The sequence below is a fragment of the Schistocerca nitens genome, chromosome 3 (genome assembly GCF_023898315.1).
Source record: "Schistocerca nitens isolate TAMUIC-IGC-003100 chromosome 3, iqSchNite1.1, whole genome shotgun sequence".
NCBI lineage: Eukaryota > Metazoa > Arthropoda > Insecta > Orthoptera > Acrididae > Schistocerca > Schistocerca nitens.
In genome coordinates this window covers 149368752-149657109 of record NC_064616.1, presented here as the reverse complement: position 1 = coordinate 149657109, position 288358 = coordinate 149368752, and the positions used below count along the sequence as shown (strand labels likewise).

At 40.4% G+C, this 288358-nt stretch overlaps 1 protein-coding gene across 1 annotated transcript; it reads right to left on the bottom strand.

Annotated features, from left to right (window-relative positions):
• Positions 1-45053: 45053 nt before the first annotated feature.
• LOC126248095 (dnaJ homolog subfamily C member 2) lies at positions 45054-257330 on the bottom strand. Its single transcript, XM_049948761.1, has 11 exons — positions 256825-257330; positions 235453-235649; positions 210685-210760; positions 147826-148034; positions 125168-125346; positions 73643-73856; positions 73102-73340; positions 53584-53823; positions 53234-53448; positions 45839-45981; positions 45054-45329 (listed from the first exon to the last, which is right to left on the bottom strand). Exons 1-11 carry the CDS (start codon positions 256886-256888, stop codon positions 45264-45266), a joined length of 1842 nt encoding a protein of 613 aa, XP_049804718.1. The 5' UTR covers positions 256889-257330; the 3' UTR covers positions 45054-45263.
• Positions 257331-288358: the final 31028 nt, after the last annotated feature.

Below are 288358 nucleotides of genomic sequence, written 5' to 3'. Positions count from 1 at the left end.
TGATATATTGTAAAATTTCACACATTTGCGAGTGCCGCTGTAGACTCATCAATTGTAGGTTTAATCTTATTACTGTTCCTTTAAAATTTTCGAGAACAGTATGCCTGTTTCATGCCAGTTTACTTTTCAGAATTTTCGAACGCTTACAAAACCATAGTTTTGAAAATTTTCTTAATTTTCTTAAGTTAGGAGAATCTGAGTAGCTTGTTTAGTAGCAAATCGGCATATGTGATTCCATGATACTGTCGAAGAATTAGTCATCCAGAATTTCAGTGTACATCAACATAAATAAAGGTACACTTCTGAGAATTTTCGGAAGTTACCATTGTCCTGTGCATAAGCTAATTTGTAGTATTAAATCGGAGTTTGTGATTTAGTTGCTGTAGCGGATATTGTAATTAAAATATTGTGTTACAATTAGTTTTCTCTTTCAAGAGGGGTATAAACAGGGTGTTACAAAAAGGTACGGCCAAACTTTCAGGAAACATTCCTCACACACAAATAAAGAAAAGATGTTATGTGGACATGTGTCCGGAAACGCTTAATTTCCATGTTAGAGCTCATTTTAGTTTCGTCAGTATGTACTGTACTTCCTCGATTCACCGCCATGATTTCATACGGGATACTCTACCTGTGTTGCTAGAACATGTGCCTTTACAAGTACGACACAACATGTGGTTCATGCACGATGGAGCTCCTGCACATTTCAGTCGAAGTGTTCGTACGCTTCTCAACAACAGATTCGGTGACCGATGGATTGGTAGAGGCGGACCAATTCCATGGCCTCCACGCTCTCTTGACCTCAACCCTCTTGACTTTCATTTATGGGGGCATTTGAAAGCTCTTGTCTACGCAACCCCGGTACCAAATGTAGAGACTCTTCGTGCTCGTATTGTGGACGGCTGTGATACAATACGCCATTCTCCAGGGCTGCATCAGCGCATCAGGGATTCCATGCGACGGAGGGTGGATGCATGTATCCTCGCTAACGGAGGACATTTTCAACATTTCCTGTAACAAAGTGTTTGAAGTCACGCTGGTACGTTCTGTTGCATGATGTGATTTGAAGAGAAGTAATAAAATGAGCTCTAACATGGAAAGTAAGCGTTTCCGGACACATGTCCACATAACATATTTTCTTTCTTTATGTGTGAGGAATGTTTCCTGAAAGTTTGGTCGTACCTTTTTGTAACGCCCTGTATTATCTACGTTTATCGTAAATTAAATGTACTGCCGAGATTGCTAACGGCCGGCCGGTGTGGCCGAGCGGTTGTAGGCGCCACAATCTGGAACCGCGCGACCGCTACGGTCGCAGGTTCGAATCCTGCCTCGGGCATGGATGTGTGTGATGTCTTTCGGTTAGTTAGGTTTAAGTAGTTCTAAGTTCTAGGGGACTGATGACCACAGATGTTAAGTCCCATAGTGCTGAGAGCCATTTGAACCATTTTTGAGATTGCTAACGACAATAATTAAGCTCAAAAACTAAACTCTGTTTGGACGGAAGACCCAACAGTACCGAGCACCCGCCGTGTCATCCTCACCCGACAGGCATCACTGGATGCGGATATGGAGCGGTATGTGGTGTGCATAAAACTCTCCCAGCCATTGTCAGTTTTCGTGACTGGAGCCGCTACTTCTCAGTCAAGTAGCTCCTCCACTGGCCTCACGAGGGCTGAGTGCACCCCACTTGCCAACAGCACTTGGCACACACGGACTGTTATCGATCAAAGTGCTGCAGCAAGGGCGTTGGCAATTTGAACATGGGATGAGTTGGTTGACATCTGTAAGCAACTGTAAATCGCCCTGACTACTCTCAAACGACTGGCAGCTGCCATGAATCGATGTGTTGGAAGAGCTCCCAAGAGTCATGTACCTGTGGTACGAAAAGGTACCTCAAGTGCTAGCCTCTCCTATGAATCCTGTCTCCACTTTGAGAAGTACAGGATCTGTCATTCCCCATCCACTTGACTGTAAGTGGCGTGTCAAGCGTAGATCTAGGCGTACAGGGTAGAGGGGAATCAGGAAGACTCAGTGTGTTATACAGATTCCCCTAACCAACAAGTTTGAGATGCTGTTTTTCACTGAAACTGGGGCTGAGCCAGTGGGACTCATTTCACCTATTTTGGGGGAACCTTCTTTGTCCCATGTCCAGGTGAGTGGGGTCTATTAATCGGTAGCACTTTTAAGGTATGGCGAATTGTGGTACACCTTTGGGGAATGGCGGTACGGGACAGGATGGAACACCAGGCTCACTCAGTGCGTAAGCCTGGGGGCCTCATTCAGCATATACAAGAGGCTATTTCAATAGTTGTTCAGGGAAAAGGGTGCAACCAACTGGAGATTGTGGTGCACATTGGAACAAACGATGCCCGTTGTCTGGGCTCCAAGGTCATCCTTGTAACGTTCCAGCAACTGGCAGAGAAGTTGGGGGAGACCAGCCTTGTGCACAGAGCTCACAATTTGCAGCATTGTCCCCATAACTGATCATAGTCCCCTGATTCTGACTTCGAGATTTCGGTCACAAGCTAGGCTGCGACTTCCTAGACTTGCGCCATAGGGGTCTAGGATCTCTCAAAATGGGTCAGGCGTGCCCTAAACATCAGAGGTTTCTACCCAGGTAGCTCACTCTGTGTGGGGTACACACAAGGATTGTTTAGATTAGTCGACTCTCCATCGAGTCCAGATAACGACAGCTGTAGAAGACTCAGACGTACAAGGTCAGGTCCAAAATAATGCACCTGCAGGTGATGGCATTAAAATTCTAGTAGTTAACTGCAAAAGCATTCTCAACAAGCCACAGTTAGAAGCTCTCCTGAAAATTAGTGGAGCTCACATAATACTAGGTACAGAAAGCTGGTCGAAAGCTGAAATTGACAGCAGTGAGATTTTTGGGGAAAATTTAAGTATTTATTTGAAGAATGTTGTAATGGGAAATGAAGGTGGTGTACAGACAAGAAACTCTAGTCCACCAAGATAGAAATTGAATCTGCGTGCAAGATTGTTTGGACAAGGTTCAGTATCAGGAATGGGCATGCAATGGGAATTGAATCCTTCTATTGCCCACCACGCTGACCTCCTGCAGTAACTGAAAACCTTAGAGAAAACCTCTGTTCGCTTGTATGTATCTTCCCCACTCATACTGCAATCATCAAGCGAGGCTTTAGTCATCAAACCATCAATTGGGAAAATTAAACTTTTGTTAGTGGAGGGTGTGACAAGACATCCTGTGAAACATTATTAACTGCCTTCCCTGAAAAAAATGGAATGAAGTGATCGTGTGGCCTTGTTGACCGGGAGGCCCCATCTGGGGAAATTCGGCCCCCAAGAGCAAGTCTTATTTCAGTCGGCGCCCCATTGGGAGACTTGCATGTGAGTGATGAGGATGAAATGATGATGAGGACAACACAACACCAAGTCCACGAGCATACAAAATCTCCAACCCGGCTGGGAGCCGAACCCAGGACCGTGGAATGGTGGGCAAACACTGTACCACTCAGCTAAGCTGGTAGACGTCTTCTCTTGAAACCACCTAGAACAGGTAGTTCGGAACACCACTCGTGATGGAAATATATTAGATCTAATGGTAACGAATAGACCTGTCCTCTTTGAGGATTCCACATCGAAACTGGTATCAGTGACCATGACATGGCTATAGCACCAATGATTACCAAAGTACAAAGGACAATTAAAACAAGTAGAAAGATACATATGTTCAGAATAGTTGACCATGCACTGGATTGCCATGAACGCGGTAGATAAGTTCATAATGGAAGGTACCCTCCCTTGTATATAGTCACTGTAAAAAAAAATTCTAAAGTAAGGAGTAATAAGTGTAAAACAAAGCATTGGGTTACAGATAGAGAGATGCTGAATGAAATGTATTTGGCTGTCAAGAGAGCAAAGCGTGAAGCCTTCACTAACCTCCATAGCATAATACTGTCAAATGATCTTACGCAAAACCCAAAAAAATTCTGGTCGTATGTAAAGGCTTTTAGGAGCACCAAACTTAGCATCGAGTCACAGCAAATAAGACAGGAACTGAAACTGAGGGTAGCAAACCAAAAGCTGAAATGCTTAACTCCGTTTCCAAAAGTTCTCTTACAAAGGAAAACCTGGGAGGAATGCCCCAATTTAATCCTCCTACCACTGAAAAGATTAATGAATTAAAATGTTAGTGTCAGTAGTGTTGGGAAACAGGTGAAATTGTTAAAATTGAACAAAGTCCCAGGACCTGATGGAATACCTATCAGATTCAAATGGTTCAAATGGATCTGAGTACTATGGAACTTAACATCTGAGGTCATCAGTCCCCTAGACTTAGAACTACTTAAACCTAACTAACCTAAGGACAACACACACATCCATGCCCGAGGCAGGATTCGAACCTGCGACCGTAGCCGTCGCGGAGCTCCAGACTGAAGCGCCTAGAACCGCTCGGCCACAAAGGCCGACCTATCAGATTCTATATTGAATTTGGGGAAGAGTTAGCTCATCTTCTAAATATAATCTGTTGTATAACCGGAAGCAAAAAACCATGCTCAGTAGTTCGAAGAAAGCGCAGATTACATCTGTTTACAAGAAAGTTAGTAAAAGTGATTACAAAACTTCCGTCCAATGTCCTTGACATCGATTTGTTGTAGAATCATAGAAGATGTTCTTAGCTCAAACATAACTGCCACTTTTTTCACATGACATGCTGAAAGTTTTGGACCAAGGCAGTCAGATAGATGCAGTATTTCTTGATTTTCGAGAAACGTTTGACTCTGTACTACTTCTACGCTTATTATCAAAACTACGATTATATGGGGTATCAAGCGAAATTCGTGACTGGACGGAGGATTTTTTGGTAGGAAGGACGCAATATGTTATCGTAGATGGAGACTCATCGTCAGAGGTAGAAGTAATTTTGCGTGTGCCCCAAGGAAGTGTGGTGGGACCCTTGATGCTCATGTTGTATATCGATGACGCTGCGGAACCTGAAGCTTTTTGCAGATGACGCAGTTATCTATAGTGAAGTACTGTCTGAAAGAGGCTGCATAAATATTCATCCAGATCTTGATAATACTTCAAAGTGGTGCAAAGATTGGCAACTAGCTTTAAATGTTTAGAAATGTAAAGCTGTGCACTTCACAAAACGAAAAAACGTAGTATCCTATGACTATAAAATCGATGAGTCATAGTTGGGATCGGCCAACTCGTACAATTTGCCTGGGTGTAACGCTTTGTAGGGATATGGAATCAAATGATAGCGTAGGCTCAGTTGTGGGGGTAAAGCAGGTGAACTGCGGTTTAATCGTAGAATACAGGGGAAATGCTATCAGTCTACAAAGAAGATTGCTTACAGATCGCTCATGCCACCCATTCAGGAATACTGCGCAAGAGTGCGGGACCCCTACCAAATACGACTAACAGAGGATATTGGACGTTTACAAAGAAGAGCAGCACAAATGGCCACAGGTTTGTCTGACCATGGGAGAATGTCACAGAGATACTATAGAAACTGAACTGGCAGATTCTTGAAGATAGCCATAAACTATCTCAAGCAAGCCTACTTACAAAGTTTCAAGGACCAGCTTTAAATGATGGCTATAGGAATATATTACAAACACCTACTTATCGCTCACATAGGGATAATGAGGAAATGATTAGGTTGATAACAGCACACACAAAGCCATTTAAACAATCATTATTCCCACGCTGCATACCGGTACGTGAAGCCCCAATAACTGGTACAGTGGGAGGTCTCCCATGCCATGCACTCACGGTGATTTGCAGAGTACAGATGTAGAAGTGCGATTGTCTATTCAAGCAACCCACTGTTGTCCCACTGCAATTTGTTATTGCGTCAGATGTCACACAGTAGTCAATAATAATCAAAATACTGATTGTTAAACAATGTATTAAGCTGGAATGAGATTTTCACTCTGCAGCGGAGTGTGCGCTGATATGAAACTTCCTGGCAGATTAAAACTGTGTGCCCGACCGAGACTCGACAAAGGTCCCGAGTTCGAGTCTCGGTCGGGCACACAGTTTTAATCTGCCAGGAAGTTTCATATCAGCGCACACTCCGCTGCAGAGTGAAAATCTCATTCTGGAAACATCCCCCAGGCTGTGGCTAAGCCATGTCTCCGCAATATCCTTTCTTTCAGGAGTGCTAGTTCTGCAAGGTTCGCAGGAGAGCTTCTGTAAAGTTTGGAAGGTAGGAGACGAGATACTGGCAGAAGTAAAGCTGTGAGGACCGGGCGTGAGTCGTGCTTCGGTAGCTCAGATGGTAGAGCACTTGCCCGCGAAAGGCAAAGGTCCCGAGTTCGAGTCTCGGTCGGGCACACAGTTTTAATCTGCCAGGAAGTTTCATATCAGCGCACACTCCGCTGCAGAGTGAAAATCTCATTCTGGAAACATCCCCCAGGCTGTGGCTAAGCCATGTCTCCGCAATATCCTTTCTTTCAGGAGTGCTAGTTCTGCAAGGTTCGCAGGAGAGCTTCTGTAAAGTTTGGAAGGTAGGAGACGAGATACTGGCAGAAGTAAAGCTGTGAGGACCGGGCGTGAGTCGTGCTTCGGTAGCTCAGATGGTAGAGCACTTGCCCGCGAAAGGCAAAGGTCCCGAGTTCGAGTCTCGGTCGGGCACACAGTTTTAATCTGCCAGGAAGTTTCATATCAGCGCACACTCCGCTGCAGAGTGAAAATCTCATTCTGGAAACATCCCCCAGGCTGTGGCTAAGCCATGTCTCCGCAATATCCTTTCTTTCAGGAGTGCTAGTTCTGCAAGGTTCGCAGGAGAGCTTCTGTAAAGTTTGGAAGGTAGGAGACGAGATACTGGCAGAAGTAAAGCTGTGAGGACCGGGCGTGAGTCGTGCTTCGGTAGCTCAGATGGTAGAGCACTTGCCCGCGAAAGGCAAAGGTCCCGAGTTCGAGTCTCGGTCGGGCACACAGTTTTAATCTGCCAGGAAGTTTCATATCAGCGCACACTCCGCTGCAGAGTGAAAATCTCATTCTGGAAACATCCCCCAGGCTGTGGCTAAGCCATGTCTCCGCAATATCCTTTCTTTCAGGAGTGCTAGTTCTGCAAGGTTCGCAGGAGAGCTTCTGTAAAGTTTGGAAGGTAGGAGACGAGATACTGGCAGAAGTAAAGCTGTGAGGACCGGGCGTGAGTCGTGCTTCGGTAGCTCAGATGGTAGAGCACTTGCCCGCGAAAGGCAAAGGTCCCGAGTTCGAGTCTCGGTCGGGCACACAGTTTTAATCTGCCAGGAAGTTTCATATCAGCGCACACTCCGCTGCAGAGTGAAAATCTCATTCTGGAAACATCCCCCAGGCTGTGGCTAAGCCATGTCTCCGCAATATCCTTTCTTTCAGGAGTGCTAGTTCTGCAAGGTTCGCAGGAGAGCTTCTGTAAAGTTTGGAAGGTAGGAGACGAGATACTGGCAGAAGTAAAGCTGTGAGGACCGGGCGTGAGTCGTGCTTCGGTAGCTCAGATGGTAGAGCACTTGCCCGCGAAAGGCAAAGGTCCCGAGTTCGAGTCTCGGTCGGGCACACAGTTTTAATCTGCCAGGAAGTTTCATAATGTATTAAGCTGTTTATTCTAACAGACCATTCAAGATGTTAATTCCATTAGTAAATCAATAGGATTTCTTATTTAACGTTAATATTTCAATAACAATGTGAATTAAGTTAATTAGATTAAATTAATGAAATTATGTAATCGTGTTTCATTTATTAAAATACAGCAGTACGAGAAATCTGCCAGATTTTCGGCTGCCAGTTGAGAATATTTTTCGGCTGAGTTGGCAACACTGCACCCAAGGAATGCCACGATAACATTCCACAGACCATAAAGCTCCCTGGGGCCTGGATTGTTAGAGGGTGTTTGTTTTTAGACGCTTGACGCTATACATGCCAACAATCGTCTGTCTCATGGAGCATAAAACATGATTCATCTGAGAAGGCTACCTGTCGCCACTCAGTGGTATAGATCCTGGTGTGTTTATAACAAAAGCATTTTACACCATCGACGAGAGCAGGGTCAAAATAGCTAGCAGGGCTTTCACTGGGCAAGCGACATGAGGAATTGCCCCATCTTGCATCGAAACAGTAGTTTCCACACAGTTGCTCTCTTCCAAAGCAGCAAAAATGGCTCTGAGCACTATGGGACTCAACATCTGTGGTCATAAGTCCCCTAGAACTTAGAACTACTTAAACCTAACTAACCTAAGGACAGCAGACACATCCATGCCCGAGGCAGGATTCGAACCTGCGACCGTAGCGGTCACGCGGTTCCAGACTGAAGCGCCTTTAACCGCACGGCCACACCGGCCAGCTTCCAAAGCAGCAATCACAGGCTATACAAGGTTCTTGACAATGTGCAGACAGCTGAAAAGCGCTCAGGTTTTCTCTCTTCACACAGTCACACAAGGTGAGCGCAATGGCTCTTCATGCACAACACATGGTTTAACATTTCCCCAAATTCGGCGGTTCTGTGTATTCATTGCACCCACTCCACATAATATTGACCAGCCACATGTCATCAACTTTGATCCATGGTAGAAACTAAGAGAGAATTGAGAACACTGCTACAGATCATAAGGGTTCAGTTGCTGCAGCATCTGGATCATGCGTAGGTATCAGTGTAAAATAGATTGCAAAACTTTACATACTGTTGACCATGGGATGGACAGTTCTCATGACGCTGAAAGAGCACTAACACTATCTGGGTTGGTGGGGGTGGGGGCATATGTTGCATGGTCAGTTGCAGCAGTAGCAACCTTGTAAATAACTTCCACCAGGATAGGACGCTTTCCTCTTCCAACTGTCACACCAGACTCACCCGTGTTTTCAAATTTCATTATCATCTTCTTTCAAAAATTTAATGACATCAGGCCTCTCCTCAGACCTTTCAGTTGGTTATACCCTCTAAATGCAGTACTATAATTGCTGCTGTTCACATAAAACAGTTTTGCTGACAGCTTATTGTTCCTCATCTCAATAACCACACAGTTCACCCATGTTATAGGTTGTCAAATGACAGCACAGATGTCCGCATTAACCCAATAGCATATCTACCAAGTTTCGCTGCCATATGATACCTACAGCTCGCACTGGACATCTGTAAGTAGCTGCACTTTGAATGTAACCACCTGGTACCAATGTGGTCTTTCCACAGTAAACAGTTATCTATGGTGACATAATTGAATGTGTATATATTTCAGTTAATAATGAGTTAAGTTGTAACAGTCATGTGGTACAGAAAATGTTGTAGGAAAGGTTAAAAAAAGACTTCATTTTATTTTCATAATTCATAGCAGTTGCAACAAATCCAGTAAATCATGTGCTTACTCAAGGGCTATCCATTCTCTGCTGGAGTACTGCTGAATGATGTGGGATCCCTATCAGATAGTATTGACAGAAGACAAAAAAAGTTGAAAGGTGGCTCACTTTATGTAGTCACAAAACAGAAGTCAGTGGGTAAGAGAGAGAGAGAGAGAGAGAGAGAGAGAGAGAGAGAGAGAGAGAGAGAGAGATAGAGTGTGTGTGTGTGTGTGGGTGTGTGTGTGTGGGTGTGTGGGTGAGAGAGAGAGAGAGAGAGAGAGAGAGAGAGAGAGAGAGAAATGATAAGTAAGTTGGAATGGCATTCATTAAAACCAATGTTTTCATTTCAATAAAATCTTTTCATGAAATTTCATGTAACAACCTTCATCTCTGAATGAAAATAATATCTTGTAGCATCTCACTTATATGGAGAGGAAAGAACATCCCAATAAAATAAGAGAAATCAAAGCTACCATAGAAAAACTTAGACCACAGGTTGATGTAAACACAAGATAAGCCATTGCAAATGTCAAATGCTGGTGTATTAATAACCAGTGTAACCACCAGAATGTTGAATGAAAGCATGCAAACATGCATGCATTGTGTTGTACAGATCCAGATGTCAGCTCGTGGAATGGAGTTCCACGTCTGTTGCACTTGGTTGGTCAGTACAAGGATGGTTAATGCTGTTTGTGGATGATGCTGGAGCTTTTGCTATGGCAAGAACAAACGTGATTTAGGGACTGTAGTACTTTATAGAGAAATATGTAACATAGAATGAAGTACAAGTTGTGTGTAGCACTGAACACACTCACTGGACAATAGTAATACAATTACAGAATAGGCTGAGCACTTGTCTGTGATCACTTAAATAATATTGTTTCTCTGGCGGCTCACCATAGTGCTGATCCAGGTGGCCTCTATAAGCAGACCTGTGAACTGTTTGGATGCGCGATTTCAGAAATCGCGCATATCATGAATGAAGGTACATCACTCCTCCCTTTCCGGGGTGGGAAAACCACATACATACATAAAAACTCTAGGCACAGAAAAATACATGGTACAGAAGAAAAGCACTGGTACAGAAAAAAATCATTGTACAGAAAAAAAGCACTGGTACAGAAAAAAAGCAGTGGTAACATGAAAAAAGAGGCACTGAGAATATGAGTCACAGAAAACACTAATAACAGCACTGATGTCCATTTCATTGCCTGACGACAGCAGCTGCTGCAGCAATGTGGTAGGCAGGCACCAGCGAGTAGGGGCAGAAGTGATGAGGGGGCAGTTAGGACATGCTGTCGCCCCTCCCACGAGAGGCCATAGGGCATGATTGGGGACAGCACCTCCATAGCAATGTCACTGTCGAGGTCAGCAGTCAGTGCTAGAGATATAAGTGGGGGCATCAGAGACCCCACTGTGGTATGAACTGGACCGTCAGCAACACAGGAACAGGCATCGGCAGCAGCGGGAGCAGGGGAGGCAGTGAGCCCTCCAGAACAGACCCCACCAGGCACAGCCACAGCTGGTCAAAGTGACGGGATGTCCACCTGTCAGGAGTGTGGACAATGCACAGGTGCTGGCCCCTGACACTCGATGACAGCCAAAACCACAAGCCCTGACAGGCGCACCTGGCCAGAAATGAGCCGGCAATGCTACCACACACGGCATCAGATGCAGCAGGTGAAGGAGGGTCTGTGGTTGGTGTCCATGAAGCAACTCTGCCAGGATCTTGTCCCCCACTTGAGTGTAACAGTACAAACTCAAAAAATGGTCTAAAGCAGCTTCAGGGTACCTGCCAGATATGTACTTCCGCATCTGAGTTTTAAACATCTGAACCATGTGTTTGGCCTCACCATTAGACTGAGGATGAAATGGGGGGAGCTGTGAGATGGTGAACACCGCTAGCCTGACAAAAAGATGCAAATTCTGGAGAAACAAACTGGGTGCCATTATCAGTAACCACAGTAAATGGGAGTCCTTCAACTGCAAAAATCTTAGACAGGGCCAAAAATAGTGACCATCGTGGATATGGATGGACAATGCACCACATAGGGAAACTTGGAATAGGCGTCCACTACAATGCGCGAATACTGATTTAGGAAGGACCCAGCAAAATTGACATGTAGACAACTCCATGTGTGCTGTGGCATCAGCCGGGGATAAAGATGCCTGCAGGGCCACCTGTTGCTTAACACTCTGAGTTCAAGCTGCAATAAGCCACATAATGTCACCACCTATGCTCTGCCAGTACTTGCTGGCAGGCCAAAGCTTTGGTGCAAGAGGTTCCCCAAATTACTGACATGTAGAAGCTGCAGTAAATCATGGTGTAAGGAAGGGGGAATCACAATCCAGGGAGCAGCGCCATCTATAGATAACAAAAGAACCCCCGTCAAACACAGAAGGGTGGTGCAGGAGTGAGAAGTAATTACACGAGAGATCAAAGGCACATCTTGGGGCTTTTCCTGGCCAACTCTGCTGCACAAAAGAGAGGACCTGACTAAGTACAGGATCCTCAGCGATGGCCTATGCTATCATGACACTAGTGATGGGAAAACCATGGACCGTGTTCTGGTTCTCAATATCTAAATACAAACAAAGCAACTCATCTCATTCAAATGCCGGTTATGGCTCGATTGGAAGGAGAGGAAAAGAGTCCAAAAGAGTAACCAATGGATAATGAGCCGTGATTAAATGGAACTTAGAACCATTCAAGAAGATGTGAAATTTCTTGAGAGCTAACACAATTGCTAAAGCCTCCTTTTCAATCTGAGAATACTGCTAATTAGTGGGAGTTAAAGTCTTAGAAGTGTAAGCAGTGGGTTATTCAGATCCATCTGCATATTTGTGCGCCAACACCACGCTGAGACCTTGCTAAGAGGCAGCTGTAGCCAACACGAGATGTTGACCAGCCTGAAAAGTGGCCAGACATGGGGCAGACTGAAGCTTACATTTAAGCAAAGTGAACACCTGGTCATAACCTGGGGACTAGAAAAAGGGCACATTTTTATGAAAAGCATATGCAATGGCTGAGCAACAGTGGATGCGTCCAATAAAAACTTACGGTTGTGCACAACTTTATCTAGGCACGCCTGCAGTTCCTTAATGTAGGCTAGACACGCCAAAGCCGCAATTTCATCAACATGGTGATGCAATGACTTTACCCCTGTGTGAGAAACCTCAAAACCTAGCCACTCAATTGATTGGTAAGATTGCACGTGAGACCCGCAGACAGCAAAGCAGAAAACAACGATTGGCGATTGCTAAGGTGATCTTTAGTGGAAGAACCTGAAACAATGATACCATCAAGTTAATTGATGCACCTGGGTACAGATGCTGACAGCTGTTCTAAAAATTGCACATTAGTGATGCTAAAAGGCAAGTGCTGATCATGGTATAGACTGAAAGGTGTATTGACATTGAGAAGGTGCCTAGTGGCCTTATCCAAGGGGTGTTGGAGGTATGTTTCTGACAAATCAGTCTTGGAAAAGTAGTGGCTGCCTTACAGTTTGGTGTGCAACTCGTCACAGTGGGGCAAAGGGTATGTATCTATCATGGACTGTGCATTAATTGTGACACTGAAGTCACCGCATAAGTGAAGCTTACCCGACAGCCTCTTAATGATGACCAGTGGTGTAGCCCATTCACTAGAAGAAATAGGCCGAATGACATTGAGCGACTTCAAATTGTCTAATTTGGCCTTGACAGAGTTGCGCGACATGACAGGCACCTGTCACGCCCATAGAAAAAACGAGGGTGGGAAGGCTCTTTCATGGTAATGTTGGCCTGAAAACTGTTAGCACAGCTGAGCCCAAGGGAAAACTGAGATGAAAGCTCACAGCAGAGGGACACAAGCTGTTGATATGGAACTCGATCTGACACTAAATTTACCTCATCGGCAATGGAGAAACCTAAAGTGTTAAACTCATCTAACCCGAACAGGTCTGCAGTATGGGAATGATCTCCATCAAGGAAGGTGAGAGGGCAAACAACAGATTTGTAAGAGACAGTAGCAGAGAACTGACCTAGGATGAGAATCTGCTGTTTATTGTAGCTAACCAACATCCACGGAACCTGTGTGAGAGGAGGAGATCCCAAATACAAATACGTTTGTGCATTTGATAAAGTCACTGCAGCTCCTGTCGACCCCCAGTAGCTGAATGGTTAGTCAATCCTCTGGGCCTGGGTTCAATTCCTGGCTGGGTTGGGGAATTTTCCCCGCCCAGGGACTGGGTGTTGTGCTGTCCTCATCATCATCCTCATCGACTGCAGGTTGCCGAAGTGGCATCAAATTGAATGACCGGCACCTGGCGAATGGTCTGCCCGATGGGGGGCCCTAGCCATATGATTAAATAAAAAACTGCAGCTCCTGTGTCCACTTGCATTTTAGCAGTTTATTAAACATGCATTTTTAGCAGTTTATTAAACATGCACAAGTCAATAAACAATTTGTTCGGGGAAAGAGTCATTGTAGAGAGATAGTTAATGTCCATCGGTACTACTGTGTCCGCCATGTTTGAAGAAGAGTTGCACACCGATGCAATGTGGATTTTCTTTCAACATTTGTTGCAAACCATCCAACGCTTAGGACATGCAGCACGAACCATCCGCTGCTTAGGACATGCAGCACGATTGTGTTGGATGAAGTGGTGTGGACAAGACAGAATGGGGGCACATGGCCACTGCTGCAACATGGCCTGTTGCTGCTGTGTCTGAAACCGATGCTGCCCCATGCGACACTGAGTTGAAGGTTGTACTGCTGCAACACCTTCCCCATCATCTTGAACACTTGCAGCGTGCCTAACAGGATTTGACCGAGCAACTTCTGATGCCTCCACCCCCGCAGAAATCTCACTGCCTGCGGCCCATGACACTTCAAAGAACTGTGCTATATTGAGGACATCCGTAAGCGCCTGATTCTCACACTGAAATGCTTTCTCGCGGACTTCCCTATCCAGGGCCAGATGAATAACATCATGCACCATGTGATCAGTGTAGGATTCATGATGGCCACTAATGATAAATTTACAATGGTGGCTCAACCCGTGTAATTCTCCAGCCCAGGCTTTGTAATATTGGTTTGGGCGTTTCTGACAATGGTAAAATTCCACATGTCACAATGACATGCATTCTGACACAGTAATAGGTTGATAGAAGCTTGCACATTTCATCAAATGGTGACCTGTCCAGTTCTTGCAAAGGTGCAAGATGGTGCAACAACTGATAAATGCGTGACAAAAGGCAGGAAAGAAAGAAATCCATACACAAGTTTGCATTGTTTATGTGAAAAACCTGGAAATGTTGGCATGATAGTGTCTTCTGGTACTCCCAATCTTCAGCCAATTCATCGTATGTCCAAAGGACAATGGATGCACTGATAGGAGAGTAGCCTGCTACAGACACGTAGATTCCACTTGATTTAGAGGGGTGGTGAGAGCCTGCTGTTTTTCGGTACAAGTCTGCTGCTGGGCAATAATATGTTGGAACATTTCTTCCATGGAGACATTTGTCAGGTGACTTAGCACTGACACTAACACGCAGAGAAAACAGAACCCTCACTTGTCGCCAAGTTTGCTATATCAAGACCAAATATGGTATGGAACTCAGTAGTTTATAGAGAAATATGTAAGATACAATGAAGTACAGGTTGTGTGTAGCACTGAACACATTGACTGGACAACAGTAATACAGATTACATAATAGGCGGAGCATTCATTTGCGATCATTTAAATAATACTGTTTCTTTGGCGGCTCACCAGAGTGGACCAGGGGACAACCTAGGTGGCCTCCACAAGAGGGCCTGTATCGCACACATTGTGAGTGATGGTACATCAGTTTTCATGCATATGTGCTCAATTGGAGACAGATCTGGTGATTGAGCAGGCCAAGGCAACATGTCAACAATATGTAGTGTGTAGGTTTACAACAGCAGTATGAGAGCACGCATCATCCTGTTGGAAACCACCGTCTGGTGTGATGTTCATGAATGGTAGAACAACAGGTTGAATCACAAGATTGACATACAGTTTTGCAGTCAGGGAGCATGGGATAACCATGAGAGCACTCCTGCTGTCATACGAAATTTCACCCCAGACCATAACTCTAGATGTATGTCCAGTGTGTATAGCATGCAGACAGGTTGGTTGCAGCCCTCAACTGATCTCCACCTAATAAACACACAGCCATCACTGCCACCAAGCCAGAATGAACTTTCAACAGAAAACAACAGAACTTGATCCTACCCTCCAATGCTTGACACCCCTGAAGTCACAAACAGCGGTGGTTTGCCACCAGTGGAATGAACGCTATAGGGTATCTGTCTTGGAGCTGTCCTCCAAGTAACCAGTTTGTAACAGTTCATTGTGTCACTGTGGTCCCAACTGCTGCTCAAATTGCTGCTGCAGATGCAGTACGATGCACCTGAGCCATATGCCACAATACAATGATCTTCCCTCTCGGTAGTGCCATGTGATGATGCAGAGTCTGGTCTTCTTGCGATCGTACATTCTTGCAACCATCACTACCAGCAATCGTGTACAGTGGCTACATTCCTGCCAAGGATTTTTGCAGTATTGCAGATGGAACATCCAGCTTCTTGTAGCTCTATTATGCAACCTCGTTCAAACTCAGATTATGACACCTTTGTCATCTTAAAGGCATTCAATTCAATTCAATGTTGACTAACTTCAACTCACCATGTCCACTCTAAAAGGTAATTAATGCTCGTGACCATTACAGCATGTATTTAAAGCAAACCTGATATGCATCCTCATACGGACACTACTAGTGCCACTCTTAAGCGACTGGCACATAATTTGAGTAGACATCATCTTTCAGATGTAGAAACATGCTTACAAACTTTCGTTTATGTCACACAACTCATCCTTGGTGTTGTGGTTTTCTTTTTCTGTTGTTGTATTTGAAAGTAGTGTCTTGTACTCTTTGCAGAGTAGTTCAGTGTGAATTGCAGAGTAATCATATAGATGCATTATAACATGGTATTGATACCAACCCTTATGTTGCTGGTTCCTTTATTTTCTTATGAACAACCTTCACTCCATTATATTGTTGAAAAAAAGACAACCTGAGAACAGAAAATGTTCCTATGATACTCATATGTATGATGCACATTTACTAGGATGTAGCATAAGTATGATCACAAATTCATTTGATATTCAACATTATGGTACAAAATTACAATTCATAACAAGGATACTGTGACAAATGGTAGCTCACTTTCTTGTACTGTGATAGGGAGAAAAAAAAAATAAATAAATATATATATATATATATATATATATATATATATATATATATATATATATATATATATATATATATATATATATATATATATATATAATTAAATAAATAAAAAAAACTATCGGCATCTACAGACTCTGAAAAAATGAGCTTCTAATTTCTTACTTCCTGCAACTGGCTTTAAGCTTATGCTGTAAGACTAAAGAATAAAATCAATGCCTTGGGAGGCATCATGGAGTAGAACTAATTCACTATGCATCTAGCAAAATGCTAGCAACTTTACTCAAGTATAACATTTATATGTAAACACAGGAGCTGAATATGAGTGTTATTTCATTCAAAGCTGCCAGCTATGAGTGTGATCTCCCTATTTGTCTCCATATCCATTGCCTGAATTTGCATGGATGATTGTTCTGCCAACACACATGGACTTTGTTCTCTTGTGATTGGTATTCTTGACAATACCTTTGTCTCACAGAGTTCCTCTTTAGATCTCCTTCCTTCAACTCACCAATGCCCATCATTTTGACAATAAATCAACAACTAATTATCTGAGCACCACATTTATCTCAGAATACTTACCATGATATTATTGTAAAAATAGTTGCCATGTTGGAAATGATTACTTTTCTGAGAATTTAAACTAAACATTTTATCTCAAAATCTAAATTCATTTAACAGCAAAGAAAGAAATCAGTCCTGTCATAACAGTTTTGAAATAAGTATTTTGATAGTAGACAATGGAAACTGCGTAACTCCATTTTGTTAAATTTTGTAAGTGAATGGAAAACGGTTTCTTAAGAAATAACATAAAGTGATACAGAAAGTTGCTACAAGTGTAACTGTGTAATACAAGCCTTGTTATTGACAGATTAGGGAAATACATGCACTTTCAAATCTCTCTTTAATTATGGAGTTATTGGTTACTAGAATTACGAGTTTTCACAGACAGATGGAGTTATGAGGTTTTCAATGCCTACCATCGATTTTTAAAGCCTTGCCAATTTTTATCTCAAAAATTGAAAACTTTTGTTATGTTCTCAAATGACTAAGATCTGTTGCCACATTATTTTCTGTTTATATCTTAGAATACCACTGTTGGATTTGTTGCTGCTAAATTCAGTAAAAAAAAAATTGATTTGAAGACACTTACAGTAAAAAAATATTTGATTTTGAAGACATTGTGGATTATATTTTATTTTGAGCATACATTCATTCATATTTGACTTAGTTGTTACATTTAGTCAATATACACTGCAAGTTAATTAAATAAAACCTTTCAGTTTCACTTGATTGCTTGTATTTCAATGTTCATAGCCATCTCAAGCTTTGAGGTTCCGGTTATTACTGGTACAGTCACACACAATTTCTCACTCATCGTTAGTGTTATCTACTTGTGGCCTCTTGCTTAGTTATTTTTAAATAATATTTATTCAGAGTTTCAAGGCAATGTCTATATTCTACTTCCTACAACAATGTTCTGATCAGTGCGAGATAACCCTTTCAGGTTATCCTTAACCCTTGAGCAGTATAAAGTGAGCCAATCACAGATAGCATCATCCTGCACAATTCCATTGTTGCTTTACAATTGCAAGCCCATACCTGTTCCTTCTTTGTTGCTTCATCTAACACAGTGTTCAGTTGGTTGTCATAAGATCAAGTGAGCAGCAGTAATATAAAATAAACTGCTAGCCAGGTGAGAAAAAATTTATGATCCATGCAAGAAAATGGTCCAGATTCAGAGCTAGCAGCACAATCCCACAATAATGCAGTTATCTATGACATAATTAGTAAGCAAATAAGTTGTTGTTATGAATCCGATGCAACTGCACTGTTTAACAATTTGAGTGGGTCATTACTGTGGGGTAACACTTGTACACAGCAACAGTGTGATATAATACGAATTTATTTCATTATTGTGTAATTAAACACTAATTTTGCTCATATAATTACTCTTATTTCATCACTGGTTAATTTCAGTAAGTATAAATTGTGATTTTACTCATTCATTTTTACCCCTTGATAACATAAAGGCAGCTGTTCTATACATGAGTACAATGTATGCTGCACACCCACTCTTGTTATGAAAATGGCACATCTGCTTGAAGGTTAACAAGGTTTATTTAAAGTTTGGAATAAATTAACAGTCTGATACAATTCAGTCTTCTTGTACAGACAGCTCTGGAAATGGATATTGCTGTTATTTCTTGCGTTGCCTCTGGATTTCCACAAGCCAGACAGGATTAAAGAAATTTTTATTTTTATTTCTAGTTAATAATCACGAATAAATATCCACAGATTATTAGTTTTAGTTTTAGTAATGACCATTTTCAGATGTGTTCCATGAAAAAAAATTACAGAAAGTCAGGTCAAACATAACACATGGACATGAGCATACATATTTGAAACAATAGCAGAGGATCACACAGTGGAATAAAGGAAGGAGGCAGCGAGGGTGCACCTCCCCTGACTGGATTGTAGACAGCTTGCAGTCCATCGTATGGGGTTCCTCAGAGAGCAGAGGCTGGCCACACACCTGCTTCTTGCATCGGTGAAGTTTCCAGGCCCAGCAGCTGCTACGCCATGGGTGTGGTGCTCCTCGGATCGGAACTTGACAAGTTGATCTCCGGGCAGGCAGCCAGCAGATCGTCACCTCCAAAATGTTAGTCACAATTTCTCAGAAACTCCACAGATTGTCATTCTCTCTGGTTCAAGATGCAGACAGAATGGCAGCATGATTGAATGCCATGAGCCTTCAGGTTCGATTATTTATTCACTTCTGCTAAGCTTCTGACGTAATCTTACTGGTGGGGATGAGTGGGTTTGTTGCACATTACTCATCCAATCAGCTTTTCTGAGCTCACTCCTGGGCCCGCTCTGAACACAAGTTGCTAGGCATGGTAGTATTTGCAATTAGTATGTTTCTACCAGCACACAAGTGCTCTGAGTTACAAGATGTTACTTCATGGTCACACTGTGTTGCAGCATTAACTGTTTTATGTGCTTCACCCATAGGCGGTGTTGCAAACATGGTAGCCTGGAGTGTTTGATGTAATGTCTGCAGTCTTGCCCACTGGCCTACATGATTAGCACATCAGGCCAAGCTGGCTTCCATTGCCTGACAGTGGCTAAAATAAAACTCTCGAAAAATTTTACAACTTGTGTACCAAACTTTTTCGGGGTGAAGCATTCCTCCCGTCCTACAAAAGAATCATCCCAAGTTTTCTGAGACGATTTGTTTGTTACAATTACTCTTAATTGTAAAACTCTGTACTGTACTGATGGCAATGCTTAGCTTTAACTATGAGCTGCCCCATATGGGTTTCTCCCTTACCTACTATTGACATGATCTTACTCTTTCTGGTGTGGTTTCCAGAACCTTATTACAATTCATCCTTAATCTAATGCTTAAACTATTTAAACACTGTTGTGTCACTTCTGTTAACTGTTACCCCCCCCCCCCCCCCCCCCTTCAGACTCTGCCGGCTTACCACTCAACTGGCAAATGATGCTTCGGTGGATGTGTAGATTGTGCGTGCCAGCATTTATTAGAGAAATAAAATAGGCAAATACTTACTAGAAACATGCTATAACTGATAGCTGAAATGCTTACCTTGTGCTGGCGTTTTTCTTGAAATTTTTGAACATGTTGAATCATTTACTCCACTGAAATTTTCCCCTGCTATCATTTGATAAATTTGTCTAATGAATGCATAAGTTCAGTGTTGATGTTGGCATTAAGATAAGTTAAATTTTGGGTTTATAGTAGCCTCAGTGATCCTTCTGGCTAATACAACTTATTCCATATCAATGTCATGACAGCCTTACCAGTATGCATAGCCGGAAGGAGGAAATCCATCCTGACTATCTCATAAATTGTGCAATTAATGATAAGTCAGATATACGTACGGTATTTAACAATCACATTCTGAGCATTGCTGATGAATTAAATAAAAACTTAGTTTCTACAAGGATCAGTGGACACAAGAGTTTCAGGTAGTGTTCATGCGGTACTTCTAATGAAACAGTTAGCTGTATTTTGGGTCAGATTGCTAATAGACAGGAGCATCCAATGGTGTACATTTTGAGCCAATTTTCATCTAACACGTTGGGCTCTCAAGCTCAGTGAATTTGATTACAAGGTCATTCATAAGCCAGGTAGGAAACACACAGAGACAGACAACGCAAAGCAACCATGTTGAATACACTGGGGAAGTGTGTGTCAGAATGGTAGCAAACAAAGGCAGAAGATAAAGACTATTAGGCTTTTAAGTTACAGCTGCACTTTATTGTGCATGAGGACTTGTGCAGTCACGAGATGCAGAACATGTGTAATCATCCCCTCAGCTTTCCAGAAGGTAGGGTTAAAATAGGCTCATGACCATGTGTTGTCAGTTCATTGTGGACAACAAGCAACAGATAGGTGTATTGCAGAATGATTTAGCTGGAGAAATTTAAAGTGCGAAGTGGAGCAGTATGTCAGGGACTATGTACAGTGTCCACAGAGAGCAGATATTTCACATTAGAACAACCCTTTGCAGAGGTTACCAGAGGCATGAAAGCCATTTCAAATACTTGGGCACCCTAGGACTATTCAACAATACACCTGCGCACAATCATTGAAATTGTTCATGGTTTCTAGTAATTATAGCAATTCCAGACCAACAGGCCAATACTGTAGCACATGGATTAGTTAACAGTTGGATATTGAAGTTTGAAGTACGTAATACCTTAGTCACAGATCACGGTACGAACTTCATTCCAGAACTTATGAAACAGCTATGCCATGTGTTATGCATTCGAAAGTTATGTACAAGTCAACCAATGGTAGAACGGAGAGCGTCCATAAGACAATTTCATAAGTGCTAAGCTTGAACACGACTGCTAGACACGATGATTGGGACATCTATCTTCTGTGTGTGGTTTGCGCTTACAATTCGAAGGCTCATACTGGAACAGGCCTGTCACCATTTGAGGTGATGTGCGGGAGGAAGATGCCGTCCCCCTTTGACCTTTTAAGTTCTACATCAGAACTGGATTGCAAATCAGTAAAGAAGTTTAAGAGAAGAATATGGAGAGTATGGAAAAACATGCAAAAAGTAAACACACAGACTGAAATGCCAGGAACAGCCAAACAGGCACATTGGTAAGCTACCACAGTATCATACAGGGCAGTGGGTATTGGTCACTAATCCCTACACACTGAAGGGAAAGATGAAGTTCTTGACCGAATATCATGGTCCATATCAAGTTGTGGAAACGATTTCATAAGTTAATGTATAAGTACAATTTCCTACTGAAATGTCTATCATTCATATCAGTCAGATATTTAAAGGTATGATGGATGGGGTACCACAATTATCTGTGATCGATACGGTACACAAAGGTGAAGTAGGCAGAAAGAATAGCCTCTAGTGGTTAGACAGTGCAAGGCACATGACATGATTTACGCTGTAACATCACGTAATTAATTATATTGTTAGATTCTTTGCAATGTTTTGTGTGTTGTTAAATTTATTATTGATATCTGTCATCGTGTTCATATGGAATTATTGTTTTTTATATCAATGCCACACATATTTTTCTTTTACTATTGTCAGGTTTTTTGATGTTGTTTCTGTTTTCTACTTGTCGTTAGTTACTAGTTTTGAAAGGAAGGAGGGGTGATGGACAGTTCCTTTCCACAGGTGACAAGGTCATGGGGACATTTCGGGTGAAGGGGATCATCCTGGTTTGGCCACACTTCATCAGGAGTAGAACAGAATGCGTAATTGTTGTTCAGCTGGAGGTGTTGCTTATAGGGCATATGTGGATGTTAAAATCAACAATAGGGATTTGGAAATTAGGAATGAAATTTGGTGATTGGAAGATAATTTTTTAGAATTATACAGAGGTACAGGGAAGTGAAATTTTTCGGTAAGTGCAAGGGGAGTACTGTGAGTTACACTTTAGCTACTGTAAGTTAAGGACACAGTTATCATAAAAATGGTGTTCAGGACAATGGATGAGGAGGATGTTTATAAATTAAATCATATACTTGATTAGGTCTAGCAAATGGCAAGCTCTACTAAAGGTATTGTAAAATGGCAGGCAACATAACTGTCTAAGTTGGAGCAGAAAGTTCTGAACAATACGAAGTTAGTATGGAGTCAGTAGTGGAGTGAACTCAGTATACCAGTGATGCAAAGAAATTGTCCAATAGAGATCTGCAGAAGACACAGAGGCAGTTAAGTTTACTAGATAACAAATTGGCCATTGCAAGATTGCTCCATGTACTGGCATGTCAGTTTGGTGACTAAGGAGTGATGGTACTGCAGGAAACAATGTATCATGTAGTAAATGGAAGGCTCAGTCTGGTGTTCATTCTACCACAGGAGTTTATATTAGAATTATGCCTCATGGAGAAACAGTTCCCAGCAGAATTAAGACATACAGCATAAATAGCAGAAAGTAATTTGGCATTGTATTTCCATATGGATAGGATGAGAGTAAGAAGGGATGGAGCAAGGATGTATATTGCAGTTCACTTGCACCTAGGAGGAGTTAGTGCAAATTTCAGTGCTACACCATTCATCTATAACTGGAGAAATGGGGGCGGGGGGGTTAAGAGGGAAATGGATACATAAAAGGACACAAGACAAGAGGTATTGTTGATTTCAGATAATAAAGTAGCTCATGCAGTTATGTCATTTGCAGATTTGGAGAAATGCACTCAAGGGAGTATTGATGTCTGTCCAGACAGACCGGTACAGACCTATATGCAGATATGTGAGGTGAGTACATTTTTGGAGAAAACAAACGAGACAAATTGCAAAATGGAAATCTTACTCACATGGTCTTACTTCCAAAAGGTAGGGATGCACTGGCTGTACTCAGTCTTCTCACTGGAAATGGTGTTGACAAATTGAAATGTAAAAGTAAAACCTGAGGTGTTGAGAGAAAATTAGAGTTGCAGGGGAGCAGTCTTTTTAGGACCAAATTGAAGAGCAAATCTCCAAGGTCATGGAATGTGTCAGTACATGAAATTACAACATAAAAATAATAACAGATAAAATGAAATGTTTATGAACCCAAAAAAAGACAAGCCATATGTTTATCTAATTGCAATCAACAATATACCAAAGGAATCAGCTTAATTTTTCAAGGAACGGCTTGAAAGAATAAGAGTGACCCATCAGTTTGGAAGCGCATGGATTACTGTTAAGATTTTTTAACTCTTGTGGTAGCTTATTGTAAATGGTTGCAGCAGTATTGTACTGTATTGTATGGAACTGGGGACCTAGAAACAATGGAGAGGCTTCGTCCTCACTGTAGCCCTCAGTGGTTCACAACAGGCTACAGCAGTCCACTCACCCCACCGCCGCCCCACACCGAACCGAGGGTTATTGTGCAGTTCAGCCCCCAGTGGACTGCTCTGGGAACATCTCACACCAGACAAGTGTAACCCCAATGTTTACATGGTAGAGTAATTATTGTGTACGCGTATGTGGAGGAAGTGTTTGTGCAGCTATTGCCGACATAGCACGACTGTGGTGGAATAAGGGGAACCAGCTCGCATTCGCTGAGGCAGATGGAAAACTGCGTTAAAAACCATCCACAGACTTGCCAGCACACTGGACCTCGACACTAATTCGCCGGGCGGATTCATGCCAGGGACCGGCATGCCTTCTTGCCCTTTCTGCACAAGTCAAGGAAGTGCGATCCAAATGCAGATTTGATTTGGGTTTTGCTTGATTGCTGAATTTCCCAAGAAAACCTTGCAATATCAACATCTGCCATTGAACTTTATAGTCATATGTAATAATGATGTGCAACTAACAGAAACGGTGACAGGTTACACATTGTATGCTACACAGTATTGAGTTGCTGTCTACCATAGAGCTGAAACTAAGGCATCTATCTCTGGCAAATTTTTATGATTTCAACGTGGGTGTAAGTGTGAATCAGTACCTTGAAATTAGCATTTGACACCCAACTATTCTTCTTTTTTCAAGGTCTTGATTTTATTTTTGTTCAAATAATTCAAACACAAAACAAACACTCGTAAAGATTAAATTCAGCTTGGCTGTCTCTGCCAAAGAACACACATTTTGTGTTGCGGGAATAATTGAAGAGGCTGCCCAGTATTCCTCCTAGCACATTTATTGTGCTCACATGCTCAAGTGAGCAGCTGTGTATTGTAAGTATTCATGTTGGAGGGTTTTGCAGTCAGTGGATGTCTTATCATCTAATCCAGAAACAGAAAGCTCATTATTTGGGATTCTCACACTATGAGTTAATGTTTGCTTCCTCTGTAGCCTTTGATAAGCTAAACTTGTCTCCTGTGTCATACAAAACGCAAAGACCCTTGAGTTGTTTGGTCAGCCATGGCTCAGATCATGGTTGATGCACGTGAGTACGGGAAATTAGCTGAGAGCTGCTCAACACTGTTGGTCCTCTTATTAATATAACTACATGCATGTTTCAGCAAGTGCCATTCAGTGGAGCAGTGGTAAAGGTTTCAAAAGGAATGAGGATCTTGACCTAACCACTCAAACCACAATATTGATACAAACCTCTATTTAAAAGAAATTCAACCTCAAGTTCTGCTGACTCCCAAGGAAATGTATAGCTTGTAGTGGACTGACAAGGCAGCCAGTCCACAGAGACGGGTAGCCGAAAGGCCACACGTACACACACGCCGACTGGCGCGAAGTCTGGAACAGGATACGTGATGAATGTGATAAAGAAAAGAACGTAGCTACTAGAACACTTAACTTTTATATCGTCCTTTGGTATACAGCATTCTTGATGATACAAGTGAGACTATCTTGAGATACATGCAATGGTACAAATGGCGCCTTGCTAGGTCGTAGCCATTAACTTAGCTGAAGGCTATTCTAACTGTCTCTCGGCAAATGAGAGAAAGGCTTCGTCAGTGTAGTCGCTAGCAACGTCGTCGTACAACTGGGCGAGTGCTAGTACGTCTCTCGAGACCTGCCTTGTGGTGGCGCTCGGTCTGCGATCCTGACAGTGGCGACACGCTGGTCCGACATGTACTAATGGAGCGCGGCCGATTTAAGCTACCACCTAGCAAGTGTGGTGTCTGGCGGTGACACCACATAGCTGTTGAAATGAAACAGTCATTAGGAGAGAGCAGACAGCCTCAGGTGCAGGAGGGGGGGATGGGGGGGGGGGAGCACACATATGGCAATTGTATCATGAAGAAGGTTGAAAGATGGGACACATCTATAGAAACTACTACTTCCTGTTAAGGTCACAGTGTTCCTATATGGCAAATGCCTTGTGGTGAGTTCAGTTATGACAGAACCACCAACATGTTGACATTAAAATATAAATGGTATCTTAAAACAATAGCGAGACGTGTAGTAACTGAATAGGCTGCTCATGAAACAGGAACGTCTTGTTCATTTCCTGAAGTCTGTGTGCACGACTTTGGTAGACACCTTTCTTGTTGATTAGAGAATATTCTGTCAATGTGCCAGAGATAAAAATCCAAGAAAATGTTTGTCAACCACTATTCCTTGTGACTCCTTTCTCTTTGACATTCAGGAAGTTTATCCAAAATGCTAGTGTCACAACACAAACATAGGTACCAACACGTGCAAAGGTGTCACTGCAAAGGCACATTCTGGAAATCTTTGACCTCATCTGACATTGGCAATAGAAAGGACAGTTGTACAAGTAGGTGCCTGATAGCTATCAGACAAAGTAAAACCAAACAGTGTGCCAAAAACCAATATTAATCAGTCACTCCCGAATACAGTCAAGCATATAGTGAAAAACTACAGGCAAGAAATGGAGACCAGGCCACATTCCTTCCATCTGATGGATCAGATAATGATCTTCTACACAATTTAAATAGGAACTGAAAATCCTGACAGAGAGAATCCTGTTGCAGAAAACACACTTTAACATTTTAAAAATACTTTTGTCACTGTGCTAAAGGATTATACTCTCCACCATAAGGATGATCTTGCTGGAGACAGGAAAAGTTGGAGTGACTGTCTGTCCCTAAGGGCCTAGTTGTCAACGAAACACCTAGAACTTAATGTTGTTCTGTTCTTCCTCTACATCTTCTGACATACAACCTTTGTAAACGCTGCTCTGTGGGAAATTACTGATGACCTTTACTCTCCATAACCATCACTGAACAAGAAGCAGATATCTGTGACCTTCGGGCATAGATTAAGGCCACCAACATGGAATTGGACATGGGAGGAATGTGGATGTAAGCCAACAGTTGTAGGAAAAACTGTGATCATTGCAACAGGTTAGAAGTACTGTAAAAATTTGTGCTAGCCTTTGTCTGGGAATAGAGGACATGGAGACAGTGGCTAGGAATTTGAGTAAAGAGGACCAGGTATTCAGAGTTTGGGGAACAGACAACATCAAGAGAGACTTGGATAAGATAGGTGCAGCAAACTCCATACAAATGTGAGCTTTGCTAAGGTTCTGCAGTGGTAGAGTCAAGAATGACAATCAGGAACAGCCTGGGTATCTGCTGTCTTCAGATGGGGCCCACTTACGGAGGTAATGATACACAAAATATAGTCAAAGACATTAACAATACCGAGACATATAGATTAGCTGAACTGATGGCTGAAAAATATAAGAGGGGCATTGTCCCCAGTGGTTGAACTCCTGTGTTATATGTGCGGGAGGTAAACCCTTTTAGACTAAATGTCTTACTTACACTGCTGTAGGAGAAGTCCAGATAAATGAAATGTCACAGGGAAAAGAAACTTGTTTGAATAAACTTACCATAGTGAAAGAGAGTCTTAGAGGACAAAAAAAGTTAGTGAGCTCGTTGATGTATGTGTATGCGCCATATACATACAAGTATATTATAAGGGGCAGTAAAATGAAAATGAGAGAGGTGGAAAACAAAGTATGTGAAATGTTTCTTATTTCAGCATACAACAGAATTGCACTGTCGCTTAACATTCCTTGATATCTGGACTTGGTACGCTTCAGTTTTTTTTACAAAGTGTTTATGTACCATTGTGCGTTCCTTGTGGCACCGTGTTCTAGAAAGTCAATGAGCAGTGGGTCCTTGCATTCAAAGAAAAAGGTTGTAAAGGCTTTCCTCGAGGTGATGTACATGACCTGGGAGTTTTTGTGATAGGGTTGATCTTGTGCTTCCATTGATGGCTGTGACACATGCTCTCTGGCTCAAAATGATGACACTGTGTTTGATCTCCCATGACAGTACAGGGCAGGAAATGATATTCTTCATTGTGACACCATTCTAGGTGCTGCAGTGATGTCGATATTCTCTTCAACTTCTGCTCCTCCATCAGGCTGTGGGGATCTTGAGATGCTCAGTCATTATGGCATGAGCAGTACCATAACTGATGCCCAACACGAACAGAATGTCTTCCATCAGTCATTTCTAATGTCAGCATCCACCGCAGCAGTGACAGAAGGGGGTAGTGACACAACGAGCCTGTCCTGGCTGACTGGTGTCTTTCAAATCATTTATTCTAGGCAAATACACGTGCATGTGACACACTGTGTTCGCCATACACAGCACACATTTTGGCATGAATTTCACTTCCTGACACTCCTTCTACAATCAAAAATTGAACTGCACCACACTGTTGCACACTTTGCTGGCCTCCAAAGTGATGTTGGATGCACTGGCTGTACATACGAGTCACTGACCATTGTCTAAAGACAAATGACACAATGGTGAATGTTTGCACTGCTCCTGGGGCAAAATATATACATATATATAATTCAAAAGTACAGGCGTCCAATTGTTGATCCAAACAAAAACTACTGGTTTCAATAGGTATGAACTTTGTCTTAATTGCAACATACATGTGAGCTACTCCTTTATCCATATTTTCTCCACAGAAATATAGTTTTGTATGTTTAATATATAAGCGGTGTTGTTGTTGTGGTCTTCAGTACTGAGACTGGTTTGATGCAGCTCTCCATGCTACTCTATCCTGTGCAAGCTTCTTCATCTCCCAGTACCTACTGCAACCTACATTCTTCTGAATCTGCTTAGTGTATTGACCTCTTGGTCTCCCTCTACGATTTTTACCCTCCACGCTACCCTCCAATGCTAAATTTGTGATCCCTTGATGCCTTAAAACATGTCCTACCAACCGATCCCTTCTTCTAGTCAAGTTGTGCCACAAACTTCTCTTCTCCCCAATCCTATTCAATACCTCCTCATTAGTTACGTGATCTACCCACCTTATCTTCAGCATTCTTCTGTAGCACCACATTTCGAAAGCTTCTATTCTCTTCTTGTCCAAACTATTTATCGTCCATGTTTCACTTCCATACATGGCTACACTCCATACAAATACTTTCAGAAATGACTTCCTGACACTTAAAATCTATACTCGATGTTAACAAATTTCTCTTCTTCAGAAACGATTTCCTTGCCATTGCCAGTCTACATTTTATATCCTCTCTACTTCGACCATCATCAGTTATTTTACTCCCTAAATAGCAAAACTCCTTTACTACTTTAAGTGTCTCATTTCCTAATCTAATCCCCTCAGCATCACCCGATTCAATTTGACTACATTCCATTATCCTCGTTTTGCTTTTGTTGATGTTCATCTTATATCCTCCTTTCAAGACACTGTCCATTCCGTTCAACTGCTCTTCCAAGTCCTTTGCTGTCTCTGACAGAATTACAATGTCATCGGCGAACCTCAAAGTTTTTACTTCTTCTCCATGAATTTTAATACCTACTCAGAATTTTTCTTTTGTTTCCTTTACTGCTTGCTCAATATACAGATTGAATAACATCGGGGAGAGGCTACAACCCTGTCTCACTCCCTTCCCAACCACTGCTTCCCTTTCATGTCCCTCAACTCTTATAACTGCCATCTGGTTTCTGTACAAATTGTAAATAGCCTTTCGCTCCCTGTATTTAACCCCTGCCACCTTCAGAATTTGAAAGAGAGTATTCCAGTTAACATTGTCAAAAGCTTTCTCTAAGTCTACAAATGCTAGAAATGTAGGTTTGCCTTTTCTTAATCTTTCTTCTAAGATAAGTCTTAAGGTTAGTATTGCCTCACGTGTTCCAACATTTCTACGGAATCCAAACTGATCTTCCCCGAGGTCCGCTTCTACCAGTTTTTCCATTCGTCTGTAAATAATTTGCGTTAGTATTTTGCAGCTATGACTTATTAAACTGATAGTTCGGTAATTTTCACATCTGTCAACACCTGCTTTCTTTGGGATTGGAATTATTATATTCTTCTTGAAGTTTGTGGGTATTTCGCCTGTCTCATACATCTTGCTCACCAGATGGTAGAGTTTTGTCATGACTGGCTCTCCCAAGGCCATCAGTAGTTCTAATGGAATGTTGTCTACTCCCGGGGCCTTGTTTCGACTCAGGTCTTCCAGTGCTCTGTCAAACTCTTCACGCAGTATCTTATCTCCCATTTCATCTTCATCTACATCCTCTTCCATTTCCATAATATTGTCCTCAAGTACATCGCCCTTGTATAAACCCTCTATATACTCCTTCCACCTTTCTGCCTTCCCTTCTTTGCTTAGAACTGGGTTGCCATCTGAGCTCTTGATATTCATACAAGTGGTTCTCTTCTCTCCAAAGGTCTCTTTAATTTTCCTGTAGGCAGTATCTATCTTACCCCTAGTGAGACAAGCCTCTACATCCTTACATTTGTCCTCTACCCATCCCTGCTTAGCCATTTTGCACTTCCTGTCAATATCATTTTTGAGACGTTTGTATTCCTTTTTGCCTGCTTCATTTACTGCATTTTTATATTTTCTCCTTTCATCAATTAAATTCAATATTTCTTCTGTTACCCAAGGATTTCTATTAGCCTCGTCTTTTTACCTACTTGATCCTCTGCTGCCTTCACTACTTCACCCCTCAGAGCTACCCATTCTTCTTCTACTGTATTTCTTTCCCCCATTCCTGTCAATTGTTCCCTTATGCTCTCCCTGAAACTCTCTACAACCTCTGGTTCTTTCAGTTTATCCAGGTCCCATCTTCTTAAATTCCCACCTTTTTGCAGTTTCTTCAGTTTCAATCTGCAGTTCATAACCAATAGATTGTGGTCAGAATCCACATCTGCCCCTGGCAATGTCTTACAATTTAAAACCTGGTTCCTAAATCTCTGTCTTACCATTATATAATCTTTCTAATACCTTTTAGTATCTCCAGGATTCTTCCAGGTATACAATCTTCTTTTATGATTCTTGAACCAAGTGTTAGCTATGATTAAGTTAGCGGTAATGAAATGAAAATGAGACAGATTGTATATGAGCGTGGCACAGATATGGGTGCATGTGTGTGTGTTTTTTGTGTCTCCGTTTCATTTGACTGCATGTTATATGTTATACAGCATTATATTTCTGTGGGAGAAAGGTGTAGTTCACATGTATGTTACAGTCAAAATAAAGTTCACATCTATCGAAACCAGTAGTTTTTGCTCAGACCAAAAATTGGAAGCCTGTACTTCTGAATTGCTGCTACTGAAAAAGCCATTTATAATTAGTACAGTATGTAGTTGTGTGATGGGATATTTCCATATATTCTTAGAAAAATTTGAGTCATTAGTATACCATCTAGCAGACAAAAAAAGGCAATGATAGTCTGTTGAAATTTCAATGTTAATTTTCTGAAAGAATCAGATAAGAGAAAATGATTTGGAAATATTGCTTAACTCTTATAATTTGAGATCTGTTGTTAATTTTCTCATCAAAAATGCTAGTGAAAGCATCGTATTTGTAGTTCGACACTTAGTCACCGTCATATAAATGTTTATCCAGTAGTGAATTGCTTCTCTGACCATAATGCACAACTAGACATTTTAAATAGTTTATGTGATTACAATGAAGTAGTGTCATGGAATATAGTTAGAGTAATTAACAGATGACAGAAAGTTTCAAGGCAACCCTACAGGAAGTGGACTGGAAAGATATGTATATGTGATAGTTGTCAATCCAAATGAAATGTAGTTATAGATGTGCTTCTATCAATCTTTCAACAGTTGCTTTTCCAAGAAAACACTGAAGTATAGCACTAATAAGACATCAAACATATCAGTGAAAGGAAAAGGCAATTATCTGAATGGTTTAAGAAAACAGAAAAATAGGATTGATTTAATATTAACAGAAATACTGTGTTGTTGTATGAAACACAATTTAAAAATCAAAAGAAACTTTCTATAATAATATCTGCAATTAATAATTCAGACAATTTAAATATAAATGGGCAGTAGTTAAAAGAGAAACTGAAGTCAGTTAAGGAATTTGAAAACTTTGTTATCAAAGAAAATAGATAAATAATAAATGATAGCAGTCAGGTAGCCAACAAATTCAATAATCACTTCCCAGAAGCATCTCAAAGGACTGGCATGGACAATTCAAGAGATAAAGCAATAGAACACATGTCAAAAACAATGCAAGTACCACACACATACACCCATATCATAAGTACTCCTTTCCTATCAAAGAAATTAAGAATTTAATTAAATCACTCAAAAGCATAAACTCTCACAGAGTTGATAATATGTCTAACATATTGTTCTGCACAAATACACAATGTACTCTGTCACATATGCAGTCCTTCATTATAACAGGCTGTATTCCCAGATTTAAATGTGCTATTCTGAGCTCCCTTAACAAGAAAGGTGGTAATTATTGACAGGTATCACTCCTTACCACCTGCTCTAAGTTACTAGAAAAGATCATATATGTCAGAACATGCCATTTTTCAATTCACAAATGAGATAATACAAAATTTAAATGACAAAATACTGTCCACTGGTATTTCATGTGACTTTTAAAACACATTTGATTGTTCAGTTCACAGTATTCTAGAGTAACTCAAGTATTACGGTACTGAAAATCTTGCTGGTAACCAATTTTCTAACTATTTAACTAAAAGGATGTAGAGAGTCACATTAAGCAACAGCCTCTTCAAAATGGGTAATAATCTCTATAGATATACCACAAGACTGATATTGGGTCCATTCTTATTCATATTATATATAAATTATCTGTCCACACAGAAGGGTTAATCAGATAAAAATGAGACTGATGGAAAAAAGTAAGTAAACTTTTATTATTTCAAAACTAATCGCCATAACTATTAATAGATTAATTCAACTGTGAGACAAGATGGTCAGTGCCTTCATGGAAGAATGTTTGCCATTGCCTACAGAACCACAATTTTACCTAGGCATGCAACTCTTTGTCTGAAGCAAATCAGCGGCCATGCATGTCTTTCTGCAGGGTTCCAAAAATACAGAAATTATGTTGGGAGAGATGAAGACTACAAGGAAGCTGTGGGGAATCAACTTTGCACAGATTTTCTGGAACTTCCCATATTCTGCCACAGTGTTGTGAGTTGTACCGTGACTGATGCCCAACAAGAGCTGAATGTTTTGCACTGTCCACTGTCAGTCATTTCTGATGGCGGCATCCATTGCAGCAATGACAGAAATGGTAATTACATGATGAGGATAAATAAATGAATGAAGCAGAATAGTCCAAATTCTTAGATGTTTATATTGATAAGAACCAGAACTGCAAGTCACATCTTACAAAATTGTCCACTGTCTAAGCATGTAAAGACAATTAGATTTTGGAGATGAAAATGTCAAAAAGTTGACTTTCCCTATTTTCACTCACTAATGTCTTGTGGCATCATATTCTGGTGTTACTTGTCATTACGGAAGGAGGTGTCTGTTGCACTGAGGTGCGAAATAAGGATAATATGTAGTTTCCATTCTAGAAACTCTTGGAGACAGTTGTTTCATAAGCAGTTGGGCATACTGGCAACATCCTCACAATACATTTACTCTGTTATGAGGTTTTCTGTCAACAATCAATCAAAATTCAAAAACAACAGTAACATTAATGAATATAATACTGGAAGGAGAAATGACTCCCTCTGTCCTTCACTTAGCTTAGTGTGCCACAAAAAGGAGCAAGATATTGAGCCATAAAAATCTTTGACCACTTCCCATAAATGTAAGGAATGTAATATATAATAAATTTAAGTTCAACACAAACTGAAATAGTATCTTCTCAGCTACTACTCCTAGCCCATTGAATAATTTTGGAATATGTAGTAATGTGGATAAATTGAAATACAGATTGCTGTGTAAAAAATAATAAAAATAAAAAGGCTTAATACAATTGTGTTAATAGTTAATACAATTGCGTTAATAGTCAACATGTTGCCATACTTTTCGTTTAGGAAGTGTATTATAATTGTAAAACTGACTCATTCCACATCACAGCAAGAGATAACAGTGATGATCTGCAGAACATGCATGTAACTAAACTAAGGTGAGCAACACCTGCACCTGGAGATAAGTTAAACATGGTGGGAAGCTTTTTGAGTTCCCACACATTGGGTGTGATATAAAACTGTGTATGTGTAGGGAAGGAAGTTCAGGCACAGTCTACCAACATTATGTACATGTTTACAATGCAACAACTCTTGGCACTCTGTCAGAGATTTTACAGCAGTTCAGGGTGAAGTGAAAATCTCAGGGAAGTACTGAACAAAACACTGTTGTGCTAAGCCTACATAATCAACTGTATGAACTATTAGTCTAACATTCTTATCCAATGAAGATGTGACCACCTGCCAAACACCAAAATAACCATCTTTAGCAGCACAGACATACTTTTGTTGATATATTGCACCTCCCAGAATGACGGTACCACCTAGGGAATGTCACAAAAACATTCCCCAGACCATAATGTTCCAATGATTACTGCAGGATGTTTGCTTTCAGATTTTTCACACAATAACGCCAATGACCATCTGTCTGATGGAGCAGAAAATGTGATTCATCTGAAAAGACCACTTGTTGCCACACATCACACATCCAGCTGCAGTACTGGCATGCAAATTCCAGCCTTCATTGCTGATGAACAGCAGTCATCAGGGGTGCATGAACCAAGAACCTTCCCATATACAGCAACATTCGTTGAACTGTCATTGAGGACATACGGTTGGTAGCTCCTAGGTTCATCTGGGTGGTCAGTTGCTCAACAGTTGCACATCTGGTCACCTGTACACATTTCTGCAGCTGTCATTCACTCCTGTCATCTATGGCCCATGATGCACCCCAGTTGCTTTGCTGCGGTTTTGGATAGTGCGATTTTGCCATGTATGGTATACTTTAACCACGGTGGCATGTGAAGAGTTGAAAAACTTTGCCATTTTGGAAATGCTTCCACCCTTGGCCTGAAAGCCGACGATCATGCTCTTTCGGACCTCAGATAAACTGCCCCATTTTCGCGTTACGACAGTGACTGTATTGTTTCCCATGAGCCCCGACAAACTTTATATACCCTCCACTGCTAGTGCTGCCACTTGCCATCTGTGACTGATAATTGCACATTGATGTCAAACATTGGCAGTGGTCACATTATTGTGACTGAACCGTTTATCTTAGATCCTGAGGTCAGTGATAGAATAGTTCATCACAGACATGATACGATTCAGTTTTCATAACTGAGGTCTTGCCTAAGAGTTACTGTTTTCATAACAAATGTGTACTATGTGTCTAAAGATGAATCTTCATCTATAGTATAACATTTGTATAGGAATATGTGGATCTGACACATACTAGGTAAGTTATATTTATTCAATGTACCGTATTTACTCGAATCTAAGCCGCACCTGAAAAATGACTCGAAATCAAGGAAAAAAAAATTCCCGAATCTAAGCCGCACCTGAAATTTGAGACTCAAAATTCAAGGAGAGAGAAAAGTTTTAGGCCGCACCTCCAAATCGAAATAATGTTGGTCCATTGTAATATGAGACACAATTTAGGTCGAATGAATGACGATACAGCTACAGTAGTTTGGTTCCAGTCGTAAGCTTAGCAGTTAAGCTTTACCAGGTAGCCATTGCTATGCGTCAGGCGGTCCGTCCGTATTTATATGGGTACCCTTACTTTTTCACGTGCTTTGTCTGGTTTGAATTGATTGCTTATTTTTCTTTGATCTGATAAGCGCCGTTTTCTTTGTTATAGGTGTTTACGTCACTCTAAGCTGAAGATGCATTACTGTACTGTGTCATGCATTGTTTCTCGCATTCTGATGAGTGTTTACGGCCTGTCGCCGCTCGCGGCATGGCTTGATTTTCTGCGTGCTACTGCCACTTACAATTAAAAAAAGAGAGAGAGAGAGAGAGAGAGAGAGAGAGAGAGAGAGGAATCGTCTCATTAGCGAAATAATGGCGAGAGACCGCTATTTGTTGTTTGTTACAGTGCTTCTTTTCTGTGATAATGATCAACAAGAACCAAATAATAGACTGCGTATGATTGAAGATGTTCTGAACGAGAGTTAAGCGAAAAATTTTCTCAGTTTGAAAATATTTGCAGACGACACTTTAGTACATTACATTCTGCACAGAAATTAGTCATCTTAGATTTAATAATCTAGTCACTTGCTGTGCTTCATTTCTGACTGTATCACTATTACGCATAAGAATAATACGAATATAAACATGACGTGATATGTATGTTCTTCCGCGTTTGCTGTTGTCTCACTCTAGTTTCGTAGTTTATTAGGCAGACAGGATTGAAATGAGATAGCAGCAAACATGAAAGAATACATAGCAAAATGTTTATATTCGTATTATTCTTATGGTGAAGAGAATATTGCATGTGATTCACAATTCATGAAAGTTCCTATTAGCAACCATCTCTTCTCACAGGTAGGAAAAAATTCAGAATGTAGAGTTGGCCATCCCAAACAGTTTTCCCAGTCGGATTTTCGTAGTACATTGAAACGCTACAACATTTGAAGATGAACAATACGGAATTTGTATTTACTTCGAGGGATAATGTATGAAAATGCAGTGGTCGAAACTCGGGGCGGAGGAAAAAGCTCGTCTTCCACCTTTTTTTAAAAAAAAATTATTTACTGACGCAGAGGTTTTGGCGCCACTATTTATCTTTGTGGCTGCAAAGCATGCCTGTATAGCGCTACATGTATTCGACGGCAGAAGTTAGTTGTGGCTGCACCTACCAACATTTTTCAGAACTTCCACTTACTTTGCACTCGATTCTAAGCCGCAGGCGGTTTTTTGGATTACAAAAACCGGAAAAAAAGTGCGGCTTAGATTCGAGTAAATACGGTATAGTGACAAAAGTGAAATTTTATGTACTGTGAGTTCTGCAGATCTTCTCCCACATTTGTATTCAGATAACTGGTTATGGTTAATGGCAAAATAAACACAGACATGTGTAGAAACATTTTAGACAGTAGCTTCCTTCCCAGGCAGTGGAAGTGAAACTTCTCTGTATCAGAGTGATGATTTTCCTGTCCACAAACTAAGGATAATTGTAACATGGTTCAAAGAAAGTCAGACTGATTTGGTGGACTGACATGCTGGAAACTCTGACTGAAACATTTCAGTAAATATCTGTGGCATGAACAACATCATTGCTTACATGCTAAATCAGCTTGCCCAAAAACTCTGCAACTACTGTTTGTCATGCTTAAGAAAGAATAGAAAAAAAATTGTTCTTGCAATGAATTACTCTATGTATCCAGAGGATTTTAGCCCAGAGAGAGTAAGGTTCAAGCAGCCCAGTTGACTGGAACATGTAAATTAGGACCTGGACAATGAGTAACTTTAGATAGAATTCATACCAGCTAATGAATGATGGTGTATGTATAAAGTCCATCTAGAGTATTCAGGCAGAATTTAATAAGCTTATGGCCAAGTGCAGCTTCTAAAGCAAAATGGCATTCAATGAAAATAATATGGTCTTTGATGTGAAAAAAAATTGTGGTCTAATTCAGTAAATCTTTTTGTTTGGATATAAGCACCTTGTTGCAGGCTGTGACATTGTTGTGAAGAAACTAGTGGCAGCATTCCCTGGTATGAAAACCATGAGCCACACTTGGTTCAGAGCGATTCAAGGCTGAACATCTGCACTGACAGACCTATGAAGACAGTAAATACTAAACTGAGCTTTATCAGGAGAATGCTACAGAAGTGTAATTTATTCCTCATAAAATCCTTATTAACCACCTCTTGAGGTTTGATCATGTTAGGGACCCTTGCCAGTTTAGAATAAAGGCAGAGAGAGAGAACATTAAAAATAGCTACATGTTTCATCATGGATTCTTCATTTAGTCAGAGTATGTCACAGAAATGCCCAACGAATTCCAATGAGAAACACAAGAATGAAGGGGAGCATCACAAAGTGTCTCCACTCAAAATTCGGTGCTAACTTTCCAATAAAAGTCAAGAAACACAATACTTCCTCAAAATGACATCTTGTGGAACAATCACAAGGACAGTAACTTTTCATACACAGATGTGAATGCAGTTTTGGAATTTTCAGCTACAATAACCCAATAAAAAAGCACATGCATTAATAGTCTGTTGACATGAAACTAGTTTGCACTACTTGTTAGACACAATTTATAAAGTACCTCACCTATTATCCATGCACTTTTTCTTGCTCCCTCACCTCCTTAACAATGAAATAACAATAATTGGAATCCTTCGAGCAAATGACACACATGCAACTGCTTCTATTGACCTTAGAAACTAAATGATATGGCACTAGGCATGCGTTATTTGGCAACAATTCATGTTTATTATTTAGTGTTTAGATTATTTTGTGTGTGAAGGGAAAGAGGTGCGAGAGGAAGTGGATAGTAAGAGGAAGGATTGGAAAACGTTGGCAGATGGCTGAGAGGGGCAGCAGGCGCACTGGATAGAAATGTGGCACTGGTGAGCTTGATCTGGTTACAGGTGATGGGAGTTGTGTTCAGCACACAGTGATGAGGAGGGATTGATTGGAAGTAGGGATAGAACAGAGGGAAAAGGGCTACTGACGAAAATATGGTGTGGGTGCAGGATGAGTGAGGCCATAGGGTGGAGGTTAGTGAAAATTGAGTTAAGTAAGATTATGGAATCCAGCATTCTCATTTACAAATCCCTCAATCTGTTATCCAAACATGCTTTTTACAGCCATCTAATATTAACCAATAGTGTTTACCATACTTATCATTCCCTGATGTCACTGACATTCTTCTTCTTCTGCTACAGTGTCACCCCATCCCAAATGGATCTCTGCTTCTTTCATCAATGATGGTTCTGAAAAGTATCCCTTTTTCTCACTAAAACTCATACCCACCCAATGGCTCTAACATAAAAATTCCCCTCTCTGCATGTCACCCTTCCTTTCACAATGACTTACAAATCTTCAGACTCCATCAATCCTTATCCCTCACTAGCCTGATACTTAGGAAACTAATCTCCTTATCTCCTTGGCACAGGCATCCCTGAACCATCTGTACCCCCCCCCCCCACCCCCCCTGCAAGATACTACTATGGTGTAGCACCAACTACCTACACTCTATTTCCCAAATTGAAAGCCTTACCCTTCATCATATAGAAAAACATTCCAGCCACCATCACCACACTGTTTCACATTACTGACATCCTCCTCCCACTTTTGAGCACCACTGCCCACCAATGACTATCCTGCCCCTATGGAGTTACCTGAAATCTACTCCTGACAGGGTGAGTGCACCATCAAGTAGTACCTCTACCCACCTGACAGAGCGCTCAGTCCGCCTGAGATTAAGTCTCAGAATTATAGTAACAGGACCCTAGTCTGCCATAACATTTTCATCATAATCGAGCCCCATGGGAACTTTTGAGAAGATCTCCCTTTTTATATTTACAAAGGGTTGAAGGGTATTGTGTTAAATGACTTCATATTGACACACTTCCATTTGAAACTACCACATCACATTAAGTACCTGAATGGACATCACCTCAAAAATGAAAAACATGCAGAAGGTGATATAATCCATAGCCTTGGAATTTTGCATACTATCCCCAAAGGGTTACTGTTGAACACATTGGGTTGAACACATTGGAAGAGCTGACTTTCCAAATTAACAAGCACTTTCATATTTTTACAGTGCCCATAATCTAAAGACAGCCATTTAAACATGGCAAAACTGGTCATTTTAATAAATGAGATATTCTGCAATCTTGACTATTTTTTCTAATTGGTTAAAAGGGATGAGATAGTATAAGATGGTGAAGAGAGAAAGGAAGCTGTTCTTGAATTTTATAAGAACAAGTATTTAGCACCAAAGAAATTTTTTTCTGTTAACTGTGAGGATCTCGAAAGTCAAATTGAATGAACTAAAACAGGTTTGGGTGGCAACAATACAATGAAAAGGACAGTTGAGACTCATCATACAGCAGAGATACTGAGTCGCAGAAAGCCACAACAAAAAGACTGTCAGAAGGTTAGCTTTCGGCCACACCGCACAGCAATACTGCAGAAGAGGGCAGACAAGCATAGTGTACATAGACTCTTTAGTAGACCTGTCACATTTTCGAAGTGTTCTGGCAATAAATCAGCCTTTGGTTTGTGTTCCCCACAACATTATCTATGAGATTGTTCCAATTTAAGTTATTTGTAATTAGAATCCCTAATTATTTAGTTTAGTATACAGCCTTTAGTTTTGTGTGGTTTATTGTGTAACTGAAATTTAGTGGACCTTTTATGAGTGTTTGTGTGGATGAGTTCATGCTTTTCATTACTTAGAATCAATTGCCATTTCTTGCACCATACAGATATCTTGTCTAAATCATTTTGCAGTTTGTTTTAATCATTTGATGACTTTACATGATAGTAAATGACAGTACATCTGCAAAAAATCTAATTAGACTGCTCAGATTGTCTCCTAAATCATTTATGTAGATCAGGAACAACAGAGGGCCTGTAACATTTCCTTGGGGAATGCAAATACTACTGTTGTTTAACTCGATGACCTTCCATCAGTTATTACGAACTGATACCTTTCTGACAGGAAATGGTGAATCCAATCACACAACTGCGATGATATTCCATAGGCACGCAATTTAATTAGAAGTCGCTTGTGAGGAACAGTGACAAAAGACTTCTGAAAGTCTAAAAAGTATGGAGCCAATCTGTCATCCCCTATCGATAGCACTTATTAGTTTGTGAAAATAAAGAGTGAGTTGTGTTACACAAGAATGATATTTTCTGCATCCATGTTGACTGTTTGTCAATAAATCTTTTGTTCAAGGTGACAATGTTCATGCATTGTACATATTCCAAAACCCAACTACAAATCTATGTGATATGCGTCTGTAATGCAGTGGATTACTCCTATTTCCTTTCCTGAGTATTTGTGTGACTTGTGAGCTTTCTGGTCTTTGGGTAAAGATCTTTCTACCAGTGAGTGGTTGTATATGACTGCTAAGTATGGGGCTGTTGCATCAGCATACTCTGGAAGGAACCTGATTGGTACACAATCTGCAACAGAAGCTTTGCCTTTCGTAAGTGTTTTAAGCTGCTTCACTACACCACAGATCTCTACATCTAAGTAACTCATGTTGGCATGAGTAAAGACTATGGATCCAATATGGTAAACTGAGATTTGCTCCGACTGGGGCTCACAGTTGGTCAAGAAGTAACAAAGAGCAACTCGTACGCAAAATGTATTTCAGTTTCAGATAATAGAAGTAGGAAGGTAAGTGGAGAACCAAAATCATGCCATACACTAAGTAAAGCTGTTCCCAGTGGACAAAACGCTACAATACTAAAAGAAGTAGGTCCAGTGAGAGAATGAAGTGATGATGTAGAAAACGTTTAAACATTTCAGTGTAAAGAATGTTATCAAATGGGGTACCAGGATGCAATGAAAAATATGAATAACTGTGTAAAGCAAAGCAATGCAAGTGTCTTGCTTTATTGTCAAATAGTGAAAAAGAGAAAAAAGCTGATTAACCAAGCTTCTGAAGGTAGTGACAGTAGTGGTTCAAGTAACAATCCAAGTAGTGAGGAAAGTACTGATGAATCTAGTAGTAATGACGATGAGGAGAGAGAAGAATATTTGAATTTGTCTGTGACAGTGAGGGTAATAAGTAACAAGAAAATAAATCTTGTGAGTGAGCAGAGTACTGATGAGGAAGGGTTAGGCACTAATGAAGATACTATTTGTCACTTAACTACCAGCAAACAGATTTGGTGGACAGGATGATAGCTTTTCTAAGGAAAAGATTAACAAAGATTTCTTACATGAAGAAGACATTATGGTATGTAGTAACGAGGGATGGCATCCTGTAATTATGACTAATATCTAATGAGTGCCTGTTAAGTGTTTACTGGATAGTAGCTGTGAATTAAGTAACATTTCCCAGTTATTTTTGAGTCAATTAAAAATAGAGTAATAGTAGTAATGATGTATGTTTCAGAAATCAGAGTTTTAGGTGTAACTGGAAAAAATGTCAGAAAGTATTAAGCTGGAAGTGGTACTACTGTATTTACCCAAGTATAAGATGACCCTGAATATAAAACGACCCCCTTTTTTTTCTATGAGGCTTCTTGAGAAAAATTTATTTTTAACTTATTCCGAATAATCAAAATTACAAAATTTTTATTCATGTACGGGATCTGTCTTAAAAGATGACATTACACCTACTCTAAATTTATGTCATTTATTGATTTCTAAATTTTGATAACACAAGGAGAAATAAAATAAACAAAAAGACATGTTTCATCATCGTCATAACAGGACAGCTGTGAAACATATATTTCTGTTGTCACAAATATTTGGCTTTTTATTTTGAATATGTTGTGATTTCTGAGGTTGTGGTTAGTGTGGAACACGAGAACACAACTTTTTTCTCTTGTCAGGTTTCACTGACTCAAAAATTATCTAACCATTATAGTTGGTGTTGTCATAAATTAGGAAGACACCTTCATTTATTCTAGAGATTCTGGAGACACACAGAGACAAAATTTCTATCAGTTTTTCAGTTAGTACAAACTGGAAGAAAAACAACATAGGACTCTTGTGTTCACATGCAGAACTTTGCATACGCACGAAAGGAATTATTACATTTCAGTATTAGAGGCTTTAGCATTAATTTCTGGGTTTCAAAAATTTGAATTTTATTAACTGAGCAACAAGCAATATTTTACACTGACGATAAAGCTTTAAGCTTTTTACAGCAGTGCAAGCTGAAACATCCTAGGCTGACCAGATGGGCTTTGTATTTCCAACAGTTCGTTACATTAGGGGGAAAGATAATATTGAAGCAGATATTGTTTATGTTTTTTCCCAGGATGTCAGCTGGAAAAGAGCATGATAACAGCAATGAGGACAAAAGAGGTCAGATAAAAGATGAGAAATTAATTAGGTGGATTTGTACACAGACAGAAGAGAACAAAATAAAGACCCAAATTTAAGGCTAGTTCAGAAATACAACTCAAAAAAGGAACCAAAAGTGAGGCTGTAGTGCACAGTACATAAAGGATTACTTTTCAAAAGAAAAACTTGACAAACAGGAGTGGAAACTGGCTTCCAGAACAAAATGTTGACAAGTGGACTACCTTCATGAAAAAATTTGGAAATTTGTGGTAAATTCCTATGGGACCAAACCGCTGAGGTCATCAATCTCTAGGCTTACACACTACTTAAGTCAAGATTCAGGAAATCATTGCGTTTAACAATTGAGGTGAAGAGCTGAACCAAGGTTGGATGGATGTGATAAGAGTCAAAGGGTGAAAACCACCATGGCACCTAATGCGATCAGTTCTTCCTTATGAGCCAAGAGAGTTAATTGCCATGGATTTACTAAGCCCTCTTCCAGCATGTGTAGGAGGTTGTAGACCTTTTCTTCTTTTAAGGACATATTTTCCAAACATGTCAAACTTTATCCTATTAAGAGAGCCAATACTAAACTCATAGATGAAAAATTAGAAACTCATTATTTTTACAATCTGAGGATACCAAAATCACTCTTGTCAGACAATGGGCCACGGTTTATTTCAGAAGGATTTCTGGACTTGATGGGGATGCAAAAAATTAATCACATAAAAATTGCTACTTATTTTTCTCCAGGGAACATGAGTCAATGAGTTGTGAAGGAGTTCCATAGATTTTGTAGAACATATTGTATAGAAGCAATCTGCATGAGCCAGCCATATAGGGCAGTTTGAAAACATTATTAATAATTTATGTAATGAATCCACAGGATTTGCACCTTATGAATTAATATTTGGAGAGACACCCACTATCATCATTGGGAAGAAATTAAATTTCCAACTGTAAATGAAATAGCTCAGGGCAAGAAAATTATGCTAGCAAAAGAAATGAAGGAGGAGGATTCGGAAGAAAGAATAGACATGATCAAAATGTACAATCCAGCAGTTTTAAGATTAGAGATTTAGTCTCAGTAGAAACAAAAGAGAAATTCAGTATGGAAAATGATGAAATACAGAAATTTTTATGTGCAGCATGGCCTGTTTAAAATCATTAGAGTTGTACATGATAATGTTTATGAGTCAGCTTACACCAAGTATTTGGTTTAAGAAATAAGATTGATTTTAAGCCTTATGTACATTCTGCAAGGTGCATAAACAGTAATCCACATCATACGGATTTATTTCTGAAATTGGAAAATACAAATTTCGCTGAGAGAATGAAAAACATTTTTGGTAGGCACATCATGTGGTGAATTTGCCTTACCCTAGCTGGGTGTTTGCATTTTTCTTTTCTGGTAACACAAGAGGATGGAAGCCCATAACATATATAAATTTTTCTAAACTGTGTGATGTGTTGTTTTGTTTTTGAATACAATGATGTTGAGAACTGTGTGTGTCCATAACACTAATGTCTTTGAGCCAAAAGATAATTTAAAAAGTATGTCACAATATAAGAGAATGTTGAAATATATGGAGATAATACTGAAAATCTAAAGTAGCCAGCAAATATGTAAGCTAACAAACGTTTTTGCTCTCGCAATGGCTAAATATACCAGTCACGAATCTTGCCGCTCTTCTTTGGACCTTATCAACCTCTTGAATCAGACCCAACTGGTAAGGGTCCCATACAGACGAACAGTACTCTAAGACTGGATGAACTAATATATTGTAAGCTATTTCCTTTGCTGAAGGACTGCATTGCTTCAGGCTTCTACCAATTCATGCTGAATTCATATCTTCACTGTCCTCTCCCCTTCACAACTATCATCGTGCTCCTTGCATACAGCCTGGGCATTGGAGTTGCCTTCTTTATTTTGTTAGAGTTTAATGACTTTCCAACACCAAAGTACTATCCAGAAAGCTACCAATTTTGAATTTTGGCAAGGGGGGAGAGAAAAAAAAAAAAGAACCACACCCACTAGTTTCCTGCCCCCTCCCCCCCAGAACATGACTTCACAGCTTTAAAATAGCAATACGACTGATTGAGAATTTACTCTTTCAATGAAAAATGTATTACAATATTAACATAAATTATTCTTACAAAATGGTGCAAAAACTCACCAGAGGGAAGACAAAACTAAACCAAGTTTCTCAAAGAAAACAGGATGTGCACTCTCTCTTTCTAAACAGTAAGTCTGTTAACTACTTAAGTTTTTGGTTTTTAAAACTGGAAATATTTTGTAAAAGGCTGGGACAGAGGTACAGGTGTCAAATTGTAAACCAAAGGCAATCAACGAACACAACATTCTTCAATATAAAATACAGTAGCAATCAGTTGTACAAAAGGTACAGAATTTGCAAGATATGTTGCACAATGCTATGTACAAGTATCCAAAAATTTTTCAATAATTTAAGGAATTTCAATTCGTTGGGAATTAGTGGGTAAAAATTAGCTGGATATCAAAACAAAATATTGAGCTCCCTAAATGACACTAGGGGTTATTTTTTCTTTTGTTCAGCAGCAGCTTGAGCTGCCTTTTTGGCTTTAACCATTTCAGCAATTTCCTGTAAAGAGAAGAAAAAAATTAGGAATGTGGCACACACAAGGCTTGCAATAATAATAATAATAATAATAATAATAATAATAAACTTTTACATAGTATTTCTGACATCTAGTTGAATGTGTTAGTATTCAAGAGTGAAAATGATATGATACAGTAAGTTAAAAATTAAGTGTGTGTGTGTGTGTGTGTGTGTGTGTGTGTGTGTGAGAGAGAGAGAGAGAGAGAGAGAGAGAGAGAGATATTACAGAACTTGCCCACTGACTACAGATATTATGTCTGTGTAGCTCACATTAGACTGTGAATGCAGAAGTAAGCTGCATGATGCCCACCTTACTGCCAACTACCGGCTTTTTATACTAACATTTTATTTCACACAGAGTTTTCCATTAACATAACCATTTGAACAGATTAACTCTGCCAACTATTATTCCTTCACAGCAATAACAATTAACAGTTGTACTACACCAATGATCAATATTAACATGTCGGTGAATACACAGAAAACATTACCTTGTATCTAGAAATACATTGTTTCTTTGTTCTTGTTGGTATGCACTCTGCAATTCTCTCCCATCTGTTTGGTGTTGAATTAGGGTAAGTCTTCAGTGCTTGTTCTAGAAGTTTCTGTTCAGCCCCTGTCCATGGAGTCTCTTCTGTTGATGTTGAAGCCATAAAGAAAAGAGAGGTTATATTCAGAACTTTCAGAACTAGAATTACACGAAGACAGAAAAAACACAAAGGGAGTGTGTAAAGTTACATATGTAAATGACTCCTATTATGTTGTTGTTGTCACATTTTGTACTGACAGAATAGATATTACTATAATGAGTTACATACAATATAGTACATTTTTGTAAAATACTAAAGTATTTAATATTATGCTATGAGATTGCACAGGGCTTAAAGAGTTCACTTCTGCTATACATCAACACAATTAATGTGTTTTTACAGCACTATATCAAGCTGTTTAACTATGTACTCAGACTGGTTTAAACTTTTAGTTTGGATGACTTACAACACCTTGAGAATCAAGTCAGAAATACAATAATTAAGAAGTTTCTACACTGTGTAAAAAAAAGGGTCAATATTATTTTACATGCCTGTGTGTGAAAGTTGAAGAGACAGTGTTTACACCATGCTTAAGTTAACACAAATGCAATCTGAAGACAGAACAGTAGTTGGTAATTAGATGAAGTCAACAATCTGCTTCACTAAAAGGGTGTTCAACAGTGTACATACAAGATCAAACAGTAAGTGGTTCTAATGGTTCAAATGGCTTTGAGCACTATGGGGCTTAACGTCTGAGGTAACCAGTCCCCTAGAACTTAGAACTACTTAAACCTAACCAACCTAAGGACATCATACACATCAATGCCCGAGGCAGGATTGATTCGAACCTGTGACTGTAGTGGTCGCAGTAAGGGGTAGTGTAATGTATCAACATAATTAACAACATTCCATTATTGCTTCTGTCAGCACAATTCATAAACAGAATAAATTGTTGTTGGATACAGATAGTATAGAGTTGGTGTTTGCCAGTTTTTACTAGCTATATGTACCAAATCTCCATTTCAGTCCAATACATAGTCAATTTCCCCAAGGTTTTTTCTAAGTATTGCTACAGTAATTAAAAAACCAAAGGTGTTAATTTACTAACTGCTGCGTGGATATTATAAACGTTTGCTATATTTTATTTCTTTCCCTTTTTGTCAGCATTTGTCCTTAATGCCAATACAAAGTGATTCTGGACAAAAATTTGTCATTACTGATCAATCTGTCATCAGTTTACTGCAACTAACTTCTTTCTTTACAAGACTTCTTCCAGCACTTACAGCAGCATTTAAATTCAGAACACATATGTCTCTCTTTTATACAGTGCTTTCATGAAACATTCAGAAACTGAAATGACATCATTGTGCCCACACTACCTGGAGGTCCTATCAACTTGCTGTTCTATCACCCCAAAACTATTTTCAAAGATCGTTCTAGTGGAGGCATATTTTCTGTTGCCTCTTGACACCATCTGACTTCTGGAGATCACTAGAACTTGTACGTTTGTAGTAATAGCACTCAAGGTGCTTTGCCTACTTAATGCTAGTTTGTTCGTTAGTTTATTTGTCTGCTCGGTTTTTTTGTTTGTCAAGTGTAACTGTCATCCTTTTTTTTATTTACATTTACTATGTGCTTTTACACATGCAGTAGGTCTGGCCAATGAGTGGTCCGACACCAAGCTTCTTGCTGCTGATGTCTCATTATGTGTGCACTTAAGCTGTGCACAAAGAGCGCAGTGTTGTCTGCGTAAAGTGCTAGCTCCACCCTTGGGGGTTTTGGTATGTTTGGTGTGTATAATGTGTACAGCAGGGAACTGAATATGTACTCCTGGGCACACCGGCCCTGACTTGCCTTACTGTGGACTTTGTCTGTTTGGACATGAAACTTATGGTCCCTTAAGTAGGATAGAAGCAGGCTGACGTGTGACACGGGTACTCCCAGTACAAGTAGCTTGTCTAGGAGCCCGTCGTGCCACACACACACACACACACACACACACACACACACACACAACAGTGTGAATATGTGTTCCCTTCAAGGCACTTTTCACTCTTAGGAACAGTCAAAAGTCACAAGGAGCCAAATTTGGTGAATACGCAGGATGTTCAAGGATTGGAATGTGCTTGTCCACTGAAAAGTGTTTCACAGGTATGGTTTTGTGGACTGGTGCATTGTCCTGATGCAGAATCCATGTGTTGTCATTCCAAAAATTTGGTCATTTCTTCCTTAATCTTTCCCTCAGCTTCATTTGGATTTGTTTGCAGTGCTACTGATTATTCATTTGGCCATAGGGCACCCATTCAGTCATTAAAACCCTCCTGATAAAAAAAATCATCATCATTGCTTGGTCATGTGGGAGTATTTCAGTGCATCGACTGACCCTTTGTTTCTGGTTCATACTGGAAGAGCCTTGTTTCATCACTTGTCGGCAGGGCGGGTTCTTCGCTGAATCTTCCCATGACATCAGAGCAGATGTTCTTCCAATGGTCTTTTTGTTCCTGAGAGAAGCTTTTTGGAACCAGTTTCGCATAAGTTTTTCCCATCTTTAATTCACAATGCAAAATCTGTCTTTTTTCATTAATTTTTTATATGTCTGTGTAGCTCTGCTACCATGTTAAGAGTAAAATTTATGAGAAGGTGTGGCGGAACACTGCATGAGCCACTGCTGACCGGTGAGTGTGGCATGTCGACATTTGGGTTAAGACAACAAGCATGTGAATTTATTGTGAGATGAGCTAGCCTCACTCAGTGTAGCTTGCCAGCGGAGTGGTAAGACACAGCACAGGCAAGTTAATGCCCTCATCATCAGGGTTTCGGTGGTGTTGCTCAGTATGTGACAAGCAGTGGTACACTGACACAACAAGCGCACTGCTATCTCGTATAAACAAACATAGATTTGGTATCAGAGTCATTTGCAGTCCAGCAGTACCACCAAGATGCAGGGGCTACACCAGACAAGAAAATGACATGGAGCCACCAGCCCAAGCAGCGGATTTGAGTCCCTGCCAGGGTACTTGCTTCCTGCACATGTCTACTCCCTGGATTTGGTGCCACAGTGCAGCAGGCCTGCCAGTCCATTCCCACAGCAGTTACACTCCTGATAGGAGGCAGCAGTTGCACCCGGGCACAGCAGATGCTTCACAACAATGTGGTGGGTGCAAGGTGTAAATGTTCTAGTTTTCACCTGGTTGATATGGGCAATATGGGTGTATTTGTCTAGTAGTATATCAGCTGTTAACCGTGAGTAATGATTTGGCCGGTACAGCGAAGTTATGCTACCACCCAAGTTAAATCATTTTTTAGATGTGTAGTAGTAGTAGTAGTAGTAGTAGTAGTTGCAGCAGCAGCAGCAGTAGCAATGGTGATGAGCAGCTGCTCAGACGAGAGTAGTGAAGTTATAATAAGAAGAAATATGAGAGTGGTATGGTTAAGTGTTCCCATAATTTGATTTTGTTTTACGCAGACCAGTGAATACTGATAGGTATTTATGCATGTAAGTTAGTGAGAAGTGTTGGGATAGTAATATGTTTAATTTTTTTAAAGTTATGTTTGTATAACTGGTAAGAGGTAGTAACACCATGGTCAGTACCACTGGGAGCAGCATTTGCGATACTGCAGGGGCTACCATAGAGGAGGTATTGATAATTGTAAGAGACGAAGGAAATAAGATGTGAGTGGAGAATGTGGAGTTGTCTAACAAATGGGAAGCAATTCAGGCTGAGGGGAAGGAAAGAGCTTATTGCAAAACTCTGGAATACAGAGAGAAGTTGTGGAGAGTGATTGATAGAAAATGGTCCTTGGGAGATGAGGAATATGTTGATGATGGAGAAGATGGATAGGACAAAAAGAGTGGGAGCAGAGAGGAGAAAGGAGGAGGAAGCTGAAAGGGATAGGAGCAGGTTTGTGGATAGTCTGTCTGTTCTTGCAGGACAACTGGGTACTATTAATGTAGTTAAACCTGTTAGTCCTGTGAAGGGTATAGAAGAACATCATGAATGGGTGGGTGATCTTTTGAATGGGAAGATTAAGATAATTGTATATGGTATGTAAAGCAAGTTCCTGAGAATCCATGCAAGGTGCAGAATAATGCTGTTGCTGAAGTTAAGGAGAGTAATCTCTGATATCAAGTCAAATTGTGGAGTCTGAGGTGGCAGAAATGAGTTTGGGCTGCACCGAAGTGATTTAAGTGTAGGGATAGCAACATGAATGATTTAAGTGTCTGCCTTACTAGGTGATAATGGGTGTTGTGTTGAGGCTGATGAGCCAAGAGGAGATGCACAGGGAAGTGCTTGCGCCAGTGACTTCTGCATCACGCAGAGCAGAACTGCAGACAATGTTGTTGTTTTATATACTACAGGTAATGCACAAGCAGAATGTGGGTCCAGCACAAGTACTAGGTCATATATAATCTTGCAGGCCAAGCAGCTGATGTGTGCAGCAAGCTATTTACTACATAGCCACAGTATTATATGCCTGATGAGTGTAAAGTAGGTAAAGAGTACAATGCAAGTCTGAATTCTGACTGAACATCATGCCACAGTAAACCCTCGGTGACATAAAGCTGTTGCCAGTGTAGAGCTATCACAAGGTGGATCTAACGTATGGGACAAAGCAGTTAAACTGTGTACAACTACAGTAAAGTGCTATTTGCTTGGTATAGTACCACCAGGAAGTTGGTTTTTGGGAGCAGGAGCACCAGAAAACCAATCATTTCAAGGGGAATTCAGTATGTAATGAGCACTACAATGGGATGAATAAGTAAGACTATGTGTCGGAGTGTTGTGAAGGGTAGTGCTGTATGTGGTTTTCTTGAGAGGTTAGTTTTGGGAATACATTTGCTGGGAAAGCATAAAGGGAACTGTTGTCACATGGACAAATTTCTGAAAGTTGTTCCAAACAAAAGTTTAAACAACCACCTCTTTTGACAAATGGGGTGCTGAGCATAAGAGTACAATGTAGCCAGACCATGTGTTGTTAAAAGTCATATGTTAAGAACAAATTATTAAGAAAGAAAGAGTGTCATTTTTTGTTTCTAAGCATGAAATGGAGAGTTAGAAGCTGTGTGCATAAGCATGGTAAGAGACGTAGCAGTGAAATACATTTTGCAACATTTAAGATAATAAGCAGGGTAAGGGACCCTTGAGAGATATTGTGAAATTAAGCAATGCGAGTAAAGATTCCAAAAGTGAAGACAGCCATAGTAGGTGTACAAGGAACACTATAGTATAAATGTCAGAGAGAAATGTATTATTTAGAGTTTAAGAAAATACAAGGCCATGGAATGATCGATGAATGTTCTCAAATTGGTAAGGACATATGTTTTTACAGAATGGAAGTAGTGTAGAAGCACAAAGTGATGAAAGTTCTAGAGGAAATAATGGAATGTTAAAATGGGATAGATGCAAACAACAGAATAGCAGAGGAGGCATTTAGCAAGTAAGGATTGAAGTCAAATGTAGACTCTGAACTTTGAAAACTGTACTGCCAGATGTTTTGTAGGGATAACTTGGGTTTTATAAGTGATACCCTGTGGGAAACTGCTCCTAAGGAAGATTTGAGGGGCTGGGTGTTCTCCATGGAGGGGGATAATGTAGCACAACTACCACCTTAAGAGCAAAATTTGTGAGGTGAGGTGGAACACTGCATTACCCGCCAGTGACTGGTGAGCTTAATGTGTCAACATTTGGGGTAAGACAGCGAGTGTGACAAATTAGTGAGATGGGCCAGTCTCACTTGGCATAACTTGTCAGCACAGCAGTAATACAAGGCACAGGCAAGGCGATGCCTCCACAATCAGAGTTTCGGTGGTGTTGCTGAGTTCTTGACCAGGAGAGGTGCATTGATGCAAGAAGTGCACAGCTATCTAGTATAAATAATAACTCATTCTGTATCCCAGTCATTCACAGTCAAGCAGTACTACCAAAATGCAGAAGTTGCTCCAGGTGAGGAGATGACACACAGCCACCAGACGCAGCCCCAGGTTCTAGTCCCTGCTGGAGTGCCTGCTTTCTACACTACGTTTGCCTCTCTGGACTTGGTAACACAGTGCAGTGGGTCTGCCAGTCCAATCCAGTAGCAGCTGGACTCCTGTCAGGAATCAATGTGTTGCACCCTGGGCACAGTAGCCACCTACCGACAATGTGGCAGGTGTGTCTCTTGCCAATTGCCTTGGCCCCCAGGGTGTAGACATTCACTGAAGGGGGCTACCTCTGCAAGATTCCAGTACGTGTCACTGACGTCAGTGCTGTGGCTCATGCAACGTAACCATGGGCCCGATGCTGAGTGCAGATGTCAGCAAAGAAGCCAGCTAGATGGATGCTGGGCACTGACTGACTGACTGACTGACTGACTGACTACTGGTCCACTCCTGTGGGGCAGGGGCACGATCGCCTCCTCACTGCACTGTAGAATCAATGTATTGGTGAGAAATGTTTCTCCTTGGGTGTCATTGACTTGTAATCCAGTATCACCCCACAGCCACTCAGCCTCCTGCAAATGTATACCAATGAAGTGGTTTTGTTAGTCATGGGAGATTTCGGTAAAGTCAATTCAGGCTGAACAGATGTTAAGTGTTGCAGAAGAGGTGTTGGAACCAATGGGAACTCGATTTTTATCGAGCAGGTAATGGTGGCCCTTCTGCTTCTATGCATAATTGTGGTATGGGGTTTGTCCAGTCAGCCCCTGTGGACAATCTGATGCCCTTGTGGAGCACTGAGTCCAGCTTTTTAATTATGTTAATCATACTGATGTACAGTACATGCGATTTAGATGAGGGCCCATTAAACTTCTACAAAATTTCAGCAATCAGGATTTTTCTAACAGAGGCTCAATGAAAACCAATGCTAGCATCCTTTTTCATTGTGTCCCTCTGTAATTCAACACCTCCTCTATATGGTGAGCAGCAATTTATCCTTTCCTTATGATTGTTGTTCCATCCTGGGCGTTCCATTGTTCTTACAGTAGTGTCATACGGCTTCTTCATCTGCCAGCTGTTACTAGCACATTCACCACAGTCACTAAAGGTGTTATCAGAGATGGGCCAATATGTATGCAGAAGGTTGCAGATAATAATAAGTAGCCAACTGCAGACAAAAGGAGTGCAGTTCAGGTATGACAGATCTGCATGACTCATCAAACTACCAATACAATGCCACCTAATTAAGACATACACACAAATTTGTTGTACAAAGAAACCACACAAATGAAGAGCACAAAAATTAGAAATCTTTCAACACACTTCAAAAAGTGTTCTATTCCATTTCAAACATTACTCACATATGTATAGTTAATCACCTAGTGCAAAACACTCAAATCAGTGATAAGTAAATTATTATTTAAAGCTTTGTCACTCACCTTCAAGTCTCTCTGTCATAGAACCACTTGTATCACCAGCGGAATGCTCCTTCTCAAATATGTTGTATGCTTGTTTGTTCACAGTTTCTTTTAAAACATTTCTGCTGAAATCTGAACTCTGGAGGGATTTGGCTTTTGCAAGAACATCCTTTGCAGTTTTCTTAGTAGAAGAGGCTACATCATGTTGGTTAATGAAGTTTGCGATAACTTCCCACCTGAGAAAATTTACCATGATCAGACTCGGCGATGAATGAAACAAATGCATTAAAACTTTTAATTTTCAAACAACAGAATGATGAACATATTTCACAACACAAGTAATGAGCTGAAATGTTTAATTATTATTTTACCTCTGATTTGTTCCAGCTGGAAATAAATTAACAGCTTTAATAAGGACATGTATTTCTTCAGTTGACCAGTTGACTTGACCTCCCTTCCTTGATCCATGTGCACCTGATGCACCACTATTACGTTGGGATGCAGCCAAAAGGGCTTGCCGCTCTTCTTCAATTTGCTTCTCAGTATCTTCGATAGCACCGATATATACACTTCGACCACCTAGTATCATTTTCTCTAAGAGCTCATCAATTCTATAAAAGAGAAAAGACACATCAGATATGATGTAAACACAATTAATCAAATAGGGTCTATCAACTGCTTGTAAACTACTAATACGTAACTGATGGCATCCATTTTTGCACAGGTTGTATGATTTAAATACAGTGGAATCTCATCAGTACGTCCCAATTACCGCCTTTTTCTACGCAGTACATTGCAGTCCCAATTGTGTTAAACACATATTAAACAGACTCATTTGTGCATTCTCCCTCCCCACTTCGCACATTCAGATTTGGTAGTATCAGTACTGTTTGGCTGCTGCAACTTTTGCCATCGAGAGTTGTAAGAGACTGACGTTCATGGAAACACAGTGCACAAATGTACAGGGAGATAGTGCCTTCCAGTGCCAACAACGTTGCAAGACATACAGATAATTTGCTATGGTAGAAAGGACTTGCCAAAGTAGTCTGTATAGGTTGATACCAGCTCTGATGAATTCTGACTTCTGTAGAGCACAAACAACCTTAATAGCGTGTAAGGAAAAGGTAGAACACTACTCAACATAAAATTGACATGTTGAGCTGCAGACAAGCACAACAAAATAACTGTTCTACATTTAGCCTTCGGCCAACGCCTTCTTCAGAAAAAGAGCCAAACACACATTCAGTCATTCATACAAGCATACACGATTGCCATTGGTGGTAGCTCGGACCAGAATGGAACTGTCATATTGAACAGATGTAGCAATCTAGAGGGAAAGGGGAAGGGATATGAGTGTACAGGTGGGGGGGGGGGGGGGGAGGAGCACTGCATGACAAGACAGCCACAAGGCACAGCGTCAGGAGGTTGTGGGGCAAGGAGGTGGGGAGTGTAAAAGGAGAGAGAGGCAGAGAAGGGGTAAGACATTGGCAGGGGGCAGCACACACAGATGGTGAGGGGATATGAACAGGGAGGAGGCAATAGGAAACTGTTGTATGGAGGGTGTGGGGATAGTAGGTTACCTTTGGTTACAGACAGGATAATTTTGGAAGCAGAAAACTTGTTTTAAGGATAACTCACTTCAGTGTAGTTCAGAAAATCTGGTCGTAGAGGGGAGGATACAGATAGCCCGGGTTGTGAAGCAGCCATTGAAATCAAGCATGTTATGTTCACCTGCATGTTGTGTCAAAAGGTGGTCTACTTTGCTCTTGACCACAGTTTGGCAGAAGCCATTCATCCTGGTGGACAGCTGATTGGTAATACAAAAAGCTGTGCAATAATTGCAGCAGACCTGGGATATGATGGCGGTTTCATAAGTGGACCAGCCTCTGATGGGGTAGAATAAGCCTACAGCAGGACAGGAATAGGAAGTGTGGGGAGGGTGGATTGGGCAGATCTTGCACCTGGGTCTTTCACAAGGATATGATCACTGTAGCAAGGGGTTGGGATTGCAAGTGGCACAGGGATGGACTATGATGTTGGATTGATTATGGAACATGACTTTAGGAGGGGTGGGAAGGATCTCTCTTAGTTTAGGGCAAGATGATAGGTAATCAAAGCCTCAATGAAGGATGTGGTCCAGTTGTTCCAGTCCACAGTGGTACTGGGTGACAAAGCGGGCACTCCTCTATAGATAGTTCTTGGGGGTGGTGGAAAGATTGAGGATGTGTGGAGAAATGGCACAAGAGATCTGTTAGCAGACCAGGTCCTGGGGGTAGTGCCTGTCTGTGAAGGACTTTGTGAGAACCTCAGCATACTGGGCAACAGAGTTCTTATCACTGCAGATACACTGCCCCCAGGACGCCAGACTGTATATGGGAGGGATTTTTTGGTGTGGAAAGGATGAAAGGTGTCAAAATGCAGGTGTGGTTGGCGGGTTTAATGAGGGCAGAAGTGTGGATAGAGCCATCAGAGAGGACGTGGCCAACATCCTGGAAGGTAGCACACTGGGTTGAGGAGGACCAGGTGAAGTGGAAAGGAGAGAAGGTGTTGTGGTTGTGAACGAATGAGCATAGGATATCTTGACCGTGAATCCCTATCATAAAGATATCATCAATGAACCTGAATCAAACCAGAGGTTTGACATACTTGGAGGCCAGGGGTGTCTCCTCTAGATGCCCACAAACAGGTTGGCATAGTGGGTTGCCATGTGGGTGACCATGAATGCTGCAGATTTGTTTGTATACCTTCCCTTTGGAGGAGAAGTAGCTGTGAGTTAGGATAAAGTTAGTAAGGTGTATGAGAAATGAGGTAATAGGTTTGGAATCTGAAGGATGTTGGGAAAGGCAATGTTCAATAGCAACAAGACCATGAGCACGAGGGATGTTGGTGTATAAGGAAGTGATGAGTAAAGATCTGGGTGGTAAAGGGGTGGGGATGGCGGGAATCGGTGAAAGGAGTGGTTGGTATCTTTCACGTGGGATGCTAGATTACAGTCAGATGGTTGGAGGTGTCCGTCAGTGAGGGCTAAAGTTCTTTCAGTGGGGGGACAATAACCAGCTACAATGGGGTGTCCATGATAGTTGGATTTGTGGATTTTAGCGAGCATGTAGAAGATGGGTGTCTGGCATGTTCTGTAATGGGATCAATCTGGCAGCACTTATAGGTGTGGTAGTCAGATAATTGGCTGATGCTTTCTGTTAAGTAGTCACTGTAATTCATAATGACAGTGTTGGGACCTTTGTCTGCAATTAGGATGATTAGGTCATTATTTGTTTTAAGGTTGTGTAAGGCTGTCCTTTCTTCTGCTGAAAGGTTGGTGTTCTTAGGAAGGGCCTGAGGAAGGATGGTAAAGTCAAGTTGGAGGTAAGCAATTGCTGGAACCACCTTTGCTCCCATTGCGAGATACTGCGACTGTGCAATCCCTGCTACATAAATCACATTTCTAAAATTGAACCCCTTACTCTCCAGATGTGCAGGTGCATTCCAGACATCACTCAACGTTTCATCTTTACAGTGAGTAACAATCTTTTTTCTTGTACTGATGATATTCCAACCTGGAGTTTCCATTGTTTGATTTTAACTAGCAGCTTTTCTTGCATCCTACATCCCTCTGATATTTTCCTTTACTACTACTATTACTCCTCTCTAAAGTATTACTTTCTCAGTGTCAATTCTTTCTCTTCTTTTCTGTGTTTACTCATTGCCTCATATCACACATGCTCTGACTTCTGAACCACACTGTATCAATGACCATGTCTGCATATAATACACAGCTACATGAATGCGCAAGATTATTGTTGCACTATCTAATGCCCCAAAATTCTTCCCTCCAGTAACTATATTTAATCCTATTGATCCCATTTCCTCCCTCATCCTCCATAGTTTTGTGTTTTATTTACCACACCACCCATTCCACATGAACTGTGATCCTCCTTCCCCTTCTCTTCCTTTATCCAAACACACGCATGCTCTCATACCTCACCCATTCCTTTTCTTTCAGTTTTTGTATGTTTTTAACGAATTTGTGCATATTTTCATGTGGTTTCAAGCATTTGCGCAAATTTTTATGTACATGTGCATATTGCTATGTGTTTTTACTTATCTGTGTGTGTTTTTTTGTGTAGCTTTACACATTTTTGTGTGTCTTTTCTGTTATCCAATTCCCCTAACAGTCATCCAACACCTTGATTTGCCCACTTTCACATCATTAACCCAGTCCCACATCCTGTTTCTTAAATGTCACCTAAACCATGAGATCCACCCCCCACCCCTTCCCCACAATGGATTAAGCATTATGATTCCTTTCTCTCGATCCTATCTCTGCTTCACAATAACCTTCACCTTTTCAGTCTGCCAGTCCTTGGCCCTTTACCTGGTACTGCAAAAACATATGTCCATGGCACAGCCATCCCAAAACAACCTCCACTCCCTCTGCAGATACTGCTCCTGTGCAATCCTTGCTGCATATATGTAATGTATGCATCTCTAAAATTCAATCACTTGCTCTCTAGCACCTACTGAAATCCTCCTGCTGCCTCGGGGCACCACTATTCAACCCCTAGCATACCCACAGCGTTCCTCCTCATGAACTCCATATAGTACTCAGATCCTGTCTAGCTGACCTTTACAACTTGCCACATTCCCCAAAACTCCCTATCAACATTCCACCAAATCCAGGACACAAATATTCGCGGAACACAGTTCTTAAACTTTCCCTCAAACCCTCAGCCCCACAGAACATTCAGTCCTATCTACAAGACTCACCTGTAGCCCTACACCCAAATTTAACCATGCTGGACATGCCAAAGGTCTACTCTCCTTCTCTTCATCCCTGCAGTGGGTACACTTCTTTGCCACCAATCCCTCCAACCAAAGCCAACCTGATGCCAAAATTTACGGCTGTCTTTCCCAGTTTATATGACCATCCAACTGTGATACCCTCCCCAGTCACCATCCAGGTTTTCCTTACTTCCAACTTGTATCACCAACCTACCAGAGTTCCCTTCCTAACACCACCAACCTTTCAGCAGAACAAAGGACAGCCTTATACAACCTAAAAACAAATAATGTCCTAATCATCCTAACTGCCAACACTGTCATTATGAATTGGCGGAAAGCGTCAGCCAATGATCTGACTACCCCACCTATAAACTCTGCCAGAGTGATACCATCACTGAAGTCCAACATAATGTTCAATGCCTGATTAGTGCCTTAGGAACTTTCCAGAACCTCTCCCCTGAATCCATTTCCCTCCTCACCCCCATAACATCCCACACATCCACCTTCTATGTGCTGCCTAAAATCCACAAATCCAACTATCATGGACACACCAATGTAGCTGGTTATTGTGCCCCCACTGAAAGAACCTCAGCCCCAACTGACCAATACCTCCAACCATCCTTTCCTCCTAGATCCTTACTCGTCACTGCTGATACCACTTTGTTATACACCAACATTCCTAATGATCACAGTCTTGCTGCTAATGAACACTACGTTTCCCAATGTCCTTCAGATTCTAAACCTATTACCTCAAATCTCATACACCTTAATAACTTTATTCTAACACACAACTACTTCTCCTTTGAAGGGAACGTACACAAACAAATCTGCGGCACATTTACAGGCACCAATATGGCACAGGCACCAATATGGCATCCTCCTATGCCAACCTGTTTGTGGACAACTAGAGGAGACACTCCTAGCCTCCCAGTATGCCAAACCTCTGGTCTGATTCAGGTTCGCTGATGATATCTTCATGACAGCAACTCATAGTCAAGATATCCTATGCTCATTCCTTCACAACCTCCACACTTTCTCTCCTATCCACTTCACTCGGTCCTCCTCAACCCAGCATGCTACCCTTCCTGTATGTTGACCACCACCTCTCTGATGGCTCCATCCACACCTCTGTCCAAACTAAATCCACCACCCACACCTGCATTTTGACACCTGTCATCCCTTCCACACCAAAAAATGCCTCCCATATACAGCCTGGCCACCTGTGGACAGTGTATCTGCAGTGATAATAACTCTGTTGCCCAGTACCTGTCATACCTTCGGTATCAAAAAATCTCTAGTGACAAGAACTCCATTCCCAGTATGCTGAGGTTCTCACAAGATCCTTCATGGACAGGCACTACCCCCAGACCTGGTCTGCTAACAGGTCTCTTGTGCCATTTCCCTACACACCCTCAATCTTCCCACCATCCCCAAGAACCAGCTACAGAGGAGTGCCCCTTTTGTCATCCAATACCAAACTAGACGCAAACGACTGAACCACATTCTTCGTCAAGGCGTTGATTACCTATAATCATGTCCTGAACTAAGAGAGATCCTACCCTGGATCCTTCCCACCCCTCCTGAAGTCGTGTTCCATAATCCACCCAACCTCCACAACATCCTAGTCCATCCCTGTGCCACTGGCAGTGCCAACCCCTAGCCACAGCGATCATATCCCTGTGAAAGACCCATGTGCAAGATCTGCCCAGTCCACCCACCCCACACTTGCTATTCCAGTCGTGCTGTAGGCTTATTCTACCCCATCAGAGGCTGGTCCACTTATAAAACCAGCCATTCTATCCCAGGTCTACTGCAATCACCACACAGCTTTTATGTTGGTATGATTACCAATCAGCTGTCCACTGGGATAAATGGCCACTGCCAAACTGTGGCCAAGAGCAAAGTAGACCACCTTTCGGCACAACATGCAGCTGAACATAACATGCTTGATTTCAATGGCTACTTCACAACCTGGTCCATCTGTATCCTCCCCTCCACAACCAGATTTTCTGAACTACACTGAAGTGAGTTGTCCTTAAAACACATTTTCTGCTCCCATAAGAATCCCGTCTGTAACCGATGGAAACCCACTGTCCCCACACACTCTGTATCCAATCACCTCCTCCCTGTTCATGTCCCTTCACCATCTTTGTATGCTGTTCTCTGCCACCTCGACCACCTGTCTTTCCCCTTATCTGCCCCTCTCCTTTTACACTCCCCCCTCAAGCCTCCTGATGCTGTCCCTTGTGGTGGTCTTGTTGGCATGCAGTGCTCTCCTTTCCCCCCACCTGTACCCTGATGTCCCTTCCTCTTCCCCACCCCCCTCCAAATTGCTGCTTCCATTCAATATGACAGTCGCATTCTGTTCCACTGCCAGTGTTGGCAGTCATATGTGTGTGAGGTGTGCTTGCTTGTGTGAATGGTGTGTTGGTTTCCTTTTCTGAAGAAGGCTTTGGCCGAACGTGTAAGAATCTTTTCATTATGCCTATCTGCAACTCAACGCATCATCTTGATGGTGAGTATGAATCTATTTTTTTCCTTAAATTGTTGATATTCTTATCTGAAGTTTCCATTGTTTGAATAGTGTGCAATTCAGACAGGAACGCTACCTATGGATTATGGCTCGGAGGAACACTGACAGCAACGCCACCATGTTGAATAATTATTTTCGTGCAGCCACAAGACATTGTGTTACTAGTCAAACTGTGCACATAATAGGCTGCATGATGCACAACTTCACTACCAACGTCCATGGCGAGGTCCTTCTTTGCAACCAAGACACCATGCAGTGCAGTATAGATGGACCCAACAACATGCCGAATGGACTACTCAGGATAGGCATCACGTTCTCTTCACCAATGAGTGTCACATATGCCTTCAACCAGACAATCATTGGAGACATGTTTGGAGGCAACCCGGTCAGGATAAATGCCTTAGACACACTGTCTAGCGAGTGCAGCAATGTGGAGGTTCCCTCTTGTTTTGGGATGGCATTATGTGGGGCCAGCGTACGCCACTGATGGTCATGGAAGGCGCTGTAATGGCTGTATGATATGTGATGCCATCCTCCAAACGATAGAGCAACCATATCAGCAGCATATTGGCAAAGCATTCGTCTAAGAGATGAACCCTATTGAACATGCCTGGGATAGATAGAAAAGGGCTGTTTATGGATGATGTGACCCACCAACCACTCAGAGATCTACGCTGAATCGCCGTTGGGGAGTGGGACAATCTGGACCACCAGTCCCTTGATGAACTTGTGGATAGTATGCCACGATGAATACAGGCATACATCAATGCAAGACGACATGCTACTGGGTATTAGAGGTACCAGTGTATACAGCAATCTGAACCACCACCTCTGAAGGTCTCTCTGTGTGGTGGTACAATATGAAATGTGTGGTTTTCATGAACAATAAAAAGGGCGGAAATGATGTTTATGTTGATCGCTATTCCAATTTTCTGTACAGGTTCCGGAACTCTTGGAACCGAGGCGATGAAAATATATATATATTTGAATATGTGTACATGGAAACTGAATATACCTTAATCAACTTTAAACACAATAGTGAGCAAACAAAAAACAATTGAAGCAGAATGTTTGGAAGAGGAAATGGCTAACAAAACTGAATGTGTGTTGGTCAGTTTCCAGAACTGGAAAATGTGCTACTAAAGTGGATAAAACGAGCTTGTGCTCTGAACGTACCAGTTAACAGTACAGTGGTTCATGCTAAGGCAACATATTTGGCCTCGCAGATTTTAAGGCAGCAAATGGTTGGATCGAAAATTTCAAAAACAGGCATAATTTAGTGCACAAATGTGTTCGAAGTGAGGTTGGAAGCAAAGTTAAGTCATGGAGAAATACACTTCCATCAGTCATAAAAAAATACTGTATCAAAAGATGTTTTTAATGCAGATGAAAAGGGCTTATTTTTTACCATCTGCCTTTCAAGACTCTGGAGCTCACAGGAGAGAAATGACACAGTGGAAAACCTAATAGCGAGACGCTAAGTGTTTTATTTTGTTGTAACAAAAGTGGAATAGAAAAGTTGATGCCACTAATAACTGAAAGGTGAAGAGTCCACAACGCTTCAAAAATGAATGGATATTTCCAGGTCAACGTACAGCTAATGCAAGTGCATGAGTAGCAACAACTATTTTCGAACAATTCTTCTGTGACTGGGATGCAAGATTGGGTGTTACCAATAGAAAAAGCATCTTGTCTATTGACCAGTGTACAGAGCATCCGCAAGATACATCGTATCTACATAATATAAATGTAGTGTTTTTTCTCCCAATTGTACAAGCCACTTTCAGCCACTGGACCAAGGAATTATAAAATGCCTGGAACAATAATATAAGAAGATTCTTGTACAGGGAGAGGCTGGCTTTCTCTTGTTCTCCCCCCCCCCCTCCCGCCCCCTCTACAATGAGCAAAGCCACAATCTTCGACACTAAGCACCTTGTAAGAAGTGCCTGGGATTCCGTGCAAGAAAGCACAACTACAAACTGCTTCAAGAAGGCTGGCTTTCATCAGACACCAGTGCTTACAGAAGACATCATGCCAGAAAATAATGGGGCAAAATAAAAACTGTCTTACCTTCGATGAATATGTTGATTATGATAAAGGTGTTGCTATCTGTCAGTCCATGAAAACTGATGAAATGTTCAAGGAACTTGTGGCAGAGAAACAAGAGGAAAGTGAAGATGAGGATGAACCAGGACATTTACTGTTTCCTTCAATGTCAAAAGCTACTAAAGTAATGGACACACCTAAGCATTATGTTTTGAGGTTTTGAGTCGATGGAGAAGTGATGAACATGTTAACCAAGACGGAAAATACAATATTAAAATTAGGACAAAAGAAACAGTCAACTATTGACATGCTTTTCCAACCTTTGTGAAGACAGGACTGTGCAATGTATGTTACCATGCTATAGTGTAGTTAGGTTCACAAGATGTGCAATATACTGATAGTTCCCAGAATGTGTGCGCTGATATGAAACTTCCTGGCAGATTAAAACTGTGTGCCAGACCGAGACTCGAACTCAGGACATTTGCCTTTTGTGGGCAAATGCTGTACCGCCTGAGCCACCCAAGCATGACTCACGCCCCTTCCTCACAGTTTTACTTCTGCCAGTACCTCGGCATTCCAAACTTCACAGAAGCTCTCCTGCAGGAAGCCAGGAGACGAGGTACTGGGGGAAGTAAAGCTGTGAGGATGGGGCGTGAGTCATGTTTGGGTAGCTCAGACGGTAGAGCACTTGTCCGCAAAGGTCCCGAGTTCGAGTCTCAATCCGGCACACAGTTTCAATCTGGCAGGAAGTTTCATAAAGATAGTTTGTTGAAATGACAACACCTACTCAGTTACCAGTAGTGATCCACTAATGATGAGATGCTAAATGAACAATGTTCATTTGTTTTGAGAAGTGTAATAAAAATTGTAATTTTAGTATATTTTTAATTTTTCTTCATGCTAGAGGATGAGCTCTGACTTCACGTAACTTTGCTGTATTCCAGTTAGCTGATGGCGCAAGTGTACACATCCAAAATTTTGGATTTACCCAATGTTGCTGTATTTAACACATTTTTGCTTCTTGTAAACTAAAACGTAATTCTGAGAGTTTCTGGATTTAATATTCTGAACACAATCTCGAAAAAGCTTATTTTGAATTATAATTTATTGCTATAGCATGTCAGGAAATGTGGCATTATGAGATTACACATTACCCCATGTATGGTACATAGAATTCCGCATTTTTCACTCACAAAAAAAATCGAATCATTACCAAATAAGACATTTAAACTGTATGTGGACACATCCATTTACAATGCAGTTCTCTCCTGGAGTTATTATTTACAGCATGCTTTGAAGCTATTTCCTGAAATAATTAATAGCTATCATGTTAAATTTCACTGAATGTACTCAGTATCAGGAAAGTTGTTACCAAGTCATTTCCAACTTTCAGTCACAGGAGAAAACAAGCAAGACCTGTAAAACTGGGACTGAGTCAGTCCTGTAAAATGAGGAATCTATTGATAAATCACAACTGTTGTCGTGCATAAGCAACACTACTTAAAATTCTAGCGACAAAACCTATCAGTAACTTATTATAACAACATAAACACAAAGTAGCATGTCAGTCTTTGGTCAGCTTTCAGTCAATTGTATGTTGTACCCTAGCTCATGACTGTGCTCAGCTATGTCTGTGAGAGGGAAACAGCTGCCATGGCCAGTTAGGTGTTCAAGTGTCAGCATCACTAGTCCGGGTGAAATTTCAAACCTCTCCACAGTAATTCTAGGAGAGGGAGCATGTGACTCTGTCTATTAGATATGGATGAGAAAATTGGTGGCTCTTTTGATTCTATTGAAGAGCAGACTATATTCTCGTATTGTGTTACAGCTGGCACCCATCCCCGTTTCTAACACACAGCACAAACACAACATTACAATACACTGCACAAACACTCATCACAGTCATCCCAAGATCACAATACAGATAAATTACTCAATACTACTTAAAAGTCCAGAGGAAGGTAATGGCAAACCAATTCTACTGGAATCTTGCTCAGGTCAGCAATGTGAAATCCCACACTGTGCCAAATGTTCAACAGACAGAGCATGGGACTAACTGACTTTTGAAATGACAGTAGCAATAACAGGGACAAGAATGGCAACACTATTGCAAATCTTTGTTCAGCACAGCTTCTGCCCTGTTCACAGTATATTCTGCTAATAAGATAGGGTTTGCTGTTTTTGTATGTGCCTAAACAGTCAAACCTACCTTGGATATAACTTCACTTGTTATTTATGCCTAAAAAAGTATGGGTTATTGTGACCCTTACTACTGAAGAACTGACATGTGACCCTTACTCACTATCAAATGAGTAAAAGAATATGACTAGATAGTACTGTCAAGCACATAGTCCATGAAAAACTAATTTTCTAAGATACTATATGTTGATCTCATGGTATTATGTTTGTCTTTGTATTATGTTTGTCTTTAAATATGTCTGCTTGTGTCTGTATATGTGTGTGTGTGTGTGTGTGTGTGTGTGTGTGTGTGTGTGTGTGTGTGTGTGCGAGTGTATACCTGTCCTTTTTTCCCCCTACGGTAAGTCTTTCCGCTCCCGGGATTGGAATGACTCCTTACCCTCTCCCTTAAAACCCACATCCTTTCGTCTTTCCCTCTCCTTCCCCTCTTTCCTGATGAGGCAACAGTTTGTTGTGAAAGCTTGAATTTTGTGTGTGTGTTTGTGTGTCTATCGACCTGCCAGCGCTTTCTTTCGGTAAGTCACATCATCTTTGTTTTTAGATATATTTTTCCCTCATGGTATTATGAATTATTTAAAATTCTGAAGCCAGTAATATTTGTGAAGCTGCGGAATCAATGGCATCTTTATTGACCGCACCTGGTGTGCCACTCACAGTTACACAGGAGATGGCACATTTACATTTCTCGCTAGTGCATCACTGTGCAAGTTCGTTCTTTTCTCGGTTGCTGCCTCCAATTGGAGACATCATGCACACATGCCACCACAGGACGCCAAAATCACATGACCTCGCTGCCTGTGACTCTGAGTGGCTGGCCCATTTTTTTTTAAGCAGCTGCACTCAGAGCTTTGTCCAGACTCAGTTAATCTTCATACTCACATCAACCCTAGTACACAAGACTGAAGTGAGAAAATTATATCAATATAGCACGACTCTACTAAACATTACTAGGTGTCAGTGACATATCAGATTGTATCAGTATTCAAGGCCATTTGTTTCCATCAAGAACATAAGAACGTTACTCCCAACATATGTAATTCAGAAAAACAGAAGGACCTTAGAGTACTTTAAAGTTTTGAAAATCTCAGTTGCTAACTGAACATATTCTAAATGAACTTATTAATGCATTACCTTTTTGTGGATGTCTGATTGTCATTACTGGTCACTTCAACTACTGACACATCAAGAATCTAAATGACAGCCACTAAAATTCTCACTTTCTATGCATAAACTAAAAGAATGTAAGCAGAAGTAACAAACACAGCACAGTTCCACTAACAAAAAGGACAACATTATGCAATGATTGAGCTACCATTAACGCAAGAATAATAGCAAAGATATAAAATTTGTTCAAGTGGAATCTTCAACATAAGCAAGATATGTAAGATTAGATAACACACCCAACAGAATATATATTACATTACCACTGACTTAGTTAAAAGGACATTGCTACATTGGTACAGGTGTGGTGAAATTCTTCAAAGAATATTATGACAGAGATTTACAAACAGATCATAATGGGATACTGTAATTGCTACAGAATCAGCATGGAGCTATATGTTCCTGCTGGGTATTTTCTAAAATTTGACGCAAATATTTCAGTATGGAGTTATGTGTTCTTGATGAAAAAGGCAATTACCTGACAATGTCGATCTTAAACTAACATAATCTGTAAGACGGACAGTAACTACTGAAGTTGTACTGAATGTCCTATTTATGAAGTTAACATTCATCTGCAGAATATTAAAGTATTATGATGAGCAGAAAATGAATGAACTGATGCTGGAATATTCCGAGTGTAGTCTAACTACAACACACAGCATTCCAATACCCAACAGGAAATATCTTTCTGTATCTCAAGCAAAAATGATTAAATGAAGTGGGCGTCTGGTGTACCCTGGCGTAAATATAATAGAAGTAATAGATTTAAGTTTTTTACATATTCTAAGTCTCAGCAAAGTGCTGATATAACGAAAGTAAAGTCATGTACAGATTTAGAAAAGGAATGTAAAGTAAAGAATCGCTTGTTTCAAGGTACTAATCCATTCTATATTGGACTGCAAATTTCTGGTGATGAACCTGAGAAAAATGATAATGTTCAAAGTGAAGTTAAATATGTCACATTTATTTTAAGAAATAGAATTTATATGACATTTTGTAAAAGGAAAGGGAATGTAACGTTCTGAATGAAAGTATTTGTTTACAGCTAATGTCTGCGTTGGAGTTTTTTTATGCCAACTGGGACCATATCAGAAATTACCCGGACGATCTACGCCTCACCTTCCTTGTTCCTAATAATCAACAGAGGATTGATGAGCTTGCTATTACATTTTACAGCAACAGGATTAATTATTCAGCAGCTGTTATTCTTTTGGAAAACTGTGGTATTATAAGCCTAATTTGGATGATTTAATTCGTCAATTTAGGGACGCTTATAGAGAATATGTATTTATGCCAAACGGTATACGGTGTGCAAACAGGTACTTTGATTTTAGGCAAGGTCGTTATAGGCAAGGTCGTTATAGGCCACTGTGGTACAACTATTAGAACCTCAATAGAATAACCTCAAAAGTCATACCTCAGACGCACAGCCGAAGGCCATCCTAGAAAATGGCCTCACGGGTATACGGTGTGCAAACAGGTACTTTGATTTTAGGCAAGGTCGTTATAGGCCACTGTGGTACAACTATTAGAACCTCAATAGAATAACCTCGAAAGTCATACCTCAGACGCACAGCCGAAGGCCATCCTAGAAAATGGTCTCTCACGGGTAGTGAGGTCTCCTGATCAGGGTAGAAACAAGTATAGGCTTGTACACAAGTTATCTGATGACAAAGCACAGTGGCATGCCAGCGAGCTGAAGGGGCACCCGCTTCGAGTGAAAACCCTGTGGGAGCCTCATTAGAAAGTGAATCGCCGCCACCTAGTATTACTAGTGGTGCGATTCCGCGATTTAGGTCTTGCGCAACTCCAAGGTCGCCGGCAGGCCATGACGTGCCTGACTGGCTTGGACATGTTCTACACGGTGACGCAACTGCTATGCGCCGCCGTGGGTATAAAAAGAGTAGCGATTCATTTCTTATTACAGTCGATGCTTCTTCTGTTGGTGGCAAACAACAATTTGTTGACACTATTCTTTCTGTTTAGTCTATTTTGGAGTATTGTGTATCTGAGGAACCTTTTGCGCAAGGTAATTTGACGCATTTGCATTGTTATGTTAAGGTCAAAGTTAAGATGTTTTTACAAGACGTTTGATCGGGCCTCGAATTTATGTTTGGTAGGGCAGCCATTTTACCATACTCGAACCGTACACCATCTGTTTGTGTAAATTCAGTGCGCCACCTACACATGCGACCATATATAGTCCTAGTTAGATTCGTCCGTCGGCATATCCAACGCCGACGGCGTGCAGCACGAAATTTCCGGAACATCCTCATCTGACGATATACAGACAACCTCCTCCGCGGCTTCCACATCTGAAGCGTCCGACACATCCACCTCATCCTTAAACGAACGACAATGGACAATATGACAATCTGCGTGTACAACTTCAAGTCTTGAAATTAAAGCTTCGTCTCCAATACTGAACTCGTTCGATACAAATATAACCAAGCCACGATGAGTAATAACCATTCCAGGTTTATTCTTTACATTGACAGTTACTGGTCGACCTTCGACAATACGCTTCAATACAGATGCATATTGACGCCATCTAGACCACTCGAATTCTTCGAAAACAATTACTTTATGAACACGACTATCATAGCCACCAAATCCGAATTCGAAACAAAATGGCAAATATACGTGCTGCTTTTTTGACAAAACCTTCTCCACTAAACTTGACTTGGCAATATTTGTATCGCCAAATAAATATAATTGCTTCTTACGAACCTCCGTGGTGGACCGAAAGGTCTTGTTATACCAGCGCACTACATGGCCCTCCCAGCCATTATAATTCAAGTGACACTCCGTCAAACAATGGACTACAACACGATTAGCCTGAAACGAATCAAAATACTTATCAATAAAATGAATACGACTCCAGTTATTAACTAAAAACGGATCAGTGTAATCAAATCTAGTCGTTTTGATGTTCAAAATTGTACAACTGGGACCATATCCGAAATTACCCGGACGATCTACGCCTCACATTCCTTGTTCCCAATAATCAGCAGAGGATTGGCGAACTTGCTATTACCTTTTATGGCAACAGGATTAATTATTCTGCAGCTGTTACTGTGTTGGAAGAACTGTGGTACTATAAACCTAATTTGCATGATTTAGTGCGTCAGTTTAGGGACGCTTATAGAGAATATGTATTTATGCCAAATGGTATAAGGTGTGCAAACAGGTACTTTGATTTTAGGCAAGGTCGTTATAGGCCACTGTGGTACAATTGTTAGAACCTCAATAAAATAACCTCAAAAGTCATACCTCAGATGCACAGCCGAAGAAAATGGCCTCACGGGTAGTGAGGTCTCCTGATCAGGGTAGAAACAAATATAGGCTTGTACACAAGTTATCCAAAGAGAAAGTGCACTGGCAATGTAAATGTTCTAATGAATTCTGTTTGTATTTGAGGTGGTTACTGCTACCACGTCTGTATTATTTGTTGGACATTTCAGGATGGCGTACAATCTCCGTTCCGCTGTGGGTTTCAGAAGAGCAGACTATGAAAGCTTTACCAATAATTGTCAACAATCCCAAGGTCATGAACATAACACAATTAATACTTCATCGGAGTACCGGACAAGTGAAGACTCTTCACAAGCTCAGTTTGACGATGGATGGGTCTCTTCCCAATAGAATACGTGTCAAAATATGCTCGAGGAGCTGTTTAGGAACTCATTCTCTTCACGTGACTGCAATCACTTCAGCTCACTGGCCTACAACATGCTCCAGTCCAATCCCAGTTGTTATTTCTTTCCATATGCACTGTTTAACTTATCAGTATCAGGAATATTTTTATATAACTCACTCAGCACAACAAAGAAAAAACTTATGCACCAAAAATCTTAGATAACTTTCATGTTTCTATTCAATGATACCAATTTTGTTCCATCTCTTTTATTTTACATTCTGAATTCCACCAATTTCCTCATTTGCAAGAAATGTAAAGTTTTCCATTCAGTTTGTCTAAATGTATCTCATCAGACTGAGCTTGAAGTCACAGTTTATGATAGAAGCAGCTGATAAAAGACATCCCTTATAATTGCTCTGTTCCTCTACACCCACACACCCTAGGTATTACTTTAAAACCAAAATGGCACTAGGCCTATAATAATTTACACTGGAGAATTTCTTTTTGCAGAACAACATATTTCTATAACAATTAAGGTAAACATGTAAGAACTAAACATTAACCAGCAGAAATATTCTGTGCATCAATGGACTGGAAATGTTTATGGACAGAAGTACTCCCAAAAATAATGCTAACTTAAGTGTTCAAACTGAAATACTTGAACAAGTAAATGAATTTAAGTACATGAGAATATTTTTAAATAAAGCAAATAACATAAAGGATGAAATCAAAGTCACAATTGAAAAGCCAAATAAAATGCATTATGCCATGTCAAATGTCTAAAACAGCAGAAATATACTGATGAGCCGAAACATTACAAACACTGCGAGATTGGGTGCCACCTGGTTGCACTGTGGGTATGTCGTGTTAAGAGAAGTATGTACACAGGAATCACTCTAGAGATAATATGGGCTGCAAATAGAGAAATTCACTGACATAAGCAACTCTGACAAATGTCAGATTGTTATAGTCCAGTGCCTGGGAACAAGCATCTCAGAAACGACAAAGCTGATTGGCTGTTCACATGCTGCTGTTGTGAGCATCTATGGAAAATGGTAGAAGGATGGTAAACCACAAGTAGGCGAAAATGTGTTGGATGTCCAGACATCATCACAGAACATGGAGGTTGGAGACCAGCCCACTCTGTAAAGCAAGATGGACAGCGATCTGTGGCAGATCTCATGGCAGAGTACAATGCTGGCACATGCACAAGTGCTTCGGAGCACACTGTTCAGAACATACTGTTGAATGTGCGGCTCTACAGCAGATAACCCATAAATTCTTGGTTTAACCCAACAACATTGTCAATTGCAATTGCAGCGAGCTCAGGATAATCAAGAGTACACCACAAACAATGGAAACATGTCACCCGGTTGGATGAATCATGTATCTTGTTACACTAAGTTGATAGTCACATCCAGGTATGCTGCCATCCAAGCAAATGGTTGTTTGCAATACACACTGTGTCACTGGCTATGATAGTAATCGAAGGCACACTGATAGCTGTGCACTACTTGACCATTATTACAGACCACCTGCATCCCTTCATCCAAGATATTTTCCCCAATGGTAATGGCATCTTTCAGCAGCATAACTGTCTGTGTCATAAGACCAGACTGTGCAACACTGGCTTGAGCAGCACGACAGTGAATTCTCACTGATATCTCGCCCACTACATTTGCCTGATCGTAACCCAATGGAACATGTGTGGGACTCTACTATGTGTCACCTCTGCACCGACATGCCAACGGCTTGTAATTTATGGGAATTGACAACCTGTGTTCAGGCATCAGGTAGTACATACACCTGGAAATCAACCAAGGACTTGTCGAATCTGTGCCATGCAGAATTGCTGCTGTACTGCATTCCAAAGGTAGACCAACATGCTATTATGCAGATGGTCACAATATTTTGGCTCATCAACATGCTATTATGCTGGTGGTCACAATGTTTTGGCTTATCATTGTATCTCTAACAAAATCAAAATACATGTCTGTCACTTACATAAGCTGTACTAACATATGCATGTGGAACCTGGACCTGACAAAAAATAAAATAAATAAATGACCAAAGATGAGGAAGCCTTCAAAATATTAGCAACGTACAATTTTTGGAGCAGTGAAGGACATTGTCACGCAGAATGGCAAATAAAAAGCAAAACAACATAAAATTATTTGACCTAGTTAAAGGACCCAACATTGCAGCAAAATAAAAGCTAAAATAATGAAGTGGGTCATTTAACCCCTCCGCTGCTATAGATGTGTTCTGTGGTGAGCGCGACTTTCTCATGACTGTACTGCTCACCAAATGCTGCTTAATGTGCTGAGTGATGGCATTCTGGTTGCAATGAAATAATTATTATCCAATTATAAGAAAACCATTAGTTGAAAAAATTTACTTTTGTACATCTTACAGTCTGGTATCTTTGCTCAATAAAGGACTGAAATTCTTTTCATTATTCAGCACAGGTACTGCACTGCATAAAATTAACTAAAACATCGCAAGAAATTTTAAAGAGTTTGCAGAGGGAAAAATGCACTGCGTTAATTTCACGTACGGTTAATTTTAGCTCATACATTACAGTATATGAAATGTAGGTACGATACCGAAATCTTATTTAAAACTGAGTGCAGTACAATATTTCATTTCGTTCTCGAGTTATCAATTTTTACATATGACGGATGGTCATGCACAATGTGCCCGTTCCCATCTCTGCATATGGAATTATGTGGTCACAACAATCATCATATTTCTTAAACAGTTAAAGATATAAAAACAAGGCCTTTTTTGTCAATAATGGCACACAAAGAGCACATATGTTGCACGATAAATACTTGAAACTTTTTTTTATATTCACCAGATATGCAGTGAGGAGTTGGCAGTTTGGGATACATACAGACTATAAGAAAATCTGAACAATGTGCGTATACACATCCACAGCACCTGGTGAACGGCGGAGCAAGACGTGAATACATGTCCACAGCAGCGAAAGCGTTAATGATGCCACAAAAAGACTCAAGAGTGTGGTAGAAGATTCTCCAGAACAATCAAAGAACTGGATTTTTATATAATGTGGAAAAGGACTTAATATTTTTGCAAAAATTTTGTTGCCAGAAGCCAAAATCTAAGTAGCTTGTAATTGCTTTGTAATAAAAATCTTTCTTTTCCTTAGCATTCTGCTCAGTCTAGTACAGAGACAACTTTTTCAGAATTGGTAAATGTTATTTGATATTGAACTTCCCGATGACACAGTCATCAAAGTAACCTAAGGGAGGCAAGTTGTGTGCACCATCTGTTTGTGAATCATGTCAAATTTGTTTTGTGTGTGTATCATATTTTAACTGTTTGTGTATCATATTCTGTAAAGCAGAATTTGGGGACCAGTCCAGCATTTACCACAACAAACGTGGGAAATCACTTAAAAACCACACTCAGGCTGGCCCATGTGCCCACACTGATTAATCTACCACACTGATTTAATCCAGGTCTGTCTCACTTTCCTATATATTATACAAAAAATATGACACTTACTGTTCAGGTTTAAGAACCTCACATAGTTTTTCCAAGCTTGCCATGTGTCGAACACGTTCTTCTTCATTTTCAATATAATAATTATTAGATTTCACAAGTTTTCGTAATGTTGCACGCTTAACTTTCAGAGTCTTCTTTTGCGCTTCTCTCTCTGCTTTAAGAGCACTTAATCTAGCCTTTTCAACCGCCTCTATCTCAGCCTTTTTTTTCAGCTCTATTTCTTGAGCTTCCTGAAGTTTCTGCAAGACACACAAAAATTCATACATATATTACCAAGAATGGAGAGAAAACTTTTATAACTGTTCAAAAACTCCTGCTATAGTGAGACAGAGAGGAGACTAGATGGAGGTATAAATGACAGACTACAAAGGAAAACTAACAGCAACTAAATACATTGAAAACTAAATAAATCATGAAAACTACATAAGTCATGAAAACAGTTATGCATTTTGTCACTGGAGATATAAAACTTCACAAAAAATAAATCAGAAAATACAAGTTGCAGAATTACGCATAGAGAAGATACATATATTTTTCTTACTCTTTCCTCCTCCGCTTGTCGGGCTCTAGCAGCTTCTCGTTTTGCCTGTTTTGCCGCTTCTTTTCGATCTTTATCTTCTTGTTTAAATTTTGCTATTCGAGGGTCTAAGGCATATGCACTATCTACAAGATTTCGAATCCGTGTCATATCTTCCTTCTTCCTCTTTGCACGATAAAATTTATTTTGTTTCTCTATCCATTTCCTTTCTTCACGTCTGGAACAGAAGTTCAAGAGCACTTAAAATTATGCTTCTAAGCAAAGTCACACATCCTAACAACGACACTAACTGCATTATTACAGAAAAGCATGACTTCTAATGTTCAAATAACTTACGGGAATGCAGCTGGGTGATGACATTGACAATGGCAGATATTTTGACTGGAGCATACCCTGCCATTTTCAAGGCAAAAGTAAGTGCGGTGCAAGGGAATTTAAAACCTTGGTTTGCAGACAGATGTAGGTCATTTTTGGTTTGTGATGGCACTAGTGTTTACTCTGTGTGTGTGTGTGTGTGTGTGTGTGTGTGTGTTTAATCTTGCCAGAGTTTCTCTGCAAACTGAAGTTTTAAATTCCCTTGCACAGCGTTTACTTGCTGGAATTTTGCCTTGAAAATGGCAGGGTGTACTCCTGTCTAAATACTGGCAGCTGTCGACATCAACATCTGGCTGCATTCCCTAATTTATCTGAACACTGGATACACCAAGAGAAACTCTGGTCTCACGTGATTACTAACATTTTCTTGCAAGTTAAATCATTAGTTCAGGGAACTGAAATTTTCAGTTTTCTGAAGAAATAAAAACAGTACAATTTTGATGGGTTTGAATTATTTCATTTGAAAAGAGAAATTTTTGTTATTAAAGTATACACAAAAGGTGGATGAAAAAATGTTGTTCTCTGAGTTATATTACAGCAGAAAAATAGAACATAGCAGATCAAATAATTCTCTGTAAAACATTAAATAATAAGAAATACAAGACAGAAAGACCCCCTCCAACACGCACGCACGCACGCACGCACACACACACACACACACACACACACACACACACAGAGAGAGAGAGAGAGAGAGAGAGAGAGAGAGAGAGAGAGAGAGAGAGAGAGTGTTCAGATTTTTTTAAGGGAAAGAGCCAGCCATTCTTAAGCACGTTGAAATCTACGCCTCGACACCTTATGAAACTGTCCTAACTAATGTGTGCTCAAGGATAGAAGGATATAAAGTGTCACAGAAGAAGGAAACAGTTCAATACAGAGATAAAAATAAATCAAGTGAAGGAAAATAGGTCCACTGAATTCTCAGCTTTTATCTGGATCCAACACTACGTTGTCTTCCAATCTGCCAAACCGAAATTAGTTTCAAAAGGAGACTGGATCTCCAATACTAGTGGAACAGGAAATACTCTAGTACAATGTTGATTTGCTTTTGGTTCCTGAAGCTAGTGTGGAAAGGATAGGAGATGTAGCGTTCAATAGCCATTGGGATTACTTAGAAACTTTTATAGTAACTGTCTGCACCTACACTTATTTTAGTTATAGCAACAAATCTCTCCCTTATTTTTAATTGTATTTTTATTTTTTACCTTGTTTTGTTTTCTATTAATTCTCTCTCAATAACAACAACTATAAGAAACCTTCTTAAGAATAAAATACTAAAGTCCAAAGGTTCTCAAGGCAGAAGAAATAACAAATTGGGAACAACATGGACAAAAGAAAGAAAAAGGCATCATGGGGAGAAGATGAAGGAGTACTGGCAGAATAAGCAACAACAAAGACAGTAGAGGAACTGAAGTTGTTATGTGATCTACATCCACATACATACTCTGCAAACCACCATATGATGCAGAGCGTGGAGTACCCTGTACCACTACTAGTCATTTCATTTCCTTTTCCAGTCGCAAATAGGGCAAGGGAATACTACCATCTATATGTCTCCATAAGAGCCCTTACTTCATGTATCTTATCTTCGTGGTCCTTTCACAAAATGTATGTTGGCGGTAGTAGAATCGCTCTGCAGCCAACTTCAAATGTTGGTTCTCTAAATTTTCTCAATAGTGTTCCTCAAAAAGGACACTGTCTTCCCTCCAGGGATTATCACTTGAGTTCCTGAAGCACATCTATAATACTTGTATGTTGCCTGAACCTACCAGTAACAAATCTAGCAGCCCACCACTGAACTGCTTTCATGTCTTCATTTAATCCAACCTAGTGCGGATCCCAAACACTGAAGCAATACTCAAAGAACAGGTTGCAATGGTGTCCTATACGCAGTCTCCTTTACAGATGTACCATACTTTCCTATTTGGTCAATATGAAGCTATAATAATAATAATAATAATAATAATAATAATAATAATAATACAAGGGTCATTCACTAATTAAAGAGACATATTGATCTGGAGAAAAAAGCATTTATTTTACAAAACATTACTTTTTCTAGTTTTCAACATTTATGCACTTGTTCCAATGGGCTACAAGCTTTTTTATTCTGGCTGCAATGAACTCTTTATCTTGATGTTTGAAACAATTTCCCACAAACTTTTTCACGTCCTTGTTGTCCTGGAACCTCTTCCCATGTAATGCCTCCTTCAGAGCACCAAACAAATGGAAATCACTAGTTGCTAAGTCAGGACTGTAAGGGGGATGAGGCAATACTTCCCAGCCCTTTTTGTCGATGGTTTCACAGGTTAGTTGTACATTATGAGGACGTGTGTTGTCTTGCTGGAGAACCACGTCATCTCTCTCTCTCTCTCTCTCATAACTGGCTTCACCTTGTTTAAAAGCAAATCTGAGTAGTATTGGCTGTTCATTATACACTGCTCTTCGAGATAACAACAAAAAACTGGACCTTCAGCACCCCAAAACACCATCAACATGACTTTTCCTGCTGATGCTTGGGTTTTGAATTTTTTCTTGACAGGTGAGTTGATGTGCTACCACTCCATTCTTTGTCTTTTTGATTCTGGCTCGTAATTGTGAACCCAAGTTTCATCACAAGTTAAAATTTTGCTGAGGAAGTGCTCACCATCTCTTTCATAATGTTCCTTTAGATCTGTGCACACACTGAACCTTGTTTCCTTGTGTAGCTGTGTCAACTCCTTTGGGACCCATCTTGCGCATGTTTTGCGGTACTTCAGCTTGTTACAGATAATGTTATGAACTGTACCAGTACTAACTTGTACCTTATCAACTATCATTTGCACAGCCACACGCTGGTCAGAACGAATAATGTCATAAATTCGACTTTGAAGTGAGGGAGTTGAAACAGCAACTGGTCGGCCAGAACGGTGTTTGTCAGTCACAACCATTTTTGAACTGCTCTACCCACTCGTAAAAATTTGTATAATTCATACAACCTTCACCATAAACTTTAGACATTCTACAGCATATATTCACTGGTTTCTCGCCTTCAGCAAGTAAAAAACGAATAACAGAATGTTGTTCAACTAATGTGGACATATCAAGTGGACTCGCCATCTTGAAATGTATTTTTGAGGTCATAAACAAAACAATGTTGATACATCAACCCAGTAATTCCAACTTAAAGCCATAACAGCACCAAACTTGGCCTACTACCAGTTTTTCCCCAGACCAATTATTGAATGACCCTCATAGTAATAAAGTAGAACTTTGCTATCTGTCCCCTACAGAACTGGGAGCATGGTCAGAAGCCAGAAATGTTCAGATTATCAGAGGAACACTTTTATTGACCCATAACATCACACAACAGTACAGTAAACTTTAATTTCAAACTGGAAATACTGTCTGAAATATTGTTACATTTAAAACAGTAACAGAATGAAAAGAAACCGTTGACACACTGAAAAATTTTCCACGAAAGTGTAATGTACAGTTGTGCCAATACTCTAAATTACATCTGTATTGTATGGTAAGGTACTGTTACTGTGAGTGAAAGTTTTACATCCATACCTACCTAACTACAGTGCTGCACTGGCAAACAACTGATTTGCACTGAACTGTTTAAAACATTATAAAGCACACAGCAAAAAATGTTCCTTTCTTAAGCAGCAGGAAAAAAAGTCTGTAATGTTCTTTTGCTTAGTGGACAACCATCTTGATTTTTATGCGTTGTTCCAACATTTCCCAATCCACAAAATGTGTATTGGGATAGACATAGAGCTCTGTTCAATGTACTGAAGAGCTATATCAAATGCATTTTTAGCATCTGTACACAATACTTAAGCCGTAGATTCATTGTCTTTGTTCTCACTGTCATCTTTCTCATGTTTACTGGATGTTCAAGTTACGGACAATGATTTGGTCATTAGTTAATTCTACTTCCATGGTGCAGTCAATGTCAGCTGTTCCGATCCACTCAATCACTGTGCTCAATATTTGGTTGTAGTTTCACACACTTTAATGTATAAGAAGAACACTGTTGCAAATTTATAAACAAATGGGTGCACAATGACACTTTTTGATTGAGTTAGAAACAAGTTATTTCACACTAAAACTGACTTAACTATCGCACCTAGCAACAGTCAACTGCCTACAAATAGATATTGCACACAGTGAGTCATCAACAAGGCCAGACCTGAATGTAGCAGCCTGTGAACGTAAACAAACACTGGAAATGGGATGGTCAGACTACGAGGGAAGTCAGACCATTTGAGATCGGACTAGCAAGATTAAATCATCATTAGCATATTTCTTTTGTAATATTAGAAGGGAGGTAGTTTTATGGTGTAAATCAGTAATTAATTAAAATGCCATAGATTTGTTATAACAAACATGTCCATATCAACACAACTTGCCAAAACAATCATTCACAGGCAGGGAATGAGATCACAACAATACAATGCTTCCTCGGCCAGTGTCAATTTGAATAAAATCATTTTGGGTATTAGGCCACGTTATTAGACAGTATATAGGGGAAGATCAACATCGGCAGCCTGCAGTAAATCAGGCTAAAGGGGACTGCTGCAAAGTATGTCGAAATTTTGACATTTTAGCTGTTTTTAGTGTTTCATAATGATGAGGCCTTATATCCAAAATGATTTTATTCAAAATACAGTGGGTACTTTAAGAAATTAAAAAAAAGAAAGACATGAATTCTGCACAAGTTGCTTCATAAGATTCTATGTACAATGGTCCATGTTAATTATCAAGATGATCGACCACTAATAAAGATGAACAAATGCATGAAATAAACACCTGATACAAAACAGAATTTAAAAATTTACACTGAATTCATGTAATGATTAACTAAAATAGAGGGTGAAGTCCGTATGTAATTGTAGGAATGCTCTTTTGTCAGCAAATAAAACACAATCAACTAAAAAGTCGAGTGATACATCATATGCAATGAACAGTTGTGGGTTGCTTTGTTGGAGGATGATTCCATAAATAAGGGGACTGTGTCCTACATAAAGGCATGTAAACAGAACTCCATTCTGCCTCACTGACTGAAAGGAGTTTCACCACAGATAACCTGTTGGTCACTTCCAACTCTCCCTTCCAAAGATGTACGGTTCTTCGCCTTCACAGCAAAATCGCTCCATGTGGGAGGGGGACTATGTTGTGCCGGAGTATCTATTGTGCAACCTTCTTTGGCTGCTCAATCTGCCAGTGCATTACCTCAAATTCTCACATGCTCTGGCATCCAGTGGAATGTCACTATATCTACTGGACGTTGTCAGCGGAGAAGGTAGTCAAGCCCAAATACTTCTACATCTCTCCAGTGTTCTCACAACTGCACAAACTTTGCGATCACAAACCATCCAATGTAGAAAATCAAGGCAAACCCCATATTAGTCAAGGTTATTATCCTGTTTCGATCAACCAGTGTAGAAAACATATAATTACAGAGCTGGTATAAGCAGGGTCATCTAGTGAACTCTCTCTTATATATTTCACGAGATCAAACACACCTCTGTACTCCTAAGAATCCAATGTGGATGTTGGCCTCATCCATTACCAATAAATATTGGAATTTGTGAACCAGCCAAATTTGTGTCACACACATCCCGAATGATGCTATGGTACATGCCTGATTTACAAATGCTGATTTCACTGTGACTTGAGCACTGGATGAGCAGTGTTAGCACAAAGTTGGGCCATTTGACTGGTTTTGTCGGAGCCAGCTGGCAGTCAAAATTACTTATAGTGGATAATTTTGATTTAATTTTAAAAAATCCATTAAATCTGGCAATCATAATCCATGCAGGAATGCACAAATGTCTTATGAAACTGGAATCACAAAGACTTATTCATGCTCTAAACAGTTTCCCATTGGCAATTCAGGAGGACTGTGTAAGCTTTATGAAAGGTGGAAATCCACACACAGATTTCCCTGCTGAGAACTTGAAACCAATATGTTGCACCCACTTCTTCAAACACTTGTATATTGTCAGTGGTTGGAGGAGAAATAAAACAAAGAAAAATCATCCATGAGATATTGCTTCTTTGTAGTACACTTCTCTTGCTCACACTGGTCTGTTAACACGTCCCCCATTAGGTGATGACATGCCCCCTAGCAGTATCTTAGGCCTTTTCACAGTGGAAAAATGGGCCTACAAGGTGTAGCTTGCACAGGGAAGCCTGTTGGCACTGGGAGTAGAAGTAGCGGCAGTATCAAAGCTGTTCACAGCAACAGCTGCGCCAGCTTAAGAGTTGAGGCGTGCCGCTCCGCGCAGTTTGAAGGATTGCGGGTCCCCAAGAAGAGCTTCTCACGGTGCAAACAGTCACCTTCTGTTCTCTGTTACGACTACTTGTGTGCTGCTGCGTCAAGAAGTGAACTTTACGATACAAAATGCTTAAACGTAAATGTGTTGTCCTTTCTATGAGGGACAAGTACGAGATTATTAAAAGGTTAGAAGAAGGTGAATCTGCAACCACTTTATCCAATGAGTACAAGGTGGGGAAGTCGACAATTACGGATATAAAGAAACAAAAGACGAGCATAGCAAATTTTATAGCTATGCTTGATTCTACTGATGGATCAACAAGCCGTAAAACTATGAAGCTCGCCACTAACACAGATCTAGATGATGCTGTTTACATGTGGTTTACACAAAAGAGATCGGAAGGAGAACCTATCTCAGGTCCCATTCTGCTCATGCAAAATGCGTATCTAATATGTATATATTTTTGTTTAATAAACGGTGCCACATACTATATATTCCTACTGAAGATGCCTTTGTATGTTACTTTGTAATACTAAAAGAGATGCCTGTTTTTATGAATAAATTTACTGTACAGTACTTCTTTTTGGCAAATAAACATGTACAGTTCGATTATCCAAACAAACCAATTTTCCGAACACCCATGTCCCCCAATTACTTTGGATAATCGATGCTCTACTGTACCTCCAATACTTCCCCAAGTCTCCTGTCTCCCGCACACAATATGATGAAGTGTGATTTCTTCACCCATCCCCTTGAGGTGCTCAGGCTTAAAGAAGAGGAAACTTCATAGTTAATTCTCGTTTGAGGGAATGTCCAAACTGCTTTCCTTGGTGGTAGATTTGTGTGACAGAAGTCTGTATTCTGATCAGTGATGAGGATTACTTCAGCAAAATTTTCTGCCACTGTCTGGGTTATGTCGCAGAAGTTATCTAGAGGCAGCAAATCTTCAATATGCCATTAACTGAGCACTCCCCATCTCTCACAGAAATTCTCCTGAAGACCATACCAGTGAGGACTTGTGAAACTGCTGATAGTGTTCAGATATTTTCATCACAGTCTCTTCTTGATCTACGATGCCTGTCTAAAAAGTATCTGACTGTTGACCAGAAAAAATATTTCGAATACCTAACAGGGTTGGAACCCAAATCCCCTTTAAAGTAGGTCCCTTGTGCTTGCACACTTTTAGCCCACTGATCCCTCCACTGCTGGAAACACCTCTGGATGTCTCCTTTTGGAATGGTGTTCAGTTCCGTCATTGTGTTCCGCATTCTGTCTTCTCTACTCTCAAAATGGAATCCTTTCAGTGACGTCTTCAATTTTGGAAACAACCAGAAGTTGTAAGAAGCCATGTCTGGAGAGTAAGGAGGTTGGTGAATGGCTGCTATTTCATGTTTGGCCAAGAAATTTTGGATTAAGTGTGATGAATGTGCGGGGGCGTTGTCGTGATGCAGTTGCCAGTTTTTCGCCGTCCACGTCTGGTCTTTTGCACCGAACTGTATCAAGTAGTCGCCGGAGAACATCTTGATAGTATTCCTTTGTCACTGCTTGTCCTGGTGAGTATTCATGATGCACAATTCCACAGACATCAAAGAAGACAGTCAGCATCATCTTGATTTTGCTTCGCACATGCTGCACTTTCTTCAGCTTTGGAGACTTGGGATGCTTCCATTGCGACAACTGTCTTTTTGTTTCTCAGTCGTACCCGTACACCCATGACTCATCTCCAGTATCACGGTGTTCAGAAACCCAGAATCAGACTTGGTAGTGTCCAGACGTTCCTGTGCAACATCAAAATGGAGGTCTTTTTGTTCCGGCAACAACCACTTGAGCACGAATTTCGCAGCCACTCTGTGCACGTTCAAATCATCACTCAAAATTGCATGTGCAGAACCTTTACTCACTCCAACCTCTTGGGCAATCTCCCACATAGTCAAACGAGATCTGCAATCATCAAATTTTGCACACTCTCAACAACAGCTGCACTCCGAGCAGTTTGGGGCCTGCCAGAACATTGGTCACTCTCCACTGATGCGCGGCCATTTTTGAATTGGTTGATCCACTCCTTAATTTGTGTTACACCCATCGCATCTTCTCCAAACACCTGCTGAATCTTATGAGTTGTTTCGCTTTGAGAATCACCAAGCTTTTGCCAAAATTTGATGCAGTATCTTTGCTCAACACATAGTCATCTTGAGAGAATCAGTAATCCAATGAACATGTTGTGTAGCACCTCACTCAGCTACTGACAGGCAGCAACTGACGCACTGGAAGGCGGGGACAAAATTCACGCATGCGCATAAAGGTCTCTTCCTTTACTGTGTACAGTGGCGCCGCACTATCGTCTCTACTTTGTGCGAGGAAATCAAAGGTCAGATACTTTTTGGACAGACCTCATATTTTTACTGTCACCAAAAATGATAACTGCAATATTCTCTACAGTTGATTTGAATTTGAATCTTTGCAAAGCTGCATGCTTACTCTAATTCTCTAGTTGCACTTCTCAATTGTACAGGCAACGTCATTCTTTATAGGTGGCATTAAGAATGAGGAATGGACTCGTCGGTAGCATGTAAGATCATTCCTGGGTACTTACAAAATGTTCAGATACAGCCAGTTGGTTGCACAGAATCCAGTTAGTTCCACTAAACACATACTTAAACAGCTTCCCTTCAAACACTGCACAATCTTCAAGGTGTATCCGGATCGCAAAGTTGTCACTGAGTGCACGTTGTAAAATGCCTCATTGTGAGCTGTTTCAGCAAGAGTAGGAGTACATATTGAGAGATTAATTAGAGAAAATAATCCTGTAGCAGTACTGAAGCATGAGCTCTGCCCCACATTTAGAAGGCAGAATTCTGCATGTAAGAGGTTTTCAACAGCTCAATTCCAGTGAAACATTGACAGAGTCTCATAATGTGTTGTAGTATGGACACACCTCCCTTTTCTCTCTCCCTCTACTGAGGCTAGTCCTTTCTGTGGAAGACACAGCCCCTTAGCATAGAAACACAGAAGCATTAGCGACTCTCCGAAATGTGACAAAATGGAATAACACCGTTTCTAATACAAATACAATTTTTTCTGTTCTGTCTACTATGTATTTGATACATGTATATGCCACATAAACACGAAATATCCTAATTCTGTACCAAGCTGTCTTTTTACATAGTTTAATATTCAGAGTACACTTTCCATGATAACAACAATATAAATAATTTTTGAAGATACATTTTCTTTGCAGAAATAACCAAAATTAATGACTCATGAAAACCACATGTACTTGAAAATTTGACTCTGCTAATAATTGTTTGTTTTAAAATTTAACATTCCTCGTTTGAAAGTCCTCGTTCTGTATAAGAACATCTTAATTTTTCTTGAAACTTACGTAGTTACAGAAATAGCCTCATTCAAAACTACTGTCATATTAACTCCAGAATATTCCAATTTTAAAATGTAATCTTTTAAAATTTTCAATGCTACTGCCCAGTAGTCATGTCTTTTATTTTACTTCTACTAGAATAACATGTTACTTAAGAAATATTTCAAATGTAAAACTTGGAGTTTCTACAAATTTCTTCATAGGCTTTGATAAAACCTATGAAATACATGGGTATTCTAAATAGAAATGGCACAAGAAACATTCAGTTTCGGTGAGTCTCTTTATGTTCGACAAAGGCATCAGGATTTTGTGACCTCCAAATTCTCATATTATGGTGGTTTACTTTTCCTGATAGATGAAACATCAATTCACCTGGAAAGGTGAATCATTTAGAAAAAGTATCCTTTGCCATATCTTCGAGAATTTAAATGCAAAATTTGTACCTTCTGTTATGGTCACTGGGATGCAACTGCTACAATAACTGCAACTTGTAAGGCTTCATACGCAGGCGTTGTTTCAGAACAAGCCACACCATTTGTTTAAGGAAGTTGAAGTTCCTGGCCTACCTATCTTGTGGACTTCTGAGGGCTCCATATGAATGCACCTGGGATACACCTGACATATTCATCAGACACACGAGGTTGACCAGTGCTCTCTTCATTGCATATACATCCAATTTCCAAGAATTTTGCATTCCAGTCATATGCCTGTGCAGAGATGGCTTCTCGCTGAATTAACGGCAGAATGCAGATTGCACTTGAACAATGGATTAACTTAGTGTAAATTCCAACACACAAAATGATTTCTCTTGTGGTGTAGTCACCACGTTGTTACAAACAGCAGCACAGCTTTATTGAAACTCTGAACCTTCCTCAATTCAATGATGTGGGAAATATGTTTCTATCTTTTACCATTTGTCTGTAATAAACATTTAATAAATCTTTTCTCTCTCTTTACGTTACCTGGCAATAGTGTGAACGAGTATGAAGTAGTTGAATAGATCAATGCTGGCTTCCATAATATTTGTATTGAATATTTTTCAATGCTGTTTTATTGTTACATGTCTTGCTGCTTTTGATCTATTGTGACTGATATGTGCACTCTTCCAACAATATGAACCTACAATGATAAGCCTTCACTTAGCAGTGTATGACATTACACCCCATCTAATAATGTCTTTCAATGACTGTCATGTCCATTTTCACAATTAACTCTTTCCTCACACCGTTTGTGTCAAGAAATCAATAGTACTATTTGCGGCATTCTGAGAAATAAAAGAGCATCACAAAACCACCAAAAGCTGCTATAATCTTTATTTATTTACTGACAATAAGTTCTGAGCAAGCAGTCAACTTCAAGTCTTGGGTATCATTATGTAATTGTATCCATGACTTGGGGAGTGCCACCTGACCGCAACTGTTAATCAATAAATAAATACACATTACAGCAGCATTTGTTGTACTGTGGTGCCATTCTTTAAATACTTCTGGAGCACGTTATGCTGCCTCTTTATTTTCTTTTTTTTATGGTGGTCTCCAATTTGAAGACCAGTTTGACATAGCTCTCCATGCTACTCTATTCCATGCAGACCTCTTCATCTCAAAAAAACCACTGCAACCTACATCCTTCTGAATTTTCTTAGTGTAATCATTGTATTCATCTCTTGGTCTCCCTCTATGATTTTTGCCCTCCAATACTAAATTGGTGATCACTTGATGCCTCAGAATGTGTCCTATCAACTGATCCCTTCTTTTAGTCAAGCTGTGACACAAACTTCTTTTCTTTCCAATTATATTCAATACCTCATTAGTTACATGAGCTACCCATCTAATTTTCAGCATTCTACCGTGGCTTTTATTCTTTACTTGTCTAAAAAGATTATCATCCATGTTTCACTTCTGTACATGACTACAATCCAGAAAAATACCTTCAGAAAAGACTTCCTAACACTTAAATCTACATTCGACATTAACAAATTTCTCTTCTTCAGAAACACTTTCCTTGCCATTGCCGTTCAACATTTTACATCCTCTCTACTCCGGTCATCATCAATTATTTTACTGCACAAATATCAAAACTCATCTGTTACTTTAAGTGCCCCATTTCCTAATTTGTTGATGTTCATCTGATATCCTCCTTTCCACATACTATCCATTCCACATTGAACCTGCTCTTCTAATTACTTTGCTATCTCTGACAGAATTAAAATGTCATCGGCAAACCTCAAAGTTTTTAGTTCTTCTCCCTGAACTTTATCCCTTCCCAATTTTTTTTATTTGTTTCCTTTACTGCTTCCTCAATGTACAGACTGAATAACATCAGGGATCGGCTAAAACTCTGTCCCACTCCCTTCTCAACCACTGTTTCCCTTCCATGCTAGTCGACCGATCTAACTGCCACCTGGTTTCTGTAAAAGTTGTAAACAGCCTCTCACGCCCTGTGTTTTACCTCTGCTACCTTCAAAATTTCAAAGAGAGTATTCCAGACACCATTGTTAAAAGGTTTCTTGAAGTCTACCAATGCTATCCATGTAGAATTGCCTTTCCTTAACCTATCTTCTAAGGTAAGTCATAGGGCCAGAATTGACTCATATGTTCCTACATTTCTCCAGCATCCAAACATATCTTTGCTGAAATCAGTTTCTACCAGTTTTTCCATTCTTCAATAAATAATTCGTATTAGTATTCTGGAACCATGACTTATTAAACTGATAGTTAAGTAATAATCACACCAGTCAGTACTTGCTTTCTTTGAGATTGGTATTATTACAGTCTTCTTGAAGTATAAAGGTATTTCACCTGTCTCATACATGCTGCATGCCAGATGGGATAGTTTTGTCATGGTTGGCTATCCTAAGGATATCACAGTTCTAATGGACTGTTGTCCACTCTGGAGGCCTTGTTTCTGTTTAGATCTGTCAGTGCTCTGTCAAATCCTTCTTCCAATGTCATATCCAGCATCTCATCTTCATGTACTTCCTCCTTCATTTTGATAATACTGCCATCAAGTTCATCTCCTTTGTATAGACCCTCTATATACTCCTTCCATGCTTTGGTTTTCCCTGCTTTTTGCTTCATTTTGGTTTTCCATCTGAGCTCTTGATATTCATACAGCTGCTTCTCTTTTCTCCAAAGGCCTCTTTAATTTTCCTGTAGGATGTAACTATCTTTCCCCTGTTTGTGTGTGTTTCCTATATTCTTACAGTTGTTCCCTAACTACTCCTGCTTAACCATTTTCACTTCCTGTAAATCTTATTTCTTAGATGTTTGCAGTCTCTTTTTCTGCTACATTTGTTGCATTTTTATATATTCCCCTTTCATCCATGAAATTCGATATTTCCTTTGCTATTCAAGGACTTCTACTAGGCCTTGTCTTTTTTCCCCTATTTGATCCTCTGCTGCCTTCACTATTTCACTATTCAAACCTACCTATTTGTCGTCTTTTGATCTTCTTCACAATTTCAGTCAATTGTTGCCTTATGCTCCCTCTGAAACACTCAACAACATCTGGTTCTTTCAACTTATCTAGGTCACATTTTCTTAATTTACTACCGTTTTGCAATTTTTCAGTTTTAATCCACAGTTCATTACCAATAAATTGTGGTCAGTGTCCACATCTGCCCCTGGAGAAGTTCTACAATTATAATTCGTACCTGACATCTCTGTCTTACCATTATATAATAATCTGAAAGCATCTGGTGTCTCCAGTCTTTTCACATATACAACCTTCTTTCATGATTCTTAAACCATGTTAGCAATGATTAAATTATTCTCCGTGCAAAATTCTACCAGGTATCTTTCAGACGTGAAAACTGAAATATTGGCTCCATCTGCTGCCTATGGTATGAACTACCTTCCTACCTAGTTGGTTAGCTCAATTCATAATATGTATATTGTTATGAAGCATTTAATGTTTCTCCTAAAAAAATATTTCATTCCTCTTTGGGCACAACACTGGTTCAACATCACACAGCCAATGAAAAGTGAGAACCAAAAGTCATGTGTAAAAAACAACAACCAAGATGGCTGACGTTCGCAGTAATTGTGATTCTTCCCGCGTTGAAAAAGTACGAAAATTACAGTAAATTGTGCAAGAAAAAGAATAAGGAATGTAAATTCAGGGGCAAGAAGCATTAAAAAGAAGAAAAGGTACGCAGGAGTGGAGTATGTACGTAGAACTGGCAAGAAAGTCAACGACCGTATACACGGTCTGCCACGTGGTTGTGAACATAAGTGATATGAATGTTTTAGTGAAGAAGAACATCAAGCAGCGCTCAAGCAGTTCTGTAATATTGTTGATTTTAGCATCCAAAATGCATTTCTTAGTGGGCGTGTCAAAGTAAATGGTGTTAAGAAATGGTATGATGCTAACAGAAATGCAAGCAGGAGACAGAACAGACGCGAGTACATTTCAGTTCAGGGCTATGACAAAAGAATTTGTAAAAAAGCATTCATATCCTTGCTTAGGATTAATAATGAGAGAGTTTCTAGGGCAGTAGAAAAGAAGCAGAGTGAAGGAACACCAAAATTTGATGAGCAGGGACATCATGCAAACTGACCCAACAAAACTAGTGACATGGCCATTCATGCGGACAGATAGCTTGTTGGTTGTCATGCCCACGTAGAATGCAGCATACTGGTTGCAGCTTAGCTTGTAGATCAGGTGGCTGGTTTCACAAGTAGACCTGCCATTGATTGAATAGGTGATGCTTGTGACCGACTGGCATAGGTGGTGGTGGTGGGAGGATGTATGGGACAGATTTTGCAACTAGGTCTTTCAAGGAGTAGCAATAAAGAAACTGGACTCATGCTCCAACTCTTCATTGAAGAAACCTACAAAACTGAAATGCTGCCCCCTTCATGAAGTCCCCTCCCCTATCCCTGCACCACCCCATGTGAATCTTCCACACTTGGAAGCAATGCTGCAAGTCTTTTTCTGTTATGCTGTCAAGGAGGCTCATTGTGTTTTCCTTCACTGCATTCACGGACTCGAACCTGGTTCCTTTGAGTGCCAACTTCAGATTTGGGAAGAGAAAGAAGTCGCATGGTGCTAGGTCAGTTGAATAAGGTGGATGTTCCATTACTGGAATGTTGTTTTTAGTCAAAAAAGTCTTCACAGACATTGCATTATGGGCTGGCACATTGTCCTGATGGAGTATCCATGAGTGATTCTCCTACAGATATGGTCTCCATCATCACACATGTTCACGGATGGTCTTCAGAACAGCTACATAATAAGCTTGACTGACATTCTGACCTTCAGGCACCCAATCAATATAGATAGCCCCAAGGATATCGAAGAAAACAATCATTACTGCTTTGAATTTTGATTTGCACATATGCAATTTCTCCTTCCTAGGAGATTGAGTGCTCTTCCAATGCATGGGTTGTCGCTTAGTCTCTGGATTGTATTGGAATATCCATGTTTCATCACACATCAATACCTTGACGAGGTAATCAGAGTCATTTTCAATGTTTCTGAGTGTGTCAGCATAGTAGCCCACTCAATGTTGCTTTTGCTCGTTTGTCAGGATTCTCTGCATCACTTTAGCACAAACTTTTGTCATGCCCAGATCACTGTGAAAACTCTGCCTAATGGTTTCCTTATTGATGCAGGCAAGTTCTGAAATTGCTCAAATGATCAGATAGTGGTCTTCTCGAACAATTGTACTGTCCTTCTCCATATTCGCTTTAGTTTTTGAAGAGAAAGGACGGCTCAATTTTGGATCATCTTTGACATTTTCCCTACCATTCTTGAACCTCTTAACCCACGCAAAAACTTAAGTTATGAGACAGACACTGATCACCGTAAACGTGTTTCAACAAAGTTTTTGTGGCGGCTTTTCCAAATTTTGTGAGGAATCTGATGTTAACATGTTGTTCCACTTTAGAGTGTAGCATAATTTCAGTGGAGCTCAGACACATGACCTGTTCCTAATAAGGTTCACAGCCAGACTAACCACCACAGTACCATGAAATTCGGTACGTGTCAGGGAGAGTCCTAAGGTTATTCCCCCACTCTTCTCTTTGTCATCGAGAAAGCCAGAAAAATGTACAACAACCAGTCCGGTTTCTTTATTGTCACACCTTGTGTTACAGGGATGTGAGACATGATGCAAGGGGTTGTCTAGGGATAGACAAGTATATTGTGGAGGTTCAGTGAGCAGCAGAATATCACTGTGGTCGTGTGTGTGTGTGTGTGTGTGTGTGTGTGTGTGTGTGTGTGTGTGTGTGTGTGTGGTCTAATTCCGATGAAGGCTGCTTTGGCCAAAAGCTTTGTTTCGAGTCTTCTTGTTGTGCGTATCTGTGACGTGGCATCTCCACTATATGGTAAGTAGCAACTATACTTTCCATAATATTATCATTATTCCATCCTGGCTTTTCCACTGTTTGGGTACATTTACAGGGAGATTTTTGAAACAAAATTCAATCTCTCCTTTTCCACCCCATGTACAAACACTTGCAAGGTTTGTGATTCTCTGCATATAGAAGTTTCAGCTGCAGAGAATGACGCTAACAAAGGAAAATTTTAACAAGAGTTAAACTTGGACCAGTTAAAGGCACAGGCAGCACATAACATTCTAAGAGCTGATATAACTTATTCCAAAGAACATAGTTCTGGAAAATTTATAACATTTGACATGCAGCAAGTTCTGCTAACGCCACAAATACAGACTAGTGAGGTTTTCTACAAAAAGACAGCTGTGGCTTGTAATATTTGTGTTTGCGATTGTACTACAGATGATATAAATATGTTTGTATGGCCAGACTATATTCCCGGGCAGATACTGATAAAATAATATCACATTTAGTTAAATATTTCTCTGAATGTCTGCAAGATATTGATAAATTAATTCTGTATTGACTGCACAAAACAAAAGTATGTCTCTGTGTGCTTCTGGTTGCAAATTACTTACAAAAAAAAATTGACCTCTTGAAACACATACCTTCTGTTTCTCATCCATTTTATAACAGTGTCATTTCTCAAAACAGGGATAAAGAAGTCCAGACAGAAAATATGGATCACAAAGATGTTCATTCTGATCTACCTGATTGTATGTTGGCTGATAAACAGAGTAATAACAACGAAGGATCTCAATGGATCTGTTACCAAAGGTAACTATCCCACAAATGGCAAAACCAGACAAATATGAGTCTGTGTACATTATTCTGGATATATGAAACAGATTGTATATCCCTTTTTATCAGAAGTTTTTTAATTAGGCAAAGAACAAGACACAAGTTTTTTATGTATAAAAAAATACCACTTTCACAATGTTTGGGATAACACCCTCTGTCCCTGGAATTTTCTTTGTGAAAATCTCTTTCTGAAACTTATATAAAAATGTTAGGGTTAAATAGCGTTTCATTTCATGTAAAAAGCCCAACTTTCATTTAAAGAAATTTCTTGTACTCTCCTACATATAAAGAAACTTCAGTGTAACAGTGGTCCAAACAACAAAGAGTGCTGTAGCATAATCACTTAACTGCAATGTACCTAAAACCATTCCATGAAAATTTATGTACCATTGCAGTTAAACTGACTAAATATCATATAACATGCTACAACCAACAGAAGTGGACTTTTCAAATTCTAAGAAAAACCACAATCATGTAACTTTAACTCGATTTTTCTACAGTCTTTAAAAAAAGTGGGTTAGACCACAGTTGCACTGACCCCTTTATATTCTCCTACTGTTTTTCCTTCTCCTCTTTCCTGCTACTGAATTGCAGTTCACTATAACAATTAAATTTTCATCTCCTTTAACTATCTGAGTGATTTCTTTTATCTCATCATACATGTCTTCAACCTCTTCATTGTCTAGTACACTATTTAGCATATGAACTTTTACTACTGTGGTGAGTGGTGGCTTCATGTCTATCTTGCCTGCTATTAAAATGTATTCACTATGCTGTTAGTAGCACCTTACCCACATTCCTACTTTACTAGTCATCATTAGACCTACTCCTGTATTACCCCCATTTATCAGATTCTGTATTGGAAATCATGTACTGACCTGAACAGAAGTCCTGTTCTTCCTGCCAGTGCACTTCAGTATATCTAACTCAGCCAGTCTGTTTCCCTTTTTAAATTCCCTGACCTACCTACTGATAAAGTGATCTAACATTCCACACACTAACCAATAAAATGTCAGTTTTGTTTTTCTTAATGACAGCATTGTCCTGAGCAGTCCTCGCCCGCTGACCTAAATGGGGGACTGTTATTCCTCCGGAGTATTTTAGCAAGAGGATGCCATCATCATCTAACCATACAATAGAGCTGCATTCCCTCATAAAAATAACGGCTGTAGTTTCCCCTTGCTTTGAAGCATTCACAGTAACAGCACAGCATGGCCACGTTGGCTGATGTTACAAAGCTAGATCAATTAATTGGCTGGACTGTTGCCTCTGCAACCACCGAAAAGGCTACTGCTCTGCCCCTCTTCAGGAACCACATGTTTGACTGGCTTCTCAACATATACCCCCCAAATGTGGCTGCACTTATTGTATAGCAATCTTTATCACCAAAGCATGCAAGCCCACCCCAAAATGACAGGGTCCACCGTTCATGGGAAGGGGAGGGGAGGGGAGGGGAGAAAATGACGACAACACGTTATAGCCCTATTAATATTGTATAAAGGGATTAACATATTGATGGCAGGGTTCTCTTTTGGGAGGGGCAGTGGGGAGCCAATCAGGCTAGAAGCCCACACACCACTACAGATGTTTCATAGTGATACAACGAGTGTGCACTGAAGGGTGATTCCATGGCAACTCATCAAGGCCTCCCTGCTCGACCGTCATGGTTTCGTTGAAATTTTATGTGAACATTCATACATGTCCCCGATGAACATGGGTAAAGCTGAACATTCATCGAAGAACTACTGATCAGGATATAGTCACGTGTTTGACTCCACGTGTGACTTTGCACAGAGTGAGTGTGAATTTCTGGCAATGCTGAGCTGTTATACCTTGTTGAAGAAAATGAAATTTGGCCATCTTGTACAATTTTATGCATTCTCTTACAAGTAATTATGAAAAGAATTTTAAGAGCCACAGTCAGCCAGAAAATTACAGTCAAACTGCCTGCAAAAAATCTCAAAATTTGGCTTATTATATCTCTTGGAAGAAAGGTATGATGTATGTGAAACTTGACATGTAATAACCTAACAACACAAGGTTTGCAAATATAAAGTATCATTTACATACCATTTTCCTCTACTGAATAAACTAAGTGTGAAGTTCAAGATTTTTTTTTTTTTTGGGGGGGGGGGGGAGATGGTTGTACATTTGCCCTGGTTTTGCAAAAAGTATGTTCTATGAACATTTCCAAACTGGGTTAATTAACAAGGGCATGATTTTAACAGTAAAAAACCGTGTATTTTATTATCCAATGGCTAACAATGTTAGACAATTTGAATGAAAGTTGGGCGCGAAAATCATGGCACAAAATAAATAAATAAATAAATAAATAAAAAATTAGCACAAGGATGTGGAATACAATATTTCATTTATCTATTATTTTCCAATAGTCTACAATTTTGTCGATAAAATGACAATCTTTGTGAAAAGATAAAATAGGGTATATTTGACACATCTTTTACATATAACATTTTCTATTAAACCTTCAACATCAGTCTCATACGAAACAACATGTTTTAAGCCCTCCCAGAAAAATAGGTTTAGCTTTCAACATAACAATGCTAAATAAATTGAGGTAAAGTAGCTGGAAAAATTACACTGCTATTAAAGTTTCAATTTTAGCTTCTTGTATCTCATTGATTAAAGGCATGATAAATATGGAACTTTGGATGACTACGATGACCATGAAGACAACAACAACAACAACAACAACAACAACAACTTAGCAACTTAAGGTTTCTCAATATCAAACCAAAACTGGCATTCTATGGGTTTGAGTGTACAATTTTAGATCCATTAACTGGGTAGGTAGATTAGTAGACTTAAAAAGGAAAACACATTGGCTGAAGTTAGATATAGTGGGAATTAGTGAAGTGCACTGCCAGGGAGAACAGGACTTCTAGTCAGGTCAGTATGTGTTTCTCAATACAAAATCAAGTAGGGGTAGTGGGTTAGGTACTATGAACAGCACAGTGAATGCATTTTAGTAGTAGGCAAGATAGACACAAAACCAACATCCATCAAAATTGTACAAGTTTATACGCCAACTAGTTTAACAGACAATGAAGAGATTGATGAAATGTACGATGAGATAAAGAAAATCATTCAGATAGTTAAGCGACCCAAAAATTTAATTGTTATTGGTGACTGGAATTTGGTAGTAGGAAAGACGAGAAGGAAAAATAATAGGAGAATATAGACTGCGGGAAAGAAATGAAAGAGGAAGCTGCCTGGTAGAATTTTGCATGGCACACAATTTAAACATTTCTAACATTTGGTTTAAGAATCACAAAAGAAGGTTGTATAGATGGAAGAGACCCAGAAACATCAGATGGTTTCAGATTGATTATATAATTGTAAGGCAGAACTTTCAGAAAGAGGTTTTAAACTGCAGGACATCTCCAGGGGCACATGTGGACTCTGGCCACAATTTATTGATTATGAACTGTACATTAAAACTGAAGAAATTGCAAAAAGGTAGCAAATTTCGGAGATGGGACCTGGATAAGTTCAAGAACCAGAAGCTGTTGCAAGTTTCTGAGGGAGCAGTGGGCAATGACTCACTAGACCAGGTTAAAGGAATACAGTAGAAAACAAATGGGTAGCTTGAAGATATGAAATAGTAAAGGTAGTAAAGGATCAAATAGGTCAAAAAAGACTAAGCCTAATATAAATCTTTAGATAACAGTAGATATTGAATTTAACCGATGAAAGGAGAAAATATAAAAATGCAACAAATGAAGAAGGCCAAAGGAAATACAAATGTCTAAAAATGAGAGTGACAGGAAGTATAAAACAGCTAAGCAGGAATGGCGAGAGGACAAATGTAATCATATAAAAATATGTATCACTAGAGGAAAGATAGATAGTTTCTATCGGAAAATTAAAGAGGCCTTTGCAGAAAAGAGAAGCAGCAGTACGGATATCAAGAGCACAGAAGGGAAAACTGGAGGGTGCAGGAAGTATATAGAGGGTCTATACAAGGGAGATGAACTTGAAGGTAATGTTATAGAAAGGAAAGAGGAAGTACATGAAGATAAGATGGGGGATATGATACTACAAGAAGGATTTGACACAGCACTGATGGCTTTAAACAGAAACAAGGCCTCAGAGTGGGCAACATTCCATCACAACTGCTGGTATCCTTAGGATAGCCAGCCATTACAAAACTATCCTACCTACTGCGCAGCATATATGGGACAGGCGAAACACTTTCATATGTCAAGAAGACTGTAACAATACCAATTCCGAAGAGAGCATGTACTGACAGGTGTGACTATTACTGGACTATCAGTTTAATAAGTCATGGTTGTGGAATACTAATTTGGATTATTTACAGAAGAATGTAAGAACTGGGAGAAGCCAACCTCAGCAAAGATCAGTTTGGATTCTGGAGAAATGTAAGAACATGCAAGACAATACTTACCCTATGACTTCTCTTAGAAAATAGGTTAAGCAAAGGAAAAGCTACGTTTAGAACATTTATGCAAGGGCATGGTGAAAAGTTATGCCTCTAATCTTTTTGTGAAAATTCTTAAAGCTTTTTAATAAAACAAATGTTATTAACATTCTACATCTTTATTCTTCATAGCCCTCTGCTGCAAGAGGGTTTCTAAGTGTAGCATGTTTGTCCACACATGGAGCACCCTCTCCTTCAGCATGACAATGCTGGACCACGCACGAGTGCTGCAACATCTGCAACAATCTGATGACTTGGATTCACTGTCATCAATCATCCTACATACAGCCCCAATTTGGCCCCATCCGATTCTCATATGTTTCCAAAACCTGAACACATTCGAGGACTTCACTTTGATAGGGACGAAGTGGTGCAAGCAGAACTGAGGTTGTGGTTCTGTCAACATCGACAAACACTCTACAATGATGGTATCAACAAACTGGTCTCTCGTCGTGATAAATGTGTTCTTCACCAGGATAACTGTTGAGAAATGAATATGCAGACATGAAGAATAAAGATGTAGAAGGTTAACCTTTATCATATTTAAAACTCTTTGAGAATTTTTACATAAAAAATTCAGAGGAATTACTTGTCAGCATGCCCTTGTTTTGATAGCGGTGACTGGATTATACTCTTTTAAATTTCTGAATGTAAGGGGCTAAAATACAGGGAGCAAAAGGTTCTTTAGAACTTGTACAGAAACCAGATGGCAGTTTTAAAGAGTCGAAGGGCACGAAACGGAAGCAGTGGCTGAGGAGGGAGTGAGACTGGGTCATAACTTGTCCCCTATGTTCTTCAGTCTGAACACTGGGCAAATTGTGAAGGAAAGCAAGAAGAAATTTGGAAAGGGAGTAAAAATCAGGGACAGGAAATAAATACTTTTGAGGTTTGATTATGACATTGCAATTCTACGAGACAGCAAGGAACTTCCATGTGCAGTTGAGCAGAATGGATAGTGACTTCAAAGGAGAATATAATATGAACAATAACAAAATGAAAACAACGGTAATGAAATGTAACTGAATTAATTCAGGTGATACTGATGGAATTATATTAGGAAATGGGGCACTTGAAGTAGCAGATGAGTTTTGCTGTATGGACAGTAAAATAACTGGTGATGACTGAAGTACAGAGGATATAAAATATAGAATTAAAATGGAAAGTAAAATGTTTCTGAGAAAAGAAATTTGTTAACATTGAATACAGAGTTAAGTCTTATGAAGTCTTTTCCAAAGGTATTTGTTTGGAGTGTAGCAGTGTATGGAAGTGAAACGTGGACAATGATCTCTTTAGATAATAAGAGAATAGAAGCTTTTGAAATATGGTGCTACAGAAGAAGAATGCTGAAAATTTGATGGATAGGTCATGTAACTAATGAAAAGTTATTGAACAGAACTGAGGGAGAAAAAAAGAAGTCATGGAGTAACTTGACTGAACAAAGGGTTTGCGTGATATGACACATTCTGTGACATCAAAGAATCATCAATTTTGTACTAGAGGAAAGCGATGGGGTAAAAATTGCAGGAGACCATGAGACGAGAGCAGTAAGCAGGTTCAAATGGATATGGGGTGCAGTAGTTATTCAGAGATGAAGAGGCCTGCACAGCCTAGAGTACTGTGGTGAACTGCATAAAATCATTTTTTGGGCTGACAACAACAACAACAACAACAACCACAACAATACTAGTACTAGTGCTGCTGCTCCTATACTGTCGTCTGAAGGAAGGTAAATTCTATAATCCTGCCCATAACCATCGTGTGTCATTAGTGCATTTTGGAACCTGAAACATGGCAACACAGTTACTACCTTTCTGAATCCTTTGTATGTATAACAGTAGTCAAGGATTTTTCTTCTCTTTAAAAAGCTCCAGAAATGAACACAGTCTCTCAACTGGAAGTAAATGAACAGTTATGAACAGCTTTGAAGTAGTAGCATTTTGATGTCCGTTTGCTGCAAACAAGCAGATGATGACTACTTAAGCTACCCTCCAGCAAGCTACTTCTCTAAGATATGATTAAATCCGTGAATTTGTTCAGATATGTTCAGCTTTTGGAGTATATGATTTACATCTGAGAAAATTCACAGACTTGACAGCCCAGTGCACAAGGTCGATGGAGTAGGTTAGGCTTATGTTACAGCAAAGAACAATGTCACATCAGTGATATACTGCAGCATTTAATGATAAACTAATTTGATTTCAGTGTGTAATAAGGCCAAGAAAACAACATTACTTTTTGCTATGCTGCATGGGTAATGCTGATCATATAGTCATTGAGAAACTGTTTGCAGGACTCATCAGTATATGCAGAGAAAATGAGTGGATAGTAATGATGTAATGCTAGACTGATTGAAAGCTGTTTGGAATAAAGGACTGGGTTATTTGCTTAACACTTTGACTGCTCTAGGCACGTTAACGTACACCATCGCTACTGTCCATTATTCCTTCTAGAAGGACCTATATACATGTTTATGCGTGCAACCTTACCGCCGTCTTTGTGCTCTGAATGGATTAAAATGTCCTCCTTCTCGAGTGCCTGTGTGCTCTGTACGCATTAATCTGCAGGCCACTTTGTGGCCATGTAGCCCTATTTCTGACCACCTACTTAGTAGTTTTCCAATGTTCGGCCTCTGTGTGTGTGTGTGTGTGTGTGTGTGTGTGTGTGTGTGTGTGTGTGTGTGTGTGTTGCTGTGATCTTATTTGTGTCACTGTTTTCACCTCCATTTATGACTGATAAAATGGCATACTGTCATTGTATAGATGAAAAAATCATAGAACTTCTAAATACAAGCGAAAGTGAGAATGAAATCTTTCACGGTTGGAAAGTTCATCTAGAATGTACGTACTTTACGGTTAAATAAGCATTGGATTGTGGCAGTTGAGCTAGTTGTGATGGTGGTAGTGTTAGGTGGGGTGGTAGAAAGGGAGGCTGGGGGCAGGGAGAGGGACCGGGGTTGGGTGGCTAGCAGCTTGGAATGCGGGATGGATGGATGGATGGCAGGCGAAATGGGGATGTGAATTGGTAGGGGAAGACAGGACGGAAGAAGAGGAAACTGTTGGATGGAGGGTGTGGGGCGAGTGGGTTGCATGAGGTTGAGGCCAGGACGTTTACAGGAGTGAAGGATTTACTGTAAGGATAACTACCATCTGAACAGTTCAGAGAAGTTGGTGGTGAAGGGAAGGATCCAGCTGGCTCGGGTTGTGAAGCAGCCATTAAAATTAAGCATGTGGTGCTCAGCTGCATGTTGTGCCACCAGGTGGTCAACTTTGTTCCTGACAACAGTTTGGTGGTGGCCATTTATCCTGGTGGATAGCTGTTTGGTAGTCATACCAACATAAAAAGCTGTGCAGTGTTTGCAGCAGAGTTGGTATATGACATCCCAATCCCTATTCTGGTTCACATTCATTGATGATACCTTCATGATATGGACTCAGGGCCAAGATACTTTAACCACATTCCTTCACAGCCTCAAAACCTTTTCCCCCACCTGCTTCACCTGGTCCTCCTCTACCTAACACGCCACGTTTTTGGGTGTTGACCTCCATCTCACTGATGGCTTCATCCACACCTCTGTCCTCTTTAAACCCTATGACCAGCAAAAATACCTATATTTCAACAGCAGCCATCCCTTCCACACCAAAAAATTCCTCTCATCTAGCCTAGCCACCCATGGACGACATATCTGCAGTGGTGAGAACTCCCTTGCCCAGTATGCCGAAAGCCTCACAAAGGCCTTCACAGTCTATCAATACCCCCCAAACCCAGTCCACAAAAAGACTTCCTATGCCGTATCCTCACACACCCCAAATCCCCTCCCCCCTTCCCACTACCATCCCCAACAGTCAGCTACAAAGGAGTGCTCCCACCCCCTTGTCACCCAATATCATCTTGGACTGGAACAACTGAACCATATACTTCACCAGGGCTTTGATCGCCTCTCATCCTACCCAAGATCCTTTCCACCCTTCCAAAAGTGGTGTTCTGTTGCCGACCCAACCTACACAACATCCTTGTGCATTCCTATGCCACTCCCTCTCCCAAACCGTTGCCACAGAGACTAAGGTTCGAGACCTGCCCAATCCACCCACCCAGCATCTCCTCCTCCAGTCCTGTCACAGGCTTATCCCATCACATCAGTGGTTGGGCCAGCTGTGAAAGTAGCCATGTCATATACCAGCTCTGCTGCAAACACTGCACAGGCTTTTATGTTTGTATATCTACCAACTACCTGTCCACTAGGATGAATGGCCACACCAAACTGCTGACAAGAACGAAGATGACCGGCTACTGGCATAACACACAGCTGAACACAATGTGCTCAATTTCAATGGGTGCTTCACAACTTGAGCCATCTGGGTTCTTACCTCTACCACCAGCTTCTGAACAATGCAGATGGGAGTTATCCTTACAACATATCCTCCACCCCCATAATCGTCTTGGCCTCAAACTCAAGTTGCCCACTGTCCACACACCCTCCATTCAGCAGTATCTCCTTCCTCCATCCGCTAACCCCCTACCAATTCACGTCCCCACATCATGTTCAGCATTTGCTACTTCCCAGTGGCTGCTACAACTACACCCGCCAATCCTCCCTCCTGCATTCCTAACCAGCAAACCGGTCTCGTTCCAAGCTGCTAGCCACCCATCTCCATTCCCTCTCCCTACCCCACTCGCATAACTAGCCGATCTGCCAGAAAATAGTATTGGCAGAGTCAGTATTGCTGGACCCATGTAGGGGCATAGTGTGTGTGTGTGTGTGTGTGTGTGTGTGTGTGTGTGTGTGTGTGTGTGTGTGTGTGCACGCGCGCGCGCCTTTTGACAACGCAATGCCGGCCGCGGTGGTCTCGCGGTTCTGGCGCTGCAGTCCGGAACCGCGGGACTGCTACGGTCGCAGGTTCAAATCCTGCCTCGGGCATGGGTGTGTGTGATGTCCTTAGGTTAGTTAGGTTTAAGTAGTTCTAAGTTCTAGGGGACTTATGACCTAAGATGTTGAGTCCCATAGTGCTCAGAGCCATTTGCACCATTTTTTAACAACGCAATGCTTCCGCTTTTTGGTGACTGGTGTTCTTTAATCCTAAAATCTTTGATAGGGATGACAGTGATGACTCATTGACTGAATCTCGAAGTAACAGTCCTGAGCAGTGTACATCAACTGGTGCAACACATCTGTCTCTACAAGAGAGAAACATTCTTCAGAATCTGAAATTTCTGATAGGGAGGGCACAATTTTTGGAAGAAGAGCCCACTCTGGAGGCATGTTTTACTGAAAGAGAACTGATTTTCATCCATTTGTGCATGCATCTGATGATTCAGCTTCAGGACACAAGTGTGGATTAGAGTAAAATTTTAGCATTCTGTCATTGTTCCTGATATCTCTAACTGAAGATATAATGAAATATATTGCAGATGAAACAAACAGATTTTATTTATACACCAAGGCAAATATGCCAGAAAAAGTGCATTCCCAATTTTCAACGTGGAAAGAAACAAGATTTGAGGAACTCTATTCCTTCATTGCTATTTGTCTGCTTATGGCTCATGTGAAAATGCTGAAAATGAGTCACTACTGGTGCAAGGAAATACTCTACAATACAGCAGTTTCCGGTGAAATTATGCTCACAGACCATTCACCTTAAACTTTGAGAATGCTTCACTTTAGTGACAACTCTGCCAGTAATGAAGGAGAAGGGATATTCAAAGTTAGAAACATTGTGGATAAAGTTTGCACAACATTCTAGAGTACATCTCATCCATATCAAACGCTCTGCACTGATTAAGGCATACTGTTGTTTAAAGGGCAATTATCTTTCAAACTGTATATCCCAGCCAAAAGAAGTAGGTATGGAATAAGAACATTTGTGCTGCGCAATTATTGGACTGTAAGTCCTGAATTTTATTGTGTATATAGGTGTAACTATAGAAATTGGCTTCCACAATTTGAGGAAAAGTGGTGACAGTGGCAACGCCCATAAAGTTGTATTTGAAATGGGGGAAAACTCTTTATACCAAAAACTGCTATTCAATCCCATAAATGTTCCTCTGGCTTCGTAACCAAGTAATGGCTGCATGTGGTACTGTTCACAGTAACAGGTGCAACACACTAAAACTACAAGACAAACTGAAATGATGAGGAACTGTGAGAGTCCATTGATACAATACAATGTTTGCACTGAAGTGGTGCAACAAAAGAGTAGTGTGGATGTTGAGCACAAAGATTTCAGACAGAAGAGACGGACAGAAATAGCAGTGAAATAATCAAGAAACCTCATTGTGTTACAGATCATAACATGAGCATGGAGACAGCTGACCATACTGACATATGCTGTTGAGTTCAGTCAAGTTAGTGTGGAATACTGTCCCCCCCCCTTCTCTAGCCAAATGGTCAGCCAGTTTATACCCTGGGATGCCCACATGACTTAGGATCCAGAGAAAAACAACTCAACAAGCAGCACGACCAAGGGCAGAGAGAAGGTCATTGACAGCAGAGGCCAAAAGGTGACGAGAGTAGCATCGGTTGATAGCCTGAAGGCTACTTATCGAGTCGGTCCATATTAAAACACTGTGGATGGAGGCCTAAGTAATAAAAAGTAGTGCACTGTGAATAGCTCTAGAAGCTCTGCTGTGAACGCACTACATGATCCCAGCAATAAACGGTGTTTTAAGCCAGCAGGAGATGTGAAAGCATATCCCGCCTTATTTATTGTCTTAGAACTATCAGTGTAGAAGTGGTGGCACCCTGGAACTCTGCAAGGATGGAATGTACAAGATGCAGGAAGACCATAGGGACGACAGAGACCTTAGGACCCTGGAATAGGTCTGTCCTAATCCATGGTCGAGGCACCGTCCACAGGGAGAGGGGTGTGGAAGGAAATACATGGGGCGCATTCCAGTAAGTGGGGCTGGAGATCCCGACAGAGGGAAGTGAGATGCATTCCAACCAACAATTCCACCCGTGGGCTGTTATCAGGAAAGAGACTTCCCTTGCTTACAATGAGGACAGGGTACATGGGGTGGTCACAGAATTGGCGAATGGTGATTGCGTAAGAAATTAGGAGCTGGTTCCGTCACATTTGTACAGGGTGAATCCTCGCTTCTGCGAGGGGACTGTCAATGGGATTACTGCGAAAGGCGCCAGTAGCCAGATGCACCCTACAATGGTGAACAGGGTCAAGTATTTTCAGAGTGGAAGGAGCCACTGAGCCATAAACCTGACTACTATAATCTAGTCTTGACAAGACCAGAGTATAATGAAGATGGAGAAGAGCAGCTTGGTCTGCACCCAAAGATGTGTGGGCTAGGAGGTGGAGAGCAAGAAGCTTCCACATGCCTGTAGTCTTCAGGTGGCGAATATGGGCCAGCCCTGTCAGCCTTACATCAAAAGTAAGGCCCAAGAAACGGGACTGTGCTACAACATCTAGGAGCTGGTCGCCTAAATAAAGTTCTGGTTCGAAGTGTACTGTGGGTCGACTACAAAAATGCATAATCCACATTTTGGAGCGAAAAAACTGAAAGGCATGGGAGAAGGCCCTTAGAGAGGCTTGTCAGATGGTGCCTTAGAGCCGGCACTCAGCAGATGCTATCGAGTAAGAGTGCACCAGATGCAAAAATCATCTACATACAACGCCAGGGTAGCCAGAAGCCCAACATAGGTTACAAGCCCATTGATGGCCAAGAGGAAGAGTGTGACACTCAACACAAACCCTGTAAGATACCATTCTCCTGAATCCAAAGGGTGCTAAGTGAAATGCCAACTCGAACCCGGAAGAGCTGGTGCAGATAAAATCAGAAGAGGGCCACGAAAGCTCTAGTCATGGAGGGTAAATAAACTGTGATGGTGTCAAGCCATGTCGTATGCCTTATGTAGGTCAAAGAAGACCACGACAAGGTGCTGTCAGTTAGTAATAGCCTGTCGGATTGCTGTTTCCAGTCTGAGTAAATGATCAGTTGACGACCATTGCTCTGGAAACCATAGTGATATGGGGACAAAAGGTCACAAGATTCGAATATCCAACATAATTGGAAGTTAACCATCCTCTCAAGCATTTTACAAAGTACGTTTGACAGGCTAATCAGGTGGTAGCTGCTGAGAGATGCTGGGTTCTTCCCGGGCTTAAGGACAGGGATAACTACACTGTCGACACTGCGATGGAAAAGCATCCATGAGCCAATTGCGGTTGAAAACCCTGAGTAGATGTTGCCTCTGGGTAACATCCAAGTGTTGGATCATGTGGTTGTGGATGGAATCTGGGCCTGGGGCCGTGCCATGTGAAGAGGTAAGAGCCCGCAGAAATTTCCCTTCAGTGAAGGGTTCATTATAGGGTTCACCTTGGTGGGGGGTTGAAACAGACGGAGTCTGTTCAATTTGGCATTTCTGCTGGAGAAAGGTAGTAAGATAGGAAGACGACACTGGTGTCGTTGCAAAGTGTGTCACGAGGTGTTCTGCAAGGACCAATGGATCAGTACACAGAGTACCTTTGAGAATAAGACCCTGGATAGTTGACTGTCACTGGCAGCCCAGAAGATTATGGAGCTTCGACCAAACCTGCGATGAATAGGCATATGCCCGCAGGGACGAAACATTGGTCTGTGAAGGGTGTCATTTTAATTCTACATCTACATTTATACTCCGCAAGCCACCCAACGGTGTTGCAGCACCCATCAGCAGTCCTGGACAGCAATTGCTACGTCCTTGGTCTACCATGGTACCAGTCGGCGTAAATGCGGACCTGTGGATAGGGGGACAGCATAGCCAGTAGCATGAAGAATAATGGCAGAGAGACTGTGCACGATTGCATCAATGAATTTGACAGAGAGGTATCGAAGTGCACAGCAGATATATATATCACTCCTGGAAATTGAAATAAGAACACCGTGAATTCATTGTCCCAGGAAGGGGAAACTTTATTGACACATTCCTGGGGTCAGATACATCACATGATCACACTGACAGAACCACAGGCACATAGACACAGGCAACAGAGCATGCACAATGTCGGCACTAGTACAGTGTATATCCACCTTTCGCAGCAATGCAGGCTGCTATTCTCCCATGGAGACGATCGTAGAGATGCTGGATGTAGTCCTGTGGAACGGCTTGCCATGCCATTTCCACCTGGTGCCTCAGTTGGACCAGCGTTCGTGCTGGACGTGCAGACCGCGTGAGACGACGCTTCATCCAATCCCAAACATGCTCAATGGGGGACAGATCCGGAGATTTTGCTGGCCAGGGTAGTTGACTTACACCTTCTAGAGCACATTGGGTGGCACGGGATACATGTGGACGTGCATTGTCCTGTTGGAACAGCAAGTTCCCTTGCCGGTCTAGGAATGGTAGAACGATGGGTTCGATGACGGTTTGGATGTACCGTGCACTATTCAGTGTCCCCTCGACGATCACCAGTGGTGTACGGCCAGTGTAGGAGATCGCTCCCCACACCATGATGCCGGGTATTGGCCCTGTGTGCCTCGGTCGTATGCAGTCCTAATTGTGGCGCTCACCTGCACGGCGCCAAACACGCATACGACCATCATTGGCACCAAGGCAGAAGCGACTCTCATCGCTGAAGACGACACGTCTCCATTCGTCCCTCCATTCACGCCTGTCGCGACACCACTGGAGGCGGGCTGCACGATGTTGGGGCGTGAGCGGAAGACGGCCTAACGGTGTGCGGGACCGTAGCCCAGCTTCATGGAGACGGTTGCGAATGGTCCTCGCCGATACCCCAGGAGCAACAGTGTCCCTAATTTGCTGGGAAGTGGCGGTGCGGTCCCCTACGGCACTGCGTAGGATCCTACGGTCTTGGCGTGCATCGCTGCGGTTCGGTCCCAGGTCGACGGGCACGTGCACCTTCCGCCGACCACTGGCGACAACATCAATGTACTGTGGAGACCTCACGCCCCACGTGTTGAGCAATTCGGCGGTACGTCCACCCGGCCTCCCGCATGCCCACTATACGCCCTCGCTCAAAGTCCGTCAACTGCACATACGGTTCACGTCCACGCTGTCGCGGCATGCTACCAGTGTTAAAGACTGCGATGGAGCTCCGTATGCCACGGCAAACTGGCTGACACTGACGGCGGCGGTGCACAAATGCTGCGCAGCTAGCGCCATTCGACGGCCAACACCGCGGTTCCTGGTGTGTCCGCTGTGCCGTGCGTGTGATCATTGCTTGTACAGCCCTCTCGCAGTGTCCGGAGCAAGTATGGTGGGTCTGACACACCAGTGTCAATGTGTTCTTTTTTCCATTTCCAGGAGTGTATATATATATATGGTTACCGCCACACAGATCATCATGAGGTGAGCAATGGAGGGAAGCCACGAGAGCAGGGGAGGAGACTGTACGATTGACAGCAATAAAGGTGCCATGAGCGGCACTGAAGTGGGTAGGGGAACCGTCATTGAGGGGAGACAAATTAAATTCTGTAATAAGTTGGCCAATTATGAGACCCCTACCCATTGAAGTGGCACTCCCCCACAGTGGGTGGTGTGCACTGAAGTCCCCAAGGAGGAGAAATGGGGGTGGCAGTTGCTGTATTAAGGTAGACAGTTCAACATAAGGAAGTGGCCTACCTGGAGGGAGGTATGACATTGCAAACAGTGATAGCCAAGTTGTTTGCACTCTAACCACTATTGCTTGCACTCTAACTACTATTGCTTCCAGGTTGGTGTGAAGGGGTATATAGTCACTAATGACACTGGAGCAAACCAAAGTGCAGACCCCTCCAGATGCTATTCCGGGCCCAGCATGGTTCTGACAGAACGACCGATAACCACGAAACATTCAAGAGTGGTCATCATGTAAGCGCATTTTTTGAAGAGCAAGACAGAATGCGGAATATGAGGAAAGAAGACATTGTATTTCAGGTAGGTGACAATAGTATCCATTGCAATTCCACCAGATTATCGTCTGGCGAGAGTCCAGGTTAGACATAAATAAGCCGAAGGGAGGTCATGTAACTTAGTCAGTGGTCATCACCGACAAAAATGGTGTGACATCCATAAATAAGATGGCAGACTCATGTTGTGAGGGGGGAGATGGCACCTCCGGGGGCACTGGTGGGGGTGGGGGTGGGGGGCAGGAGCTTATCCCGGGACTTACATTCCTCCTCCTACTCCTCCTCCTCTTTTGGAGATGGAGGAGGGCAGGGCACAGATGGAGTACAGGCTTCTGCAAGATCTGGAACCGAAAGAGAGTGAGTGACCTTGAGGCACATAGATGGTACGTTCTCATGGTTGAGTTGTGGTAGTAGGCTTCCAGCCTGAGACACACTGGGGAAAGGGGTCCTGGAGGGAGCCCCATCACTGGCAGGGGCCGAAGAAGGGGGGCACTTCTTCAGCTAGGGAGAGTGAGCGGCTCCAGGAGGGGAAGGCGTGGGAACTGCAGGGGATGGGGAGGGGAGAGGGGGATGGGGCTGTGTCTGGGGTAAGGAAGAGGTTAGAGGAAGGAAAGGATGTAACCGAGGCAAAAGCTCAAGAAAGTGACACTGGATGGAGTCTCATATTTTTGTCGAGCCTCAGAATAAGACACGCGATCCAGGGACTTGTACTCTTGGCTCTTCTTTTCTCTCTTGTAAGCTGGGCAAGCTCTCACTAAGATGCAGTCGTGCTCCCTGTTGATCAAAGCTGCTTCTGCCACCCAATCTGCAGCTCAGTGTGCTTGTGATCGTCTTGGCAGTGGAGAGCGAGGAGAGTGATGGTCATGACAGTTGACACACAGAGAAGCTGGAACACAGGAGTGGGTGTCCACAGTCCACATACAGGGTCTGCCGCACAGTGGGAAGACATATGCCCAAAACACAAGCACCGAAAGCACCTCATGATGGCATGTACGGCTTCACATCACATTTACAGCACATAACCTTGACCTTCTCTAGGAGGGTACCCCCTCGAAAGCCAGAATGAAGGCTCTGGTATTGATGCAGTTGTTTTTACAACCCTTCTGCACACATCAAACAAAATGAATGCTTTGTCACTCCAAATTAGCCCGGAGTTCGTAAACAGTTTCCAGGATAAAGTCCCTATGAAAAATCACTCCCTGGACCATATTCAAAGATTGATGAGGGGTGATAAGACACCAAGACACTGCCAAGATGACCACAAGTGCAAAGAGCTGCAGATTGGGCAGCAGAAGAAGCTTTGATCAGCAGGGAGCCCGACAAAATCTTAGTGACTCCACTTCACCATACTTTTCCTCGATATTTTCTACAAAATACAACGGCTTTGCAGTAGTGAATGTGTCCCCATCCTTTTTAGTACAGATGAGGTAGAAGGGAAAGTGTTTCATCCCAAGATGGCGAGCCTGGCCGTCCTCCCATTGTCTAGCCAGTGAAGGGAAGGTCATACAAAGCAGCATTCAATGATCCTTCACCATCTGAAGAGATGGCAATTTGAGAACAGCCAAGGGAAGGCTTCCAGGTCATATGAAGCAGCATTCAATGATCATTCACCATTTGAAGAGACAGCTGTTTGAGAACAGCCAGATTTTTGCAGCTTGATACGCTTCATGTGCCAAGCATCCACCCTGATACCACCTACTCTGATCAAGGCTCTCCCCATGGGTGACAGCCAGCCACAGCAAGAGCCGCTTGGCACAGCAGCCACTGCTGGGAGTTCCGATGCTCTAGGAAGACAAGCAACCATTCCTTGGCATATATGGGGTGGGAACAACTCAGGTACCAGTAGTGTGATATCTTGGGGGGCTCAGCCAGATAGGTACATAACAGCCCCACCGCACAGACTGGCTACATGTGCTGGTGACCCAGCAGGGTGGAGGGGGGACTATGGTGGGGGAAGGAAGGGAGTACAGGATTCCACGATGCTAATAGATGCTAGGGAGGGAGTTGTTCTCCAAATGGTTAACACTAAACCACCGAGAGAAGGGAAGGAGGGGGCACTGGAACAGGACCGAGGATGTGGAGGGAGGAGCAGGATGAAGGAAATGCAGCCAGGGAAGGAAGAATGGACTGCAATAGCTCAGGGGGGCAGGGATTGGGGGGACCCCTAACAGCCCACATGTCATTCGCTGAAATGGCTGATAACTCAGATGGCAAACCTACATTAGAATGCACGTGGTTAAAAAAAAAGGGGGCATCCAGTGAGGAAATGGCGAACCGCCAAAGGTTGACAACAATGAGCACAAGCAGTGGGGGGATCACCACCCAACAAATGGTGATGGCTAAAACGACAGTGTCCAATATACAACGTAGCTAAACTGATCTCACAGCGAGAGGGCCAAGAGGAGGTCAGCCAAGCCGATGGGAGAGGTTTAATTCTGCAGAGCTTGTTCCCATGAAGGGAAGGCCAGTGGTGATGCCAAAGTGATACCACTTGCTGACAGACGGCAACATGGAGATCACTGGAAGGAATAGAACAAATGGGCCAAGGTAGGACATTTGCAGCCTTCGCAGTAGTGTCAGCAGCCTCGTTTCTCATCAGAGCGATGAGACCAGGGACCGACATAAACATCACCGTGCTCCCTCAAGAGTGAGCACTTGGAAGCTTTCTTGGACCCTTTGCATTCGTGGGTGGACTGTGTACAGCACACATACGCTCTGAAGGGCAGTGAGACAATCAGAGCAGATGACACAATTGAAAAGCCTGAGTTGCTAGATGTACTGCACGCCCTGAAACAGGGCGATGAGCTCTGCTATAAATAATGAGCAATGTTCCGGAAGCCAATACCAAAAATCATTGGTGTCAATGATGAAGGCACACCTGACACCACAGTCAGTCTGAGAGCCATCAATCTAAACAAAGGTGCTATTGCTATGTTCCGTGAGAAGGTTGAGAAATTTACAGTGATACATCAAATCTGAATTAGCTTCCTTGGGAAGCCAAGGTGGTGAAGGGTTCACACCCATCAGGAAAGTGGCAGGTAACATGAAGTTAAGCTGCCAGAGTAGTAGCCAAAAGCGAACCCCGACATAACAGAGGACAGGGAAATGCCCCATACTGGTGGCCAAAGGAGTCATTGAAGTAGGAGGCATAGGATGGGTGGCCAGGCAAGGCAGGCAAACAGCATGTGTATCCACAGAGGAGAACATCATATCAGTATGACTGTAGTAGTTTGAAAGCCTCTGCAAAGAGACACTAAACCAGGCTAGTGTAAAAGGCACCAGGGCCAAATGGATTCCACAATGGTGGAGTGTATTTAGACAGCTTAAGATGGATGGACCAATGTGCAGATGGGTCGACGAAACACCCATAGTATAATTTTGAATGGACAAGGAATCGGTACAAACTGAGGAGGTTGGTCCGATCTGCTCCCCAGGAAGTACCGCTTAGTACACGTAGGACACTGAGGGACTGGGTACAGTGGGCGGCCAGGTAAGGCACGCAGGACGACCAAGGAAGCATGAGCCCCAGAAATTATGCAGCTTCAGCAAATGGAAGAGTGACAGGCCCAAGATGTAAAACCGGTGGAAGAAACCCATTGCACCATCAGAAATTCATAGAAATGATTTCGCCAGTGGAAAAGCGAAAGCCATTGTCAATGCTCCACGAGTAAAGACAATCAAGAAATCGTTCAAGACACCACTCAAGAAGACAAGTCCATGGAGAACTGCAACAGATCGCAAAATTGTTAATGAAAAGGGAGCAAATGGTGCTCGGTGAGGGATGGAGCCCTGACGCACACAGTTGTTTGACAAGACAGAACCCACACATACCCTGGAAACTCTGTCATAAAAATTCCTGAAGGAAACAGGGCAGGTGGCCTCGGATGCCCCATGTGTGAGAGTACAGAGGATACCAGTCCCCCAGCAGGTGTCATACGCTTTCTCCAAATCAAAAATCATGGCCGCAGTCTGGTATTTCCACAGAAAACCATTTATGACATGGGTTGAACAAGTGATGAGATGGTCAACTGCAGAATGGCGTGCTCGAAAGCTACACTGTGCACTTGTTAGTTAATAGTGAAGCTCGAGCCACCATACCAGTCGGGCATGAATCACATATTCCATCACCTTGCAAACACAGCCGGTGAGAGAAATAGGGCAGTAGCTTGAAGGAAGGTGTTTGTCCTTCCAAGCTTAGGTATGGGTATGGCAGAGGATTCATGCTAGCATCTGGGAAACATGCCATCTGCCCAAATGTGATTGTACATATGAAGGAGAAATTGCTTGCCTGCAAGAGAAAGGAGATGTAACCTCTAAATGTTAACATTGTCCAGCTGTGGGGTGGAAGATTGGGGCGAAGTGAGAGCATGATCTAGCTCCCTCATAGTACAGGCGGCATTGTAGCATTCACGATTCTGAGAGGAGAAGGGTTTCACCCGAGCCTCCTCCACTCATTTCCGATGGAGGAAGGCAGGGTGATTGCGAGTGGAGCTCAAAATCTCTGCAAATTAGTGGCCTAAGGTGTTGGATATAACAACGGGGTCCATAATGACACGGCCTGCTACTGTTGGGTTGGAATCTGGGTGATGGACCTTGGTTCCAGGGAGCCGGCGGAGGTTGGCCCACATAACAGAAGAGGGAGTGGAACTGTTAAATGAACTAGTAAATGAAAGCCAGCTGACTTTTTTGCTCAGTGTAAAGACACTTCAGCTATCAAGATATTAGCAGTAAATTTTCAGTGTTCGGAATAAAGTTCCTGAATTTACTACCCTCCAGGAAGCAGGTGGCGTGCAAATTATTCTCAGGACTGAGACCTGGCTGAACCCTGAGATAGGAAGTTATGAAATATTTAGTGAGGATTGGAACGTGTATCGGAAAAACAGATTAGACACCGTAGGTGGTGGTGTATTCATTGCAGTTGACAAATATATTGTGTCTACTGAGGTCGAAGTAGAGTGTGATTGTGAAGTTATCTGGACACGTTTAACAGGGCTAGGGGAAATAAAGTTAATTGTGGGGTGTTATTACCAGCCACCAGGTTCCACCGTGACAGTTTTAGAATCATTCAAAGGGAGTCTACATTCTGTATCGCAGAAGTACCGGGATCATGCTATATTAGTCGGAGGCGACTTCAACCTACCTAGTATAGACTGGGATGTCTATGGATTCATTGCAAGTGGTACAGACAAACCGTCGTGTGAATTACTTTTGAACACATTATCCAAAAACTGTCTTGAGCACCTAAATTGACAGCCAACGCGTAATGGAAATATTTTAGATCTGGTAGCCACGAACAGACCAGACCTCATCAACGGTGTCAGTGTTGAGAGAGTATTCTTACTAGAAAGAGCAGATAAGCAGTTGTTAGCATCCCACTTGGTAAATGAATCAACTTCATTTACTTCCGGTACAATGGACGTGGAAGAATTATGGGCAAATTTTAAACACATTGTAAATCACACATTGGACAAATATGTGGTGAAAAAGTGGGTTACGGACAGAAAAGACCCACCGTGGTTTAACAGCGCAATTCGGAGAATGCTCAGGAAGCGAAGGCAGTTGCACTCATGGTACAAGAAAGATCGCGAGAATGAGGCCAGGCAAAAGTTAGTAGAGATCCGTGCTGCTATAAAAAGAGCGAAGCGTGAAGCTTTCAACCACTACCACCGTCATACCTTAGCAAAAGATCTTGCTGAAAACCCAAGGAAATTCTGGTCTTACGTAAAATCGGAAGACAGCAAAATGAAAGCTGAAATTTTAAATTTAGCATTTGAGAAATCTTTCACACAGGAGGATCGTACAAACATACCGCCGTTTGAGTCTCGTACAGATTCTTGTATGGAGGACATAGTGATAGACATCCCTGGGGTTGTGAAGCAGCTGAATGGGTTGAAAATAAATAAATCGCCAGGTCCTGATGGGATTCCAATTCGGTTTTACAGAGAGTACTTTACTGCATTGGCTCCTTACTTAGCTTGCATTTATCGCGAATCTCTTGCCCAACGTAAAGTCCCCAGTGACTGGAAAAAAGCGCAGGTGATGCCTGTATATAAGAAGGGTAAAAGGATGGATCCTCAAAATTACAGACCAATATCCTTAACATCGGTTTGTTGCAGGATTCTCGAACATATTCTCAGTTCGAATATAATGAATTTCCTTGAGACAGAGAAGTTGCTGTCCATGCATCAGCACGGCTTTAGAAAGCATCGCTCCTGCGAAACGCACCTAGCCCTTTTTTCACATGATATCTTGCGAACCATGGATGAAGGGTATCAGATGGATGCCATATTCCTTGACTTCCGGAAAGCATTTGACTCGGTGCCCCACTGCAGACTCCTAACTAAGGTACGAGCATATGGGTTTGGTTCCCAAATATGTGAGTGGCTCGAAGACTTCTTAAGTAATGGAACCCAGTACGTTGTCCTCGATGATGAGTGTTTATCGGAGGTGAGGGTATCATCTGGAGTGCCTCAGGGAACTGTGGTAGGTCCGCTGATGTTTTCTATCTACATAAATGATCTTTTGGACAGGGTGGATAGCAATGTGCAGCTTTTGCTGATGATGCTGTGGTGTACGGGAAGGTGTCGTCGTTGAGTGACTGTAGGAGGATACAAGATGACTTGGACAGGATTTGTGATTGATGTAAAGAATGGCAGCTAACTGTAAATATAGATAAATGTAAATTAATGCAGATGAATAGGAAAAAGAATCCGGTAATGTTTGAATACTTCATTAGTAGTGTAGTGCTTGACAGAGTCATGTCGATTAAATATTTGGGCGTAACATCGCAGAGCGATATGAAGTGGGACAAGCATGTAATGGTGGTTGTGGGGAAGGCAGATAGTCATCTTTGGTTCATTGGTAGAATTTTGGGAAGATGTGGTTCATCTGTAAAGTAGACCGCTTATGAAACACTTATACGACCTATTCTTGAGTACTGCTCGAGCGTTTGGGATCCCTATCAGGTCGGGTTGAGGGAGGACATAGAAGCAATTCAGAGGCGGGCTGCTAGATTTGTTACTGGTAGGTTTGATCATCACACGAGTGTTACGGAAATGCTTCAGGAACTCGGGTGGGAGTCTGGAGTCTCTAGAGAAAAGGAGGCGTTCTTTTCGTGAATAGCTACTGAGGAAATTTAGAGAACCAGCATTTGAGGCTGACTGCACTACAATTTTACTGCCGCCAACTTACATTTCACGGAAAGACCACAAAGATAAGATAAGAGAGATTAGGACTCGTACAGAGGTAAATAGGCAGTCATTTTTTCCTCGTTCTGTTTGGGAGTAGAACAGGGAGAGAAGATGCTAGTTGTGGTACGAGGTACCCTCCGCCATGCAGCGTATGGTGGATTGCGGAGTATGTATGTAGATGTAGATGTACTGCAAAGAATGCAGCAACACTACGCACACAACTGTTTATAACTAAGGCAGTTCACCATCGTAGGATGTTAAAAACATGTAGAGCACGTCTCCGCACACGAGTTGCATGGCAGCATGCTTCAGTCCACCAAGAGCCAGGACACAGCATGGTAAAGGTGAAGTGCGAGAAATGGAACATTCTGTGGCAGTAAGGATAACATCTGTAAGGTATTCTATCTGGTCATCACAACTGGGGAAGTGTTGTTCATTGACGGTCGCCAGAGAGGAATAAAGCTTCCAGTCGGCCTTAGAAAGCTGCCAGTTGCGTTTGAATGTAGGTGGGGTAGGAGTGAGCAAACAGCTAGAACAGTAAATAGTCACTCGAGGACTTGTCAGAGAGAGCGGACCACCCGAGATGATGGGCAAGCTGCGCAATGCAGAACAAGAGGTCCAAATGGGAATAGGTGTGCATGGAATCTGAAAGGAATGTGGATCCTTCAGTGTTTGGGTTGAGGAAGGTGGCCAGTAAGCCGGAGGAAGTCTGCACTGGTGACACCGATTGACAGAGCGATGTAGATGGTACAAAGAGAAAAGGTAAAGCAAGGAAAGAAAATGCGGACTGCAACAGCTTGCTATCAGGTTGTTGAATGAGATGGTTTGACTATGAACATCATTCTAGATGAGCTGCACGACTCCCCCATGAGATGGAGTGCCTTCGTCAGTGGGAAGTTCAATATGGACAGGAAACAGGTCAAAGCAGTCGTGAGGGTGGGATTTTGTTTTCTGGAGGCAGAAAAGGAGTGGACACAGCAATTCCATGAGCAGCCATTTCCTCCTTGTTGGATCTAATGCCGAGAACGTTCCACTGGAGGAAAGTCGTGACGGGGAAAAGGGAGGAAGGAAAAAATGAAGGGTTGTCATCTTGGTGGCTGCTGAGTACCAGCCTTCGAAGAATCGCTGCTACAGGGCACAGATGCTGGAGGATCCTGTCCCATGAGATCTCAGAGATGTCGACATTCTCACTGTGTCAGTCTGCATATTCTAGGGCAGAAAAACGGTTGTCAGTGCACGCCGGTGAAACAGAGGTTAGCCAGGTGAGAGTGTCACATGGGACACCATTGTAGAAGATCTCCCAGTCGGCGGAGGAGAAAACTGTTTGTCTGTGATTTCTTAGTCTTTGCGAATGGCAGATGATGACTCAGATGTTTGTTGGCTGGAGGGACATAAAAAGTCTTTACGTGACTATTCCATCTGTCCTTTCCGGCCTGTTGGTTGCGTATCAGGTGATTTTGCTGCCGGAGGCAAAGGTTTGGTGGTCTGTTGCACAGCTGGAGGAGAAGGAGACAGGGATGTTACCATGACACTGGGCAATTTTACAACTACAGTGCTGAATTTGAGGTCACAAATCTGCATGTCAGTATCCTTTGTGGAGCAAGGCTTAGCAAGAATAGTACTGTAAATGCCAGATGGTAAAACATGGCTTCCGACTAGCCAACAACTTGCAAGTGATAGGGTAAGGCACTTTTTCCTTCACCCAGATCTCCTGGACAGCCCGCTCATCTCGATACACAGGACATTATCGGGATGAGGCTGCACGGTCACCATTGCAACTGATACAGTGGGAAGGAGGAGGCGTGCAATCACCCTCATGAGCATCCCTACCACAAATAACACATTTGGCCATGTTCCGAGAGGACATTCAACTGTGATCGTAACACTGACACTGGTAGCAAAACATTGAGTTTGGAATGTACAGTTGGACCATGATGACTTCACAGCCAGCTTTGATCTTTGATGGAAGCACTACTCCTTCAAGCACGAGAAAAAGAGTGCACATAGGCACTAAGGGTGTATCAACCTTTTTCATTACCCGATGGACTACAGTGATGCCCTGATCAGAAAGTTAAATTTGGATTTCTCCCTCGGTCAGACCATTGAGCAGCCAAGTGTAAGTAATGCCACGTGAGTAATACAGCATTTGATGTGCCTTGACATGAACAACATAGCTGTGGAGGAGCGAAGCTTCAAGCAGTTGTTGGGCTTCAGAATTACAATCGGTCTTCAAAAGCAAAGTGTAATTACATAAACGAGAGCAGGATTTCATAGGGTAGGCAACTGCATCAACACCTTTCTGAATAATAAACAGATTAACCGTAGCAAAGGACTGACTTCCTTCAGTACATTATACCATGAGGAACCGAGGAGCAGCTGGGAGAGTCTTGGAATCTTTAGCCTCCTTCTGTTTACATTTAGTAGACATAGACTGAGATGGTGATTGGCTCATTGAGAAAAAAATCACCCACGATTGCCAGCATCTCCGATGGCATGCTACTTCCAACTGACTGTCCTCTCAGAGGGGGGCTTACCCACCTTAGGTGATTGTTCATACCCCCATTTTCCTGACAGAGGGACCAATTGGCAGTTTGGGTGGGAAGATAACAGTTGAGGGAATCACCCCGCCTATGGGTTTGGCCTGTACCAGAGAGTATGTGCATACCCTACCTGTCGATCTGGGGCTGGGAATTACACATTACCCAGTCACCTGTTACATGTCAGACATGGGGGGGGGGGGGGGGGGGGCGGGCGGGGTGGCCTTTGTGAGAGCACAGGGAGGAAGAAGTAACAAAGAGGAACCTCAAATGCCAAAGCTGAGGAAGGGCAGGAGATGGAAAACAAAGAAAGAAAGAAAAAACAGAGGTAGGACTGTTCTGATGTCAGGCTACAAAAACTTCATAACACATTCCCAAAAATATTAGACACATGTTCCCCAAGGGAGGAGAAAAAGAATAACAGGAGGACAGACACACAGCATGGAAGGGAAAAGGTGCTCCAAAGGCTGTGGCCCCATGATAGCCAAACACAAGCTCACCAAAGAGTGGTGAGCCCCGGGAGAGGGGAGAAAAGGTCTGTGTGTGTGTGTGTGTGGGGGGGGGATATTGTGAAGTGGTATAGAAAGTTCTTTTTCCAAGTACTCGACCTGTTCATTTTAAATGCTCATGTTCAATTCTCAAGTAGTAACAGGGTAAAAAATGCCAACTGAAGAGTTACATCTCTCTCAGATAATAGAAACAGCTGAAGTTTATGCTACAAAAGGCAGCAAAGCAGGCAGAGGAAGAGTGCTTTTATGGGGACAGCCCTCTACAATTTACTGTGAGGCACTTTAAGAATGTTACTGAGAGTGAACACTCCAAGTATGTCAATGTGTGCCAAGAAACTAGGTATGAATGCCCACAACGCAATGTACCACTGTGTGTTCTGCCATGTTTCAAGGCTTATGCAAAAAATAAAAGGATGGAAAAAATCTCACAGCTTTCAGACCTGTAACATCTATTTAATACATGCAGTACAAGAATTAAAAGCACAGCCTTCACTGCATAAATGCAACAACACTGTATGTAAATGCCTATTCCCAATATGCAACTAGTATTTGAACACCAACGAAAAGAATTCAGAAATGTTTATTATCTGGTTTTGGAAGTTGCCTAGAGAAATTTTATTGGCTTTGTTGTTGTTGTTGTTGTTGTTGTTGTGGTCTTCAGTCCTGAGACTGGTTTGATGCAGCTCTCCATGCTACTCTATCCTGTGCAAGCTTCTTCATCTCCCAGTACTTACTGCAACCTACATCCTTCTGAATTTGCTTAGTGTATTCATCTCTTGGTCTCCCTCTACGATTTTTACCCTCCACGCTGCCCTCCAATGCTAAATTTGTGATCCCTTGATGCCTCAAAACATGTCCTACCAACCGGTCCCTTCTTTTTGTCAAGTTGTGCCACAAACTCCTCTTCTCCCCAATTCTATTCAATACCTCCTCGTTAGTTATGTGATCTACCCATCTAATCTTCAGCATTCTTCTTATTTGCTTTATGTTATTGAAATACAATCATTATCAGCAGTATTCTGCCAAAAGGCAGGTTTTCACATGGTAGTTCTCCAGGCTGTCCGGTCTTCTGCCATCCTCTTCAAGTCTGCATAATTTCCTCTTCCCTTTATGTTGTCTATCATCTTGAATCTCCTTCTTCCTCTCAGTCTTCTCCCACAAGTCAATTTTTTCAAAGCATCTGCTAGCAAGCACTCCCTTCTCAATGAATGTCCCAACCAGTTCTTTTTCCTCTCTCTTACAACCTTCAGCACACACCTTCTTCTACCAACCCTTTTCAATACTCTTTCATTGATCACTCTTTCCATCCAGCTTATTCTCTCCATTCTCCTCCACACCCACATCTCAAATGCTTCCAAACTTTTTTCATCCTCTCGTCTCAGCGTCCATGTTTCTGCCCCATATAGTGCCACACTCCAAACATAACATTTGCCAAGCCTTTTCCTTAGACCATTATCTAATTTGCCACGTAAAGAGTCTCCTCTTTCTGTTGAATACCTCCTTTGCTATGGCAATTCGAGTTTTCACCTCCTGGTGACATCTCAAGTCTTCAGTTATTGTGCTTCCAAGATATTTAAATGCACTTACTTGACTAATGGTAGATTGTGATATCTTAATATTCGACAGTCTGCGTCTTGTACTGATGACCATACTCTTTGTTTTTGCTGTGTTTATTTGCATCCCATATTCCACACAAGCTTCATTCCAATCTTTCAGCATGTTATTCACTGTCCGCTCATTTTCTGCCACTAATACCATGTCATCAGCAAATCTTACACATTCTAAACCGTATTTACTCGAATCTAAGCCGCACTATTTTCCGGTTTTTGTAATCCAAAAAACCGCCTGCGGCTTAGAATCGAATGGAAAGTAAGCAGAAGTTCTGAGAAATGTTGGTAGATGCCGCCACAACTAACTTCTGCCGTCGAATATATGTAGCACTACAAAGGCATGTTTTGCAGGCACAATGATAAATACTGGCGCCAAAACCTCTGTGTCAGTAAATAAATTTAAAAAAAGGTGGAAGACGAGCTTTTTTTCTCCACCCCGAGTTTCGACCACTGCATTTTCATACATTATCCAACGAAGTAAATACAAATTCCGTATTGTTCATCTTCGAATGTAGCAGCATTTCAATGTACTACGAAAATCCAAATGGCAAGACTGTTTGGGATGTTTGTCAATATGACCAACTCAAAGTTCTGAAATTTTTCTACCTGTAAGAAGAGATGGTTGCTAATAGGAACTTTTTGAATTGTGAATCACATGCAGTATTCTCTTCACCATAAGAATAATACAAATATAAAGATTTTGCCAAGTATTCTTTCAGGTTTGCTGCTATCTCATTTAAATCCTGTCTAATAAACTACGAAACTAGAGTGAGACAACAGCAAACGCGGAAGAATATACATATCATGTCATGTTTATATCTGTATTATTCTTATGCCTAATAGTGATACAGTCAGAAATGAAGCATGGCAATTGACTAGATTTTTATATCTAAGATGACCCTAATTTCTGTGCAGAATGTAATGTACTAAAGAGGCGTCTGCAAAGATTTTCAAACGGAGAAAAATTTTCACTAAACTCTCGTTCAGAACATCTTCTATCATACGCAGTCGATTATTTAGTTCTTGTTGATCATTATCAAAGAAAGCAGCAGTGTAAGTAACAACAAATAGCTGTCTCTTTCCATTGTTTCGCTAATGAGACGATTTCTCTCTCTCTCTCTCGCCTTCCTTTTTTTTAAATTGTAAGCGGCGGTAGCGCGCACAAAAGCAAGCCATGCTGCGAGTGGCAACAGGCCGTAAACACTCATTATCAGAATGTGACAAACAATGCATGACACAATACAATCATGCATTTTCAGCTTAAAGTGATGTAAACACCTATAATGGCACTTATCAGATCAAAGAAAAATAAGCAATCAATTCAAACCAGACGAAGCACGTGAAAAAGGAAGGGTACCCGTATAAATATGGATGGAGCCCCTGATGCATAGCAATGGCTACCTGGTAAAGCTTAACTGCTAAGCTTACGACTCTAACCAAACTACTGTAGCTGTATCGCCATTCATTCAACCTAAATTGTGTCTCATATTACAATAGACCAACTTTGTTTTGATTTGGAGATGCGGCCTAAAACTTTTCTCTCTCCTTGAATTTCGAGTCTCAAATTTCAGGTGCGGCTTAGATTCAGGAAATTTTTTTTCCCTTGATTTCGAGTCTCATTTTTGATGTGCGGCTTAGATTCGAGCGCAGCTTAGATTCGAGTAAATACGGTACTCTTTCCACCCATACATATTCCTCTTTTCCCATCTAAGCCTTTCGCAATAATCTCTTCAAGGTATGCGTCAAACAACGGTGGGGAAAGGTAACAACCCTGTCTAACACCTCGTCCAATGCTGCTTCCTTCTGACATTTCATTTCCAAACCTTATCCTTACTTTCTAGTGTAAATATAGATTCCGTATCAGTCATCTCTCTTTCCAATCTACTCCTTTCCTCTTCAAAATATCCATCAGCTTGTTCCACCAAACTCTTTCAAAAGCCTTTTCTAAATCTATAAAAACAGCAAAGATTTCTCTACCTTTTTTCCTATATCTTTCCCCTAACGTCCTTAACAGGTCATTAGTATATCTTGTTCCTTTTCCTCTTCTAAATCCGAACTGCTCCACTCTCAGCAAGACTTTAGCTGCATGAGAAATTAGACTGATGGTCCTATGCTCTTCACATTTTTCAGTGTTTCTCTTTTTCTCTATTGGTATCATAACTGTAGCAAGGAAGTCGTCAGACCATTCCCCTTTGTCATATATCTCATTACAGAGGTAGACTATTTCTTTTCTTGCCTTGTTTCCCTGATTCTTCATCAGTTCTGCTGGCAAATTATCAATTCCACATGCCTTCCTATTCTTCATCTCCTTCAGCACCTTTTCTACTTCTGCTTCCAAAGTGGTGAATCCCTTTCCATCTTATGGCTCATATTGCTCCTCTTCAGCCTTAATTTCGCTTTGTATTTCATCCCCCTTATACAGACATTCAATATATTCTTGCCATCTGTTCAAAACCTCCTGTGGTTCTTGTGTTAGAGTACCATCTGCTCTTTTTCTTTCCATGTTATTCCTCTTTCTTTTACACTAAAAAACTATCTCACTAGCCAGTCCATACATCATTTCATACGTTCCCTCTTTCTCTATTTTGTCGCATTTCTGTTTCTTCTATTTTTCCCTTTCTTCTTCAGTTTCTCTTCTTAATTCATTATTCAGTTTCCTGTACCTCTTTTTGCCTTACTCAGTTTCTACATTTTTCCACTTTCTCCGCTCTTCCATCTTTTTCAACATGTTTTCTGTTAACCATTCTTTCTTGGTACTTTGGGATACTCTAATTCCTAGTACTTCTTTGGCAGAGTCCATGAGTCATTCCCTCATTTTTATCCATTTGTCATTAACACTTTCATCAACAGTACCTCTTTTCCATTTTTCCATAAATCTGTTCACCAAATCTGATGCCTTTCCTACCTCTTTGGGTCTTTCTGTGTTAAGTCTTTCCGTTGCTTTACCTCACTAGACTTTTTTCCAACCTCACTTGTATTTCTCCCACTACTAGGTTGTGGTCTGAATTTATATCCACTCCTGGGTAAGCTTTGGCATTCTTCAAACAGTTCCTAAACCTTTTTTGTATCAGTATGTAGTCCAACTGATACCGTTCCCTATTCAAATTTGATATCCATGTGAAACATCTCCTTTTGTGGTGTTGCAAATAATGTGTTACCCACTACTAATGAATTTTCTTTACAGAAACTAATTAGTCATTCATCTCTCTCATTTCTTATCTCTAATCCAAATTTTCCAACTGTATCTTCATCTCTTTCTTCACCCAAGACTGCATTCCAGTCCCACATGATGATAACGCAGGCATTTCTATTTTCTTTCTCGAAGAGTTCCTGTATTTTCTCATAATATTATTCCACTTCCTCATCTCTATGCTGGCTGGTTGGCATATACTGGGTGTTACAAAAAGGTACGGCCAAACTTTCAGGAAACATTCCTCACACACAAAGAAAGAAAATATGTTATATGGACATGTGTCCGGAAACGCTTACTTTCCATGTTAGAGCGCATTTTATTACTTCTCTTCAAATCACATTAATCATGGAACTGAAACACACAGCAACAGAACGTACCAGTGTGACTTCAAACACTTTGTTACAGGAAATGTTCAAAATGTCCTCCGATAGCGAGGATACATGCATCCACCCTCTGTCGCATGGAATCCCTGATGCGCTGCTGCAGCCCCGGAGAATGGCGTATTGTATCACAGCCGTCCACAATATGAGCACGAAGAGTGTCTACATTTGGTACCGGGGTTGCGTAGACAAGAGCTTTCAAATGCCTCCATAAATGAAAGTCAAGAGGGTTGAGGTCAGGAGAGCGTGGAGGCCATAGAATTGGTCCGCCTTTACCAATCCATCGGTCACCGAATCTGTTGTTGAGAAGCATACGAACACTTCGACTGAAATGTGCAGGAGCTCCATCGTGCATGAACCACATGTTGTGTCGTACTTGTAAAGGCACATGTTCTAGCAACACAGGTAGAGTATCCCGTATGAAATCATGATAACGTGCTCCACTGAGTGTAGGTGGAAGAACATGGGGCCCAATCAAGACAGCACCAACAATGCCTGCCCAAACGTTCACAAAAAATCTGTGTTGATGACGTGATTGCACAATTGCGTGCGGATTCTCGTCAGCCCACACATGTTGATTGTGAAAATTTACAATTTGATCACTTTGGAATGAAGCCTCATCCGTAAAGAGAACATTTGCACTGAAATGAGGATTGACACATTGTTGGATGAACCATTCGCAGAAGTGTACCCGTGGAGGCCAATCAGCTGCTGATAGTGCCTGCACACGCTGTACATGGTACGGAAACAGCTGGTTCTCCCATAGCACTCTCCATACAGTGACGTGGTCACCACTACCTTGTACAGCAGCAAGTTCTCTGATGCTGACATTAGGGTTATCGTCAACTGCACAAAGAATTGCCTCATCCATTGCAGGTGTCCTCGTCATTCTAGGTCTTCCCCAGTCGCGAGTCATAGGCTGGAATGTTCCGTGCTCCCTAAGACGCCGATCAATTGCTTCGAACGTCTTCCTGTCGGGACACCTTCGTTCTGGAAATCTGTCTCGATACAAACGTACCGTGCTAATCCATACATCAAATGGGCATCTGCCAACTCCGCATTTGTAAACATTGCACTGACTGCAAAACCACATTCGTGATGAACACTAACCTGTTGATGCTACGTACTGATGTGCTTGATGCTAGTACTGTAGAGCAATGAGTTGCATGTCAACACAAGCACCGAAGTCAACATTACCTTCCTTCAATTGGGCCAACTGTCGGTGAATCGAGGAAGTACAGTACATACTGACGAAACTAAAATGGGCTCTAACATGGAAATTACGCGTTTCCAGACACATGTCCACATAACATCTTTTCTTTATTTGTATGTGAGGAATGTTTCCTGAAAGTTTGGCCATACCTTTTTGTAACACCCTGTATACCTGTATCAACACCAAATCTTTTGAACTACCCTTCAGTCGTATCATCATCAGTCTTCCACCAATATATTGTACCTTCATTACGTTATTTTTCATCTTTTGCCCTATCAATATCCCTACTCCATTTTCAGTACTCTTGATTTCTCCTGAGTAAAAGAGCTTATAATCTCTACTTTCTATCTCCCCATTCTCTCCCCATCTCATTTCCCACAAACCGAGGGCAACTAATCTGTTCCTTTTCATCTCCTGTTTTGCATTCTCTAGCTTTCCTGCTTGCAGTAGTGTCCTCACATTCCATGTTCCAATCTTTCCTTCCTTCACTGTCCCCTTCTTCCTTTCAAATATGTCTACTCTCAATGTGTTCCGCTCCCAGAGATCTGAATGAGGGAAAGTTTTAACTCCGGAAACTTTCACATGGAGAGACATACAATGTACTAATTGGGAATGTAATGTGGTAGTTTCCTGTTACTTTCCACATAGGCAGTAGGATGCCCAGCCTAAAATCAGCCACTCACTATGAGTCAGACGCTGTCTGTAGCTGCCCCTCTGGGGTACAGTCGCTACTTGTACTCTTTTTGTACCCAAAGAGAAAGGTGCCTCTTCCGCCAGCTCTGCTATACTGAAGTCCATCTTCTCTGCCTTCGCTGCCGTTGAGATCTTCACCGTATCCCTGGCAAGGGGCCCTCACGAGGTACTATCACCCGGGCCACGTGAACCGAAGTTTTTTAATGAGGTGTTACTCCTCCCCCTCCTCCTTTCTCAACTGGGCTTGGGACCGGCTATTGAAATACAATGGTAACTTATAAAGAGATCTGAATTACACTGATGTCTTCTTACAGAAGAGCTATTGTGTTAGCACAGATGAACAGTAAAGGTTGGAATTTTTCACTTCTACAGCATTTATTTCACAACTTCCATTCAGGAAACTAAGACTTATGCATAACTGCTTCAAAGAAAGCTCAACTGCAGACAATCATCCATTCCCGGCACACAAGAAGTAAGATAGTAGTAGCTTGAAAATGAAAAATGTTAGGTGTCGGATTAACTGCATTTATTTTTTATTGGAGGTGCCAAACCCAAGGTGACAGGTGGGGTTGTCACACCCAGAACTGTACAAATATTCAGTACCGTAAAAGCTGGGCTCTGCAGCAAAACCAGTTGCAGTTAGTGACCCAAAAGCAATCTCTCAGTGCTGGTACCAGAATTATTTGACAACAAAGCTGCACTCAGCATGGAATGCAATGAGCAAATGTGTAGCAGTCAAAGGATTAACAAGAGAGAAATTTTCATGTTGGATTTCTTGCACAGGAAGTTAAGGAACTGATATGAAAGACCAACAAAGGCATATTACAAACTTCTAGTGGTGTTATTTCCAAATTTCAAGACTAAGCAGGAAATCTGCATTAATATAACCACCTAAGCTGCTAAAAGGAATGAACAGCTTCTTCAAGCAGATCATGCCCCATCTCTGTCAGGAAATATAAACAACCCTTCAGTACATCTGATGAGAAATTGATACCTATTACCCGAGTTGGATTTCAAGAAAATATGTAGTAGAAGGATTCTTTTAAAAAAAGTGCTGCATGTCCAATTCTGTGGATGACTCAAAAGACGGTGTAATATGAGAGAAGGATCGGCAAGGAAGAAACAGCAATAGGACTACAAATGAAGATGATAATGGTGGTACTGGTAAAGAAAACTGTATCACAGATCATTAGCTTAGGCAGTCCTTGATATTAAACTAGCTTAGGCAGTCCTTGATATTAAACCTTTTGTTTCTATGTATTTTACACTTTCTTTTATTACCATAGTTTAAGCAGCTAACATTTAGTGTAAGTTTACAGTACACGATGTTAAACTCATTATGGTAGATATTTTTAATTTTCTTACTCGGAATTTATTTGGGAGTGGGGGGTGGAGGAGGGGTGGAAGGAGGTAATGTTCTGTATATGATGATCCTATAGTTGGGTAGCACGGGGAAACATGAGTCCCAAATAGTATGGATTATTTCGCTTGCAATGTATGCGTATTGTAGCACTTGCAAGACATTAAATAACAGTGTTCTCTTTTCACCCCTGGTTTCAAAATTGAAAACTTCAAGTCCAACTTACTTACAATGTTTTATGTACAGTATCTGTTCCTAACAATGACTGAGCTGTTTGGGAGATTAAATAATATGGATTAATTCAGCATAACATTATCACTCAAAAATCTGCCCCAACATAATTCTCCCATTACAAAGCAATCTCAAAGTATTAATGAGATACTCACATCTGTCCTTTCTCTTTGTCTTCTTCATCAAGGTACGAGAACTCTCTCCATGACTCAAAGTTGTACCAAAAATCGTAAAACTTTTCTACGCTCTCTCTTGGATCATCTGGACCGCCTATTGGAGGGACAGGCAACTTTTCTGAGAAACGAGCTTCTAAGGCAAAAGCCTCTGCAAAAACCTAGAGAAAAGATAATGGGTTCTAAGAATAAAACAAAATTTTTAAAAAATATCAGAAAGAGGGCAGAAATCGGAAAGATAATCATAATCCCTGAATGTGAATGAAACTGACTACATTCACAGGTTCATTTCAACATGTACTTACACCCAAACCTCCAGATGTCAGACACTCAGATCGGTACCAAATTTTGTATGTTGATAGAGTGTCAACCGAAACACCAATTTAGTTCGTGTTATGTGCTGTCATCAAGTGTAAGATGCATAAACATAAAAAAGTAACACCAGAATTACGGAGCACAGGGAAAGCATATCCATGAGTCATTGTTTTGTAGATCCTGCGTGGGTGAGTTGGTGCTGGCTCAGCAGCTCGCCGTGTTTGATCAGATGGTTATCTGCCCTCTGTAATAAAAAGACTGAGTGAATGGATCAATGCTGAACTTGAACAGGTGTCACAGGACGTCTGCCCCGAACAAGTGCAATGAACAAAATGGGATTAAAGAAAAAAAAGTTGGTAGAGCATTCATTGTCATATGTCATGCGTTCAAACCCTGCTGAGAACATTTTCCTGACATGTAAATGGACTTTTCGTCCTGTCTTTCCACAAACACGAGACTCTAGCCACAACACGCATATCTGGTGTATGGCGGCACTGCCATCTGCAGTCAATTATTATTATTATTATTATTATTATTATTATTACTATTATTACTACTACTACCGCATGTATGATATGAATGTACTCTATAGGTCTGCTACTTCCAACTAACAAAGTGAATTGCAGACTGCCAAAAACTTCGAAAAGTCCTTTTAATGTCAGGAAAATGTTCTCCCATATAACAGTTTCACACATGAAGAGTTAAAACATTTGCCATTAGCAGGGTGGAATGCGGGACCTTTCATATGACGACCTCCGCTCGACCAAGTCACCCACACAAGATCTATGGAACAATGATTCACAGGTACACTTTTCCTGTGTTCTGTAGTTCTGGTGTTACTTTTAATTACCATTTATGCCTGTTCTTATGGGCGACAGCATGAACTAAATCGGTGTTTTGGTTGATACTCTATTGACACAGAACATTTGGTATCGATCTGAATGTCCAACATCTGGAGGTTTGGGTGTTAGATTAGTATATGATGCAGCTGAAATTCAAAATACTGTACTGTACACTGACACACTTCCTGTTACAAGTATGCCAGAAGAATAACTAATCTGCACAGAAATTACATGCCAACTTTCATAATTTTATTTAAACATAAATATAAAACAAAAACAGGAGAAAGACAAATTAGTACACATTACTACTATAAATATGAGGCGTGACTTTTAAGTAAGTACCGTTTTGCCACACCGTGGCCGCAGTGCTGCAGTCGGTGTTCTGTGCATGTGCACTGGGTACCTACATCTGTTGTCTACACACTGACGCCATTACAGTCCGATTCTTCCTTGTTTACATTGTGTACTGAGTGTTTAAGGTGCCTCCGATAATCGTGAGTCCTGCCGACTGTGAAGTACAGGCTGTTATAAGATTTCTTAGTGCTAAAAGCCTAAAAGCGATCGATATTCATCGTGAGATCTGTGCAGTTTACGGAGAAAAGATTATGAGTGATGGAATGGTAAGAAAGTGGCTGAGAGCATTTAAAGATGGCCGCACAAATGTGCATGATGAACAACGAAGTGGGCATTGTTCGGTTGGTAATGAAAATTTGGTGCAGGAAGTGGACAATAAGATAAGAGAAAACAGACGCTTTACGATTTCCTCCTTGCGGGATGACTTTCCTAATGTTTCTCATAGTGTTTTGTATGGCATTGTGACCGAGCACTTGAATTACCGAAAACTGTGCGCACGCTGGGTACTGAAAATGTTGACGGATGTGCACAAAACGAAACGTTTAGACATTGCATTGACTTTCCTTGAGTGGTACCACAACAACGGTGATGATTTCTTAAGCCAAATTGTTATGGGTGATGAAACATGGGTGGCCTACATCACACCAGAATCAAAGCAATAGTCCATGGAATGGCGGCATTCAGATTCATCCAGAAAAGTGAAGTTTAAGCAAACAATTTCTGCCCGGAAAATCATGTGCACAGTTCTTTGGGACAGAAAAGGAGTATTGCTTTTGGAATTTCTGCCTTGTAATGAGACAATCAATGCAGCAGCTTACTGTAAGACATTGCACAATCTGCGCCATTCAATTCCGAACAAAAGACGTGGCAAGTTGAGCAAGGGCATCGTTTTGCTGCAAGACAATGCCCGTCTGCATATGGCAAATCAGACCAAAGATCTCATCACATCTTTTCGATGGGAAACTCTAGATCATCCTCTGTACAGCCCCAATCTTGCGCCCAGTGACTACCATCTGTTCCTGCACTTGAAAAAACACCTGAGCGGTCAGCGTCATGATGACAAAGTCAAAACGGTGGTGATGTAGTGGTTAACCAGTCAGGAGGGTTTTCAAAAACTGGTACAACATTATGACAAGTGCCTCAATATTGACAGAAATTATGTAGAAAAGTAGATTAAGGTACAGGCTTTCATGTAAAAATAAAATTGTTGAGATATCTTAGCGTGTCTTTTTTTAATTTCAGAACGGTACTTACTTAAAAAAAAACATGCCTCATACTTGAGTTCACATATATTAAGACTGGGATACTTTATTAAATTTATATAGAGATTGACAGTTTAGCCATTGTGGTTAAGAAACATAAGAGTAATGTCTGTTTACTTCTGTATGTATCTTTATCAGTTGTAAAAGAGCTGTGTCTACTGAAGATATGTACAAGCCAGCCCAACTGTATCTTTATGGATATGAATTCTTGAATGATTATTTTCTTTTTATAAAGACATTATCTTCACGAAGTCTTTTTGTCAAGAGTATTATATACTGTAACATCTACAACATTAAAGCATGCTCAAAACCAACATTTTCACTGTCCCAAATCCACCTCACACTTGCTGTGGTAGCAGTCTACTATCCACTCAACCTATGTGCCACACCTACTAGGCCCTACAAAACTTGTAACCATGCATATAGCTATTAGTACACATAGAACAGTTTCTGTTGCCAGAACTATTCAGTGCAGCTAGAAAACCACCTAACCCAGTCCCAGAAATAGAAACTTACTATCAAAAGGAGTGACACTTATCAGCAATGCCTATTATCTTTCAGGTGACTTGCAAGTTTTATTCTGTATTATAAGGATATATCAGAAATACTTTAAAATTTTAGGTTACATTTCTAATCTCATTAACAACCAGGTCATTAGAGACACAGGACAAGATCAGACTGAAGGAGGATGTGGAAGAAAAACCAGCCATGTTCTTTCAAAGGAATCGTTATGGCATTTACATTAATCAATTTAAGAAAACTGCAGAAAACCTAAATTACCAGGCCTGGGCAGGGATTTGAAATGCCATCATTCCAAATACATGCCCTGTATCTTGTCACTGCAGTTGGTTGCTTCTACACAAGCAGGAACTATAACAATATTTGTGGGGATTTGAAAATCCTTGTGGTGCAATCCAGGCTAGGCAACAGTGGCAATTTGAGATTATTATTATTATTATTATTATTATTATTATACAATTGCAGGATACTGAGTGGTAGGTTCACATATTATCCCAACATGCCTTACAGGTACTGTCTACAAGGACTTGCTACACAATGTAACCCTGCAAATATGTGGTTGCATATGGGTACAGATAAGCAGTAGAGGACCAGTTCCAGGGTCTGAATGTTCAGCTGATCTTAATCCTTCAGACCATTATACATCAGACCTCTAAAACAAGACCTTAATGCACGAGGCAACTGTCACAGTGAAAACCAAATCCAACAAACAGAAACGCACAACTGCTGTAAGTTTGGCAAACCTACAATTGTTGCAAAATGCTGACAACAGTTTCAAACTCTTATAAACACACACATTCATCAGACTTTTCTTTCTTTTTTTTAAAAAAAGAAAATGGACTCTGGCTCTGAAGATGCAATAGCACTCTGTACTATAATTCTTGATGTAATTCTTTGTCACAAAAATCAACCCAAAGAAAGATACCTGTGGTCGAATCAACCCGAAAAAAGAGGCATGGGGTTTAGAAAGTTTCATTATAAAGAGGAACCCCCGGAGCTTATAATCCTGTATTGGAGGAGATCTACATTGAAGAATGACAAAGTTTCAAGAATTTTCTCAGTATGGCATGAGCAATTCAAAGAACTGTTGAAGCTAATAGTACTACATATTCAACAGAAAGACACAAGGTTTAGAGTTGCAGTATCACCAGCAGAGCAGCTTCTTGTAACCCTTTGATTTTTGGCAACGGGCGACAATTATAAAAGTTTAATGTACTCTCATTGAATATCACTGGCCAAGATTAGTGAACCCCTAGAGGGTGCTGGGTTACTGTAAATGTACTCAAGGATTTTGTAAAAGTAGGTACTGTTATTTTACTTTTTTATACATTCTTAACACATTAATACATCCACTTATCCGCTCATACTACATATTCAATTCCTTCCCAGCATCCCACAACCTGAAGGTAAGGAACTGAAAGTTGTCAAGGCCTCAGATTACCATAGTAGTTGGTAGGTACTTCACCCTCTGAGTTAAAAATATAAGTTGCTGGAAACATGCACCTACATGCTGTTACACTATCTTGACAGCATCATTACCCTCTGAAAGGAAGCATTAAAAATATATTTTAAGACTCAAATTAACACAGTAGATGTCACTGTCTTAAACTTAAAATAAAAACACTGTTAAATTGAAATAATTTATTTATACAATTATTGAATCAGGATCCCACAGAGGTTTCCTAATTTCAATTTCTAATAAAAACTGAACAGTTGCTTCTGTGGAGCACTTGGGAGTCGCCACTGTGTAGACACACAGAAGAAACAAGGCAGACAAACTAAAAACTCAAGACAAAACTTCCCTCAACTAGTTTTTCAAACTTGCGATTTCAAACAACTGTTGACAATAGCTGAAAGATACAGTAAACTGTAAGTTGAAAACCATTGTCAGCTGAGTTTTTTGGAGTTTGTTTTCAGTGTGAAGGTAACTTAATGCAGAGACACTTCATCAATGTGCCTTGGAAGCCTGAGAAACCATTTGACCCCATCCCCGCCATTTGACACCATTCCCACAAATTGGAAAAGTACTTCCAATACATCTTCTACATTAACACAACCAACACTGAAATTTCAGTGAAAATGAAAAAAACAACAACAAAAAATGTTTAACATTCACAATTTCTAATATGCTACTGCTGAGAATAATACACAGGGGCTTGTTTTATCACTCAGGTCATTTGGGTGCACTCTGACAGTAATACTCCAGAGACACACACACACACACACACACACACACACACACACACACACACACACACACACACACACAAAAGGTTCTGAGTATTTTCTCCCTCCGTTCACAATTTGAACCACTTCTTATTTTCCTCTTTCTCTTTTCCAAGGAGGAAACTGCTAATGTGAAAGCTCAAGGTTCTAAGTGCTATGTCTCCCAGGAGGAGATACTCAATAAGAAATAATAAGAAACATGTAAACAGGAACAAGGGTTTATTACAACAGCAGTAGAGGGCTCTAATAATAAGGGAAACCTCTTCTCAATTTTTAATAAAAAAAAAAAATTACAACTACTCAGATACTAACAGGCATATGCCTGGAACACATAGTGAATAAACATAGTGGGAAGTGAAGACTATGCCACTGATAATCCCTAATGACAGAGGTTGAGTGTTTGGTGTAGTTGGCCAACAGGTATGTTCCGGGACGTCACTGGAAAGTCGTAAGACCCACTGCAGTTGGCTTCTGACCGGACTCTGACTGGTTGGCTGCTAAGTGCTGGCACACGAATTGGCACAGAGCTCTGGTGGAGCGAACTCCTGACGTGTTGGCTTGCACTGCCCTATATAGCTGGGACACGCAGGAATTTGTGCCGATCCAGTTCTGCACACGTGACATAGCAGAGGTAATAGGTCCCTCACATGGAGCACTCTGGTTGTGCTCGTCCTGCCGTCTGTCATCCTTGTTGTGATTGACATGCAGCTCCAACCGGTCGGAGCTGTCAGTGGTGGACGTCGAGTGTGCGTGATGTGTGCTTACTTGTGTGAATGTGTGTATGCCTTCTTTGCTGAGGAAGCCTTTGGCCAATAGCTGCATGCGTATCAGTCTTTTTGTTGTGCCTGTTGTGCCTGTCTGCAACTCAATGGGTCTTCTATTCTATTCCTTATATTGTTAATATAATCCTCAAATGGCTAACTCCTGGGCCTATACTGGATTGTTCACCAGCTTTGAAAAGTGTCGTGATAACAGCCGTTCTATGCAATTTAAAAGATTTAAGATGGTTACTTGCAGAAAAATGTACATAAAACGATACTATGTCGTATAGAGTGCAAGTAGGCAGAAAACATGTATTGGACAGCAATTTGTTCAATCTCATCACAGCAGCCATTCAGAATGACAAAAATTGTCTTGATATTTGGCAACAAGCACTTCAGTAGTATATACAAGTCTATCTCCACAGCCAAATGGTCAGAGTGGCTGACTGCCATGCAAAGGACCTGGGTTCGATTCTCGGTATTGAAAGAGATTTTTTCCTTTGTGGGAGTGCTGGAACAGCATGCACACAGCCAACTGAGGAGCTACCTGACCAAGTAGTAGTGGCACCAGGTCTGCTAAACTGGCAACAGCCAGAAGTATGATGTACTGACCCCCACCCTTCCATATTGCATTCACATGACGCCATTGGCTGAGGGATGACATTTGACCTGTCTACAGTCAGAATAGTCGTGCTATTATTATTATTATTTCAATACAAAGAAAAGAATTTGTAATTAGTTTAACAAAAATATACTTTTTTTACGATAAAATATGAGAATGTCCTGTTATAAGCAACACTGGTAAAAAAAACATAGCAGCCATGTAACAAATTAGCACACTTCATTTAACATAATTTACTTAGCTATTTATGAAGACTATGCACACTGATGTTAATGTAAGTTATAGATTTGCATAATAAACAGAGTAAAGGTAACAACTCACCATACAATGGGGCAATGAGCTGTTGATACACACATCAAGAAGACTGAATATTTTGCTAACATGTGAGAAATTAATGTCACCAGAACAAGAGTATATACAGAAATAACAATAGTGGTAGGGGGGGGGGGCAAAAAGTTGACACTATGTGCCACCAAACAGGCAAAGCAATAGAGAGCTAGATACTATCTGTAGACTGTAAACACCCATACTTGAAAATACCGATCTCCATTCTAGGCAGCAGTTGGGCATACAATCCAGAGTATAAAACATGTGAAGCTAAATCCTGTAAAAGTTACTAGAGTTTTCACAATTGGAAGCAGGAACTAAAACTCATGAGCTACACCTTTTAAGTACATGTATTATGGCGGCACCACCTGTGACTTTGAACACAGCGACTGTGGATGAGGAACTATACTGCAAACACTACCCCGCTTGATAGGTGAGCTGACATCACTGTTGACGTGGTTGTGCGTTGATCAGAATGCCATCTTCCGTGCAGAATATGATTGTAAAGACATTAGCTGACATTTTGTATGATTATATCGTGAATTAGACAATATCGTGAATTAGACATGGGACGGGGAAATAACAGTTTGTTGTTTTAATTTTGGACACCGGTGTATATCATCTTTCACATTTTTCTTTACTGAGAAAAAGTAAAGCCTCAGAGTGTTTAATGAGAATTGATAACGAGTATTTTGGTGCAGTAGTAAAGAGATGAAAAGTTGAAATAAAGGTAATTAGCTGTAAGTGTGGTGCATTTTAGAATGGCCATTCTCCTTCATTTTATATCTATTTTCATCACACAAGTTTGTTCCTTTGCTCAGTGCAGTTTCATATCTGATATGTTTCTCAATCTTTTCAGCCACATTTGTATAATCTGATCAGTCGGAGTGGCTCTGCAGACTGTCCTGTTTGAAAAATAACTTATTTTCTTTATTATTTCTATTCCCTCTTGAATCAGTGTGATTTGTTAAGCCAGCTCTGGTACAGGGTGGCGCAGATGGATCGGGTGGTTTTGAAGTGGACTGTACGTCTGGAGGGGGGGAGCCAGGTGTTCGGCGACTTCGTCCTGTGGTGGGGGGGGGGACGGGAAGTTTCAGTTGCAGGCTGGCAGTCAGTCGCGATGGCTACGTGGTCCGTTGAGCATCGTGTTTTCGCAGTGGAAGAGTTCATACGCAATAACGAGTCAATTGTTGCTGTGACGCGTGCCTTTCGCCGGCGTTTCAACATCCCACCTCGCGGTAGTGTTCCTAAGCGAGATACGATATTGAGTTGGGTGCATAATTTCCGCACTACTGGTTCATGTGCTCCAAAATGGACGCCTAGACCGCCAACAATAACAACGCCTGAGAACGTGGAGCGTGTGAGACGCGATGTCACTGCGAGCCCACGTCGATCAACGAGACGTCGTGCTCAAGCTCTTGGAATGTCACGTCGGAGCCTTCAAAGGATTCTTAACGAAGAACTGAAATTCCACCCCTATAAAATCCTGTTGGTACAGAAGATTCTCCCAACAGACCATCTTCAAAGGCTTCAGTTTAGCCAACAGATGTTGGAGTTATTGGAAGATGTAAACCTGATTATCATGATGTCTGACGAGGCTCACTTTCACATTAACGGATACGTAAACAAGCAAAATTGCCGTTACTGGGCCGACACTAACCCAAGAGATCTACACCAACGGCCTCTCCATAGTGACAAAGTGACGGTTTGGTGTGGGGTTTCTAAGGTAGGGATAATTGGTCCTTACTTTTTTGAAAATGAAAGGGAGCAGGCGGTTACTGTTAATTCGCAGCGTTATGTGAACATGATTGAAGATTTTCTTCTCCCACAACTTGAAGAGAACAATTACGACATGGGCAATATGTGGTTCCAACAAGACGGGGCAACTGCACATACCGCTAGGATATCAATGCAAGCTGTACACGCTCTGTTCCCTGGCCGTTTGATTTCCCGTAATGGAGATGTCCATTGGCCCCCTCGCTCGCCGGACCTCACGGTATGTGACTTTTTCTTATGGGGCTATTTAAAAGCAAGGGTCTACATGAACAAACCCCGGACCATTCAGGAGTTGAAGGCAGCAATTCACACCGAAATCACATCAATTCCTGGTGATGTGCTTGAGCGGGCAATGCGGAACGTTAAGGACCGACTCCAAGAATGCGTCGCTCGAGAAGGAGGGCATTTGATGGATGTAATTTTTAAAAACTAACATTACTATTTTTTTGTTTATAAACTTCCATTGTAACTACACGTTTTGCACTTTATTTCAATCCAATACCTTTACAATTGACAGTTTGACAAGTATTTTAAAACCACCCGATCCATCTGCGCCACCCTGTACCACTCTCTTGCTTCAGTACTACCTGCATCTCTCAGCTTGTCAATACTTCTCTCTCTATGCCTCCTGTGTGAAGAAAGTGTGTGTGAATGTATCACATCCACCTTTGAAACTCATTCAGTAATCTTTTTTTTTCCCCACTGTGAAAAATAAGAGGGTGGTTTGAAACGTTCTCAGAGTCAACACGAGAGGTCAGCGCTCGCACGAGTTGCTCACGTGATATTCATTGGACTGTTGCCTGTAAACACATGCCACGTCAGTGCTCCTGGAAGTGCGTTGTGGCGGTGACGTGGCTCTGTTGTTGTTTCCACATAGTCATTTGGGGGGGGGGGGGGGAGATATTGAGTTCTGAGCAGTGATTAAGTACATGATAAAGAAAGGTATGAAAGCAAAGGACATTCATGCCGATTTCCAGAATACACTGGGGGAATCTGCTCCTTCATATTCAACTTTTGCCAAGTGGACAAACAGATTTAAATTTGGTAGGGAGAGCTTAAATGATGATCTGTGCAGTGGTCGGCCAAGATGTGTCACTACTCCAGAAATCATTGCAAAAGTGCACAAAACGGTCATGTAGGATCGCCGATTGTAAGTGCGTGAAATTGCTCACACTTGCCAGATGTCATCTGAAAGGGTATACCACATTTTAACTGAAGAATTAGAAATGAAAAAATTATCTGCAATATAAGTTCCACGACTCTTGATGCTGGATCAAAAATGCATGAGAATGGGCATATCGGAACAATGTTTGGCCCATTTAGGATAAATGATCAAGATTTTCTGCACCGGTTTGTGACCACAGATGAAACTTGGGTGCACTACTATACCCTAGAGACAAAACAACAGACAAAGCAGTGGAAACATGCTGATTCTCTGCCACCAAAGAAAGCAAAGACAATTCCTTTGGCGGGGAATGTCATGGCATCAGCGTTCTGGGATGCAAACGGAATTCTGTTTGTAGAATAACTCCCCACCGGGCAAACAATTATTGGAGAGTACTACGCTAACCTCCTGGACAAACTACAACAAAAGATACGTGGAAAAAGGTCAGGTTTAGCAAGGAAGAAAGTCATCTTCCATCAAGACAATGTGCGCCCAAATACGTACCGCTGCCATGGCAAAATTACACGAACTAAGGTATGAATCGTTACCACACCCGCCTTATTCATCTTGTATGGCTCCATCAGACTTCCATCTCTTCCCAAAACTGAAAATTTTTCTTGGTGGATGAAGATTCACTTCAAATGAAGAACTGATAGCCAGAGTTGGCAATTATTTTGCAGGCTTGGAGGAAACTCATTTTTGAGATAGGATCAAGGCACTCGAACATTGTTGGACCAGGTGCACTATTCTACAAGGAGACTACATTGAAAAATAAAAAAGGTTTCAGTGATGTAAGTACTTTTTTCCTATTCTGTTCCGCAAACTTTTCAAACCACCCTTGTATCTGACTTTTCATCACAATTGGGAAATCTATTTTTCAGTTTTTGGTATATAGACCACTGTGTCTATAATCACTGTGTGTTGTCCTTTTGACAATTCTTTTTGGGAGTATATCTTCATTCAGTTCTCTTTAAACAGAGCATGCTTTCAAAGTAAACTGTGAATGACTGGATTCAATGATGCACTAAAAGGACCCATCTAGCCACAGTGACGGAACTCTTTTTCATAATGGATACTACAACTGCTGAAGCTGCTGAACTTGATGTTGAAGCTGTTGCTGAAGGGTTAATAGTGTAGATAAGGAGGTGGTACAAAATGTTTTAGTAAGGTAATATGTTGGCGGAGGCTGATGAGTGGTGGTGTGCTGGAATATTAAAGGATTATAAAGGGGGATGAAAAGTAACATTTCGATAATGTATTTTGAAGTGACCATTGAGGATAACAGGAGCATCCTAGTACTAAGGTATGTGAGTATTCCTTATTGTTGTTATGGTCTTCAGTCCAGAGACTGGTTTGATGCAGCTCTCCATGCTACTCTATCCTGTGCAAGCTTCTTCATCTCCCAGTACCTACTACAACCTTCTGAATCTGCTTAGTGTATTCATCTCTTGGTCTCCCTTTACCATTTTTACCCTCCACACTGCCCTCCCATACTAAATTGGTAAACCCTTGATGCCTCAGAACATGTCCTACCAACCAATCTCTTCTTCTAGTCAAGTTGGGCCACAAATTTCTCTTCTCCCTAATTCTATTCAATACCTTCTCATTAGTTATGTGATTTACCCATCTAATCTTCAGCATTCTTCTGCAGCACCACTTTTCAAAAGCTTCTATTCTCTTCTTGTCCAAACTATTTATCGTCCATGTTTCACTTCCATACATGGCTATACTCCATACAAATACTTTCAGAAATGACTTCCTGACACTTAAATCTATAGTTGATGTTGATAAATTTGCATTCTTCAGAAACACTTTCCTTGCCATTGCCAGTCAACATTTTATATCCTCTCTACTTCAACCATCATCAGTTATTTTGCTCCTCAAATAGCAAAACTCATTTACTACTTTAAGCGCCTCATTTCCTAATCTAATTCCCTCAGCATCACCCGAGTTCACTCTACCACATTCCATTATCCTCGTTTTGCTTTTGTTGATGTTCATCTTATATGCTCCTTTCAAGACACTGTCCATTCCATTCAACTGCTCTTCCAGGTCCTTTGCTGCCTCTGACAGAATTACAATGCCATCGGCGAACCTCAAAGCTTTTATTTCTTCTCCATGGATTTTAATTCCTACTCCAAATTTTTCTTTTGTTTCCTTTACTGCTTGCTGAAAATACAAATTGAATAACACCAGGGATAGGCTACTACAACCCTGTCTCCCTCCCTCCCCAACCATTGCTTCCCTTTCATGCCCCTCGACTCTTGTAACTGCCGTCTGGTTTCTGTACAAATTGTAAATAGCCCTTCGCTCCCTGTATTTTATCCCTGCCACCTTCAGAATTTGAAAGAGAGTATTCCAGTCAACATTGTCAAAAGCTTTCTCTAAGTCTACGAATTCTAGATATGTAGGTTTGCCTTTTCTTAATCTAGCTTCTAAGATAAGTCGTAGGGTCAGTATTGCCTCACGTGTTCCAATATTTCTACGGAATCCGAAGTGATCTTCCCAGAGGTAGGCTTCTAACAGTTTTTCCATTCATCCGTAAAGAATCTGTGTTAGTATTTTGCAGCCATGACTTATTAAACTGGCAGTTCGGTAATTTTCACACCATTCAACACCTGATTTCTTTGGGATTGGAATTATTATATTCTTCTTGAAGTCTGAGGGTATTTCGTCTGTCTCATACATCTTGCTCACCAGATGGTAGAGTTTTGTCAGGGCTGGCTCTCCCAGTGCTATTAGTAGTTCTAATGGAATGTTGTCTACTCCTGGGGCCTTGTTTCGACTTAGGTCTTTCAGTGCTCTATCAAACTCTTCACACAGTATCATATCGCCCATTTCATCTTCGTCTACATTCTCTTCCATTTCCATAATGTTGTCCTCAAGTACATCGCCCTTGTATAGACCCTCTATATACTCCTTCCACCTTTCTGCTTTCCCTTCTTTGCTTAGAACTGGGCTTCCACCTGAGCTCTTGATATTCATACAAGTGGTTCTCTTTTCTCCAAAGGTCTCTATAATTTTCCTGTAGGCAGTATCTATCTTACCCCTAGTGATATATGCCTCAGCATCCTTACATTTGTCCTCTAGCCATCCCTGCTTAGCCATTTTACATTTCCTGTCATCTCATTTTTGAGACGTTTGTATTCCTTTTTGTCTGCTTCATTTACTGCATTTTTAAATTTTCTCCTTTCATCAATTAAATTCAATTTATCTTCTGTTACCCAAGGATTTCTACTAGCCCTCGTCTTTTTACCTACTTGATCCTCTGCGGCTTTCACTACTTCATCTCTCAAAGCTACCCATTCTTCTACTGTATTTCTTGCCCCCATTCTTGTCACTCGTTCCTTAATGCTCTCTCTGAAACTCTCTACAACCTCTGGTTCTGTCAGTTTATCCAGGTCCCATCTCCTTAAATTCCCACCTTTTGCAGTTTCTTCAATTTTAATCTGCAGTTCATGACCAATAGATTGTGGTCAGGGTCCACATCTGCCCCTGGAAAGTCTCTCAATTTAAAACCTGGTTCCTAAATCTCGTCTTACCATTACATAATCTATCTGAAACCTTCTAGTATCTCCAGGCCTCTTCCGTGTATACAACCTTCTTTCATGATTCTTGAACCAAATGTTAGCTATAATTAAGTTACCCTCTGTGCAAAATTATACCAGGCGGCTTCCTCTTTCATTCCTTATCCCCATTCCACATACACCTACTATGTTTCCTTCTCTTCCTTTTCCTACTACTGAATTCCAGTCACCCACGACTATTAAATTTTTGTCTTCCTTCACTAGCTGAATAATTTCTTTTATCTCATCATACATTTCATCAATCTCTTCGTCATCTGCGGAGCTAGTTGGCATATAAACTTGTACTACTGTGGTAGGCGTGGGCTTTGTATGTATCTTGGCTACAATAATGCGTTCATTATGCTGTTTATAGTAGCTTACCTGCATTCCTACTTTTTTTATTCATTATTAAGCCTACTCCTGCATTACCCCTATTCGATTTTGTGTTTATAACCCTGTATTCACCTTACTAAGTCTTGTTCCTCCTCCCACTGAACTTCACTAATTCCCACTACATCTAACTTTAACCTATCCATTTCCCTAGGAGAAATAAAGTTAATTGTTGGGTGTTATTACCGGCCACCAGGTTCCACCATTCAAAGGCAGTCTACACTAAGTATCGCAGAAGTAACCGGATCATGCTATATTAGTCGGAGGCGGCTTCAACCTACCTAGTATAGACTACGTCTATGGATTCATTACAGGTGGTACAGACAAGCTGTCATGTGAATTACTTTTGAACACATTATCTGAAAACTGTCTTGAGCAGCTAAAATGACAGCCAACGCGTAATGGAAATATTTCGGATCTGGTAGCCACGAACAGACCAGACCTCATCGACGGTGTCAGCGTTGAGACAGGGATTAGTGATCATGATGTTGTCATTACGACTATGGTTATGATAGTTAAGAAGTCGGTCAAGAAGGGTAGGAGCGTATTCTTATTAGAAAGAGCAGATAAGCAGTTGTTAGCATCCCACTTAGTAAATGAATCAAATTCATTTACTTCTGGTACGACGGACGTAGACGAATTATGGGCAAATTTTAACACATTATAAATCACGCATTGGAGAAGTATGTGCCGAAAAAGTGGGTTACGGCCGGAAAAGACCCACCGTGGTTTAACAGCGCAATTCGGAGAACGCTCAGGAAGCAAAGACAGTTGCACTTGCGGTACAAGAAAGATCGAGAGAATGAGGGCAGGCAAAAGTTAGTAGAGATTCGTGCTGCTATAAAAAGAGTGATGTGCTAAGCATACAACCACTACCACCGTCATACCTTAGCAAAAGATCTTTCTGAAAACCCAAGGAAATTCAGGTCTTACGTAAAATCGGTAAGCGGGTCGAAGGCTTCCATCCAGTCACTCACTGATCAGTCTGGCCTGGCAACGGAAGACAGCAAAACAAAAGCTGAAATTTTAAATTTAGAATTTGAGAAATCTTTCACGCAGGAGGATCGTACAAACATACCGCCGTTTGAGTCTCGTACAGATTCCCGTATGGAGGACATAGTGATAGACATCCCTGGGGTTGTGAAGCAGCTGAATGGGTTGAAAATAAATAAATCACCAGGTCCTGATGGGATTCCAATTCGGTTTTACAGAAAGTACTTTACTGCATTGGCTCCTTACTTAGCTTGCATTTATCGCGAATCTCTTGCCCAACGTAAAGTCCCCAGTGACTGGAAAAAAGCGCAGGTGACGCCTGTATATAAGAAGGGTAGAAGGATGGATCCTCAAAATTACAGACCAATATCCTTAACATCGGTTTGTTGCAGGATTCTCGAACATATTCTCAGTTCGAATATAATGAATTTCCTTGAGACAGAGAAGTTGCTGTCCATGCATCAGCACGGCTTTAGAAAGCATCGCTCCTGCGAAACGCACCTAGCCCTTTTTTCACATGATATCTTGCGAACCATGCATGAAGGGTATCAGACGGATGCCATATTCCTTGACTTCCGGAAAGCATTTGACTCGGTGCCCCACTGCAGACTCCTAACTAAGGTACGAGCATATGGGATTGGTTCCCAAATATGTGAGTAGCTCGAAGACTTCTTAAGTAATGGAACCCAGTATGTTGTCCTCGATGGTGAGTGTTCATCGGAGGTGAGGGTATCATCTGGAGTGCCTCAGGGAACTGTGGTAGGTCCGCTGATGTTTTCTATCTACATAAATGATCTTTTGGATAGGGTGGATAGCAATGTGCAGCTGTTTGTTGATGGTGCTTTGGTGTACGGGAAGGTGTCGTCGTTGAGTGACTGTAGGAGGATACAAGATGACTTGGACAGGATTTGTGATTTTTGTAAAGAATGGCAGCTAACTCTAAATATAGATAAATGTAAAGTAATGCAGATGAATAGGAAAAAGAATCCTGTAATGTTTGAATACTCCATTAGTAGTGTAGCGCTTGACAGAGTCACGTCGATTAAATATTTGGGCGTAACACTGCAGAGCGATATGAAGTGGGACAAGCATGTAATGGTGGTTGTGGGGAAGGCAGATAGTTGTCTTTGGTTCATTGGTAGAATTTTGGGAAGATGTGGTTCATCTGTAAAGTAGACCGCTTATGAAACACTTATACGACCAATTCGTGAGTACTGCTCGAGCGTTTGGGATCCCTATCAGGTCGGATTGAGGGAGGACATAGAAGCAATTCAGAGGCGGGCTGCTAGATTTATTACTGGTAGGTTTGATCATCACGAGTGTTACGGAAATGCTCCAGGAACTCAGGTGGGAGTGTCTAGAGGAATGGAGGTGTACTTTTCGTGAATCGCTACTGAGGAAATTTAGAGAACCAGCATGTGAGGCTGACTCCAGTACACTTTTAGTATGTAGATTTAGATGTAAATTTTCTAACCTACCTGCCCAATTAAGGGATCTGACATTCCGTGCTCCAATCTGCAGAATGCCAGTTTTCTTTCTCCTAATAACGACGTCCTCCTAAGCAGTCCCCGCCTGGAGATCCGAATGGGGGACTATTTTACCTCTGGAGTATTTTACCCAAGAGTGCGCCATCATCATTTAACCATACAGTAAAGCTACATGCCCTTGGGAAAAATTACGGCTGTAGTTTCCCCTTGCTTTCAGCCGTTCGCAGTACCAGCACAGCAAGGCCGTTTTGTTTGTCTGGCCTCTCAACAGATACCCCTCCGTTATGCCGTTGTGGTTGCACCTACAGTATGGTTATCTGCATTTCTGAGGCACGCAAGCCTCCCCACCAACGCCAAGGTCCATGGTTCATGGGGGGGGAGTATTCCTGAAGTAGACAAAATAATAAATAGAGGGCTTGCTGGTTTCAAAATGAATTTGTGACGTTGGTGCTGATGGGAAGTAATTTTGAAGTATGGTCATGTAGATTTTAATGGAGAGTGGATGACTACATAATACAAGATTTTGGATAAAATTCTTTGAGTAGTAACTTATTTATGGATTCTTAAATTATTTCTCGGTAGAACAATCCCATGTTTAAGGGAATCTGAATAACACATACACTGTTTTTTTCTACATAGAGCAAAAACAGTGTACTTATTCAGACAATAGTTACTTGTAATGAATGGAGTTTCCAAGAAACATGTGTGTTTGTTGTCACTACATTCTCAAGAGTGTGAATGAATTGAATAAAAAGTGAGGGAGAGGTTTTGTAAATAATGTATTGGATATGTATTACAGCATAGGAATTGGTTCATAGCTATGAGAACATGAAGATGATTCGAAGATAAAATGTGCTTCCTATTGTTTGTACATGGAAAATGGTAACTACGTTAGTTCCGAAGTTTATTTATGTATAAACTTTAAGAAAAATTGTACAGAAAGTTCAGTTTTTCTGTAAGGTCAGTGAGTTAAATTAATGAAAAAACCATTTTTGAATCAGTACCAAGTGGAAATGATTTCATTAGCAATCTTAAAGTTTTGCTACAGTTTTTTACTTTTCAATTTTGAGAGCTAGTTTTTTAAGTAAATTTAAATTTGGGTATGACTATTGACACTGATCTGGTGAAGACACTGTTAATTCGCTTCCATTTAGGAGAAGTGTTAAGTGATGTAATTAATAATGGAGACAACAAGGAATAAATTTTGTAATAACATTTTACCTGATTGGAAGGTAAAATTAAAAAAAGGCCACCTCAGGTAGTGTTACGTTTACAGGACAGAGATATAGCTGATAGAAGTCTGGATTATATAGAGGAAAAGGTAGAGTGTTAAGGTGCAATAACAACACAAAGAATGCTATTTGATTAGCAGTGGCATGCTAGAGGAGTGCTAATATGGACTAGGCACTGTTTTGAACGTTCAGATGCTCACCACAGGGAGAAGACACTGGAATGTATTAAATGTAAAAATCAGTAGTGTATTACAAAGACACTCAATCTTAGCAATTGAATAAATAACAGAAAAATTAAGGCATCAAGTTTTTGGAAATAGGTTGAATTACAAATAGTAAGCAATGCTATTTGTAATGTTTTGCAATAACATACGTCTTTCCAAAGCTTTCTTTGAAAATTTTCTGATATTATGAACTGCTTAGTTTGTAGAGTTGCTAAGCACAGAGGATACAGATTTTGAAATTTAATTTAATTTATTACTTTTTGTATTTGAAAAAATTAATTAGCTACACAATTTTATGTGATTATTAAGAGTTATTGTAAAATTTAAGAAGCATAGATCGTGTGAGGTGTGGCAATACACATCGTCTGTAGGAAGCTTTCTTGCCACACATATTGAGTCATGACCCCAGAGAGTGCTTTCACGTGCTGCAAATAACATAGAAACATATACACAATGCAGAAAAGACCAGCAATCCATGTTGAAATCTGTCATTTTATTGCAGCAGATCTAGATTTCAACTATTAGAAAGTCATCTTCAGTGCATATAACAACATGTGACATTAGTTCAAAGAATCACATAGTAAACAATATTGGTGTACTGCTTACAACAGTCTAACACAAACTTGTGCATAATGGGATCACATGGATTCCAATCTGATTTGATATAAACATATGTTAATTATTCCCACTGCCCCCTTCTCCCCATGAACCACTGAACTTGCCATTGGTGGGGTGGGTTGTGTTCTCAATGATACAGATAATCATACCATAGGAGCAACCACATCCTAGTGGTCTTCGCTGAGAGGCAAGGCAATATGGTTCCTGAAGGAACAGTTTGGATGATTGACTGATCTGGCCTTGTAACATCAACCAAAACGGCCGTGCTGTGCTGGTGCTGTGAACGGCTGAAAGCAAGGAGAAACTACAACCATAATTTTTGCCGAGGGCATGCTGCTCTACTGTATGGTTAACTCCTGCGTAAAATATTCTGGAGGTAAAATAGTCCCTCACTTGGATCTCTAGGCGGGGACTATTCAGGAGCATGTCATCATCAGGATAACCAAACTGGTGTTCTATGTATCAGAGTGTGGAACATTAGATCCCTTAATCAGACAGGTAAATTAGAAAATTTAAAAAGGTAATGGAAAGGTTGTAGTTAGTTATAGTGGGAATTAACAAAGTTTAGCGGCAGGAGGAATAGGACTTCTGGTCACTTGAATTCAGGGTTATATATACAAAATTAAATAAGGATAATGCAGAAGTAGATTTAATAATGAACAGCACAGTGAACACATTATCACAGCCAAGCTAGACATGAAGCCCACACCTACCACAGCAGTACAAGTTTATATGCCAACTAGTTCTAAAATGAGATAAAAAAAAAATTGTTCATATAGATAAGGGAGATGAAAATTTTATTGGGATGGGGGACCGGAATTTGTTAGTAGGAAAAGGAAGATACGGAAAAACTGTAAGTGAATATGGCCAGGGGCAAGAATTTTGCACAGAGCATAATTTGATCATTGCTAACAAGTGGTTTAAGAATTGTGAAAGAAGGCTGTATACATGGATGAGACCTGGAGACACCAGAAGGTTTCAGATTGATCACATAATGGAAAGACTGAGATTTCAGAAGCAGATTTTAAATTGTAAGACATTTATAGGGGCAGATGTGGGCTCTGACCATGATTTACTGGTGGTGAACTGCGGATTAAAACTAAAGCAAAAGGTAGAAAATTAAGGAGACGGGACCTGGATAAGGTCAAAGAACCAGAGGTTGTTGCAAGTTTCAAAGGGAGCAGTGGGCAAAAACTCACTAGCACAGGGAATAGGAATACAGTAGACAGAAAATGGGTAGCTTGAAGAGATGAAATAGTGAAGGTAATAGAGGACCCAAATAGGTCAAGAAAGACTAAGCCTAATATAACTCTTTAGATAACAGTAGATATTGAATTTAACCAATGAAAGGAGAAAATATAAAACTGTAGCAAATGAAGCAGGCGAAAGGGAGAGACAGACAGGAAGTACAAAATGGCTAAGCATGTATGGCTAGAGGACAAATGCAAGGATATAGAAATATATATCACTAGGGGAAAGATAAATACCTCCTACAGGAAAATTAAAGAGGCCTTTGGGGAACAGAGAAGCAGCGATATGAATATCAAGAGCTCTGATAGAAAACCAGTATTAAGCAGAGAAGGAAAACTGAAGGGTGGAAGAAGTATATAGAGGGTCTATAACAGGGAGATGAACTTGAAGGCAATATTATAGAAAGGAAAGATGAGATGGGGGATATGATACTGCAAGAAGGATTTGACAGCGCACTGATGGATCCAAACAGAAACAAGGTCCTCAGGGTGGACAACATTTCATCACAACTGCTGATATCCTTTGGATAGCCATCCATGACAAAACTATCCCACCTGCAGCACAGCATATATGAGGCAGGCGGAACACCTTCATACTTCAAGAGGACTGTACTAATACCAGTTCCAAAGAAAGCATGTGTTGACAAGTGTGATTGTAACCAAATTAGCTGTTTGTCATGGTTGCAGAATACTAATTTGGATTATTTACAGAAGAATGGAAGAACTGGTAGAAGCCACCCTCAGAAAATGTCAGCTTGGATTCTAGACAAATGCAAGAACATGCAAGGCAATACTGACCCTACAACTTTACTTAGAAGATAGGTTAAAGAAAGGCAAACCAACATTTAGAGCATTTGTAGACTCAGAGAAAGCTCAGTGTTGACTGGAATACTCTCTTTGGAATACTGAAGGTAGCAGGGGTAAACTACAGGGAGATCTATCTTCAAATGAAGCATTTGTGAAACTGTTGAATTCATGAAATTCAGGGATATATGGCTCTGTATGGCTTTATCGTTTATATTGAAGGGTACATATTGGGTTCGAAAATGGCATAGTGGAATGCTGAAACCGGTTGTCATCAAAATAAAATAAAACATCTTAGTTACATGGCTGCTGGAAAATTTCATTGAGATTCACAATTACTTAACCAGCTGATGTCCCCTGTCCATGATGGATCAACAGAGACATGTTAATTAGCCGGCTCATCAAGCCACGCGTACGAACTGAACAGCAAACTAATATTACATACATTGCTATAAATTATTAAAGACACTGTTAGTAACACAACTGTTGAGAGACTTTCTGTAACGTTTTGTAAAGATGATAGATAACAACAGTATGAATTTCAGCTCTTTATGTAAAACAACTTCTGGTATACAAAAAATTACCTGAAGACACAGACTTTATAACTTTCTATGAGAAATAACTTTCCGACACGTTAATATGTTTTGTGTAGAAGCCAGTGAAAAATGTTAACAAAATGAAGGATTGAATGTGGCATGTATGTGAAGTATGAAACACTGAAATTGTGAATAACTAAGTGTGAGCAAGCACAGGAACCACACTGTGTAAACTTGATGAGAGTTGCAACATGGGGGGAAATGACAATTATAAAGCAGCCAGTTTTCATTATCTTAGAAATGTAAAGCTTACTTCAGTCCTTCAGAAAACTACAGATGTGGCTGATTTGTATCTATTTGTTACCTCGGAATGTGTTATTTCACATAAGTTGATCTCTTAACAGGGACTGGTCCAAAGAGGGAGAGTACCCGACTGTGTGAATTGGAATATAAAGATGATTGGCTACTGTGTAATCCGACAGTCAGAGAAAAGCTCTTTCACGCACTTTTACTGTGAGAGAAATTTCATACAAGTTAAGAAGAGTCCATGGTGTAGCAGATAGCTTGAAATCTTTGTTAAAACTGAGTTATAAGTTTATGACAATTCCTAGATGACGACTACAAATTTTTTAAAGAGAATTGAGACTTACTTTCAGAGAATATAAATTGTGTGTGGTGTGCATTCATAGTTGCAAATTTTTGGGGCCCAATAGTGATGATCTACACAGTATTAGAACTTTTGAACTGGCCCCGAGAAAGAGAGAGAGAGAGAGAGAGAGGGTGGGTTGTAAATGTGAAAAGACTAGTAAAAACCATGCTTATTTTTCTTTTTTCACTTCGGGAACTGTGAGTTATGAAGGACTTGGTATCAAAGTGTGCACGAAAAGTGACAACACAGAACACACACACTTTAAAGTAAGTACTTTTCTTCGATCAGTGGTTATAGCCAGACCTGTCAAAATCAACCAACTTTCTGAGCATACGACAATTAAATAAACTCACACACCCTCTTGGTAAGTGTAGTACAGGTAATGTTTTTAAAACTTTTCTTAGCTGAGAATTGTTATTCATAACTTCACAACAGGCCATACTTCTGCAGACCTTGCCAAGGTGAGTACTGTCAATGTTAGTAAAAAAGAAGGCAGAAGATAAACTGCACTGTTGAAAATGCTCAATATGAATTTGTTTAAATGGGACAGAAAAGTCTAACCCCTCTTTCTTCCTGTCATTCAAGTGTATATCAAAGGGAAAAAAAGACCATTACAATTCATGGTATGAGCATACTTGCTATAAATTCATAATATATATGATTAAAATATACACATGACATTACAACAAATGAGAAACTTCTGGTTAATATTTTATCATCACCTTAAAGAAATGCTTCTTTGTATGATCATTTGAAGGTGGTGCAGGATCCGTGAATGCTGGGTCAACTGAATCAAAGGAGCGGCGTTTCTGAGGGTTTCCTAGTATTTCGTAAGCTTTTGTGATGCACGTGAAATAGTCATCATCAGGTCTAACATCCTCTCCTGCTGCTTTCCTCTTGTCTGGGTGGTGGAGCAAGACTTTCATCCGATCTAGTGAGAATGGAACAACAAATTAATAAAAATCTTTATCTCTAATATATATCTAATTAATTCTCAAACTTTTAAGAAAATAATTCAAACATTTAACTATCTTATTGTATTACCAACTCTCTTGATGATACAAGTTAATTACCAACAATGTGACACACAACATGTGAGAGTGATATGATTAAGATACATAAAATGACAGTTAATTAAAAATAATAATGACAGTAAATGGGTATGGGTGTGTGTGTGTGTGTAATCTTATGGGACTTAACTGCTAAGGTCATCAGTCCCTAAGCTTACATACTACGTAACTTAAATTATCCTAAGGACAAACACACACACCCATGCCCGAGGGAGGACTTTAACCTCCGCCGGGATCAGCTGCACAGTCCATGACTGCAGTGCCTTAGATCGCTCGGCTAATCCCGAGCGGCAGTAAATGGAAATATTTTCAAAATATTTTTGTTAAATGCATTCAGATAACCAAGCAATGTGTCTGTCTTCTCAGTCTGTCCTTTACAGTAAAGATCTCACTGACTGCCAAGCCACTGAAACTTCTTGGAAGATCAAAACTTATCTGCCAGGAAGTTTCAAATAAGCACAAACTCTGCTGCAGTTGCCAAGTAATCTATATTTTGACAAATACAGCTTCACAGTTGACAGTGCAGCATGTGAAGCATTGGTAGTCAATTATTCCAAAATGGGATCATAACGGTATTAGGTATACTACTTATTTTATCAGGTTCCATAGTCAAGCTGCAATTGTTTACATTTAAGACAGAAATTATTAAATTACTGCAAAGCAACATGTAAACACTTACAATGGAAATTCTTGAGCTGATGAAAACAAATGTTAAACTAGTAAATGAATTAGTGTCGTATGTTTGTAACAAACTAAAAACAATCACTTACACTTATGAAGATAAACAAACCGCTTACATCGTTTTCTGACGACGACGATGCAAAAAATTAAATACTTAGCAAATTTTTAGACAACAAGCAATATTTGATAATTAGGTTCATAAAATGTTGTGGTTCCTAATTGTGAAGACAATGTGTGTCCTAGGTCCTAGGATTGGAACAAATTAACTCAACACACACATTAAAATATTTTCAGACCAAAGCAGGGTATAAAAGCGAATGCATGTGATTTAAAACCAACTAGAACGATGTCTTAATTCATGTCGGGGCAAATATTATTCGAAACACTAATGCCGAATTTATCAGTGAATCAAGAAACTTTATTTGTTCAGCAGAAAGTGTTCATCCATTAACAAAGCAACAACACAAACAGGAAGTTGGTAAATGAAAAATACATTTGAAAACTAAACAGAGCTATTAAAGAGGGCGGCGCTATAGTATTGGAGCAATATTCATCAACATGAACAAATTTTTAAATGACAATCTGCCACTTGATACTATTTACTTGAAAGGACTATGTTTTGCAACATTAAGTATCATGTATATGGACATCTACAAAACTGTAAACAGCACAGAAACCAATATATCCTGATTTAGAGAGGGGGGGGGGGGGGGCGAGGGGGAATGGTTTGATAGACAGTTCAAAAAAATATCCATTATTCTTCTGCATCAGAACCTTAAATTTTACAGAATAGTTTTGAAACTAGTTTCACATGAGGAATTTCCTGACGAAACAACATGCTTCAAGGCACAGCATCAAAATATTCAAGCAGCACATCATCAGATGTCTTTGCACTTAGAATTATTACAAATCTTGGGCAGGGACATATTTTCATTCAGTAATGGCATATGGAATAATGTTTTGGGATACTTTGTGTTTAAAAAATAAAGTTTTCGTGGCTAAACCCACGATCAACTTGTAGGTATCTGTTTAAGGAAGAGGAGATCAGTGTTTAACGTCCAGTCGACAATAAGGTCACCAGAGACAGAGCACAAGCTTGGATTAAGGAAGGATGGTGAAGGAAATCTGCTGTGCCCTTTCAAAGGAACCATCCCAGCATTTGCCTGAAGCAATTTAGGGAAACCAAGAAAACCTAAATCAGGATGGCCAGATGATGGTTTGACCCGCTGTCCTCCTGAATGCGAGTCCAGTGTGCTAACCACTGCATCACCTCGCTTGGTATCTGTTTAAAGAGTTGGGCATTTTGACTATTGCTTCACAATATATTTATTCCCACATGAAATTTGTTGTAAATAATCCACTGCAGCTCAAATGGAACAATGATGTACACAACTACAACATGAGAAGAATGAATGACATTCTTTACTCCACATTAAGGCCATCTTTAGCACAAAAAAGTGTGCACAATTTTGCAACTAAAATTTTTGATCACTTACTCAGTGGTATGAAACGTCTGACAGACAGCAAAGTAAAATTTGAAAACAAACTGCAAAAGTTTCTACTTGACAACTCCTATTCTGTAGAAGACTGTCTACTACCGAATGTGTAAAAGGTTGAGAGTAGGAATTACTCACTCACATCTGTATAGGCCTATTAAAAAAAAAGACTTATAAATGTTCAGCATGTTGCTACATTTACAAATTAATCTATGATGTTAATATAAAATGACTTGTTATGATTTACTGTGCAAATGATCCATGGAACATGAAACTAACTAAAACTAAACTACAACTACTTAAAAAACAACAAGATACAATAACATTATCAGATCAAAAGTACCTGGTCACCCCTGTGTAACGCAGAACTGACTACTACGTGCCATGAGAAGAGGACCCGTGTGTATAAATTTAGCGCACTCTTGATACTATAGATCTTGGAATATTGAATTCCCTAGCGATTTCTAAAATGGAATGATTCACACATCTAGTTCCAACAACTACTCTGTGTTCAAAGTCTGGTAATGCCAACTGTGCAGCCACAGTTACATCGGAAACATTTTCACATGAATCACCTGAGTACAAATGACTGATCTGCCAATGCACTGTCCTCTTATACTTTGTGTACACGATATTACAGCCATCTGTATGTGTGCATATCGCTGTCTCATGTCTTCTGTTACCTCAGTGTATATCAACACGTTTCACAGCATTGTGTACTGTGAACAGCTCAGAGATCATGAGCGTTGTAACAATATGACAATGTACCCATCGTAAAGCAGCATCTGTGAGGCAATGGTTTGTGGAGAATAACATTCATGAAATGGACTGGCCTGTGCAGTCCCGATCTGAACCCAATGAAACAACTTTGGGATGAGTTAGAACTTCAATTTCACTACAGACCCCAGCAACGATCATCACTATTTACAATGGTTTCGTTTCTTGAGGAAGAATGGGCTACCATTCCTCCATACACATTCAGACACCTTACTGTACGTGTTCCCATCAGAGTTTAAGCCATTATGAAGATGAAGGGTGGACACACCTCACCTCATATTAATGTCCACTAATAGGTGTCCAGATACTTTTGATCAGATAGTGTACAACACATACTAAGTAAGAAGAATGCTGATTTAGGATTTCTTACAAAACAGGGTTTGTCTAATAATTTAATAACTATGCTCTGTCCAGTCTTCTGAAACAAAACAAATGAAGGAGAAAATGTTTAAGACTTGGGAAAATGCAGTACATAAAGCGTTTCCTGAAACATTAACAATGTGAGGAAATCACTCGCCACCTATGTGAGTGGTAGGATACATGAGAGAAGAGAAAAGGGAGGGAGGGAGGGAGGCTGATGGCTGTGAGGGGGAGGCTGAAGGCATACTGGCTAGGAATGTAACACCAGTGAACTTGTATGCAGCAGTCAGGGTGAGCTGTGTATGTCATAGGAAATGGAGGGCTGGCAAGAAGGAGGGGTGGAGGAGGGTGGGGTGGAGGAACAAAACAGAGATAGAGGGAGACTGAGGAGAGGAAAGTGTGATTATAAATTAATGAGGTGAAGTGGAAGGCATCGGGAGAGGTGTTGAGATTGGCATAAGATAGGGGCTAGTAGAGGGTGGGGATCGAAGGCTTCATTGTAATGGTCATTTACATCTACGTAATTATCAGAATCTGGTACTGGGGGGAGGATACAGACGGCATGCGTTGTAAAGCAGACAGTGAAGCTGATCTGGTTGGCTGACATTGAAGTTGATCTGGTTGGGATCGGCAGCACATGCATACATCAGGTGGCCATCTTTGCTCTCTATCACTGTTTGGTAGTGTGCATTCACTCGGGTGGACTGTCGGTTGGTGGTAACAGGTCAAGCCCACACAAGAGAGTGTACAAAAATTATAATAAAATCATCTTGAGGATGAAGCTTTTCTGTCTGTGTGTGCTTGCAAATAAATGTGTGTGTGTGTGTGTGTGTGTGTTGGGGGGGGGGGTGGTCCTTGAACAAACACAATTTTATTTTTTTCTTCTAATTCCCACACATGTTTCGCTGAAGTTTCATCATCAGTTGGGTTTTATTTTCTTTCTATTATACAGAAAAATGCTCTTTACTACTTGTACACATATACAGTTGAGTTTTTAAGACAGTATTTACAAATCTGAAAAACAGACGAAGTTTTGTGTATATACCTTAGCAGCTGAAAATAACCCACTTCGCTGAGGTTTTAGCTTTCTGTCAGTGGTTTTATAAATGTAATAATGGACAAAAAATAGCAGTTAACAACTTTTTTTGTTTGGGAAAGTATCTTACATATGAAGTCTTTACATTAAATTACATTCTTATACACTATATTTGACGTTTGGTTGTGTGGCACATACACATATATATTTCCTACGTGTCCAGCATGTGAAAACGCAACATAGAGCTAACCATGTGAGACACAGGGTTCCTTTAAATTAACTCCACAGTAGTGAAATGTTTGGCCCTGAGCCTTATTGACTGTCATACTATAAGCTAATTTCACAGGAAATTGTAATCTTTTAAAAGAAAATGGCATATGAGTTGAGATCAATGAGATTCTTGGCATGAACACCGATTTTCTTTTTTGTTTACCAGTTAAAATTATTACTTCCATAATATTATGAAGTAGTTGTTTCACACACAATCTTGTGCCATTACATAATTTGGGCAAGTTAATATTTTGTAATAGTATTACTGGAAATCCGATTTTCAGTTTCAACAGATGTAGATGAGTTTAAAAATTCAGTTGGAAAATTGACATACTTTCTTCTTGATCCATTATTATATTTAATGATTTATATATCATTTCTGCTCCTGGAATCATCTTCCGTATTTGCTAATTATTTGTTGCACTAAGTCATTCTTTGGTTTTAAAATTGTTCACTCACACAACAAGTCTTTCTTTAAGTAGTTCATTTCTATCGAGGGATACACTTTATCAGAAAGTTGTTCCTAAGCTTCTACCACACTGCATAATTCTTGTGTTAAAATAAGCTTACCAGAGTACGGATCAAGTGGGTAAATACCATTTCCAATTTTCAATAAATTTTTGGCAAATATATGAGTTTTTGGAGTGCCTGTCATTATTGCACACACATTTTCTTTCAATGATAACTTTTCAACCTTATCTCAAAATATTAATCTCTTTAAACTTGTCTTTATTTCACCTGCTGGTGTTGATTTTGGAATTACCAGCAATGTTTTCCAAAAGTCTCCTGATAATAGCAGTAAAACTGCTCCCACTAATGTGTTGTTTTCTGAAGATCCTGTGATGTTATGTGGAGTGCTTCAAGACTTTTTTTATGAGCCACTGTACATTTCTCCCATATAATCATTTTGCACTGAGTTAAAAGTTTACCACGCGCCGAAGATCTCGTTATATCACTGACTGGAAAAACTATGCAGAGATTACACCATGCAATTTCGGTGAGCAGCGCCGAGTCTTAATTATGTTAGCATTACAATTTTTGCCACCCATTAACACCCACCACGACCAAAACACCATAGTGCACAATGTGAGACTTAAGGCTATTCCCACGTATAAACGACATTGGTCTGCAGTTAATAGTTTTTGCTACAAAGTGAAATAAATGGACAGATGTTGCATTTTTTATATATATTACCACTTGCTGTGGTTTTCCTGCTTTTTTACTTTTACTGTGGTTATGTCTAACATTAATTCATTTATGTGGAAGTGCGCACGTGTGTGTGTGTGTGTGTGTGTGTGTGTGTGTGTGTGTACAGAAGATAACATTGTGTTTTTCTCAAGGCAGACCCTGTCCAAAAACAAATCTATCTATAACCAAATGTGGACAGACGAGCTTCAACCTCAAGATGATTATTTCAACACCCTGCCGGGCATCTCTGATCAAGCTCCACAACATGCTCCATAACACCCCAGAAAATGACATCAAACTATGCTAAACATAAAAACAAAATCTGCTTTTCACATAATTTAATACATAATTATATATACATATGTCATTTTAAACACTATCACCTGCAGCTCAACAGGCGCGGCACAGAGCCAAAACTGGCTGGCTGAAACAAGAAATTAGATGCTTACATATAAAGAAGCAGGAACTCAATGCTGGGCTATTCAAAATTAATCTGGAATTAGAACATCACATGAAACTCAGTGAAATATTTAATGACATCATGAATACAGTCACATAAAACACAGAAACACCAATAAAAATAAAATGGGGGAAAAAAGAACAACAAAAACTAAACACATTTTGAAACAAAAAATATCATTATACATAAAAACAGAAGGCAAACAAATGAGACGTTCTACAGGTGCCTGGTCAACTTTACTGTTATACAACTAACCAAGAAATAAACTTACTACAAAAAGGACCCAAACACGACATCAACACAAATATTACACACAAGATAGTGGAGAATCTTGTCACAGAAAGTGAATAAATAATAAAAAGACAAGGAAGAAACAATAACTCAAAATTTAATGCAGGTCTGACAAGAGAGTTAGCTGCAGAAGAAATTAGATGCTTAATAAAGGAAAACAAAAATAACTTATGGACTGGAACAAAAAGTGAGGAAGAACTAACTTACAAACAACGGGGCTCTCTTCACAAGATCAGACAAGGACAACACCATGATAGTAACAAAATAGGAGGAATACAAAAATAAAACTTTAAAATTTCTAGAAGACAACAACATAATAAAGCTAACCAGTGGATCAACACAAATAGAGACACACGTCAACAAACATCTCACACATATTCACAAAACAGAAAGTGAAATGGCTACAACAAAAGAACCCCAAGGCACCCACATTGAACAGGCTACTAAAGCTCCATAAGCATGATATTTGAGTACACGCAGTTCTAAATTTCAGAAGTGCACTCACATATCACTTAGCCGGTGAAATACACACATACTTAAAAAAAAAAAAAAACATTATGTATACACAAACAACAGAAGCATACACAACACCGAAGAGCTGATACAAAAAATCAAAGACATCAATATACCCACAACAGCCATACTCACATCATTCGACATCACATCCAGGTACACGAATATCCCCACCACTGAAACCATTAACATCATCAAACAACAATTAGAACAGAAAGACATCCCCAAACCCCACATAAAATAAATAGCTTGCATTCTAAAACTAATCACAGAGCAAAACTATCATTTGAGAACCAGTTCCATTCACAACAAGATGGGCTTTCTAATGGGTCACCAGTGGACTCATACCCAATATCTCTCACAATTATGCTGAAAACAAAATATTTGAAACAATAGTAAGGGGTCACTCTATGTCCAATGACCCAATAATTGTAGGATTTGTAACCCTCCATCACAGTTTTTCATGAAACTTACTATATTTTCTTATACCTATGACATAAGAACTCCTAGAATTTTTTTTTGGTCTCAGACTAAAACTTTTTTATATTGAATTTTCAATATGGTCCCAATCAGATAATTTGGCTCTGAGAGAATGTCTATGCAAATTGGTATTTATCTATGGAAATACTCATAATTCAGGTGTATATGAAGCTTTTGATTTGGATTTTTTTCAGAAGTTAAAAGAGATATATATAGTAAACAATAATGCATTTACTTAAGCAGTAAAGTTACAAAGAATATTTAAAAAAATATTAATGTATGTCACTTTCCAATTTCTGGAAACATTAGAAGGATGCTGAAAAACAATTATATCACATTTTATCAATCTGCGGGGAACTTAGGTTTGGCCTTAAAAAATTCCTAAGGTTGTAATCTTTCTAATAACATAAATATATTAATGGGTTTTCTGTGAATGAACACACAAATAAACCAGAAATTAAAAAAAAACTTTTTCTGTGATGAAAAAAAGGTCATTCCAAGAATAAGTTCAGCCAGGTGTGACACCCAGTGCCTTGGACGCAGGGGTCTCAAATTAATATATTTAAACATCAATTCTTCTAGGCAGACAGATTAATCTTAAGTGTGAAAAATTTACTTCATTTTATTAATTAAGTGATTTTTGAAAGAATATAATCTATTACATTTATCTGTCAGCTAACCACAATCTCACAGTGATAAAGTGTATTGTATGTTTGCAGTAGTTTGCTTAAAACCTGTACTTAAATGAAAACATTTTAACGATCACTGTCATGTATTGCTGAACATCACAGACATGCAACAATCAGTCCATTTGGCCCCAGTTGTTATTTGTCTTTCTGTGAGATGTGTCACATTTCTTTGTGGTGGAGCCATTTATCATTCTGTTTGTAATGTAGTGTGTTTTAAACTGAACTAATGCTCAGTTACTTACAATGGGAAATATGAATTTATGCAGTGTTGGAAAATTACTTATGACACCATATCATTTGATGACCTACATCTCAGCAAAAACTCTTAAAAATTTTCAGAGCTGAGTGAAGAAAAAGTAGTGTTATGGTCCAATATAAACTTTCCACACGTTCAAGAAAGAACTGTATGTGGACATCATGGTTACAACTACTTTACTGTTTTTGAAAGCTATCAAAGAACGCACATGCAGACAGTTAAAAAATCCTTGAGGCCAGTAAGTCTGTCTTTGTCTAAATCATTAAGTGCTAGGAGAATCGACGTCAAACCAGGCAAAAAACTTTGTACAACATGTCATAAGATTAGTGAATAAAAAACAGAAATCAGTGATGGAAATGAAAGCGATGCCAGACCCGGAGGTGACATTTCATGAGTCAGTGTTAAAAAGTCAAAGTATCAAGAATACAAATAAACCTTCAGATTGTCTGGGGGGCTCTCCCTTAAAACTTCATTCCTTTCCAAATCACAGCATTGCCTCATATAGCAAATGGAAGCTACAAAAAGTTGTTTTGTATTGTTTTAGGGTGCAAAAACAACTAGGGTCATATGTGCCCAAGTCAGAACCATAGAACATGAAGAGATAAAAAGAAGTTAAGAAAGACTACTCATTAAGCCCAATTGACAGAAGGAAAGGCAGTTAAAAACAAGGACTTGGAGAAAGGACCACACAATATGACATAGAGAAACAGAGGTCCAGAACTAAAGACTAAATGTGCTTTGCCATATTGCTATGATGGTTAAAAAGTAAGACGTGGTCGACAGCCCGCACGTCGTTCGCTAAAACGACCGGCACTCAGAGGGCAAACACAAATAAGAACGTAAATGTTTAAGAAAAGGGAATTCCATCAACAGATGGCAAACCGTCAGAGACTGAGGGCAATGAGCATAATTGTGGGGGAGTACCACTTAACAAGTGGCAATGGCTAAAAAGACAGTTCCCAATACTCAACCTAGTTAAAATGATCTCCTCATGGCGAGAGGGCTGAGGGGAGGTAATTGAAGCTGATGGGAGAGGCTTAATGCCCCAGAGCTTGTTCCCATAAAGGGGACACCACCTGCTGACATACAGCAACACAGAGTTCATCGGAAGGGGTACAAGAATTAGTGGGCCGAGGTACAAGGACGACAGCCTTAGCAGCAGTGTCAGCAACCTCGTTTCCCATCAGAGCTAGAAAAAGAAAGAAGAAAATGTGTACCAGACATTGGATTGCAGTTTGAAGTTGAAATTTCTGACAACAGAGAGGATAAAGTGGATAACGAAATTGTTAAGAAAGCCATAGATTTTGATGCCATGATATTGTTAACGAAAGAATAAGTGGCTAGTGTAAGGAGCTCTGAAAATATTCAAGTTTTGACTTAAGCTCCTCTTCCTTGGTCAAAACAAAAAATAGTGTCAGAATTCAATGTTAGTGAGTATGTAGTTTGACAGCCAAAGAAACTGAAAAGAGATATGTGTATTTTATCAATTTCTAATCCAAAATAAAGTAAAATGATCACTGATGAAGTCGTAAAGTTTGTCACTGATTTTTACCGAAATGATGAATATACTTTAATGTTACCTTGAGCAAAAGACAAAGTTAGCATTCAGAAGACCATGTATATGCAAAAAATACTTATCACTGTAACCTAATGGAACTACATCATTGTTTTAAATTGGAGAATCCAAACATTAACATTGGTTTTTACAAATTTTGTTTGCAAAACCAAAGTGGTATATTTTCACTTGTGCTGCAGGCACTCATTCAGTGTGTGTCTGTGGTATCCACCAAAATGTAAAATGCTTCTGGATGTGGAAACATTCAAGAACCATATAAAGAACTTACAAAATTTCTTGTATGTGACTCAGAAAACTATGACTGCATGCTTCATCACTGTGATGATTGCCCCAGTGATGACAAATTGTTAGAATTTCTGAAAGAAAAATTATCTTACAAAGATGTTGATGATTAACACCCAGGGATTAACACACACCATCACACAGAATTGGTAAAGCAATCTGCAACTGTTGATGAATACACTGATTTGTTGGTAACAAAATTATGGGTGTGTGTGTCTGTCAGGCAAGGGCCCTGAAAAAATTCTAAAGAAAATCTAACCCCAGAAAAAGCAATTCTGTTAATGGACTTTGCTGAAAATCCATCCCATTTTTGTTTATGCAACAAATGAGGAAAATAAATTTATGATAGCGAACCATGGTTTTATAACCGATACTATGGATCACAATGTAGGATTTGCTGCTCAGAAAGAAATGGTTAAACGGTTGGTTGAACACTACTCACGAGTCAAAGAACTGCATTATTTCACTGATTGATGTGCTGCTCAGTACAAAAATAGAAAAAGCTTTAAAAACTTGTGTGAACACAAATTATTTTTCTCTAGATGCTGAACATTCCTTTTTTGCTACTAGCCATGGTAAATCTGTGTATGATGGATTGGGAGGAACTGTACAACACCTATTGTGAAAGCTAGTCTTCAGCTAGAGGATGCTGTCCAAATAACAACTACATCTGGTATTTATAATTTCTGCAAGGCTCATATTGACAATTTTTTTCTATTTCTTAGAGAAACTCAATGCATATTTCCTACAAGAATTTCCCAAAGAAGAAAAAGAAGAGAATTTTGACAACACGGACAATACCTGATACAAGGAATTTTCACAATTACAAACCAGTTTCCTGTGATTCATTAGAAATTAGGAAAGAAACTTGTTCTGAAAAGCTTTACTTGATGTTCTCGTTGAATAAAAATGCCCCGCAATGGGCAGGTACCCGTCCTCAACAACACTTTATGTGCCAGCTGTATATGATGCCAGGTAGTACTTTGCCTTCGTCAAGAATGTATCTGATGGAGAAGGAGATGCTGAACTACTTTTTCTCCACCAACCTGGACCATCAGTGTCATTCTTTTGGCCTCAGAAGGCAGACTTTTGTTTTGTGCCTTTGGAAAACATATTATGTATAGTTGGTGTACCCGAATCAAGTACATTAGGAAGAAGTACATAAGGAATGAAAATGATATGAACTTAATGGAATCTAATTTCTCACAGTGGATTCAAAACGGAAAAGCTATTAAAACATTCACTTTAGAACTTCAAGGATCTTCCCTGCTTAACATGTACATTTTAAACGTAAACATTAGTCTGCATAGGTTAGTTGTCATTTAAATATGCTCACTTGTACCCATAAATAAAGTTAATATTAGTAATGAAAATATTTCCATTAATATTATAACTTTTGACTCTGTACTTTTATTATTTTAACAAAACATGTGGCTTGTACTGAAGCTTAGAAGTCAACATAATATGAAAAGACCTTCTGAACAATGTTTCAAATACTTTAATGCATTAATGAAAATTCAATGTCTCTCCAAAACCATGCTTTTTTTTTGTTTTTAACCACATCACATATAAAAAAAACTGGCCTGATAACAACTCTGTCTAAAAGTATTTTGAATATTTAAGAAATTATTGTTTGGGCCATAACAGTTTAAGCTGATTTCCAATACATACAGATTCTTTTTCTGGTATCTGGAATAATATGATGATGATTTATTGAAAATTAGCTAAGTTCTGATTTTTCTTCTAAAGTAATGCAATCCTATGGAAAGCTTCAGATATACTGTAAGCTTCTTGAAAACTTTACCATATTTACTACATGAGATACATGGAAGAAATTTTACACTGGTTATTACCATGGCAAAAGTAACAAGTAAAAAAACATTCTTGAAAATCTGAGGCAGTGGGCATCAGGTGCAGAAGAACTTATTGGGAATGACCAATTATTCAACACAATAAAAAGTTTTTTGATTTCAGATTTATTTATGTGCCCATTCACTGAAAATCCATTAACGTTTTTATTTTATTAGAAAGCCTATAACCTTGGGAATTATTTAAGACCAATCCTAGATACTCAGCAGGTTGGAGACTCGCAATATAAGTGTTTCACAACATCCTTCTAATTTTTCTACAAATTTGAAAGTGACTTACATTAATATTTTTTGTGATTTGCTTTGTAATTTTACTGCTGAAATAACTGCATTCTTGTTAACAATGTGCCTCTCCTAACTTCTGGAGGGGAGAAGAAGAAAAAAAAAAAAAGTTCCAAATCAATAGCTTCATAGGCACTTGAATTCTAAGTACTCCTGTTCCACTCAGCAAGTACATTCTTGCAGAGCCAAATTATCAGAACATCGCTACATTGAGAAATCAATACAAAAACGTTTAAGTCTGAGACCAAAATGAATTTCCAGGAGTTCGTATGTTATAAGAATAAGCAAATGAACAAAGTTGCACGATAATCTGAGATGATGAATGACATGCCCTGGGTGATTTGAAATGGAATGACCCTAAGACCCAAACAATACAAGGTAGTATATTGGCACCACTATGTAGATGACATCATATGCCTTCTAGATGAAACATCCAGTTGCATCCAACAACTCCAAAATGACATAAACATAGTTTACCCAAAAATAAAATTCACTATAGAAGCAGAAAATGACAAATGTTATATTTCCTTGACCTCACAATACACAGAAATAACAACCAACACCAATTCTCCATATTCTGGAAAGTCACCAGCCACACAAAAATATTCCAATCATCCAATTGCACACAAACTAGCATTTCCAATATATGCTGCACAGACGGAACAGAACTACACTCAGTAAAGATGACTATAAAAATGAATTACAGACAATCAAACAAATAGCTGAAGAGAATGGATATGACACAAAAATTATACAGAAACTGAATCATAAAACTAAATCAAAAATAAAGAGGACGCCTACCACACAAAAACAAACTGCTCTTCATCAACTTACACACACAAAACATACAGCACAGAAACATTCAAACATAAACACATAGAACACACCCAAACACAGATGAACAAGGAGCACCCATAACAACAAGCAAATGGTACACACACACACTCACAACAACAAAGCAGCCCACAGAATAGCTAAAAATAGCCTACAGAATAGGTAACTCAATACAGAGAAAGCTAAGGGCAACCAGTACCAACACAGGGAAACACAACACATGTGGTATTTACCATCTGACATATCAGGACTGCAAATCAATTCACATACGACAGACAAACAGAAACTTTAACACAGAACAGTTTTAAAAAATAACAGCTGTCATTTTACATTTACTGAACACCTTATGGACATGAAACACAGCCCAACAAGAAAAAAACTAGTAAATACAAAAAGCCATAGTCGAAGGACACCAAATAATAAATGAATATACAGCTCTCTACAATGGAATTCTGTTCTCAATGAACTATCAGATAGCAACAACCCATAAACAGGTCCCCCATACGTATGCGCACAAACACACACACACACACACACACACACACACACACACACACACACACAGATTCAAAATGCCCACCCACAACAAATTCAACTGATCAAATGTCTGTCTTCTTGTTTTCGTAGTTTACAGACACTGACAGTGAAAGTTACATAGTGTAGTTTTCACAGTGAAGATAATGGGGAAAACTGAAAAAAATAAGTGAAACATATTGCAAACACACACACACACACACACACACACACACACACACACACACACACACACACACAATCTTCCACATACAATTAATTAATGTTAGGACTTATCACAAACAGACCTTCAGCAAAAACAAATCTAGTTTTAATAGAGTAGGTACATGACTTGACTACTTTCACAGGTGGTCCTTCATCTGATGGGGTAGGATATGTCTGTGAAAGGACTGAAATAGGATGTGCTGTGTAGGTGCAAAAATGGTTACGAATGGGTCTTCCACAGGGATATGACCCACTGGGCATGGGATGGGGGTAGATGTGGCACAAAAATGGATCAGGATATTTTGTGGTCACTAAAACACCATTTTGGGCAAGGTGGGACAAATTGAGAGACAGAAGTTCCTCATTTCTGGGCATTACAGTAAAACAGTTGAAGCCTTGGCAAAGGATATGGTCAAAGTATGGCAGATAGTGGGAAGGAAATCAGTTATGCCCGATGATGATGATGATGATTGGTTTGTGGGGCGCTCAACGGTGCGGTAATCAGAGCCCGCGCACAGTCCAATTTTTTTCACACAGCCCAATAAAATTCACACAGCCCAATTTTTTTCACACAGCCCAATCTGGCCACTGTCATGAATGATGACAATGATGATGATGAAATGATGAGGGCAACACAAACACCCAGTCCTCGGGCAGAGAAAGTCCCAAGCCCAGCTGGAAATTGAACCCAGGACCCCGTGATCCAGAGGCAGCAACGCTAACCACTAGACCACAAGCTGCGGATGAGGTGTTTGTGAAAGGAGAGGTAGTGTTCAGACAATTTTTAATTGTTAGAGCAATGAGGGGCATTTCATGGTTTAGGTAACATTCACAGAAAAGGATGTAGGACTAGACTTAAGTTAACAACAGATTTTTTTTTATTTTTTTTTTATTTTTTTTTATGGTGCAGAGAGATGGTGCCCAGGGATCCATTAGGAATGGAATGTAGCTACAAGGAGAGAGAAAAAAAAAGAATGCAAATTTTCGGGAGTGATAATGAGGTGCAAACAATGCGCAAGATATACCAGAGAGAAATCTGGGGCTGTGCATAAGGAAAAACAATGTGAAATAAACATGGTAAATAGAAAAATAAACTCATGAGACAGATGTTAAGGCTCTGTGGTAAACAATATGAGATACAAATGAATAAAATACATAACAAAATTACACTGTGGGTTGTAGGATGATTCCGTAGGATGAAAACATTTTGGTTCATGCCAGCTACTGTTGCACATTTAAAAGAGTTGGACTCTATGTGACATTGGTTCATGCATATCGCATGAGATAATGATGTACACAGTGTGGTACAGGAGTGGATCAATCGAGGGATGAAATGAAGTGAGCTGATAATCAAAAAGTGTTAAACAGAGGTCCAGTGGTTTGAGGGATAGCTGGGATATATGCACTACAGTCAAAGAAGCCATGATTGATAATACAGAGTGCCCCAAAAGTATACATAAGCCTGCTAGTATGAGACATTATCTAGAATTATCTAGCAAGTTTGTCAAACAGCATCTAAACAAGACTTGAATATATATACTAAAGAAATCGCGCAACAAAGGTAGTGAACTCAAACAACATAGTGAATCAGTATGGAATTGTGTAAATGAGAGAGCCGGCAGAAAATCGAAGCCTAGCATTAGCAACAGTGAACTGAGGAATTTAAGAGTGTGCCAGTACCACTTTTAATAACAGTTATATCAATTCAAATATCTTATGTATGGGCTATGATCTTGGTAATGACGAGCTTATCAGGCACAACAATCTGTGTATATACATCAAACAGATACAACTGAAATAGACAAAATCAAGCATGAAATGCAGAATAGTGTCAACCGGATAAGATGAAATTTCCTCCCTTATTTTAAATTGGTACAAACAATTATTCTCATTCTAATCTACCTGTTTAGTGAGGTTTTCTTTCTCATTTGATTCTAAGGAAGCTATTTTCGGAGATGGAGCAGGGATCTGCACCTTATTGTCTTACATCACAGCATGATAATGAACTGGTTTTCTTTTCGCTATTTTCCATATTTATTGTGATACTTGGACATCAAGTAAACCACCATACTTATTTTGAAAAGTTTGCAATGAAAAATGTAGTTGCTAGCCATTTTTTCATTAGTGCATTTTATGTCATACAGTACCATATACGAAATGTACCTAAAATATCAAAAATTTTTTAGTAAGGGAAGGAGAGCCATAACTCTTTCTTGTCTGAAGTAAATAAGTGATGAGGCTGGCAACAATGCACCATATGCAAAGCTATTACTGCCTGCTGTGTGGAACTGCCACCTGTTTCTCCTAAAAGTAGAAAGTTTCTGGACTCATTTAGCAGAATTCATGAAATCTGTGTTCACATTGAGATGTCACAAGGAACCACAGCTGAACTAGGTTTGATATTTACAGCATTGCACATTTTTGTTTTCAGTTATATGAGTTTTAAATAATGATAAGGCACAATAAAGTCCTCTTCAGAGCAGCTCATTATTGCAACTGAGGCAGAAACGTGATTCATGCTGTCCCGTTGTCATACTGCTGCAGCAGAAACACAAGTGTCACATGGGTAAGCATTGCATCGTGCAACCTTTACTGCAACGTGTTGTACCATGTATCGTGTGTGCGTGTGTGTGTGTGTGTGTGTGTGTGTGTGTGTGTGTGTGTGTAGCTTAAAGCCGCTCAACACTGAGGTCATCAGAGCCTTTATGCATATTAAAAGAAATGACTATGGAGAAAATGACTAAAATTGTTGTTACAAAGTAAAGAGGAAGTATATAAAATGACAAGTATGCACTCACTGCCACCGCACTTGCATTCACACACACAATCATTCATCCCATACGCCTTAACACAATGGACAAAGGGTGAAAGGTGCTGTACATGGGATTAAAACAGAAGTAACACCACAAAGGAGCTAAAAGGAAGGCACAGGGAAATGTGACTGGCTGACCACTTACAAAAACGTGAGTGAGCCGGTCACCCTGTTAACACATTAAGACCATCTCCCTAAAATATATGGAAACAAGTTAGGCAGATCACAAAACCAGAAAACTCTAACCACATTCGTTTTAAAATCACTTAAAATAGAGGGCAGGTCTGCCAGCACATCTACCACTGCCCTCTGGTCAAAAAATAAAACAGTCTAGTAAAATGTGGCACACAGTGATCGGTACGCCACAAGCAGCGCACATTTGAGGGTTATAGTGCTGGAGAAAGAAGCCATGTGTCAAAGGGCTGTGGCCTATGTGAAGATGAGTAAGGAGGACCTTATCCAATTGACATGGCTGGAAGCAGGTACGCCATGACCACATTGTGGGATTTACAAGACTGAGCTTATTGCCTGTCACTTCCAGCCACTCATTCACCCACTGACACAAGACACTGTACCTCAACAGCGAGCCTATAGCATGCAGGGGTATGGCGCACTGAAATAACTAAGGGCCATGACATTTCTTGGCTGCTACAACCTCCATATAATTACCCACAACAACCATGTGTCCCGGTACCCAGCAGAAAGACCCTGCCTTCCCCAGCCATTGTAGCTGCAGCATGGCCTCCTGGATAGTCTGGACTACTTTATCTGCTGGGTACAAGCACTTTACAGAGTGAAGGGAACTCAAAGAATCGGAACAGACAAGGAATTTAGCACCTGAAGAACATATCATCTGCTCCAGTGCCAGCAAGAGTGCATATAATTCCATGGTGAAGCCAGTAAAGTCTCAAGGCAGTTGGACCAACAGAGACCCTTGCTTGGAATCATCCAGGAAGACAGCTACACTATGTGATCAAAAGTATCAGGACAACTGGCTGAAAATTACTCACAAGTTTGTGCACCCTCCATCGGTAATGTTGGAATTCAATAAGGTGTTGGCCCACCCTTAGCCTTGATAATGGCTTCCACTCTCACAGGCATATTTTCAGTCAGGTGCCAGAAGGTTTCTCACAGAATGGCAGCCTATTCTTCACGGAGTGCTGCACTGAGGAGAGGTATCGATGTCAGTCTGTGAGGCCTGGCACGAAGTCGGTAGTCCAAAACATCCTAAAGGTGTTCTATAGGATTCAGGTCAGGACTCTGTGCAGGCCAGTCCATTACAGGAATGTTGTTATCGTGTAACCACTCCACCACAGGCCGTGCATTATGAACCGGTGCCCGATCAAGTTGAAAGATGCAATCGTCATCCCAGAATTGATCTTCAACAGCGGGAAGCAAGAAGGTGCTTAAAACATCAATGTAGGCCTGTGGTTGCCAGACAAAGCAACAAGAGGTGCAATGCCCCTCCACGAAAAACACGACCATAACACCACCGCCTCCGAATTTTACTGTTGGCACTACACACGTAGCAGATGACGTTCACCGGGCGTTCGCCACACCAACACCCTACCATCGGATTGCCACATTATGTACCGTGATTCATCACTCCACACAACATTTTTCCACTGTTCAATTGTCAAATGTTTACACTCCTTACACCGAGTGAGGCATCGTTTGGCATTATCTAGTGTGATGTGTGGCTTATAAGCAGCCGCTCAACCATGAAATCCAAGTTTTCTCACCTCCCGCCTAACTGTCACAGTCCTTGCAGTGGATCCTGATGCAGTTTGGAATTTCTGTGTGATCGTATGGATGAATGTCTGCCTATTACACATTATGACCCTCTTCAACTGTCGGCGGTCTCTGTCAGTTCAACTGTCGGCGGTCTCTGTCAGTCAACAGAAGAGGTCGGCCTGTACGCTTCTGTACTGTATGTGTCCCTTCACGTTTCCACTTCACTATCACATTGGAATCTGTGGACCTAGGGATGTTTAAGAGTGTGGAAATCTTGCTTACAGATGTATGACACAAGTGACACCCAATCACATGACCATGTTTAAAGTTCGTGACTTCTGCTCTCTCACGATGTCTAATAACTACTGAGGTCGGTGATATGGAGTACCTGGTAGTAGGTGGCAGCACAATGCACCTAATATGAAAAAGTATGTTTTTGGGGGTGTCCGGATACTTTGATCACATAGTGTACATAGTTGTGGTGTTCATTTAAAATGTCTGAAAATATTGCATTAAAAACAGAATCAGAAGTACAGTCTCTCCTGAACTGCACCAAACATAAAATTACACCTGGCCTCTGCAGTACCTACAGTGCCATGCAGCGGAAACCCTGAATTTGGGGTTGTACATGCTCCACACCAAGTGACTCCAGCGCACGATGCAAGTGGATCCCAAATGGATCTGTTGATCATGCACGATTGGAGAAAAAGCATTCCACAGGTGCACGAGCAACAGTATGGTATGCAGTGGAAGTCGGAGCTGTGAGGAACTTAGATGCCAGACAAAGCATGAGGAGCTGCCACTGGATGGCAAGAGGTGGGTCCCTAGCCTCGGCAAAGAGGCGGGGTATGGGGCTGGTCCTGTAAGCACCTGTGGCCAACCTAATCCCCTCTTGGTGGAGAGCATCAATAATCTTCAAATAAGAAGGCCTCGCTGACCCACACACAGGGCATCCATAGTCTAACCATGAACGCACAAAAGTCCTACAAAACTGGAGCGCACATGCACTGTCTGCTACCCAAGATCTGTGGCTAAGGCACTTCATGATATTCAGCGCCTTCTGGGTTCTGGCTTTCATGTCTATCAGGTGCAGTAGCCATGATAGTTTGGGGACACACACACACACACACACACACACACACACACACACACACACACACACACACTCTTATCTGCAGTAAACTCGAAACCCATCTTTGCAGCCCACCACTCTAACCTCAGCACTGTAACTTGCAACTGATGGGTCACTGTTGCAACACTGGAGGAAGGACAGAAAACACCAAAATTATGACTATGACAAAGAGGGTACCACTTAAAGCACTGCCCTGAGAAACACCATTATCCTGCTCAAAATGATCCAACAGAAAGTCACCAACTCGAAAACTAAAATAGCACACAGATAGGAAGGACTGCATGAAAACGGAGAGGTGGCCATGAAAGGCCCATTGATGTAGTTTTGCGAGAATACTGTGTCTTGAAGTAGTGTCGTACACCTTACTGATATCTAAGAATATACCAAGACAGTGTTCTTTACATAGGAAAGCCTGCTGAATAGCTGCCTCTACGAGGATCAGGTTGTCGGCAGTGGCCCAAAATCTCCGGAATCCACACGGAGAGTTGCCTGGTCTCCAGCAACCAGACAGGTGACAGTTAACCATGCACTCTGAGGTCTTTCCTACAGAGCTCATTAAGGCAACGCTCCGGTAACTACTGAGACGTGCAGTCCTTTCTGGGTTTGAGGAGAGGTATCAGAACTGTCTCTCTCCACAAGTTGTGAAAGCTGCCTGCCATATAAGATTAAAACCTTCGAGGAGGATTTCCTTTGATGCTGCTAGCAAATGTTGAAGCATACAGTACCGGATCTGGTTGTGATGGGGTGCAGGATCATGAGTCTCAGACAGTGCTGATGCCAGCTCCCACACAGAGAAAGGGCAGTTGTAATACTCTGAATTGAGGTATCTGACATCCAACTTGGCCCCCTCTGCAGTTGCACAGTAGTGGCAGAACCCCAGATCCTGGCTGGCATTGGCTGTAGTTGCTGCAAAATGCTCTGCCATCGTCTGAGCAATATCTCTGGGCATTATTTGGAGACACCACTGTTTCAATACAGCTGCTATTGATAAATGACTGCGTTTACTGGAAATCCTCTGGATGGCTTTCCTTTGAGAACAAGTGGAACAGCTGATAAAAGTCCAGAAATGCTTGCCGTGACCTTTTATTACTCTCCTTCATAATGTGTCTGGCCTTGGCTCTCCAACTCTAAAGGCAGGCTGGGAGGCATTTAAACTGTCAAAGAGCCATAAACCTGTCCCAGATTGCTGAATGGCACTCATCTGTCCACTAAGGTACAGGTCGCCTCCTAAGATGATCTGAGGGCTTGGAGATTGATAGGTCAGCAGCATGCTGGATCACTCGTGTGATGTGGTGTACCCATTCCTGGATGCTGTTGCGGTGTTCAAACACAGCTAGCTGGCTGGCTGAACAGCATCCAGTTAGCCCTCCTGACCATCCATTTTGGTGGCTTCTCTTCAGGGAATGCTCCATACAGTAGGTGAATGCAGAGTGTGATATGGTCACTAGAATGAAGGTCATCACTGACCTCCCAATGAACAGAGGCTGCAAGGGTTGGAGAGCAGAAAGAGAGGCTGATGGCTGAGAATGACATAAGAACAGTACAGAAATGAGTGTGAGTACCTGTGTTGAGGATGCGCAGCTCGTGAGACGCCATGACAAGTAGAGGTCAAACCCCACAAGACATGATGGGCACTGAGGTCTCCCAGTAGGAGGAACGGTCATGGGAGTAGTTCAATATGATCTATGAGAGTCTCAGAGTCTACTATGTCTTGCGAAGGTAGATCCAGTGAGCAAACAGTGATCCTCTGACACACATTAATTTCAACGGCAACTGGTTGTAGGTCAGTAGCCAGGGGGAGAGCAGAGGAGTGATATGTGTTATTGACAAACACAGCAACCCCTCCCTTGGCTCTGTCCCCAGTTAGGTCATCCCTTCGGTGAAGGGTATAGCCCTGTGGTGCAGGTGCGTCAGTGGCTTTAAAATGAGTTTCTTGTAAACACAGGCACAGGGGGCATTTCTGTGCTAGCAGTTTCAGTTCCTCTGTATTTGTCACCAACCCATTAATGTTCCACTCTATAATGAGAGCCATCTCTCATGGAGGTTGCACTTTCACCCCGTATTTCTTCCAGGGAACAGAGCCTGTAATGGGTGGGGGCTCAGTCTTGGGGCAAAATGCTTGCACCAGTCCAAGATCAAGGTCTATTAGCTCCACTGAAGAGTCAAGAGAGATGTCAGATAGAATGACGTCGACATCATCAGACTATTTACTTCCCAACTGCTTTGGTGATGAGTTCTTAGCCTTTGATTTTTTGCTCTGGGTAGGCTTCGGAGCCGCAACTGTGGAAGTGGTAGTGGCAACACTGGACAGTGGACCCAACTGAACCTTTGGAGGAGTTGGGAGCTCTGCAACATTAGCGACCACAGCCTTGTCTGTTGTTCTCGGAGGAGGTATAGGCTTTGAAGTAACTGCAGCAGCATTGATCTTCTGAACTGGCTGTTTTAGAATAAACGCAAAGGAGGTAGCAAACTTTGGGGGCTGCATGGCCTTATAGCTCTTTCTGGTCTCACCATATAAGATACGCTTAGCTGTTTTGATCTCCTGCACCTTCCTTTCTTCAAGGAAGACACTTCAGTCCCTACTACAGACAAGGTGATTCCCAGAGCAGTTCACGCATTTTGGAGGAAATGAACTACAAAACCTTCATTTGACCTTACTACATTTGCCACAAGTGGCTTCGGCCTTACAATATAAGGCTGGAATGTAAAACAGCGCACTAGGTTAGGAAAATAATGGCACACGGTGAGGTGAAGGAAATAAGCCTTAATGTGTTCTGGAAATTGTGTGCTACTGAATGTCAGTATAAATGAGTCCAATTTTACAAGATCGCCACTCACCCATTTCATTATGTTCTGTACATCAACGATGTTAGATGATTCTACCAACAGGGTCCCATTTCACAAGCACTTTACAGATTTTTAAACTTCCAGTGATTCCCTCTAAACCTTTTTGTATGTAAAAAGTTACCCTCTTTCTGTTTAGTTACAAGAAACACTTTCTGGCTGACAGCATGTGTTCTGTTACTCAATACTGAAAGACACTGTGAAATCCCCAAGTCTGGATGACTGGTTAAACGAGCCTTCTTGTTTGATTAGGTATTGGTACCTAACAGCACCCCACACATCCTGCTGGGAGGAAGAAGAGAAGATTTCAAAGGATCCATCCGGGTCCCATGGGCATCTAGGGAAATAAGTCCATCTAGACAGAGCCTCATGTGCCAAGATAACCCGTATACAACCGTGGTGCAGCAAGTTCCCTAGCAGTTGCCCTCTAATGACTGTTCCACCTCAAGTGTCATACATCTCATCAGTGTGGAGCACATCTTGAGATTAATATATTTTTTTTTTTTTTTTCAAAGAGGTTTTTACGATCCTTGTGATAGAGGCAGTCAAGCCAAGATCCTCATTCCCTGTGACACACAACATCCCACTGCTGCGTCGCACGGTGGTCACTGAAGCATGCCCTGAGGTTACGATGACAAGAGCACTGGCGGCACTTACCAGTCCCCAGCTCAGGAATGCCAGGGTCGCCACGTCCATACACAGCAAACAAATGCTGAGCTCATGAGGCTCACGTATCATTTTGGTGGGAACCTCACCTAATATAGCATGAAAATCGAGGCCTGAAGAATTCTAGATAACCCAAGTAATTTTTAATACAGAATATTTTTCAGTAGCTTGCCTGAGAGCTAGCCTAAATGGATGGGCTTGCTACAGTATAATCTCCAATCAGATAAAGGTGAACATTCACAGGCTCACCACACCTGCTGCCAGCAATAAATATGACACAGCTTGCGAAGCCACATGTAGAACCAACAATCCACAGAAAATTGAATAAGTATAGACAGAGAGACTAAGAAAAAAAAATAACAGAAATACAGAATTTCCAGAAAGTAGGTGGGAACAACCGAAAGAAACTGCACCACCCCAATTACACACTCTTATTGACGCAAGTCTCCAGATCTGTGGTCACAATCATAGTGCTAAGGGAAATGCTGATAATTATGAGAGCACGCAACAACTTATACTGTGTAAATTTGAAAATCAAAGTTGTTACGAGTTTTTAGCTACCAAATCAATCTCATGACAAATATACTTCAACATTTGGACAAATGCTTTATTTCTCTGAATTACAATTTCTTGCAAGTTATGCTACAGTGTTGTACTAAGCACTAATGTAAACACATTACTGTTATATTAAAAATATCAGTTACTTCATTATTATTATCTTTACTTTCTCAGACATTAAGTCTGGTTAAGAATGGAAAGTGACGCGGACCTTGATCAAGCGTCACTTCCTATTAACTGTACGGTATGTGTTATATTGCATTTAGGAACTTTCGGGTAATTGAACATGTATCAATAATTACGGATTTCTGTAGTTGTATATATATGTTTGGATGTAGCTGTATTGCATTGATGTACTGGTGGATATTGTGTGGTATGACTCCTGTAGTTGATAGTATAATTGGTATGATGTCAACTTTATCCTGATGCCACATGTCTTTGACTTCCCCAGCCAGTTGGATGTATTTTTCAATTTTTTCTCCTGTTTTCTTTTGTATATTTGTTGTATTGGGTATGGATATTTCGATTAGTTGTGTTAATTTCTTCTTTTTATTGGTGAGTATGATGTCAGGTTTGTTATGTGGCGTTGTTTTATCTGTTATAATGGTTCTGTTCCAGTATAATTTGTATTCATCATTCTCCAGTACATTTTGTGGTGCATACTTGTATGTAGGAACTTGTTGTTTTAAAAGTTGATGTATTATTATTGCGACATTGTCATGTCTTCTGGGGTATTCTGTATTTGCTAGTATTGTACATCAGCTTGTGATGTGATCTACTGTTTCTATTTGTTGTTTACAAAGTCTGCATTTATCTGTTGTGGTATTGGGATCTTTAATAATATGCTTGCTGTAATACCTGGTGTTTATTGTTTGATCCTGTATTGCAATCATGAATCCTTCTGTCTAACTGTATATATTGCCTTTTCTTAGCCATGTGTTGGATGCGTCTTGATTGATGTGTGGCTGTGTTAGATGATACGGGGGCTTGCCATGAAGTGTTTTCTTTTTCCAATTTACTTTCTTCGTATCTGTTGATGTTATGTGATCTAAAGGGTTGTAGAAGTGGTTATGAAATTGCAGTGGTGTAGCCGATGTATTTATATGAGTGATTGCCTTGTGTATTTCGCTAGTTTCTGCTCGTTCTAGAAAGAATTTTCTTAAATTGTCTACCTGTCCATAATGTAGGTTTTTTATGTCGATAAATCCCCTTCCTCCTTCCTTTCTGCTTAATGTGAATCTTTCTGTTGCTGAATGTATGTGATGTATTCTATATTTGTGGCATTGTGATCGTGTAAGTGTATTGAGTGCTTCTAGGTCTGTGTTACTCCATTTCACTACTCCAAATGAGTAGGTCAATATTGGTATGGCATAAGTATTTATAGCTTTTGTCTTGTTTCTTGCTGTCAATTCTGTTTTCAGTATTTTTGTTAGTCTTTGTCTATATTTTTCTTTTAGTTCTTCTTTAATATTTGTATTATCTATTCCCATTTTTTGTCTGTATCCTAGATATTTATAGGCATCCGTTTTTTCCATCGCTTCTATGCAGTCGCTGTGGTTATCCAATATGTAAGCTTCTTGTTTAGTGTGTTTTCCATTGACTATGCTACTTTTCTTACATTTGTCTGTTCCAAAAGCCATACTTATATCATTGCTGAATACTTCTGTTATCTTTAGTAATTGGTTGAGTTGTTGATTTGTTGCTGCCAGTAGTTTTAGATCATCCATGTATAGCAAATGTGTGATTTTGTGTGGGTATGTTCCAGTAATATTGTATCCATAATTTGTATTATTTAGCATGTTGTATAGTGGGTTCAGAGCAAGGCAGAACCAGAAAGGACTTAATGAGTCTCCTTGGTATATTCCACGCTTAATCTGTATTAGCTGTGATGTGATATTATTTGAATTTGTTTGGATATTAAGTGTGGTTTTCCAATTTTTCATTACTATGTTTAGGAACTGTATCAATTTACGATCTACTTTGTATAGTTCCAATACTTGTAGTAACCATGAGTGGGGTACACTATCAAAAGCTTTTTGGTAATCAATGTATGCGTAGTGTAGCGACCTTTGTTTAGTTTTAGCTTGATATGTCACCTCTGCATCTATTATCAGTTGCTCTTTACATCCTCGTGCTCCTTTGCAACAGCCTTTTTGTTCTTCATTTATAATTTTGTTCTGTGTTGTATGTGTCATTAATTTCTGTTTAATGACTGAAGTTAATATTTTGTATATTGTTGGTAGGCATGTTATGGGGCGATATTTAGCTGGGTTCGCTGTGTCTGCTTGATCTTTAGGTTTCAGATAAGTTATTCCATGTGTAAGTGTATCAGGGAATGTGTATGGGTCTGCAATGTAACTGTTAAATAATTTAGTTAGATGTGAATGTGTTGAGGTGAACTTCTTTAACCAGAAATTTGCTATTTTATCATTTCCAGGGGCTTTCCAATTGTGAGTAGAATTAATTGCTTGGGTGACTTCATGTTGCAAAATTATCACTTCAGGCATTTGTGGTATCATCTTGTATGTGTCTGTTTCTGCTTGTATCCACCGTGCATGCCTGTTATGTTGTACCGGGTTTGACCATATGTTGCTCCAGAAGTGTTCCATGTCTGTTATGTTTGGTGGATTGTTTATTTTAATGTGTGTGTTCTCTATTGTCTGGTAAAATTTCTTTTGGTTTGTGTTGAATGTTTGGTTTTGTTTCCTTCTATTTTCACTTTTTTTGTATCTTCTGAGTCGTTTGGCTAGTGCTTTTAATTTCTGCTTCTTTTCGTCTAATTGCTCTGTCGCTTCTTGTTGTGAGATTTTACCTAACCTTTTTCGTTTTTTTTCCGAGATTTCATTTCTTATAAATTGTGTTAGCTGTCCGATGTCTTTTCTCAGTTTTTCTATTTTGATCTGTAGCCTGTGTTGCCATGCTGGTTTTGTGGGTTTCTTCTGTGTGTTGGTTGGTTCTGATCTCTGCCTAGTGTGTATATTTAGTGTAGTGAGTGCTCCTATATAAACCAGTAGTTGTAACTCTTCCATAGTTGTGTTTTCATTTATTTTGTTGTGTATGATTGTGTTGATAGTTTTTATTGTTGTTTCGACTTGTGGGTTATTTGGTGGTCTATGCAAGAATGGTCTAATGTCTGTATTTGTGTCTTTGTATTCTATATATGTTAGCTGAAATTTTTCTTCTATATCTAACATCTGTGTCACTTCGTGATCTATTTGTGCTTGTTCTGGTGGCTGCCTTAAGATTTCGTTTTCCTCCGATTGTTTAATTGGTACGTGTTGTTCTTTGTTTGTTTGCTCTGGGATGTTTGAGTCCATTACTGTATTTTCTTCTTCTTCTGATTGCACATTATTTTGTTCCAGTATTTGTTGTACTACTTGTTTGATGTTTTCTAATTCTGACTGGGGTATCCTGTTATTTTTGATTACTACACGGATCTGATCAGCTAGTCGTTGTTCTGTTAAAAATTTTAATTCTGGGTATCCGGTAATAAATGTTGTGTATACTTGCGATCTGTATCCAGTTGTGTTGGTTCCTAGGTTTGTTGCTTGGTAATAACAGAACATGAGGTGTCGATTAACTTCATCTGACCATCTCATCCTCTGTCTTTGTTTTCCTTCTAGGGTGGTTGCAGGAAGCATATCCTGCAAAACACCTCTATTTGGATTTAAATCATTTTCCAGTTGGCTAGCAGTGTCGTTACCACTGTGGGCGGGCATAGGGTTCAAGCGTCGTCCCCGACCATGACGGCGCTTGTCCAAGGCTTCTTTAGTTCTGTCCTGAACCAACTAATCACACTAAAAGGGAGGTTAGCCCTATTAGTGGTTTGTTCTTTTCGTCGCCTTTTACGACTGGCAGAACATACCGGAGGCCTATTCTTTTCCCAGGCCTTATTATTTTTATTATTATTATTATAAAGATCCTAGGCATCTGTGACACGTTACAAGTGGGTGTGATGGCAAGTTAATTTTTGCGTGGGTGGAGGGAGATAGTAACAAACTGTGGTGCACTCAGAACCAAACCCTGTATCAGAGTCTGCACCCTATAACTTTAATTAAGATCTCAAGTTAAATACTTGAAAAATATAGCACTGAGATTAAAAATATATAATCATGTTAGGAGAGGTTACTCAGTGGCATTTGTCATATGCACTAGTAAACACAACAGGAGGCGGGGGGGGGGGGGGGGGGCGAGGGTGAGAATTAACTCCCTACTGAAAATAGTTTATAACTTTTTTAAGTACTTAGCCAATTTTCATGAAATGAAAAAAAAAATTGTTCCTTACAATGGTAGGATTTATTACATTATATCGCACTGATGAAATTGCAGATATCAGTGGCAGACCACAGTGCATGACTAACCTTGTGCGAGTGGGCTCAACTAGCATCCTGGTATGAAGTATGACGATCTGTGGTACAAGTATAGAGTTGTTGTTGTTGCGGTCTTCAGTCCTGAGACTGGTTTGATGCAGCTCTCCATGCTACTCTAACCTGTGCAAGCTTCTTCATCTCCCAGTACCTACTGCAGCCTACATCCTTCTGAATCTGCTTAGTGTATTCATCTCTTTGTCTCCCTCTACGATTTTTACCTTCCACGCTGCCCTCCAGTACCAAATTGGTGATCCCTTGATGCCTCAGAACATGTCCTACCAACCGATCCCTTCTTCTGGTCAAGTTGTGCCACAAACTCCTCTTCTCCCCAATCCTATTCTGTACCTCCTCATTAGTTATGTGATCTACCCATCTACTCTTCAGCATTCTTCTGTAGCACCGCATTTCAAAAGCTTCTATTCTCTTCTTGTCGAAACTATGTATCACCATGTTTCACTTCCATACATGGCTACACTCGATACAAATACTTTCAGAAACGACTTCCTGACACTTAAATCTATAGTTGATATTGATAAATTTGCATTCTTCAGAAACACTTTCCTTGCCATTGCCAGTCTACATTTTATATCCTCTCTACTTCAACCATCATCAGTTATTTTGCTCCTCAAATAGCAAAACTTATTTACTACTTTAAGCGCCTCATTTCCTAATCTAATTCCCTTAGCATCACCTGACTTAATTCGACTACATTCCATTATCCTCGCTTTGCTTTTGTTGATGTTCATCTTATACCCTCCTTTCAAGATACTGTCCATCGGGGAGAGGCTACAACCCTGTCTCAATCCCTTCCCAACCACTGCTACCCTTTCATGCCCCTCAACTCTTATAACTGCCACCTGGTTTCTGTACAAATTGTAAATAGCCCTTGGCTCCCTGTATTTTACCACTGCCACCTTCAGAATTTGAAAGTGAGTATTCCAGTCAACATTGTCAAAAGCTTTCTCTAAGTCTACAAATGCTAGAAACGTAGGTTTGCCTTTCCTTAATCTTTCTTCTAAGACAAGTCGTAGGGCCAGTATTGCCTCACGTGTTCCAACATTTCTACGGAATCCAAACTGATCCTCACCGAGGTCCGCTTCTACCAGTTTTTCCATTCGTTGGTAAAGAATTAGTGTTAGTATTTTGCAGCTATGACTTATTAAACTGATAGTTCGGTAATTTTCACATCCGTCAACACCTGCTTTCTTTGGGATTGGAATTATTATATTCTTCTTGAAGTCTGAGGGAATTTCGCCTGTCTCATACATCTTACTCACCAGATGGTAGAGTTTTGTTAGGCCTGGCTCTCCCAAGGCTGTCAGTAGTTCTAATGGAATGTTGTCTACTCCCAGGGCCTTGTTTCGCCTTAGGTCTTTCAGTGCTCTGTCAAACTCTTCACGCCGTATCATATCTACCATTTCATCTTCATCTACCTCCTCTTCCATTTCCATAATATCGTCCTCAAGAACATTGCCCCTGTATAGACCCTCTATATACTCCTTCCACCTTTCTGCTTCCCTTCTTTGCTTAGAACTGGGTTTCCATCTGAGGTCTTGATATTCATACAAGTGGTTCTCTTTTCTCGAAAGGTCTCTTTAATTTTCCTGTAGGCAGTATCTATCTTACCGCTCGTGAGATAAGCCTCAACATCCTTACATTTGTCCTCTAGCCATCCCTGCTTAGCCATTTTGCACTTCCTCTCGATCTCATTTTTGAGACGTTTGTATTCCTTTTTGCCTGCTTCACTTACTGCATTTTTGTATTTTCTCCTTTCATCAAGTAAATTCAGTATCTCTTCTGCTACCCAATGATTTCTACTAGACCTCGTCTTTTTACCTACATGATCCTCTGCTGCCTTCACTACTTCATTCCTCAAAGCTACCCATTCTTCTTCTTCTACTGTATTTCTTTCCCCCATTCCTGTCAATTGTTCCCTTATGCTCTCCCTGAAACTCTCTACAACCTCTCGTTCTTTCAGTTTATCCAGGTCCCATCTCCTTAAATTCCCACCTTTTTGCAGTTTCTTCAGTTTTAATCTACAGTTCGTAACCAATAGATTGTGATCAGAGTCCACATCTGCCCCTGGATGTGTCTTACAATTTAAAATCTGGTTCCTAAATCTCTGTCTTACCATTATATAATCTATCTGATACCTTTTAGTAGCTCCAGGATTCTTCCATGTACACAACCTTCTTTCATGATTCTTGAAACACGTGTTAGCTATGATTAAGTTATGCTCTGTGCAAAATTCTACCAGGCGGCTTCCTCTTTCATTTATTAGCCCCAATCCATATTCATCTACCACGTTTCCTTCTGTTCCTTTTCCTACTGTCGAACTCCAGTCACCCATGACTATTAAATTTTCATCTCCCTTCACTACCTGAATTATTTCTTTTATCTCATCATACATTTCCTCAATTTCTTCATCATCTGCAGAGCTAGTTGGCATATAAACTTGTACTACTGTAGTAGGCGTGGGCTTCATGTCTATCTTGGCCACAATAATGCGTTCACTATGCTGTTTGTAGTAGCTTACCCGCACTCCTATTTTCCTATTCATTATTAAACCTACTCCTGCATTACCCCTATCTGATTTTGTATCTATAACCCTGTATTCACCTGACCGAAAGTCTTGTTCCTCCTGCCACCGAACTTCACTAATTCCCACTATATCTAAATTTAACCTATCCATTTCCCTTTTCAAATTTTCTAACCTACCTGCCCGATTAAGGGAGCTGAGATCCCACACTCCGATCCGTAGTACGCCAGTTTTCTTTCTCTTGATAACGACGCCCTCTTGAGTAGTCCCCGCCCAGAGATCCGATTGGGGGACTATTTTACCTCCGGAATATTTTACCCAAGAGGACGCCATCCTCATTTAATCACACAGTAAAGCTGCATGCCCTCGGGAAAAATTACGGCTGTAGTTTCCCCTTGCTTTCAGCCGTTCGCAGTACCAGAACAGCAAGGCCGTTTTGGTTAGTGTTACAGGGCCAGATCAGTCAATCATCCAGACTGTTGCCCCTGCAACTACTGAAAAGGCTGCTGCCCCTCTTCAGGAACCACAAGTATAGAGATGGTGGAGAAATATGATAGGACCTCATGCCTCATTAGATGCAAAGACTGCAAGGCATTGCCATTTGAAGCTAATGGATGCACGAGCTGGGTCAGGAGGAGGAGAGGCGGTCAACCCTCAACATCCAGGATTGAGGAAAATGTGCAAGCAGTTCAGGAAATATTCATTCGAAGCTCTCAGAAATCACAAAGAAGACATCTTGTGAAGGTGGTTTAACCCAAAACACAATCTGAAGTATTCTGAAGAAACAGTTAAATTTTCATAAATGGAAAGCACATTTCTGCCGGTAATTATTGCCAGAGGACTGTGATGATCAGTTGGAATACAGAGAGATGATGCTAGCTTGGTATGAAGACTGGTCCGATATTTTCTGTCATATCTTGTAGTCAGATGAAGCCATGTTTCACACTGAGGGATTTGTTAACCAGCACAATTGTTCTTGGTGGGCAACAGAGGATCTGAGGGTGGTTGCTGAGTAAAGCCAACATTGTCCAAAATCACAGTGTGGTGCAGCACGACATCCACAAAAGTTGTGAGTTTGGTACCTCGACATGCTTGCAAATTAACACTCATGGTATTGTATCCACATGGGACAATTACACTGATCTAATCTTCACACAAGATGGCCCGACAGCATTTTCCATGATGCTGACTGGGATGTCATGGCCCCCTTGAATGGCCAGCAAGGAGTCCTGACCTACCGTCCTGTGATTTCTTCCTCTGGAAGTGGGGAAGTTAACTGTAGAAAACCAAAGACTCTTGATGAAACTCAGGAGAAAATTCACCATGTTCTTGGCAATGTACCGCTTGATTATCTGCAAAAGTCTGTCACAAACATCCATATTCGTTTATACAGTGTGGTACATAACGATGGCGCTTATGCTGAATTTTAGAATGCATAACAGTTCTACCATTTAAGACACAAAATTTTTTTGTTTCATGGAAACTAGTTAAGTATTAAATAAGTTATAAACAATTTTTAATAGGGAGTTAATTTTCACCCACCCTATATATTAAAGGATAAAGAACAAATATTTGGAACATTTTAAAGCAATCCAATTGGTTGTGTGTGCCAATCTGATACTGAGGGCTAGATGCAGACCACCGTCAGAAATAAAACTACAATGAAAGCAGCAGGTGGAAACCAACAGTTCTGCAGAACAAGAGGCCACGGTTATTTCATCTGCTGGAAAGGTTATGGCCACCCTTTTTTCACATCCATATGAAAACGGGCTTTTTATTATTGATTACCTTACAAAGGATACAATAAAAGCTGGCAAATACCAAACAAGTGTTATGGAGCAGCTGGATAAAAACAAAAAAGGAAGTTACTTTGACAGGGCAATGCACCTGAAAACGCAGATGCTTTACCAATGGAAAACAGATACTTGAAACACAAACTGTTGGAACATCCACCCAATTTATCATATTTCACATTATCATTTCTATCTACTCCAAACATATACAAATTTACAGCGAAAACCATTTTGAGATCAATAAAAAGTAGCTCAAACAATCCACGGGTATACTGCCGGTTCATAGTGTCCAACAGGCACAATATTTCAGCGATCAGACATGTCGCCTTTGTCAGGTGCGCTGACGAACTTAGCTCCTGAGGGCGGGCAGCCGATTTAAATCCCCTCTCCCCGCAGGCCGCTCTCTTCGCCATCCGTGCCCGCGCGCCGACGGTCGCGAAGACGTGGGCGTCGGAATCTGTCGTAGTGTCGATGGGCTTGCTACGTCCGCCCTGGTCGCCAGTTCGTACGCCCACGTCTTCGCGACCACCAGCGCGCGGGCGTGGACGGCGAAGAGAGCGGCTCGCGGGGGGAGGATATTTAAACCGGCAGCCCGCCCTCAGGAGCTCAGTTCGTCAGCGCACCTGACGATGGCGACATGCCTGATCACACTGAAATATTGTGCCCGTTGGACACTATGAACCGACAGCATACCCGTGGACTCTTCAAGCAACAAATATGCCAGGAGAAACTGAAGAATCACAATAAAAAGTAGGTTACGCAGGCCTTAACTAAAACAATTAATTTTAAAAAATGAAGGATTTAACTTTTATTCAGAAAGGAGTCAGATACTTGGATACAAATGATTTCAATGTCTCATTAAAGAACTCAGCAAAATGTATCTTTCTTCGCAGGGTTTCTTAACCTTCTGCATGTCTTCAGTCCTGAGACTGGTTTGATGCAGCTCTCCATGCTACTCTATCCTGTGCAAGCTTCTTCATCTCCCAGTACCTACTGCAACCTACATCCTTCTGAATCTGCTTAGTGTATTCATCTCTTGGTCTCCCTCTACGATTTTTACCCTCCACACTGCCCTCCAATGCTAAATTTGTGATCCCTTGATGCCTCAAAACATGTCCTATCAACCGATCCCTTCTTCTAGTCAAGTTGTGCCACAAACTTCTCTTCTCCCCAATCCTATTCAATACCTCCTCATTAGTTATGTAATCTACCCACCTTATCTTCAGCATTCTTCTGTAGCACCACATTTCGAAAGCTTCTATTCTCTTCTTGTCCAAACTAGTTATCGTCCATGTTTCACTTCCATACATGGCTACACTCCATACAAATACTTTCAGAAACGACTTCCTGACACTTAAATCTATACTCGATGTTAACAAATTTCTATTCTTGAGAAACGCTTTCCTTGCCATTGCCAGTCTACATTTTATATCCTCTCTACTTCGACCATCATCAGTTATTTTACTCCCTAAATAGCAAAACTCCTTTACTACTTTAAGTGTCTCATTTCCTAATCTAATTCCCTCAGCATCACCCGACTTAATTCGACTACATTCCATTAACCTCGTTTTGCTTTTGTTGATGTTCATCTTATATCCTCCTTTCAAGACACTGTCCATTCCGTTCAACTGCTCTTCCAAGTCCTTTGCTGTCTCTGACAGAATTACAATGTCATCGGCGAACCTCAAAGTTTTTACTTCTTCTCTATGAATTTTAATACCTACTCCAAATTTTTCTTATGTTTCCTTTACTGCTTGCTCAATATACAGATTGAATAACATCGGGGAGAGGCTACAACCCTGTCTCACTCCTTTCCCAACCACTGCTTCCCTTTCATGCCCCTCGACTCTTATAACTGCCATCTGGTTTCTGTACAAATTGTAAATAGCCTTTCGCGCTCTGTATTTTATCACTGCCACCTTCAGAATTTGAAAGAGAGTATTCCAGTTAACATTGTCAAAAGCTTTCTCTAAGTCTACAAATGCTAGAAACGTAGGTTTGCCTTTTCTTAATCTTTCTTCTAAGGTAAGTCGTAAGGTTAGTATCGCCTCTTGTATTCCAACATTTCTACGGAATCCAAACTGATCTTCCCCGAGGTCCGCTTCTACCAGTTTTTCCATTCGTCTGTAAAGAATTCGCGTTAGTATTTTGCAGCTGTGACTTATTAAACTGATAGTTCGGTAATTTTCACATCTGTCAACACCTGCTTTCTTTGGGATTGGAATTATTATATTCTTCTTGAAGTCTGAGGGTATTTTGTCTGTCTCATACATTGTGCTCACCAGATGGTAGAGTTTTGTCATGACTGGCTCTCCCGAGGCCATCAGTAGTTCTAATGGAATGTTGTCTACTCCCGGGGCCTTGTTTCGACTCAGGTCTTTCAGTGCTCTGTCAAACTCTTCACGCAGTATCTTATCTCCCATTTCGTCTTCATCTACATCCTCTTCCATTTCCATAATATTGACCTCGAGTACATCGCCCTTGTATAAACCCTCTATATACTCCTTCCACCTTTCTGCCTTCCCTTCTTTGCTTAGAACTGGGTTGCCATCTGAGCTCTTGATATTCATAAAAGTGGTTCTCTTCTCTCCAAAGGTCTCTTTAATTTTCCTGTAGGCAGTATCTATCTTACCCCTAGTGAGACAAGCCTCTACATCCTTACATTTGTCCTCTAGCCGTCCCTGCTTAGCCTAGATTTCTTTCCACAGATCCTTCTTTCCCTGTAGATACATGCAAGTTGGAAGCGTAGTAAGATCCAACATAGCAAAGGGTCCAAATTTTTATGCCATATCTAGCTGGTTTGGAGTTCATGTGAACCGTGAACAAGCATTTCCCATGAAAAGCTACCAACTGCTCATTCACTGTCAAATGACTACTTGGATAACAGTGTACACAGTATACCTATGAAACATTTTTAAATATTTCTCTAAATGCACAAAAATTGTCCATCCGTTTCTCTCTAGTGATCATGTGGTCGAATCTAATGTAAAAAAGAAGTTCAGGAAACTTGTTGCTCAAAAGTGAAGCTGGGAATAGTCTCGTTTGGTATATGAGCTCTGTGGACTATAACAGAATGGGGTTCTCTTTTAGCTTTTTAGTGATCATATAGTAACTAAGAGTCCTATGAAACTGAACATTTCTGTTGTACTTTTTGTGCTCCACTTGAATTTGTTAGCAGGATGAATCACTCTCCATAAATTACAAACTGTCTCTGCTTTTTGGTTTGCGTATTTTACAACTTTGGCCACTACTTTGTGTTTAATGATACACATGAAAGTTTTCATAGTTGAAGACACTCCTGGGAGTCATTGTGAGACCACTAGATTTACACAAAACATCCTGTTTCTGACACCTGCTTCACTGTTAGTTCATTGACTGACATATGATTCCATTTTTTCCCTAGTGTATGTGGGTCTCTCCACTATCTGAAGCTAATCAATTGCTTCTTCATAGTTCCTTGCTTCAATAATGTCTTCAACTAGGTCCTTTTTTTTCTGTTTCTGAACACACAAACTCCACATCACTATCTCCTGAGTCTGCTTCATTATTTGTGTTACTTGCTCTAGATTTTGTTCATTGCACCAGTCTTATTTCTCCTGTAATTTTAGCTTCTTTGAGATATTCATTTCACAACACAACATGCTGCAGCAAAATATTTGAACGTTATTACATACATCAATACATTAAAATTTGAAACATTAATTCCAAACTTATACCAGCATAACTTTCTATAATGTGCATTTATACATGTGTGTTTTCTTGTCACATGGAATCTCAAGCAGAGTATCAAAGGACCCGAAGATAAATTTACTCAAAAAATTCAACAATGGTAGTGTTTACAGGGGACAGTTTAACAGTGTCACACTGTCTTGAAAATATACACTATTTCAAACAGCTACAAATAATGAAATAGTTATGTTCAAGTCTTGCAGTACCCCAATTGGTATGCAAAGGTTAAACCTAACGTGAAATGAAATGGAACCTTTATTGATGTCAGTAATTCTGTATGGTTAAATTATCACAAATTTAAGTTCTATCTATTGTGCTTAGATATAATGTGCAATTCTGATTTCTCTCTGTATGCCAGACACAATGATGACGACCATAACAACAACTACAACAACAACAACAATCATTATTATTACTGTTTTAGGGCACTAAATTCCACACCTTCTATGAGCACAGTTGCACTTTAAAACAACAGATTATCATTTTAAAGAGAAAACTGGCCACTCACACCACTGAAATTTTCAATGCCGATCTTCAGAGCAATTTCATGAGCTTTCTCCTGAAGTATGTTTCCACTTATATAAAGGAATGCTACCACTTTTCATTTCTTCAAAGCACTTCATAAGAAAATTTTCCACATCATTGAATATTAGACACACAAATGTTCTCCCTTTGGATCCATGGGAATCATTAGCTTTGGCATTTAAGAACACTTCTTTATTTTTGAGTATGGCCTATATGTTGAATCTACTAAATCTTACTTCTTCGCCAATCCAAAAAGATTTGTGTTACACTGCGGATTATTGTCAGTTTTTGTCGAAATGTAAGCTCTCTATGTTTGCTGGGTGATAACTCCAGAAAAGTAAAATTAGTAACTTTGACATTCAATAAATGAACAACTACACTGACTTTTAGTCAGGAAAGGGTAGACTTAACAAGTTAAAATTTATGTCAGATACTGTGGTCTATGGTCCACTGGCAGTGTAAAAAAGGGAAGCTTCTAAGTCTATACGGTCATTTAGATCACACATTTTAATGCAAACTTACTCATCAAAACTTATATGGCACTTCCCATTGGCCTAGAATCATGAAATTTGGCAAGAAGTAAAGTTTCACAGTACAAGTAAAGGAAAAAATCCAGAAACTGTTAATTTGTAATTTTATCACAGGAAAAAAATATTTCTTTTGTCATTTGTCAATGTCAAATTTTAAATAAAAAAAGTCAGTAGTTCTGCATTCAGGCTGACTGGATCACAATGGTAAAAGGTCAAATATCAGGCAAGGAATTACTTTATAGCTCATATGACGTGTTTTGGAATTTATCCATCATCAGATATCCAGGAGAGATTACTGCACATAAATACACTCCTGGAAATGGAAAAAAGAACACATTGACACCGGTGTGTCAGAACCAACATACATGCTCCGGACACTGCGAGAGGGCTGTACAAGCAATGATCACACGCACGGCACAGCGGACACACCAGGAACCGCGGTGTTGGCCGTCGAATGGCGCTAGCTGCGCAGCATTTGTGCACCGCCGCCGTCAGTGTCAGCCAGTTTGCCGTGGCATACGGAGCTCCATCGCAGTCTTTAACACTGGTAGCATGCCGCGACAGCGTGGACGTGAACCGTATGTGCAGTTGACGGACTTTGAGCGAGGGCGTATAGTGGGCATGCGGGAGGCCGGGTGGACGTACCGCCGAATTGCTCAACACGTGGGGCGTGAGGTCTCCACAGTACATCGATGTTGTCACCAGTGGTCGGCGGAAGGTGCACGTGCCCGTCGACCTGGGACCGGACCGCAGCGACGCACGGATGCACGCCAAGACCGTAGGATCCTACGCAGTGCCGTAGGGGACCGCACCGCCACTTCCCAGCAAATTAGGGACACTGTTGCTCCTGGGGTATCGGCGAGGACCATTCGCAACCGTCTCCATGAAGCTGGGCTACGGTCCCGCACACCGTTAGGCCATCTTCCGCTCACGCCCCAACATCGTGCAGCCCGCCTCCAGTGGTGTCGCGACAGGCGTGAATGGAGGGACGAATGGAGACATGTCGTCGTCAGCGATGAGAGTCGCTTCTGCCTTGGTGCCAATGATGGTCGTATGCGTGTTTGGCGCCGTGCAGGTGAGCGCCACAATCAGGACTGCATACGACCGAGGCACACAGGGCCAACACCCGGCATCATGGTGTGGGGAGCGATCTCCTACACTGGCCGTACACCACTGGTGATCGTCGAGGGGACACTGAATAGTGCACGGTACATCCAAACCGTCATCGAACCCATCGTTCTACCATTCCTAGACCAGCAAGGGAACTTGCTGTTCCAACAGGACAATGCACGTCCGCATGTATCCCGTGCCACCCAACGTGCTCTAGAAGGTGTAAGTCAACTACCCTGGCCAGCAAGATCTCTGGATCTGTCCCCCATTGAGCATGTTTGGGGCTGGATGAAGCGTCGTCTCACGCGGTCTGCACGTCCAGCACGAACGCTGGTCCAGCTGAGGCGCCAGGTGGAAATGGCATGGCAAGCCGTTCCACAGGACTACATCCAGCATCTCTACGATCGTCTCCATGGGAGAATAGCAGCCTGCATTGCTGCGAAAGGTGGATATACACTGTACTAGTGCCGACATTGTGCATGCTCTGTTGCCTGTGTCTATGTGCCTGTGGTTCTGTCAGTGTGATCATGTGATGTATCTGACCCCAGGAATGTGTCAATAAAGTTTCCCCTTCCTGGGACAATGAATTCACGGTGTTCTTATTTCAATTTCCAGGAGTGTATGTGAAACAAAACAGTCTTTGGCCTGAAGACCACAACAAGAACAACAGCAACAATTCACGCCTGTTATGAGTTAAAACAATAATTATTTGACATAATAATTAATAAATTACTTGCCTACTTCAACAAAAAATATCCTACTGATTTATATCACTGCTTATTTTAACAAGTTTCAACCTTCATATATTAAGTAATTGTAGAATCTTCTAGACAAATTTAGTATATATGGTCCATATTATACTCACAGGTTTTCTACACACAGCTTTATTGTACTTTTTACTGAAGTCATTGCAATCTGTTACACACACTTAGCACATACAATTTCTGTTTTACACACAAATTTCCACAATTAGCTATGTGCAACTTTAAACTGTTGTCACATGTCTTGCATCTGCAGAGGCTGATTTGGCACTTCCACTTTTTAGATGATTTTGGTTCCCTATCCACTTCTATGTCTGTTCCTCTTCTTGCCCTTTTGTTCCCTTGAGTTCATTCACTATATGAAGTACGAACTACTTCCTTTCCATTTTCTTACTTGTTACTATTTTATAGATGATCTACACATTTACTGCTGCTTTCTTCAAGAAGTTGTAGAAAACATGCATCAGCCATCTCCTACATTCATGGGTCATTTGATCAACCATATCCACCCCATACTTTGTTGCATTGTTGAATGTTGTCGTTTCAGATTTCCTCTTTCCTCCTTTGCTTATTGCTACTTCAGCACACAGGCACTGACTCCATGGGGCCTGAGGGGGGGGGGGGGGGGGGGGCCCGAGCCCTCTTAAAAATTCGTTAGGGGGAGCAGAGACCCCCAATAATTTAAGAAAATTATTAGTTATATTATGCTTTGTAAAATCAGAAAATTATGTTGGAATTTTTTATTTTCCTTGTTTCATGATAGTTACCTTTTAAAATACGTTCAGTAATGAGTTAAAACAAATAATTATTATGGTTGTAAGCAGGTTAACTGAAAACAAGTGGTGTGAATCATGGTAGTGTCACAGCGCTGCGGGCACACTTAGAATTTGTCCCGGTGCGTGAACCTCCGGGTAAAGTCTGACGCATGCGGGCCAGCGCTGCGGCTGCAGCGACATCAAAAGGACTGGAGGAGAACTGCCTGGAGCCCTCCCCCTCACGTCACCTTGACACTTCGAGACATTACAACGCTACGGCTATATAAAGCTCACCCTGCTGTCACAGACATTCAGTGCGGATAGTTTCATTCAGTGCATGCAGCAGACACGCTTAGTGTTCCAACTTTAGTGTCTAGGGGACTATATTATATGACTATATGTAAATCATTTACTTTAGTCTCTTAAGAGGACAGTGCTATTATGGTGCCTCGAATATGAGAGGTAAGTTCAAAGGACTAAAAAAGTTAGTTTTGGATATACAACAAAAAGCACGTTATGTGTACTGCACTGCTCGGAGTTTAGACTTGGTGGTTGTAGACTCTCCGCCATCTTACGTCTATGAGGGATATTATGGCTTTAGCCAAGGACTTAATAAAACACCGTAAGGGAATCCAACAAAAGCATGGGACTTTTCAGAAGCATACACTGTGAGAGTGCCAAAGACCAAGCTGGTCTATGACCCCCGACTTGATGGACTATGCGAGCTTCTAGTATCTTGAGAATATTGAAAAACTTTGAAGAACTTCTAGAGTTTTTTGAAACATTTTCCGCAGAGGACAAAACAGAGGCAGGTTCCAAATGTGTAGGCTACCTTGAGTCAATGTTACAATTCAACACTTATTTCTTTTTATGTCTTTATTGCCATGCAATGAATCCAGTAGAGGATGTCAATGAAAAAATTCAGTGCTCTCATCTAAGTGTTGCTGATCTGGAAAAAATATATGAGGGCTTGATTTGTACATTGAATGGAAGGTGTAATAGTTTTGAAAACTTTTGGGGATTGTGTTTAAAAGAAAAACCTTCACAAGTTGATGATCCTTCGCTTCCTCGGAATCGAAGTATACCAAAGAAATATGAAAACAACAAAGCCAGCTCACCATACACTTTCAAAACCTCAAAGGAATGCTACAAAGCTATTTACATTGAAGTTTGTGAAACGGTGGAATGTTGCATTACTGAGCAGTTTGCTTCAACTGGACTCACACAGGTCATTGCAGTTGAACAAGAGTGCTTGCTTTTAGTAAACAGAGGTGAAACAAATTTGGAAAAATCAACTGAGTTTAAAAAAAAATTACAGACATTGAGAGACTGTGCTTACACTTGAATATGTTAGCCGATATCACTAATAAAAAACAACTGGTCTTAAAAAACATGCGTGATGTAAGAAAGTACATTACACAAGAGCCCACAGTTGGAGAAATGTTATGTGAAGTAGTGAAGTGCATTAAGCTTCTCCAAGTAGTTCCAATCACGACAGCAACAGCAGAACTGTCATTTAGCGCCCTTAGATGTCTGAAGTTATATCTCCGATCAACAATGGGACAGATGCGACTGAACAACTTGGCTGTTCTTTATGCCCACTGAGATGTTTTGGATGAATTGGATATCCAACCAGTCATCAATGACTTCATACTCAGTAATCCAGTCAGACTGTCGACATTTGCACGTTTCTAAAGACACTCTAACCCTAATAATGGCATTTACAGCAATATTAAAAATCTTTCTAAAATACAGAATTAAATACATACATAATGTTAAATTTTCAGTTTTGAAATATTAGTACTAGTTTGGTACTATATTACTACAGTATTATATTAGTTATTTTCAAATACTTAAATATTAGGTTGTAAGACCCAATTAAAACCTGCTATTTACATACTTTTTGACTGAAAGTATTAGGCATACTGTATTAACTTTATTAACTGTGTTAAAGCATTAACTATGAGATATTGTTTTTATTTAATGAACCCTGAGCCTTATTCAAAGTAAGCTTAATTTAGTTATTTCACTTATTAATCAAAGGGCTTTTACTGAGCGGTAGCAATATTTGATGCTTTATTCTTTTAATGATGGCTCTGAGCACTATGGGACTCAACCGCCGTGGTCATCAGTCTCTTTTAATGATAGTTTAGGATTTATTTAAATATAATTTCAGTCTTTTCAGAACTATATAATTATTCACTGCTCTGTAATAGTCTATAAGCATGATTATTACTGTAAATTAAATTAGCTTTTTATGAAAATATCGTGCGTGTTTTCTTTTCATCTTTTTTTTTTCAAAGCCAAAAAATTTGTCAGGCTTGTCGAGTTTCCTGGAGTGTCGAGTTATCGAGAGTCCAGTTTTCAGGGTTCTAATGTTGATCAAATGACTGTAAAATGCTTAAAAAAAACTTTTAAAACTCACTATTTTTCATCTAAAATTTAGTAAATTTTCTGGGGCAAGACCCCCAGTATGGGCCTCCCCAATATTTTTTATAAGTCGGCACCCCTGCTTCAGCATGCAGTGTCCTTAGAATAATTAATCTTTATTCTTCTTTCCTTGGTATACAGTCATGGTGCAGTCTGTGTTGCCACTCTGGCACAGGATGGTGGTGATGTGTATTTCAGCATTTTGCTTCTTAACGACATCAGAGGTATCATGATGTATCTTGTTCATTTTACAATTTATGAAATCTTCTTTTCCTTGACCTTCTTGGCAAGTTGAAAAGACATGAAGAAATTGTCTGTTGTTACGCTTCTTTCTCAATTTAGAAATGGCTCCATGAGACGCAGAATTACATACTCTTCAAGTGGTTGTATCTCTCTATGCATGTCCTCTTTTCAGAGGTATGAGGAATCTTTACATATATACTTTGTTGCTAAACTGGCAGCAGTCCAGAATTTGAGACCATATTTGTCAGGTTTGTAGAGTGAATTTTGCATCTGCCATTGCTTGGCAACAGTTGCTGGTCTATGGTAATATTTTCTACAGGGTGGTATGGACAAATACTTTTTTCCATTATCCTTTCCCAAATTTCAGAAACAGCAGCAAATTTATTGGCTAGCAGCCATTCAGTTTGGGTTGATTTTTCATCAAAATGGAAAAACCTGAGAAGCTCCTGAAATATGTCCCTTGGCATACCGTCCCTCGTGAAAGTAGGCCTCCAAGAATGTGACCAAAGATCACCTGCAGACATACCTTTTGAAGGAATGACAGGAGCACATATGACTGCAGTAAGTTTTTCCATTTCCTCAAGCGACATTGTAAAGTCATTTTAGTACTTTTTGAGCATTTCCCCATTAGAGGCAGTACTGACTTGTCAAAAATAAGATGGAAGAGTTGTTTACTCACTGGGAAACATACGTATACCACATTCATCATAAGAATAAACCTGATGTAAAAAAAACCACAAACACAATTATTGGCCAGCACACGTACACTGGTGTACGTATGCTCTTTGAAGTAGGTTGTATAAATGTGTTGGATATCTTATTACTACATTACTGTAAATGAAAGTTTAAGGTATTCTAATGTATTAACAACCACCAAAGTTTTTCTTAATCATACTTTGGCTACATAGTTTTTATTTCAAAAGTTGTGTACAGTTGCAGTCTCTGTAAAGGATAGTTGTGCTCTGATTGTCTCTCTGTTAAAAAGTACTGTGAAAATGGCTGACATTGCTTTCTGCTCTGTAGTGAAACACACGTATATAGCACCATTAAAATGTGGCGAGAAACAGGTTCTTCTTAGCATTTTTAACAAGTTTACAGATAAAGTCAGCTTTGAACTTTTTTGAAGAATATTATCCACTAAAATGAAGAAGCATTTGTAAACAAGAGGTTTAGCTGAATTGGTAGCATTGGAGAATGGTTCATTTCGTATTATGTGGATTGCTGGTTCGAATCTTGCTTTGGCATTTTTTTTAAAATTTTTCATTAAATTCAAATACCTACATCATTTAAATATAAAATTCAGCAAATATGTGCTAATTAACACATATATAATCATTATATTTATGAAAAATCCAAGTCTTCTTGTTTCTAATTGCATATTTATGCAAAATTGCCATTTTCATAGCAAATATAAACAATTATTATCAATATTTTATAAGAGATTGTTAATAAAGATTGTTTAAATTGAGAAAACCTTACAAATTTTGGACAAAAACTAAAAAACAAATACTTTTTATTTGAACTATGTGCATTACTTCATACCACAGATATGATCTCGGACAAACCAGAGTGATAAGCATCATAGAAACATGGAAAACGATAGTTTTCACAGCACTGAGCACGCTGTACAAATGCTGCACTTTTATAGTTGCCACTGTACCACTGCAAAATGAACCCAATACAACTGACCTGGAACCAAGTTAACAGATTTGTCAAGAGGAATAACAAGACATTTAAACTGCCAGACATACTGGAACTAATGCATGAAGCTTTGTCACGTGTACGTGTTACTACCGAACGCTGACGGCATGCAGAGCAGCACGTCGTAAGAGGAGGACAAAATGTGGTGCTTGGGTGCAGCAAAATCCCTGCAATATGCTTTTATGTCATACCTACCTCATGCAGAAAAATTACCATATGTTTAAGTTAGGAATTTTCATTACTATTGTTTTTAATAACAACACTATTTTAGCTAAGAACGAGAGCATGTTATGTTTCCCTCTAGTCCCCTAAGAAGCGTGTTGCTGCAGTTTTGCTATATATTATTCCATTGTATTCAAAAATTAAATGACATTCGAGGCTATTTTGTTTCTCTGCTCGTCTCTCTTCACAGCTTAACTGCAACAGTTCACATCACTGCAGGTTAGATGGACTAGCTGGTCAGCCAGTAGTGTCCAAGTTAATGCAGCAGTGAAGCTTTTGTCTTGTATTATCACTGTGCCAATGTGAATGTTAAACTCAGTTCACAGAGCTTGTGGCTTTCTGTAGAGGTATCATGAGCTACCGTCCACACAGGATGCCACAAATTCTGCATAACTGCGCAGCTTTCAATATGGTGACAATTGAAATCCTATGGTCGGGTATGAATGTTAGAGAGCAGATTATGGCATTAAAGCTTTGACAAGGGTTAAATGCAAGGAAGGCGAAACCCAGATGCTGGATCCGAAAATAGGTTTCCCACAGGGGTAAATCAGGGGCCATAAACACATTTATAAAAGAAAAAACACTCGCCTGCCTGTCTGCAATGGCAAACTAATCAACAACTGGCATGTAAATATCATCTGCAGACACAACATTCTACTAAGATTTTAAAATTTTATTGTATTCACTGATATAGTCATTTTAAATAACTAATTTTTAGTTTAACAGCTACCACATCACACCCAGGAGCTATTTCCTGCATATAAACCACAATTTATATAATGCTTGGTCTCAAAAATCACAAAGTTTATACAACTCGCTTTTTTGTTTACACATGTTAAGTTTATTAATTAAATCAACCAAAAATCTTTTACGATTTTGGTATACGTTATGTACACACACACACACACACACACACACACACACACACACACACACACACACCTGCAGAAAATAAGAGATAGGTTGCTGTTCATGCATAAGCTGTGAAAGTGTACCTATCGACCTCTGTTTTCATTTTTTTTTTCAGTCATAAAATGAAAAAACACTCAAACTGAATGGAGTAAAACAGCAATTACTCCACCATAGCTGCCATCAAGTTGAACTTCCTGTGGCATGACAAAAGTTCTCTCTCTTGAGTTGCGCCACTTAAAAACTGAGAGTTCACACATGCAACTGCAGAATGCCACTAGTTGTGGTGACACTTTTATTGCGTTTGTGAATCTGACCTAACACACAGCATAAAACGTATTCTTATTATCGTACCTGACTGTACTCAAGACAGCTTGGCGTTAGCAGCCGACCTTTGTATAGAAGATGAAAAACTGGCAACCTACCATTTTGTTCCATCCCTAGCGAGCAACTTTGTAGAGAATTCAATTGGGCCTGCTGTGACGGATGAGGTGAGAACTGATGTAGATCAGTATCCGAATTCTCCTCCACTAATAGCTCCTTGTTTACAATGTCTTCATCTTCATTTGTCACTGGTAAAAAATTCTAATCTTCATCATTGGAGAGAATTTACGATTCAACATTGGAATTCTCCAAGAGGCAACATTTCTTCATCAGATTGTCCATGTTGACAAGACATTTTCGAAAATGTCTTTAGACAATAAAGAATATTACCTGAACTGCACAATATAAACTGTGTCAGATTGGCATTGACATGTGCACATGCCAAGATGTAACAATGAGAAACAAAAACTCTGCACGATTGCTAATTGTTGCCATTTCACTGTTGGGTTAGCTACATACACTCAGAAGAGAAATTACAATGGTCTCAAATTGATCCCTTCCTCTGTTCTAGGTATATCAAATGAAATGTCTAAGAAATTATAAATGTTTTGTAAATCCTAATACATCATCATAAAGAAACAAAAAGACATGGAGAAGTCATATTATTTATGGGACAGAGAGAGAGAGGAAAAAAAAAAAAACTGGATATGAAATTATGAGCCCATTTGCCGTTCTTGATGAGTGCAGTGAAAATCAAACAAAATTATAAATATCTCTCAGACCGAAGAGGAACAATATACAAACACAATGAACAAGATTTAAAATACAATACTGACATAGAGGTGGTCATCAAAAGTAACAACATGAAAGACAAATAAAAACTATGCAGAGTAACTGCTGATAAAAGCTAACAGGACAAATACATTAAAAAAGGAACAAGTTTTCAGTGTCTGAGTGACCACTTAATAATACCGGGTGGTTCAGGTGCTCAGTAACATGTTAAAATCTCCAAGTATTTTGGGAAGGAGCCCAAGACAACACACAAAATCTTTTCACCTACACCATACTAGGCTCACTGCCATTTAAAATACTGGCTGGGACTTGGGGAACACTGAGACTGACCTCCAGTCAGAGAACATAAAACACAAATTTTATAGTGTACTGATACCCATGATCCACACATTTTACAGACTGGTGGGTCTTCCTGCCATAGAAGAAACCCATGTACCAAGAGACCATGTTATACTCTCAAACATTTCAGGCTTACTTCTTCCGATTGTTATGGCCAGAAGGATTTAAGCCACAGATGCTCTGTAGATTTCACAGATGGGAGCTTATTTAACCCCTCAACTCTGGCCACTGAGCCACCAGCATTAAATCCTCATCACATGCAGAAAAGAAAGGGGGAGGGGAAAGGGGGGGGGGGAGGAGGAGAACAATGTGGAGGTCAGAGAGAGCAAGTCCCCATCAGCAGTCACATCATCAGAAAGTTCACTTACCTGAACTCCCATATGCTCTTGTAGTGAACAGAATATTATCTCTTCCTACTTCTGAAAGAGAAGGAGTGGGCCCTGGATATACCGGACCATCCTGTCTGGAGAGTAAACGTGTCCAGTGCCAAGAAGAACAATTATGGAATTGGAGAAGATGAGGAATTTCTTACTACAATCTCACCTCATCTGTTCCAATTCCCTCAGGATAACTAACAATGCTGATTAGTAGAGAAAATATTGTTCTGAGAACCGTACCTTCAGAACACATTCGAGGAACCTGACTGAGAAACTGATACAGTACTCATGCTCAGACCTGTCAATGTAAACACAAAATCAGCATGTCAACTGAAACCCCACAAAATGTATTTAAAAACGTAATATGAGGTACAAGCCTTACTACAATTTATTATAAAATTAACTTGGGCCTCCTTAATAAATAGGAGCAATTGCTACTCCAACCCTGGCACCAGATCTCAATTCCATTAATTTGTACACTCTTGAGGCACTCCTTCAAACAGTCTTCTCACCTGTGGATAGATGCCAATCAAATGTTTTGGTGGTGATCCAGTTACGGAGACAGATGGTGACGATTTTGGAACAAGCTTTTTCCAGATCAAATAATAGACCTTTGTCCACATAGAAAATCCTGTTGAATGGTCACTTCCATTTGAGTCAGGTTACCAAGAGTGGAGTGGAACCTCCTCAACCCACTCAGGAAGTGACTTAGTAGTGACAATGTTTCACGAACCCACATTAGCCGACTGAGCAACCCAGGCATGAGTCGCAGCCCCCCATCACAGGCCTTTTGTACTGGTGGAAGTGAAATTGTAATGGTGGGTCATGAGTCACACCCAGATAGCTTTACCAATTGTTTTCATTTTTGGTGGTCTCCTACCAAAAAGGCCGCTTAAGATCAAAATAAATTTATCCCGATCCATTGTGACATGGTGGTACAGCAACCTTATAATGCGATTAATATTAAAAAAGCAATCCCAGGTTGCACAGTGTTCTTTATGGGTTCAAAAACAAAATGTTTCACCCAGTTAGGGCTTTAGTGCAATGAGGGTCATCAGTCACAGCAGTGTAGATGAAGACCACACCCATAAACTGTAAACATGACCCCAGAACAAAGTGATGGGGGCCAAACCGTGCTCAAACAGTGGTATAAACAGTGACTGTGTATACACCATGTGAGTGTGGATTGGTCCCCAGCACTTTGTTCTGGGGTCATGTTTTCAGTTTACAAGTGTGGTCTTAGTCTACACTGCTATGACTGATGACCCACATTGCACGAGATAACTTGATGATGCTATAATCGGGTGAAATGTGTTGTTTTTGAACAAATAAAGAACACTGAGCAACCTGGGACTGTTTTTCAGTATTAATCATAATAAATTTATCTTTTGTGATTCTGGATAGGGTATGGCCATCTTTATCCTTCATACAAATTTATTAATATATACTAGTGCATTGGTAATTCAATATTGGTAATCTTAGTTCACATACAAAACCTACAGAACATTTTTGTAACTAACGACGTTCTATACTGGATAACGATCAACAAAATATTTTTGGGTTACTCTTTCTTGGGAATCGTAGCAACAAATGAAGTAATCATACAAGATTCTTCTAAATAGTTTCCACCTTCCTTTCTTTCACTCTTTTTTCCACGTTCTTAATTTGTGCAGCCTCAAGCATACCCTGGGCCAATATTGCTGATTGTAATTCTTTTTTTGTGGTCTGCAGTTTAGCGGAAGCTTGAAATAGAAGTTCTTCTCATGCCTCCTTACATAGTTTGCTTTCATTTTTCTTTTCTTTCAAAGCAGCTGTCTCATATTCAATTGACTTTTTCTTCACTTTATTTATCTTTTCAATCTCCTCTTCAAGAAGCGTTTGGTTTGTTCCTCTTTTCACTTTTCTTCTAATTCAAGTTTTCTTTGCCTTTTTAAATTCTTCCTTATAAGCAGTATAACTTGCACGTGTTTGCTGTGCATTCCTAATGAGCTGTGTGTCAATGGTCACAGAGAGAAAACGGGGGTATTAAGCCAAAGCATCCCACACATTCAAAACATTGTTCCAAATGGTTTCCATCACCACTGTGTGTGCTTCGAAATGGAATATCTTCTCTCTATGTCCACATTTCCATGGTACAATGTAAGAGAAGCCTTAAAAAGTATCGGTAAATTTGAATACTTTAACTGTATGGATGAGGAGCCTGTTTTTGAGATGTGCTGCTGCCAGCAATTGTCAATATCTTTGTTATCTAAAGCTGGGTGATCTGTTGCAAACTGTAGAACATTCCACTTGTCTCTTAAGTAATCTTTCCAGGCATCAAACGGCATCATTTTTGCAGCCTTTAATGTGTCACTGTCACTGCAGCTTCTGCTTTTTTATTATTTCTCTGGGATCCAAAACCTAAAACTTTTCAGTGGGGCACTTGATAAGCATGTCTTTTCCATCATGTGTTTGCAAGCTGTGATGTAATGTTTTTGGGTCTTCTTTGAATAACACAACTTATCATGTTCTTCCAGTTGACCAAGCTTTACGGTTACATACTTGCTAACAACTATTTGTTCAAAACGAAGCATATCATACAATGCAAAGAGTTCATTACAAAGAACTTCAGAAACACACTCAATCTTTCACAAAGCAGAAACCTTCAAAACATGAACCAAAGAGACCTGAAGTATGTTTTATTTCTGTATGCAACTTGTGAATCAAAGGCTTTGAAAACATTGTGTGAACCGCATAGTTCTGCAGATGAAATTATGAAATGAAATTCTGCATTCACTGAAGGTTTTTTATTTTTATTTTTTTATTATTTATTTTTTATTTTATTTTTTATATAGCAATGACACTAGGATACGGACTAAACAGTAGGAGTATTCATTTTTAGAGGTAGGCACTTAAGAAAGTAGTACTGAGTACCATCCCACCGTTCCAAAATCCTGTTGGCTAAATGTCATAAAGTAAGCCACCTTGTGGTCGTATGCCTCAAAACTTTGTTATGTGGTATGTTAAACTTAAAACTGAATTCTTTCAAATTCTTCTTGGCGAATAGGCCACCTGTCAAAATAATGTTGGATACTGATCAGATATTCAGATTCTTCTTCACCTAATCACTCCAAAGCCTTTACAAAAGCATTATGAATTGTATGAATCTTACAAGTTCTGATGTTCATAAGTTGTCTACCTCGGATCTCCTGGACATCACTATCTAAAAGCCTGTACACTTTTTTATTGACATTAGGTTTATATGAACCCAGCATGAGACATTTATTTAGTGACAAGTTGGCTTCAGAAAGTGCTTCACATAGTTTCTTATGTAATGTTTCACAATCTGCTTTGCCAATAAAGAAAGTTATACACCACTTACTCTCTGGTCAAAATGTAATGATTGTTTGCAATTATTTTTTATCTTTAACATTGAATTCAATGTGTAATATGCTGAATGTGCTGCTTCTACCCTGAAATATAGTGCTAATCCAGCAATTATCAGGTGTTTCATTTTCTTAAAAGAAAGTGAAAAATGCTCAGGAACACCATTAGGAAACATCATCTTAAAAATGTTACAAATATTATTTAACAAATCCATAAAGTAACTGAGAACAACTGATTTCCTTGTCCAAATTGATCCAATGGTGGTGGAACTTTACAAATTATCTGAAAACATTTTGTCCCAAAGTTAATATAGCAAGAAAACAAACTACAAAATAGTTCACTTTCACTAACCCCCCCAAGCATAGACTTAACTTTTCAAACTATATGTCTTTTTAAGCCAGCCACTATGGAATTTGCATTTACTCATTTTGAAAAGTTTATTTTCAAGCTATATCTGCTAGTAACAACAGTTGCACAAAACATTTAAAAAAATAAATAAATAAAATCGAAAAGGAACAAACTATCTCAATTTTCAGAACCCCCCCCCCCCCCTCGGTTAGATTTTAACTACTTTCGTCATAGGAGCATTGTCGAATGTTAAATGAACAAACATGAATTCAGAAACTTGGAAACAGAAGTAAACAACTTATTTTCTTCCTGTTATTGTTGTTGTCAGTGTTGTGGTTGTGGTCTTCATTTCGAAGACTGGTTTGATGCAGCTCTCCATGCTACTGTATTCTGTGCAAGCCTCATCATCTCCAAATAATGTACTGCAACCTACATCTTTCTGAATCTGCTTACTCTATTCGTCTCTTGGTTTGCCTACTATGATTTTTACCCCCCACACTTTCCTCCAGTACTAAATTGGTGATCCCCTGGTGTCTCAAAATGTTCCTGTCAACCGATCCCTTCTTTTCATCAAATTGTGCCACAAATTTCTTGTTTCCCCAGTTTTATTCAGTACTTCCTCATTATCTATATGATTGACCCATTTATTCTTCAGGTTCTTCTGTAGCACCATATGTCTAAAGCTCTATTCTCTTTTTATCTAAACTGTTTATCGTAAAAGTTTCACTTCCATACATGGTTACACTCCAGACAAATACCTTCAGAAAAGACTTCATAACACTTAAATCTGTATTTGATGTTAACAAATTTCTCTTATTCATAAATGATTTTCTTGCCATTGACTGTCTACATTTTATATCCTCTCTACTTCAGCCATCAGCAGTTGTTTTGCTGCCCAAATAGCAAACCTCATCTACTACTTTAAGTGACTTTTGTTTCCTAATCTGATTCCTTTAGCATCACCTGATTTAATTCAACAGCTTTCCTTGTTTTGCTTTCAATGATGTTCATATTATACCCACCTTTCATTTGGCTGAACTACTCTTCTAAGTCCTTTGCTGTCTCTGACAGAATCACAATGTCATTGGCAAACCTCAAAGTCTTTATCTCTTCTCCCTGAACTTTATTTTCTTTTTCTTCCAATTTCTGTTTGATTTCCTGTACTGATTGCTCAATGTACAGATTGAATTACATTGTAGATAAGCTACAGCCTTGTCTCACTCACTTCTCAATCACTGCTTTCTTTTCATGCACTCTCAACTCATACAGCTGCCAGCTGGTTTCTGTACAAGTTGTAAATAGCCTTTTGCTCCCTGTATTTTACCCCTGCTACCTCCAGTATTTCAAAGAGAGCATTCCAGTCAACACTGTCAAAAGCTTTCTAACACTGCCAAAAGCTTTCTCTGAGTCTACAAATGCTATAAACGTTGTTTTGCCTTTCCTTAACCTGTCTTCTAAGTCATAGGGTCAGTATTGCCTCACGTGTTCCCATATTCCTTCAGAATCCAAACTGATCTTCCCTGAGGTTCGATTGTACCAGTTTTCCCTTCTTCTGTTTTATTATTTTGCAACCATGACTTATGAAACAGACAGTTCAGTAATTTTCACACCTGTCAGCAATTGCATTCTTTGGAATTGGAATTGCTAAACTATTCTTAAAGTCTGACGGTATTCCGCATGTCTCATAGATCTTGCACACTAGATGGAAGAGTTCTGTAATATGTGGCTCTCCAAAGGCTATCAGTAACTCTGATGTAATATCGTCTACTCCTGGGGCCTTGTTTTGACTTAGATCACTCAGAGCTCTGCCAAATTCTTCTAGCAGTATCGTATCTCCAGTGTCACCTCCATCTACGTCCATTTCCCTTTCTATAAGATTACTTTCCAGTTTATCTCCCTTGTATAGATCCTCTATATACTTCTTCCATCTTTCAGCTTCCCTTCTTTTCTTAGGACGGGTTTACCACCTGAGCTCTTGATATTCATACAGCTGCTTCTCTTTTTTCCTGTTGGCGGTATCTATCTATCTATCCTGTAGTACAATATGCTTCTAAATCCTTACATTTTTCTCCTAGCCATTCCTGCTTAGCAATTTTGCAATTCCTCTCAATTTCATTTTTTAAATGTTTGTATTCTCTTCTGCCAGCTTCATTTGCTGCATTTTTAAATTTTCTCCTTTCATCAATTACATTATTTTCTTCCTAAAAGAGCAAAACAGGTTGAAAAAAGGTGACAAACATTTTAAATGTGACATTGTTTGAAAAATTATGGCTAAAGTGACTGACACTTCATCCTGCATTGCGGGTTAGAGCACTGGTTGGTTACACAGTTTTAATCTGGAAGTTTCAGCATAACCTGTGTTCGTCAATATGATTTCCTCACTTTGTGTGTGGGACTCACAATTACTCCAGAGGCAGGTAGTGTAATATGTGTATTGACAACTCTTAAACAGAGAGAGAAATGAGAGTTCCATGATAAGTGGAGCAAGGGTCTCACTCTCAATAGGCTAGTATGGTGGCAGGGCACGAAAAACCCTGTTACATTAACATGGGCACGAAACATGATAGCCACTGCTTGCAGTGTTATGGTTAAGGGCCCACGGGAAGAGTGGTATGTGTACTTGATGAAAACTGCCCACCTTTCACCCCACCATTCATAAGTATTGTCTTTCCTGTGGAGGATGTAGCCTTCAAGTACAGGACCATCAGTATGTTTAAAATCACGGCTGACTAAAAATAGTAGATCTGTTCCACATAAGTTTACTAGTTTGTTTGTACATGTGATTCACAACTTTTGCATGGACTGGTTCGTTATTTGTGTGTGTTATCTTCAGCTGCTGAAGTGAAGATTATAAAGTCACAGTTCTATTACTCGTAAGTGTTTCCTAACTGTTAGTATATGTAGTAACTGTAATTTCTAAATGATCACAGTGAAAGAGAACTTTCAAGGATCTGTCAGATTATAGGTTATGGTGTCAGTTCTTCTTCTTCTTTCGATTTCGGCCATCTTTGGACCACGTTCAACAATTCACTTGCCCGGCTTTTTGATCTTTTTTCTCTCTTCCCAATATTTCCTCATCATTTTTGAATGGTTCCTCCTCCGCTCTTCCGACCATTTCCTGTTATTATTCTTTAGTTTCGTTTCTTCTGGAAAACACTTAATTTCGTTCACTATTTGTCTAAACTTTTTCCTGTCCCTGATTGACTCACGGGTGACATTAAAATAGGCCAAATCCTTTTTCACCATCTGTATCCATTTATTGTTGGTTTTTTCGTTCCTGTTACTATGTTCAAACACTTTTCTTGTTAGTCTGTTTCCATCCATCCTCGACAGGTGACCATAAAACGTTAGTCTGTGTTTACGCATTGCATCACTCACTTTCTCAATAGTTTTGTATATTTCCTTATTACTCTTTAGCTTGTACTCTTCTCCAATCTTTCTCGGTCCTAATATTTTTCTCAAAATTTTCCTTTCTTTCCTTTCCATGTTTTCTATTTCCCCCTTTTTGTTAAGAGTTAGGCACTCCGATGCATACAGGCATTCTGGTCTAATGACAGTTTTATAATGTCTTAATTTAGCTTGAATCGAAATGTTTTTTTGTTATATATGTCTTTGGTTTTTTGAAAAGCAAATTCCATTTTCCTTGCTCTCGCCTGGTTTGCACTCTTGTCTAAACCATTCACTTGAATTATTTCACCTAAATACTTAAATTTTTCTACTCTCTTAATATTGCCGTATTTAGTAATAAGATTTTTCTTGTTATTTCTATGATTAGACATATACACGGTTTTTTCAAATGAAATCTGCAGTCCAGCTCTGGCCGAAACTTCTTGTAGTTTCTCCAAGTAATTCTGAGCTATTTCTTCGTTTTCTGTAATTATTGCCAGATCGTCTGCAAAAGCTAAACAGTCCACTTCTATTTTTTCTTTTTTTGTTCCAATTCTGATGTCATTCTTGGTGCCTTTGAGTTCTTCTTTCCATATTCTCAATATCTTTTCCAGTACGCAGTTGAAGAGGATTGGGGATAAACCATCACCTTGTCTAACACCTGTTTTAATTTCGAACTTCCTTGAAATTTCACCCATAAATTTAACTTTGGCCTTACTGTTTGTTAGCGTCTGTTTGATAATTTGAATTGTTTTCTTATCGACCCCAAATTCTTCCAATACTTTCAGTAATGTTTCTCTATCTACCGAGTCGTATGCTTTTTTGAAATCTACAAATACTATTGCAAATCTCTGGCCTCTTGAGATTCTGTAACGAATTAGTGTTTTCAGGTTAAATATTTGTTCAACACAGGATCTACCTTGTCTAAAACCTGCTTGATATTCACCTATTTTTTTATCCAGAACTGGCTCCACGATTTGAAGTAATTTCCTTGACAAAATTTTGTATCCTACTGGTAGTAGCGAGATCCCTCTATAATTATTAACATTCATCTTATCCCCCTTTTTGTGTAGTGGGTGTATCAGGGCACACTGCCAGTCTTCAGGAATTCTTTCTTCGTCCCAGATCTTCTTAAACATATGTTCCAAAACTTGTGGGAGGTTGGTATCCATTATTTTTAGGATTTCTGGTACTATGGAGTCTTCACCTGGGGCTTTATTGTTTTTTAGACTGTGTATTATGTGTTTTATTTCTTCAGCGTCTGGAGGTTTTGACTCGGTACTAGTATTTCGGTGGTTTTCAAAACTCATTTTATCTTTGGGGGGTTCACAATTTAGTAGATTCTCGAAATATTTTGCTAATATTTCACAATTAGTCTTGTTTGTCAAACCTAGCTTGTTCTCTTCATCTTTAAAACATAAATTTGGGGATTGGTATTTGGTTAGCTGTTTACTAAAAGTTTTGTAGAAATCTCTAGAATTATTTCTTTTAAAGTCTTCCTCAATTTGTTCTAGGTTATCCTGAAATTGTCTTCTTTTTTTATTACGGAAAAGCTTAGCTGTTTCTCTTCTCTGGATTTTAAAATTGTCAAGATCTTGAGGACCTTTTGTGGAGTTCCATTTCTGCCACAATTTCTGTCTCTTCTCCAGGTTCTCATCACATTCATTGTCCCACCATGGATGTCTTCTTACTCTTTTCACGAGACAATTTTCTTTTGCTATTTCAACTATTTCGTTTTTGATCTCCTCCCATCCCGCTTCCTTATTTATTGTGGATATGCCATCGCTATCTTTGTGCAATGCTCTTTGAAACCGTTGTTTAATTTCTTCATTTTTTAAAGTTTCTGTGTTATATTTTGGAATTTTGTAAAAGGTTTTCTTCTCTTTTCGAAATGGGAGTGGTCTGAATTTAATCGTAGTCAAATAGTGGTCTGAATCAACATCAAGGCTTTTCAGCACTTTAGTGTTTTGAATTTCTTCTTGACAATGAAGTGAGATAGCCACATGGTCAATTTGGAATTCTCCGAGAAGTGGATTTGGTGATCTCCATGTTTTAGTTTTTCGGCTCAGCTTTTTGAAATGTGTTGTCATGTGGTGTCAGTTATTGTATAAATTAACTAAATATATACATATACTTTTGGAAAATGTGTATATTTATTTTGTAATGAATATACTGAACATATTTTTCTGATACTAAAAATGCCAAGGTGGTGGTGTGTTGCTGGCTGTAACAGTAATTACAAATCACAGAATGAAACAGTCAGCACATTTCCTTTATCCAGCGATGAAAACTAAAGCAAAGGGGCTGAGAAAATGCCCACTGACTTAGAGAAGCCTATAATATGCAAAAAGAGCTTTAGTGAAGGGTAAATAGTAAAATTGGAACAGCTTTAAGTTGATGAAAAGGCAAAGACATTTGTAAGGACTTATCAATATCTGAAACCAGAAGCAGTGCCATCAATTTTCCCTAATTTGCATTGGTACCTGACAACAGCTAGGCCATCTTGTGGACGGTTATGTGAAGCAGAAAGTGACTATTTTGAAAAAAGCAGTGGTAAGAAACTTAGAAGATTATAGGCAGTACAAAGTGCACAATGCTACTAATAATTTGGAAAACATAAGCAAATAATTTTCAAGTGCTATCCATAACAAGAGACTGTGGCGTTGTATTAAGGGTGAACAAAAACAGTGTTGTGTTTTACTGATACTAGTGATGAACTACCCAACATTAACTTAAGATTTATCTGCATGTCCTCTTTTCCTTGAGAATGTATAAAATTCCCCAGCATAAAGTGCCCAACAGTTGTGTGATAGTAAAACCTCTGCAGGCCTTGGATAATCTAATTAAATATTTTGTGTCAGTAGTGTCTAAAGAAGACATCACAAACATGAATTTTGATTCAACACATAGTGAACATGTTAGAAGAGCTTTTTAAGGTGACAGATGTTCACATCAGCAAATGATAATGGAACAAATCCACTTTTTAACTAAAAATGACAACAGTCGCAGATGGGAACACATTATTATTGGCAGCTACACTTTATGTACAGTCATCATCAGCATACGCTGATGTACACAAGAGTGGTTGTCCATATTTGCCACAGCCATGCAATGTAAGAAAGCTGATGGTTGTACAGAGTACACAAAGATTAAAAAGGAATGTTGAAAGATCATAAACTTCGGGTAAATGTGCTCCTGGATGAAATTTACACTGAGCCTCGTTTGATCTTTAGAGGAAATACATCAAAACTGATGATAATAATGTAGCTAAAACAGCTCAGGTTTTCACAATATCATGTGTTTTTTTCAAAATTTAAGGATATTGTGACTATTATATCTCTTAACAATTTAAATGTTCCACAAGGACAGTTTAGTTGTGACAGCTAAAAAGACACTATCATACTGTATGTAATTAATGAAGTAGAGAAAGTTGGATTCACTGTGCTAGCTTCAGTATCAGATAATAAAGTAGTAAACTGGAAAGTTTATGAACTACTTACTCCTAATTGTGTACTGCAGCTTTGTACTGCACATCCTGTTGATAGTTGACTAAGAAAATAAAGAGAATAAAATTTCCCATGAAATAGATCTGACAAGTGATGTTTTTCATAAGATCAACCATTTGCAGCATAGTGCATGTTGAAGTTAGTGTGATTCCAAAGCTGAGGAGTTGGTCATCTCGGTCATCTCAGGATCTACCCCCATGTACTTAGCATACTTTGTTGCACAACTGTTTCTGTGTGTGTGTGTGTGTGTGTGTGTGTGTGTGTGTGTGTGTGTGTGCAACTTGTGAATCAAAGGCTTTGAAAACATTGTGTGAACCGCATAGTTCTGCAGATGAAATTATGAAATGAAATTCTGCATTCACTGAAGGTTTTTTATTTTTATTTTTTTATTATTTATTTTTTATTTTATTTTTCACACAGTTGCAGACGATTGGTTCCCTTGTTCTTATTTTATGTCTTATATGGGGTGAATCACCTATAACTTGCACTGGAGATATTGTGGAAATGGAAAGTGCTATTGATGTGCAGTTTACACAAAGTGGACAGGTATTCAGGGCCTCATTTTGTTAGCTAATCAATGGATTGCAGTAATACTTAGAAAGTGTATTTCTGGTGCAAATACACACTTTTTTTATCTAGAACAATGCCTATTGACATTTACAAACTAAAAGTAGGGTAAATTAGAATGTCAGTAGTGTTTGTTGCAGGATTCAAGTGCAAGTCATTTACGAGATATTTTATTTTGAAAACTTCCCACACTGACACTTACACAATACCTGTGGTAGCACACTAAAGAACCACATAAGTGTATACATTACGTATGTGGATTTTGACCAGTAACAAGGCAACTGACCGTCACAGGTTGCATTCAAAATGACTGTCAGCAGTGGCAATACATGCTTTCAGAAGGGTATGGGAGAACTGCTGCACATGTGCTAGCATTTCAGTGGAGATGTCCACACAGGCTGCAGTAATAAAGTGTTGTTATGACTGGGTATACTCGACATGTCCTCGTAGACCGAGTCTTTCAGCTTTCCCCCATAAAAAATACAGGCATCAAATCTGTGGAATGTGCCAGTCAGCTACGGTCGCAGGTTCGAATCCTGCCTCGGGCATGGATGTGTGTGATGTCCTTAGGTTAGTTAGGTTTAAGTAGTTCTAAGTTCTAGGGGACTTATGACCTCAGCAGTTGAGTCCCATAGTGCTCAGAGCCATTTGAACCATTTTTTTGTGCCAGTCAAGTACAGGTCCTCTGTGCCAAATCCAACAATTTCAAAACAGTTCTCATGCTGCTGTACTTCATGCGCTATGGTCTGGACAGTCATCATGTTGGTACCACAACTTCCACCTAGTCTGCAGAGGAATGACCTCCAGCATCTGTGGAAAATGGTCCATTAGGAGGGTGCAATACTTGTTTGTGTTCAGTGTTCCGCCTATGAAATATGGGCCTATGAGCTGAATGTTCCCCATCCCACGCCACAAGTTTACACTCCATGGACTGGCATTCCACCTGATGAAGCCAACGAGGACTGTCAACAGACCAATAATGCAAGTTTCGGCGGTTTACCTGGCCACGATTGGTAAATGTGGTTTCATCACTAAACGAGATACACTATCATCTGGAGTATCCTGTCTTAATGCCAATGTACAGAATTTAATACGATTCTCATAATTATTTCCATGCAACTCTTGATACAGAGACATGTGATAGACATGGAACTCATGTCAATGGAGAATGTGTACAACACTTGCCTGAATCGTATCACTTTCTCATGCAATTGCTCGGGAGCTAACGTGAGGATCAACTGCAACAGCAACAAGAACATTAATTTCCTCCTCTTCTGTCACCACTTGTTCCTTCGTGTTATGTTGTCTGAGTGTTACACTACAACTTTCATGTAACTGATTAAAGAGGTTGATAAATAACTGCCAAAATGGTTGATGTCTATTGGGATATCTTGCCGTATACACTACACAAGAATGAATTGCATTCTTCCTACACTCTCCATACACTAGGAGCATGTCAGGTTTTTCTGCATTGGTACATCTCACCATCCAGTCACAACCTACTATTTGAACTGTCCCAAGTCACAATGCACTCAAGGAACACACAAGTGCACTGTAAGCAAACATAACAACATTGTACTTAGCAACTACGCAGGATGAATGGCACAAACAAGTGTTGGTGTGGGAACTTTTCAAAATGTGATCTCTCATAAATGACTCACACTAGAATCCTGCAACAAACACCACTGACATTCTAATTTACCTATATTTAGTCTGTTAATGTCAATAAGTATTGTTCCAATTAAAAAAAGTGTATATTTGCACAAAAAATACATTTTCTAAGTATTATTACAATCTGTTTATTGGCTAACATTTCGAGCCCCAGACAACTAATCCATTTTGTGGAAACCACACATGAATAGCACTTCTGATTTCTGCAAAATTTGTGGTGCAAGTTTTAGGTGATTCACCCTGTATAAATGAAGTATGACAAATGCCTCAAGGGTGCCTGCTAAAAACTGTTATGCTTCAACAGTCATTCATTTCAACCGAATGCAGTTCACTTTGAGGTTGTGGTTATTCTTATATATATTTTTTAAATCGAGGTTTGTACCATCCTCGCAATCTGTGATCTCTGTTTTGTGATACACCAAACAGTGGTTACTGACGCATGCTCAAAATTTATGGTTACAGATGACTGGCAGCACTCACCAGCTCCCATCTCAATAACTATGAGTTCTCCAAACTTGTACTCAGCCAACAGAGACTGAGCTTTCAAAGGTGCTCACCATTTGGCACGGCCCAGGTGGTATGTATGGCTTTTCAAATGCTAATATGCAGTATTTTGTGGAACATATAGGAAGAGAAACAGGATTATTTCCACAGAGGATACAAGAATTAAGAGCCCTCCTTGTATGTGACCCTGGAAACTCCTGAGTCCTTGTCAGATAGATGTGAAAGATGCAACTGCAACTCTGCACAAAATATCTTCAGTGATTAAGAAACAATTTGTAATGAAGTACAATAGTCTCAAAAACAACCGAATCTTCAGCATATCGAAATATTTTCTGATGGCTGTGATGCACAGTTCAAAAAGCACTTTACACTGCCCAATCTTTCATATTTTCAGTCTGACTTTAATATTTCTGCTGACTGGAATTTTTTTGCCACTTCACATGACAGTTGATTTTTTTGGGGGGGGGGGGGGGGGCGACTTTGGAAAGAACTATTTGATTAATGGTGAAATCACATCAAGAGATAATAAACTCATCACATAAATTTTAGAAATGTGCTAAACAGAATTTAAAAGGTGTAGTGCTGCTTTTCACAACTGCAGAAGTAGTTATATCATCATCATCATTTCTGGATGGACACTGGAAAAATTACAACCAATTCAATCCTACATGAAGTTCATTATGTGGCAACATCCAGTAAGGAATGGGTGTTACGAAAGTATATGTAATCTCTGAACAGGACAAATCACTGACAGTTTGGTTGTGTCAGCAAGAAGAAAAAGAAGAAGAAGAAGATGTGAAAAAACAGTCCTCATCTAGCAAAGGAAATAGCAACATTAAACAAGGGGATTTTGTATTTGTTTCTTTAATTGCAGTGGGAAGATCCAGGAGGAAGCAGGGCTATTTTGTGGAAGCAAAGGAATATGAGAAAGAAACTAACCAAGTCTTCCTCAACTACATGCATCCCAGTGGGAAGTATTGGATTTGGCCAGTAAATGATGACAGGTCTTGCAAGGACTATCAGTAATTATGAAGAAAGTACAAACTCCTAATTTGATAAATAATAGAGGCCATTTTGTGTTTCAGGAACAAATGTACATCTGCACACCTGTTTTCTCCCCTTTGTATTGCATATATTCAACTGCATTATTGTTTTTATGTTAATTTCAAATGTAAACTCCATTTTGTGTCTCCCACTTCATACTACTGCATTACGTCTCTTCCTGTCACACACAAAACAGTCGCAGATGCAACATTTTCAAACTAAAATTTAAATGTGATTTACGTGTTTGAGAGAAATTTCTATTCTGGTGTTTTAAAAGTGAAAATGTAATTCATAGTAGAGCAGCATTTCACTGAATATATGTCTGAGAGAAATTACTATTCTTATACCTTAAAAGTAAATATGTAATTTATAATGAAACAGTGTTTCGCTGATAGTGATGGACCAAGAGAATGGAATTTTAATAAAATCTCTACCTATCTGGAAAAGAAATGTTCCCACTCGTCACTTTTCATGCATGCAACAAAAATTTTAATTTTGTTTACATTAACTGCTTCAAACTTCTAGACCAATTTACTTAAAATTCAGACTATTATAATGTAAGAAGCCAGAAATTTTAGGAAGTACAGTGTGCTATCTATGATGCTTTTTGCAAGTGTATTTGTTGTTAAAATGTCACACACACAACCAAGGAATGACATACATGTAATGTAACTTGCACTGATGTTCACTGCATGAAAATAAATGTTGCCTATCAATTTCATTTCACCTTTAAGATTCTTGCTAACCACTTTAATGCATCTACTGCCATGCACTCTAAGCCCCCATCCTCCAAATTTCAATCTATCTGTACCCATTACAATATATATTTCATTTATTTAGACTTACAAGCCTTCTTGATATCTTCTTCTGTTGCTTTGTAACGCAGTTTACTCAAGCCCAAAACTGCATAGTGGTCCTGTAACTGAAAAAAACAACAAAAAGTCACTAATTATGAAAAACTTGTAAAAAGTGAAATCAAATTGGGTTAATACTTTGATATAAACTCAGTCATCTTCTACCACGACAAATTTTTATAACACAAGTGGATCACAGCATTCTAAAATTTATTAAGTGGGGTTTTTAATTCTTTTATTTGGACAATGGTGCCAGTGGAACAATGTCACAGAACAGATGATAATAAAACACACACAACAAAAAATGAGTTATTCAGCAAATTGAACTGAAGACCTGCTGAGAGTTGCAACATTGTATTGTTTACACTTGAGACACAGGGAAGAGAGCCAGTATCAGCATACACTATTATCCTTACAAGTAGAGTGCTGTTTGCGTGTTAGCACCATGCATAGCACACCAAACTTAGAGTGGCACTATTGCTCGACAACACTCCTCGGAAACTACCATTCTTACCAAACGAAAGCGCTGGCACGTCGATAGACACACAAACAAACACAAACATACACACAAAATTCAAGCTTTCGCAACAAACTGTTGCCTCATCAGGATAAGCGGAAAAGGGTTCCACGACCGTGGTACTTGATCGTCGGGAGTATGTGGCTGAGGGACTGCGTCAGCTTTCAGACAACACCACATACAAAGTTTGCCAAGGTAATCCCATTCCTGATGTCCAGGCAGAGCTTCAAGGAATCCTCAGAACCTTAGGCCCCCTACAAAACCTTTCACCTGACTCCATCAACCTCCTGACCCCACCGACACCCCGCACCCCTACCTTCTACCTTCTTCCTAAAATTCACAAACCCAATCATCCCGGCCACCCCATTGTAGCTGGTTACCAAGCCCCCACCGAACGTATCTCCGCCTACGTAGATCAACACCTTCAACCCATCACATGCAGTCTCCCATCCTCCATCAAAGACACCAACCACTTCCTCGAACGCCTGGAATCCTTACCCAATCCGTACCCCCCGAAACCATCCTTGTAACCATTGATGCCACTTCCTTATACACAAATATCCCGCACGTCCAGGGCCTCGCTGCGATGGAGCACTTCCTTTCACGCCGATCACCTGACACCCTACCTAAAACCTCTTTCCTCATTACCTTAGCCAGCTTCATCCTGACCCACAACTTCTTCACTTTTGAAGGCCAGACATACCAACAATTAAAGGGAACAGCCATGGGTACCAGGATGGCCCCCTCATACGCCAACCTATTCATGGGTCGCTTAGAGGAAGCCTTCTTGGTTACCCAAGCCTGCCAACCCAAAGTTTGGTACAGATTTATTGATGACATCTTCATGATCTGGACTCACAGTGAAGAAGAACTCCAGAATTTCCTCTCCAACCTCAACTCCTTTGGTTCCATCAGATTCACCTGGTCCTACTCCAAATCCCATGCCACTTTCCTTGATGTTGACCTCCACCTGTCCAATGGCCAGCTTCACACGTCCGTCCACATCAAACCCACCAACAAGCAACAGTACCTCCATTACGACAGCTGCCATCCATTCCACATCAAACGGTCCCTTCCCTACAGCCTAGGTCTTCGTGGCAAACGAATCTGCTCCAGTCCGGAATCCCTGAAGCATTACACCAACAACCTGACAACAGCTTTCGCATCCCGCAACTACCCTCCCGACCTGGTACAGAAGCAAATAACCAGAGCCACTTCCTCATCCTCTCAAACCCAGAACCTCCCACAGAAGAACCACAAAAGTGCCCCACTTGTGACAGGATACTTTCCGGGACTGGATCAGATTCTGAATGTGGCTCTCCAGCAGGGATACGACTTCCTCAAATCCTGCCCTGAAATGAGATCCATCCTTCATGAAATCCTCCCCACTCCACCAAGAGTGTCTTTCCGCCGTCCACCTAACCTTCGTAACCTGTTAGTTCATCCCTACGAAATCCCCAAACCACCTTCCCTACCCTCTGGCTCCTACCCTTGTAACTGCCCCCGGTGTAAAACCTGTCCCATGCACCCTCCCACCACCACCTACTCCAGTCCTGTAACCCGGAAGGTGTACACGATCAAAGGCAGAGCCACGTGTGAAAGCACCCACGTGATCTACCAACTGACCTGCCTACACTGTGATGCATTCTATGTGGGAATGACCAGCAACAAACTGTCCATTCGCATGAATGGACACAGGCAGACAGTGTTTGTTGGTAATGAGGATCACCCTGTGGCTAAACATGCCTTGGTGCACGGCCAGCACATCTTGGCGCAGTGTTACACCATCCGGGTTATCTGGATACTTCCCACTAACACCAACCTATCCGAACTCCGGAGATGGGAACTTGCTCTTCAATATATCCTCTCTTCCCATTATCCACCAGGCCTCAATCTCCGCTAATTTCAAGTTGCCGCCACTCATACCTCACCTGTCATTCAACAACATCTTTGCCTCTGCACTTCTGCCTCGACTGACATCTCTGCCCAAACTCTTTGTCTTTAAATATGTCTGCTTGTGTCTGTATATGTGTGGATGGATATGTGTGTGTGTGCGAGTGTATACCCGTCCTTTTTTCCCCCCCTAAGGTAAGTCTTTCCGCTCCCGGGATTGGGATGACTCCTTACCCTCTCCCTTAAAACCCACATCCTTTTGTCTTTCCCTCTCCTTCCCTCTATCCTGATGAGGCAACAGTTTGTTGCGAAAGCTTGAATTTTGTGTGTATGTTTGTGTTTGTTTGTGTGTCTATCGACGTGCCAGCGCTTTCGTTTGGTAAGTCACATCATCTTTGTTTTTAGATATATTTTTCCCACGTGGAATGTTTCCCTCTATTTATATATATTGTTTAAATCAATTACTGATCACTTTAATTCTTGTGCCTCATGCGTTTGTAAAAATTCTAGTTCAGTTTGCTATGTCACCTTGTTTGTACATGACAACTCAATTCTGGCACATTTTAAAAACAATTTTCATAGAAGGATCAATTTTTTTCGGAAGTGGAGAATGCAAGTTGGAAAATATAAAAACGAAGATGATGTGACTTACCGAACGAAAGCGCTGGCAGGTCGATAGACACACAAACAAACACAAACACACACACACACACACACACACACACACACACACAAAATTCAAGCTTTCGCAACAAACTGTTGCCTCATCAGGAAAGAGGGAAGGAGAGGGAAAGATGAAAGGATGTGGGTTTTAAGGGAGAGGGTAAGGAGTCATTCCAATCCCGGGAGCAGAAAGACTTACCTTAGGGGGTCTTTCCCTCTCCTTCGCTCTTTCCTGATGAGGCAACAGTTTGTTGCGAAAGCTTGAATTTTGTGTGTGTGTGTGTGTGTGTGTGTGTGTGTGTGTCTATCGACCTGCCAGCGCTTTCGTTTGGTAAGTCACATCATCTTTGTTTTTAGATATATTTTTCCCATGTGGAATGTTTCCCTCTATTATATATATATATATATATATATAGTTTAAATCAATTACTGATCACTTTAATTCTTGTGCCTCATGCGTTTGTAAAAATTCTAGTGCAGTTTGCTATGTCACCTTGTTTGTACATGACAACTCAATTCTGGCACATTTTAAAACAATTTTCATAGAAGGAACAATTTTTTTCGGAAGTGGAGAATGCAAGTTGGAATGAGTATCGTAAAATTTACCAAATGGTAACACAGTTAAGGGGCCTGCTATCTCTCAGTGATGGAATTACATAATTACTATTTTTGTTGACATCGAAATCCACTAGTGTACAAGACCTAAAATAAAGGAGAAGGCACTTGAATTTGTTAGACAACAGTTTATGGCAGCAAAATTAAAATATGAAAATCACTATTGCAGAATGTTAATCACACAAGTTTCTCCTTAAATTTATTGAAAATGTAATGCCACTGAGGCAAGGTGTCCCCCATTTTGCTCATGATGCGATAATATATGTACCGGTGTTTCTGTGACAACTATCACCTTAAAATTATAAACTGTAACATAATAACTAAATACATTTGTATGCACCTGCTGTGTATTACATATGAAAGCAACTGTATTTTACCTCTTTGTCATCTATTTTATAACCAGTGTAATGGGAAGTTGTTATCAGCTTTTATCAAAAGTGGCAATAGAGCAATTATAAATAAAAAGCAAGAAGAAAAGAAAAATTCATTTTACAGTAGGATCAAACGCACAGTACTCTGTGTATTAGCTTGTGACATTACACACTATTCTACTGTGCTGTTATGTAGACTGTGGACATTTTAATAGATGATAAATAAATTCATCTCATCAAGGTCTAGGTTAAGGTACTGGGCACCTTGAACAGTATCACCATACAATCCGTTCTTTAGTCCCCACCCCCAACCCCATGCCCTCCCCTTGTCAGAGTTTCTTTGCTAGTTTCAAAGTCCAATTCTGTAAATTACAGCCTGCAAAGTTATTGCAAAATGGTGACTCACATTGTCAATTAGATGTTTATTGTGTGCACTTTGCTGTATTTTCTTTGGGGTAGATACTTCAATCTCATTCCGCTCAGCATCACATCCCCTGACCAAACCACACACCATCGACTTGCTATCGCCTTTAACATTTCGACTGCAAGTTCAGTCACATTTTCTGTCTGCACTTTCACTTTCTCCTTCTCACCAACCACATATTTAATTTTGTTAACAACAAGCTCCCAATGTCAGTTAAGAAAGAGCAGTACTTTTTCTGGAGTGAGGCTTTACCTAGTCATGTCATCAAGTTAGCTCCCGATACTGTTGGCTCAATGGTTCACTTTGCTGAGTGATAAATATAAATTTTATGTATAAAAATAAAAACTAAATAAATAAAAATAAAGATGCAGCATGACAATGGGAAAATGGCAGCCATGGCATGCTTCATGTGGTTTCTGTATATCCTCCATTGTAGCTGCGTAGCTGAGTCTCTAATAGCTGGAATGTCACTATAACCAAGAAACCAGGATTTTGTTAATAAGTTGATGCAAAGAGCATGTAATGGTGAGCACTGCGGTCCTGATAATTAGATTTGAATGCAAGAAATTTCAAATGGTGACACAGGTGACATGCAAATCATTAGCTTTGACAATTTCCGGAATTTGATAATTACAAAGAAGTGTTTCAGTATGTACTGACTTTCAAAATTTAACTGTATGAGGTCCAATACCTATATTCAATCTGTAATTTTGGTCATATTTAAGGTAGAAATTTATAAAAAAAAATGATCCTGTATGTTTTAAATATGACACAGAATGATCATCATCGAAAACATTATATATTATTATTAGCTTTTACAGCCTCATTGGACCACTTTAGTCAATCATTTCCTGGTCCTCTTCTTCAGTAAGCACATGTTTCGTTCTTTATTAACAGTCCAGTACACCTTTTCATTTGTTTTGATTTTTCCTGTCTTTCCTCATATTTAAACACCCTTTTCATTGTGTGTCGTTGGTCTACTTTTGGTTTAAATCTTATTTTCTTGTCTTTCAGTTTCTTGAGATTTTCTGTCTTGTTTTGCAGATCATCCAAGGTTGTATCTAGTTCTCTCGTATCCTCTTTAATTTACTTGATCCATCCTACTTGTTGCTTCAGATTCCAGTTTCTGCATAATTTTTCTTGCTAATCTAGGTTCTGGTGTCCTCATTATGTGGCTAAAGGAAGAAATCCTCTTTTTACGTACAGTATCTGTGATGGGCTCCAGTTCCCTGTACACTACTTCATTCAGCACTATCCATCATTGTCCTTCCTTCTTGTATTTTTTATTTAAGCATGTTCTAGCTTTTCCTTCTGTCTACTTTTAGTATTTTGTCAACTCTGTTTCTCTGAGTAACTTTAAAAAGAGTCTTGCTTGTGTATGTTACCTCTGGCTGAACTACCGTCTCGTAATGTTTTAATTTTGTTTGAACTGATAGACATTTATTATTGTATGTAGGCCATGTTACTTTTTGAGCTTTTATCATTTTATTGCTTCTTTCTTGCCAAGCAGGTTTTTCATCCAAGTTGTGTGTTATAATCTCTCCAAGATATTTAAATTGCTTCACTATTTTAATTTTTCTGTTGTCTACTGTTGTGTAGTCTATTACAAGCGGGTCTGTTACCATCATCTCGGTCTTTACGAAAGATATCTGGAGTCCTACTTTTTGTGCTATATTTTGCAGGTTCATTATTTGATTTCTAGCTTCTTGTACATTATTAGCTAGTAATGTCATGTCATCTGTGAATCCCAAACAATTTGGGTTTATATAATTTTTCTTGGTTCCAACTGTTGTGTTTTTAGGATTCTCGTTGTACCATTCTCTCATCAAGTATTCAATAGCACAGTTGAAGAGCAGTGGTGATAGACCATCTCCTTGTCTTAACCCTTTTTTAATTGTAAATGGCTCAGATAGTTTTCCTCTGCATTTTACTTTGGACTTGGTGTTTTTAAGGGTTAATTTTATCATTTTTATTAATTTGGGATGAAGTCCAAAATTTCTTAATATGTCCAGCATAGAAGATCTGTGGATGTAATCATAAGCGTTTTTGAAGTCTACAAGGGTTATGACTAGTTGCTTCTGTCTCCTTTTGTAGGCATCCATTATTAATTTTAATATGATGATCTGTTCTGGGCAGCTTCTCCAGGGTCTAAATCCTCCTTGATATTCTCCTAGCTCCTTTTCAAGTTGGTCTTTACAGCGATTGTAGAGAATTCTTGATAACATTTTATATGTGCAATCCAATAGGGAAATCCCTCTGTAGTTGTCCCTATTGGATTTTTCTCCTTTTTTTTGTAATGGGTGTATGACAGCTGTAGTCCAATGTACTGGTAGCTCTTCTCCGATCCAGATTTTAACTATGCACTGATGTAATGACATCTTCACGAGTTCTGCTGCGTATTTCCAGAGTTCTGCAAATGTTTGATCTTCTTCACTTGCTTTGTAGTTCTTGAGCTTGCTCAAAGCTTTGTTGACTTCCCGAATTGTCGGTGGGTTTATATTTTCTGGTGGGGTTTTTATTGGAGTTCTGTGTTTATTTCATAAAGCTCAGGATGATCCTTGCAATTTAGTAGTTCGTTAAATGTTTCTGCTAAAATTCCTGAATTTCTTTTATCACTATGGGTCATCTTATTGCTTTTATCTTTTAGCATTAATGTTGGGGGGATCATATCTTGGAGTTGTCTGCAAAATGCTTTGTAGTAATCTTGTGAGTTTATTTTCTTACTATTTGTTTCTATCATAAAAAGTATATCTTTTTGATATTGAAGTTTAGCCCTCCTTAATGTTTGTTGAGTCATCTTTCTTTGTTTTGTGAGTTCCAAGTAAGATTCTACTGTGTGTGGTGTTTTTTTTTTTTTTCCCCTCTGATACCTTAATCAGGCTTGGTGTCTACCTTTCATTGTTTTATCACATTCGTCATTACACTACTGGTGTTTTTTTCCTAGGATTTATTGGGGCTACTTGTTCATCTGTTTGTTTCAATTGGGGAATTATTTCATCCAGATCATCTGTTACTTTTATATTCCTAGTTTATTCTTCATATTCCTTGTTATTTATCAATATGTATGTATGTATGTGTGTATGTGTGTGTGTGTGTGTGTGTGTGTAAAAGATCACAACTGTATGCACGACCAGGATTTAAAATGTACATCTTTGTCTTCACTGGCTATGTTCTACTATTTCAGTCATTCGAGCAAGTCTTATGGGGAAAGAAAAAACAACCATGACACTTGTGGTTTAAGGTACTGTTGATGTTGAGGACATAACAGATGGAGCACAAAATAAATTGGGGAAGACAAACAAAAAACCTAATTCTGAATAGCAAGTCAGGGATTTAAACCACCATTCTCCAATACCTTGCCACTGTGCCACCTTGCTCAGTATGAACCAACTCCTTCATACTACAACTCTCTTTTCTCATTTCAAAACAATATTCAGTTTCTCTTTTCACAATTAAATGAGACCTGCTCCTTTAAACATATAGTCTTCTGTCCATGGCACTGCTAACAAAATAAGTAAAAGACACATCAACAACTTCACCAACACCCAGTCTTCCCCCCTCCCTATTGTTACTTCTACTTGCAACATGAAGCTCAAAGTTCTACATCTAAATCTACATACATGCTAGGCAAGCCATACCTCTATGCACATACTCCACAAGCCACTATACAGTGCAAGGTGGAGAGTGCCACATACCCATACCAGTAATAGCGTTTCCTGTTCCACTTGAAAACAGAGCAAGGAAAACAACTGTCTAGAAGTCTCAGTACATGTTGTAATTTATCTCGTCTTATCTTTCTGGTCCTTACATGAAATGTAAGGTTGTGGTGGTAGAATCTTCTGCAGTCAGCTTCCAATGCCAGTTCTCAAAATTTCCTCAATAGTGCCTCCGGAAAAGAGCACTGTCTTCTCTCCAGGAATACACATTGAGTTCCTGAAGCAGCTCTGTAATACTTGTGTGCTGATTGGATCAGCCAGTAACAAATCTAGCAGCACACTTCTGAATCGCTTTGATGACTTCCTTTAACCTAGCCTGATGGTGATCCCAAACATTTGAGCAGTACCCAAGATAGGTCACATTAGTGTTCCATATGGCATTTTCTTTATAGATGAGCTACACTTTTCCAAAATTCATCCAATAAAATGAAGTCAACAATTTGCCTTCCATACTACAAACCTGATGTGCTTTTTCCATTGCATATTGCTTTACAACATTACGCCTAGATATTTAATTGACGTGATTGTATCAAGCAGCACACTACCAATCCTAACATTACATTTTTCTACATTTACAGCAAGCTGACATTCATCACACCAGCTAAAAATTCTGTCAACATCCTGTATCCTCTTACAGTTACCCAGTGACAACAACTTCCTGTACACCACCATCAGCAAAGAGCTGCAATTTGCTGCTCACTCTGTCCATTAGATCAATCATATGTGTAGAGAACAAGGGTGTTTTCACACTGTGTGCCAGGCTGAGACGTGATGGGTGAGCCATGACACACAGGGATATCAAATCCATTATTTTTCATTGTGGTGTTCACAATGGTGCCTGGGCTGTCACGGCAAGCGACAAGCAGGCTGTTAGGATAGCTTTTAAAAAAATGTGATGAAACCAATGCCAAGTGGAACTACTATGTTTAATATTACCAGTGCAAGGCAGCAGCTGGGCAGCCGGTGTGAGGCTGCAGCCAGACTAAGAAGGTGAAGCTACGCTTCAGCTTCTGCAGTACACATGCCAAAGTCTCCCATCTACTTTTATCAGACGTATCACTACACATGATTTTTTCCTTTTTTTTTTTGTTAAAGAAGAAGTTCCTTAATATCTCACAGTGGGAAAAATTTACAAGTACTGTAATGATACATGCAAAGTTACTCGCTCCATCTACATTTACATAGTTCATTTTCACCCATCTGTAACAGGGAATTAAAGAACCATGTTTTTTGCAGTTATTTATTATCCTTCAAATTAAATGCTGAAATTGAAATGGAAAGACCTTAAGATACAGTTACAGAGAAAAACTTGGCAAAATCATCACAGGTGATCACAGGAAAAGTCCACTGAAATGAAGTTCCACTTACCTTTGTTTTCATCACTTTTACTTAAAAGTTAGCTTACTTCCAAGAGCTATGCAAAGTTCCTTGTCAGTGGAAACAGAACCCATCAGCCAAACAGCATTATCTCAAGAATTTTCCTCTATCAATCTGTCTGTGTCACAAGACAAAAGAAACCATTCTGAGACATCATCACAGGCTCCAGCCAATGAACCGTCAACTCTGCCAACTACTGTGTCATTACAAAAAAATACCAGTGGGAAAAATATTGAACAATTTTTACAGTTCGAAATGGACTAAATATCTTTGATCAAGACACAGCAAGACATGACCGATAATGAAACCTCTAATTATTTCCTGACATGTTTCATGTCTTGCACATTCTTGCAGCATGCATTGACATGTATTGTGATCCATTCTGTAATAGGAATAACATTTTTCAGTGAAGTTTTTACCTCTTCATGTAAAGTAAAAAACTCCCCTAAATGTCTGTTGCAATTAATGGGATGAACCCATAATGTATTTCTTCAGTGCTTCAAGAATCAACAAATCACTGCACTGTCAAAACAATACCAATAAGGTAATGAAGTTATTATTCTATACGATAGCACAGAATGGATAGCGGCGAAAAACTTTACTTGCCCTACAGTGTTTGAAGGTATACTGAACCTGCCCATTATTCTTCCTGATAACTATCTCTAATGACCTTGATGTCAACAGGGCATTAAATCCTAATCTTCCTCTGGAACACTATTCCACTTGCCCTTCATTTCATCATACGAATTTCCTACAAGAAATATTATTACTAAGAGCCATGCACAGTTCTTTGAACATGGAGATAAGGTCGGTGTAATTGTTTACAACTTCTGGTACCAGACACACACAGAAATACAAAAGTGAAAATTTCAAAATGGACCATCTTGTGCATTAGTCAACTCAGACATAATTTTCATTTTAGCCTCTGCCGTTTTTCATCTCCAGCTACAAATCAATTAAGTAGAATGTCACAAGCTTTTATTACAGTCTATCCTCAGCAAAGTCTTACGTTATAGTAATTTACACTCCTATTTATAAATATGAAATGTACATTCTGCTAATTGTAAGATGTTGACAATAAGTAACTGTTTGTTTTTTGTAATGTCACATGTGGCCAACTGTAAAACCATAGCCAGTGTAATCGGCTGCCAAGGTAAAAATTCATAAATACTTGAAGGTTCCTGGACATGCAGTATTAAAACAACATGAGGGACCAACACTAGGCATGCATTGATCACTGGTAATTCATTGTCCCAATAACTTGCAATAACTTATGAACGGAGACAGATGTCAGTGTCACTACCATTTCAAAAATGTTTTTCTACTTTTAGCTATATATCACTTGCAGTAATGTATGATCTAAAACGTATCTAACAGTAAGCTACCTGCAATCAAACTTTTTCTCGACAAGATTTATAAATTAAGTGCATGTGTTTGACATTTGGGTTGTTTCAAAATGACTTTATAAACTATGAAAAGGTAAATGGTCCATTAAGAAACTAATATGCTACATTACCATGTGAACAAAAATAAGATTTTTTTAAAATCACATAGTTTCTTCCAAAACAATTGAGAAACATCACGGAGCTAAAAGATCATGTGAAATGAAAAATAAGTGTTTTGTTTTCCACATGGAAAGTAAAGCTTTTAAGAAAAAAAATAAGTTCATAAAACGAAATGGTGTAGTCTTACATACTGCTAAGAGTTTGTAGAGTATCCCAGTACACTGTGCGAATGCAGCCTAAGAGTGCACTTGTCACACTTCCCTCGGGTACTCCTAATAATGCCATTGTTTCCAATGAACATCAGCCATCGAGGACAACGTACTGGGTTCTATTACTTAAGAAGTCTTCAAGCCACTCACATATCTGGGAATCTAATTCACATGCTTGGACCTTCATCAACAGTCTGCAATGTAGCACTGATCTGTTGCTTTCCGGATATCTAGGAATATGGAAACTGCCCACTGGCCTTCATCCATTGTTCTCAGGATATCTATGGAAACTTTCCAGTGGCCTTCATCCATGGTTCTCAGGATATCAAGTGAGAAAAGGGTAAGCTGAGCATTGCACATGAGATGCTGTCTAAATCCATGCTGGTTTGTTGGCAGAAGCTTTTTGGTCTCCCACGAAAGTTATTACATTCAAACTCAGAATGTATTCATGAATTCTGAGTCATAGACTCAAAATATTTCTCCAGCAGCTTCACTCTCAAAGTTCTGCAACCTCTTTCTGTTAAGAAAACGCAACTACATGAAAAGTGTCTTATATTAATGTAGGACTTCCACCACATGAAACTGTCAGATGAACTATTCATTGAGTTCGTCCATCCAAAATATCTCATATGAATATAATAGCTCAGACAGACAACAGATAACAAACTTCTGGTTTCGGAAAAATTAAGTTAATATCTGCTAGATCAGGCTTGCTCACACCAGGCATTCCAGCTTGTGGGCGACCACTTAACAGATGGGGAGTGGGCCAGTTAGTCGCACATTGTTGTCAGTATTCACTGCGTAAACAAAGCTATTGGTTCGCTGCCATGACAGCTGGTGCAATGAATATGGATTCAGCTGAGATGAGACTAATTCTAGTGACAAGTGCATGTGGCAAGAATTCCAACAGGAATTGCAGCATTTTTCTGCACATACTGGAGAACATGCTACAAGTTCAGTATGTCGACAATCTGTTATACCAAAAAAATACAACATTGAGTAACATTAAAATTCCAAACATTGTGATGTGTGTAACAGTGTTTAGGGAGAGGAGCACCTGCAATTAATTGCAAAGTTGAAAGAATCCTTCAGCAATGAGGTAAGTATGGTTATCTCTATTAATTTTACATCAACTATTAATCTTATTCAAGTTATATTACAACTCAATTTACCCGAAACTTTTATTTCTAGGAATTTGAAGCTACATATGAAGGTGCAGTGAGGGTGAGCTTTAGAACTGTCCATTTGATTATTCGGGAACTTCGGCCATTCTCCTCTGGACTGTTTGTGAAAGAATGCCTTGACTCTGTTGGTGAATCCATTTGTCCTCTAAGTACAGCACAATTTCATGCAATTTGCCTGTCCTGACACACAATTGCATACCGTATAGGACAGCTAACAATGAGCGGCAGCAATTATTTGCATATTCTCTGTGCCTTGGTAAAAGGAACAATGTTACTGATACAGCACAATTGGCTATATTTGTCCTAGGGTGGATATAGATTCAAATATCACACAAGAGCTTCTTGATTTAATCTTCACGAGGGACACATGTACAAGATAAAATTAAGTATTGTTCAACATGCTTTTATGCAACTGAATCTGCCCTAGAGTAAACTCGCTTCCATCATCACTGATGGTATCCCAAATATGGCTGGGCTGAATTGTAGGATGTCTAAAAACTAAGCTGAGCCCAGGACAGCAATTTCACTCAGTGCATTGTGTAATTCATCAAGAGGCACTCTGTGTGAAGACTGTGCAATTTGACAGGGTTATGAATGTTGTTGTTAGGACTGTAAATTACATATGGTCTGCAGGAGTGAATCACAGACAGTTTTGAGAGTTAATGGATCCACTAGAATCTGATTTCTATGATATATCCTTCTTTCATCAGGTAAGATGGCTGAATAGGCATAAAGCTCTCGAACATTTCCTCATTTCGCTTGAACAGGTAACTCTTTTTATGGATATAAAAGAAAGGTTGGTTCCTGAGCTATCTGACCCTCAATGGGTTGTTAACCTAGCATTTGTTACCAACATAACGAGTCATTTGAAAAGTCTCAATGCTTCATCATAGGGGACATGCCAATTAATTGTTTCTAAAATTCATGCAATGCAAATGAAATTGCAGAGCTGGAGAGGTCTGTCTCAGGACCATAATTCATGCATTTTCCAAATGTGATTCATAGCTAACATTAATAATGACCTTGTTGCATCATCTGTTCAGTCTCTCAATAATTTGGTTGCAACAGTCACATTACGATTTGAATATTTGAGGTCACTTGAATCAATTTTGATACCTTTATGTCACCATGCTCGGTAGGCATCAGAACTGTCTCTGCAATGGTGCAGTTACAACTGATACATCTGCAGTTTGACCGTTTCATTAAGGAGAAGTTTACAATGGTGAATGGCATCATTCAGTTCTATTCTATCCTTCCACAGGATAGATTTTCTCAATTACATGCGAAAGCAGCAGCTATAATGTGCATCTTTTGTTCTACTAATTTATGTGAACAACTTTTTTCAGCCTTAAGGCTTTGCAAATCAAAACATAGTCACAAATGACAGATAGCCATCTGAGGGCCATTCTTCGATTGCACACTGCAAGTAGTATTAGTCCAGATATTCCCTCACAGCAAAACATGGGAAATTGGATCATAATCTATATGAATGTTATATAACAATGTCTGCATTTTTGTATGTGCTGTGATTATATATTGTAAGCAATAAAACAGTGCACGGTACATTTAAACTGCTGCCACTGAATCCATATCACCACAGGTTTGTATTTTATGTCCAGAATGTAATTAATGTAATGTAACCTTTTGAATGGCACACACACAGGCCCAAAAGAGGACTCAGACCTCCAATCACAGTAGCCCTGCATCCCGTAACGTGCTGTGTCCCACTTTGCGTTGACAGTGGTTGGCTGCCCTCCTGCTTTGTCTCACTACACTGTGACGTATGCCTGATGGTGAGCTGCCTACAGTTACGTCATGGCTGCCTGGCTGCAACAGGCTAGGGCAAAAGGGCACCTGACTGACCACCTCTGTGCTATATCATCACTAGGAACACCGAAGGCCAACCACTCCAAATGACACTTAAGTGCGAAAGTTTGTGTAAAGGATTGCACAACCCTGACCGTGACAGAAGAGTCCATTCTACTTGGAAATTCTCACTTGTACACTGCAACTGTAACTTTTCTTTTTGCAAACATCACTAACCTGTTTTTATGCCTAATCAGCTCTTAAGTATTGACGTTTTAGCATGCACAGACTGTGCTTGCTAGTGATTCATCATCATTTAATCCTGATTATCATGATCACTGCTAACCACTGTTCAGCAGAAATTTGCAAAATACTGAATGTGAAGGCAGCAAGACATATTTTATAGAAATGGCACTAGATTTAAGCTGAATTTTGAAGTAAGTTATTTCCAATTTAAAGAACACCTATCCACATGCAAAAATACTTGCATGTTCACTGAAGATAATCAAGGAAATGTGACATTAACTAAAAAGAAAAGAGAGAGAGGAGGAGGAGGAGGAGGAGGAGGAGGAGGAGAAGAAGAAGAAGAAAAGAAAGAGAGAGAGAGAGAGAGAGAGAGAGAGAGAATAAAAATGGTACACAACAAGTCAGCTGATTCTTTCACAGCCTTTTGGCACAACTACTTCATAATTACAAATTAAATGAACAAAATTATGGTTGATCCAAAGCAGTGGTTCCCAACGTGGGGGTAATGACCACCTGAAGGGTGAAGTTTAATTTCCTGAGTGGTAAAAACAAAAGGGTTCAATTCTGTTTCAGTCAGTGAATTAAATTATTTTTAAAATATCATTACTAATATTACTCATATCCTCACATAGGCCACTCAGTCCACACACAATTCATACATTGTAGCATGCATCTATGAGACTAATACCTCACATGCACTTCAACATCTCATAAAAATGCCTTCTCTTCATTGTAGTTAGCTCCCAGACTAGATAAGAAATCGTTTCATTATTCATTTCGCAATAGTAAATCACCAGTGTGGCTACTCAAATTTGAAGAAAAAATTTCGCGAGAATTCCGGGTGTGAGGAGGAAAATGCTATCAAACAGCTCCTGATTAATGGTGAGCAGGGGAGGAGGTATACCACAATAATGATTTTTCTTTCTGTCCTCTCAGCTGAGATATACTAGCCATAAGCAATAGTTTAACCACAATTTTTAAACGTAGATGATCTCTATGAAATAATATTCACATAAGTAACACACTTTGAAATATTACATATTTTAAAATTTGTGATTCATTAAAGTAAGAAAAATCGAATTTTACATCCTGGAATTCCCTGTGATTTGCCAGATTTTTCCAGATAAAATTTAATTCCCTGAAAATTCTCGGTTTTCCAGAAGAATTGTCACCCTGATGACTAATTGACAGCACAACACAGCAGTAGTTATGTAATGGCTACTACACTGCTGTAGTACCTACAGTGTCTTATTATTATTAGTGGCAGTGGTAAGCCACAGAGCGTTAACAGTCTGACGTCTTCCAACTTTTGCAACTTCAAAAGCAAGGAGTCCATCAACCTAGGCCTAAGCATTGTGCCAAATTTTAATTTTGTTGATTTTAGATGAGGACAGGGTGTGGGTGAAGCAAGTGACTCTAGGGAGAGGAGTGGTGCAGAGTAAGCATTTTTGTAACAAATGCCTATCCTCAATGTGGATAATTAGGTTTCTTTTCTGACACACAAACCTCCAGATGTCACTCTGTCAGATCAGTAACGAACATTGTATATTGATACAGTGTCACCCAAAACACCAATATATTTGTGCGATGTACTGTCGTTCAAGAGAATGTGCATAAATGGTAACTAATAAGTGACGCCTGACCTATGGAGCACAGGAAAAGCGTAACTGAGAGCGTCTGTCGTATAGAGCTCCTGTGGGGAATTCAGTGGAGCATTAGTTTGTCATAGAAAGAGTCCTGGGTCCGAGCCCTAGTCATGCCAGTTTTCCTATTGCAGTATGTGAAACTGTTATATGGGAAAAGATTTTCCTGATATGTAAAAGGACTGTTCAGAATTCTTGGCATTGTTTTATTGGCAGTCAGCATTCACTTTGTTTGTCTAAAAGTGGCAAACCTGTAGAGAACATTTGTAGGTTCACAGGATAAACAATCAGTGCAGAAGACAAAGGATACAACTGCATCACATGTGTGGAAGTAGTAGTAGTAGTAGTAGTAGTAGTAGTAGTAACCATAATAATAATAATAATAATAATAATAATAATAACCATAATAACTCCGCCATTGCCGGTCCCAAGCCCGGATCCTCATCTTACAAGTGATGAGGGAGGAGGAGGGAGAGGAGTAACAACCTCGTAAAAAAACCTGGGTCCATCTGGCTCCGGATGGTAGCACCCTGTGAGGGCCCCTGCCTAGGGTTACGGGTGAAAACCGGTCAACGGTCTCATAGGCGGATGAGGAATTTTTAACTCCCAACGGCTGAGAGAGCGGAGGAACCAAAAATCTATAACTGCAAGCGTCTGTACCCAGATTGGGCGGCTTGTGGGCAGCGTCTGTTCCTCATGTTAGAGGCGGCTGTTTCAAGAAAACCTTCTAACGCTAACAACGTTAGTCGTATTCCTGGTAGGTTACGCAAGTAATCTCCCCAACTTTGAAGAATTTCAACAGTTACAATCTTAACGCATGATGGAAATGTCTTTCAATAATGAAACTACCCCAGGTGGCCAATCCACCGTCGGCAACGACGGAAGCAGACCCATGGATTCTGGGGAGTCTGCAACACCATGCAAATCCAACAAGATTAAACCCAGAAAAATCTTCAACATAGCAACTCTCAACATAAACTCCCTTCTCAAAGTGGGAAAACTTAAGCACCTTACAGACCAGTTACACACGGAAGACATACAAATTGTGGCGCTACAAGAAACTCGCTTCACTGATGAAAACACATTTGAATCAAACAAATTCAGAATATTTAAAGGAAAACCTGGAAAAATTGTAATGAAGAAATGCCCTCAGCTTGGCACAGCTTTTGCTGTAAACACAAAAATTCTGAACTCTGTCGAGCATTTTTGGTCAACATCATCGAGAACATCTTTCCTCACTTTTCGATGTGCAAATAAAAAATACACATTAATCAATGTTCACGCTCCCACAAATGACAAAAATAATGCTAAAAATAGGGAAGAAACAGATGAATTCTGGGAAAACCTTAAGGATCATATATCAGAAATCCCAGAAAACAATGCAAAAATACTTCTAGGAGATTTTAACGCTCAGATTGGAAAAGAAAAGAAATTCCGCGATATTGTCGGCAACTTTCCCGCACACAAATGAACCAACAAAAATGGAGAAAGGTTAATTATGCTCTGTAAGCAGTTTAAACTCAAGCTAATGTCAACACGTTTTAAACATCTTCCCAGAAAACAAAAAACCTGGGTATCTCCGATAAAGAGTATCGGAGAATTTCAAATAGATCACGTTGCCATCTCCTCCAAATGTGAAAAAGAAATATTGAACACACGTGTCCGAAAATCTCTAAACCTTGACTCCGATCACTATCTCACGAAAATAAAAACTAAACTGATCCCAAAAAACAAACAGAAAAGCAGAAACGGTGAATATAAAAACAGAAATAAAATAAATTTTGATCTTACAACCCTGAGAAATTACAACCTTAAGGCCAACTCTAACCTCAAGGATTTTCAGAAAAAACTAAAGACATTCTCCCATTCACAAAACCTCCAAGAATTTCAGAACAACTTGATTGAGGCAACAGAAACAACCTTTCCAAAAAAGAGCAAACCGAGACACCCGTGGTGGGACAGCAACTGTAATGAAGTTCTGCATGAAAGACTTAAAGCCTGGAAAAAGTAGAACTCACATAAAACTGAAAACAACTTTGATGAATTTAAGCAAGCCAGAAAGAATGCCTCGAAAACTATTCGCAACACCAAGAGACAATATGAAAAACAACAACTGGACTCAATCGAAGAGAATTTCAAGAAATGCAACACGGCAGCTTGGTACAAAACATTCAACCAGAAACTCCGAGGATACCAGTCCCCTTGCCTAAACCTTATGAGAAATAATAAGACTCTCGCCACCAACAATACTGAAAACTGTGAAATTCTGGCTGAATATTTTGAGACACTCCTAAACTGCCAAACACCCATCCAGACTCTCAGTTTTACGCAACCAGAAACATTACCAACACATTCAACACCTCCGACACGAGAGGAAATCACAAACATAATCAAAAATCTCAAAAACAGGAAAGCATGTGGAGAAGACACAATTACAGCAGAAATGCTCAAGCTTGGGGGAGAAACATCAGTAGAAGCACTACACAAAGAACTTGAACAAGTATGGGAAACCAAGAAAATCCCAGGTCACTGGAAAACTGCCCTAATTCACACTTTGTTTAAAAAAGGTGACAAAAGGGATGTTAACAACTATGGGATGTTAACAACTATCGTGGAATATCGCTTCTCCCAGTCCCATACAAAATTCTGTCAAAAGCCCTGCTCAATCGTGTATCACCAATTATAGAGGGAAAACTTGGAGAATATCAAGCTGGCTTCAGACCAGGAAGATCCTGCGCCGAACAAATTTTTAACCTCAAAACAACAATGAACTATTTATCTACAAGGAGCAACAAATATTTCATAACATTCATTGATTTCAAAAAAGCTTATGACTCAATCGATAGGGACACACTCATCAAAACACTTCGAGAATATGAAATAGATGAAACAACAATCACCATAATCAAAGAAACATTAACAAATACAACTTCAAAAGTAAAATTCCAAGGAGAAATTTCATGGCATTTCGAGGTCAAAACCGGCGTCAGACAAGGAGATGCGCTGTCCCCGGTACTCTTCAACTGTGTTCTGGATAAAGTCATAGCAGAATGGAGAAAACTCACGCAAAAACATGGAGTTGGGAAAGTCCAAATTGGAGGGAAGTGCTACAAAGCCATTGAAACCAACTGTTTTGCCTTCGCTGACGATCTCGCCTGTTTAGCTTACACACAAAAAGACACAATAAAACAAATAGAATTACTTAAAGAAACTGCTGAAAAAGCAGGCTTGCAAATTTCATTTGAAAAGACAGAAATCATTACAAATATAAAAAATCCACCAAAGAAAATAACTACGAAATACGGGAAAATACAGGTATCTAAACATTTTAAATATCTTGGTGAACTAATTCAGCCTGTGGCAAAAGGTCATCCAGCCTGCAGGGCTAGAATACAAAAACTAGAGACAGCAACTCACTACTGCAGACAAATGTATTAAAAAAAAAAAATGTATATCCAAAAACATTAAACTCAGACACTACCAGACTGTCATTAGACCGCAGATACTATATGCATCAGAAACACTAGCAAATTTTACATACCCAAAACAGATAGAAAATCGTGAAAGAAGAATTGTGAGGACAATTCTTGGACACAGGAAAATAACAGATGATCAAGGCAAGCCTGTATACAGACTAAAAAGCAACAAAGAAGTGTATACGAAGTGCAGCAAAATTACAGACGAAATTAGAAAAAGAAGATGCTCCTTTTATGCTCACATCATGAGGATGAAACCGAATAGGCTTACAAAACAAATATTTTCGTACATCGCAAATCTAAAAAATAAAAATTTATGGTTTATCAACACAGAAAGAGATCTAAAAGAAATGGACATAGATCAGGAAACAACATTTAACAGAAACCTTTTTAGAAAAAAACTGAATTCATTCACGGGTTTCGGTGTGAAAATTAAGAAGACTTGTGGAACTAAATGGTCTGAAGAGAGAAAAGCCGCCTTCAGTGCAAGAATGAAAGAAGTGTGGACTGAGAGAAAGAAGACTTCCCAGAAGCGCAAGAAATAACTGTTTTCACGGTCTTTAACGGCCAAATTTGTATAATAATAATAATAATAATAATAACCATAATAAAAATAAAAAGAAGAAGAAGAAGAACGGACTGCTAGATGGCACCACTGCCGTACATCAGATGTGCATGTTGTGGCTGGCTTGAGTCTCCTGTTTGTGCAGATACAAACACGTGGGTCCAAAATTGCTGCCCAGTCCGCATGCTACTGTCATTGCCATATAGCAAAGGTTGTGAACCTAAAACAATGGAAGTAAATGAAGATTAAAGTATGCAGCATTCCTACTGGACAAAACTGATCAGTGGAAGGTACTGAATGTCACCTAAGAGGTAACAGTAGATATTGAAGAGTGCGCACTAGATGGAGCGGAATCGAGGTTGTGAACAAATGCATGAACAAGTGTCAATGTCGTCACCAGAAGACTCCTCAAGTGGCAGAAGTGATGAAATGCCAAGAAACGAGAAAACTGAAATGCTCAAATATTGTCTTAGCATCAAAAAGCAGTTGAAGTCAACCAAAACATTTGTACATTGCACATTGTCTGCAAATTCGGCACTAGACGTCCTACACGATGATTTCAATGGAAACGGTGGTGAGAAAGTGCTGAGTTAATGTCTATGAAAGAGAAGTACTAACATATTACAATGCATGTGATGGAGACCTTCAAACAGCGTAGCCAGGAGAGTTGATGTGTTCACAATGCAGAAACTAAATTTTGGGCAAAACAAAAGCAAGACAGTTAAATTTCTTTAGTTTTGGCACAATTGACAGCTGGGTCTTGCACTAGAAGGATAAAAACAATATTGTAAGCCGTAAAGTCAAACCTTTTGCTATAGTGAAAACCTATCGGAACAGAAACTACAGCCAAGAAATGGCAGAGGACTGGCATCAAGCAGCTTGTGCACTCATGATAGTCTCCACAGATGCAAATATCTACAATGCCAATAAAAATGGATTCAACAATGAGATGACTGTGGGCCGCGCTCTTGCAGCTACAGGTTCTACAGATATTGTAGGGGTTGTACAGTTCATTCACGCGACAGCCAATATGTACACAATTATTCCATTGCTTTCACAGACACGCAGACTTGCTCCAAACCTGTTTGTAGTCCTTCGAGACCCTCATTCTTTGAACGCTCATATACGTCAGTCCACATTTGCAGCAGCAAATTTAATCACCCACTCTCACTCCTCTGGAAAAATGAGCAAAGGACTGTTCAGGATATCTCTACAAGAAGAGGTAGTCGAACAAGTCAGAGAAGAGAAACTTCTGTTAATACTTAATTCTTATGGGCCCCACACAGACGCCAGTGTTCGTGACCTGTACAAAATAACCTACCAGAAACCAAAATCACAAACGACATAATTCCAGCAAACGCAACCTCCATTTATCAACTGCTTGATCTTCATTTCTTCAGAATGTACAAGCACATGGTTTGCAAAATCTTTGCTGACGCTCGAGATTTTTCTGAAGAGATTGATCTGTAACAACAGAATGATCTTCTTAAGCTGCAGTTCCTCACATACAATCAATTGTGAGCTCCATGTTTCTATAATTCTCAATGTCACAGCTGAATAATGGCTACACTCACTGATGAGTCCAGACCTTCTGAAACATCAACACCGTTCTTTTGCAGACACTAGCATCCATTCAGCAATCTACAGGTTGGACATGCAAATATGGGATTCATCTGACGTGCTTGGTGCAAAAGTAATTACCTTCACATACATCTTTGTACACAATCACTATTGTGAAACTCCCGTTCCTGAATAAATGACACAGTACAATTCCTGAAAATTATGTAATAATGCTACTGCTACTGCTGCTGCTGCTGCTACTACTGCTACTACTACTAACAATAACAATAATACTTCAACATGTGTGATTCAATTGTTTGTCTATTCATCTTTCAAATTGTTTATGTTTATTCTTTGAAGCTACAAATGTACTCTATAGGTTTGTTACTTTCAAATAAAGCAAAAGCAGATTGCCAATAGAACATTGCTATAAACTTCAAACAGTCCTTTTGCATGTCAGGGAAATGTTGCCCATGTAAGAGTTTCACACTTACTGCAGCACAAAAAATGGCATGACCAGGGCTTGAATACAAGACCCTTGGTATGAAAAACTAGCCCTCTACAGACTTCCCCTCAGAAGCTCTACATGACAGATGCTTACAATTATGCTTTTCCTGTGCTCTGTATGTCAGTTGTTACTTGTTACCTACCATTTATGCACATTCTCCTGGATAACAGCACATAGCACAAACTATATTGGAGTTTTGATTGATACATTGTCGATATATAATGTTTGGCATAACTTCCTGATATCTGGAGGTCTGAGAGCTAGAAGTTGGTGGCAGTACCAACGAAACATTGAAAAATGCCTGATCATTCTATTAAAAGACTGTTAGAAGCATACAGTACCACTTGCCTCAATGACTCATTAGTTTATGATTTAATAAAACTAAATACCATTTAACTTACATAATTTTAAAAATTCTTTATTATTCTGAAGTTTAGTTAGGTGCTAATGTTGTTCATGGGGATGGGAGGAAGGAGTAAAAGCTAAGATCTGATTGCACTTAGGGGTAACACTCTCAGTTATTTTGTTAATTGGTTTTTGTTTTACAAGGCCATCACTGAGCCAAAAACCTGCTAATCATAAATCAATACTGAAGGACATCCACAATTTGTGCTTTTATTTCCAAATTATGGCTCATGGCAATGAAAACATCCCTCCTGTAACACTGAAGTATGGATTATTCAGATTAAACTTGCGGAGAAAGTGTTATCAACAATTGACAAAGGAAACACTAAGTGCCTATAACATACAACATAATGAATAATTTTAAATTTAATTCATTGGCGTGACACAGAAAACAGTATTGGCCAAGGAATAAACAACCAGGTTATTATGAGAATGAAAATATACAAGGAACAGATAAATAACACATCAAAATATATACGAGGTATAAAAGTAAGTACACAAGGGATAGATATATAACACATCAAAATACATATGAGGTGTGATAAAAAAGCAATGGGAAGTTTTGTGTTTCATGGGGCTTACCAATCCGATTTAAAAAAAAAAATTATTATCTTGTTGGTATGCATGTTCCTGATGTATGTTTGCATTTTCAGCTGTTCTGAATATTTAGTTTATTGTTGACAGTCGAAAAGATTACTCTTGTTTTTGAACGCTTGGCAAATTTTTACTTCTGAAAAAGATGGATCAAACAATTTGCTTTAAATTTTGCTTGAAAAATGGAATAAAGTGCACCACCACATTTGAAATGTTGACTATGGTTTTTGGCAAATCTACTATGAGTAAGACAAGAGTGTATGAGTGGTATAAATATTTCAAACAGAGTCGAGAAGACACTGAAGAGATGACCACCCCAGATATCCTAGCGTATCAATTACTCATGGCATGGAAGAAGTAGAGAAAATGGTTCTGGAAAATTGCTGAATCACCATCACAGAGGTTGCTGGTGATGACACAATATCCTTTGGCTCATGCCGAGCAATTTTTTCAGATATTTTGGGCACAGAACATGTAGCAGCAAAGTTAGTTTCGAAATGGTTGAATTTTGGCCAAATACGATGTCGTGTACACATTGCTCAGGGATTGCTGAATGAAGTTGACAGTGACCCAGAACTTCTAAAGAAGTTTGTAACAGGTGACGAAACACAAGTGTCTGGGTGTGACATTGAAACCAAGGCCCAACAGTCCCAACAGATACTGCCTGAAGAGCCAAGATTGAAAAAAAATTCGACATGTTCAATTACATGTGGAGATTCTTCTCACTGTTTTCTGTGATTACTATGGGATAGTGCATCACAAGTTCCTGCCTTACAGTTGTGTGATCAATATAAGGAAAACCACTTCAAAGTTATGTCCCATTTGCATGAAGGAATCCTAAGAAAATGACCAGAATTGTGGCAAAACGACTCGTGAAAACTGCATCATGATAATGTTCCCACTCACACTCAATGCTTGTTCACGATATTTTGGCAAAACACAAAACCGTTATGTTGCCTCAGCCACCGTATATGCGAGATATGGCCCTCTGTAGCTTCTTTCCATTCCTGAGGCTGAAGAGAACCACGAAAGGACTTCATTTTTCCACCATTGATGAGATAAACACGGAACTACAGAAGGACCTGAATACCATAATGAAAAGTGAGTTCCAGAAATGCTTCCAAGAGTGGAAAAAGCACTGGCAAAAGTATATTATATCTGAGGAGGATTACTTTGAAGGGGACATAGCTGATGATGATGAATAAATAAATATTCTCTAAGGAACAAATACCCGTGGACAGTCCCCATTTTTAGATGGCTACACAGCAGAGCCAACAACAATAGTTGTTGATACCTATCTTCCAACACTACTTATGTTAAGGCTACTGAGATGCCAAATGGGAGCTTAAGTACTAGTACATGATAAAAATTTGTACCAATTTTGATGTAATACTTCAACACATCTTTCAATACTTCGATCAAGTGATTGTAATATCTGGTAATCATATATTCCAAAAATCAACATTAAAATTTTGGCACTAACCTTCCATTCCTTCGGATCTAATGTTCTAAGTAAAGTCACATCATCAGGATCAAATAATTTTGCATTTGGACTATCATCTTCATCATCTCTTTCTTCAGTGGCTGCACCAGTAAGGGCACTTGTGGCATCTATCAGCTTCCCTTGAATATGAGCCAGAAACCATGGGCCAACACACTGAACACTCCGTCTTGATAAAGCTGAATAAAAAAATAATAAAATAATAATAATAATAATAATAATAATAATAATTTAATTTTTTACTCTACATTTACACTTATCACTCCGTTAACAATGTGTCATTATTAACGAGAATTATGTCCCTGCAAACCAGAACAGTACATAAAATAAATGTTAGATAGGGTGAGTCACTAACTATTGTCACCAAGAATAACTCCAAAAGTACGATAGGAGCTGAAAAGTGCAACAAAAGTTGCGTGGGACAACGGGGGCCTTAATATGACGTTGGCTTTTTGTTGCTAGGTGGGGTCGCTTCAGATATATGAAGGTCAACTTTTTTTTTTTTTTTTTAACAGGATGCTATAGTTTGGTATTTATTTCCTGATAGCAGCTATCGAGACGAATCCAATAATGTGTAACAAGTAAGGTCTCTGAAGATCAACAAAGGTGGCACGAATGTCCATTTACAGAAGGTGTTAGAAATGATGACCATTGGAATCAATGCAGTGCTGCAATATTCTTATCATGGATTGAGTGGTATTCCTTATCACATCGGCATTTACCGGAGCACATGCTCTGACAAATCTCTCTCGCATAGCTTCAGGTGTAGTTGGAACATCTTTATAAACAATGTCTCTTATGAATCCCCACAAGAAAAAAATCCGGAGGCGTCGAGTCTGGCGAATGAGCCAGCCACTACACATCTCCTTCGCGTCCAATCCAACGAATTGGGAATTGTCTCTGCAAATCATTTCTAGTGATCAGTGAAAAATGTGCTGGACACCCATCGTGTTGATACCATATTCTGTTCCTTGTTCCGAAAGATATTTCTTCCAATAACAGACCTAATGTTTCTTGCAGGAATGTGGTGTACTTCCTACCATTAAAATTTCCTTCGATGAAAGAAGGGCCTGCAATTCTGTCCTCCAGAATCCCACACAATACATACAACGATCACGGTTTACGGTGCACTACTTGCCGCAGCCAACATGGTTTTTCAGTTGCCCAATAATGCATGTTATGCAAATTAACATTTCCATGGTTCATGAGCATAGCCTCTTCAGTAAATAAAGTCAGATTAATAAATGTGTCATCCCTCTGAATCTGAAGTTGAGCCCATCGGCAGAATTCAATGTGACGAATACAATCCACACCAGTTAATTCATGGTGAAGACTGATATGGTAAGGATGATATTTATGACAATGCAGAACACAAACAACAGATTCTCTTGCCATTTGATGCGAACTAACACAAGGATCTCAAATCACAGTGGCAAGAGTACCAATTTCCATTTCCTCATTAGTAACTTTCCTTCGCCAGATACGTTTCCGATGCGTTAAAGATCCAGTTGTTCTCAATTTATCAGACACATATTTAAATGTAAAACGTGTAGGGTGAGTACATTGAGGATATCTTTCAGCATATATGTCTCTGGCTCGCTCTCACTGAATTTTGTTGGCATTCTCCGTAAATGAGAAGCATATCGACTTGTTCTACAAAGGAGTACATCATTCATATTCACTTGATTCGACAATACTAGTTTTACCATTCCTATTAGTGCTGTATTGCGAAACTGTCGAATAGTGTTTACATGTCAATGGCACATATGGATACGCCGTATTCGGCGAATATTTACTATTTGCACGATAAAAGAGAGAGAACTGTCAGAGCATGTGCTCTGATGAGTGTCAAAGTGGTAAGGAATACCACTCAATCCATGATAAGAAGATTGCAGCACTGCATTGATACCAGAGGTCATCACTTTGACCTTCAAAGACCTTACTGTTACACATCATTGGATTCGTCTCGATAGCCGCTATCAGAAAATAAGTAACAAACTATAGCATCCCATTAAAAAAAAAAAAAAAAAATTTGACCTTCACATCTCTGACTTGACGCCACCTATCAACAAAAAACCAACATCATAGTATGGCCCCCGTTATCCCATGCCACATTTGTCCCACAAACTTTTCAGCTACTATAATACTTTCAGAGTTATTCTACATGGCAATAGTTAGTGACTCACCCTGTATAAAGAAAGAGGAAATAAAAAGAAGGTGAGTGTCAGACAGTTTGAAACTGCTGTAGAATTGGGAAATAAATGGAAGTGTTGTACAAGGTTATGAAAATTACTGAGGAAAAGTATGGATGGGCCAAAGGCAACTGAAAGCGGAGATTGCGAAAGTATTACAATATGATACACAGCTTCAGTGTCTGTTCATGATTCAAGCTACTGCAATCCTCTGATAAAACCTGATTTGTGCTTCTTTCGACCTGTAAAATATTCTGAAACATGCATTCACACTCTACACGCAGGATCTATAGACCTTGTCAATGTGGCATGGTTTGTGTGCCTCTGCAATGCACATAACTGTACTGCAAGTGCTATCATAACGAGGTATCTGTGGAGAGGCCTGACAACCATGGTTCCTGAAGAGGGGCATCAGCCTTTTCAGTAGTTACAAGGGCAACATCATGATGGTGAGTTGGGGTGAGGCTGCTCAACATCATGGCCATCAGTGCCTGACAAAAAGTCAGCATGCCAATTTCATGGGTGGGAACGAAGGCTGTCTCCACATGCTGAGCAGTTTATAATGTATTAACGGCTGTCTCCCTTCCCCACCAATTCAGGGATGCGTCCTGACAGTTTACCACTCTTGCAACACTAGAATCGGTATCTGCGAGGATGGTGGGCAGATCTCCATCGAGACTGAGGGCTCCCCTAATATCAGTATATAGGACACATGTTGCCAAAATGTGCTGCACTGAAAGTGACACACCCTAAACTTAGGTTGTTCGCAGATGATGCTGTAATTTACAGTCTAGTAAGGTCATCCGAAGACCACTATCAGTTGCAAAGCGATTTAGAAAAGATTGCTATATGGTGTGGCAGGTGGCAGTTGACGCTAAATAACGAAAAGTGTGAGGTGATCCACATGAGTTCCAAAAGAAATCTGTTGGAATTCGATTACTCGATAAATAGTACAATTCTCAAAGCTGTCAATTCGACTGAGTACCTGGGTGTTAAAATTACGAACAACTACAGTTGGAAAGACCACATAGATAATATTGTGGGGAAGGCGAGCCAAAGGTTGCGTTTCATTGGCAGGACACTTAGAAGATGCAACAAGTCCACTGAAGAGATAGCTTACACTACACTCGTTCGTCCTCTGTTAGAATATTGCTGCGCGGTGTGGGATCCTTACCAGGTGGGATTGACGGAGGACATCGAAAGGGTGCAAAAAAGGGCAGCTCGTTTTGTATTATCACGTAGTAGGGGAGAGAGTGTGGCAGATATGATACGCGAGTTGGGATGGAAGTCACTAAAGCAAAGACTTTTTCGTCGCGGCGAGATCTATTTACGAAATTTCAGTCACCAACTTTCTCTTCCGAATGCGAAAATATTTTGTTGAGGCCAACCTACATAGGTAGGAATGATCATCAAAAGAAAATAAGAGAAATCAGAGTTCGAACAGAAAGGTTTAGGTGTTTGTTTTTCCCGCGCGCTGTTCGGGAGTGGAATGGTAGAGAGATAGTATGATTGTGGTTCGACGAACCCTCTGCCAAGCACTTAAATGTGAATTGCAGAGTAGTCATGTAGATGTAGATGTAGAGGAGGAAGCCTTGTTTTTAAGTGCTATGGCCGATGCACAGTCTGGTAGGCAGAACCTCCTTCCAGTGGCGAGGCTGATATGAAGTCAGTCATGCCTGTGTGGTCAATTTGAGTGACCACAGTTTGTTTTCTGTCACTAGCAACCATTCATTCTCCCACCAACACATGACACATCTGTCAGAAAATGAGATGATGGCATGCAACGGGATGGGACATTGATGGACAACACCATCCCAACGTGCTTCCTTGGCGACTTTGTCGGCCATGTCGTTTGATCTGCTTGGCACAGTGTTGGAGCTGCTGTAAGGAGTAATGGATGAGCTGAATCAGCTAGTCTACTGGATACATTTGGTGAAGTGCTTGTAATGCACTAATGGAGTCGGAACAGACAAGAAACCTTGTACAGTGATATCTGTGAATCCTTTCCAGTGCCATCAGAATGCCATAAAATTCTGCATCATAGTTTGTAAATTGTTTTGGAAAACACACTTTAAAAACGTTATCAGGAAAAGTAGCAGAACAATCAAAGCCATTCTCTTGCTGGGATCCATCTGTATAAACAGTGATAAAACTGTTGTACATACTTAAAATGGACAAAAACAAAGTTGTAAAATCATAATCGGGAGTACAAGTTTTCTTGTACTGTGTCAAGCTTAATATCACTTTGGGCCTCTGAAGACACCAAGGTGGCAATGTGTTCCATCCCTGGCTGTGTATTTTGATGTCTAATAGATCCAGATCCTTGAGACAGACAGTAGCATGCATCCCAAATGGCTTGCTTGCATGGGGCCGATTCCTGAATAGCTGTTCAAAGATAGGTTGGACCACTGCACTAAATGCCAATGACCGAGGTGACACCGGGATTTTCAGTGCCTGTAGAGCCAAAAGTATACATCGCCAAATCCAGAGTGGTGGTTCACCAGCCTCTGCACGCAAACACGAAACTTGTCTGGTCCGAATGGTTCCAGTCGATATCCGAATGTCCTCATGGTGGACAGTGTCTGACATCTTGAGATAGCAAGAACGGGCTGATCCATAGGCCACATTTCCATAATCTACAGGTGATTGAACAAATGGCCTACAAAACTGCAGGAGGTAGGACCTGTCAGCTGCCCATGTTTTTCCACTAAGGCATTTCAAAATATTCAATGACTAGAAGCCCTTTGTTAATAGGCCTTTCAGGTATGGGAGCCAAGTTAATTTCGAGTCAAATAATAAACCCAAAAAGCGCACAGTTTCTTGAAAACATAAAATATTGTCCCCCGTTGTGTGTACTGGTTGAATAAAACTTCAAAGAGCAAAGTTAAAATTGACATATGTAGTCTTCTCTGGTGAGAACCGAAAACCAGTTGTCCTGGCCCAGGTTTCCAGCATCCTAATGGTCAGCTGTAGCTGTCTCATCATCGTTGTAAGATCAGAGAAAGTACAGAAGATTGCAAAGTCATCTACACACAAAGAGCATTTGACAGGGCTCCTGACTACAGAGGAAAAGACATTTATAGCAATGGCAAACAATGTGACACTGAGAACACTGCCTTGGGGAACCCCATTCTCTTAATCGTAGCAATCAGACAAGGCATCGCCAATGCAATATTGAAAATGCTGGTCCTCGAGAAAGGACTGGATAAGAAGTGGCATACGTCCACGTCGTCCCCATTCATGAAGTTGGCGAAGAATATTGTACCTCCAAGTAGTGTTATATGCTTTTTCAAGGTCAAAAAAAACACAAATCAAATGGTTTTGGCATAAGGAGGTCTCCTGTATTGCCATCTCTAGTAGAATTAAGTTGTCAAGCATGGAATGATAGTGCCTGAAACTGCACTGGGAGCAATTCAGGTGATCTCTGGCTTCGAGCAGCTAGATAAGGCAGCAGTTGAACACGCGTTCAAGAGTCTTACCTACACAACTGGTAAGGGCTACACTCCAGTAACTTCTAGGAGCGCTATGGTTCTTGCCTGGTTTCCAGAATGGAATTAATATTGACTCTTTCTAAGTCGTAGGGTACTGTTCATAAAACCAGATCTGATTGAAGCAAGAGAGGAGCTGTCCTTTCGCTTCAGGGCACAGATGACGAAGCATGGCATAATGTATTTCATCATGTCCTGCAGCAGTGTCTCTGACTGCAGACAAAGCTGATTCCAGTTCCCACACTGAAAACACAAGGTTGTAGACTTCCTCATCTCCACAGTCCTATGGAGCACCTGAAAAGCAGGAGCTTGTCTAGATGATGCAGTGACAGTAAAAAAGTGTTCAGCTAAAACCTGAGCCATGTCTTCTGGTGTGTCCACCAAGACCCCATTACTTGAGAAGGCCGTAAGGGGACATTGACTACCCTTGCCTGAAATCCACCTTATTGAGTGCCAAACTTGTGCACTGGAAGTGGACCAATTAATGGAAGTTGTGAATTGCTTCCAGGAATCCCTCTTCCATGTTTATCACTTGCCTTGCATGTGCTCTCACAGATCTGATGGCATGAAGGCCTTCTGTAGTTGGATGGTGTCTGGATTTCTGCAGAGCTGTTCGTCTGGCCCTGATTGCCAATCAACAGTCATCATTCCACCAAGGTACAGTGCGAAAGGCTGGGGGGTAATTCTCCGACATAGAGGCTCGAGCAAAGTGCTGTGCAATCGCGGTTGTGTCGGTAGATAACATGCCATTTATGGTAACACTGGGAACACCTGTTGGGGTCTGGTACCCAAAAGCACATTTGCTCTTTGCCCAGACTTGGGAAGGTGACGAATGGCACCAAATGGTAGAGGTGTATCTCTCCCAACACTCTTGCTTCCGTCATTTGATGAGGTGGCAAATACAGGCATGGAGCCATTTAAAGGCTATGAGGTGCTCCAGGGAAGGGTGCCGCTTATGCCGCTGCAGAGCTCTCCAATGCTCCTTAATTGCTTCAGCGACTTCCGACGACCACCAAGGGACTGCCTTGCTCCGGGGGCGCCCTAAAGAGCGAGGGATCGCGTTTTCTGCTGCAGAAACAATTGTTGTAGTCACCTGCTCAACCATCACATCGATGTTACCATGTGGGGGATATTCAATGGTGACAGCAGAGGTGAAAGTTTCCCAGTCCGCCTTGTTTAAAGCCCATCTGGGCAGGCATCCGTGGGTCTGACGCTGGGGCAGTGACAGGAAGATGGGGAAGTGGTCACTACCACACAGGTCATCATGTGCTCTCCAGTGGATAGATGGGAAAAGTCCTGGGCTGCAAACTGATAAATCAATGGCTGAGTAACTACCATGAGCCACACTGAAATGTGTGGCGGCCCCAGTATTTAAGTGGCAGAGGTCAAACTGAGACAGTAAAGTTTCGACATCTCTGCCTCGACCAGTAAGTACAGTGCCACCCCACAAGGGGTTATGGGCATTAAAATCTCCCAAAAGCAGGAAAGGTTTAGGGAGTTGATCAATCAGTACAGCTACTACACTCGGGATACTGCACCATCTGGAGGAAGATATACATTGCAGACAGTTATTTCCTACATCATCCTTATTCTGACAGCCACAGCTTCAAGAGGGGTTTGAAGGGGCACAGTTTCACTACAGACTAAGTTTAGGACATAAATACAAACTACACCTGACACTCGATTATAGTCGCTACAGTTCCTGTAATATCCCTTATAGCCACGAAGGGCAGGGGTCTGCATTGCCGAGGGCAATGCAGATAGCAGGTGTAAGGCTTAACAGTTGCCATAGCTCAGCCAGGCAGTGGGAAAAACTGCCGCAATTCCATTGGAGGATGACGTCATCGTGAGACAGGGAAGGCATGGAACACTCAATGAGGTAGTTTATGCCTCAGAGTCACCTGCTGCCACCGCATTATTGCCTGAGCAGTCAATATCCATTGTGTCTGAGGATCTGGCGAGATCTAGGACCCCTGCGGATGCCAAAATCTCCACCCCATTATCAGACGCAGAGCTTGTAGGTAGCAGTGGTGTGGGTGCCACTACAACTTCCTTGGTCTTAGGGGTATTCTTTGTGGATTTCTTTCGCTGCTCCTTGAGTTTCCCTGGCTGGGAGGACTTCACTGGCTCAGGCTCCGGGACTGAGGATGAGCATGAAGCCCTACAACCAGCTGCTTTTGGGCTCTTCAGCCACTGACGGGTGTCATCTTTCCCACTAGCAGAAACCTGGGAAGGGAGTGACCCAAGGGACCCCTTGCTAGTGAGAGGAGCCGAAGAAGACTCACGCTTCTCCGGCTTAGAAGTGGGGACAGACGTTCCTGATGGTTGGGGGGAGTGTTGCTCCTGAAGTAGGTGGTGCAGGAGCAACATGGATGGAAATGCCCCCCACCATCAAGAGGGCAGGTGTAGTCTTCCGGCTCTGAGATGTGACTGGGTTTGGCGGAGCTGATGGTGCCAGAACTGTTGTAGTGGTGGCGTAAGATGATGTCATATGTACAGGATGTAGGCATTCAAATTTTCTCTAAGCCTCAGTGTAGGTCAGTCGGTCCAGGGTCTTGTGCTCCATGATTTTCCTTTCTTTCCGGAGAATCCTGCAGTCTGGCGAGCAAGGCAAATGGTGCTCTCCGCAGTTGACACAGATGGGAGGCACGGCACATGGAGTATTGGGATGTGATTGGCGTCCGCAATCTCGACATGTATCGCTGGAAGTACAGCGGGAAGACATACGGCCAAACTTCCAGCACTTAAGGCACCTCATTGGGGGAGGGATACAGGGTTTTACATCGCAGCAGTAGACCATCACTTTGACCTTTTTGGGCAATGCATCACCCTTGAAGGCCAAGATGAAGGCACCGGTGGCAACCTGATTATCCCTCGGACCCCAGTGGACACGCTGGATGAAATGTACACCTCGCCGCTCTAAATTGGCACATAGCTCATCGTCAGACTACAAAAGAAGGTCCTTGTGAAATACGATACCCTGGACCATATTTAAGCTCTTATGGGGCGTGATGATTACAGAAACATCCCCCAGCTTGTCACAAGCAGGTAACGCCCATGACTGGGCAGAGGATGCCGTTTTGATCAAGACTGACCCAGATCTCATTTTGGACAAGCCCTCCACCTCCCCAAACTTGTCCTCTAAATGCTCACCAAAAAACTGACTCTTTGCTGGCATGAAAGATTCTCCATCACCTCTCAAACATACAAGGTACCGGGGCGAATAAGATCCGCTGCCATCCTTAGCCTGACGTTCCTCCCATGGTGAGTCCAAGAGAGGGTAACGATTTGGTGTCTTACTTCTGTGCATTGAATTGAGCTTTTGAACACTTAGCGACTGCTGGTGTTTCACCATCAGCAAGAGATGATGGACTACGCTTCATCGTGTGTCATCCACCCTGATGCCATCCACTCTGACCAGGGGCCCTCCCTACGGGCGCCACCCAGCCACAGCAAAGGTCACCTGGCAGGATGGCCATTGCCGGGAGTCCCGATGCCCCAGGGGATGGCCATCTACCCCTTGGCATACGTGGGGAGTTAATGGCGCAGGCATCAGCAGAGCGATCCCTGTGTGGTCAGGGGGCTACAACCAACAGGGTACGTGGCAACAGGGTACGTGGCAGCCCCACCACAATGGACTGGCTACCATGCTGGATATCAGGTGCAAAAAAGTCCATGGTCATCGTCAACGCAGAAAGCAACACTGCATAGTGCATGGTGGAAAATGAACCCAGGAAGGTGTCCTCGCCCAAGAGATGGAGAATTGGTGGGACTGCAATGCAACGATGAGAAAGTGGGGCAAAGATCTCAATGCACGAGGGTCACAATGCACCATGTAAGGCGCCCTTCCCCAATTGGCTCACTTTTCAGGAAAATTTTGAAGAATGGAGGCCAAACCCTACAGGGGACCATCACAAAGGCCGAAACATGTGAAACTCCTTTTAGTCACCTCTTACGACAGGCAGGAATACCTCGGACCTATCCTTACCCCCAGACCCAAAGGGTGAAGGAGATTTATGAATACCAAGAGCTCACATGGCAAACTAAGAAGGGAATGCTGAAAGGAATAGGGATATCAGGAGAAAAGAACTTTAAGGCAATGATCTAGAAGAGGATGAGGAAGCTGATATAAAGATATGATGGGAGATAGGGAACTGTGAGAAGAATTACTGAGATCCTTGGAAGAACAACCTTTGACAAAATTAATCTACCTGGTATGCAAGCTACACAAGTCAAACAAAATAGCCCCAGACTTCAAGAAGAATGCAATCTTTCCAAGTACAAACAAGGAAGGTAATGAGAGATGTGAATATTACTGAATGATCACTTTAAAAATAAGGTGCGTTTGTAAAATACTGACACAAATTATTTACGGAAGATTGAAAAAACTGTTAAAAGCTGACCTCATGGAAGATAAGTTTGGGTTTCATATAAATTTAAGAATGCATGAGGGAATAGTGACATTACAATTTATCTTAGAAGGCACACAGAAAAAGCAAACCTACATTAATAGCGTTTGTAGATTTACAAAAAGCTTTTGACAATGCTGAGTGGAAAAAATTCTTTGAAATTATAGAGTTAGCAGGGTTAAAACAGAGGGGGCGAAAGGCTTTTTACAACTTGTAGACTAAATTTAGAAACTGCAGCTAATATAAATGTTTATGTTAAGGAGTCTATTCTGAAGGTATTTGTTTGGAGTGTAGCCAGGTACAAAAGTCATTCATGGATGAAAAATAGTCAAGACAAGGAGAGAACAGAAGCATTGAAATCTGATGATATAGGAGGATGCTGGAGATTAGATGGGTAGATTGAATAACAGATGAGGAGGCACTAAACTGAACTGGGGAGAAAAGATATTTCTACAATAACTCAACTAAATTGTGGCACAACTTGACTAAACAAAGGAATTTGCTGACAAGACACACCATGAGGCATCAAGAAACCACCGATTTGGTAGTGGAAGGAAGGGGGAGGGGTAAAAGTCGTACAGGGAGACCAATGTTTGAATGGATGTAGGTTACATACTTGCATAGCACAGAGATCTGCTTCAAACCAGTCATCAGACTAACAACAACAACAACAACAACAAAACTGAGTAGCAAGTAGTACCTTCTACCACTGGTATTCATTTCATCTTTTGCTGTACTCACAAATGGAGTGAGGGGAAAATGGTTAGCTGTATACTTCTGTACAAGCACTGAGCTCTTTCAGTTTGTCTTAAGTGAGATGTATGTTGGAGACAGTAGAGTACTTCTGCAGCCTGTCACAAACTCTAATTCTCTAAACTTCCTCAAAAGTGTTTTGCAAAAGAAAGTCATCTTTATTCCTCTTATTACTATTTAAATTCAAAGAGTATTTGAGTAAAACACTTTTACTAATGAAACATGCCAGCAATCTTATATGATGCCAATTCTGAACTCACAAATATACACGTAAAGTACAAAATCATAAATTTGCTTCTTTTTCAATGCTCTCTTTCCAAAAAAAATACCATGTAGTCTAAATTTATTGTATTAACTAGAGTGCTATATAAATATCCCATAAAGCATCATTTTTAGCATCAAGGTAGTATACATTTCAAAGTGTTGTCATTGAAATGGCCAATTTATTCAGTTTGATTGTTTGCTGCAATCACTGTGTGACAGAAGAGCTCACTGTCAATATTATCCCACTAGTACATCTGACAAAATGTAAAGTAAATATAGCTTCGTGTAGACCTACCTTTCTACAAAAAAAAAAAATGGCTCTGAGCACTATGGGACTTAACATCTATGGTCATCAGTCCCCACCTTTCTACAGTGAAAGCTACAAGAGATAAAAGTGTTGGTGAAAACCAGTCCTCAAATTAATGGAAAAATTTGTTGTACAGGAGAACAGTAAGTGCAGGAATAAAAATTTTGTTAAGAACCAATGGATATTGCTAAGTGGAGGCACATCTGTCGCCTACGTGATGGTGTCGTAACTCAATGCCAACACAGGGGGGCACAAAGTAGAGTAAGCTATGAGCACATTTCATCAGACTATGTGACAGGAAAGCCAAGAAGACTGATTTGGCACTTCGGCAACAGTGCAGAACAGACAGAACATGCTACTGTAATGAGGCTAACTGTATTAACTTCACTTAGAGATGTCATAAGAGCACATTTCAGGATGTGAATTTTGCATAAAAGAATACTCTAAAACACTGAAGTTAAACACTATAGCAACCGAGATAGCTGATGGGCTGAGAAAACGAGTGTCCATCCCATCACAAGTGTGTGGCGGATCACGTCATCAGCTGCTATAAAAGCTCTACCCTCTTCATGCTCATTCTCAGAGTGAGCCTCTGGCTGTGGAGAGGACTTTTGATCTGCAAGCCACAGTCCTGGAGGTCACAACAGTCACTGACTGGGGGTGGGGGGGCCAAGCCGACCTTCTGTGGATGAAGAACCAATCTACCTGTCTGCAAGCTATTTAACTTATGTGCTGGGCACCTGTGTTACAGCTACTGGGGCAGTAGAAGTACCGTCTTACCAGTTGTACGCTATGACCACCAATTGTTTTGGGCTATACTTGATGTTGCTGCTGGTCTTCCACCTGCACGCCATCTCGACAATCGACAACAGGGGCATGCATATTTCTGGGGCCGAGCCTAAGCACAGCTTCACTCGCTGATGGCAGTGAGGTTGTGAAAGATCTCCATAGCCACACCAGGCTGAGGAGGCACACGGCTGCCGCAACCTACAGCAGTGGAACCATAGCACTGACCACAGGCAATGCAGGACCTGTGTGCAGCAACTTCCTCGCTGGGCAGTGACATGCTACCTCACACTTTCAAGTAGTGCAGACTCAGCATGATCACTGCTAGGCACTTTCAGGAAGAAGACGGAGTGACTATAAAACTCTCATCAGTAAATGATTATTACCTGAATGACATTTCATTAGTGCCCCTGTGCTCTACAGGGCCACTCAGCCCCCCTTCTTCTCTCGACCTCCTGACAAAATACGTGAGCCCAGCTCGGGTCACAGCAAATTAGAAAGCTAAAATTACCCACAAATCAAGACTTCTTGGATCCATAATCGTAGTTTGACTGATCAACTTCAGGCATACTTATTTTGCACAGTTGCTCATGTTCTGTACATGTAAAATAATGCAAATGACACTAAAAACAAGGTCAAAGGATGTCAAAGTAACTGACTGATCAATTATTATTATTGTTATTATAATTATTATAATCATCAGCAGCAGCTTAACAAGCTAAAAAAGCTCTTCGCTGCTGATGTCTCAATGTTTTACGATGTACTTCTATCTTGGAATTTAATTTTCCAATCCATCTCATCTAATATTTTTCATATTTTCTCTGATGTAGAAGTAGCATAGTCTTAGCCTTCCAAGGGGTCTTCTTCCTTGAGACTGTTCTGTACATACTTGATAAATTTTCCTTTCTTCCGGAGTTTGCCCAGCGTGTGTCCAACACAACAAAGTCTCCCAGCTTTGATTTTGGATACAATGTCTGGTTCTCCTAACAGAAATGGCTCTGAGTACTATGGGACTTAACATCTGTGGTCATCAGTCCCCTAGAACTTAGAACTACTTAAACCTAACTAACCTAAGGACATCACACACATCCATGCCCGAGGCAGGATTCGAACCTGCGACCGTAGCGATCACGCGGTTCCAGACTGAAGCGCCTTTAACCGCACGGCCACACCGGCCGGCTCTCCTAACAGATCATATACTTTTTTGTTTGTTGAGATTCTGCATTCTACTGTGTCTTATTATTGAATTCTGCCAAATATCTTCCTCAAAATTTTGATCTACATGTCCATCTTACTCTGCAAAGCACCTAATGGCGTGTGGCTGAGGGTACTTCTGGTACCACTGACTAATCTCTCTACACTGTTCCACTCATGAATGGCACATGGCAAGAACGATTCTTGGTTAACGTCTGTATTAGCTCTAATTTCTCGAATTTTCTCATTGTGGTCATTTCGTGAGACGTATGTGGAAGAAGGTAATATGGTGTCCAATTCTTCCTGGAAAATGTTCTCTCAAAATTTCAATAGTAAACCTCATAGCGATGCACAACGCCTCTCTTAAAATGTCTGACAATGGAGGTTTTGCAGCATCTCCATAAGGCTCTTGCATTGACCATACAATCCCATGACGAAACATGCCACTGTTCACTGGATCTTCTCTCTCTCTTGTGTCAGTCCTGCCTGATAAGAATCCCAGACAGACGAGCAATACCCTAGAATTGGTAGAACAAGCGCATTGTATGCCAATTCCGTCATCGATAAGTTACATTTCCTTAAGATTCTTCCTCTGAATCTCAGTTTGACATCTGCTTTTCCTATTTGCTTTATGGTCATTCCATGGATAGTTACTTCCAGATTTTTATGGTATAAACTGTTTCCAGAAATTTGTCATCAACAATATAGTTGTGCAGCACTGGATTTCATTTCATATGTGTGTACATGTATGTACAATATGTTACATTTATTTACGTTCAGGGTCAACTGCCAAAGCCTGCACCATTCATCAATCTCGGGTCCACTACTGTTCCTCACACATGTACACAGTCTTCTGTCTAATATACAACAAACAGAATCAGCTCTACTTGCAAATTACACTAGTATTGTAACTGAACAGAAGAAAAGGAAGAAATTATAAACAGCATTCTTAAAAGTTGGTTTTCTGTGAATGGTCTCACTCTGAATTTTAAGAAGATAGAACATACTCTGTTCTCAACATCTAAGGATACTACACCAATGATAAGCGTTAACACATGGTGAGGAAATAATAAATAGGGTGGAAACTTCAAAAATTTTAGGTTTCCATATCAATGAGAATTTAAACTCGAAAAAGAGCATTTTGAAACTCCTAAAACAACTTAGTTCGGCCACATTTGCACTTAGAATCATTGAAAATCTTGGGGAGAGGCAAATAGTTGACATATATTCATGCAATAATGTCAAATGGAATAATGTTTTGGGGTAATTCATCTTTAACAAAGAAAGTCTTCATAGCTAAAAACTGTGCTGTAAGAATAATGTGGAGCTGGCCCATTATCATCTTGTAGACATCTGTAAGCATTTGAGCACTCTCACTACTAGTTCACAGTATAGTTATTCCCTCATGAAGTTTGTTGTAAATAATTCACCACATGCAGCTCAAAAGGAACAATTATGTAATTAATTGCAACACCAACAGGATAAATGACATTCATTACTCCACATTAAGGTTGTCTTTGACATGAAAAAGGGTGCAGAATGCTGCAACTAAATTTTTTTATCACTTACTAGGGGATATAAAATGTCTGACAGACATGAAAGTAAAATTTGAAAAGAAAATGAAAAAGTTTCTCCTTGACAGTTCCTCCTATTCCATAGACGAATTTCTGCTATTGTAATGTGTAAAAGGTGATGGGTAGGACTTACATTTTTTCAGACTTTATAAAATATTCAGTATGTAGCCATATTTACAAATTAATGTGTGACATGAATGTAAAATCTATGTCTACATAGATATTCAGCAAACCACCGTACGGTTTGTGGTGGAGGGTACCCTGTACCACTATTTGTCATTTCCTTTCCTGTTCCACTCGCAAATAGAGTGAGGGACAAATGAGTTTCTATATGCCTCTGTATGAGCCCCAATTTCTCATATCTTATCTTCATGATCCGTACGCGCAATGCATGTTGATGGCAAAAGAATCATTCGCTAGTCAGCTTCAAATGCCGTTTCTTTAAAGTTTCTCAATAGTGTTTCATGAAAGAAACATCACCTGCCCTCCAGGGATTCCCACTTGAGTTTCCAAAGCATCTCTGAAACACTTGTGTGTTCTTTGAACCTACCAGTAACAAACCTAGCAGCCCACCTCTGAATTCCTTCGATGTCTTCCTTCAATCTGACCTGGTTCGGATCCCAAACACTTGAGCAGCACTCAAGAATAGGTCACACCAATGCCCTATATGCAGTCTCCTTTACAGGTTAGCCACTTGTTTCTAAAATTATCCCAATAAACTGAAGTTGACCATTTGCCTTCCCTATCACAGTTCTCACGTGCTCGTTCCACCTTTGCAACACTATGCCCAGATATTTAAATGACTTAACTGTGTCAAGCAGGACACTAGTAATACTGTATTCGAACATTACAGGTTTCATTTTCCTACTCACCCGCATGAACTTACATTTTTCCACATTTAGGGCTAGCTGCCATTCATCACACCGACTGGAAATTTTGTCTTAGTTGTCTTGTATCTTCATACAGTCACTCAACTCTGACACCTTACCATACAGGATGGTATCATCAGCAAACAACCACAGGTTGCTGCCCACCCTGTCCACCAAATCATTTATGTATATAATGAACAGCAGCAGTCCTCTCTCATTTCCCTAGGGTACTACTGACGATACCCTTGCCTCTGATGGACACTCTGAACACTCGCTGTCGAGGACATCATACTGGGTTCTATTATTTAAGAAGTCTTTGAACCACTAACATATCTGTTAATTTATTCCATGTGCTCGTACCTTTGTTAACATCCAGCAATGCCAGGTATGCTTAATGTTGTCCACATGGGAGCCTGTACAATGGTCAAATGATTGTATGTTTGCACAATTCTCCTGTGTGAATGATTTCTTGAATGTGAAATTTCAAAATTCAGCATCCATTTGGCTATCTTCAACTCCCACTGGTCAACAAGGGACTGAGTGGAAGCCTTAGAAACACTCAGCAATTTTAAATAAGACCAGAATTTTCTCAGGTTCTCTGCCAGATCTTTTGCTAAGGTGTGGCAGTGGTAGTTGTTGCATGCTTCATGCATAGATCTTTTCTCAGACGCTTGAATCTCAACTAACTTTTGCTTGTCATCATGACTTGTTCCAAGTCATTAAAATTTATCATGCAAAATGATCCATGAAACATTACAGTAACTAACTAACTCAATACTCTGCAAATTGATACTGTCTTCTGGCATTGCTTCTTTCTTATAGACAACCGTGCCATCTGCGAACATTCTTAAAGAGCTTCCGATGCTGTCTACTAGATCCTTTACATGCACTGTAGACAGCAACGGTCCCATCACACTTCCTTGAGGTAGTCTGGAAATTACATTTACATCTGTCGATTTTGTTGTGTGGAATGGTATCAAATGCCTTCCTGGAGTTAAGGAACATGGCAACGACATACGTGCTGTTGTCTACAAAACTATGGTTCTCATTGAGAAACAGAGCGAGCTGTGTTTCGCACGATCTCTGTGGAATCCATATTGATTTTTATAGGAGACATTTTCGTTCTCCAAAAACATCATAATTCTTTAGCATAAAACACGTTATATTATTCTACAACAGATTGACATCAACGATATAGGCCTATAATTATGTGCATCTGTTCTATACCCCATCATGAAAATGGGAATAAGCAACCCTTTTTCCAATTGCTAGGTGCCCTTTTTTGTTCCCACGAACTACTGCTCTAGAAGGGGAGCACGTTCTTTTGCATAATCTTTGCAGAATCTTATAGATACTTCACCATCTAGTCCTGATACTTTCTACTGCTGAGCGACTGTAGCTGTTTTTCTATTCCATGGTTCGTTATCTCAATATCCGCCATTTCAGTGTTTGTATGATGACTAAATGGAGATGTTGTGTCACTATCTTCCATGGTGAAACAATTTTGGAAGACCGAATTCAGTATTTTGGGCTTTCTCTTGGTTTCAGTGCCAGTTTAGTCACCGAGTGGATGAACGGAGGATTTTGAACTGCTTCTGATTTTACGTAAGATCATAACCTCTTTAGGGTTTTTACTGAGATCGGGTAACAAAATTTTACTTTAATGTCATTGAATGCCTCTCTCCTTATGTTAATTTTTGCTTCATTCAGCTTTTGTTTGTCAGATAGTTTTGGCTTTTCTTGATTGTATGATGGAGCTTACTTTGTTTGTGTAGCAGTTTTCTGACACGGCTATTAAACAATGGTGGGTTTTTCCAATCCTTTAAGGCCTTGTTTGGAACATAGTTACCTAAGACTTGATGAATGTTTCTGAATTTTCTCCATTTGTGCTCCACATCTTCGCCCTCAGCACCAACTATTTGATGCTGACTACTCAGATACCCTGCCATTTGTATCTTGTCACTCTTGCTATGCAAAAATATCTTCCTACTTTTCTGAATATTTATTCCTTGTGAAACCTGTTGTCACAGTTGCCATCACAGGCTTATGATTACTGATACCTTCCTCTACTTTAACTGATTCGGTAAGTTCGGGTCTGTTTGTTGCTAGGTGGTCTAAGATGCTACCTTTACAAGGAGGTCCTTTCACGTATCTGCTCAAAGTAATTTTTGGACAACACATTAAGAATTATGTCACACGAATCCCTGTCTCGGGTACCAATTTTGATGGTATGACTCTCTCAATCTATAGGCCCTACCTGGCAAGCTGAACTCACCACCTATTACAATGGCATGATCAGTAAATTTATTAATGATAATCTGCAAATTCTCTCCAAAGCACTCTGCCAGTACAGCTTCTGATCCAGACAGTCTATGAAAGCACCCAATTACCACTTTTGATCGACCTTTGATGGACTTCACCCAGGTTAATTCACATTTGGAAACCATGAAAACCTAGCTAGATATTATCAAGGTCTTTACTGCAATAAAAGGCAACGGCCTTGCCGCAGTGGCTACACCGGTTCCCGTGAGATCACCGAAGTTAAGCGCTGTCGGGCGTGGCCGGCGCTTGGATGGGTCACCATCCCGCCGCCATGTGCTGTTGCCATTTTTCGGGGTGCACTCAGCCTCGTGATGCCAATTGAGGAGCTACTCGACCGATTAGTAGCGGCTTCGGTCAAAGACTACCGTCCTAACGGTCGGGAGTGCGGTGTGCTGACCACACGCCCCTCCTTATCCGCATCCTCCTCGGAAGATGACACGGCGGCCGGACGGTCCCGGAAGGGCCACTTGTGGCCTAAAGACGGAGCTTTTTTTTTTTTTTTTTTTTTTTACTGCAATAAATACGCTGCCACCACTAGTGACAAACCCTCCCTTATGATAAATATTCCAATATGATCTAGGGATTTTGTTGCTGTTTATCTGTGAGGATGAACATTCTCGAAGAACATTGTAGCTTTTGTAATTTCAATTTTGGCAGGCAATTCACTTCAGATACTTGGGGAATGGAAAGGGGGGGGGGTCCTCTAAGCTAAAAAAAACCCATGTGTACACCACATATACTCCAGTACCCTAGTGGCCAGTTTTTGCGTGGTGTAGTGCACACTTGACCTATTAAGGGAACCCTACAATTTTGTACCCGATGTCCTTTCAAAAATTCTTAATTTTGTTTCTCCCGATTTTGTTAATGTCCATGTCTTACAAGCATATGGCAGAACAGTTATGACAAAAGCTTTCTATATGTGAATCTTTAAATTTCTTGAAGAAAGTTTGCTTTTAATGCACCCAGTAAAGCATAATAATATCTACTGGCTTTCTGTACTCTACTATTTATTTCTTCTCATCTGTAGTTAGTAAGATTCCAAGACCAGTGCACTGAGTCACTGTTTCGATTTTCTCTGCAGCAAGCTTGGAAGTATGATCTGCTATTGTTTGCCATGAGACAATGAAGTATTTGGTTTCACTGATTGACCAATGCTCTTTATAAACAATGAACATCCGTTTCAATTGGGTGCACATTATCTTAAGATTACATCATAAGCAGCATGTTAGAACAAACTACACTCAGTAACTACATGCTTATTTCCTTCACAATGTTCATTATACTGCAGTGTTATAACTCTATTTTCAATTAGTAATTTTGGTTTTTATTGTGTGTTTTCTTCAGTTCTTCTGCTTGCTACTTAAACGAGGGCACTGTTGAATGTTAAGGCCATATACAAGACCAGGCCTTGAAACCTGAGCCTGGTCTATTTCAGCACTGCCTTCCAAATAAGGCATAAATGTGGGGCTCATTAAATATCTCACAGTTTCTAATTACCACTAACTCTTATCCTTCTTATCTTTAAAGAGGTACTCTCACTAACTATATGGGGACTAGACGACATTGATAAAAGAATTGGTCTTCCATGGCACGAGGTTTGTTACTGGAATCTACTACTTCTAGTGAAGTATTTCCTGAGCTGAACATTCAAAACAGGTAAAAAAACATGCAATCAACTGGGGATCTAACCAAGCAATTGCCTTTTGTTGGCAGCGATATTCCAACTGGACCAGCCAGGCACTGAAATATGGCTCAAGGATCCACCTTTAACCCACAACTATAGCTCTTTCATTCATAACTCTAGATGGCTATAGATCTAAGTGCACGAATAACACCTCTTAGATAGAAGATATTAGAGTCGAGATTATTTTTACCATAGTCTTGGTATTTTTAATCAACTGAAATCCTTTACTCTTTGACAAGTATTCACAGTGTACCATCTTCATAGGGGCTGGAAACTGCCTTCATGAAAAGTGCTGTATCAAGCTATCAAAAGAATTATGGATGTGGAAATACCAGTTTTCATGGGCCCTACTCTTATGAACATATCTGTGAGGATCTTTCATATGATGTACTATCTTACATTATTCCACTACCGATTGTACATGGCTGGTAGCCAACTACTTGGCAACTGAAAGATTGTGCTGGACAGGGCTTTACATGCAACCTTTTCTATGGTAAGTCAGGTGTTCTTTATGAGCACTTTGATACATATCTTGCTGAAGGTGCAACAACTTAAAAGTGGCAATTTTGGTCTACCTTTTGTTGGCTGAAAGAAGCTACAAGTAAGATGATGTGCACCATCGCAAAGTCACAGAAAGATGTATCTGTGCCAAACTGAGTAATGCCTTGCAGAGCAAACGGTGAGTTTTTGAGAAAATAGCCCTTCTTTAGTCCCTCAGTCAGTAATAAATTTGAGGATTGCCTCAGAGAGCCCTTTTATTAGGAATCTGACAGTGAATCATCGAGCCTTCCAATGAATACAACCTGAGTGGAAATATTTCAGTAGCCTAGTCAGCGGCACGTAGCCAGTGAAACCATAATAGATGAAAGCCTTTGAACTTTGACTTTAGAGTTATCATTGACTTAAAATATGTTTACATGTGTGTTCCATGGCGGATTCTGAGACACACACTTTTCTGTCTTGAAACACCTCCTTATTTACGGTTATTTTTGAAATGGCAACACAACACATTTGTGATATGTGACTATACAGAACTTCAAACCTCTCCAAGTACAAGAAATAAATTTACTCTGACAGGATAATGCGGAGCTGATTTACAGCATCTTCCTCTTCGAATTTAGTAGTGTACAGTGGCAACGAGAACTGATCCATTTTTAGAATTTTATTCGCACCATGTTTTAACCAGAAGTAAAATTGGTTAAATAAATAAATAAAACAATATAACATGATTTGACCTGCTTCTATACTTTTAACGGGCACGTGTTTGGTGAGTATTTTCTCTCTGCTCCCAACTAAGAATCATCAATGTAATGAGGCAATACAACAATTACAAAATGACAATCGCTTTACACTTTTGAAACGATTCGCTATTCGTCTACCGTGCGAAATAAATATTTCACACTCAAGCAAGAACTCAGCTTCTTCCCCATCCTTCCACTCCCCCAAAAATAAAACAAATAAAATCAAGCATTATGAAGAAATGATATGAATATTTTGCGAACTCTTACTTACCGGTAATTGTTATTTGTCTCACATCAGCGGGAATGTCAGTCGAAACAAATGACGTATCTTCCATATTGATCACGAACAACAGGATCGTTAATACCCGTAATAAATCTCAACGAATACTGGCGTTTAAAAGTGAAAAGCGCGCTGAATTACGATGTACGTCGGCCTGAGTTTCAAGCTATTCTAATATTAATTTAAAGGTAAGGTACGTAACAAGGCACACGAATTGCTTCACTCGTTCCACTAAATCTTTCTCTGCATGTACGCATCAATATCAATCTACAGTATTTAGAGAGCACGAAGTACATGCTCGTTTCCAGTCAAAGAAGCTCACAGTACTATCACATATCGGCAAAAAGAAACGTTGCTATATTGATCACAGCCATAATTTGACTCAGTTGCACATAGAGACAACCAACAACATTCATTAAATACACTGTCGATGTACTGTAAACAATACCACGCTAATTCCCCTTATGCTCATTCTTACTTTCCCACTCACACACAAAGTTATGTTCAAAGATGCTAAACGCCAAACACGAAAATAATCCACACAAAATCCCACGCTGTCACAGAGCTTCACTCACACGTGGAAGATCTTTGACATTTTGAGTGAACGGGTAATATAAAAATTTCGAAAAGAATTTAGTACTGTACGTCTACAAATTCTTTGTGCAGACACTAATATCTGAGATTTTTGTTGCAGGCCCATGTTTAGCAAATATGAAACCCCAATTTAAAAATAAAATAATTTTTTATGGCGTCTTTTGAAAATGGAACAAAGCTGAATTTGAGTTGCGTTTGAATCTGGTATATTTGTATCTCCTGCTAACACTAGAAATTATAAATTCCAAAATACGCAGTCGTAACCTAATCTTTTTTATATATAAAAAAATTTCGAAAGTGGCGAGAAAAGTCACTTGAAAGAATTTGAAGAGCTGTTAATGAGGTAGCACATATTTTAAATGAGTCTTGGACAAATCATTGTTAAACTACAACAATTATTTATTTGTGATTTACCTTTGAGTTATACACCACACTACTATCATTTTAATCATATTTAGCATACCGTTCAGAACACAACTAGCATACAGCACACAGGTACATTCGGTAACTACAAACTGCAGATATTAAGGAAAGGTGATACAGCGAAATATGGCGTTTGGAGAATCATCTCTGTAGTATACTTACTGCCTCAATACATGTAAATTTTCGAATTTTTAAAGGGAATTATATGATGTAATTTACAATTATTCATTGGATATAACTAAAACTAAGTTTTCATTCTAGATATTTAGTGTTACATGTTTATTATTGGGGAGTTTCTGTTCAGAGAGTTAAGAGATGTCAGTTAGCTGTAGATGTAGAGAGGGCACAACACATTTTTAGCAATAAATTGAAAAGTAAGAATGTGAGCAGCCAGTACAGAAAAGAAAGTTTTGTTGTCAGGTCGTCCTTATGCTAGAGCTTTAGGCTAACATTTCCAGGGTGAACGGGGATCATAATTCCTGGTTACCATTTTCTTAAAACCTTGTGATTGGGCTAGGTCACAGACTATAGAGGATCAGTTTGTAAAGACTTCACCAAAGGAGACACCACAGTTAAGGCCAGTGTACACTAGCCATCATAGCATCATTAAATCCTGTCACTGTCATGTTAAAGTGTATTCACGCTGTCTGTAATATCACAGCACATCAAGTCAATTCATGTCACACGATCTCAACTGACATGACAGTCCAAATTGTTTCTTTGTGGGCATTTGGATCTTCTTCACAAGACGATTTTCAACTGCTTTTATGTAAGCAGCGCACATACACAACACAGTAGCTCATTTGTCCAAAACGACATTTGTAGCACTTACATGGTTTACAGCTTGCTGGGATGTGTTGTGTATTAGAGACAGAAGACAGAAGTGCAAAACAATGTAAAACAAGAGTTTGATTGCGAAAAATGCTATTTCTCGTACAGAAGGGAATTTCACGCACTATACAAGGAACTCGTGGAAGAGGAATTTGTAATTTATAAAATTTTAAGAAGTCAAAGCACCAGTTTTTTTCATTTGTTAGGTCACATTGCAGGCAGGATTGCTTAAAGAGAAGAGAGTGTTATGAGCTTCCACCATACCTCATGAAAAATTTATTTGTTTCAAGTTAAGCTTAGTTGACTGTCAAGTGCAAATATTTATGCACTAATCATATCTCCCCCAATACTTCCCATTCAATATTTATAGGTTTTCTTTCCATTTTGTATTTGGCTTTTAATAGTTCAAGTTGTGACAAAGCAGGTATGGCCCCCGCCATCCGACTAGATTAGATTAGATTAGATTAGATTAGATTTACTTTCATTCCAATTGATCCACAGTGAGGAGGCCCTCCAGGATGTAGACTATGTCAGAAAAACAATAATACACGAGAAATATTTACAACTAAAACAAATAAACTAATGTACCTTCCATAGGTCATTTCTTTTAGTGAACACTATATGAAAGAATCATTTTACAAACACTCATTTACTAAGATTGGATTAATGCTCTGAATTTAAAATTAAAAAAAAATGTTTTATTTATTTATAAGGTAATAAACATATAATAGAACTACAACAACATTTATTTTCAATGAACAAATTACTGCACTGAAATGGTGCAGAATTTAGATTGTACTTTATATATATCAGTTGGCTCTACTGAGAAATTCATCAATGGAGTAGAAGGAGTTGGCCACCAATAAATCCTTTAGGTTTCTCTTAAACTGAATTTCATTGGTTGTTAAGCTTTTTATGGTTGTTGGCAAGTTATTGAAAATGTGTGTTCCAGAATAAAGCACACCTTTTTGTACAAGAGTACGTGACTTTAAATCTTTGTGAAGATTATTCTTATTTCTAGTACTGATTCCATGAATTGAGCTGTTGGTTTGAAAAAGTGATATTAAGGAATAAATATATTGGGAAGCAGTAGTTAGTATCCCTAGTTCCCTAAACAGGCTTCTGCAGGATGTTCTTGAGTTCACACAACATATAACTTTTACTGCACGTTTTTGAGCCTGGAAAACTTTAGCTTGGCTTGATGAATTACCTCAAAAAATAATCCCATAAGGCATTATGGAATGGAAGTAAGCATAGTATGCCAGCTTTTTCATTTTTATATCCCCTATGTTTGACAGTTCGCATTGCAAGTAGAGATTCGTCAAGACACTTCTGCAGTTCTGTGGTGTGCTCCTCCCAGTTGACTTTATTATCAAGCTGTAATCCCAAGAATTTAACACTGTCCACTTATTCTATCTGTTTCTCATCGTATGTTAGGCATATACTCTTGGGACAGCCCTAACAAGTTCTGAACTGTGTGTAGTGTGTTTTTTCAAAGTTTAGTGACAAAGAATAGGCTAGGATCCAGTGATTAATGTCCACTAAGATTTTATTAGATGATCTTCCTAAAACTACACTTGATTTGCTATTTCTTGCAATGTTTGTATCAGTGGCAAACATAACAAACTTGGTTTCTGGCAATGTTACTGATGAAAGGTCATTGATATACACGAGAAAAAGTAAGGGCCCTAAGATGGAACCTTGAGGGACCCCACATGTAATTAGTTCCCAGTTGGAAGATGTCTGGTGGCGTAATACATGTCTCTTTCCGAATAACACCCTTTGTTTCCTGCCAGAGATGTAAGATTTGAACCATTCTGCAGCATTTCCTGTTTCACCATAATATTCTAATTTACTTAAAAGGATATTGTAATTTACACAGTCAAATGCCTTTGACAGATCACCAAATATACCAGTTACCTGCAACTTTTTGCCTAATGAAATAAGTACATTTTCACTGTAAGTGTAGATAGCCTTCTCAATATCAGGACCCTCTAGAAATCCGAAATGCGACTTTGACAGTATGTTATTTACGATAAGATTATTATAAAGCTGATTGTACATTACCTTTTCTAAAAATTTTGAGAATGCTGGCAAAAGTGAAATTGGACGGAAATTGGATGCTATTTTTTTTATTTCTGTTCTTAAACAGTGGCTTAACTTCAGCATATTTCAACCATTCAGGAAATATTCCACTGACATACTATTGGTTACACAGATAGCTTAATATGTTATGTTACTTAACTAACATTCTTTCGTTAACTTTGTTGCTATTTCATTATACCCATTAGATGTTTTTTATTTTAAAGATTTTATGATGGACATTACTTCTGCTGGGGTAGTGAGGGTCAAATTCATATTATGGAAGTTACTTGAAATATCTGGTCTGAGGTATTCCATAGCAGCATCTATGGAACCTGAGAACTCCATCTTTTCAGTAACAGTTATAAAATGTTTGTTAAAAAGGTTTGCAACACTATACACATCTGTGACCAATGTATCATTTAGTCTTAGTGCTATTTGTCCTCCTTCATGTCTGGTTCTATCGCTCTCCTCCTTCACTATATCCCATATTGTCTTTATTTTGTTATCTGATATGACTATCTTTTCCTTGTAATATATTTGTTTTCATGTCTGTATTACAGGCTTTAATATTTTGCAGTATTTCTTGTAATGTGGTACAGTATCAACATCAGAACTGTTTCGGATTTACAGATCCGATCTGTTTTTGTTTTACAAGATACCTCCATTCCTTGAGTAATCCATGGCTTCTTTGTAGACTCTGCTCTACCCTTAGTTAGTTTTGGGGGAAAACAGTGTTCAAATAAGGTAAAAACTTTATTAGCAAAAAGTGTTATATTTTTCATTCATGCCATGAGCACTGTAAATATCATTCCAGTGAATGTCTCTGAGAAGTGTCCTAAAATAATCAATTTTTGGCTTATTGATTACCCTCTTGGGCTCAGATTTAACAGATTTTGTATCTTGTTCAGTATTAACATGTAACGGAAGAAACTGCATGACATTTTCTGAGGTGTCATTGACTATTGGTTTTGTAATATAATTTTGTTCATTGGACTTTTCTATAAAGATATCAATGGCTGATTGTGAGCAATTGGCTACCCTAGTGGGGAACTTTACAGTGGGAATTAAGTTGAGTGATAGTGTTACTAACTCAAGTAAGTTCTTATTGGGAGAGTCTTTAAGGATATCTACAGTGAAGTCACCAGCAACCACCATTTCTTTGTTTTTGGTTGTTAAATGGGCCAGTACAACTACAAGGTGGTTTATGAAGAGATTAAAGTTACCTGCAGGTGTTCGATATACATTTAATATTATGACAGACTTTTTGTGAAATTCTACTTCTGTTGCACATGCTTCCATATGCTGTTCTAGGCAAAATTTATGAGTTTCTATGTTCTTAAATTTATGACAGTTCCTGATGAATGTGGCAACTCCTCCTTTCTCAATTTCTGCTCTACAAAAGTGAGATGCTAACCTAAATCCTGTAACACTTAAAAGTTCTATACCAGTGGTCACATGATGTTCAGAGAGGCAAATTATGTCAGCTGGGTTTGAGGACTCTAATTCATCTGTGCAGGTAATTAACTCATTAATTTTATTCCTCAGTGGGTAGAATTGAAATTTCTGGTGGTCGTAGAAAATTCTTAACCAACAGCTGTTTATGCTGATGTAATAAGCTAGAAATATGTTTTTTGGTTTCTTTCTCAAACTGAAGGTTTGTATCAATCCTAACCTCTCTTAAAACTTGGTTTCTTTCTGTCCTCCCTACCCTAAAAAAGGGTCTTTTCTGAACCCTATAACCACTGTTATTTTATCACTCATGGCAGTGCCTCCCCCCTTTAACTTTCCTGCTATTTTCCTAGCCAATTTACTCTTCTCTTCCCTGTTGAGGTGAAGGACATGCCTAGTATAATCCCACCTATTGAGAGAATCAACAAGAACCACTTTGTCTTCTAAACTCCTAATTAAAATAGCTGGAAACTATATCAGATTATTTTGTTTTCTTGCTGTTATTCTTCCCAAAAATTTTGATGATAGAAAACGTTATCTGAGTACACATTACATGAATTTAAAGACTAATGTAAGTTAATTCCCCCTGTGAAACTTATTTAAGGCCAATTCAAACTGTCCATCATGTCACGTCACATCCCATCAAATATTCTGAAATGCATTTCAAATGGCGGCATCCACACTGGCCATCCCATCATGTCATGTCATGTCATATCATGGATCCATCCAGGCTTCTCAGGAAGAAAGTTTTGATGGCCAATGTCACCCGTTCATTGTTGATCATGTAATCCTGAAACTCATATCCACTCAATACATGCCCATGTGTGTATCTCCATATTTTGTTTCATCGTCGTTTTTATGGTTGATATGAGTTGTTCCTTGTTTGTACAAATTGTTTTATTTCGTTATTTCTTTTGTTAATAGTTATAATTTTATAATACATGATGAAGGTTAATTGAAGCAACAAGGCAAAAGTCTTAATTGTATGACATGACCATGCTAAATTACTTGTCCTCAACTACATTTATAAATGTCATTTTCATACATACTGGTACCACATTTAATATTTTATAGTGAGATGGATTGCAATACGGCGGCAACTTGAAGTGAAAAAAGCACTGCAGGTAGAATCATATGGATTAGTAAGTGGAATTTATTTCTATGTTGTCAGGTATGTGTGATGTTTCATAAAGAAATGGTCTGAAACCTTCAGGCACTGCAACAGTGGCATAATGTTTTTTTTGTGAAGTACACATCAAGTAATGTATTAGAATTGTTTGTTTAAATATATGTTTGTGGCAGGCTTATTTATTGTTAAATAGCTCTCTGGATTCTGCGTGAAACAGTATTGCAATCCTCAGTGGTCAATATTTATGTGGTTTCACTAGCAAATCTCAGTACGAATAAGGTGTATGACTTATTAAAAGCCAAGGTATTGTGGGATATACAACTACTGCACAAAAATTAGCACTGGTGGCAACTAAACTTAACTTTACACAAACCTGCTTTTCACAGGATGTCATGGCAGCATGTAACACTGTGCTCTTTATAGTAATTCTGGGTGCTATGTAACATAAAAAGAAACAACAGGTCTTCAAGTTCCTAAACTACTGTAGCCTTGTACAACATGGGAATTTCCACTTCTGTGACATGTAATAAAACTTTTTGGACCCATATTCCCTTTGTGTTGTTTTGCACTTCTGTCCTCCTTCTCTAATATACTACAAGCTGTTCCTTGCAAGCTGCACTTCATGCATAAAAACAGTTGATAATCATCTTGAAAAGACTACAATTCTGGCCAAAAGACAGGTGAGGACAGTCATGTGAGTTGAGATCTGAACTGACTTTACATTCCATGATGTGATGGATGGTGTGAATACACCTTGATGTGGCAATGTCATGACATTACATTGCTGTAACGACCAGTATAGGTTAGCCTTTCGTCAGGTTATGCAATTCACTGTCCTGAAGGTTCGGTCTTAATTAGTTTAGCTGGAAATGATGTATTTCGAAGGTTATTGTATTTAAAAGTATTCGATCTGGAAGGCATTCATAAAAATGTAGTGAGCTAATAATTAGATGCGGAAAAGTAGATTATCTCTAAACTGTAGACGAATTTTTTCTCATTTACAAGACATGTTTATTTTAGCTCAAACCTAATTAATTCAGGAGATATAATTAATTAAAGATTTCAACTAGTCTAAACTTTCAGCTTGTATTGTGACCAAACGCTATAAATTTCTGGAATATGTTAACATACTAGTGATGGGCTAGATTTTCTGAACCCAATGACACCAGTAATAAATATGTAATTGTCATAACTAATGAGTGTGTAATTTTTAATATCCAAATTGAGATAATCAATGTGGATGCCATACCTATAAATCTAGAATTCCCATAGTTTAAGCATAAATTGGTTCTGTATATCTTAACAGCTACTGCTCATATCGGTAATTTGATAAATGAAGTCTGACAGTCACTATTACATCTATTTAAAAAGGAATAATTTGAACTAGGGAAATTTCAAAAAATTATCGAATAACCAAAATCACACAATATTCTAGGGTGTGCCTATATAAGGGCAAAACATGCGCAGTTCCATAATTACTTTTCTAATTTTTCTTGGAGTTAAATCTTGGTCAGTATGTAACCTGTCCGAGATTATGGTATTCTCTACACTGTGTGCTGTAGCGTTGTTTCTTTAACTAGCCTCGTGATTATTTGAGAATATGAGCAGTGACTTTTACAATCAGAGATGTACTTAACAAGTAAAATGCCACTGTATCTTCAACAAACTATTATCATCACTCTGTATGCCTTGTAGACAATTTGTTAATCTGCTGTAGGAATTAATTCACGATTCTTATCGTTTTGGTGGAATATAATTTAAAGTTATCGATCAAATGGGAGTACAAGGAGATCTGCATAAACATTTTTGATCTCTAATGAGACTTGGTCTTTAGCGATAGGAATCAAAAAGCATAAATAAATATGTGAAATGATTTTGTTTGGACATTTGAAAAGAACTACAGAGCTTTCCTTTTTATTTATTAAGAGATGCAATCCTATCATGAACATTTTCAGCTAAAGACCAGTGGCGCAGGTACCGAGAGGCAACATTATTGTACAGGTAGGCCCCCTTGTATCCTTACATATGGTGCCCCGTTCAAGGAACAACATCAGGCTTGATATAATGTTTGTTTGTGGACTCGTGAGTACTAAGAACAGTGTGTAGAAGTGACTTTTATTGGAAAGTGGCATTAGTGGTGTTAACATACACTTCTTTAGACGAGTCAGGAGCAATACAAGAACTGATATATTGTTTATGAACAAGCGAGTGCTGAGAACATAACGTAATGAAATGACTTTTAGTGTAATATAAGTGGAAGTTTACATTAATGACTAATCATTTAAGGAACCCTTTGCTAAGGCATTTTACATGGGAAATAAAACAATTAAATGACTGTTAATGGCATGTACATTCATGTAGAGAACAAGAGCGTGACTGAGTTAAATGTACAGTGGCTAGTAAAAAATTTTTGGAACAAAGTGACTGTTTTAAAAGATAACTGGAGCTGGACTGCGAGATGGGACACCATAAGAGGACTATTGGAATTATGAATAATCGGTCAGGTTTACAGAAGATGAATTGCTGGATCCTGGAATGGCTGAGAGAGTAGCCATCTTGAAAACTGGACCAATCGTTGTTTGGCGAGCTGTAGGAGGTGGTGTAGCAGATGCTACCAGATAGTACCAAATGGATCCTGAGGTGACAGCGGTAAATTCATCATGTAGATGTATTTAAAAGCTATTTCAGTAACTTGTTTAATTCAGTGTTCTAATTTAAATCTTATGGCCGATAGGGAAAAGAGTGTTAGTGGTAAGAAAATGGTTGTTGATGATTGAGGTAGTCAGAATGATAGTGTTGTGGCTGTACCTAATTTTCTCATTACGACAGAAATTTTAAATGAGTGGTAGATAATGAAATAAGTTTTGATTATAGTCAAACAAATAGTAAATTTTGGAAGAAATGACAAGGGCTGCGTCCACTAATGGTAGAAATGTAAGTAATGTTGAAAATAACTATGAACTGATACAAAGCTGTAATCTCAAACAAGAAACTGTCAGTCACCACATGTTGTTTGGTAAAATTAAAACAGAACAAATGGTGGTATGGATAATAGTGTGGGAAATGAATTGAAACATAGGTGAAATAAAAGGGGATATTGCCAATATAAAGAAAGAGCTCGCAGTTGTAAACGAAAATTTGATAAAATATGACTATATTATTGCTGAAGTAGGGAGTGATTGCAAAAGCTGGTTGAGTGAGGCTCACACAGAAATAGATTCTTAGTTGGAGGAAGTAGCCAATCATTGTGAAGCTAGTAAGGAAAATGTTGTAAAAATGTGTAAGGATGGGATGAAGCAGTAAATTCTAACTTTCAGAAAGTTCATGAGGATAACAAAACTTACTGTGACAAAAATAAAGATGATTTGAAAACACAGTTAGAGCAGACAAAAGAAGTAGTGAATAGTTCAGCTCTAAATCTGGAAAGTAAAGTAGAAAATAAATGTATTTCTGTAGTTAAGGAAAGTATATTGGGAGTTAATGAAATTATGAATTCAAAATTTACTGAAATTAAAAATGGCATGAATCTAAGTGTTGATGGAAGTCATCACTCTATATCATTTGTTTCATCTTTCATTAGTTGTACAAAATTTAACAGTTTTGAACCTTGTGGGAATGTACACCCTATGGACTTTATTAGAGAATTTGATGATTTACCTAAGGGATGGGGTTAAAGACAGAAAATGTCTTTTGTAAGATGTTTTATGAAATTGGATGCTTATGGTTGGGCAGCAGAAGTAGCAAGTAAATGTGCTTCTTGGGAAGAATTCAGAGAGGTCTTCCTAGAAGAATATTGGTACAAAGAAGAACAGTAGAACATCATGACTGAGTTTTGGGGTGGAGAAAATATGACCATGAGAGAGGATAGTAAAAGAGCTTTGTCAATAATGGATAAATAAACTCAAATATCTTGATCACGAGTTGGGTAGTGAAACAATTAACTTGGGGTTAGAAAATAAATCGCCTCAAATAGTGAAAGAATTACTGTTATCTGTCCCAGAGGAAATTAATGTGGGAACAGGAAAAAGAGTTAAACCTAATTTTGGGAACATGAACACACTTAAGTGAGGGAAAATTGGAGTAGAAATAATTAGCAAATGCATAGGTTCAATGGATCAGCTAACCGAAATAATCACAGGTATATTTGGAGAAGTAATAGTAACAAAAGAGGTAGGGATGAAGATGGAATCTCAGGTAACTGGAATGGAAGTAGAAATGCTCATACAAATCAGGATCAGGGAAACTAAGATTTGCACCAGTTGGAATTCAAACTTTGGCAAATGTTGCAAAGAGTCATGCAATTTCAAATATAGCACTGGTTATGTACCAGAAAGTGAATCAAGCTTTTTTTATAAAAAAAATTAGGACAATATACACCATCAGAATTACAAGTAATGTAAGAAAGCAGCTTGTATATCAGAAAGGAAAGGGGAGGAACCAAATTATGTGCTAAATCAGCCTGTAAATGAAACAGTAGAGGTAAATAATGCAGAAGGAGTAAACAGAATTAAAGACGAAATTAGTAACGCTTGTTTGGAACTAAACAGAGCAATTTCCAGTGGTAGTAAGTTAGAAAATTCATTTGAAAACCTGTCTGATAAAACAGGTGAAACTTAAAATGGAAATACTGTTCCACTGTTACAAACTGAAAACAATGGCAATGTAAATGTCGTGTGGCTAGGGCCTCCCGTTGGGTAGACTGGTCGCCAGGTGCAAGTCTTTCGATTTGACGTCATTGCGGCGACTTGCGCGTCGATGGGGATGAGATGATGATGATGAGGACAACACAACAGCCAGTCCCTGAGCGGAGAAAATCTGCGACCCAGCCGAGAATCCAACCTGGGCCCTTAGGATTGACATTCTGTCACGCTGAGCAAATTTTCCCCAGCTTATATTCAGTGTAAGGTGTATTGATTTTTGCAGTGAGGTGAGATATAGAATTCCAGGGTGTTCCCTTTTCATGTCACCATCTAAACAGTTGTCACCTAAAGTTTAAGTTTGGTAGGAAATCACACATATTTCGTACATTATCTTATTTAAATTCAAAAATTGTAAGCCAGCGTTTCCCATAATTTTAAGCAACTGTCCTTCTGACATAACAATTTCAACAATTTGTTGTGGAGCTTATTCTAAAACTGTATTGTTGTCGCTATCATGTTGTGCAGTAGAAACAATTGCGTCCTTCTTTAACAGCACACTGGGGGTTAGGGTCCTCTGCTGCCCCTTGCCCCCCCCCCCCCCACGCTCTCCCCCGACTCTGTGGGAGCAGTCAGCGGCAGCCAGTCAGCACCAGCCATGTTGGGAGTACTAGGTCTGGTAATGAACAGCTGCCAGCTGCCGTACCGAACGACGTGGAGACGTCTGCAGGGTAGCCATAGGCATGGGTAGTACCTCACTGACGTGCACCTAGCAGATTACGCTGCACGCTTGATGTCATGCTACCATGTCCACACTGTTTCTGTGACTGGCTGCTCGACACTCCCGCGGCCCACACACATCAAGAGGTGTTGGAGGTGTAGTCCAACTTCTACCTAGCACTAAACGTCTCAAGCAATGCACCATACAGGTAGGTTGCTTTTACCTGCATTTTGGAGCTTACGGATTGTTTGTGTTTCTGCGCTACATTAGTTAGGAATGTGAGCAGCCGTCTGTCTGTGTTGTTCACATAGACAATCCGCTGCACCACAGCCCACATGATTGTATATAAGAGACAGCTTTCAGACAAAATCCTAAGACTACACAATTTTACACTTAAAAATGCTGTAATTTTGAAACAGAGTGACGTCCTATTCTGTTAATCAGAGGTGATAGTACTGACATTCCATAGCTGGAATAGCTATGTACCCTTACAGAGTAGTAGGAAGCACTTTGTATTGTATTGTAGTGTATTGAACTGAGGACCTAGAAATGACGGAGAGGCTTCGTCCCCGCTGTAGTCCTCAGTGGTTCACAACCTCACAACAGGCTACAGCAGTCCACTCACCCCACCGCCGCCCCACACCGCGTTGAGCGACACTAAAATTCCAAAAATTGTGACGTGTATAACTGTGATCAGGGCGACGAGCGTCTGCAATTAACTGCAAAGTTAAAAGAATCCTTCAGTAGTAAGGTAAGCACAGTTATCTCAATTAATTTTGCACCAACTATTAATATTTTAAAGTTATATTACAACTGAATTTACCCAACACATAAATTATGCACATATGTATTACTCAGTCAAAGTAGTGTGGGTGATAATTATGTTGCATCATCACTCAAGATCAGTATAGTCCTTAACAGAGTGATTACTGTACAAATGACAGACTGGTCATCCACATTTTTCAAATTTTTAGAAATTTGAAGCTACATATGAAGGTACAGGGAGGGCGAGCTTTAGAATTGCCCATTTAATTGCTTGGGAATTTAGACCATTCTCCACTGGACTGGTTGTGAAAGAATGCCTTTACTTTGCTGGTGAATCCATGTGTCCTGTAAGTACAGCACAATTTCACACAATTTGTCTTTCTCGATACACAATTGCATGCCGAATAGAAGACCTTAGTGCAGATGTTGAAGGACAGCTAAGGTGAGAGGGCATCAATTCTTTGCAATTCTATGTGCCTTGGTAGAAGTAACGACGTTACTGATACAGCACAATTGGCTATATTCGTTCTAGGGTAGATATTGATTTAAATACCACACAAGAGCTTCTTGATTTAGTCCCCATGAGGGATACATGTACCGGTGAAGATACGTTTAGTGCTGTTCAACATGCTGTACGAAACTGAATCTGCTCTGGAGTATCTGTGGTGTCACCGCCAGACACCACACTTGCTAAGTGGTAGCTTTAAATCGGCCGCGGTCCATTAGTACATGTCGGACCCGCGTGTCGCCACTGTCAGTGATCGGAGACCGAGCGCCACCACACGGCAGGTCTCGAGAGACGGACTAGCACTCGCCCCAGTTGTACGGACGACGTAGCTAGCGATGCACACTGACGAAGCCTCGCTCATTTGCAGAGCCGATAGTTAGAATAGCCTTCAGCTATGTAGTGTCGGCAGACTTGCCAACACTACGCACACTAATTGAAAGAGGCGGCCAAGATGCACGCGCTAACTCACGAAGGATGGAGTGAGGTCTGAAACAGGAGACTTAATGAATGTGATAAAGAAAATACGTATCTTTGGAATATACTTAACTTTTAATACATCCTTGTATACATCGTTCTTGATGAGACATCTGGAGATTGTGGCGATACAAGTGACTCTTTATATACAAGCTATTTAAGGCTAATGGCGCCTTGCTAAGTCGTAGCCATTAACTTAGCTGAAGGCTATTCTAACTGTCTCTCGGCAAATGAGAGAAATGGCTTCGTCCGTATAGCAGCTAGCAACGTCGTCGTACAACTGGGGCGAGTTCTCGTACGTCTCTCGAGACCTGCCGTGTGGTGGCGCTCGGTCTGCGATCACACAGTGGCGACACGCGGGTCCGACATGTACTAATGGACCGCGGCCGATTTAAGCTACCACCTAGCAAGTGTGGTGTCTGGCAGTGACACCACAAGCTAAGTCAATGGCTACGACCTATTAAGGCGCCATTAGCATTACATAGCTTGTATCTAAAGAGTCTCACTTGTATCGTCAAGAGCGATGTACCACAAGGATGGATTAAAGTTAAGTATTCCAGGAGCTACGTACTTTTCTTTATAGCATTCATTACGTATCCTGTTTCAGACCTATCTACTAGCCTGCGTGAGTTAACGCGTGCCTTTCGGCTACTTCCGAGTGGCGTGGCTGTCTTGTTACGCCACAACAGTATCCTCACTTCCGTCGCCTCTGATGCCGCCCCAAATATGGCTGGCTATAAAGTGGGATATGTGGGACATCTAAAAATAAGCTGAGTCCAGGGACATCAATTTCACTCAGTGAATCGTGTAATTGATCAAGAGGAGCTCTGAGCGAAGACTTTGCAATATGACAGGGTTATGAATGTCGTCATTAGGACTGTAAATTACATACGCTCTGCAGGAGTGGATCAAAGACAGTTTCGAGAGTTAATGGATTACTGGAATCTGACTGCTATGATGTACCATATTTTTGACAGTTAAGATGGCTGAGTGGGGGTAAAACCCTTGAAAAGGTAAATCTTTTTATGGATATGAAAGGAAGGTCGCTTCCTGAGCCTTCTGACCCTCAATGGGTTGTTAACACGACTCTCAATGTTTCGTTGCAGAGAAAAGGTCAGTTAATTATATCTCTGTTTCCTAAAATTCACGAAATGCAAATGAAATTGCAGATATGGAAAGGTAAAGCCCAGGATCGTAATTTCACCCATTTTAAGAATGTGATGTGATTCGCAGCTAACATTAATAATGACCTTGTTGCGTTATCTGTTCGGTCTCTGAATAATTTGGATGCAGCATCCGCAAAACGATTCGAGTATTTGATGTAACTTGAGTCAGATTTTGACATCTTCATGTCACCATGCTCGGTGGATGTCAGTACTGTGTCCACAGAGGTGCAATTAGAATTGATACGCCTACAATGTGACCGCCTCATTAAGGAGAAGTTTAGAAAGGCGAATGACATCATTCAGGTCTATTCTTGCTTTTCACGGGATAGATTTCCTCAACCACATGCGAAAGCAGCAGCTATAATGTGCATGTTTGGTTCTACTAATTTATGTGTACAATTCTTCTCAGCCTTAAAGCTTTGCAAATCTAAACATAGATCACAAATGACATATAGCCATCTGAGGGCCGTTCTTAGACTGCACACCAAAAGTGGTATTAGTCCGACATCCCTTCGCTTGCAGCAAAACATGGGAAATATGGATCACAATCTATATAAAGGTAATATAACAATGTCTGCATTTTTGTATGTGGTGTTATTGTATATTGTAAGCAATAAAATATTATATGGTTCATTTAACCTGCTGCCATTGAATCCTTATCACCACAGTATTGTATTCTATGTATGTAACCTAGAACGGCACACACACAAGCCCGAGAGTCGGCTACTCTCACGCTTCGTCTCTGTGACGTATGCTTCTGGTGAGCTGCTCGCAGTTACGTAAGTCACATCTGCCCGGCTGCACCGGACTAGGGCAAACGAGCCCCAGCTGACCGTATCTGGTCTACGGGCTTCTTCTCTATACCAATCCCGTGTAGGTGTTTCTTAAGGCTGACATAGCCTGTCATTAGTCCTACCTTGTGTTTAGTTTGCCTCTTTTTCAAGTCCAGGATTACAGAAATTTTCTTAAAGCATGGCTTTAGCATCATTTGCTTGCCATGTTTTAGTTTTTGTGTCATAGGTCGAATTAAAGGAAGACATCGAAGTGACTCACAGGTGGGCTGCTAGTGTTGTTACTGGCTAGTTCGAACAACACCAAGTACTACGAAGGTGCTTCAGGAACTTTAATGGGAATCCCTGGAGAGAAGACGGTGCTCTTTTCGAGGAACACTCTTGAAAAAACTTAGAGAATCGGCATTCGAAGGTGACTGCAGAACGATTCTACTGCCGCCAACATACATCTCGTGTAAGGACCAGGAAGATGATATGTGAGAAATTAGGACTCATACAGAGGTATATAGATAGTTGTTTTTTCCTCGCTCTCTTTTGCGAGTGGAACAGTAAGGGAAATGGCTGGTAGTTGTAGAGGGTGTCCTCTACCAGGTGCCGTACGGCGGCTTGGCGGGTGTGTATGTATATGTAGATATTCCACACACTGCCTTCTGATCCAGTTTTGTAATTTTAACTTAATCATCACTTTAGGTATGGTTAGAAAAGGTTCCGGTCTAACAAAAGGATTTGTTACACTTGACCTGGCTTACCTATAAGCTCGATCATTGCCACTTGTTCCTGAGTGACCAGGGACCCACAGCAGGTTTACTCCATTGCTTTCCCCTAGTCTCACAAATGCTTTGTGGAGTTTTGCTAAGGTTTTTGATCTCGTTGAAAGGGCCCATAGAGATTTCAGAGCTGCTTGGCTGTCTGCATACATGTAGATGCTACTATCTTTGCAGCGGCTACGCAAATACTTCTCAGCACACCCTGATAGGAGATATTTCCGCCTGGAATACCGTGGCCCGTTTCCCTAGAGAAATTGCTCTCTCTAGAATAGGTGGTACACCATAAATCCTGGCCCCAGCGTCTTTGTCTGTTTTCGACCCCTCAGTAAACCAGGCTATGTCACCTCGGTGTCGCCGTTCGCTATTCCACTGCTCCTTACTTCCAGTTGTTACAATGAAAAGTTTACTGAAGCAGCTGGAAGTTATTGTACAGACAATGGGCATCTCCATATTATCCACATTCCCTGTATTGGTGACGGATTCAGGATATCCTACAGGTGTTTAGTATTGTGTTGGCAGAAGAGCCAACACCGTGTTACTAGTGGAGGCCGAAATGCACGCGTTTTAGCTCACGCAGGCTGGCGTGAGGAGGAAAGGACTATACTGACGTGAGGTCTGGAACATGACAAGGAATTAGAATTCAGAAAGCGAACGTAATTAGACGTAATTAGTTTGATACTTAACTTTAATCCATTAAGATGAACGTCGCTCTTGACGGAACATGATTCACAATATTATCTGTTCAGAAGACATAGTAACTGAATATGGCGCCTTGTTAGGTCGTAGCAAAGGACGTAGCTGAAGGCTATGCTAAACTGTCGTCTCGGCAAATGAGAGCGTATGTAGGCATTAAACCATCGCTAGCAAAGTCGGCTGTACAACTGGAGAAAGTGCTGGGGAGTCTCTATAGACCTGCCGTGTGGCGGCGCTCGGTCTGCAATCACTGATAGTGGCGACACGCGGGTCCGACTTATACTAACGGACGCGGCCGATTTAAAGGCTACCACCTAGCAAGTGTGGTGTCTGGCGGTGACACCACATTTAGTTTGAGAGGTGGCATGAGCCCCCTCTCATATTTCTATCTTACGATTCTCCTCTCTAGTTGCATGCGGTGGAGGGTTGCTTTTCCTTAACACGCGTACTTCCCACGCAGCGTCTCTCGTCACCCGGGTGGGCCGGTGACAGGCGGGCTCTGTGGAACTGGAGAGAGTTAAGCCGACGTGTGTGAGGCAGTCGAGTGAATGCTTTTCAGACGCCGACATTGTCAAGAGACACGCCCGCTGGGGTGTGAAGTAGCGGCTGGGCTAGAGGTTCCGTTACTTCAGAGAAACTTTGCGAAAACACTTTCTGGCGGGCTACCAGCGAGGCGTGGGAATGACTTGTGTACCCACGCAGTTGTGGCGGGAAAATTCCCGCACTTTCTGCAAAATCAGCACAGAAATTGGCGCCAAGAATCTCCATTGGTGGAATGGTAGTGCTCCGGCAATGGAGTGGAATTTCCGCCGGTTTTCGAGTTGCTGATTGGAACGTAACCACGGCCACTGTCGTGGGGGCGGGAATGTTCGGTGTTCGGCCTGTACGGGTGCTCTGGGTAGTCGGCAGTCGCCTTTCGGTCGAGGACGTCGGAGCAACCAGCCCTCGCCTGCGGTACGCCAGATCGTGTTCTGGGAGATAAGAAGACTGTTGGTAATGTACGTCCGCAGCACCGGCAGATAGGGATTTTCCTAGGTGATAATCAGAGCTCAGCAGAGCGCGCCTGTTCATCCTTTTCTAACTTTGTTCAGTTTCGAGTAGCAGCAATTACTATTGGGTTAGCTGTGTGTCTCTCTTGAGATTTGAGTGGAAAGGAATTGGCTCCACATACCACTTCGTCTTAAACCTCATGATCTAAGTTAGGGACAACTTCACCTTTACTGTGTTTGTATGAATCTCCAATTTTAGCCAATTTGATGTTTTATATTTCCTGTGTCTCTTTTACTATTCTGCGTTTAATCTTAATAAATCATATTGTTATTTTGGACAGAACTTTCTTTCTGTTAATCAATAGAGCAACCCTATCATTCCTCACTATGCTAATGAAACCTTTGTTTATTTAACTTATTTATCAAATTAAATTATTGCAGGTGCCAAACTCTCTTCTACTCCACTAGCAGGGTTGATTAGAGTCAGTTCGCGTATTTGTTTTATCCTTGTGCAACAGCAAAAGTCGGAGTTAGAATAGGGGGGGCTTAGAGCATGATTTACACATGTGGATTCTAGTAGAATTTAGTGATAAATACACTACTAGCCCCGGCACCTCGCATAATATGGCGACCCTTGGCCTCGGATCTTTCCTGTGAATCTCTGATAAACAAACAGGATTCTTAGTAGGAACATTCAATTTTTTTTCTCTCTATTTTTTTTAATGATTAATACCCAAGTTTTTTTTGGTAGTTCCGCGTTTAGTTTTAAGTAGCGGCGCATGACTACAGTTTTTGTTTTCAGTGTATATATTTTTTGTTCATTGTTTTTTTTGTGTTTCGCTGATGTGGTGTCTGTACCGCATCGCACTTTGTCGGATTTGTGTGCGGTTTCTGTACCACATCAAATTGTGTTTGTGATTACAGCGTTGGAACAGCGTTGTTGAAATTTTATGTTTATGTGTAAAAAAAATATATGGAGTAGATTAATTTTATTGTGCATTTTAGATGAATTTGTTTTTATGAATGATAACGAGAAGTAAGGCACGACTATTATCGGGCGAAGCTAAAACAAAAGAGGATAGCATAATGGATAAGGGGCAGTTTACTGACGGGAATAGGTTCGGAGATGAGATGGGCACATTTTTAGCAGGACAGGACGCCAGGGGCATTGATGAGGAAGGTGATTTGGACGCGATCTCAGAGCAGCGTTGCGGCCGTGATTATGATAGTGAAGTAGAGGATGAAACAGAGACAGGCACACAGGTCGAGACGGTAGCAGAAGTTTATAGTCAAACGAACGAGTGCAGACAGAGGCCAGCTCGGTCACGTCAGAGCTCTAGCGCCCAGGTGTCCAGAGTTACATCGCCCATGTTTGAAGAGGATCAAGAAGATGACGTAAACCCAATACTGAGCTTCCTACGATCAATGAAAGAAGAAGCTGACGAACAGCGTAAGAAGCAGGAAGAAGCTGACGAACAGCGTAAGAGGGAGAAGGAAGAAGAGGAGAAACAACGTAAGAAGGAGAAGGAAGAAGCTGACGAACAGCGTAAGAGGGAGAAGGAAGAAGAGGAGAAACAACGTAAGAAGGAGAAGGAAGAAGCTGACGAACAGCGTAAGAAGGAGAAGGAAGAAGAGGAGAAACAACGTAAGAAGGAGAAGGAAGAAGAGGAGAAACAACGTAAGAAGGAGAAGGAAGAAGCTGACGAACAGCGTAAGAGGGACACTGAGGCAATAATCTCGCATATAGGGGCAATTCGTGGGGAATTATTAACAATAAAGAAAGAATGTGGAGAAGCAAAACAAATGTCAATGGTAGCACAAAAAGTAGCAGGCCTAGCCAAAACTGCAGCAACAGGGGCAATGAAAATCGCAAGAGTAACTTCTAAACTCGCAGGGCGCTTGCGACGTGCGACACAAGTCCACTCGAAATCCCTAGCGGCCTTAAAGACTCAAGGTAATATTGCGGTTACGAACATCACGAAACGAATGAAAGAAGTAGAGAGTCGGATAGCAAAACTAGAGCGAAATGGGCACACGAGCACTGCGCGTTCGGATACCAATGATGGAGCACACAGGATTGTGTCTCCGAGGAAAAGCCCGCCGTGCTCTAGCCCAGTGACAGCGTGCGGAACAAACAATGCACACGCAGAAACAGCGAGTAATAGCTCCAATAATTGCAGCCCACTTAGAAGAGTGAATGCTGAATGCCACTTCCACTGTGATACAGACGTAGCACATCACAGTTATCAGCAAGATAGATCAGGACACTCCGCAGACGTGCAAGTATCGGAAACGAGTGACAACACCAGTGCGAGGATCAGACAGGATTTTGATCACAATCACTTCCTGTCAATACTGAAATTCCAGAAGTTCAAAGAAAATGGAGGGTCGATGCATCCGAAGAGCTGGGTGATGCAGTTTACAAATTCATTACCGGCATCATGGCCAACCCAGGCAAAATTAGAATTCATGTGTGGACACATCGAAGGCCAAGCCGCGGAAAAGATGCGGGGTGTGGCAGTGACGTGTCGGACTTATCAGGAATTTGTTGGTGCATTCCTGCGGACCTACTGGTCAAAGGAAACGCAAGATAGGATTAAAGAGGAAATAATATTTTGTCCTGAACTGGAAGTGTCCGGGCATAGGAGCGCAACCAAATTTCTTGATGATTTACTCAAGAAGAATCAATTTTTAGATAGTCCATATAGTAACGGAGAAATCATTAAATTTTGCTTTTCCAAATTGCCAGTTAGGTACCAACAGACACTTGTCGGCAAGTGTGGAGCTGACATAGAAGCATTCAAGATTCTATTGCGCGAACTCGAAGTAGTCTTTGATAAACAAGACGCAAAGGACAGGAAGAAGGGGCAAAGTAACAAATACCACCGGCCAGGAACAGAAGACGACAGCAGATTGCATAATCGCACTGGTCAGTTAGGAAACCAGGGTTACGGAAGTCAAGGTTACGCTATTCAAGGTTATGGAAACCAAAGACACGGAAACCAGAACGTCAGGGAGCAGGGTCAATCTAGACAAGGAATCTGGGATAGAAGGAATAACGAACGGCAAAGCGACCGTAATTGGAGAGAGCGAAACCAAGGACAACGGTGGAACCAGGAGATTGAAACCAGACCCGCAAATCCTAATGCACGTCAGAGGAGGGGGAGCCTAACTAGGGATTGACGCCAGACTAGTGCGAACACAGGCCGCCGGAATTTCGCACGTAATCTCGGACCTGGCCAACTACGGATGATACATTACGAAGATTTATCAGAAATCCTGCTCGAGGAACATAAAGCAACTCCTCGACATGATCGGCAGCCTCTTATCACAGTAGCAATAGCTGAAAAGAGTCTGAATGCGATAATAGATAGTGGAAGCTACATAACAGCAATATCTGAGGCAGCATACAAGAGGTGCTCTCAGGAGATGGACTGGCCTGTCCTATCGGTTAAGAAAACCAAAATAAAAGGGGCATTAGCGGGTAAATGTACGGAGGTCACCCAACAAACAAGACTGGAATTCTCCTGCCAAGGACACAAAATAGAGTCTAACTTCTGGATCGTGCCAAATCTGGCGATCGACATGATAATAGGAACGGACTTCCTAAATGAACATGAAGCGATAGTTGATCTAGGACGAGGTGAAGTGGTTTTGAGGAAAGGGAATCCCGTCCACATTAAGTTCGACGATCAGCTGATCCCAGCTCAACTACCGTCTAACTGTGTTCGGATAAACTATGCGTGTCTGAAAGACAGAAAGGAAGAACAGGACGACGTTGCGGATAGGGGAGAGGACACGGATGAGAATGAAGTCGGAATAATGGGAGAAATAAAGGAGAAAATAGGAGAAAAAGTGGAAGCAATAAAGAATATAAGGGGCGAACACCGCAAAGAACTTCATAAATTACTAGTAGAACATGCGGAGGTCTTCCTTCCCAAGACAGGATCAATAAAGAACTTCCAATATGAATTTCGTGTACGTCCGCACAACCAGTTTCGTGTGCCACCCTATCCAATCCCCTTGGCATATCGACAGAAAGTAGCAGCTGAAATTACGCGAATGCTGAGTGAAGGAATAATAGAACCTACGGCTTCAGCCTATAATAACCCGTTAAGAGTAGTCGAGAAGGCAGATGGTAGTATTCGTTTAGTCTTGGACTCGCGACAAATTAATACCATAATAGAACCCGAAACAGACAGACCGGAACGATTAGAGGAACTCTTACAAAACTTCCATGGAATATCAATCTTCTCATCAGTTGATCTAAAATCGTGTTTCTGGCAGATCGAGCTCCATCCAAATTGCAGACAGTACACAGCCTTTTTAGCATTTGGAAGATGTTACCGGTTTCGTCGTCTACCATTTGGTTCGAACGTTTCATCTGCCGCATTCATTCGGGGGCTGGACGGCATACTAAGCGATAATTTGAAACGTCATGTCACCAGCTATGTGGACGATTTGCTGATCGCGGAGAAATCTTGGGGAGAGCACAATGCGGTCCTCGGTGAACTCCTAGCGACATTCAAGGAATACGGTGTGACTATCAATATCGAAAAATCGAATTTTGGGACGTCCTCTGTGAAATTTCTAGGACATATCATCACGGGTGAGGGCGTTGCGCCAAATCCCGAAAAGATCGAAGCGATTGAAAAGTTTCCCATTCCTACGACAAAGAAGCAGTTAAGGGGGTTCTTGGGGATCATAAATTTTTACAACCGCTTTATACATGTCAAAACTCAGAGCAGTCCTCGGTTGCATCAACTTACAGGAAAGAAGATTCCTTGGGAATGGGATGAGGCGGCCGAATCCGAATGGAAAACATTAAAATTCGCATTATTACAAGCACCCATCCTATCACACCCTAATTTAGCTGAAGAGCTTTGCATAGTAACGGACAGTTAATACTCCGGTCTGGGTGTCATGGTGTTCCAAGACTATGTACATGAAGGAAACAGGGTGTGGAAGACAATTGCGTTTGCTAGCAGAGTACTAGCCAAGAGTGAGAGGAATTACTCAGTAACCGAGTTAGAGGCGCTGGCTATTGTATGGGCGTTTGAAAAATTCAGATACCTTCTGTTTGGTCGCCAGACGAAAGTCTACACAGACCACAAGGCACTCGAGTTCTTGATGACTGCAAAGCTTAATCACAGGCGGCTCATTAGGTGGGCATCATATCTACAGCAGTACAACTTTTCGATAGAATATATCCCCGGCAGTCAGAACATTATTGCAGACGCCTTATCACGGTCACCGATCGGATTTGAGCACAACATGGAAGAAGATCTAGAGGAAAATCACTACTGCCTTTACTATATGCAGAAAGTAGCCTTTGAGAATTTTATTACCTGTAGTATGCAGGACATCAAGAAGGAGCAAGACAAGGACCCTGCCCTAGTGTTATTGAAGCAGAAATGGATAGACAGAAGACACGCCACCATCAGGCAGTTCTACCTCTTGCGTAAAGGCATAATTTTCCACCGAAATTATACCAATGACACTGAATGGGGGGTATGCATCCCTGAACACCTAATAAACAAGGTTATATGGCATACTCACCTTAGCTATGGACACTTCGGACCACGCAAGTGCAATCTCAAGCTAAGGACCATGTGTTACTTTCGAAACATGGAGCGTCGAATTCGGAGGGTACTGTCGGTGTGTAAAGACTGCCAAAAGGCTAAGCACACCACTGTGAGCATGCAGGCACCATTATACCCAATCGTACCGACCAAATTAAGACAATTAGCAGCAACAGATTTGATGGGACCTTTGCCAAGAACAAGAAGAGGATATACTTACGTATTAGTGTTTGTTGAACTAACGTCCAAATACGTTACCTTTACGCCACTGAAGAGGGCGACAGGACGAACTGTATCACGAGCCCTCATCCGGGATTTCCTACCACAGGTTGGTCATGTGAGTAGAATCATTTCTGATAACGGGCCACAGTTTAAGTCAAAAACATGGAAGGAGACGTTGCGTCGATGTAAAATTGATCCCATTTTTATATCTTCACACCATCCGAGCTCGAATGCTGCAGAACGGGTTATTAAAGAACTCGGAAACTTGTGCCGGTTGTACTGTAACAAACAGCACACGACATGGGACGTTTTCCTTAAAGACTTCCAGGAGGTGATCAATGAGGCACCCCATGGGATAACAAAATTGGCACCCATTACAGTACTAAAAAACTGGATTCCTAAGGACTTGATAACCAAGGTCGTAAACTTCCCACCAAGGGCGCGAACGCAGCACCAAGCCATAGTGGATTTGGCTCTCAAGAGGATACGGGCTGCAGCAGAGGTCAGGAAGAGACGTGCCGACAGGGGAGCTCGTCTACGACACTTCCAAGTTGGACAAAAGGTGCTCGTTAAGTCTTTCCGACTTTCGAACAAACAAAAAATGAAATGCCAAAAATTCTATTCTGTTTACAACGGCCCGTACCGTATAAGGAGAGCAGCTCACCACAATGCTTATGAATTGGAGACGCTGAAAGGAAAGAAGTCCATAGGACTCCACCACATATCTCACATAAAGGAGTTCGTAGAATAGTAGTAGTGTAAGAAATGTACATAGTAGAATAGGCAAATATATGAACCTTTGTTCGGGGAACAATAATCGTTACATTAATAGATTAAGACTGCTAAAGTATTAACACGCTGCGTTGTCTTGCATAAGAATTTACTGCTGCTATCCTCTTTTTGTTTATGTTTGCGATCTCCAATGTCGATGGAGTAGGAGACACTACCTTTTCATGAGCAATGTTTTTGTCCTTTCCTATCTGGTGTCCATGTTAAGGGATAAGGATGAGTGACGAGACGTCGCACAAACGGGCGCATACAAGAACGTGCTCTTAGAAGCGTTCTGAGAGGTCGTGATACGCTCCATAGCGGCCACAACCAGTTCGTGAGACGTTCATACCAATGCTTGCAGGCACGCGTCAGTGCACTGCACGATTGTGGTATATTGCGCGATTTCGAGGGTGAATATGGGCAGTATAGTTTTTGCAGAGCTGCGCCGGTATCGTTGTCTTGCAAGTCGGGGTGAACCTGTGAGCATTTGACTCTAATGGTGCCCTAGACGAGAGAAATGAGGGCATAAAAGCCTACCATGCTAATGTGCTGGTTGGGGATTTAGCGTGCTGCTCGTTTTTGTCACAGATGAATCACCAAGGAATTGTACTTGGATATTCGTGACATACTGTGTAGCTGGCGTGTGTTGGGTGTCTGAATCCTCAACAGGAACCAGTCCTGGCTTGGTCATATTACATTGCTTCTGGAAAGGTGTACTTCGATCGCGAAAACCGCTTCACATAGAGAAGGAAGTTGCAACTATAAATTTATTGTCGTGTATAGCCATGGCTAACCCAGTCTCTGGAGTTTCAGTGAGGCGTAATGAAAACTCGGAGGTCATGTCGTACGGCGCGCACATCACTGTCGTCAATAGCGGCGAGCAGCAAGACATCTCAGCGTAACAGGAACTATGTAAGGGTATTGTATAAGGTAAAAAAAAAAAATAAATAAATAAATAAATAAATAAATAAATAAAATAAAATAAATAAATAAATAAATAAAAGGGAAAGTACGATACTAGGATAAGTTAAACTGTAGGATTTAACAATAGCTAGATTAATATTGTGGGGGTTTTCTACCACAAGTGTGGCGCGCGCCTGTTGAGTTGCTATTTTTCAGGTCACCAAACCACAGACCCGAGATGGAGGGACGACGGGCGAGCGAAAGTAGCGTAGTTGCATGTTCTTTATAGCACAGTAAAACTTAGACCTGCATAACAACATAATTTAATTAAAAGACGTAGAATGTAGATCGTTGGGATATGGTAGTTAATTCTTGAAGCATGTCTACTGTCGATCTATATAATTAATAGTAATATTAGTGCGGGCCCGCACATTTAATTGTTCATCCATTACAAAGCATCAGTTATCACACACCATGTACATACTGAGATCGGTCTCTACACATATATCAAAATAAATTATTTCCATGTCTAGATTAGATGTTATAATGATTGCCATAGATTAATAACTATAAAAGTAAAATAAGAGTGTCTGAAATGACAGACCATCAATGTTTCATTATGTAAATTTATTATAACATAGAAGGTCATGGGAAAAAGTTAGGCATAAGACTTTTGTAAGAATTGTACAGGTGACGAGGAACGTGGCAATGCAGAGGCCAGCCAGCGCAAAAACAAGAGGTCTTCGGCTACCTGCTAGAGGGCGAGCGTCCCGTCCTACACGCTGACAGTCACCCGGCTGCCTACCTGAGGGATTACACGGGACCCTCGCCCCGCCACAAGCGAAAGTGGGGCTGGCCGTTGACCCTGACACGCGACAGCCTGCTAGCTCTCCGGACGCGGCAGCCGCTTGGAGGGATTCCCTGCGGCAGACCACGTTGTCGTGAGTACACGAAGAACATCACATATCGTGTCAGAACCTGCGCCTCATGTGCCTCAGGACAGAAAGGGACGCTCTATACTCACCTGTTTGGGTTTTTACAACTCACTAGCATTGGCCGATCTGCATACACAAAGCAGTATCGTGCCACACTAACAAATGTATGGTCTCATGTCTTACTTCTCCTCTCTATTAGAGAGCAGTTTTTAACAATAGTCGCTCCTAGTTCGATCCTGTATGGATGACCTCACACACTTGTGGAGTCACTCCACGTGCCATCATCCCTCGTCGAACTGCAATATTGGGAAACATAAAGTTCTGTCCAGCGAGAGAAGAGACCTAGACTAGTGATGTATCCCAACGAGTAGACCTCAGAGACAATTAATCGACGTGAGGAGAGCCTATCACTGTGTCTTCCTACCATACGGCCGTGATCATATGCGTGGGTCTGACTACAATCTCAACAGCGTACTGCAGACACTCCAGAACTCCCTATTGCTGTTGCCACAACGTAGCAACTACAACCGACGTTTAGCCTTATGTGATGTCAGTACAGTGGAATCAGTGAAGTGCCACGGATATTTCTAACAATGTGATTTAGTGCCTCATTCTCAGCACAGTCGTGAACTTTGTGCAATGTGCACGCACAATTTGATGCCCCATGAACCTTGTTTTTTTTGTTTTTCTTAAATTTCTTTCTCTTATGTTGTTTCTGTAATGTATGTTATACCTTGTATGCGTTTGTGTTTTACACTGTAATTCTTATTACAGATTACTGTATTGTTCTCCACATCATGTTTTTTTTGTATTTTGTGTTTATTGTTGTGTGTATGCTAACAGTGTGCCTGAAGTCCCCATAAACTGAAGCAGATACCACCACTGTCATTGTGAATGGACCATCAGTTCAGGGAACATTTTGTAAAGGTTATTCTTGCTGCAGGGAGACAGAATGAATCGGAGGTTGTAACTAGATTCTGAAAACTCACAAAGAGATTGTTAACTTAAATATTATCATGTGTGAGTGAGGTCAGGTTAGTTTAATGATTAAAATTGTTGTAACATCTTGGGCATTTAATTGCGGAGCACTCCAACTCTGATTGTAAAGAATAAACTGCTCCATATTTGGCTCAGATGCCCGGGCCATGTTTAGAGCGTGAATGTCTGCGTGAATCGGTGTTTGGAAGGGGCTCCCTGGGTATGGATGTGTGATGTGAGTGTTAGTGTTCCATATTAAGAAGGTGAAGTTGGCTACATCATAAATAATCCTCCCTCTATGAGTTGCATTTTTCAGTTGCAATGATCTTTTTTATAGAGTGCGGTATGTGGAGTCACTTTGTAAGATTGTTCTTGGGCGATTGACTCACTACCTTGCTCCTAAGTGAGCCAACCGCTCACCAATTACAATCTAAAATGGCGTAGGGGCAATGAGAGGTGGCATGAGCCCCCTCTCATATTTCTATCTTACGATTCTCCTCTCTAGTTGCATGCGGTGGAGGGTTGCTTTTCCTTAACACGCGTACTTCCCACGCAGCGTCTCTCGTCACCCGGGTGGGCCGGTGACAGGCGGGCTCTGTGGAACTGGAGAGAGTTAAGCCGACGTGTGTGAGGCAGTCGAGTGAATGCTTTTCAGACGCCGACATTGTCAAGAGACACGCCCGCTGGGGTGTGAAGTAGCGGCTGGGCTAGAGGTTCCGTTACTTCAGAGAAACTTTGCGAAAACACTTTCTGGCGGGCTACCAGCGAGGCGTGGGAATGACTTGTGTACCCACGCAGTTGTGGCGGGAAAATTCCCGCACTTTCTGCAAAATCAGCACAGAAATTGGCGCCAAGAATCTCCATTGGTGGAATGGTAGTGCTCCGGCAATGGAGTGGAATTTCCGCCGGTTTTCGAGTTGCTGATTGGAACGTAACCACGGCCACTGTCGTGGGGGCGGGAATGTTCGGTGTTCGGCCTGTACGGGTGCTCTGGGTAGTCGGCAGTCGCCTTTCGGTCGAGGACGTCGGAGCAACCAGCCCTCGCCTGCGGTACGCCAGATCGTGTTCTGGGAGATAAGAAGACTGTTGGTAATGTACGTCCGCAGCACTGGCAGATAGGGATTTTCCTAGGTGATAATCAGAGCTCAGCAGAGCGCGCCTGTTCATCCTTTTCTAACTTTGTTCAGTTTCGAGTAGCAGCAATTACTATTGGGTTAGCTGTGTGTCTCTCTTGAGATTTGAGTGGAAAGGAATTGGCTCCACATACCACTTCGTCTTAAACCTCACGATCTAAGTTAGGGACAACTTCACCTTTACTGTGTTTGTATGAATCTCCAATTTTAGCCAATTTGATGTTTTATATTTCCTGTGTCTCTTTTACTATTCTGCGTTTAATCTTAATAAATCATATTGTTATTTTGGACAGAACTTTCTTTCTGTTAATCAATAGAGCAACCCTATCATTCCTCACTATGCTAATGAAACCTTTGTTTATTTAACTTATTTATCAAATTAAATTATTGCAGGTGCCAAACTCTCTTCTACTCCACTAGCAGGGTTGATTAGAGTCAGTTCGCGTATTTGTTTTATCCTTGTGCAACAGCAAAAGTCGGAGTTAGAATAGGGGGGGCTTAGAGCATGATTTACACATGTGGATTCTAGTAGAATTTAGTGATAAATACACTACTAGCCCCGGCACCTCGCAAGTTATTTCCAATTTTTAGCATGTATCCCCCTTCCACACCCTCCATTTTAACCCAGAGGTGTAATGGCGTCATGTACAGCCCAGCCTCCGTCCCAGCAGTGGGTGTGCTCCTGATTTCGCCTGTTATGGCTAAGTAGGCCAGCTCTGCCCCTTGACAAGTTCATTAGCAGCCACCATCTGTTCCACTTTGTTCCACATTACAGCAGCCCTACAGATCACCATAGGCCATATTACAGTGATGTGAGTGCAGTACATACTCTTGGTGTTTTTTTTTCCAGAGGTTATTCTAGTTCTCATAAGAGTACCTTTCGTCTTGGAACATACACTGAAGAGCCAAAGAAAGTGGTACACTTGCCTAATATCATGTAGGGCCTCCGCGAGCACGAAGAAGTGCCGAAACACGACGTGGCATGGACTCGACTAATGTCTGAAGTAGTGTTGGAGGGAACTGACACCATGAATCCTGCAGGGCTGTCCATAAATCCGTAAGAGTACGAGGGGCTAGAGATCTCTTCTAAACAGCACGTTGCAAGGCATCCCAAATATGCTCAATAATCTTCATGTCTGGGGAGTTTGGTGGCCAGCGGAAGTGTTTAAAGTCATAACAGTGTTCCTGGAGCCACACTGTAGCAGTTCTCGACCTGTGAGGTGTTGCATTGTCCTGCTGGAATTTCCGAAGTCCGTCGGAATGCACAATGGACATGAATGGAAGCAGGTGATCAGACAGGACGAAGATCTGATGTTTTACCGGATTGATAGTCACGATACACTCGTGAAATGGTCGTACGGGAAAATCCGCACTTCATCCCTACCTCGGAGATGGTGTCCCATCGCTCGTGCGCCGACTATAACACCACGTTCAAACTCACTTAAATCTTGATAACCTGCCATTTAGCAGCAGTAACCGATCTAACAACTGCGCCGAACACTTGTTGTCTAACATGGGCGTTGCCGACCGCAGCGCCGTATTCTGCCTGTTTACATACCTCCGTATTTGAATACGCATGCCTATACGTTTCTTTGGCGCTTCAGTGTATATTCCTTATGTGAGGCGTCCATGATAGTTTTGCATACACATTTGACCTGAAGAACTTTACTATTCCCTCTACAGGTAGAGTTTCAGCGAGAAGCTTAAGATTCCGGTACATATGCTAGATATGCTTCTTCATGAACGGTACTACAACAGATTTCTTGGTGTTGACCGGTAGACCCTGTTTCCTGCACCAGTTTTGCGCGTTGTTCAAATGCACGTTGTGGCATTGTTCTAAAAGTACTAGAAAATTTGGCAAGTATTACTACGACTTAGTAGTTGGCATGTTGTTGTTGTTGTGGTCTTCAGTCCTGAGACTGGCTTGATGCAGCTCTCCATGCTACTCTATCCTGTGCAAGCTTCTTCATCTCCCAGTACCTACTGCAACCTACATCCTTCTGAATCTGCTTAGTGTATTCATCTCTTGGTCTCCCTCTACGATTTTTACCCTCCACGCTGCCCTCCAATGCTAAATTTGTGATCCCTTGATGCCTCAAAACATGTCCTACCAACCGATCCCTTCTTCTAGTCAAGTTGTGCCACAAACTTCTCTTCTCCCCAATCCTGTTCAATACCTCCTCATTAGTTACGTGATCTACCCACCTTATCTTCAGCATTCTTCTGTAGCACCACATTTCGAAAGCTTCTATTCTCTTCTTGTCCAAACTAGTTATCGTCCATGTCTCACTTCCATACATGGCTACAATCCATACAAATACTTTCAGAAACGACTTCCTGACACCTAAATCTATACTCGATGTTAACAAATTTCTCTTATTCAGAAACGATTTCCTTGCCATTGCCAGTCTACATTTTATATCCTCTCTACTTCGACCATCATCGGTTATTTTACTCCCTAAATAGCAAAACTCCTTTACTACTTTAAGTGTCTCATTTCCTAATCTAATTCCCTCAGCATCACCCGACTTAATTTGACTACATTCCATTATCCTCGTTTTGCTTTTGTTGATGTTCATCTTATATCCTCCTTTCAAGACACTGTCCATTCCGTTCAACTGCTCTTCCAAGTCCTTTGCTGTCTCTGACAGAATTACAATGTCATCGGCGAACCTCAAAGTTTTTACTTCTTCTCCATGAATTTTAATACCTAATCCGAATTTTTCTTTTGTTTCCTTTACTGCTTGCTCAATATACAGATTGAATAACATCGGGGAGAGGCTACAACCCTGTCTCACTCCTTTCCCAACCACTGCTTCCCTTTCATGCCCCTCGACTCTTATAACTGCCATCTGGTTTCTGTACAAATTGCAAATAGCCTTTCGCTCCCTGTATTTAACCCCTGCCACCTTCAGAATTTGAAAGAGAGTATTCCAGTTAACATTGTCAAAAGCTTTCTCTAAGTCTACAAATGCTAGA

Bases quoted from the DNA above. Each gene is read 5' to 3' on its own strand.
- LOC126248095 (XM_049948761.1), bottom strand. From the start codon at position 256,888: ATGGAAGATACGTCATTTGTTTCGACTGACATTCCCGCTGATGTGAGA. The intron at 148,035-210,684 runs GTAAGTCTAAAT...CATTCTCACTAG, and splicing joins AGAAGATATCAAGAAGGCTT to ATCGGATGAAAGTCTTGCTC. The intron at 45,982-53,233 runs GTGAGTGACAAA...CAACATCAACAG, and splicing joins TATGACAGAGAGACTTGAAG to AAGAGACTCCATGGACAGGG.